The 288,358-nt window shown below is 39.3% G+C and overlaps 1 protein-coding gene across 5 annotated transcripts; it reads right to left on the bottom strand.

Moving 5' to 3' along the window:
* Window positions 1–115,201: 115,201 nt before the first annotated feature.
* On the bottom strand, window positions 115,202–274,140 carry QKI (QKI, KH domain containing RNA binding). 5 transcript variants are annotated; one of them, XM_065632649.1, is made up of 8 exons: window positions 273,373–274,140; window positions 235,414–235,556; window positions 212,405–212,521; window positions 170,883–171,026; window positions 131,481–131,568; window positions 128,876–129,172; window positions 126,131–126,205; window positions 115,202–121,499 (listed from the first exon to the last, which is right to left on the bottom strand). In XM_065632649.1, exons 1-8 carry the CDS (start codon window positions 273,512–273,514, stop codon window positions 121,483–121,485), a joined length of 1,023 nt encoding a protein of 340 aa, XP_065488721.1. In that variant the 5' UTR covers window positions 273,515–274,140; the 3' UTR covers window positions 115,202–121,482. The 5 variants fall into 5 exon arrangements, with proteins under 5 accessions (XP_065488721.1, XP_065488722.1, XP_065488724.1 ...); XM_065632650.1 differs by having other exon boundaries at window positions 128,876–129,148; XM_065632653.1 differs by lacking the exons at window positions 115,202–121,499; window positions 126,131–126,205 and adding exons at window positions 128,011–128,245; window positions 128,438–128,442.
* Window positions 274,141–288,358: the final 14,218 nt, after the last annotated feature.

The following is a 288,358-nucleotide window of genomic DNA, read 5'->3' as shown; positions in this document are numbered from 1 at the left end:
CTGCCTATATAAAGGGTAAACACGTAAGAATAAACCAGACATCTAAAGCTTGCTCTGTAACAAAGAAACAGCAAGTCACCTTTGGATGACAAATCATCCTGCTTATTTTAGAAGTCCTTCTAAAAAAGGCTGAGTTGACCTCAGGAGGTACCCCCCTTCCAGCTACCGAGGGTACCTAGACAGCTGGCTTAGGCCTGATGACTGCATTTTAGACAGCAAAAGTCATCATAGAGGAATCAAAGCATAAATATTGAGCCTATGTTCTGACTGCGCCTTCTCATTGAAATACAACTCATGTACTGGTGTTTCTTATGCAAGCATCCAACAGAATACAAAAAAAACCCACCCCACTATTATCTTACTACGAAACTAAATAGAGATCCACCTTTCTGCTTTTTAGAGCTCTTTTGCACTGGTAAAATGGGAGACTGAGCTCCTATGTTCTACACCGGTTTTAGTGCTCTGTGTGAAGCAAACCAGCTCTGCACATCAGACGTCTAACATATGTTGTTTACATAGCACTTTCAGCTGTGTTGCTACTCTCTCTGAACTCAATAGTTCCCAAAAATTTGAGATCTTTCAAATTGTTCTATCAGGAGGAAGCATTTGGCAGTGGAGCCTGGTATCTGTTACAGAAACCCTGCTCTCTGACAAGGAACACCAAGTCCTGTTTGCCGGGTGTCACGCAACAGGAGATCAGTTCTTCATTTGCATCTTCCTACCAGCACACAATCTAAAAACACTCTCTCCTGGCATTCTCAGGGTTACAGAAGGTAGATGTGCCCACGGGTTTCCTTTCTGCCCTTCTCCCCTGCCATTTCTGAAGCTCAGTGGTTCTTCCGTGCTGTGGACACCTGAAGGGTCCAGAACACTCCTCTGACCTGGGAACTAGCACACATATAGACCACCATCTGAAGAGTATCATGACGCCCCAAAGGGTTTGATTGCTTCTACTGTTTGAAGAGTAGGACCACAGATGTCTTTAAACTCAAAATAGATCTATCATTGGGCCATGCTATAATCTGAGGCTGTGATGACAGGAACTTTTTTTAGTGTGTGCATGTGTGGTCATAGATTGGGCCAAGGTAAATTCGGACCTCTGTGTCACTGCAATGATTAAAACCATAACTAAAAAAATAAGCAGGACCTTTCCAATTCCCTCTCTATTAATTCTAATGCATACTCCCAAGAGAGATGTCAGAGAGACATAGAATAGTTTGGGTCTTATTTAAATCACGTACTGTTGGACTCCTATTACCTTCTGTATCTAGAATATGTAATGAGAAAACCATGCACACTGCTATCTCCAGGTTCTTGTCACCATTACAACATATTCACAGGGTTACTCACGTCATTGTTATGAAGTTACTGAAACCTCATGGTACATAGAGGCAGCCTGCTTCTATTTCTGGTACCAGCTCGACATCATGGGGAAAGCGCCATCCTTTCCTAAGTGGAGTCAGCCTCCCACAGAAACTATGCTGTTATCTTGGATTTGCCCTCTCCAAGCAGCAAGTCCCCAGTGGCCACTTGTGGAGGCCTTAAGGGTGCATTTTCGCTTTTTGTTAGGGTCCGCCTCGGTGAAACAGGCCTTTGTTCTCAGGACTGGAGCTCTGAAAGCAAAACAAAGGCTGGTGTCCTGGATGGAGTAAGTCCAAAGAGGTGGGGAAATCTCTGCTGCCCCTGTATGAACTGCTCACATCCAGCACATGCTTCTCTGAAAAGTACATTTAGAAGAGATTTTCACCCTGGCCAAAGCAAATGGGGTTTTTTATCTGCAAAACTGGATTGAACTGCTAAAGCAAGACTGTAAATAAGAGGAGAAAGGAAAATAAAGTGTAAAGAAGCAAGATCCTCTCTACATATCAAAACAGAACAGGAATCTTATTAACATTTAAATGAATAGACTATGGTGGGTTGTGAAATCCTTATGAACTGTTGTACTCTGAGCAGAAATTAATCTTGACCCTCATTATCGAAAGCCACCCTGCTTTTGACAGAGTGTTTAAAGCTGGAGAAGCAGATGCTGTCCTGACCAACATCTCTTCTCTGGCTGCCTGCAGTCATAAGAGACTAGACTTGGTGACCCATGTGATTTTTGCTGCTTTGATTTTCCTTAATAAATAACATTAATATGAATATTAATATATTGGCAGCAACAACATAAAAAAATGAACCTGGAGCAGGCCACCAACACAGCAGTTAGCTGCGCAGGTCAGCACCCTGCAGTGAGCAGTAATCTGCATATTCTGCATCTGAGGAGATAAGAAATACTCATCCCAGCCTGAATAGCCACCAGGTGCCTGCAGAGCCCCTACTGCTGGGAGAAGGGTTGTCACATGCATGGGGCAGCCCTGCCAGCAGCAGCACAATTGAGGTATCTGCTTTATGCCCACATCCCAGCTCTGCTCCTCCTCGCTGCAGGACCCAGCCCTGCACCCCTGCCTCTCTGCAGCCCAGTGGCTGGCAGGGCTGGGGGCAGTTGATTGGGCAGGGTGGGGTGGAAGACATGGCTCCTCCTGACTTTACAGTATGAAACTGCACCAGGCAAGAGAGGCAGTGGGGGCCAGTACCTTCAGGGGAGAGCAGAGAGCAAGTCAGACTTGGAGAGGTGGGGTGTGGGAGAAGAGCCACAACCATAGCTTCTTAAAGCTCCTGAAACTGTGGAGACCTTTCTACTCGCAGAATCACAGAATGTTAGGAATTGGAAGGGACCTCAAAAGATCATCTAGTCCAATCCCCCTGCCAGGGCAGGAACACCCAGGTGAGGTTACACAGGAAGGCATCCAGGCGGGTTTTGAATGTCTCCAGAGAAGGAGACTCCACAACCTCCCTGGGCAGCCTGTTCCAGTGTTCTGTTACCCTCACTGAGAAGAAGTTTCTTCTCAAATTTAAGTGGAACCTCTTGTGTTCCAGCTTGAACCCATTACCCCTTGTCTTACTGCTGGTTGTCACCGAGAAGAGCCTGGCTCCATCCTCATGACACCCACCCTTTATATATTTATAAACATTGATGAGGTCACCCCTCAGTCTCCTCTTCTCCAAGCTAAAGAGACCCAGCTCCCTCAGCCTTTCCTCATAAGGGAGATGCTCCACTCCCTTCATCATCTTTGTGGCCCTGCGCTGGACTCTCTCCAGCAGTTCCCTGTCCTTCTTGAACTGAGGGGCCCAGAACTGGACACAATATTCCAGATGAGGTCTCACCAGGGCAGAGCAGAGGGGAAGGAGAACCTCTCTCGACCTACTAACCAAACCCCTCCTAATACCCCCCAGGATGCCATTGGCCTTCTTGGCCACAAGGGCCCAGTGCTGGCTCATGGTCATCCTGCTGTCCACCAGGACCCCCAGGTCCCTTTCCCCTACACTGCTCTCTAACAGGTCACTCCCCAACTTATACTGGAACCTGGGGTTGTTCCTGCCCAGATGTAAGACTCTATATTTTCCCTTGTTATATTTCATTAAATTTTTCCCCGCCCAACTCTCCAGCCTGTCCAGATCTCGCTGGATGGCAGCACAGCCCTCTGGCGTGTCAGCCACTCCTCCCAGCTTGGTGTCATCAGCAAACTTGCTGATAGTACACTCAATTCCCTCATCCAAGTCGTTGATGAATATATTGAATAGTACTGGTCCCAGAACTGACCCTTGAGGGACTCCACTAGACACAGGCCTCCCTGACATTTCACTGTCCCCCTCCCTCCAGAAGTCCCACTATCACTCTCCAACCCTTTCATCACTCTAAAAACCATCTGTTGAAATGGAAATTACTTCCAGCATGTTTCCATGGGCTGCAATATGCAGGAGATGAGCACATAGATCCCACAGTGGGCTTCAAATCCCTGGACACAGATCTCAGTCTTGAGCTATCTCTCCATAGCACGAGCTGTTGACCCACAGAAACAGCTTCAGAGCAACTTTTTATGAACATAATGATGTGCAATGTTCTTGCTGGTACCAACCTTACACTTTCTTCTAATCCCCCCACTAGGCTTGTTGAATGGATGCAGCCATAATTCTTCAGCATGGTCAGCTCTTAGAGTAGTATTGTTAATCTAGTGCTCTAATCACAGCCGCGGTTCAGGACTTGCACAAGCATCTTCCATTTGATTCTTACTTTTTCAATAAGTTTCTAGCTCTCAGGGAGCAGACACAGAGACATGAAACGAATACACATCAAACCAGGAAGTACAGACAAAAAAAAAAAAAAAAAGAGCTGAAAAAAGTCATGACTTCTCAGCTCAGCATGTATTCTGAGGGCACAGCTGAGGTTGGCAACCCAAGAGGCCTTTGTTACTGTGATGCGAGATACACGCTCAAAATTTAAGAAAAATTCGTGTATGCCAGTGACTGCAGGGGATCTGTAATTAGTCACAGGCAATGACAACAAAACTTCTCCTGAGACAGCAACATCAAAACTCACAAGTCTGTATAAAGTTTCTTTTTAAAAGAAAAAGAGCCACAATGAGAGTGTGGTTGCGCATCCAAACACAAGCCTGAGTCAAGCTGAACCTTGGTTTTGAAGATGAGTTTCAGGTGTCTCAGCTGATGTTCCTGCCCAGCATGAAGGCAGCCTCTGTTTGTGTCTTTCTAAGCAAGCTCTGCTGAGCAACTTGTCCATGAGGACTCAGCTGCTACTAAATAAAAATTAAAAAAAAAAAAAATCCCTCAGCTTGTGTGCTACACAGGACATCTCAAATAGTACAATTAGCAAGAGTCCCAGAAGTCTCAGTCTCATACATACACGAGTGAGCACAGCACTGACACAGATGCAGCCACCTGAGTGTAACTTCAGTGCATCCTCAATCTCTTGAGCTACATTGACTTATTGTGAAGATATATTACCTCAACTTTTCAATAAAGGTACACCTTCAGCATTTCTCTTCTGCTTCTTTTCCACAAGGTTTACTGATTTCACACAGTGTAAATTCAGAGAATGGGACATAAAGTAATTCATGGAGACATACGTATTGAATGCCAGTGGACAGAGCTGTTGTTCAAAACCCAACGTTTCAAAATTTCCAGCCATTTTGTGGATAATTAGTGATCAAAACCTCCAATTTCATGATAATTTATTCTAATTTTAAAAAGGTTTTCCTCCTTATACTTATCTACAAAGGCTTATTGTCAGTGTAGCAGCAATCTCAGATTTGAATTCCCAACATTATATGCTGTACCTTTGAAGCTGAATAATACTCTATATCTTAGATCACCACCTGAATGGTCTTTTAGACAAAAAAAAAAGGTACAAAATGTAAAGATACACAAAGTGACAGAGAATTCATTTTAAGGACTCACTGTCCAATAGAAGACAATCATCCACATTCAGTCTCCTATGAAGGGAAATAGCGAGAGGATTTTATTGAACTTGAACCTAAAGAAATCAGATCTGCCTGGTCCTCATGGGATGCTTTCATGCAAGTTCTGATATTGCAAAGTCATCCAGTAGGTGATTACAGCAACCAGGAAGTTGAAGGAGTATAAATGGTGTGACTTTCACAGCCTACCAAAAACCTGAACTTTCTGTTTTGAAGCAAAGGAACAGAACTGAGAGGCAGTAACTGCTGGGCATACCCAGCAAACTTGGGGAATATAAAGTAATACAGGCAACATATTGGAGTTTCAATAATGACAAAATGGAGCAATAAAGGACAAGAAACAAGCAACCCAGAATTGGATTACCAAGTACATTCTTACTAGATTCATGCTCTATATCCTACTTTATATTGCATTTCTCTAGAGGATAGAATTTAGTATGAGCTGCGGCAGGAGGGCTACATGTGTATATTGTGTTGCAGGGTGGGGGATGTTGATGAGGAAAGAACAAGTGAGAGTTAATTACAAACGTTTCTTGAATTACTATTCCTGATTTTAGTCTCAGAAATATCATTAACTGTAACAGTTTTCTCTACAAAAATTTTACAGAAATGTTTTTCCTTTCAGCTGTTTTGCAGGGAGCAGGAAATAGGTATAGATTATGATAACATACTGATTACTAAATTCAGAGGATTTCAATATTGCTTTGAAGCTGCTGAGACAGATTTGGGCATACCCACTAGGATCTCTTTCGGTGAGAAAGGTGGGACAAGAAGTCTCCTTATTCCAAAGTCTGCCCCCACCAAAATCTTTGTTTCTGAGTGAAGGAGAAACGATTCTTCTCTCATTTTACAGGTAGGGAGAGCCTTGGCTCATTGCTGTCCCTTACTGCCTTTTACCAGCAGCCAGCACAACTGTCCAGAACCATAAAGCAAGATCTTCTCACCATATTCTTTTGCAGCATGGTACTATCAGAACAAGGGACACAATGCCAAGGCTGAGAAGTATCATCTCAGTCTGCTGCTGGGAAAAGTTGTAAAGTCACAGCCCGGTTCAGTGATGCCAAGCAATGCATGTCATTTAAATGAACCGTTTGAAGGACTGGACTAAGGTCCTGCTATTTCAGGCAGATATACCCAAGGAGATTCTCACCCTCACATGTCACTTCTGCCCCAACCCTGAAAAACCTGACTGCAGCATGAAGGCCTGCTAGCCAATCAGCAGCTACTCTATTAGTGGGAAATTAAAATCATTAATTAAATTAATCCATTAGGCAGACTGAGCACACACTGTCTCCATTTGTACATGAAGTGAGAAAACAAGCAAACTGCCTACCAAGGGAGAGACTTTCTGACCTTGCACCATCTACTGCACTTCCAAGAACAGGCAGACAGCAAACTAAATCTAAACTCTGAAGTACTTACTTAAAAAAAAAAAACAAACCACAACACAAAACACCACACACAACCAAACAAACAAAACCACCAAACACACACACCCCACACCACCACAAAACCATTTGATTTCTACTGCTCACCTCCACAAATCTTATCAATTTTGGGCTACAGCCTTCTCCCCTCAAAGGCCCAGAGAAGCAATCATGTGTTATGTCCAGGTTGGTTCATATTATTTTAGGGATTTTTCTAAGAAATATGTTCATCGAGTTAAGCAACTAGTTTTCCCTTGTGTGCTTTGATAATGATTTTTACCTAGCAGCAGCTGGGAACCAATAGATCTGATGTCTTTCTGGAGAAGTGTCTGTTTCTAGGAAGGTCAATCATCACATAGGATTCATTTGTCACCTGAGACAAGAGAGATGTTGAGGTCTTACAGATTTGAATGGTGTTACACTTTTGCAAATAGCAGAAAACTAGCTTTCAGTAGTTACCTCTCCTTTCATAAGGAACTGCAAAAGACTTCTTTGAGTAGACTGTATTTATTACAATGGTAAAGAGAGTAGGAAACAACGAGGTGATTAGTAGAAGTTCCCTTTGTTACCTGAAATATAACAGCAATTTAGATAAGTGGCTTCCATTTCTGTGGTTTAGGACATCATAGTTATGAGAGGAAGACATATTTCAATGAAATATTTTGTTGTTCCTGAAAACCAGCAATTCCCTGTAAATCAAAACATCTGTAGGAATGCAGCAGTATCAGACACCTACCAAGAGAAGAATAGGAACTTGCCAGATTAGCGCCAGTGCAGGATCCCTGCAGACCATCTGGCTGAATGCTTCTGAAGCAAGGTGAGATGTCTTCCAAGCATCCTGAGGCAGAGCTCTGACATCCCAGACTAAACCAGTAGTCCTTAGTGGGGAAATGGGAATCCCAGGAGCTCTGGACTCCTGTCCTGCCCATCATAAAGCTGGCAGCCCAAAGACTTCACTGAACCAAACCCTAGCCTTGGATTTGTGTCCTGTGCTAAAATTCTGGTTTCAAGTTTGCAGACCTGTTTTTTCTCTCAACAATTATTTCAAAGAGTCTGCTTCAATCCAGAACAGATTTTTTTTTCCCTCTCCCAAGTATCCCAAAGGATGGGAAAGCGCAGGTTTCATTTCCTCTCTAAACATAATGCATCTTTTTCTTTAGTTATTTTGCACTATTTCATACATCATCCTTAAGCATCTTTCTCTAGAGAAGCATTGCCAGACTAGAATCCTGTGTCACATTAGTAGTACTCTTAGGATCTTCATAATAGCAGTGGACGATAGAAACTTAATGGTTATGGGATATAACATAAAGGCAATATCTTCTTGTTTATGAGTGACTTCTGGCTTGCCCGAGTACTGTTATCCTACTCTTCAGAGATGCAGCATAATGAAGGCAGCTGTTTGGTAGTTTTTTCCTGAGGGAATGGTATAAGAGGAGAAAGGCAGAGGTAGAACAAATTGAATCGCAACATTTAGGCCTTGAGCTGCAGAGCATGATTGGAGAGGGAAAGCAAACCTCATGTACTGCTTCCCATCAGGTACTGCTGCCAAAGAAGGAAGCAGGAAGAGGAACCATGCCAGGGCTTTTCTGGCTTGCTGACTGGAAGGGAAAGATCAAATAAAGTTACACAGAGGGCCCCAAAAGCCATTCATCTTCTTTACACTTTAGATTTGTCTGACAGAACAAAAATGAGAACAAAAGACATGACCACACTGAAACTGCCAAAGCAAAATCCTAAACCAAGAGGAACACAGCTAATTCAAGTTTTATTATTAAGTGGACCGCATTTGCAAAGCTTTCCAAGAACCCAGTCCAAATAGTATGTAATCTCAGATCAGAGTTTTTGATGAATCTGAAAGCTAAAATAGGATTTTTGCTCAGAACCATGTAGTATTGACTTGGTGCTTGGTGATAGTTTCCCATCCACAGCCAGACAAAGGTTAGTGTATTACCTAGGGTTTTCTTAAAGAAAAAAAAACCACAACAAACAAGCAAAGAAACACACACCAAAAAAACCCCACCAAACAAACAAAAAAACCACCACAAACAGACCAAAAACCATGAATACCTCTAAACAGTGAAGTGTGAATCAAGTGAGAGGAGGAAACAGGTTCTGTACCCATTCACCTTCTAGTTACCCCTGCTCCTTGGGGGACTCTCCTGGTACTTGCAAAACCCTATTTCAGGCCCATAGTCATGCAGTTCCCTGTCTCAGGCTTCAGCTCTGCTATACCACCTAGGATGACGCGAACAGACTAAAATCACTGCATGAATATCCACCTATATTGTGTCCCTGATTAAAAAATTTTTTAAAATTTTTGGTTTTTAAAAAAGTGTCTATTCATGTGCACTTTCCAGTTTTATATCAGGACCACAAACAAGTCAGCTGCCCAAGAGATTTCATCAAGGGTAAAAACAGGAGAGAATAAATAGAAAAATTCTAAATATAGTTATAGAATATGTATGTCCTGCCACAATGTAATTAAAGCTTAAGTAGTTCATAAGCCCTTATTAAGTTATTAGAAATTGCATTAGCATGACAATGGTGACTCACTTCTTCCCATGTCATCCAAACATGAAAAACTGTGGGTAGAGGTGAGGATTTATAAAAAAATATTTTACAAATAACTATTAGGACTATTATTACCCAGAATAACTGTAAAGAGCACAATGGATCTTTTTTTGTTCATTCAATTGAAGAGTCACAAGACGAAGGAATTAACAATGCTAAATTACTTCTTTCTCATTAACAGGAGAATCAAACTGTACAAGATGTAGGAAAGAGACAGTGGAATCTGCTGAAAGGAATTTTACTGAATTCAAAACTTGTAAGAATCTAAGCATCGCAAGCAGGAGAGCATTAGAATACTTCCAGAGATCAGCTGAAACACAGGCACACACACAGGAACTGTGTATTTAAAGAGACATTTTTCATCGAATGAACATTATTTCACACCTGCACTGACACAGCTAGTTAGCCCCAGCTCAGTAATGCCATGGTTCAGTGAGGAAGCAGCAATACCATTGCTCCTCAGTAGGCACCATGAAAACAGAGAAAACAAAGACCACCTAAGAGAGTCAAAGACCAACCATTAAAATTAGCACTTCTCTACGCGGCTAAAGCTTCCTTTTTTCACCAACATTATTTTGAAAGAGTCAAATGGGGACACTACGCAGATCTCTGGCAGCTACACCTACCAACAGACAAACCCTTGTTCTGCATTCCCCCATAGAATTGTTCCTTGCCGGAACTGATCTGTTTCCATAAAAGTTTACTATTTCAATGACAGTGAAAAAACTCCCAATGATATCTAACACAGCATAAACAACTTCTTGCTAAGTCTTCTCATTGATCCTTCAACTCAGAGATAAGATCCATACAGCTCCGCAAAGCTTGAGCAAAGGAAATCCCTGCTTTAGGTTTCATTATGAGTAAAGATAATGGAAGAAGATCAGATAGGTATTTGTCCATCCAGTCCTATATGTTATTAAATCTGATGCAATATTTTAGGACAATACATTCAAGGTATTGTGGATACAGACTCATATTTCAGTCCTATCACATTTATCCACACACAAAAGACCCGAAATTATTCCTCCTTCTAAAAATAACTATGTTAGATGATACAAAGGAAAACTGTGCAACAGACCACATGGTTTTGCCTCTCCTTCCCTGCCTGTATTGGACTTTATACAGAATGAACTCTTGTCTTTTCAGAAAGACAGTCAGTAGGCATTTACAGCAGAGGAAGCAAGGAGCATAATAGTTACAGACAATACTTACTTGGTGCCCAGCAGTGGGCATTTAAAAGGCATTTGATGGGCAGATTTACAGGCAAGGAAGCAGCAGTTCAGAAAGTTTCTTCAAATGCACTGTAAAACAGAGGGTTTTGGGTTTGTACCCAGCTCAGTGTCAGAGTTTTTGGAAACCGGCTTCATAAACTATTCACAATTATTTTAACAAGAAGTGAAAACAGCGTACAGTATGCAAATACGTGGCATGTAGCAAGTACACCTACAAGCTGATTAGTATCTCTGCCTCAGAATTCTGCAAAGCAAAAGTGAAAAATCCTACTTTTATAAAAATAAAAAAGCCAGGAGACAGACATAAAATGAAACAATTCATTCAGACATAAACCCCAGGATTTTTGTGGAAAATTTTTTTTTTTTTTTCAACTTTGCAAGCTCCACATATACACACAAAGCACACTAAATGCTTATTTCCAGCTAACCACACTTTCTGCCAGAAATTGTGCCCTCCCCACACCCCCACAGGAGTCTGTTGACAGGACCACGTGCCCTTGCTTAGCCAGACCTTCTCCCAAACTGGCATTTTTATGGTTTTGTTCCACACAGTTTGCACACGAGCAGCTGAGTAAATCTTCCCCCTTCACAGGCACAGGAAGAACAGAAAGGGACAGTGGTGTCCATAGACAACAAGAACCATCCTGCTGGTTCAGACTAAACGTCTGCTTCAAGTACTTCCCTAAACTGCTGTAGGAAGATCCACCATACATCTCTGAAAATCCTAATCTCTATGCCATGTTCTGTCCTTACACTCAGTCCCAAGCCATAGACAAGTTTATCAGCATTTTTCATCGCTACTTTTCACTGACATGTTTCTGCAGTCCTAGGCTCTTCTTCTGGGAAAGAAGAAAATCTACACAGACAGAGGAAATCTCAGAGGGTATCCAGCTTCACAGTACACATGGAGGAAAAAAAGGCAGGATTAAACCTGTTGGACTGCCCCCTCTCACCTCTGCCTCAGATATATTGGGGGATACTAAGGAAATCATATTCAATGCCTCACTTTCCACTCCTGTGATTCAAGGATATTACTACTGCCTTAACACCATTAGGGTATGTGACGTTTAGCTCAGTATACATATGATACTCCAGATTTTAAAATGGAAAGCTGTATACAAGCGCAACCTATTAGAGTATTACCAAAATTGAACTCAAACATCAAGGGAATGTTTTAGTGGGAAAGAAATGAAAATCATTTCTCTTTGTTCTCTAGATTCCAAGATATGAGCAACACTGTCAAATACCTCTAGAAAATAACATTCAGTGAAGAATCAAAGGCTCCCTTTTGTGAAGACTGTTTCATTATAAATTCATTTTATTCTGAGTCAGAAGAATCACAAGTCTTTCCTGAGTTTTGTTTGCATGCTCTTAGAATTGTTTCCCTTGCTGTCATATTCCCTCTTGCCAACACAGTAAGAATAGAAATCCTAATGCACTGCAGTATAAACTACCCAGCTTTATTAGGTTGCATAGACATTACCACAGATTTAATCTATGAAAGCCATTAGTATTTGCCAAGTATGGAGTAATTATCATTTTCTAGAACTAAAGAACAATCAGAAAACACTCTTAAGATGTATAAATAAGACAAAGTAGAAATCAGAATATTTTAGGTCTTTCCAGGGTAATTTTGTATTAATTCAAGTTTACTGTATCTGTCTTCTTTTCCATGTCTTTGCACTTTTCCTCTCTTTTTCCAAACTCACCTAGTCTTTCTTCCGCCACTTCTCCTGTCCCAGAGAGAAGATTCAATTACAGAAAATGTAAAAAGAATTTTTTATTGAAGCCAGACAACTAACAGGTCTCTCAGGACTGAGGGCACTGTCTTGTCTACTACAAAGGTATTGGGTGAGGAGAGGATGATTGGGGGTTTTTTTATTTAAACTGAGATAAACTTGGGATGGTTATCTTGATCTAAAATGCAAGGGGCCACAGGTGCTTGCAGGTTTTACTAACAGCTAGGTAAGGTCATCACATTTTAGAACCTGGTTATCCGACCTCAGCTAATTCATCTCCCAGTAAAAACAAAATGCTTTGGCACATCCATTGCCCTTTCATTGTATAGTAGCCATGGTACGAATTGTCCTGAGTAAAAACTGCTTTGTTGTCATTGAAGACAAAGTAAATCGTTCTGCCTAGTAATAGTTTTGAAGAGCTTCTACTTAATGAAGCCCTGTAAGCACAGGGTTTGCTTACAGCATGCAAATTGCCCTTGCAGAGGGTCTGGCATTCAAGCTTCCCCAAGGTGCACATCTAATCATAACAACTCTCTCGCTCCGGCTTTTCAGTCTTTTTCTGTATTTAAACAAAATAAAAAAGTCTCCACAAAAAGCAGGACAGATATGCTTCTTATTTAGTGACAGAAAAAACCTCAACAGGTTCAGATAAGTACTTGGACTACCCACCATCCATAAGGTGGGAGCTCCTCAGGTAATGGACTCTCAGGAATACTGGCCCTACTGAAAAAGATGTCAGAGCTCACATTGATTTCAGAGTGGCAATTTTACCTTCCCTAAATTGCCAAAAATTACAAAATTGCAGTGAATATCCACAAGAATAGACAGTCCAGAGATTTCAGGTACTTTTGTTTAGTCAAGTTATCAGCACCTCATAAAAAGGCTTGGCCACAGCTTGGAAATACTTTTGCTTTAGGTAAAAATGAGCACACAATAAGAGACACATAGTCATTCACTTTACTGTAAAACAAAAAAATGGTTTAATCAGAATTTAGAAATTGCTCAAGTGACTTACTCTTGCTAGTCATGGCCATTCTCGCCAGATTTTTAGGTGCTGCCTATGCTGACAAATACATTTTCTTTATTAGTTTTCTTCTTTTTCCCCCTCTTAGCAAACTTCTGTATAAATTCTAAGTGTAACTTGGCCTAGGCCACTTAAGAAAACCAGATTTAAACACTCACTGTGAAACAATTTTAAAGGGAATCTTTAAAATATTATGTTCTAGAGCTACCTCAACTTTTTCAAGACTCGCAGCATTAACTAGAAAAGGGGATTTTTTTGTGAAACCCTAGGAAGAAATTCTGTTGTTATATGCAGCACTTAAGAATGATAGCATCAAATGCATCTCCTTTAAAAGCAGAGCTGGGAGGCTGCACTGGAAGGCAGATTTGCTCCAGCTCAGAAGTCCTGCTCCCCTTTGGCATAGCCCTCAGGAGGGTAGAGATTACTCTTTCTACAAGCTGATTTGAGGTAGTCTGTAATTTTTTTTACTTCAGTTTAAGAAGGGGTGCAGAGGGAGAATATCCATGTCCTAGAATGTTTTTCTCTGACAGTTCCCCAAGTGAGGAAAACTTACCTACCAATGACCTTGCTAGCACATGTTGGCAGTTACAGCTGGATGAGAGCAATAAGAAATAATAATAATAATAATAATAATAATAATAATAATAATAATAATAATAATAAAGGCCTTTATCATAAGGGAAACTTTTCATTTTAAATGCAGTGCCTTTTGGAATTACAGGTGACTTGGACATGTTTCAGGATTAATGAACACTCACTTGTCAGGTTCAGTACGTCTATATATCACACAGTTTACTGAGACAGTGCAATCAAATCTTCCCTTCTTGAGTTTGGAATCGCCCTTTAAGGACTTAAGAAAAGTTTTAGAGAAAAAATTAAATTCATAGGTGTGCCTATAAAATTAAACTGCTGCTTTTTGATAAACCCATAGCTTTTCTGACACACTGAGTTTCTGAAGAAAGATTACAGACTGACCCAAACAAAGTAGTTGCTGTGAAAGTCGTGAAAGCTACCACAAAACAGAAAAGTGCTCCTATCAACAATTGCATAAGATTATAAGAAGCTTGTATCTATTTGTACACACAGCCGAAGATATTAATGGAACATTACACTCAGAAATACACGTGCCTGAGAAAACGCAAGCTTTCTCCTCCTGGGTATCTAAATACCAAAGCACCCAGTAGACTCTCGTCATCTGACTAGTAAGTTTTCATAGGTTAATATGATTTTCTGAAATATCATTTAAAGCAGGGGAGCAATACCCACTCAGCTGTTGGTGCCAAGCTGCTTGCTTACGGGACTATAGTGATGTACGGTGTGGCTGAGGGACCAGCCCTCAGGACAGCAAACCTCCTGTCCTCTAGTCCCAGTGCTCACCAAGAAACTTGCCAAGCTCCTGCAGCAACCATGTCCTCAGACAGCATGGGCAGATGGCTCAGATGCCTGGTTTAGCTAAAGCCAAGTAGGGAGTCTCCATCAAGCAAGTTGCAGGGATGGTTATTGTGGCTGATGAGCAGTTGGGAGCACTAATATCTTCTGCTGGCTCAGATGGGCTCTGAAGTGGTTGCTTTTTTACAGCATTCTCTCTCTTATGCTGTTAGCCCAGCTGCCAGCTCTGGGTGCTCAGGGGGGCTGTGGCCAGAGAGTGGGTCTGGTGCCAGTCTGGTCCCTCCCTCAGCGGATACTAATGCCACAGGAGTAATGACTGAACAGGACACACAGCCTTTACCAAACTGTTCCAGGTTTTAGTCTAAGTTATCAAGGTCAACTGAAGCTGATACCACTATACATTATCCTTGCCCTGGGCTGAAAACCATGGTGACACAGAAAGAACCATGCACTGAGTCTGCTCCTGAGTATCAGCCTACATATCAAAATATTAAAGGACTTTAGGTACCAGAAAATCCAAAGCAAGGTTAGATAGCAACATGGATGTATTCAGAAAAAACAGAAATAATGTACGGAACCTTCGTTAGTTTATGGTCGCATATTGCAGAAACAGCTACACAATGTTAAAACATTATTTGCATGCTCACCATCAGTTATCAACCCACTCCTGAAGGTCCAAACTAATACAACAGAGCCGGCAAAACAGACTGTAAGGGGAATTCTCATCCCATCTGGGTTAACTTCACTTACCACAGAAAAGCAACAAAAGTGCCCCAGAAGTCTAACACAGGCTCACCAAGGAGCTTTCCCAGGCTCCTCCATCATCTTAGTTGCAGACTTGACAGCCACCTGCTGAGGAACAGTAACAAATAGCCTAAGGATGGAAAGACCACAAGTGGGCTCAGCTGTTTCCATCATTAATAACAGAGTTACCTCAGGTGAGAGACCTATTGCCACCTGCTGCCACTGTTGCCTATACAGAAGGCAGGCAGCTCCTATGCTGCAGTTGAAGAGGCACAACACACCCAGATGGGGTTTCCCCTCCACGGTGGAGGGGGTCAGGCCGTAGGTCTGTACGGCATCTTTCTATTGGTATGAAGAAACCTGTAGAATGGGTTTTGTTGGGTTATGAAGGCTGCTGAAAAAATAATTCTTGGCCAAAACCACTAGACTGTGACAAACACTCTGTGTGTGTGACAGGCCTGTGACTGAAGTCAACGTGCAGACGTGGCTCCATCTTCCTCCTGTCACTACTGTGAGATTTCCTGTGCAGTAGTTTTTAGAGAGGAAAAGTTGGGTAAATGCCACAGACTGAGACAGACATTCATCCTTCAATAAAACACAAGTCCACAGAGAGCAAAACTACAAAACCCAAAGGCAGCTGATGTTGTGATGCAGCAGCCATTCAGATGGCTGCAAGGCTGTTTCGGGCTGGCTCGTGTCAGCTGTCATGCAGGCTGGTCAACAACTCCTCTCCTCTTGAAAGCAAAGCAACGTAGTCCTACCAGTGCCACCAGACCATGCCCTAGTCCTCCAGCACAGCCCCTGGCCCTGGTGCAGGTCATCTTTCCTCCAGGAGACCTCTGCTCATCCGGCAGCCATCTGTCACCCACAGCCCAAACCGCGCTGTGTTCCTGGCAGGGCTCTGCCCAGCTGCCTTCTTCCACCAGTGAAAGGAAGGAGCTTCCACAGACTCTCGTCATTCTGTGAGATTACTGGCCAGTGTGGGACGGATGCTGCGCTTTTTGACTGGCTGGGCTATCGACCCTTCGCTGTTGTGTTCACTCAGCTGCTTTTCCTCCCACCTTTGGAGATGACAGTGCTGCCTGGGCTGACCTGGACAAGGCTGGTGCCTGCTTAAAATAGCTTTGAGCTGTCTTACACATGTAGAGAGGTGTCCTTTTAGAAAGTAGATGTGTGTTAGTTGTACCAGCAAGAAGCCCACTGCACCGGTCATTAAGCTACTCTTCCTGCCGCCAGCGCTGCCACGGGATGCTGTGCTGGGGCTGCTGCTTTCTGCCGCCTCCAAGCCAGCATTAGCGCCGGTAGTTACCCTTCCATTCCAGCCAAGCAAAGCCTAGGCAAATTCTTTTTCCTCTCCATTTATTTCAATGCTTGTTCAGGCCTGTAGATGTATTTCCCTGAAGGCGCAGACTTGGGGCTGCCACTTCTTACTCATGGCGACGTCTCACAAGGTGATTTGGGAAGGGTCTCGCGAATCTTTAGGCCATAGCATCAGCACCATAGTGAGGTCTCTGGTGTGCTCACATCTCTCATCAGTACTATTGTACACCAAAGCAGGCACCACAGCATCAGCTGTGTGTGCTTTTTAAGCAGCAAGGAATGGTTAGATGTTTGTGTCTGCTGGCTTGTTTCTAATAAAAAACTGAAATTCTGGGAAAAAATGCATGAGGTAGGAGCTTGGATTTGGGACTGATTCCAGCGCTGGCTTTAGAGGACACAAGTCGTGAGGGATGTGTCATATTAGTAGCTTGCAGCTAATGGGCTGGCAGAGGCTGGAAGCTGCACTGGCTCATTGCCCAGGGCCCATGGAACTGCTCAGGTAACAGCCTCCAATGTCTCGGCCAGCAGACCTTGACAGTTTCTTCATCCAGAGATAATTAGCTAAGGTTTCCACAGTGCACCAGCTACGTTCATAGGTACGGCCATCCCCCTCCTACCTCAGCTGTTTAACGTTTTCCTTGGATATCAAGAATACCAGTGTCTGTGCCCTAGGTTAATACCTATTGCAAATTCCTAAAGCATAGCAACTGCCTCTCTGCATCAGGCACAAGCAGAGCAATAAGCATGGGAAGGAAACAGAACAGGCAAGAGAAGAGTGTCTGACTGTCCTTTGGGCAAAAGGATGCCAAAGAACCCATTCACAAGGAAAACATCATGAGAGTGACAAATGACAGCTTGTCCCACTAGCTTATGTCAAACCAAATCCAGCAGAAAGGCTGCAACGCAGTGTAAAACATGCATTCATTACAGCCTGGCATTAGCAATCAGGAAACACTGATTCCCTATCCAACCTCAGACAGCAGGAGACAGTGAAAAGTCTAAAGATTATAAAGAAGGGAAAATAGCAGAGCAATTGCAGGATATTCTGCTTGCTTTGCCCTGAATAAAAAGGGTAGCTCATGAAACTAAGAAAAGCAGTATTTAGCTTCATTATGAGAGCCTCCTACAGCAGAGAAGAAAACAGCACCATTTGAGGAAGCTGAGGTCAAAGATGTGTCCAAGCCAGGCTGTGATGCACACTGTCTGACAGACAAGGAGGTAGCAGGACAGACAAGGCAGTACTGTGGCCTCTGGCTTTTTGAAGCCCTAACTCAGGCCACTAGAGACCATTTATAGCTGAGCCAGCAGCTTTGTATCCACAGCCCCTAACACTGACATCAAACATGGATCCTCCAAGAAACCACAACCCCTGTCATCACAATCTTATGTTATTCCTCAAAAGACAGCACACTTTAGGTATGGAAAAGAGACAGCCGTAAGCATGAATCTCCTTATTCTGAAATATGTTCCTGATCATTAAGTAGTTCCTGATGCCTAAAAGAGACCCAGGTGCCTGGATGAGACTATTCCAATAGGGAAAATTTAAAAGCTGCAGAACAGAGGTGACTTGTAGGATAGAAATGCATAGCCTCTCTTTCTCTGCACAGTTTACCTGGTTTGGATGTAACACCATATATTTTCTTTGTCAGCTTACCTTTCACTGCCTCCAGTGCAAATATTTTGTACACCTAAGTTGGTTACAATTCTCTTGAAGTACAGTCCTAAGTGTTTGTTGCTAATTTCTTCATGGAAGTGCTTGGCATAATATGACAGACATTCTTGGTACACAGCAAAACATTAGGTTCCTAATTTTCCCATTTTTCTGTTCTCAAAACTGTTTCAGTTCACAGAGTTTGTCTGTATTTTCCATTCAAAGCTCAATGAAAACAAACTGTTGCCTCATACAGAAAATGTTTGTTGGCTGTTCCAGTAGGGAGAACCTGCAATTCACCTGTTAACAGGAGATTATTTGTTGCATTTATCTTCTTAGCTGCAAGAAGTATTTGACAATAATGTGGGAAGCTTTTAAGGTTTAACTAGGGTGAAAAAGGCAAGAAAAAGCAGCATGGGTCACAAGCTGCCACACAAATTATTATGCCCACGCTTTTAATGGCTTTACTCAAACAAATACAATATACCAGGAGCAAAACAAAATTGCTTTTTCTAAGGTGCTCAAAATTGATATAATCATCTCAAACTTCAGCAAGAACTTCCCCTGTATTCTCTTTGAGTCTTACTGGCTCTGCTTCTCACTTTCTGATTTTTCCACAGCTTCCAGCTTTCCCGCAAAGGGAAACTGCAACAGATCTGCATCAAAAATATGATCAGCTTCTGCTCTCTCTTCTTAAGCTGCAGGAGCTGGTTAGGCCCCTAAGAGGAAAAAAAAACCTCCCGAGAATCCACTGTTTTGATTTGGAGGGGAAAAATAGGGTCCACTCTCAAAGCCCACACCTGGGCATGGACATCTTAAAACATCCACAGGGTAATAAGATCTTCAAACTATGAATATTTCTCAAGGATCATTTCTAAGAGGCAGAAAACTGCACATTACAAATAACAGAAGTTTGCTGGATTTTTTATAAATCAGTTTGCTGTCACAGGTTTTCATATTTTTATTAGTATTTTAAAACTGCCAGGTGTGAAACTGGCAGATCCTAGTTTGCAATTATTTTTTTGGAGCTAAGTTTTTCGCTGTCAGCTGACAGCTGATTTACTGACATTGCCTTCATATATGTCACCGGGGTGAACAAACCAAAACAAATGATTCTTTATTACAGGAATTGAATTTCCTCCTAGCGCTAACAGCTTTCCTCTTTCTTGAGACTTTGGAGATGACTTCTTGTGATTGCAAACCTAATGCTGACTTTGTGGCCCATATGGATTACATCAAACGTCACGCAGTCAAATCAATCAGCAATGTTGTTATCTTTTAGTATTTCTTGCTTGTTTAAGCAGATAAATGATAACAGACACAATTAAGTCAATACATCAGTACTTTGGTTAAACAAACAATTAAAAGAATCTCAGGTATTTGGGATTCCCAAATAACATACTTAGAAAGAAATGTGAATCTATTGGTTCTAAACGTCTTGGGAGCTGCAGAGTACATTCCAGATCAATGGAATTTATGGATCACATTGTCTGGTGCCTGGGACAACAAATGAAGAAATGCAGGAATAGCTTCAAAAAAGGTGGAGCTAGTGCCTCAGACCCAAGATTATGGAAAATGTGAATCATGAAAATGAAGTCTGTTTATTTGTCTGTTTTTAAAGAACACACTAAATGAGGAAAAGAAAGCAAGGAAGGTGGTGTTGGAAGCTCTCAGCACACTGGGAGATGTTACTGTGGGTGGTGTGCTTTCAAGTGTGTTGAATGTTGTACATAAACTGATTGAGACCAGATGTAGTCTGTGCTTTTGATACGGTGTTACTGATTTGTTTTTGTATACTGAGTTTAAATTAAATTCAGTGTTGATTTCCTAGATCTAAAAGTATAAGGTAGCAGGCCTTCTATGTAAGCAGCTTCTAACGGTTACAAAGAATAGTGGTTTTGTGTTAGCACGAGAAAGACATTGGCATACTGTGTTATTCGTGTTGTATTTTTTAAGGGTGAGAGCTTTCCTGGAAAGTAATATCAAGGCAGCTCCAGCATTACTTCTATAAACTCTAATCTTATTTTTAAAAAATAGTTTCTTACATCGAAGACTTTTTTTCTTTTAATAAAATTATGATTCTCCCTTAAGTGTTGTTTGAGGTACAAGTCTCAGAACAACTCGGAGTTCAGCTTCCTGCTAATGAGTTGATATTGAGCTGACTTTATGAGCTGGCAATGTATCAACTGCTCATCATTAAATCATTCCCAAAATGAACATTAATGAACTTCACCTACTTCGGCAATGCAAGGTAGCTCATACTTCTCCCAGATTCCAATTCACTGCAAAGTAACTTGAATTCAGACTACACTGCTGACTTCATTGAATTGCTGCATAACGAGCTGCCATAAAAACAATGAGGTTCTGCATGCACATATTGGACATTCTCATACATATTAATTTGGTCACACAATGTCTCACAGCTACTTCAGTGAACTTCTGTGTGGAAATGAACAGTCCTAATATCCTGCTTTAAACTGCCATCTCCTTGTTGGAAGAAAGTACTTGTCTTTAAAAATAAAATAATGTGTTTTCAGTGCTAAAGTTTTGTATCCTGTTAACCTTTTCCACTACAGCAGTGAAAAACAAAGAAAAATAATTTAATTCAAATGACCCTAATTTTGCCATTTGCTTTTTCTCTCTCAGGGATTTTAAATGGAGGGTTAAAATAGCAAGGCTTAATTACCCACATTTTTCTGGAGGAGTCTAGCATCGGGTCACACTTCCAGGATTGGAAACTTTATTTGGAAAGAAGCCTCTGTGTGAAGGGCTCACTTTTTTTTTTTTTCCCCCTCTTCACTGAGAAGAGGTCTATGTAGATTAATACAGGTTGCAGAATGATTGTCCAGGAATGTTTATCCAAGCCTCATCTCCACATGCTGAAATACAGCTCAGAAAAGAGTTACAAAATTTATTTGAGGTCTCAAATGCACATTTTACAGTGAAAGATTCAGAGATCAGTCTATTCAAAGAGAAGGTTAGGAAGATATTTGATCATAACTGCATCTGTGTATATAGGAGGTACCTCAGTCTAGTACATTAAAATATTGATATGCACTCAGCAGCAGATCAAACTGCATGGCTGCAGCAAGAACTAGTTCAATCTTCATTTCTTGCAAGTTGCAAGTTTATCATTGTAAACTGTGTCATTTCAGGGGACATTTATCCATCCCTGCTCTGGTGGGCAGCAACCTCTAGGAAGTGGGTGGGTGAAGAGCTGGGGCAAGAGTTGCTCCAGTGATCTCATCTAAGCCTGATATTGAATGTAGGTTAACATCTTTGGATAATGAGATACAAAACACCAGGGAGCTGAAATTAGAAATGTTCAAACACAACATGAAATGAGTGATTTTGAGAGAGAAGAGATAACTATTTGAACAGCTTCATGTGGGATACAGTAGATTTTTTGTTATCTGACGTGTTTAAAACAAAACTGTATGTCTACTAAAGCCTATGCTCAAATAGAAGCTAGGGACTTTGTGCATTATTTGCTTTACTTAGGAGGTCACTGTAAGCCTTTCTGACCTCTAAATACAAGAACCTGGGAAGGCTTTGATAGAAGAGCCAGATGAAATTGATATTCAAACTATAAATTCCCTCCATTAGGACAAGGGAAAGGCTCAAGCCATTGCCTTGCTACAGCAGCATTTGGTCAGAAGAATCAGGCTAAAATATCTTCTATTTGCTGGTGACAAAGAAGTTGTCATAGTCCTTTCCAAAAAGGATTTCAGACTTCAGAAATTACTCCCTGATTCTCCTCTCATGTTTGGTTAATATTAACTTGAACTAGCTTTTCTCTTCTTCATGTTGCAAGCATCTTTCTTTCCTCAGGCATCCAACAGCAGAGGAAAAGAATAGGCCTGGGAACATGATACAGCTGAGATTTCCACCTGCAACTGAAGGATTGTTCTGCATATTCAAATTCAGATAAAATTCCTGGGTTTGCTTTTGTTGCTGTAGTTGTTTTGAAATTTTAAAGCATGTCAAATCAGCTACCTTCTTTCTTCCTCACACATTGATTATGGGTATAAAAATACCATAACTCTTCCAGGGTTTGTGGCCGAATCAGCCATATTCTTGCATCAACAAAGAGAGGGTTTTGGCTGTATGGCAGCAATTTCTCCCAAAACAGGATTTTTTAAATTTTTTTTTCATTATTAACCCAACTGATTTGTCTTGCCTCCAGAAAAGAAATACATGTGAAAACCCTCTCACGAAGAATGTTAGCAAAGTTCCTTGCAATTTTCAAAAACCTTGGGTATTTTCCCTAAGTTTCCACCAATGCCAACAGCCTTAAAAATTAGGCCCTGTTGGTAGCCAGCTTTACATATCTGAGGCTGCTTGATTTATACCTCATAATTAAATCAGCAGAAGTTACAGTTGTCCAGAGTTTGAGTTGGAAGCCTCAGACAATGCACTTTTTCCTTCAGACTTGGAGCAATCACAGCTTAGATGTGCACAGTCCCCTCCATGTGACAGGGTCAGGTCCTCACAAAGATGGTCTTCCCCTAACAGCAGACTGAGGCATTAGAAACAAGCTGTGATAGGCCACCAAAGATCACTAATCATGAAATAACCTAAAAATTGGAAAGTTTAGAGATAACTCATTCACAAAAGAGGCACCTTCTGAGAGAAAAATGTTACTTCTTTCTCACTTTCCTGGATCAATTTTTATATTTATAGACTCAAGTATTAAGTATATCTTTCTTGTCAACCTGCAGTGGGTCATTTAAAATAAATTTAACATTTATGGCACCCCAAATTTTGTCTTTACTGCAGTACTTCTTGTTCTGTCTATAGAAGATACCACAAATACCACAGTAAAGCTCAAATATCAGAGGGCACTAAAGTGCTGCTTTTTTAATGGCAGTCTCTAAACACAGAGCTCATAAAACTGCAGTTATCTTAGTACTAGTGGTACTTTGTAGTGAAAGACAGTAAGATATTCATTTTCCAGTGGTCAATCCACTAAAGTCATTGGGGTAAGAATTGGAATTAACTTGCCCTTTGGAGGGGGAAAAAAAAAAAAAAAAATCATGAGGGTCCTGGATGACAGTTCAGGACAGGGACTTCTGATTAAGCAAGAAAACTTGGAGAAGTGGAGGAGTAGCGGACTTTCCAAAGGGGTCCCTGAAGACGTAATTTGGGACGCTGCAAAAGCTGTTCTCAGTAAATGGCTCATTAGCATTGCCTGCAGAGCCAGAGGAAGGAGGAGGAGATCTGGGAAGTCATAGCTTGACCAGCACAAGTGAAATGGCAGAGGGGAAAAAACCTTGAGAAGGGGATCAGAATGTCCTTTTCGCTGTCATCAAAGAGCTAAAAGCAGGCAAGAAGTTTCTTCAAAAATTTGTAAGATTTCAAAGAAAAAAAGTTCCAGGGAGATAACTGTAACACAGCAGAGAGTTTGTCATTGTAAACCCTGGCTTATCAGGTTTCTCCTAGCTTTTACTAACATGTAAACCAAACAAAACTGTTCACAACTGATTAATCTCTGCACTGCTGCCCTGGAGAGACCAGAAAATTGAGAGGAATGGAGCTGAACCACCAGCGTCCTTCCCAGGCCCTGTCAAAACTAACTGAAAAACTACATTAAAATATGTAGAAATCACATTTCAACCAGGGCCACAGGGAGTTCAGCTCCCATTCTGCTGATTTATAAATATGTCTTCCTGAACATCAATCTTCATCAAAGAATGACAACCTCCTAGCTGCCCCTCCATATTTATAAATGATTTCCAGTTTGGGAAAGGGCCTCCATCTTCATCTGACTCTGCCCACAGGAATTTCTGGAATTAGACTGGACAAAGTAGCAACTAATAATCATAAGATCCTAGGATAATTCAGCTTGGAAGGGACCCCAGAAGGTCTCTGGTCCAACCTCCTGCTCAAAGCAGAGTCAGCTATGAAATCAGACCAGGGTGCTCAAGGCTTTCTCCAGCCAGGTCTTGAAAATCTTCAAGGATGCAGACTGCACAGCTTCTCTGGACAACCTGCTCCATTGCTTGGCTATACGCATCTCATTTCAACTAGTGCCTGTTTTCCCTTATCCACCCTGCATGCAATGCTGTGAGGAACTTAGCCACCTTGTTGATGACCTCCTGGTGTTTACTGGAAAATGAAAAGTAAATGTATGTTTACATATAAAAAGCATTTTATGACAAAGTTCAATGTTTGGATAGATCAAAACCAAAGAGTATGAAGTCTAAAAGATCATGAAATTTTAGAAATCATAATCTCGATATAAATTTCACAGAATCGCAGAATGTTAGGAATTGGAAGGGACCTCACAAGATCATCCAGTCCAATCCCCCTGCCAGAGCAGGAACACCTAGATGAGGTTACACAGGAAGGCGTCCAGGCAGGGTTTGAATGTCTCCAGAGAAGGAGAATCCACAACCTCCCTGGGCAGCCTGTTCCAGTGTTCTGTCACCCTCACTGAGAAGTTTCTTCTCATACTTAATTGGAACCTCCTATTTTCCAATTTGTACCCATTACCCCTTGTCTTACTGTTGGTTGTCACCGAGAAGAGCCTGGCTCCATCCTCGTGACACTCACTCTTAACATGTTTATAAACATTGATGAGGTCACCCCTCAGTCTCCTCTTCTCCAAGCTCAAGAGACCCAGCTCCCTCAGCCTTTCCTCATAAGGGAGATGCTCCACTCCCTTAATCATCTTTGTGGCCCTGCGCTGGACTCTCTCCAGCAACTGTCCTTCTTGAACTGAGGGGCCCAGAACTGGACATTCCAGATGTGGTCTCACCAGGGCAGAGTAGGGGGGAAGGAGAACCTCTCTTGACCTACTAACCAAACCCCTCCTAATACACCCCAGGATGCCATTGGCCTTCTTGGCCACAAGGGCACAGTGCTGGCTCATGGTCATCCTGCTGTCCACCAGGACACCCAGGTCCCTTTCCCCTACACTGCTCTCTAATAGGTCATTCCCCAACCTATACTGGAACCTGCAGTTATTCCTGCCCAGATGCATTTTCCCTTGTTATATTTCACTAAATTTTTCCCCGCCCAACTCTCCAGCCTGTTCAGGTATCCCTGGATGGCAGCACAGCCCTCTGGCGTGTCAGCCACTCCTCCCAGCTTGGTGTCATCAGCAAAGTTGCTGACAGTGCACTCAATTCCCTCATCCAAGTCATTGATGAATATATTGAATAGTACTGGTCCCAGTACCAACCCTTGAGGGACTCCACCAGACACAGGCCTCCAGCTAGACTCTGTCCCATTGACCACAACTCTCTGGCTTCTTTCCTTCAGCCAGTTCGCAGTTCACCTCACTACCCGGTCATCCAGACCACACTTCCTCTGTTTAGCTGCAAACGCCTTGTGCTGCAACATGTCATCAAGAACCAGATACAAAATGCACTCCCACCTGGTTTATTATGTGTAATTAAGAACCTGATATAAAACTATGGTTTCCACAAAACATGTCTTCAATTCCATGTGCAAGGCATCTTATTCGCATGGCAGTAATTCAGGAGTAGTCCTATTTAAAACTTGCTGAGTCACATGATTTCAGACTAAACTGGCACACCAGTTGATGGCAAACTCTCAAAATAGAGCAGTATAACACTACTACTGAAAAAATTTGCTGCTTCTTGAAGGTTTTGTTTATTTTTACCTGGAATCCTCTACCCCTCTTCCATTATCCATGTTCCTCTAATCGGTCTGTATGGTACTACTTTTCTGCTGGCAAAGCAGTGAGGCAGCAGTGGTGGCAATATGCCTGAAGCTTTCCTCAGGCGTATCTCTGCCAGTTTAAAACCTTTACTACCTTTCTGAGTTAGACTAGCTCAGCAGACAAGTAGGAACTCAAAAATCACAACTTACAGATTTGTGCCCTCAACAGAGAGAAGTGTTTCAAAAGCCTGAAATCTCCAAGTCTTGCCTTCAAGAAGAATATGTATGTGTATTATACATATTTTTATGTAGATATAAAAACTTAAATGAAATTTTCTAGATACTTTTGCCAGGAATTTGAAGTCTTCCACACAAAATGGTTTCCCCTCATTATTCTTTTCAAACTAGCTTCTCAATAAATGTTTCAAACAACTTGTCCTCTGAAATACACTTTTTCTCACTTAGGGAGTCATTCAGTGTCACCAAGAGGTTTGCCCAAGAAAGGCAAGCTAAATCAGACCATGGGGCAGTATTTAATAATCATACCATATTTAACACTTGCAGGATAGATCTGAGTCCAAGAACCATAAAAGGCTTTCAGACATAGAATTTGTGCTGCAGTAGCAGAGAAGCAGAAGAAAATCAGATGGGTTCTGGTGGAACACCAACATCTTGTCAAGTGTGTCTTAGGCATGGTTAAATGAATCCAATGGCATAGGTGCCTTGGTTGATGGGTTCTCCATCAATGAAAAGACAAGGCGCCATACTAAATCTCACCTTCATGACGGAGAGGAAGGGTCTGGCGGTCCTTATGTTTGTGGAAAAAGTGGGAACAAGGTGACTCCTGACTTGGGAGGCCCAGGAAAGAAGAGTTACAGCCTCCATGTTAAAAGAATGTCACGAATATCTCCTTTCTCCCCTCCAAGTAAGTGGTGTCCTATGTGGCGGTTAAGCAAGGGGACCACATCTGCCCTCCCTAGATCCAAGTTAGCAGCCCAGAAAATGCCACAGAGGATGCATTATACTGGATGAGTTTCCCTTGTATGTAGGGAAACCCCAAGCACATCCCCTGCACTGCAAAGTGGATGTCCCTCGAGCTCTGTGAGGGTAGCATTGCCCCGTGCTTGCCACAGTGCAAATCCACATGTGGGAACAGCAGGATGTGCAGTTCCAGCTAAAGGGCCTTGGACAGATTATACAGAAGTATGTTTTTTATGAGTGTAAGTAGTGATAGCCCAGGCTGGTGAGAATGATATCTCAGGTTGGAAAACCACCCCCATATGTATGATGTGTGAATGTCCTTGGGCCTGGTCTGTGAATGAGTGGGAACATAACTGAAACAAACATAACATGAGTGTGGTGTGTTTTTAATAACAATTATTGGAAAAACATCTTATGTAACATCTTAGTCCAGGCCTGTATCTGTAAATCCTATAAACTGTCAATGGCTAATAAAGAGGGCCTCAGCCTGGCTCTGCTCTCATTGCTAACAAGAACCCTAGGCCTGTGTGTGCATCTTTGTCTGCGTCCCGGTGTGCGTCATTCCTCATCGTCACATCCACCCCCTTTTTTTACTGTTTGTTCCAGCAGCTGCCTCTCCCTGGGTTTGGGCCTGAGGCTGGAGACAGCAGGAGGAAGACTTTCAATCCCCATCCCAGTGCCCTCTATTTTTCAAGTTTTCCAGCCTTGAGGTTACAAGGTATATTGCAGATGACCGCACATGTAGCCAAATGCAGTTGTCTCCAGTACTTGCTCAAAGAATAGACAAGGTAGGAGAACTAACTCAAAATTGCCAGAGAGTTCCTGATTTACAGGGTGCTGGGGAGGGAGTGCCAATGCTGAATGACTGCAAAAGAGTGTCTTGGAGCCAGGAGCAATTTACTGCACTTTTTATGCAAGACTTAATCACCCTGATGGACATTTTTGTAAAAGGAGCACATTTAAGCCAAATCAATATGGAAAACTCTAAAGGAATAAATAAGACATTTCACTAGCTCAAACCACTGGTAACACAGAGCATTTTAGGTGTTAGTAAGGCAAGATCTTCCTCTATAAGTTTATCATATACCCACTCCAACCACCTAATTTCCTGCTCTCCTAAAAGTTTTCATGCTGACACCAGAGGCAGGAGGATAAAATGCATGTCCATACCTAAGCTATTTCAAGGCACTCTTCTTGCTTTAAGTAACTTAAGCCAATGGTTTAAATGAAAACTTTATCTTGTCTCCAAGCGTCTTAAGGGTCTATGGAAGATGTTACAGGGTTTTCATTTCCACTGCAATGTGACAAATACTGCTATAATTACAGACACCATTCTCGGCAGCCTCAAACACACTGGCCTTTCCTGTGTGGACTGCCTTTGAACTTGCCCTTCTAAACTCTTTCCTCACAGAAAACATGATCTAGGGCAAGCAAGCTTGTACCAGCACGCACCTGCTCCGAGAGTCAGCATCAGTGCAGCCAGAGCACAAGTAGCTGCCACATTCTAGCCTGACTGGTTTGAGCAAAAGCTGAAGATTGTGCCCTGCAACTTCACTGCTGTTGACACCTGAGCCATTTGATGCAAGCCAGCTCAGCTAGACTGCTCGTACTGCGGCCACCGCTGCAAATCTGCCATCATGCAGACATACCAAAAGCCTGCTGAGGCCTTGCACAGGCATTAGAGTTCCTTAAAACTCATTTTGACAGGAAATTACCTGCTGTCCAGAGGGTTCCAGTTGAGAAATACATGTCTACCCTGCAGACTAATGACTCAAGCGTCTTCCAGAGACCTGCCCATACCTTTCCTCCTCCTCCACCCCATGAAAGAGCAGGGTCTCCTCAGTGCACAGTCAGGGGGTCCTTGCCCAGGTGGAAACAGAATTAAAAGAACTAGAGAAACTGTCCTACAAAAGTCAGCACAGCATCATATTGTATCCTTTGTGTGAGACTTTTCCACAGGTGGCTATGGCCTCCTCATTCTCCACAAGACAGTGAGCCCACCTGGTAAATATACAGAACCCAAATAAAATCATGTTTGGATCAGCAGCAGCCTGTCCCCACTCTATCAGCCTTTTTTGGTCCTTTTTGTATCGCTTCATGATCCTCAATATTTATCTGCTTTCTCTTTTCACTATTAATAAAATTGTTTTATTTGCACTTATCATTTACAAACAGTTTAAGAATCAGCAGTGTTCCCAGCATCCAGAATAAAAGAAAAGCCAGTAGCCTTGGCATATAAGAATAAACATATAGTGTCTGAAGGGAAGAAAACACAGATCCACATACAAGCATAGGAAATAAATTTCCTATCAGGGAAAATTTATTCCCACATTTAGTTGGGTTATACTAAATTATACCAGCTCAGAGTGCCCAGCAAGTGATAAAGTGATTAGTCCATCCTCTGCTACACTTCCCCATTTAGTCCCTGTGGAACATAATTAATGTGCAGTTTACACTTCTCTCGCAAAACATTAATAAACATCATAAACAAAATCTAACATCATGCTGCCCAGCGCCACCTCACTTGGGCACCTCCCAGGACTCAATACTTTGCTGCAAATCACCACCATTTATTTAGACTCTTTCCATGCATGAGACAATGCTTATACCCAAGTTTCTAAGAAATAATTGTTCACGGCTGGAGGTATTGTATCAAATCCTTTAATAATATTGAGAAATAGGTGTATTTCAGTCATGCCATCATTACCATTGGCTACAAATTCAGTAATTTTTTTTAAAAGATATATCAATTTGTTATGTCAGAGATTGTTTTATATATGTATAAAGGTGTTATTGCTCATCAGCTGTCATCCCTTAATATTTCCTTCATTACTTCATTAATGAAAAATGGACTTAGCAGCTGAAATTCCCTTTACAGTCACCCAGGCACCCCGATTTGTACTTTTCATACTTTTCAAAAATTGCAAAACATCACATCTTCTCTTCAGTCTCTGCCTCAGACTTATATGGTCGCGGTAGTTATTTTCAGCTATTTGAAAGGAGTTTACAAATTCATGGGCTAATTTCAGGAATATCGCAGAAAATCTATTATGGCAACTTACCATGCACTGCAGTTTCAAACACTACCGATTCCACATTGAAGTCTTATAGACAAAATCTTAAGAATCAAATATAGGAAGTTATATATATAACATACCATCTATTTAGCTTCAATGTGAAATCAAATTTGTATTAAAAGAACTATTAGCAACAAAAAATTGATAATGATGAAAAGAAATGATGTCTTAAAGTATAGGTCTGAAAGGGTAAACTTAAGTTTAATATTTCAAGTTCAGACTTCCATTTCATTACTGTTTCATTTTGATTTTGCAGACCTAGAATTGTATTAAAACTTAAAAGTTATATACACAGGCAGTCTGGGTTTATTTGGGGTTCATTTATTTTGAGAAGTATTGTGTTGTGACTGGGGTTTTTTTATTTTAATATAACACTTACGGAGTGCAGTGAGCTTTTCTTTCAGCACAGAAAAACGTGAATGCTGGGATTATTTGTGTAGCATTCTATCCACAAGAATTTAGTCTTCTTGACAAAATATACATCTTTAAATTGTGGTAACCTCTGGAAAAAAAAAAAAAAACACCACACAAACACACCCACACAACAGGGTTTGCTCATTTATTACTCTATCAACTTTGCTAGTGTGCCCTTTAGGACCTGTTTTGATCATATTTGTCAGCACTTAGTTCACCCATATCCCTATTAGTCTTTAATATATCATTATTTCCTCCTAGTAAAAATCAGTCCTATGAGATATGATTTTTAAAGATCCTTTTTCCCTCATCAAGTTTTCCCTCTTATTTGGCAGTACTTTAGTTGTACTTTCTGTCCTGAAAACCACTTAAAAAATAATACTGCGAGGTCCTACGTTTACCATTTTTCAGGCTCAAATGCACTAAGTCTACAAGAAAAAAACCTTCCAATTTCCTGTCCTTCAAGTTCTACCTGGACTTAGAAAATGAAACTTTGTCCTTTCGATTTCAAATATCGTGAGAAATAAAACTACAATCTGTCAGATAAATTAGGCCTTTGCCTATACCTGTCCACATGTCCTGTTTTCATTGGGCTTGTATAGATGCAATTGATTGAAAATTACTACCCCCTTGTTGCGAGGAGCAATCAATAGCCTGCTGAAGTCTCAGCTGTTGAGGCTTCAGTGCTCACCACTGAAGAATCTAGCTCGTTAGCTCTTAGCTATATTTGATGCTTAGCTCTGTAGCCTCTACAGGGCTAACAAGAGTAAAAACAGTCAAGACTTATTTCTGTCATAAAGTCAAAGATCTGACTGAATGCACACAAGTAGTAGTCATGCGGAGGAAGAAGACACCATCATTACCCAGCTGCTTTTCTGAGCAGAGCCACACTATAACATACATCTATCAACCTCAATGTTTAAGAGTTTAGTGAAATGGCTGAGCTCGGTTTTGCTTGTCTTTTATTAAGAAAGCAAACAGCAAATATTTAACATTTAATGTTTGTAAACAAAACGGAAAAAACCAAAACACACAAAAAAACCCCTAAAATCTAAGAGACTTATTCCAGTTTTCTGAAACACAAAACAGCAGAATTTCCCGTGAAACCCAGTCTAAATATCAAGCAGCTTGAAACAAATCAACTACAACTCATTTTTTTACCATTTTAAACTACTATGCTTGCAAGTGTTCATGGCACCTAAGAAGGCCATGTAGAGGAATCAGATCGAGAAGTGACAATGACTGTTTTTAACTGCAGTGGTATTTGATTTATTGCAATCATGAAAATTGTTTCACAACCTATTGCTAACAGTGAGGAGAACGCAATTGTTTCCCTTGAGGAGACTTACGGGCACAGAGCAGCTCCCTCTCGTTGCTGTGCCCTGGTGCCTCTTCCAGCCTTCCCTTCCACTGAGGGAAAGCCAGGGAAGGAAGACCACAGGAGACAGTTTTCAATATGAACTGGTTGAAAGTTCCAGAGCTTTAGCACAGTAAATATTTTTTTCTCCCACTTTCCTCAGTGCCAGAAATCAATACAGTTAACTAATTGCAAGTCTGTCCTTCTTACAAGTGTTCTAATGTAGGAATTTCAAGGAATTAAAACCTTTGAAATGCCTCTTCTTTGCATTTCTTGTGTTTTATTTATCTTTACAAGAAATGAACATAGTTCATGTCATCATTCTTGTTTTCGTAAGGGATTGGCAACCTCTCCTTTTCTGCCTGCAGGCCTTGGAAAAAATGTAATCTGCAGTTGTTGTAAGACCATTAGTAAATGTTTGTGTATTAGAAGAGCAACTCCCAAAAGAAATGCAGATGTGCACATACAAAAACAAGAGGCTTGAAAGGCCACAGATCCCACAAATCTGTTCAAAGTAACTCAAAGTGGGCAAGTCTCAAAACATACAGGTTTTGACTTTTGAATCCTCCTCCTCATAATAGTTGCATACTAAATACAAAGATATGTTTTTCTTATAAAAAGAGTGTTTTTTTCTGAATAGGCAGAAAGCGCAGCTTTAGCTGCTTGCTTTCTGAAATTCCTGTCAGTGTATAAAATGTAGGTGGTATACATTATCCTTTTTGCTAAAACAAAAAGAAAAAATTCCCTGATTAGTGGCCAAAGTTAATGGGAATTGATAAATTACTTTCTATTCCAGTGGATGTGAAATCTCCAAAGTTTTAGATTGCAATTGAATGAGAAATTACTTCTGCAACTCTGCAGGATCAACTATAACTGTGGGGTTTTTTAATCTTATCAGTTTGACAAAAATCAGAAAATTCATAGCTTTGCAACTGCAATATGTGAATGCACAGGTTGCAAGCACTCTGTTTAGGGAACTCTAATTTATGAATGCTGCCTTCACATTCACAATGCTCATTTAAAATTTTGGAATCCTCAAAATGCTGGGAGGCAGCTCCTTAAGTCCTTCCAGCAGCATGACGTGGAGGAAGGGATGATGCTGAAAGGGTTACTCCTTCAGCCAGACAAGGCCTGTTTTCAAACTTCTCCAGGCACACCTTGCTCTCAAAGGCACTCTGAACATCCAGACTCAAGTGTTAGTTGAAATACTGTGCTAAGCGTGAATCCACTGGCTAGAGCTGGGACTTTTCTCCTTTTTGCGTCTATTTGCCTACTTCAGCAATAAACACTTCCAGTCCTTTTGCTGATGTGTTTGCTCTGCCCCAGGAGGTGGGGTGGAGGACCGTGGGGTGGGTGTTTGCTTCTGCAGCTCTCACACAAGCCCCAGTTTCAGCAGACAGATACAAATGAGCTCTCATTAGAAAAAGCAGTTTCCAAGTGGCACCTGGAAGAGCTGAGAGAGAAACTGCCCTCTCCACTGGGACACTTGCCCTTCGGTTTGGGAGAGCGGGGTGGAGGCTGTGTGTGCTGTCACACTCTGTCTCCCCCAGATACAGCCTCAACAAGACATGCCCTCAGCCAGCCAAGAGATGCTCCCACCGCTGCCAGCTGTGGCCAGCGCTGCGATGCTCCTGGCTGTCCCCACCACCGGGCTTCACGCTGCAGCACTGCTGCGCGAGGTGACGCACAGCAAATCTCGACAAACACCATGAACCATGGAGCTCCGGCTAGTGCTCTGCTCCTCACCCTCTCCCCAAACCCTCTCCTCTGCTGTAAGGTCCTGGTGCTCCCCATGCACCCCACTTTGCCCCATGGACCAGGTCTTGGCCCCACAGGAGCCTCCCCCAGCACAGCCCAGTGGTGTGGCCTGGCAGGGCTTCTCCTGGAGCAAGGCTCATGCTGGGAGTGATCTAATTTAGGAATGTGGCACAGAGTTCAGATGCTTATCCAGAGTTTAAGGAACAGATGAACTTTTTATTCTGCAAAATTTGGCTAGATCTTGTGGTCCTAACTCAGGCGAAAATACAGCTGGCTTTAATGGAAGCTTTGGCTAAGGAAGGGAGGGTGGGGGGAAAAAAAAAAACACAACACACAACACGAAACAAACAAACAACAAAACACCTTAGCCCTAAGCTGCAAAATTTAACTTTTCCCTGAAATTCTCATGAGATTTCTGCTTGGTTTTGTTCAGACTACAAGAACAATTACAACACACATTTACCCTTCTGCTTCCAGTCACAACCTGGAGCCTAAAATGTCCAGCTGTCAATGAAAAATATCTGAGAAAAACAAAAGAGAGAAACAAAACAGAAAAAGATCTCAAGCACTGGACAAACATGACAAAACTTCATTTTATTCCTGAATTTGTAAGGAACAAAAAAAGCGTGCGCTCTCTCATCCTTCAGTAAACTATGTGTAATTTAAATATGTATATTATGTAAACATGAAAAGCATGTGCAATACCACCTGCACAAAATGATCTTTCTTTTGGGTGTGTAAAGGCACTGTTTGGTCTGAAATATGCACAACCAGGAAAGGCTGCCGGTGATGCACATCTACCTATGCACAACAGAGAGAGAGTGCCGCTGCAGCGCACACGTACTTCGTTATTTGTAGAAGATTTCTATGAGAAAGCCGGTCATTTCCTTTCCAACAATAACAAGCTCGATAGCCATCTAATCATGTATGGTAGGAGTGTAACTGCCTACTTCCCACTATAGCCACAAGATACCATTTTATTTCTGGCTCATCTAGCTGTTCAGTCTGTTGTGTCCCTGAGGATAATTAGTCCTGAACTCAGGGAAACTATTTATCTTACACCAGGGATATTTTATCAAATACCTCTTCACACAAAAACTCATTTAAAATGATAAAACACACCCCCTGAAGAATTGAATATATTTTCAGTCTTCTAGTCATTTCTAGCAGGTGACATATCTGAAATCACAGAGCCTCCCTTTGGTAAGTAGGTGGGAGCCAATTAGCATCATTTTGAACTGGGGAAGCTGCATCACAACAGCCTCTGAGGAGCAAGTCCTATTTGTTGTAAACAAATCTGATTTGCTCAGTTTTGCCTCCCCACAAATATTATACAACAGTCATAGAGAAAGTTGTTTTACAGGACAAGCCCCCCTCATCAGTCAAAACAGGCATTGTTTTTTTGTCCCCAGGAGAGGAAAAATAAACATTACCGTTCGTAGCTATCACAGGTAGTGGCTGGAAACTAAGTTCTCTCACCAGAAGTTCCCCCCAAGGCTCCCTTAAATATTCCATTATTAGCTACATCCAAATGTGTCTCCCAAAGGATCAAAGTACATTTTTCTTCCACTTGACAGAAGTCACCGAGTTGTTGCAATCAGTTTGCTCTTACAGTCCTTTTATATCATCTGCTCACAGAAAGAAATATTCTTTGAGGTTTTTCCTCATGCAGTGACTGTCCATGGCACCATGGCTTTATTTTGACCAGAGATGCCTATAGTGTTCTTCTGGGAGGACAAGCATCTTGTTCAGACCCCACTAAAAGAGGGAGCTCAGCTCTTAGAGCAGTTTGACAAGTCTCTGACCCAGCAACTAGAGGTTGGGTGGTCCAGTGAAAAGAAAGAAATCCCAATTAATAGGACTAGGGATATAAAGCAGATGAACCCATCTAGAAGTAACTCCTGGCTATGTACTACAGCTTAACTAGCAATGCAGGCATGCCCTGATTTCCATACTTGGAGAAATAAAGTACCTCTAACACATTTTACAAGTAAAGGAATTAAAGGATTAGCACAGGTATATCTGCCTGGGTCTTCTCCTGCATGCAGACACAGCCCTTGTGCACTAAATTCTGCTGGATGAGAAACCTGAGCAAAGCCCTTCACAGATCTTGGTAGAAGACTGTCTCTTCTGGAGTGTGCACAAGAGGCACTGATCCTTATAAGCAACATGAGGTAAATCTGAAAGCCTTGCATAGTGTCATAGTTCAGCCCTTAGTAAGGAAAAGTTCCCTAATTAAGGACTGAATAATGGTATGGAGCTGACATGTTCTTACCAATCCATCAGGCTAACTGGTCATGATACCCTGTCTGGATAATAAATGTCATTCAGTCCTCATTAACATGTCCTTTATTAAATGCTATATGAAGAGAGCAGAAATAAAAATTACAGAGTTTGCCCTTGCTTTCCTGGTGGAACTGGGATTTCCAACCTTAAGCAGCAAGTCAAGCACAGAACCCTATATCCCAGCCTGCTAAGCTGTTAAGCAAAGAGCTGTGACCAGCTATAGCACAAAGTGATTTTAGTATTCATGTTCATCTAACATGGACAGATCTGCATGCCCGTTGCCTAAGTTAAGAGCCCTCTAGTTTTTCTATACTAAACTCCCATTAATCTCCATGGAAAATATTCCAAAATATTAATTCTTTATCGGCAAAGCTAATTAATGAAGTTCTTGCCCTCTTTTTGATCTTAGGCACTAATTCCTACTTCTCCCTGTCCCTTGTTTGTGAAGTTATGGCTTAAGGAGGCCATTGAACAAGTGCAGATTTTAAAAAAAAAAAAAAAAAAAAAAAATTTGGAAAGGGCTGTTTGTATTCTTTTAGCCTAACAAAACATGTCTTCACCCTAGGCAGAGTGAAAGGTTGTTTCCCTCTGTGCATGTACAGCAAGGAGCACATGCTTCTTTTGAAAGGGACCACCCCCCTGTCACCATGAGCAAAATCTGAAGTCCTGGTTTGGTTTTGCTTCCATCTTTAATGAGCTGATACCCATCGGTATCAGCCCTCATTAAGGGCTAGATAAGTAGATGGGGCCAGGACATACCCTTAGCAACAGGTTGCTACTGATCTGCTTTCCAGAAGGCCCCACAACCAACAGAATTGGTGTGGCTGACGGGAAGGACAAACTGCAGGCAGAGCTGTGGGACAGGATGGAAAAAATTTAAAACGGCTTTGCCACTGGAGAGACCATAACACAAAACCCAGCTCTTAGGTACCTGAGCAACTTGGAAGATCTGAGCTTAGTGTCTCTGTCCCTCAATTACACCATTCGTCCTACATTGTAAAATGCTTTTCCCACCTAAAACCACATTGACAGGGTTTCATTAACAAAGGTCTGTGAAATGCTTTAATGAAGACAAATGTTGTGTTAAGTTGACAAGTATTAGACTTACATGCATGTTAAGCTATTAACAAAAACATAGAGCTAGGAACATCTGGTAGAAGTGTGCTGAACTTATCATGCTGTGGTAGACCAAAGTGAAGTAGACACACTCTACGAGGCATGTCTCCATAGCAGCAAGAATAGGATTGCATTAAATGTCATATTTATCTAGCCTTCACCAGGAACTTAATCTTAATGAGGGAGAAATAGATCCACAAGGAAACAGAAAAGCCTTGAACAATTACAATAAATTAAACTCCTTAACAATATTGAAAACTCTGATACTAAAGTTTCTCCACATTTTATTTAATTCTCTTTAACCTCCTGGGGATATAAGATCAGGAAAACAAAAGGATAAAGCATGTGCCTTCTGAAGACTTCTACAGCGTGCAAGGACAAATATTATCAAGATACACTTGACAGCTGTAAAAGCAACAGGTTCTCGTCAGTCAGTTCCTAGATAAGGAAAATAAGTCAGCTGTCCCTGGGTCACAGGCAAGGAAGAAGTGCTGCTTCCAGAAATTCTCCCAAGATGAATTTTGGCAAATACCTCATTCGTAATTGAGAGAGATTTTTCCATTTTCCAAAGGAAACTGAGGACATGACAAAGCAAATGAAGAAAACTTCTTAAAACAAAAGCTATGGGCACAGAAACTAGCAATCTGCTAGTGAACCAGGGCAGATGAGGAATGGGGCTAGAAGAGGTCTGGGACTCTGTTTTGCCAAAATGAGATGTGTGTTTGGAGGCTGTCAAATGCAGGAGGCACGGTCTCAGGCAGAGGTTTAGGAGTGAATAGAGACTGGTAAATTTTATATATTTTGTTTAAAAATACTCCAGAATGCTTATCTGAGGCCCCGCATCAGCTAAGGTAATCCCTTTCTGGGAGACAGGTTATACATAGTTATACAAAAAAATTACATGGCACATTAAATACCTGAGAACTTGCTTTAAACATGTATACTATAGTTATCCCACTGCTAAAATCTTTATACTGACCTATCCTGACCCATATACACACATTTTTTGATCTCTAGATCACAGGAATTTTAAAATTTCTTACCACAATTCCTCCAGGCTCAAATATCATTACCAGCAATGAAGACTTTGCAAAGATGAACAAGGTGAAAGCTCTGCTGATTGCACACAGGGATAAAGAATTTGTAATGCATTTAATAATAGTTTTAAAAAGCAAACAAATGCACTACTGTATCCTTGAGTGTGTGTGCCTAAAGCAAGGAAAAGTTGCTGAATAAGAAAATTATGCTTTTCAAATTTTTTTCTGACTTAATTAAAACATAATAAGGTTCAGTTTTCATGAGAATATATTTTTAATTACTGTATGTGACCTTTTAATAATTTAGCCCAAGTATGAAATATCTGGATCAATGAAAAGTAATTTAAAGCAATCTGAATAAATACATGCTTGTCTGAAGGAGCAAGAACATGAAACTCACACTCAAATTTCAGCACATCTTGATCCTACCATGACACGTGGATGCACTGTACCAGGGTTTGCCTTCAAACGGCCAAATGTAATTTTAGATCTGTATAAATGTAGGAGTAGTTACATATATATAGTTCTAAAATTACATTCAGCCCTTTGAAGGCAACTGCAAGGCTGATGTGGTCCCAGGTGAAAATGAGTTTGACACCCCTGGTATAGAGCATTCATGAGACCTCAAGGGAGCACCTACACTTACACAAGGAGGAAAGCTCTGCCCCCTAATTGGTAGTATAGAGGGTCACACACATACATTTTTCTGAAGGTTTTTCCCTTCTGTAGTCCCCCTTCCCTTTTCTTAAATTAAATTAATGCTTTTTATAGTTCTGGGAAGCCAAAGCCCAGTGCATGTGGGAATTCAAAGATTTGTGCACCACAGGACTTTCTCCACTGCAGGAATTTCCATCAGCTTTTGTAGGAGTTCTCCTTCTCTCTGTCCTAACCTGTACTCACTGGAACAGAAAACAATAAATAAATAAGCAAGCCTATCCCTTCCCTTCATAAGGAGTGGTGTAGACTCAGAGCTGCTGCTGAGATAAATAAGGTTAGATTTAACACAAGCAAGAGAATATACATTTGATAGCCTTCACATACCTTGTTTCAAGCAAACACACAAAGGTAGAGCATGTTATCAGAAGAGAACCTCACCCTGCAGCCAGAGCCCACCCCTTCCCCTCCTTTCATTCTGCACTAAAGTGTAACCACCTGGTTAGAATTACTTGACCTCAGGTGATGAAAGTTTAACACAAAAGTGAAAAGCATGTCAGATTAGTACTGTTAAAACGTATTCTTTTACTAGAGAATCGCCGCACATTTTTTTTTTTACAAATAATAATAAATTTAGAGTTGGGTCAACATTTCCGACCAGGAGTGGAAAATACAAGACTCCTGAATGACAACTGTGTAAACATTGTATACACATACAGGGTAATATGCAGTTAAAAAACTTCTGCATTAAAGAATGAGTCCTTTAAAAATTCATTTAGCATCGTTATCAAGAATAATGCAGTTTTCATGGCATGATGGAACAGAGGATGGGGAAGATCACACCAAGCCATGCAACTTTTATTTGTTTGTTAGGCCTCACAGAATTCTTCAGAATTGACTCATTAGACAAATTCACTCTTTGTAATCAATATTGCACTGTGAATTTATGCCTTCTTTGCAGATTTAAAATTTAGTTAGAATTTCATTTAAAAAATAAAAGAGCATTTCTGTCTGCTATGCTCAACTCGTTAGTCTTATCTAGGACTTTAATTGTGACTTTGTAATCTATAAATGATAAGGCCCAGTCATGCAAGCCATATGGAAGCATAAAGATTATTTAAAACATAAAGAAAAGAGAAAAAACACTATTTTCCATGTCTTGCTAGAGGAATCTCATTAAATAGAAGGAAAAAATAGGCAATCCTAGATCAGAAACCATTTAATTAGATATGAACGTCTGCAGTTTTCTGTTGAATTGTGAAGTATTGTTGAAGGCAGAAATACTGCTTTTTTAGGTGGCATATATATATACTTACACACATATATGTACACATTTATATGTGCATTCGTATCAGACAATATTAAGCTATTCTTTAATAAGTATTTAAATTTTAAAAATGCTGTCACGTGCTATGTTACCTTATATGGCTCAGGTGCCTCAGCAGTCTCTCAGGCTACACTTGCTTGCTGGTGACTAATTCCCCCCATGGTCTCCAGTGCCTGCAGGATTTAAACATTGAAATAAAACAGGAGGTAACTGCTCTGATGTTCATCAGGTGCCAGAATGGGGAATCTTTTAATTGTTCTTGTAAGTATGGTAATCCTTTCCCCCATGACCATCCCTCTCTGTCACCCCTCACATTTCCCTCTGGTCCTCCCTCTCCTGCAGCCCCTGACTCAGTGCTGCTTGCCCAGCTGGTTCTGTGAGGCCATATGCCAATCCAACAAAAATCATTTTCATTGTGTGCTAGAATAACAGCAGTACAGAAGCAAACTGATTTTTAGCCTGAGTAGCCCGTGGGTTTCACTGGCTGACACCCGCACAAAACTTGGGGAGGGAGACAACTAGCACAATACTCCCATTAAAATAAAAGCTTGTGAAACTATGCAGTTACACACACAAGAAAGGGTTTTCTGAGACTCCAGTAAGTAATGGCAGCATATACAGATCTGAGCAACTTTTGTATCATGGCAGCTAGACACGTGAGGTCACAGTGCTCCCTGATAACTTTTCACCATGATCAATAAAAAGGTTAACATTAAAGTCCCTAGGTTGCTATCAGAAATTCTCAAACCACTCATAGTACACAAATGCCTTGGCTATCTATAATAAGATCTACTTGGACTGACATGGATTTAGCATGTAAAACCCAACTCCCAGAGAAACTGAACCCAGTCAAAAATAACATTCCCTAAAATGTCCTTAATCTCCCAATTACCTACCCACAGGAAAAGCTTCTACTGCACTCTGCACCAAGGACAGAAAGGATTGTGACTCTGACTTTGAAGAATCTTTCTCTTGACTCTGCAGGAAAGGTCATTGTCTGGTAATGCACCTCTTCTGTTTGCCGCACCTACAAACATGTTCCAGTTCTGCTGAATTACAACTTTTTTGACAATTAATGCATGGTCCATGCACGTGGAAATATAGTAATTGAGGGCTACTGGGGGGGTGTAAACAGTGTGGAATATTTACAGTGATATGTCAATATTCCCAATTAGGCTGAATCTGAAAATGCAACATGATGGGTTTAAAGAGGCTGGGATTATTTTATTTTTAGTGAATAAATCTTGGTATTGGGATACAGGTGACTGATCCTAATCCTAGGTCTGTCATTTCTTCAGAATGGGAATTTGGGCAAGTCACTTTACTCATTTTATTTTGCATCAGAAATGACAAACACTCCTCCTTCCAGCAAAACACTTAATGATGTCCATGAGGAGACATACTAATATTTTTACTTACCTGTCTTATTTATGTGATGTAGACTGTGACACAATGAAAGACCAAAGGGATTTGCCAAAATTGCCTTTATGGATCAGAGGTAGCTTGGTGGGCAGAGGACAAATTATTTCAGAGGAAGTCTATTCTTGGTGGCCTCACAAGGGTATTAGTCACACTGATGATTCAGAAAAGGTAACACTGATTAAAACTATTGGCAACCAAACAAAATATGAGTAAGGCCAGTTTCTGAGCACTTTAGCACATAGCATTGCTAGTGGCTTTTGTTTTAAATTAAGAGCTACTACTCAACGGGAAGCGAATCACTGGAAGCAGCATCAGAAAGTTTTCTAATGACTGGCAAACCAACAGCAGCATTAAGTTACATACAAATCATTTGATGTAGTTTTAACCACCTTTTCTAATGGTTGAGATAGCTGTCCAGACATCAAGCTAATAAAAATGATGTGGTGTAATTCGACAAGCCTGAGCAATTGTCAGGTCTTCAGAATACAACTGTCCATGAGATGTTTTTAGTTCAAGGTACTACAGCTGCTGTCTCAACCAGCTCAGTCTCAATCTCTGCAGCAAATCATGAAAATCGTAATCTGTATGCTCCAGGAAGTCTTATCTAAACGCAGATATCTCATCCACCCTCTATTCCCCCTCTGTTTTGGCCTGTGTCCCCTATGCCAGATCTATGCTCTTCTTGGCAATGAACAAAACAAACAAATTCACAAAGAGCAGCACACCCAACATTGATGGATCTTATTATTGCTCCTTTAATGAAATGCAGGTTTATCTGCTTAACTGAACAAAGTTTATCAGATGCCTTGCAAAAAGCCATTTCAATCACCTTGTCAGATCTTCCTCATCTCTGTCCTGCCCTCTTTGGAGTGGGAGGGGGCTGAGGAGAGAGGACTGGAAGAAGTAACAAGAAGAAAATGGCAAGATAGCACTAGTACACAAATTTTCCAGGATTTTCTTTAATCCTTGACACTAGATTGCAGTCTCTGTGCTTGTGTAGGAATAAGATCATGTCAGTTTGATGATGTCCTGGGAACAACGGACAGTAATAACAGGTCCACACTTCATTCTTTCAAATTTGTCATAAGTGCCTATTATCATTCTATTAGGAGGCTCTGGTGAGATCTGGGAGCCGTGGCAGTGTGGAGAAGTACTGCCAAAGTGACTCATCGACTGCCCACAGAGATCTGGCTTGTACAGCAGCAAGGAGTACTGAGTACGGTGTATGCTCCACAGTGCAAGACCAGCATGGAGCAGTTCCTCATGAAACGCTGGTCAGACAGAGGTAAAAACCACTGACTGCCAGAACCAGCTTATCTCATTTAAAAGAATTGTGAATAAATCTTTTTAATGCCTTACTTTTATGAGCTGCAAAGTCTGTCAGACACGAATGGGCTGGGTAGATCTGACCAGTGCAGGAAAGAAGCAACCATAGGTTCATGATACAGCCAACACCATCATTAAGATAATTTAAATGCTGTTACAGTGCATTTTTAAAGCCACTGTGCATGAAATGAAAAATTGACAAGCATATTGAAATTATTGTGAGGAAGGAAATATATTGGTACCCATCAATGAACTCCAGCTGTTATGGTATATTGGACACATGTCCAGGATTTGCGAGAACCATGATTATAGTGCACTCCAGACAGGTTGGCCCAGAAAAAATGCTTGAGCACATTGGAGGATTATCTCTAAAAGGTGGTAGCACAGCAATCCAGACCCATCAGGTACAGTGCTCTTAACTATCAGCTGAGTCCCCATGAAGAGGTGTAACAAACTTGGCTGAAATGGGAGGTGTAACCTCACAGCTGAGTACATGGCCAAAGAGACACGGTAACACTTTTCTGAAAGGGTGCTGCAAAGAACAAGCAAATAAACATTTTTCATCTATACAGACAGTAGGATAAGAAATAATGAGCTTAGGCTGCAGCAAGAGAGACTTAGACATCAGGATAACTTTCTGGTGGTCAGGATAGTTCAGCACTGGAATAGGTTATCTAGCAAGGTTGCAGACTTTCTGTCACAAGAGGAAACCTAACGCCACGTTGGACAAACAAACAACACAGGAATCCTGTCTCAGAATGGGGGACAAACCAGATGTTATTAATAGGCCCTTTCCAGACCTACTTTTTGCTGATTTTCTGTCCTAAACATAAAATCCAGCTGTGACTCCCTGGAGCAGCCTATTTTAAGTACAGCATGGTTTAGATGTTTCCTGAATGAGTTTTCTGAAAACAAAACAACAAAAAACTTCTTGTGCTGCAAGCTTTTATGGCTTTGTCTTCAGTCTCACCATACTTGACCCATTTCTTAAAACTCTGGCTCCTGGAGTCAAGCAGATTCATGAAAGCCAAGCTTAAATAAACAAAAAGTTGTCTAAATTTATGGTGAAGGGAAAAAAAGAAAAGAAAACAGATTAAAGGCATGACAGAGAAGTACTTGCAGCAGTTATAAATCCCCAAGAGAAATCAAATACATTATTTATATTAAAAATCAAAAAGCAGTTGATTTTTAAAGATCCTATGATTGAGACTAATTCATTTTTTTGTTTTCGTTAATATTTAATGTTTTTAATGGTCATCCTCTAAGTGAAGTTTAGGCCTGAAGTCAGCAAAAAAGGAAATTTTGTTGCTGAAGGAAAGGTTCAGAAACCAAATGTCTCTCCCAAGGAGTGGCATGGAGAGAGGGACATGAGTACCCCCTTTCCAGCCCAAAACCAGGGAGCACCCAATTAAACAAGCAGATGACAAAAAAAAAAAAAAAAGACAAAAACTGTTTTGGTGTCACAAAAATGCAATTAAGAAAGTGGAACATCTTGACATCTTGCCACAGGATGCTGCAGATGGTCTGTGTGCGCGTGGAGATGCCGTGAGCGTGCCTATGTGTGTGACCCTCCGTCTTGGGTACTCTCCAAGCCACAAATTGTTGATGTCAGGGGGAATATCTGGGAGAAAGTATCACCCTGCATTCCCTCTTCTTTTATGGTACCCCCCAGGCAGCTCTTATGGGTCACTGTTGAAGATTCCAGGCCAGGCTTTTAATCTGACCACAAAAAGATGTTCTCATGTTCTTGTACTCTTGTATTGTGGTCCTGATGAGCTGAGGCATACTGGCGGGGCTGCATGAGGAAATTTTATCTCTGTTCTCTGAGCAGCAGACTTCTTTTTCCGAGGCTTTCAGTCACACACTGCCAATAAATTCCCTAAATAAAAACTTTTAAAATAAATAAAACCCACAAATAAAACTGATAGTGAAGAATTAGTTGAGTGCATGAATATAATGATACTTATCATAAAAATTGGTGCAGTGTGAGTTTTCATCTGACCTGTCATCACTCTGCAATCTTTTTCATTATCATAAATCAAAAAGCATTGTTTGGTTTAAATCACTTGCTGCTTAAAGATGAATCACCTTTGATTTCCAGAGTTTTGCTTACAGCAAAAAGAAAAAAATAAAAAAGCTTTCAAAACTGTACAACAGTAAAAATTTCTGGTCTCACTTTGCATTAAAAAAACCCCAGACCTCAGAAAACTCTAAAACTTAATCTAGCAAGCAACATAAAATGAAACAGAACTGTGATTTATGAAAAAAATATATATATTTCTCCATCTGCAGAGCTATTAATACACAGATTGGTCCAGAGTGCATATACAGCAGTCTGTGAAGAGAGACCCCAAGCTCTAATGGCTTGAAGAAGATAGGTCCTCTAATCTAACTACAGGTGGACGTCTAAGCTTCTCTGTAACATCTGTCCCTGTCGATAAGAAACCACAGAGCATCTTGCACTGGATTGTGCAGACATCGGCTTAAAGCCTATCCTGTATGCTGATGCCTGATGTGTAAATCACCCAAGCCACCCCAATAGGTTTGCCCAGCAAGCTCTTTCCCTTCTGAGAAACAGAGTCCTCCCCTCCCTTCATCCCACCGTCTTGACATTACACCCCATGCCCAGAAGTGCAATTAGATTCTTGCCACTTTTTCCAAAATCAGGAAAAATAGGGTCATCTAAAAAGTCAGTTGAATAAACTGATGAGCCCAATGGGCTGCAACAGCAAAACAGATCACAACTTGGTGTAAGTCATCTCCAGGGGAGAGACGCAGAAGAAATATGCTGCATGCAGTCGTATCTAAGTTTGTTCTGTGAAGAAAACTCTCATAAGAAAAGAAACAAGCAAAAATAAAACAGGCCTCATTCTTTATGTCTCCCATTAGCTACAAGCCTCATGGCAATTCCCATCAATTTAACTTTTGGATGTCTGGATACTAGCCAGGGAGCACTCAGCTTCCATATGCTCAGCAAGGAACGCAACAGCAACGATGCACTGCATTTGTCAGGCGAGGCAGGTAAATCACTGCATATTTCTTCATAAGCCCAGTTTTGTGAAACTTGCCACCCAACTTTAGGAAACTGAAATTAGCAGAGTTTGGTAATGAGCCCTGGATGTCCCACAAGCAACCCTAAATCTCAGGACCCGCCTCATGCTGCTGGCTGTGTTTGTCCACTTAGCCATATTTTTTTACCCACTTCTATGCCCTTGAGGAAACAAGGAAATAGTTTCCTTCACAGAGACAGGTTATTTGTTGTCTTCGGGAGGCCGTATAATCTGAAATTTAGGGCAGGGGGGAGGTGGCGTGCATGGAGAAGTGGGGGGGGCTGGCATCTGATGCATGTGTGTTTTAATCTCAGTTCTGTTGCTGTGTTTGGGGAAGTCAGTTCATCTCAGCCTCACTTTCCTCTCTCCCTGTAAAACAGACACCTTATACACAACTGTGGGAAAAGTGTGCAATTTGTTAAACATACGAAGCAGTGAAAGAGCAATTCATCTTGCTAATTTTAGCTGTCTGTAAGTTAGTATCTGGTGTAACTAGGTTTCCTCTACAGCCCAGGGACAGAGAGAGGTTGGATAAATCACCTCTTTTTCCTCCACTGAACGTGGAAAGAGGCCAGACACTTGGCTTTTAAATGGCCACGTTTAGGCAAAATTAATCCCACCTTCAATGTCCAAAGTCATACTAAAGGCCAGGAATCTTCTGTTGTTGGCACGTTCCAGCCTCCTCTATTAGAAAGCTGAAGGATGGTGAGCGGGCTTCTGCATTTTTATTTCCCGAAACTGTGTAAATTCAGAAGGTCTCTTTTCCTTTACTTAGCCCTTGATTATTTATGTGAGACATTAGGAAAACATCACTCTCTGTTTTTGATCTATCACTGCTGCTAAGTTGCCGTCTTGCTACCTTCTGGCAGCACGTCAGCCCCTGTGAAGTACACAGGTAGGATTTTCATATGTGAGCGTCCCTTTTCTCAGACTCAAGATTATGTGTGGTAACATGCCCGCATGCTTTAATGAACATTCTTGTCACTGTAGAGACAACAAAAACAGACCCCACTCCTCACAAGCTTTATCCAAAAGTTAGGTGTGTCTTTTGGAAGAGGAAAGAAGGAGAGGAAGAGAGTGCAACGGGTTGTGTAAGCTCAAGGTCTCTCCTTAGGAAAGAAGACCTACAAATCCTACATGTTTACAGAGATATTGCAGAACACCTTCAACTTTAATATAAGACAAACAGACATCAAAGAAGATGAGCTTGTGGTCACTACTGCCTGACATTGAATTCACATGCAAGTCACAAGGAACTTGTACTGAGTTTTGAAGTCTGACCTGTGTAGTCACAGGATTGTGTTCTTTGCTTCACTCTTGAATAGCATAATCACTTTCCCTTAAAGCTGAAAGTTCTCTTCATCATATGGAATAAAAGCTGGTACTTCAAAAAAATAGCTCCTGGTGAATCTGTGGTGCCTTTTGCCCTCCAAGTCCCTTGGCTGAGCTAAAATTTTCTAATGCATTATATTACTTCCATTAACGGTAATAAACAAGCATTTCCATAGCAATTTCCATAATCAAAGTTCTCCACTCAAGAGCTCCTCTGGAACTATCAGCTGACTTTGCAGGAAGGAAACCAAGGAAAAAGAATTATGCAAAGTGCTCAAAGCCACAAAGTGAGTCAGACTTCAAGGGAAAAAAAAAGGGGAGGGGGAAAAAAAACCTTTAGTTCTATCTGTGCTTGCACCCCAAGGCAATCCTTGTCTTTCACAGCTTGGGACCAATTCAGATGCCATTTACACAAAGGTAATTCCACTGACACTTTCAGAGTTAGCCCTGATTTACTGCACCATCTGTAAGATCAGCATGCAGCACGAGCCACTCTTATGACTGAAAAATACTTTACTGACAATGAAAATATATATAAGTACTCCTTCCTGCTCTCTGTTGCTAATCTTTAATGGCCACCTTCCATCAAATGCTTTCAGACAAATTTTGACCAAACCAAGGATTTTTCAAATTTAAATAGCCTTGTTAATTGGGTTGGGTGTGATGCGTCATACTGGACACAGCTCCTTTGGCATCTAGTTTGACCTTGTTGAGGCACTTGTCCTACCACTTCTCTTTTCCACTTGATTGTGTTTTCTGCTTCTTGGTAATACAGCCATCATCTAGATTTTTTTGTCATTTGCATTATACTTCTCAGCAGTAATAACAACCTGCCTGTGGAAAAAAAATCATGAAAACAAAACCCTGTATCCTCTGTCTATTCATTTGATTACAGGAAAGTCCCCAGTTATACCTGGAGAATTTTAACGAAGCACTGATGCCTTGTCAAATCATCAAGCACTGGCCCTCTCTAGAAGGTATGTATGAACAGCACCACCTGGCACCTGTGTTCATGCAGATATAATGCATTGAGACTGAAATAAAATATTTACTAACACACAAATAAAAAGTAGTCAATAACTACTGTATTTCAAGTGTTTCTCCACCTTCATCATATCTTTCTTAAGGTATGCTTGCAAAGTCGTTGAAAGAAAGATGAACTTATTAATCTTATTAACAAGTGTGAAATGAAACCACTGAGACAAAATCACTTCAGTGACTCTGTGAAAGATTCGCTTATGCAGGGGAGCCTGCTCATCAAGTTTCAGCCTAGATTAATTCCCCATATCACTGATTGCCAAAACTTCTGCGCCACTGCTACTTCTTCCCCACTTTGACACAAGTACCTGACTGGGAGGTCCCCATCTCTGACCCTTCCCATGTCCAAATTCTAATGTAAAGAGAGAAAAGGTATGAAGAGTAAAAAGGAAAAAAAAAACCCACACAACAACAACAAAAATTTGCATCGTCATAAGCAACAAGCTGTGTCCTCCTTCCCTCTGCTTTTCAGAGAACAAAAGGAGTAAAACATTAGCAACTTCACTCATACTTTCCCTCGAGCTTCTGAGGTAACTTTGCAACAGACAAAAACCTCTGCAACCCACTCAGGCTGCTGCCCAGGCCTCCGCCGCGGGAGGACCAGGATCGTTTGCTCCTCTGAGGGCTGTGCAGCCAGAGCAGTTGTGTTGGGGCTGCTAGTGCTGCCAACAGAGTCAGCACAGGTGTTGTCACAGCAACCAAAACATCTGGGTCTGAGACCCAAAGCATCTGTGTTGTCTTTCTGGTTACTGCCATCAGTATCTGAGTCAAATTAAAAATACATGGCCACGGGTATTTGTAGGTACAACACGTGTAATTTGTTCTCATGAGCATGCATCATGTGAAACACTTGAAAAATATTAATTCTCATTTCAGATCTTACCACTACAAGGCCAGCACTCAAACATATTTAATTTGGATAATAATTTTAGGGCAGTTGCTCAGATTTCCATGCTATTGAATCGGTAGTGAAAATTGTGGTTTCTAAAAAGTGCAATACATCATACTATGCTAAGGTGCTCATCTTCCAGAGAAAATTCAGTTATGTTTCTCACTGCATCTCCTTCTATCTTGAATGTGGCTTCTGTGGGACAAGGTTGGAAGAGAAAATTCTTCTCTCGGTCTGTTTGGGCAGTTTATTAGATCTTGATGGTACCTGGATTTTTTACCAAGTATGGAATTATCATCAGCAATATAGCTGGCGTATAAGAAAAGATTAAACAGTGTAGGGCTCCTTAGCTTGAAAAATGAGTTATATGATTGAAGAAAATCAAGCAGGATGTCAAGAATGATTATCAGAAGTGTTTTTAAAAACTCAGCAGGGAATATTACTCAGTATTCTTTGCAATGCAAAAGTGGGGGTTTTCACAGAAATCTTCAGGCTGCAGGGTAAAAAGGAGCGAAAGAAGTACATTTTCACACAGCAACAAGTTAAACTGTGGAATTCATTGCCACCAGATAGTGCAAACACCAAAAGCACAAGCAGATCCGAGTGTTCAGTACAAAAATGTATAAGAGCGAGCCACAAATTGAGGATAAATACAAACAGGTGGACCTAACCTAAAGTTCGGGAAATCCATAAGCTTGCAGGTTATCCCACAATATCCTGGAGTGGATCAGAAACAAACCATAAACCGGCACTGAGCAGACATCCATCTACATCTGCTAACAACGTATACATCCTTCTTGCTGGATGTGTCTGGTGTGAACTGGTCAGGGCCAGAGATGGATGGTAAAAAAAAAGAGGAGCAGAGCCCTGACTGGGTCAATTTCAGCTCTGGGTGTATTAATATTTGTTCAGGTAAGGAACTAGCAACCTGAGCAAACAATTAACTGTTATAAACGCCACCCAAATCTAAACCCAATTCTGCTTTAGCAGTCCTAGCTAATCTCACCACCAGGAAAAGAGAAACTATAAAAAGCTTCTTCTCGGATGTGTTTTGAGAGCTAACCACATCAAGCCCCTGAAGTGTTTCTAATTTAGGCAAGGGTATCAGCAAGCCACTTAACACGTTCATGCCACCTTTGGCCTGTGGCTTCAGAACAGCAGCTATTAATAGTAACTTCATAGATGCCACTCTTGGCCAGGATCCCAAAACACCCTTCCTCTTTATCAGCTCACAGATATAGGAGGTGGCAAGGGAGTTATTTCCATGAGTGATGTCCCATTTGTCTATGAATGGAGAAAGTCAAATTTTGTCTTAGAATTTGGAGGGAGAGAGAAAAGAAAGGAAAAAAAAAAGAGAAAAAGAAAAAGAAAAAGAAAAAGAAAAAGGAAAAGGAAAAGAAAAAGAAAAAGGAAAAGAAAAAGAAAAAGACATCTGAAGAAAAAAACATCTGAAGAAAAAGACAACTGAAGAAAAAGACAAGAAATTCTCACCACACATATGACAGGTTACTGTAGGTAGAAAATAATGTAAGCTCCCTGGGGTTAATTATAAAGGAAATCTGAAACTCTTACTGAAGTATTATCCCTAATTACTGCCATTAGCTGAATCAAGCTGTGTCTTTATGGGGGGAGAACGCTAGAAGACACAGTGCTCATCTCCTGCCTCTGTCTCCTCTCTCTGCTGCCCACCACCATGCTGCAGTCACACACACTGTGAAAAGCAGTTGAAATCCTCCTCCAGCACATGAAGCTCCAACAACTCTCCTGCATCTCTGTCTGCAGGCATACCAGCTCTGGCAAATTCTACACTCGTCTATGTATTCCTCTGAATACACGTTGTCCTTAGGTTGGTGTCACAGCTGCTTCAGAGCTCTGCAGCTGACCACCTGTTCGCCTTTTAGGGAGAGGCCAGCAGCACCAGGGCACAACCATTTTTCTCAGGAGTACCTGTCCCTACATGCTGCGCTGGCTGCGTGGTCCCCTGCGCCCTGGGCCTGGCATGAGCATCCTGGTCTTGGTGCTCACCATCACAGGAACACAGGATGGGGACGTAGCTCCAGGCCAATCCCTTGCATCTTGGGCAATCATGTAACAGATGCTCAGTGCCTACAAACACCAACCCCCCAGCACTGCAACCCCTGCCATGGGAGAGGAAAGAGGCAGCCAGTGGTCTAAGAGCTTCTAATTCTCTTGTGCATCCAGGCATCATGCTGGTGCAGATATAGGGAAGAGGCAGGGGCACCACTGCCTCCATTCATCACCAGCCCAACTGCAGTATGTCCTTTCCCCTGCTGTTTAGCTGCTGTTTCACATTTTGAGATGAGACCAATTCTTACTACTGGCCCACATACAATGCAGTGCAGGACATGAATATAGGTCCTAAAGGTTCCTCCATATAAGCGGCTGCAAAAAAACCCCACAAAATGTAGCTCTCCGAGGCATTATGGTTAGCAAAATTTAGATGGAGACAACTTTATGGACAGTGTTGTCTTTATGTTAGATCTTGCCAAAAGGAGGTGAATCCCTTCTGGACAAGGATAGTCACATCAGTTAAGCAGGATTTTTTTTGTCTAAGTTTGCCACATCTCCATCAAACTTACTGCTGTCCAGGACAATATTGTTTCTCCACTTATGAATGAGTTTCTCTTTTTGCAGGTGTGTAATTAAAAGGCCAGATTGACCTTAAACACAGTAGATAAATCAAGAAGTATGTTATGATGTTCTGCCTGTCTCAAAATACTGTGGCGTGCCACACGAGAGTTGACATTTACTTTAAACTTTAAAGTAGCTGGGACTGTATAGTACTCCCAAATATTTTCTAGTAGGATCCAGTGCCCTGCAATCTGCCCACCTAGAGACCTGGTCTCTTTGGAAGTGAGATCTGAGCACTCACATGGTTTTCATTCAGCACAAGACAAAGGTGGAGTACTCAGGACAGTCTCATTGCCCAAAGCTGGAAAAGAGGCAAGTCACCACATACATCTCCTTGCTGTATTTTCCAATTTGCATTCTTCCCTGCTGTTCAGCCATCCCACCAGGTTTACAGGCAGAGCTGGCATGCAAGCTGTGCTCCCCACTGGCCCAGCCTGTGTTATTATGTCCTTCGATGTACAAAGTCGGGTGCCTTTTCCACTCATCAGAAAAGAGGTGCAAGGGCTGGAAAAACCGGCAGCAGAACGCGCATGCTCCCCTTACCCCGATGATTCCCCAGGTGACATTTGCTGTCTCACATGGACTCAGGATGTTAAATAAACTGACAAGGACTAGACAGCAGAGAGAGGAAGGAAGAAAAACATCTGCCTTTCCAATCCAGTGGCTGCATATAAAGTGTCTCTACTTTTACGAGTCTCTCAAGCGCAGCTTACAGAGGGTTTTGAGAATCTAGGGGCTCCTGATTAAAGTGCTGTTACATTATTTTCAGTGCCACAGCCAGACAGGGATTGCTCATTGGTCTTCTGAGAACAGGGAGCTGGTTTCCATGTCTACTTGTGCTGTTCCTTAAGGCTCTTTGAGCAACTTCACTGTACGGAATCACTGAGCATTAAAAAGAAGGCAAAGGAGGACTGCTTCTGCCTAAAAAACAGTTTTGATTATCTCCTGCACAATTCATCCATGCCATGCACAAAGTCCTAAAAAGCACACATCCTATCTTTTCCACAACAAATAAAGATATGTTATTTAAACTGTAAAACTCAGCTTCTTGTTTCATACTGCGAAAAGAGGCATAAAGCAGAAGCCTGCTGTTAGCATGACATACAGTAATGAATCAGTTAGCAAGGAGATTTAGGTGGAAGTGTTGATTCATGACATAAAAACAGGAACTGGGTTTTTTACAGTACCTGCCTGACATACCAGCACACCTGTCCCTTCCCAGCTCCTTTGGAAGATGCTCTCACAGCACCACTATTCCACCTCGGGTTTCAGCAGTTGGTTGAACACAGCATCACTTTGCAGATTTCAGGGGAGTGGTACCATACAAGTGACTTGGGGTATTGGGAGCCCCTTGAAATCAAAGGGCTTGTGCTCAGGAAGAGTTTGTTCCATATTTCTTCCTTTTCGCTGGAAGTTGGATGTGCAAATCCATCATGTCTCCACTTGACTCCGCACTGTGGAGACACACACTGTGACACAGAGGGATTTTGGCAGTAGAAAAGAAAAAGCTTCAAAAACACTTCACAGAGCCCTGAAACGTGCCAAAATATATCAGGCGCTAAGGATGGAAACCTGCCAGGGAGAAGCATTTCTCAGTTAGAGGGAGGCTGATTTCCCCAAGAGGGAGAGCTGCTCTCCAAGCTCTCTTCCCTCTCAACAAAGCATGCCACGAACACACAGCACACGTCAGTCATGGTAGAGCACCAGGATATGCTGTCCCTCATCTCTTCCGCACCACCCACCACTTCTCCAGGTGCCCGGTTCCTGCATGGTGGCAGAGGACCTGAGAGGACCTGAGGTGGGGTGGCCTGTCACGGCTGACAGCACTGCAGAGCGCTGCTAGAGCTCCAGCTCTGAGAGGAGCTGAAAGGCATCCAGCAGTGTCTGTGGCAGAAGGCAGTGGTTCTTTTTCATTTCTGTGATAACGCACAATTGCAGCAGGCTTCCTATCACACTGACTAATCTCCATAACTAGTTTTCATTATTCCTCCATGTGGTGCCTCATGCCTCTCCTCTTTTATTCACCTAGAGGCACAGGAAGCATTAAAGATTTTCACTGTACACCTTACTTTCCCTACATGATTGCTCAGACATGCCCCCCCAAGACTTTGTCTCAGTTTACTTCATTATCCCTTGCCAGTTCCCCATGCCCTGGCCAAGGCTTGCATTTTCCCTGACTGTATATTAACACTCTTTCATTTTGCATTGTGTCCTGACTTCCCCAAAATTCTAATCCAGGACTAAGACCTTCTTCAGCTATTTCAAATGTGACCTCCTCCTTCAAAAAAAGTGATGGACGCCAGATGAGACGACAAAGCTGGGCCCCGCTTCAAGGCTCAGGGATGGGCACCAGGCACACTGGAGCTGGAATCAGCTGGCATCTGGCTGGGACAAAGCCACCAGGGAGGACTTTGGAGGAGGTGGCAGGCAGGATGACAGCAACCACAGCTGATCTGTCAGGAATGGCAGAGCAGAAGGGAGAAGGGAGGTCCTGCCCCAGCTTCAAGGGTCCGTGAGTAGCACCTCCATGCACAAAGCCGCCCCGAGCTCACAGCCACCACGTAGCCTCAGGTGCCGCAGCACTTAAAGCAACTGTTTTACTGACAAAACTTCCAGCACTGCACCTTAAACAGTCCTTGGGCTAGAAGTGTAATTTAGATTAAGCAGGAAAATGTTTATAGGTTAATTAAATACCAATCGCTAAACCATAGCCTACCAGTCATTATCTGTGTTTTGATATGGACTTACTACATAACGGTTAAACTTGGAGCTTAGCAGATAACTTCCTTATTAGAAAGATTAAACATCTACTTGAGAGACTTCATTTTTTAAATGTCACCATTTTGGTTTACTAGACTTCTTGCTGTGCTTAACACAAACAGTGGGTATTTAAAGTAATAACAAACGAGCCGTCAGCTGGGAGCACGCAGCAGCAGGCAGGACCTGCCCCAGGACAGATTTTGCCAGTGCTGCAGGGGGGAGCCAGCATGGGCCATGGTCCCACTTCTCAGGCACCCTCACTCCTGCCCTGCTCCAAATCTGCAGGCTGACGGGAAGAAATATCAGCAGCTCTTTTGAACAGCAATTTCCCAGCCCCAGTGGGATCAGCCTAATTATCCCAAACTGTTCCTGACTGCACCCTCTCCCTGGCCGCGTTTTGCTGAGGACACAGTGGAGCAAGATCCACCAACCAGTATCAGCATGGGCTATGTCCTCACCACACTAGCACCAGCCTCCATGGGATGAAATATGCTCATGATGCTCTGTGCACAAAAATAACCCCGATTCCTGGCTGCTATTCCATGGGATGTCTGCAGAAATTACCCAGGCGGAGGGGGGATTGCCACTGCCTGATTTCTGCTTTCATAATTCTGGGGTTAGCAGGTCAGGAACAGTGAAAAAGCATCCTGTCCAAAGAGTAGCTTGGATGGGGGAGGAGGCCATGGGCAGAAGTCCACCCTGGAGTCAGAGAAGAGGATCTCGGTGGACACATGGAGTCAGATGCTTACGAACACAGAGGGCAGGGAGCACCAGTGGCAAAACTGACACTTCTGTAACAAAGACAGTGAAATAACGGCACGTTGGAGGGCTGCTGCAGGGCTGAAATGGGAGCTGGGTTTGAGCCACAAAGCCCTGATCCAGGTTTCCTCCAGGTCTTGGCTCTGAAGCCAGTTTCTTTGGAGATTAACATTTTAAGAGCTAGACTGAGTCACCTTCTGAGCTGGATGCTGGTACCTAAGTGTGGCGCAGCTCTGGTACTGAGGTGTTATGGCCATGCAGCCTCACAGCCAAAGTCCTACTCCATTTGATTTTTGGTAAAAGTGCTTTTGTCACTTTCAGAAACAGGATCTCCAGTTTCCACAGCAAGCCCCAAGGAGGCGGTAGGCCCTGCACTGGCCGTCACCTTCACTTATACCTTCAGCAAGAACTGGCAGTGAAGAAGTTAAGAATTAGTGAGCCTAAAAGGCTGCTTTCGGAGGGGTGGGTTTGGGGCAACCTGACTTGAGGAAGTGGCCTTAACAATATAAGAAAAGGAAGTGCTGGTCATTGGTTTGTTTGTTTATTGTTTCAGCGGTTTGTACTGTGTGTGTCTCATGTGCTATCTTCATTTCTCAGTCTCCCAGCCGGTTAATTATCCGGGGGAAGCAGTGCTTCCTGCCAGCGACCTCCTGGGTCCCCTCCCATTGTTTCAGGGAGCTGACACACAGCGCTGGAGATGGCAGAAAGGGCTGCTCGTCTCTCAGCCGCTGAGAAACACTCCAGGGACTGTGGTTAGTTAATAAAACAGATGGGTTTATTGGCATCGGCAAATTTCAGTGCTAGTGATGCGTTTAATAGGGTTCATCTGAAGAAAATCCCAATAAAAATAAAACAAGGAGTTTGGGGGCAGTGGGATAAATACAGGAGAGACAAGAAGATGATCTGTGCCTCCAGCATCTCCAGTAGCTCTGCTATGTCTTTGCAGTCTTCAAGGCTTTGCAATGGGGTTGTTCAACACATCTTTCTCCGGTAGGATTCATTAGTCAGCATGAGAAGAGGAGATCCCTGCCTCTAAAAAACAGGTTCAGCTGGCCTAAATGTCATCTAGATTCCCATGTCAAGTGAGGTCTTTAAGTTCTCTTACATAGGACAGCTAAATGCTGCTCAAAAACCTAGTGCTCTCCCTTCACTTGGTACAGGGACTTCTGTGGAAATGAGGAGGACTCCAAGCCACTAATATTGTAAAAACCTCTCCTTTTTTTTTTGAACCCCAGTGCCCTACATGCCCCAGAAGTTTCTTTTCTGTGCTTCTGTAACAATCAGGCGACAGCACCTTACAGAGGGAACGTGCTTCTTTCAAATGCCATACAGACGTTTCTTTTTTTTTTTTTTTTTAAAGAACACTTTGTCCAATCCCTAAGTGGGGCCCGAAGCAATGCAAACAATAACAGACAGCAACAGGCTCGCACTGTAGAGCTGGGATCCAGATGTGCATCTCAACTTGAGGAAAGTCTGAGGGCGTTTAAGCCAGGAGTGGGTTAATCTCCCTGGATAATCAAAAATGAAGAGGGAGGAAAGGGAAAAACATAAGCAGAGCATAGTTAAGAAAACATAGAACTGCAAGTCTGTGTCTCTGTGTGTTTGATAACTCCAGTCTTTTGAAAGAGGTGACTCCACCCCCTGAAGAGTCCGAAACTGTGATTAGCCAAGAATAAAGGGAGTTTTTGCCCATTGACATTGGTAAAGGTAAAGCAATCTGTTTTGAAGAACTGCTTTAAAGCAAGCATTGCCACTTTCATTATACAGATCTTAGGGGAAAGTGGGCTTTGTCTGAGTTTTGTTCATTTTCTCCATGTATTTTTACTTTTACACAAGCACTGTCCTATGTAACTCCAGAGCCCAAACGCATCTTAGAAATTGTGCCAGTCTGATGGCATTTGGGGGTTAAAATTCACTCGTCTAAAGTTTCAGAGGAAAAACAAAACACAGGTCCTGGGTTTTCTCTTCAGAAGGAGATGCTGTTTTCAGGGACGAGCTGATTCCTCCGCTTTGGGACAGGACATGGCCAGAGGAGTACTGTCAGCGCTGGAAGCTTTTCTTTCATGAGGAAGTATTATTTACACATGCCACATCCAAATGACAACAGCGATAAAGAGGATTGGCAATCGATCCAGCTTTAAATAGCTAGTTTTCTAATGCAGGGAGGAGCGTTTCACAGCCATTTCCGTAACGAGATGTTTCACTCACTTCTGGCCCAGCATCTTGATTTTCCCTTTCCTTCCCTTCCTTTCCCTTCCCTTCCCGCCTTCTGTCAACAAACATGTAAGAAAAGAATTTCACCATGCCAGGAATTTTAGGCTTTTGAAACAGAGCTCACACACCTGACACTACCCAGCCCCAGGACAGAACTGTTGCCCAGATGGGAGATCAGTAGTGATTTTTTACAGATGTTTTGGATCAAATAATAGTGCTTAAAAAAAAAAAAAAAAAAAAAAAAAAAAAAGGCACTCCAGAAGTTTCAGACCCATGATAAATAATTTAGAGAGTAGTTAGACAAATCATGTGAAAGAGCTCTAAGACTAGATCCTTTGGCTCCCTGATGGGGATACAGTTAAACAGCCAGTAAATAATGAGCCAAAGACCGTCATGCCACTGGATAATAAAAGCAGTTAAAGAGCTGGATTCAAAAGATGAGTGGATATTGAGTGCCTGCTGTAATTTCCCTCTTCTATCTGTTGGTGATGAGAGAGAGAAAAAAAAAAAAGGGGAAAATAGTAAAGAATGAGCAGGATCCTGGCATTGTTTGTCTCCTCTTTCCTGGTGCAGAAGCCATCAGAGATGAAGAAACAGAAGGAAAGAAGAAATTATTCATTTCCCCTTGCCCTCAGGAGAAAAAGTGAGTAAAACAGTCACAAAGACAGGATAAAAGTCTTTACCTTGGGGAATGCAAAGCTGGTCTGTCAGAATAAAACCTGCAAGAGCAGAGGGACAGCAGAGGAATGCCTTACCCCCATAAATTATGTATTTTGCCTTGTTTCTCTTAGTTTGCATTATTTAATATTTTAAATAATTACAAAAAGCCCTGACACCAACTCTTTCAAATGTATTGTGGCAACTAAACATCTTAAAGAGCTGTTTCTCCTGCAGAGTTCCTCTGGGGCAGAAATGAATGCTCTGCCACTCCTCAAATACTCCCAAGTCCAGACTGGAGGGACAAGTGGCTACTCATTTTCCAAAGGACTACGGAAAAGGGTGCACAAATTTATGTAGAGCAAATTAAAAGCTGAAAGCAACCTGGATTTAATGGATGGGAAGGCTAATCGACAAACACTCGACTCAATATTACCTAGCTTGGCAAAAACTATAATACTGCTATTTAAATCTAAGGCCTGTTTACCATAGCCTGTGTGCTTTTGGTGATGTACTGGCAGACAGCCGGCAGGGCAGTGGATTCGCCACTCTATTTCAGAGAGAACAGAAGACAGTCCGCTTCTTGAGGGACACATTTCTACTACGCACCATGAAGCAAGCCTCCTGCTGAAATCAGCAGAAACCGTGCATGATTGACACTGGATTAGGCTCCATCTATGAGAAGCTCCCTGCCGCCACTGCAAAGGCAAAGAGTAGGTGATGCTCAATAACCAGGAAAAACTCTACGACTGTGTAAAAGCTACCAAGTGATGGCTGAACACAGTGGCTCATGCTTGGGACACCAGCTGCTTCCTGATGACTGCAGCTAATTTTGGCAGTAGGGCAGGAGTGTGGTGCCTGCACAATTTGAGGCAGGATATAGATTGTAAACATTGTTTCCCTGAGATCTTGCTGTGCATTGCTCAAATTTGTTTTGAAAGGCAGCTCAAATTAACCCGCCACCCACTCTCCCCTGAGGTTAGATCCAGCAATGTTTAACATAAAGACAACAAACAGCCTTTGGACTGGAGACCGGGGTCGGGGCTGCTTCTCTCCCACCCTCCAGGACTGTTTCCTTAAGAACACAACTATGCCGGGGCCTTTCCCAAGCCAAAGTGCAATAACTACATTTTGATAATGCCCACTGGCAGTATACAAGTGCCATCCAGGACAGAGCCTAGATAATTAAGAAGTTCTCTCAGACTGCCCGTTGCCAGGTAAGCAGCCAGCAAAGAAAGAAAAGCAATGTCCATTCAACCCCTGCCAGCTCACATGCTCCCAACTTTGATTGCTTTTGATTGCTTTGGGGCAAGGAAGGGAACATACCAGATCTCCGCCAATGGCAGGTCTAAGTTATTTGCAGACAGCGAGCTGCATCTTTCTTCTTTGATAACAAATAGTAACACAAGCAACTGCAAAATCAACCAAGCCTTGCTTCCCATGAGTGGTGTCCCCAGCTGAGCTTCTGTGTGGGTTCTCTAGCAAAGGATGAACTTGCAGCCCAGCCTCCTCTGTGGTGGAAACAGGAGAAAGAGCTTGCACCATTTCCTCAAGAGTTTCTAGGATTTACTATCTGTGAGCGCTGTACCTCTCTGCCTTGCCGAGCTGAAATTAGCTCATGGGAACAACCTGGAAGGCGTTCTGACACATCTGTCCACACACACACCCAGAGCAATCACATAAGCCTCGTTTCATAGGAAACCGAGTCTGCATTCAGACAACCTTCTTGCTGAGATTGATTTCAAGACTAGAGGATTCAAGCCACAGATTTGGGCAAGAACTTGAAAGGCCAAAAAACCTCAGCACCTTTTAGTGTTTCATTAGCAGCTGTCCTCCCAGTGACACGTCAGGAAATTACACTCAGTTTATCGGCAGCAAAACGGAGGAACAGCTTTTCCAAGAGGCTTCTCAGACATCAGTCACAACCCAAAATAAAACCACCGCAAGCACGATTCCTGCTCCAGGGCATGAGGCACGGCTCACCAGCAGGGTGAAGATCTCCCTTCCCAGCCATCGGACCATGCCGTGGGGTGGTGATGGCATGGGTCACTGGTGTGCGGGGGCCATCGGTAGGAAGCCTTCTGCCTGGGAGACCTCCCTCCTCTGCCCCAATGATCTGTGTGGCCTGTGCAAGTGCTGAAACAATTGCTTTTGCAGTGCCATAGTTAGTTATGTCTGAAGGGGTACCTGTGAGCACGGTGAAGAGTGTCATTAGGCTGCTGGCTGGGCACTGGAAGATGGATGTGGTGTTCACTTTCATGCAGGCAGCTAACAGCACAGCTATTTGGTTACATGAATTTACAAGCTTAGCTGCCGAATAAAGGAGACTGCAGGTTAACAGCAAGGGGTGAAGGTGCTTGTAGAGGTGCAAGCTGAGCCCTGAACCAAGGCGATTATAGCTCACTGGGAGCTCCTGAGGCCCATTAGTGCCAGAGCAAGGAGCTGTCAAAATCCACAGATGAGCAGTTAAGTTTGCGAGCCCGGAGTTGACCACATGCAGGGAAGGGAATTTGCTTTGTTCTTATATAGTCTCTCCCTCTCCTCTCTCTCTCACCAAACAGCCACCTGCTAAACAGCCCTGAACTTCACCTGGCAGGGACAAGGGACTCAGCCCATCCTCCCCTCAGATACCACCCTCCTGCCTCCACCTCTGCACCTCTCCAGCTCCGCGGACATCGTCCTCATTCCCACCAGAAGGTCCTGCTGATCTCTGACCTGGACCAAGCCCTCAGGTGTACAGAACTGCTGCACACTTCAGAAAGCAACAGAAAATAGTTTTCCCTAATAGGCATCTTATTCTCTCACACTGTCCTCTCCCCCAAAATAAATAAAGGTACTTCAAGGTGTCAGACAAGCGATCGGTCTTTAATTTCTCCCTTTGGCAAGCCCAGCCACTAATTCAGTCTTGTTATGGTTTTCCCACTAGGGACAAAATATATACTGAGCTTTGAAAACCCATTGTGCAGCAGCAATTGTTGCTGTAAGCCAGTAGCTGTTTTGCTTTGTTCAGCACTGTGTGCTTGTGTCTCCTGTGAGATAATTGTTTTGTTAAGGCCTGCTATTGATTAACAGGGAGAGGAATTGAATTCCAAATGGGAGTAGCTGAAACATTCCAAAATGCTGCATAAAATATGTGAACATTAAAAATCATCTTAAACACAGGTAGCTCTCCTAAACCAGACCCATTTTTCCTTCAAGCTGTATGCACCACAGCACCTCACCTCAGGGCAGTCTTGCAGTTCAGGCTCAGGATAAGGGCCACATCCTCATCCACATCTTTGGGGCTGATGGACGTTGCTGAGCAATCTGGGGCCTGCACCAGGGTGACATCGAGCTCTGGGGCACTCTACAGGGAGCAGCTCTGAGCGTTTGTCCTGTCTCCTAATGCTGCCTCAGAGGCACCACAGCCCCCGCTGTGGATACAGTAACAAGTAAACGGGCATAAAGGTATCCTAGGCTCCTACAGCTTCGTCTTCCACCCCGTACAAAGAGATCGATCGTTCCCTAGTTGAGCATCAAATAGATTATCTTCATCTGCAACAGAGGATTTTTATCACTGTAACTACAGAGCCACACCAGAGTTAACACAACAGGGACTGCTCCAGAAGAGCAGCCAGTGCTGAGCGCTGCTGTCCCAGGACAGGGGCTGAGCCCATCTGGCTGCCACCCCACCACGAGCCCTGGGGAGGGAGGGAGGGAAGGAAGGATGGAGGGCAGGGGTCCTGTGGGATGCCAGTCAGACATCGCCAACACCACACTCCCATCACCCGTGCCCAAGCCACAAGCAATTGCCCCAACACGTTTTCACCCCTCTCAGTGACACCAGCTGGACTCTGAGCTGCAGCACTCATGGCAGTTTCATAGTCTCCCGCTCCAGATACTTGCCTGTGTATTGTTTTAGCCCTGTTGTGCAGAAACCTGCAGGAATTAGGAAATGCTGTGACATTGTTTTTCATTTGTCTGGGCAAAATTCATTTAACTGACCTTTGAAGTAATTTGTGAGAGGAAACTGAGGAGAGAAGGGGTAGATTTCTAAATCCTCTTCAACCAGTTTCAGCATTTGTGCTAGACTAATAAATGAAGAGTTGCAACATCCTTTGTACAACCTGCTAGAGGTAGTTGTTCTACCATTTGGAAAAATCTAGTGTCATTTAATAAGAGGGCAATGCACGACTGTACTTTAGGAGTTTTCCAGAGATATTTTGATAGGGAATGGTAAAATTCCTCTAGGATCTTCTCGCCATCCTGTAGAAATAATATAGAAAAGTGGAACCCATATCAGGTTCGCTGTAGGATTTAATAGAAGGCAGAGGTTTTCATAAGAGCTGACCTGCAGCCTGCTGCTGACAGTCTTCAATCACAAAAAGTCTACTTGTGCCACTGTGCTGGAGGCAACTTATCAGAAGCCACAACAGCAGGCACAGACAGGAGGAACCAGGCCCCTCTTCCCACTTGCTGCTGGAGGAATGGCCACAGACAAACGCAGCTGAAAAGCACAAGGGACCACAGCTCACACTTCCGCCACTGACTCCCATCCACTTTATCTTACAGCCAATTAGCTTTTGTCTTCAAGAGTTTCAGCTCATTTTGCACGTTACCATGTCAACATTTAAGCATGAAGGATAATAGTAGCACATCTGTAAGAACTCATCTTGGACTCAAGAGTTCTCAATAACCACTAAGCCCAGCACTAAAATCCCTATTAGAGGAATATGGAGCTAAAATGCTGCCCCAGAGGAGGTGGTCTGGAGGATGTGCTTCCTCAGGCAAGATCCTGGCAGTGCTCTTGCTATGACCCTTCCCAAGCTAGCTGTGCTCAGCTGTGCAGCTTTCCCAGCGCAGCTACGTCTGAAAGACATGAACTCTGTGCGCTGAATAGCACGATTGTACTCACAGTCTTAGATTTCAGCATCAACTGAAAATGCACCTGGCAAAAATAGAGTAAAGGTTACAAAATACAGGCACACTTATTCGAAATGCTGTTATCAGAGACATTTCTGGAAGACAGAGCTGTGTTTGGCAGGGACAGTCCCACGTTTCAGCTGGAGGAGCACCGGCAGTGATGCTCCCCACGGTGATGTGTGGCAGTGTTTGTGGAAATAAGAATACAGGGTGGATCAAGAGCATACGCAGCTTACAGCAGCCTCCACCCCTGTATACATCCCTGGCCCTGGCCCAGGCTGCCACATAACCCTGCGCTGGGCAGTGATCAAAGGGTTCAGCATTAACCGAGAAAGTGACACAGGGAGGAGCAGGAGCAGCGATCCCCAGCCTCCAGCCCGCTCTTTTGTTTAGTTCGCTCACGAGTTTCCCAGTTGTGTTTGAACTCCCATCTCGCTCGCACCAGCACTCAGCCACTGCCAGTAGTTTCAGGGAGATGAGCAATCAACCTTGACTTCACATTAACTTCATCTGAATTACATTCGAGTCCTTTCCAGAAGAGCATTTTAAAGCTTTTTGTTCAAGAGAGGGTGTAGACAGGAGAGGCGGGGCAGGGGGGGGAAAGTAAAAAAAAAAAAAAAAAAGAGACTGCAAACATGGGGGAGGGAATTAGATTTAAAAGAGTCCTTTGGAGCTATTCAGTTAATCTGAGTATCAGAGACTGCTGGAGAAAGGCTCCTCTTAGAGCTACTGAAGTAGAACAGAGCATTTCAGGGCCTCACTTTCACACAAAAATAGCAGGAGCACAGCAAAAGTGCTTTTGCTCCCGATTCATTTCTCTTCACGAGTGCACAGGGCTGCACTCAGCGCCACGTAGCTCTCAGCAGCAGCTTACCTCTGACAAGTTTTACAAAAGCGCGTGCCTGTGCCCTGGCAGAGGGGACACGTGCAGGAACAGCACCATTTTGAGCCCTCAGACACGGTGGTTCGAGAAGCAGAAAATAACCTTTAATCCTGGTGTTAGTGAAAAGCAGAAGCCTGCTGGTCATTCCTCACCTTGCTGGTTGTTGGTGCAAGCTGGGTAGTCAACACTTTGAAGTGTGGAGTATGAAACAGCACTTGAATTAGAGGATCCATTTGTACCAGGCAGACCTTTCATAAGGTGATTTCTGGATGAAGGAAGCCTGCTTTTCCTGCCACAAAAGCAGTTGTGTTTCTTTCAATATTTACAAATATTAAAAACACCCAAACAAACAAAACCAACAAAAAACTAGAAGGCTACAACAGGAAAATCTTTGCCTAAAGGTCTCATGTTGGGTCAGTGGCAAGACCAAGAGAACGCAACATAGGCTACCTCTCAACTATAAATTCCCAGGCTTCCATCGGTCTTTATAACACAAAGAAGATCCCTCGGAACCATCAGGCGAAGACTCAGAGAAATTCACTGACTGGTTTGCTTGCGTAGACTCTTACCATTTCTGTCCAAGGCACTTCAACCATTTCAGCAAGAGAAGCTGAGTGACTGTGTATGTTGGCCTAAGTATGTGCAGCAATATTTATTCACAAGAGCAATATGAAGCAAAGCAGTAAGAGGAGCAAGGCTGGCTGGGTTGCAGAACATATTGCAGAGGAGGTTGTAAAGGTAGTGTGCCTAGGCCTGGCTGTTTTTGCTGTAAGCTAACAGGCCAGGCTTCTCAAGCAGAAGACCCTAATTGACAAGAGTATGTCCCGAAGGTCGGAAAGGGATTGATGGCTGACACTGAATAAAAGCCTGTTTCCTTTTGGCTCTTGGGGGCTTGGCACTGTTGCTCATACCACAAATGTCTGAGCCCAGTGTCTGTGCATATGTAGCAGAGTGAATACTTGTTGGAAACAGAGCCTAAATTATTCATGAAGGCTTTACAATTTTGAATCCTTTAATTCCTTCATGTCTCCAGTACAAAAGAAAACACCAATGTTCCCTACTTACAGATTTTGTAAAGCAAAACTGGCCAGCAAAGCTTGACAGGTGAAACAAAAAAAATTAATTGTTAAGCATCAGTTACTGTACTTCTCCTGCTGAAATTAATAGAGCCACCGCTTGAAACAAAAGCTGACACAGAGCTCTCAAGGAAGCAGTGGATAAGTTTGTTTGCAGGTCGTTTGTAATCATCCATTCCAGCAATATTTGCATCTTCCTCCAAATACTCAGTACGACTACAGACAGGATTCAAAGCCAGATGGGCTGCAGGTTGGGTCCTGTTACTTGGCAATTCCTGTCAATGCACATTTGTTTTCCAGCTGTTCCTTCCAGAAGAAGGAATCTGAGATAAATGCTTATTATCACTAGAAAAAGAAAAGATCTGAATTCTATAAAGTGCTGTTTGGACTCCAAGTTCAACAGCGAAGTACTTTATAATTACTAGTCAAGTGCAGGTCCTTCAGCCCATGACTTTTCAGTAGGGGCTCTGCAGATATCTTTAAATGTTAGAATGAACTTTCCCATAGGTAGGAAAATTCACCACTGGACAATATCTACACATCACAGAGAAATCTTAGATTGAACATAAATGCCTTCCACCTCTGTCTTATCTTTCTTCAGAAGTCCATGGGCTACAGGAGGAAAATAACTCCTTTTTCAAGGGCAATGTCCAGGTCTTTCAACCAGGGCTGCACTGATTTTCACACATTACTTCTTCTGTATGGAAGATTTTCTCTCTGTTCCCATAGGGGAACTGGCTGCTTGGTACGGGATGGTCACCAAAATGCACTGTATGTAAAGTTGCCCACTATACAGAGCAAAGAAAGGGAAGACGCAAAAATTTCTGCACCGCAAGTGGTCCTACATGTTACTTGTTACAACGGGGAGTAAATAATATTCAGTCAGAAAGACCATTTTTCAAGCTGACACAAGTGCTTCCAAACCTAGTGCCCAGCAGAGCCCTGGTCCAAGCGCGCAGCGAGCGCTCACGAGTCGCTTTTCACTTACAGTAGAATAGATGGGGCCAGACAGTCTGGCAGCCTCACAAAGGCACAATGAGCAGGAGCCCTCTCTCCCCGTACACATATAAACACACACTCTACAATCTTTCACAGCAACGTGCCAAAGCAAACACCAAATCGACTGTAGTATTTCAGAGAGATGGCCAAAGCTCACAGATATTTTTCATGCAATTCCCTGGAACAATCCAGCGCTTTCATTAGCACAAAGGTGGAAATATGCATAGTGGAGAAAAGAGAAATTAGTTTTAGAAAGGAGCATAAACAGAAGCGGGTCTCAGTTTGGCCAGGCTTCACTCTGATCCCAGCAGAAGCAATGCCAAGGTTAAGCACTAGAGTGCAGGATCAGGCCCACCTTATGTGAGGCATCACGTATTCTTTCCAGATGAGGTTAGCTAGCAGTTGCAGCTCCTCCAAACCCTGTCCTGTCCTCCTTAGCACAAATAAAATTTTCTTGAAAGTGGCTGATGCATTCACATTGTGCTCATCACAATCTCTGGTTATAAAACAGCAACAAGGTTGAGGAAATTGGATAGAGGGCAGCCACCGGGCTTGCCAGTTTTAGTGCAGTCAATGTAAAACAGCAGCAGGCCCTGAAAAGCAAGGTCCCATCCTGAATGGCTCAGGAGACACTGATCATCTCGTAGGCCTACAATGAATCTCTGTGCCCAGCAGCAATGTCTGATGGGGCCAATTAAAAAAAGATTAGACTACAACCCAAAAAATGGCAAAACAGCACAAGTGAAGTACCATACACCAATTTTTTAGTTCTGTCATTCTTTACAGTCTATTTTTGCCACAAACTTTGCTTGGAATCTGGTTTCACAAATGGTCATCTTCAACAGCAATCTGTGAAGACATGGAGTTGGGAGCTATTTTGAGGGGGCTCTCAAAAACTGACTGTAAAGCCACAGTCTGAAAAGTGCCTCTTTGAAACCCAACACCAGCTGAAGCACTCTCTGCTGTTCCTTCTCTTGCACTATGCCTCTGTTGTACCAAGAGGAATTTTCATGGAACGAGGGGAGGAATCAACTTTAAAACACGTAAAATAAACAAACAAAAAAGGATTACTTCTATCCTGAACTGGTTCCCCTAGTCATTTGCTATGTATCCGTACCGGACCTTTGCTGGGACTACTAAGTTAACAACACAGGAATGCAAGGCTATCGTTGAGAGAGAAATGTTCCTCAAATTGCATCTTAAGGAAAGCAAGGCTCTCATCAGTAGTCCGCTGTGGTTCACTTTCCAGTGGGAAACACCTGTCAACCATGTCTGTAGTTTCAACTGTCAGACTCATCCAGCACACTGAAACTAGTGATGTTCAAGCTAAGTCAAAGACCTGAGCATTTGGCTGCTGTGAGGTTTCCCTGCGGTCATGTCTTCTCCAGGCTGAACAAGCCCAAGTCCTTCAGTTTCCCCTCACAGACCAAGTGTTCCAGCTCTTACCATCTATGGAGAACCTCAAGATCTCCCAATTGAAACTTTATGTGCTGGTCTAAACACTAACTTAAAAACCTACATTCACAAGACTCACAAGACCATTATAAGGACCATGAGACACACTCATACCATTATAAAGTGAAACTCAGGGTAATTTTCCCAGCAGACTTATGACTCTCATGTGAAACCACTATAAAAAAGATTTATTGGTTGTTGCAACAGGAATCTTATATAACACAGATAACTGCACTAGGCTCAGACTCCAGCACACTAGGGCCATGCACAGGGTTTCACATGAAGGTCATGAGAAGCTTCAAATGTTTTGAAGTTTCAAAAAAGGTATTATAATAGAGAAACAAAATCATATACACCTTGCATTTGCCAGTTAACCCAAAGGCATCTGACTTGCATGTATGGGATTCATTCAGCAAAAGCAAAGCTTGCAACAGCATATTTTCAGAGGTCCCTCCACACAGCATGGACCGTGCTGAAGGCAGGAGTGAAAGAAAGACAGAGTGAGAAACAGAAATGGCCTGCACTTCCACCCTTGCTTTTCCAAAGTTAGTTCAAGGAGTTAACTCAAAGCAGTTCATCTCCACCAACAGCTGGCAATTTGGCCTGACTAGCAAACCACAACTGACCAGAGGGATTCAGTGCAAGACACCTTCTCCCAAAAGGAAATAAAATACAGAAGGGCAGTGTCAATTTTAAATTAATCTATGTATAAAATCACATCCTATCACTTCTTAATGCCATTCTACTTTATCTATGCCTAATGCTCCAACTAATTTATCACTATGTAAGCTCCATTTACTTTTGGTGTTTCTCCCCAGGTGAATAATAAAGACCAGATGAGTCATTTAAGTTTTTTTTTTCTTTCTGATTTTGAGAAACAATTCAACTATGGGTCACAGAAGTTCTTATTTCTCTATATTCCGTGAGGAAAGACTGAATAAACCACTGAGAGGACTGAAACAAGACATCCACAGCAAAGTTAGCTTTTGCAAATGCCATCCTCTCCAGGATTAAGTGCCGTAATGCCTTTGTTGCCAATACAGCAAGGGCAAAGTTTAAGAAACTTATCTATGAGGTTGTCTATTGATTTATTAATAGATAAGTTTACTAAGCATAGATTAATTTGTTTTCATATTACATTTTCTAGGGGGGAAAGTCCTACTGTGTTCATAGACTTTCCATTTCTGTATTTTAAATGCAACATAAGATAAATTTTAAATCTAAGATTATTTCATGCAGTTTGCAGAAATCCTCCTCATATCCACATCTTCAGAATTACGTGGCACACTTTTCTTATAAGTGGTGTAATAAGTACAGATCAGTGAACACCTGAAAAAGGAAGAAATAATATAGTCAGAAAAGCCCACATCTTAAAGTACTATATGAAATTCCAGTTACACCTTCTCGAAAAGCATGCAGTAAAATGAGGAAGGGGACAGACACAGAGATGATAAGGATGCTCAGAGGAATGAGTCACCTTCAGAAAAAGGGAGACTAAGTGAGCCTTGGAAAAGAGACAACAGAGAGGATGAGGCAGACATCTCGCTGTTTATGAAATAGAAAAGGCAAACAGCTAACAACTATCCATGGCTTTTCTTAACACAAGAGTAAGAAGGTAATAAAAGAGATCATCAGGCAGAAAACTGAAACAAGAACAAAAAAAATGCTATTTTACCAAGTCATATGACAGCACTGTGCAACACATCACCACAGAATGTTGTGAAGCTCAAGGCTGTCCAAAGGTTTGAGAAGTGATTAAACAAAGTAATGGAAGAAAGGTCCTTTCGGGGCTGTTAGACAGGCACGAACATACCCCACAGCTCAGAACATCTCAAGCTGTGCAGGACGCAAGGATCAGAGAGGGCTATGATGTGGCCAGCATTATTGCACACTTGCCCTGTTTCTTCTCCTCCTTCCCCAAGCGCTCGCTGTCAGGCACAGCTTGGGCACAGGGGAGAGAAGACTCTGGGCAGCTGAAAGGCCCAGCTCTTGCATCTTCCCTTCAGGATTAGTCTGCTTGAACCAGCACATGCTGTCATTTAATCAAGCTTCAGAGGTGACAGCATCAGGCAGGCTGAGAAGAAGCACCACAACACCTCTAAATGCTTCCAAGAAAAACTATCCCTCTTTCTTTATTATGCTATAGCTTGTCATATAATAGCAATAATCGCAATTGCTTTGTAATATACTTGGAGCAGCTTTCGAGATTGATTAAATGCTTCAGCTTCCCTTCAGCTTTAATCAAACCCGGCAGCTGTTTATCGCTCAGAATACTTTAGATCAATAAAGCTTATGCCTTACTTATACCTTTAAAGTAGTACGCTCTATGTACCAGCTCCCTGGAAGCTACAAGCAGTGATTACAATAAGTCATCATACTCTGTAGAGTTAAAAGCAGCTGTTATAAGACTGATAAAATCACCACAGCCACTACCACAAGACACCTTTGAAAAGCAGCCTTTCCTAGTTGCAAATTTGTCCCAAGTTCTTTATCAAAGGAGGGACTGGAAAGGCTGTGAGCAACATTCTGCTCAGACCTGGCGATCAGCTTGAACGTAAGGACCATGAGATAGAGAATCACAGAATCACAGAATGTTAGGGATTGGAAGGGACCTCAAAAGATCATCTAGTCCAGTCCCCCTGCTGGAGCAGGAACACCTAGATGAGGTTACAGCAGGACACCTGCCCCATCAATGGCAGACCTGTCCCCCAAGAGCCCAGCAGCAGAGAAAAAGCCAAGGGCAAGGTTGCCGGGAAGTCCTAAACACAAACGAAAATACCTCAGCTTAAATGGTAGTGCAACTAAAAACATCCGTTTTAGTGGTTCTATGAGATACACTTCTGTCTTGTGATTGTGCTCAGCCAGAGGTTTCAGAGGCATTACATCAAAAAAGATTTAAGCATATTTTGATTACATAAAAATAAGCAAAATCCTATTGAAGACAGTGTGATAACTTCTACTGACTTCCACGAGTCCAGGACTTCACTCTCTGTATTAATCACAGCAAGTGAATGAAAGTAGAACTCCAGGCATAAAATCATCAAATCCAGATGAAACATACTGGAGAAGTCCGTTTCATCATGCCGCCACACAAGACAAGACAAACTCTTGGCTGGTGCCTTGAAAAGACAAATATTTGGATAGGAAAAGAAAGTCATTGCTTCTAAAATGATATGTTATGGAAAATCATTGCATTACTTTTACTAACAGTTCACAGCTACTCATTAATTTTGCAAAATTCAGCAGCTGCTACTCTCTGAGGTCTTCTGGAGCATCAGAGTGTCTTGCCTGCTAATAAGACGACAAAAAGCCGTGCTCAAGAGTACTGCCAAAAATAGTGTCTGAATGAAAAATAGTGTTTACATGGAAGGTGGCAAGATTTCGTTCATTCTATACACAAGCAGGACCTGTGTTTGAAAGAGACAACATTAGGACTGGTTTTTCCACCCACACATCCACAGCAACAAAGGTCATTTTCCCCAGCAGAAAAGACACTATAAAGTGGTATTAATGTCACATTGCGTCAACAAATACACACCAGGATTTAGGAGCCCTTTAGGTGGGGTAGCCCTCAAAACCTCACTTGATCCCAGCACAGAAAATGGAGAAGAGCAAGAAAATTGTCAAATCACTTACAGAAGCACTGCAAAATATGCCACTTACTACATTTGCTTTGTTAGAGATTGAGGCATATTAAGTTAACGATCATTAAAATCCAATTAAGAATGGGGGAAAAACACTCTGGGTGCTTAGAAGGCGGCAGCCTTCCAGTCAATCAGGCAAGGAAGAAGAAAGAGGATAAAATAAGATAAAGGCAGCCTGCCATTATCATTGCCATTTGGAAGAGGAGGAATGCTGGATAATCCAGAGCTTTTCCAATTTTTTGGTTTTTTTCTGTTTTTCTCAGACTTGTATGGGATTTCAGCTATTAAAAAAAGGAGGGAGATGGGGGAAGATGGGCTCTTCAAGTTATTTTATGAACGCAGCTAACGCTTTCAATTTCTGCCACTCTGTGTTCCTTTTCACACTGCTAACCACTTGAAAGCATCTTGCAGGGGAAAAGCTACCAGAGAAAATAGTTTTGGATGCTCCTTGCTTATTATATGCAGATCAAGCAGTTCTTATTAACTCCGTTTCCATTCTTCCTTCATAGGTAGCAGTGCTGTGATATTATTTGCAAGCAGTCAAGGTAATTACCATCCAGCAGGGTCCAATTGTTTTCAATTAAAAGCTTGACTGAAGTCTTTAGTTTTTAATACCATTGTGACCATCTGCTTTCACTGAAGTTCATCAGCAAAGGCACAGGCCTCATTCTAAAGCTGCTTAATTATATGGAAGAACTTTTTTTTTTTTTTCTGGTCAGAGATTCATTTTTCCCTGCTAAAGAAATGGGCAACAAAAGAGCTGCCTTGCTTCACTAATAACCTGCAGCAAGACAGAGTGTCCAGGAAGATCATTACCTTCCTGGGAGATCCAGCTGCTATTGCGCTGCCATGAAGGTCCAGGGGACCAACAGGAGAAAGCAGTTAACCCCAGCCGCCCTCCTCTCTGTTCAGTCACTTGCCTCCTTTTTCTTCTAGCAAATCTGAAAGGGCCACAAGGATGAGGAGTTCATCTAAAAACAGGCAGTACGATCCTTCCCTGCTGATTACACATTTGGACTCTGTTCCAGGCCAGCAATGCAGACAGGCTCTCCTGCCTAGGAACCTGCTCCCTCCTCCTTGCATGTGCAGTGAATCTTTTGCAGTCCTGTATCATCTCAGATCCAAAGATCTCCAGATCCCTTAAAGGCATTCATTAAGCCCCACACAATACTCAGGAGAAGTAAGTAAACATAATTTTCAAGATGAGGAAATTAGGGTGGCAAGAGGTTAAGTGAATAGCCTGAGGCCAAACAAGAAATAAGTGGCAGAATCAGCACGAGGATCTGCAAAGTCCTAGGTTTAATGCAAGTGCCTTAAGTGCTTGGCTCTAGAAAACAAAAACACAACACCCTAGCCCCCAAATCCTCAGGACACTTAACTCGCTTACTGCAGCTCTGCTTTATCTGCATCAGTGCTAACAAGCGTGACTCTTAATATTTCCAACTGTACTGTGTAGAGAAAGGCATTTTGTAGATTTAATGTGGGAACGCTGTCACAAGGCAGGGAAGCACGCTTGATATTGTTCCATACCATCAACCCAGGCAGGCACACGGCCTCCTTAGAGGTGCCTGCTGCCGCTTCTGTTATGCACTGCTGAGGCAGGTACTTTGTGAAGTACCAGTTAAAGAGGAAGAATATGTGGTATGACACTGTCCAAGCTGGGGAGATGAACTGCTCTAGTAGCAGCTTGAACCCCTAAAACAAGAAGCCGGAGACCTCTTCATCTTCTTGCCTGGCCATATAGATGCATCCCTCTCTCAGGTAAATACCACAACTGTTCCTCCCAAACTTCACAGAATCACAGAATCACAGAATGTTAGGGATTGGAAGGGACCTCAAAAGATCATCTAGTCCAATCCCCCTGCCAGAGCAGGAACACCTAGGTGAGGTTACACAGGAAGGCGTCCAGGTGGGTTTTGAATGTCTCCAGAGAAGAAGACTCCACAACCTCCCTGGGCAGCCTGTTCCAGTGTTCCGTCACCCTCACTGAGAAGAAGTTTCTTCTCAAATTTAAGTGGAACCTCTTGTGTTCCAGCTTGAACCCATTACCCCTTGTCTTACTGCTGGTTGTCACCGAGAAGAGCCTGGCTCCATCCTCATGACACCCACCCTTTATATATTTATAAACATTGATGAGGTCACCCCTCAGTCTCCTCTTCTCCAAGCTAAAGAGACCCAGCTCCCTCAGCCTTTCCTCATAAGGGAGATGCTCCACTCCCTTCATCATCTTCGTGGCCCTGCGCTGGACTCTCTCCAGCAGTTCCCTGTCCTTCTTGAACTGAGGGGCCCAGAACTGGACACAATATTCCAGATGAGGTCTCACCAGGGCAGAGTAGAGGGGAAGGAGAACCTCTCTCGACCTACTAACCACCCCCCTTCTAATACACCCCAGGATGCCATTGGCCTTCCTGGCCACAAGGGCACAGTGCTGGCTCATGGTCATCCTGCTGTCCACCAGGACCCCCAGGTCCCTTTCCCCTACACTGCTCTCTAACAGGTCATTCCCCAACCTATACTGGAACCTGGGGTTGAATCCCTGCTCTTCACTATCTTTGGAGAAACAGAAAGTTGGATTTCACCCTTGCACCTGGGGGTGCCTCTCTCCTCAGCACATGTCCTCACTCTCAGTGCAGTGTATTAGACCCTCCCAAAGACCAGCAACCCTGTCCTGCCCTGGTACATCACACAGGAGCACTAAGTCTACATCAAGGCTGCAATACAGCCGAGCTCCAGTCTTTTGTACTATATTGAGACACTACAGCTCCTGTGCAGCAAAGGCATTGAAACTGGAATCTGAGGTCTGGGAGATAATTGCTCTAGAAAATGGGGTAAATTACTTCAGTATTTTGAAAGGCTTGAGGTGTTTCTGTTCAACTTCCTTCAGCTATTGCAAATGCAATACAATTTGTTTCCATACAGATTTCTTTTAAAGCTGCATGTAGTATGTGTTCTAAATACATAACTGCACACCAGAGTATAATGGCTCATTCGGGTTTATTTTGTAACCAATATGCATTTTAAAAGCAAATTCTGAAGGAATATGCAGCAACAAACATACACCACACATTCTCCTAAGAAGCTCCCAAAGGCCTATTCCTGCCAGAGAAACAGTCAAGAAAAAGTGAGAAGAAATAAACTCTTTAAGAACTACCTTGAAGGAAACATCATGACTCTGTTAAGAAAATAGTCCAGTAAACACATTTTTTGCATGAGTGTCCTGTTAATTGGATGGCCTAGGAAATTGGTAACAAGATCCTGCATCTTTTCTTTCTGCATTTGAAACTAATCTGCACTAATAGCAACTCAGCATAGGTATTCTGGAGTTTTTCAGTGACCTATGCAAAATCATTTGACAGTGTCTATTGGCAGCTCTTACGGAGCTATGTGTGCACTACAAGAATTATAGAGAAATTTCTATCCTTTTCCAAAATACTGCCTATAATCCCCCAAAAAGCTAGTTTCTGGTGAAAAAGTCCTACAGTGATAGGAGCCGCAATTCATCAATGCCTGCAAGTGAAAGATTTAAAGAGCACTTGGACTGACGGAAGTCACCTGGTGTTCATATCTAAGAATATTTCAGGCAACCCCTCTCACTTAGTAGTTCAAGGTGCTGCTTTATTCACTGGTTCTAGCAAAAAACATTTGGACTCTTCCTTCTTTTGTGACTCCATGAGTTGCCATAAGACAAGGAGCTGCCTTTTGACAGGAGTGAATGACCAGCAGCACCTTTCCTGCCCATGTAGCAACCTCGTGCACCAGCAAGCAGACAAGGCCTGCACATAAACATCCATGAAGTATAGCAATAGGTTTCTCAGTTTATTTCTGGACGTGCAAATAAGTCTGAGGGAGGCTGACATGGAAATAGACAACAGTTTTTGGATGGAAAATAATAATCTTCCTTATCGAGATGATCCCGTTTCCCCTACTATTTCTAATCTAATATGACTAAATTTGAAAGCCCAAGTGTCATTTTTTTCCTCTTTGCCATTTTGATTAATTCATTAAAAATATTTTAGAATGGCCGTGATGGCCGTGGAATTTGTCCGGAAGATCTGCAGCACCTCCCTGCTGGAACCCCGGAGGGACGAAAGCCTCATTCATTTGCCTTCTTCCAAGCTTCACATTCACTGGATCCAGATGGGATCTGAATTTTCAATGTATGTATTTGAGGTGAAAGAGCTGCAATATTAACATTCAGATTTTACCATAACTGTTTCAGACCTGAGGAAAAACAAGATTTGCAAGTGCATCTGCACCATAACAAGTCTATTGTATCTCATAGTCCGTTCTCTTTAGATGTAATAACGTTGCAGTTCAAGTCAGAGGCAGCTGAGCCTAATGAGATGGGTCAGCGCAAAAGGACCCTTCGGCCTCAAGACGCAGGGGTTGTGCCACACCAGTCAGTTCTAAGAGGGAGGCTGATTGCTCTTTTTGGTCTTTCCGGGTGATCTCTCTGTTTTGGTTTCCTGACTTTTTTTTACCTCTTCCTCCTAAGTCAGTTCCCACCCTCCCCCTGCTTTTTTAGAAATGTATGGTGCAGCTCAATGCTTCAGACTCAGCTGAGGGTGAGAGAAAAGAAAACAAGTATCTCACACTTTGTACATTTTCTTCTGCGGAAAAGGAAAAGCTCCCTCATTTTTTCCACCGTCCTTATCCCTTCTTAAAGCACCCAGACAGCTTAAAGACATGGATGTAGAGTATGAGTATCAAGAATCTATGTGAAAAACAATATTATTAGAGGATCACTCTGAAAACCTGTATTTCAGTGAGCTTTGTGGCATTTCCTGAATAACACCCTCAGATCTCATGTACTGTCTTGTAATTACAAAAAAATATAACTTGGTATATCATGCACTATGTCAGCTTTGATTATGCCAGCAGAGAAAGACATGGGATACAGAGAGAGAATAAAGGAAGAATGATAGCTGTCTACTGGCTTATCAATTTACATCTCGCTACAGTAAATCTAAATCCTTTGTGCTGTCAGTCATGCACTCCTACAGCAGCAATTGCTGGAATATGAAAATCGCGGCTTTGAGATCCATTTGTACATTCACGTATTTGCACAGCCTTTCTGGGTTCATTATTCAGTTGCTGTAGTGTCCCCCATCAGCATGGGACCACATGGTTTGAAGCTTGATGTTTCCCACTTCTATGCAGCTTATGTGCAACACTACATACCGACACTCGCCAGTTCAAATGACGAAGGAAAAAGGAAAAAAACCCTCAGGAAACTGTAAAGGTAACAAACAATCATGTGTTAGATGACATATTTCAGGCCTATACATCCTAATAATATGTTGTGATTGTGGCTAAAAATAGCATACCTCCTCATCGAATATTTACTGTGACATAAACAGCTGCCCAGCCAACATCATGCTTTTGAACACATTAACAGCCACTGCATATTTTCAGTTGACATGACACACTGGAAATTAATGAAGACAAAAAGACATGAACAAAAACTGTGTCACTGCTGCAGTTGCTTCTGTAGCAACTGTCAGCAGCAAAGAGCAGCTTCCTGGAAATTTCAGAGACGTGGTGTTCAGAAAACAAAAATCACACTTGTTACCAGCACAACACGTGGTTATGCACATATGCACACTACGACTAAATTTCCTGTGAGCTGAGCAGTAATTTAGGGCCTCACCCATCCCAAGCTCTCTCCAGTCAGTCCCACAATCACAAGCGGGTCAGCAAGGATTCTTGCTGTTGTAAAATAGAAATGGTGGCAAAAAAAGCATTTTTTCAAACTTTTTATGAGCCCAGTGAGGGCAAACACTCCACCAAATAAAGTATCCTGCAGGACCACAGGTAACCAGCAAAGAAGAAAAGAAGAATCAAAAACCATCCTTCACCCTAAGAACTGCCCTCAACAATTCCCCTAACAGGGAGTAAGCATTAAAATATGCAGCAGAGTACAACCCTTATCTAAATACTTGAATATAATTTGCTTCTAATGAGTTAAGAATTGTGATGCAAGGAAAACAAAAGCTATTGGAAAATATGACAGGATAATAAATTATTGCCAATTTCCTGAACTTACATAATTTGATCAGAATCTCTTAAAAAACTCCTCAAACAATGATTCTGTCTTAAAATTCTCTGCATTAAAAAAACAAAACAAAACAAAAAAACCACCACAGAAAGCTGTCATATTCATGTGCTCAGCTTTCAAGCTGCATTCATTCCGTAAGGCAAGTACAATTCTTCCAGATCAGCAAATCTGTACAATATGGCAGTGTTTGGTTCCCACACTGAATAAAACATGGTCTGTCCTATCCAATCCATTTATTAGACTTGGCATTATTTTCTCACTATAAACATTCCTAATAGCTTTGGACCATTTTCATCATGAAGTAACAAGAAGAGGACAAAAATCACTACTGTCTTTAAAAAAAAACACATACATTATGTTTTGGGTTTTTTCATTCTGTGTTGAGGCTGAAGTCACCTAATGCTTGGCACTCCATTGGGCTTCTACCACAGAAGGTTATTTCCTCCTTGCTATCTCAAGAAAAAAAAAACAAAAATCACAAAATCCCTGTGTCTGGGAGGAAGGGGTTTACAAGCAGAAGGCCAACATTTTCATAATTTTCCCTTAACTCTAAGTGGTAAAGATATTTGAGTCCTGGTATTTGATCTGAACAAGTAAGGATCCTTATTTGAGCGGTAGAAAGCTACCAGCAACAAACATCATTTTGCAGCATTTGTTATTGGTAATACAGAATCCAAAATCGTATTTGCTATTTTTGCAGTCCCTTAGACATCCATGTTACTTCCACTTGAAGCCAGTCTCCCCTATGGCAAGATCATCACCTTCTGCACCATCTGGAGAAGCAGTGCTGGGATTAAACTAAGGTCCCCTGATGTCGGTAGCCTGTTACTGACAGTGGCCAACTGAGGATGTCCAGGAAGCAGTAAAAGAAAAAAAGAAAGCCCACAGTGAGCCACAGTTATGGCTTTACATTTCTCTTCCACATTCATGTGCCAATTGAACCAGCCTGAATTTTCATTTTAAGCTGCTGACTGCTAAAGTTGCCTTAGCAAGTCAAAGGCAGAGCCCAGAACATACCACGGTGGCTGCCCAGTCCTGAGATTCAACTACCTTGTCTTGCCACAAGCCTAGAGATGTATCTGTGCCCATAACACCAGAAAATCCATTAAAATGCGATTCAGTCTTTCACCTACTCAGTGTTCTTTCACCTTTGAGACACGTTTTTGTATGAGAAGTACTTGAATGACAGCCCTAGCAGCAGCCTATCACACCAGAATAATAAAGGATTAATTACCTCCATCATCAGCACTCTATTATTATTTGTAGCATCAAGCGCCTGCTCTTTTCTCGTGAGCTACAAATGCCTGGGAACACAGAAAAGAAGACACTGTGCATTAATTCAACAAGTCTCCTAGCCTGCACCTGCGTTTAATTAGTTACTCTCAAATCAGACCTGCAGAGCCAGGAGCTGCAAGTGAGAGAACCCCTGACTGCCGGCCTGGCTGGGCTGCCAGTGTAATTAATTGCATTCTTACGGTGGCTCCATCCTCTGTGCAAACAGGAGTTAATCATTTACTGGGAAAGTCTGAGCTGATGATTCTCCGCCATTCAAGCCGGGGCATAGGATGTTTCAATAATGGCACCCCGCTTTGTATTTACTGCTTGTCTCCCAAAATGACGTGCTGACCACCTCAGTGCTGCTGGACACCTACACAGAGGCAGGGGGTGGGAAGGTATAAAGGAAGAAAAAAATAATAAGTTAAAATCTGAACAAGAGAAGTGCTGACCACAGAAAACCACCACTCCGCAGCTGTCCTGAAAATAAAGGCTTGCTCAGGCAGAGGTTTGGCAAAATGACAGCTAATAACCTGGCTGCTTTGGCATTCCTCTGGCCCTCAGCGTTGCAGTGTTCACGTAAGCTTCAAGCTGTTCATACATATTAATGGCTGTATCCTCAAAGCACTCTTTTGGAAATAGGAAAGCGACATTATTGCCATTTAATACACGACAAAGACAGTGGCTAAGGATCTTCTCGAAAGCTTCCACAGAAACCAGCAGAAAAGCAAGGTACGCCACACCTTGGCACGGCTGCTGCTCTCCACATGAGAACGCCCCTCTTTGCTGAAAGCTCAGGTGACCATGGGCTACACCTCACCAGGGGTCTGGCAAGAAGGCAGAGCAGAAGCGCAGGTTTAGGTCTGGAGCTGATATCTCCAAACCGAGCAGTACCTGTGGAGCATATGTGAGCAGAGAGGACGAGGTACAGGTCTGAGCCTTTCACTTTCATTGCTGCAGAGGAGAGGGTGGGTTATTGCTCACAGCTCCTCTTCTCCTCCTTTCTCCAAGGACAGCAGGCACCATTGCCAGATGGTATTTGTGGGGCTGGAGCAAGGACAGGAGGGAGACGGATGACAGAGCTCAGCAAGCCTGGGAACAAGGAGATGTTTCCTTTCCCTGCTTGCTGGGATAACCCTCTGGGGTGATGTGAACTTTCTTCTATATGAATAAACTGCGAGTGGACTGTTTGTTTGTGAAGCGGGGAGAGGGACTCAACCAATAAAAACGTTCGAAGCTTTTGAAATACACAGCTTAGAAATTATGGGCTTTCTTTTTAAATCTTTTATTTTCAGTTTTTGAGAACAGTCTGGTACATCTCTTTTTAAAATTAATGGCATCTACTTGATCAAAAATGCTAAAATGCTGGTTCCAGCAAATTACACAGATAATTAAGCCTAATTTCAATAATGCTGTGGAACACTACTAATAAATCTTTGTGCTCTTGCATTCCTTGAATATACATAAGATACTTTATAAACACCAAATTCACCCTCACAGCTCCTTTTCTGTCGAGCTTTGGCGACTCCAAGCTAAATTCTGCTGTCAGTTATATCCCTGTAAGTCTGGAGCAATTGCTTGTTGTCAGTGGCATAACTCAAGATTACGGCTGTGTAAATGAGCACAGAATGTAGCTTGAAACGTTGTAAATCTGACCTTCAGCTTGCGTCCGTGAAAGGGGAAAACCCAGGAACTTGTTTGCACATCCAGTAAGCTCCTTGAAAAACTACCCTGCATAAATATTATGATTTCAGCCATAGATATAGCAGTATTAAAACGGAGTTAAAACTGCCCAGTATCTAGGTCTACCAGGAAGGTGCAAGACGCCAAGAGTTGTATTTATGAGCTACTACAAGCAACACTTGTTTTTAATCACTGACGGCGCTTTGGCCCCCTACTATGGCACATCAAGAGCTTCAGCTTATTCTTGGTTAATAGCTCGCTGTCTGACCCCAAGATACTTCAGCACTCGAATGGTGATCACCCAACCTCTGTAGATGGGCTGGGTCTATTGTTCTGGTGGGGCTCACGGAGTACACATGCCTCCCAGACCAACAGAGAGTGTGATACCCCTGTGGGCCTGGGTATCACCACTGCTCCTGCTGAGCTGTTAGCTCACTGCCCCCCCAAAAGAAAAGCTGACCCAAGGCATTTGAGGCTACGTCTTCATGTGTGGATGGACGGATTCAAACCTAGTGCCTCCCTGTGCAATAGGGTGTTGTGCTGGCTCAGAGGCATTTCTGCCTGTACTTCCAAAATACGCACGAGCAGAGGGGGTCTGGGGAACTGAAATCTCCCTTGTTGCCCCAGCTCCTCACGATAAGCAGATCCAGCAAATAAGAAAAAACACTCTCGCAAACCTGATTACTTTCCCAGATTCCTTTCAGCCACCATTTCCTTGAAGGATATTGTAACATACTTAACAAACTGAGTTAGAGGGAAGAATATCACAAAAAATGGGCTTCTAAACAAAACACCGAAAAGAAAAGAGAAAATAATAATTTCGATGTCTTTTGTTGTAGCAGCACAAGTTAAATAATTCATTATTTTTCTAAACGACTATTTTGGGAAGAAACATCATCTGCCAAAAGTGCAGTACAATTCTTACAGGGTTGCCATTTGCAGTTATGAAGGTATATCTTAGTTATTGCTCATATACACATCTGAAGTGTTAGCTAGATTCAGGCTAGAAAAAACATCAAAATGCTGCACAATAAGTGCTCCAATACATGTAGATTTTGGTCATCAGACTATCGAAACTTCTTCTGCTCTGTCCTGTGAAGTTCAACTAACATTCAGAAATCTCTATCAGGCCACTAAGTATAACAAATTACTGGCCTATACATTCAGGACTTTTATCTGCTCAAAAAATAAAATGATGGCTCTGTACTACAGCACACAGCTGGACAAAGATGCACATATCTGCTACAGCAAGGGTATTTATCAACAGAAGAAAAGCTTGCAAAGGATATGCCAGTATTGTATTCACTTCTAGACTGCGTTATCAGTCTCTAGTGTTACCCAAAATTAAAAGTCACTGTGCTTATGCAAGATACTTTTAAACCAGCAGCATCTCTTGTCTTCATGTCTAACTTTCTTAAAGCGTAATTTGATGCATTATCATAAATAAATGAAAGAGCCAAGAAATCTCATCAAAATATGAAGGGAGGCTTGATCCAAGCACAACGGCCTGTAATTCACCTGCCATTTGGGGAGCTGCTTTTAAAAAATGGACCAAACTCACTTCATGCTGATTGCTATTTTAACCACTTTAAATACTTTAAAATAACATTTCCATGTTCTTTTCCATATTAAGGAGTGAATGCACTTTCCATTTTAATTCTCAAACTGAAAAAGCGATAGAACAGTTTTTGAAGAAGCCATTTCACATACATGTCAACACCGACATATACCTGGAGATAGCAGAGGGGGCAATATTCTCGACTATCACCATCAACAGATCAACAGACTACTAAGAAACACCAGCAGGTCAGCTAAAGACCTGTATCAAGAATGAGAAGTAAAAGGAAACTTCTCTTTACTTAACAATGAAAACAGTTTCTGTGATAAAATCTTCCTAGCACCTGTTTTGTTTCAGAAACTCAGTGAGATCTGCAATTCCTTCTGCAAAAGGGGGCTATTTCTGTGGAATTGGAATAAAAGCACCCACAGGTATTTAAACTAAAAAAAATTAATAACATTTCCTAGATTTATTTTTTTTTTCCTCCCCTGGTTTTCACTAGCTTATCACTTCTTCAGAGTTTGTCTTGAGCTAAATGTCACTGCAAACTGATGTGCTGGGTGCAGAATAATAAATTTCATCCAAGACCTTTTGAGTTACAGGTCATTTAATATAGTAACTGTGGGCAGGCCAGGCCCCTATTGTGCTCCCACTAATGTCAATGAGTATTTCTTGCTCATGAGTTCAGAAATGGATACCATCCCTGGCTGTGACAGATTGCTCCTAATCTAAATTTGTCACACACTGCCACTGTCTGTACCTCATTTTCTGGGTGCCCATCTTCACGCATCCAAAGATTAATTTGCAAAGGGAAGACGATCTCCGCTTTGTGCATGGAAATTCTTGGCGCTGGGGTGCAGTTGCCATCCTTCATGCACAGCCCTTGCAAAGGACTCTTCCCCACTTCCATCCTAAATGCAGGCACAAAGGGGAGAGCTTATCTGGTTATGGTTTTGTGTCTGCAGCAGAATGGCAATAGTTCAGGGAAGCACTGAACATAAAAAAAGGAAACAAGAATTGGGAATTTATGCCCAGGACAGACAAAAATAAAAGGCATTTTGTGTTAGTGCTGGCAGAAAGCTGGGTGCAAAGACACCATCAGTTGCTCTTTGGTTCTGGTTATGGTCAGCATTTGTATGTTTTTGTAGAGAAGCCCATCCTGCATTTGGAAAAAAAAACCAAGCAAACAAAAAAAACCCCAAACAAACCACAACAACAACAAAAACAAACCCTCACAAAACATTTTCTCCTTTCATGACCTCTTGTATCTGGCTAACTTAGCAGGTGGAAAAGATTAACATTATGAAGCTCCAAGCAGTTTCAACAGAAGCAAGGTCCTCGAGTTCCCTACAGGGACCTGCCCAGTTAGCTGACCCTCTTTTTTTGATTTTCCTCTGTACAATTAAGTTTCTCAGGAAATAAAAACAACAAGAGCACTTCAGTGCACCCAGCCAGCTGTGAATATGCACAGGATGAAGATGCTCTGCCGAGGATGTCACAGGGAGAAAATGACTGATCCTCCACAGAGTCCAGGAAACCCAAAAACCCCTACTGAATAGCTGGAGTGAAAAATAAAGAGATAAAATAAACCCAAGCCAACCACAAAGGATATCTATTCAGTCAGAAAACGCCATCCATCCATCCATAGCCCAATGTTTCACTTCACAATTCTGATATATTTCAATGCATTTTTTTCTGGGGCATATAATATACCATTCATTAAATGCCTGTATATATATATTTTAGTCCCAAAAGACTGAACAGTTTCCCTTGCCAGGTTTTCTGGATCAGATTTTCCCATGTTTTTTGTGTCTTTCTCTGTTGCTACAAGAGAGACCTATACCAACAAAAATCAATCCCTGCCTGACCACACAGGGAAACACTGCCGCTGAGTAACCAACACATGCAAATGGTGCAGACAGCCTTAATTTCACTCCTTTAGCTTGTTCAACTCTTGGAAGATGAAAAGCAGGTCAGTATTTTTGCAAGATGACACTGATTTTTTTCCCCAACAGACTTGTTCTCCTGAGGTCTTTACATCATTATTAGGGGATCGGAGCTGCTGGCTGAACATGAGGAGAGCGCCTGGCACAGAGCAGGTCAGTAAAATGTGGACTCTGCAAACCCTTGATGCGTTAAGCATATGAGTAGCAGTTGAAACTCTGGCCCAAATTATGTCCATGGCAATTTTGCTGTCAACATCAATGGGGGCAAGATTTTGTCCAGTGACATTAATTTGAGTTCTTTACTCATCAGAAATGAATAATACTGAGTCTGAAGTAACACCAGATAACCAAATTACACATGCAAATAAACATATTATGAAGGACTGCAGCAGTGTAAGTGAAAAATATTATTCACCTTCCAGAAGAAAATAAATAGTTTTTAAATGAACCTTTAATTTAATCTGTCCCTTTAGAATATTAGCTTAAGAGAAAAACTTATTACCCTTTAGGAAATATGCCATAATGGAGGCTTCCCAGGTAGCTCTCATGAAAACACTCAAAATAGATGTGAACACACACTCTAGTTTTCCATAAATGTCAACATTTATTTCTGGTAAATATTGTCCCTTGCTTTATCTCTGCCAGTGGTATCTCCTCAGACGAATAAATCCATGCAGGACTCCATACCTACTTATTACTCTCATTGAATTAACAAGGACTACAAGCAACTGCTGCATAGATGTGCTGGATGGAGTTTGAACTCTTGCCCTATGGGATGTTGGCCTCACACTGTTGCATGACCCCCAGGAGATGTTTTCCTGCTCTCAAGCAGTACTGGTGTTCCCGGTGAACCAGGAAAGTACAAGGCATGCCTCTGCTCTCAGGTCAAAGTGACCACTGAGCATTTGTTAATGATGGATTGTTCCATAGCTAGAAGGACCACCTTAACATCCTACATGGCCTTGCTACATACGTCTATTTGGTTAATATGCAGTAATCACATCTACTAATCATACAGACCAGAGGTTAGGATAATTTAACATATTTTCTTCAGAATGCACCTAGGAGGCATGGAAGAATTGTGATGCCCATTTCACAAATGAGAAACAATTTGTATGTACCAGTACAGGCCTACAAGCAGGCCTGTCGCTATCAGTGCGGCAAACGGCAACCACAGCCAAAACAGTGGTGCTGCATGGAGAAAAGTCTCTGCTAAAAAGGAAAGGACTAAATTCAGCCTGGGACTGCACTACGCATACAGGGTCCTGCGAAGCAGGCAGTCAGAGCTCAGGGAAGCAGAGGGTAATACAAAACAATTCACTGGTTTCCCGAAGACAACAATACTGGCTGCAGAGGGCTCACAGCCAAGGCGAATAGAGATGTGCCAGTGGTACATCTGCCCACAGGTTAATTTTGTTGTGGGAGAAGTTAGCCTCAGAAACCCTGAGCTTCCATTGCAGGAAGCTCTTGGTGATGATAGGAAAGCACAAAGTGCCCATTCTTTCCCTGGCAGTGAATTGTCCCTCGGTTGCACCAGGTGTGAAATCTGCTGAAGCAGGTGCCTTTGAACAAAGACTGAGGACCTGAGGGGACCAGGAGAGAAAGGTGAAAGCAGGAGCAATTGCGTGAGAATGTGGAGAAGGGCCTTTAGCCTTTTACTAAAGGAAAAAAAAAAATAACAAAACCCACCAGACATGAACTCCAGTGCCTGAGTGAAAGCCCACCCCTACCTCAGAAGGCTGAGAAATTGAACTATGAAAAAGTAGCTATGACAACCCATAGCAGTCAGACTCACTGTGAACTTCTCTTTTATTGACCACAAGCAAGGAACACTCAAGGGAATCCAAGGAAAATACATCTTGTGCTACGGGTGAAAAATAAATACTTGTTCTATGGCAAAGGAGTAACCTGGAAACCACTGTAGTAACTGAGCCTGAAGAGCAATTGCAGTGAAATGTCTGGGAACCCTGCCTCTGTACAACTAATGATATGTTCAGTGCTTCTGAAGCAGTTCTCAAAACATGCTCTAACAATGATGCATTTGTACAGTTTCAAATTTGTGCTGAAGACAGTTAATTCATATAGATGGAGAAGGCCAGATGGATGGCTTGACTTTGGAACTTGGCCTGGAAGGTATTCTTAGTCTCAGCAAGAAAAGTGCTGCTCATTTTGCATAGCAAAGCTTGAGAAGAGGGCATGAGAAACCCAGGGATGTGCTAGTGACTAGGGGTTTTTTGTTCACTTTCAGCAACCTCAAGTTTTGAATTGAGTAATTTCTCCATTTGCTATGAGCATTCCCCAAGGCCCATAAAGGCATGAAATCTGACCCAGTACTTTTTCCAACACGTTGCTGAACAGACCAAGAAGCCAGCAATGATGGAACAAGCTCCAGGTCAAATCTTCTTCCCAGGTCTGGGGGAGGCTAAGGCCTGGCCTTACAACACATGTAGCCTTCCACTGGGAACTGGCCCTCCTGTCCTAAAACCCTTTCGCCTTCAGTGAAGGTCAAATGCAGCTGGAGAACCTGCCCTGAGAGCCAGATAAACCTACTCACTCCTTTCCACAGGGGGGATGTAACATTTCCTGAGATGCAGCTCGTGTGTCCACAATAACAGTGGCTGGTTTGTCTTCTGAAAGATGGGAGGTAGCTGTCACTTGTTAGCTATTACTGGAGCTATCCTGACCTTTGATGTTGACGTTGCTATGGATGATACCAATAGACGATGATCCCTCTCGCCTTTCAAACTCTGTGCTGGCTTATTCTGTTGAGTGACAGGCTTCAGTCTATGAATTGGAGCCTGAACCGAGTCACTAAGTAGCTTCACTGCAGTTAGGTACATGTAGATGCTGCCTTGAAATCCTTCTCAAGCCCATGAAAGCCCTCAGACTTGAACTTTGTGGGTTTTAGGTTTATAAGCAGTGCTTGAAATGCTGGACTCAGTCCCCTGGGTTGGCAGCCCACCTGCTTTCCAGCAAGAATTAAGGGTAAATCCCCAATGCTGTCTGCACCTGGATGCCAGAAGGACAGCCAGGTTTTCCAAAGTGACATGGGCAAGAACCACGAGGCACCTCAGTGTACTGCAACACAACAGCAGTCACGAGAAGCCCAAGCAGACTCTCAGGGACAGGCGTGCAATCCAGCAGCAGTGGCTGTGACAGATCCACATGGGCTAGCCCAGTCCAACTGTGTTCCCCATTGCCCTCCTGCCAGGGGCTACCCTGTCCAAGAGTGACACCATCGTTTCCATCTGCTGGAGACCCACCTCCTCCCCAGGCTGCTTCTGCCATCTGCTCTCCCCAGGGCATCAGCAGAAGACCCTCCACCAGGGATGACTCCCAAGGACAGACATCTGTGCCACAGTGGTTGGCTCAAGAGGAAAACCCCTAGACTGGGAGATCAGCCAAACTCACACCCATCCCAAGCAAGAGCTCTGTGACCTGCTGACAAGTGACACACCAGAAAATGCAGAAACTAACTCTCCTGCCTTCCCTGCTCCCAGTCCAGCATGAATTGTAACAAAAGGCAAATGAGTTAGAAGCACGTTAACTTTTCCCCTTTGCTCACTCAACTGTACCTCCACCCATGTCTCTTCACCCGGATGGAAAATGCAGGGCGGTCCTTCAGGTTGTCCAGCCTGGTTGGAAGCAGAAGGTCCTGACACAGATGTCATGAAACGCGGTCCTGGAAGAGCTCATATTGGAAGTGCAGAGAGCTCAAGACATGGTTTGAATTTGGTAGCTCCCCTCCAAGCTGCCCACTGTTTCCTTGGTGCAACAGTGAGCTGGAATGTGTCCCAGCTGTGGTCTGGAATCCACTCTCCTCCACATGAGGCCTCCTCCTGAAGTCACTGAGGGTTTAAACAGGAGGGAAAAAAAAAAATCAGTTCATTGAAAATACAAGTCGAAATGGGCTTCTTAGCATTTCAGTATCCAGTACAATGCAATATACCTTCTGTAAATCCATTTTAACCATATCTCTGTTGATCCTGCCTTCTGCCCCACTCTGGCTTGTATTTAACTTTCCACAGCAGACCAAACTCATCTTTTGGCAAATAAAACAAACTGTTTTCTTCCTTTTTATTTGTGCATGTCATTAACATTAAAGACATGATGTTGCAATGACAGTGGAATTGATGACTTAATGGGATGAATTTTAATTTAAGTAATATTTCCATTAATCTAAAAGCTCTCCCTTTAAAGACTGTATAATTTATTTATTGGTAAAATTCCAGCATAATTCTACTGAAACTTCTCCCCTGAATGATAATATGTCAGACTTTTAAGGCTCTCTTCTGGCAGGTTTTCTTTTCACCTTTGAATGTTACTGACATAAGAATACATTTCTCACAATCTTCTGAGTAACCAAAAAAAAAAGGAAAAACGAAGCGTGACTGCTGCAGAAATCACAGTAGGTGCAAAACACCACAGCCCCAGATCTGTCCCCTTGGCTGGAGAAGTGCATCCCAGATTTGTTACTGGTTTATTTTAGGCTATGGAAAATGCAGAGGATTAAAAAGGCAGAGAGAAGCAGATGCCATGCAGGCAGAGGCAGCTAAAAGCCAATCTCCATTTGAGAGTGCAGAGGCACAGCACCCAGCACAAGAATGTGTTTTGAGGCAAAGCTAAGCTGTGGCATCTGGGATGGAGAGGTGCAGCTGTGCTAGGGGAGGTGAACAAGCAGGCGGCATTCGTGCTCAGAAAACAGCAAAATCCACCATGCAAACCAAATAAATGCTGGCCCACGCTGGGCATCTTCGCCCTCTCCCCCTCCGCATGTTTGTGCTCACTGGCTGCAGAGCACAAGGGAACTGGATGGGCCTGCAGAGTGGGGCTGCTTCAGGTTTGCCCCTTTCCAGCTCCATGCAAAGGGCACAGCTCCAATTGTGCCTCCTCTAAGCACGTACCACCAAGGGTGCACACACAAACACACGTCTGCAAGTGTTTTTCTGTGGGATGATAAACCCAGGTACTCTTGTGTCCAGACTTCTTTCAGGAAGAAGAGAGAAGATCAGAGACATGTGACATTTGTCATCACATCACTTCATGCTCTGCTGGACGGCACACACAATCCCCGGCAACTCCAATTAGGCAATGGGAAGTGCCTAAATAGGACAGCACGGACACCGCCCCTGGGAGCACAGCCCTGAGCTCGGGTTGCCACAGCTCTGTCCAGGCACATTTGTCCAGCCTTCACCTCCGCCAGCCTGGGGATGGGCTGGTTGTGCCAACACTGGGGAGGTACAGGTGCGTGAGGGTGACTACCTCTCCCCTAAATGGTGGCAAAAGTCAGCACAGGTGAGAGAGGCCAGCCCCAGGGCACAGCCGAGGCTGCGTGCACATGAAAATGAGGTGCAGCAGCCCAGCACCACCCCAGGGCCAGGCCAGCACAGCCAGGTCCCCCACCCTACTACAGCTGCTTCGAAGAGTTTAGATCCAACCTAAGAACACTGAGAAGCCACCTTGTCTGCCCTAGCCAGCATGGGTGGGTGTCCCCACACCACAGCAAGTTCTCTCCTGGGCTGCATGGGGCTTGGTGCAGGACATGGCTCTGCTGAGACCCTGAAGACATCCAGAGCAGCAGTGATGGGCAGCGCTGCTCCCCCCTCTACAGATCCAGGTTAAGCAGCAGGAGTGAGGTCTGGGTCAGGACACAGCATCTCCCTCCCTTCCTCTCCTCCATCCACTGCCAAAACATCCTTGGCTGCACCAAACAACCCTGCACTGTGGCCAGCAGCCCATTCATTTTAATTTAGAGTAATTGCCAGTAAGAGCTCAGAAATGAATCATACAAAGCAGCAACAGCTCGGCACAGCAGAATTTGCTTCGGTTTTGGAAGCGCTTTCAGCCCACAGGAGCCTGCCTCCACCTGTGGGTTGTGCCTCCAAGACCGGCTGGTTTCTTGAGCAGGGGAGGTGGAGCTGCTCCAGCAGCAGGTATCCAGCAGTTGGAAGACTTTCCACCCAACTATCTGTCTCAGTGGTGGGAACACAGCACTCCCAGCAACTCTGTGCTCAACCAAAAAAACCCACTTCTCTTCCTCACCAACAAATCTTTGCTGGCACCAACCTCACAGTTTCATGGTACTTGCACACAGGCATGAGCAGAAGAGTTCAGGCCCAGCCCTGTCGAGGTCTGTCTTTATTGACAGTTAAGGAGGGTCAGGAAGGGCAGCCAGCCCTCCATGTGTGGCCTGAGCCTGGTCAGCATCTTTCACTCTTCATCACTCAGCCACACCTCCTGTCTTCACTGGCTCTAGACCTCTGTCTCTCCCCTCCTCCTCCTGTTCCTCTTTGCACAGACCAATTTTGTGATACATCCAAAGGGAGACAGTGAATAATCCATTAATATTAACTCTTGCCTGGACAATAGAAAGTGCTCCCACTTTTTGCCACCCAAAGAGCTAAGTAAATCCACCTGCTTTCTACTATGTGCAGCACACTGATGCTGTCTCCCTACAGCCATGCCAGGTACCTGATGCAGAATGCATTGAAGGAAGTCACTCTTATTAGCAGCCATTTGTTAGTTCATAAGGCCTCTAGAGATAAATGTGGACATTACCTTCATATACCTTATTCTTCTCATTCATGCATCATCCTCTTCCTTTTACTTCTTGTCTCCCCCTCCACTCCTAGCATCCCCACACTCCAGGTTTCAGCCATAGTCTAACAGATTGGGCAGAGGACTGACCCGCAGCTCTTTTACCTAGGGAGCCAATTCGCACCTCTGCAGCTGGCTCAGCCATTATCACTGAAGCCCTCAGTGGCTCTTTTTCCCCACCTAGGAAGCAGTTATGCTCATCTACTTTGGAAAATACATTACTTCCACTTAATATACCTAAGGATAGCATGGGGTGTTGTTAAACTGGAAATCTAAGGTGAGAAAGCATGTCTATGGACTACTTTGGACGGCCACACACAGCTCCAGAAGAGCTATCTAGGATCTGCATCCCCTGGGGTTGAACTAAAAAAAGCAGCATAGAGATGGCATCTGGAGGAGCTCATCCATCTCCCTCCCAGCAGGGCGTTAAGCAGCTACACTAACAGCAGCTGACAGTGGGAAAGTTAATGGGTGCGTGCATTAACCTACATAAGCATGTTTAAGCTAGGAGGGCTATGCAGAAATCAAATGGGTTACGTTTCTGGGCCTTCTGTTCCAGAGATCATGAAACCAGCTCTGAGGGCTCAAACACTGTCTTGGGATGGCAGTAAAGCAACCTTGCATCATGACGTCTTTTTACCTCAGGCTCATCAGTGCAACCCTGAATGTGTGTCCACACACGTATGTCTGTGTATGCTGCTCAAACTGATTTTTTTTAATTTCTCCCTCCTGTGTCCAGAAACACGGATCTATTAAATGCATTATAAAGGAGAGGTTTGTTTCTTTAGACTCGGAGATTTTCGAGTTTAAATGTATCCCTGCTATGATCATTGGTGCTGGCAAGAGTCAGCAGGCTGCTCGCTATGGCTTGGCACGAGCCCAGCACCAGCCACCTAGCAGATCTGTGCCAAAGCACCAAAAGGTTATGGTGAAATTTTATTTCCTCAGCATAAGCAATAGATACTACTGTTGGGTTTAACAGCAAATGCAGAGCCTTGAGTAAATATTTCATGATAAACAAGAAACCTGTGTAAACACTGAGTATAGATATATATAACTGATGATGGATGCACTTGGGACTGGAGCAAGATCTAGAGCACTTGGCTTTAGACACAGTATTCAAAGGAGTTACTTCTCCCTCCAGGTCTGACCTCCGACATGTCCTCCAGGGCAAGCTTGTTCAGCTCATCCGTATCCAGGAGCTCAATCTGCCCCAGAAAGCTTGAGCCACATGAGGTGAGGAGAGGGAATGGGAGCAAAGCCAGACTTGGTGAGCGGAAAATCTCTCCCGTAGAAGCTTGCAAGACTTTTAAGGATCATCAGAATGGCTTTTTGTTGTTGTAGTTGCAGGGATCATTTTTCAAAACAAAGAGATAACATTTGGTTCATTTCTTTCATTTTGGAAAAGGGCAGCTCCTAAGCCCTTATCATTAAGAAATAAGAGCAGTGTTACACATTCAAGCAATTTATGTGAGGATCCTGCCGTTTGTTATGGGAACAGCAAGTACAACTGCAAGTCCATTATCATCCCTCCCTGCCTCTGCATGCACAGCGTGAGGAAGTGAGGAAGATTAGGGGTAAGAGCAATGGAGCCTGCAAAGTCAGTGACAAATATTCAGTGCTTAAAACCCTCTCTGAGCATTCACACACCTAAGAAAAGCTTTGATCTGGTCAGTGGCCAGACAAGGACTCACTGATTTTCCTCCAGTTCGCTCCAAGTCTCAAAAAATAGCAACCTCTATTTGTGATCTGACGGCTGAGAAACAAGTGACCCAGCACCACGGTGGCACTCTCCCAACGCCCCGATGAGCAGTGGTGATGGGAGGTGGGTGGCAGAACTGATACAGATAAGTTACTAGCACTGGAAGGCATTTCTGGACACTTGCCAATGTTAAAACCTGACAGTTTTATCTATCTTTTTACTTAAAAGAAAATCACAGAGCAATGGCACTACAATCTGGTCTTGTTTTCAAACCCACGCTTCCTCTGACCTCCACTCCCCATATCTTCACCCTCCCACTCACAGCCATTCTCTCCCCGCCACCCCTCACCTCTCTGTTGCTTCTGCAGACAACACGTTTATGTTGCTGTGAGTCTGCAGCAGCCAACAGACCATTTCTCATAATAAACCACTCCTGGCTGCACAGCCAGGCTGGGCCCCACCATGTGAGCAGTCGCGAGCTTAGGGGTTTTGAAAATCGGGAGCTTTGCATACAAGAAAAAAAGAGCACATCTATAAAAAAAGCTGGTGCCAGGGCAAGCACGGTGGGGAGGAGGAGGGGAGAGGGGACCAGGAGGTTCTGGTGCAGCTCTTCATGGTGTCCCACACAGTAAGCTCTCAGCAGCAAGCCCATCGCAGGCAGGGAAAGGAAAAGTCGGTTACCTACAGGCAGCAAGGAATGGCGAGGCACCTGCCGGATTTACTGAGCAAAACCTCAGCTGCCTTTAAACAAAGAGAAAGCTTCTGAGGAGTGATAGGGATCAAAATAGCAATTTAAGAAGCCTTCTGAGAGCGTGGTCTAGCTGTTCAGACACATCTCTCTGTGCAGCACTTCTGCCTGCAGATGTAATTAGGCACAGGTGCAAGCGGAGGGCCCTGGGAAGAAGAGGCACCTGCCATGCCACGGTGCCTGTTTGAGCACAGAGCTGTGATGTTGCCATCACAGTGACCTGTCAGGGCCGCGGCCGACACGGGGCCAGGTTTCAGGGTCAGTTTCCGAGGGAAGGAGTCCATAGCTGAGAGGCTGTTAGCTCCTACGCAGAAGCCGGCAGCAGCGGGAGAGCCGCCCAACCCCGTGCCCGCTGCCTCCCCACCCCGCAGACGTGGCGATGCTCCCAGCACGGGGCCGGGGTCCAGCGTACCCGAGTCGCTGGAGGAGATGGCAGCTCGCTCCAGCGTGAGGGGCTGTGACTGAGGGGAGAGGGGGGCTGGCCGGCAGCAATGTCCCCTTCAACCACTGGAGCAGGTGGCACCTTGGCAATGATGCTGTAGCATGGGCAAAACCAGAAAATGGGAGGAAAAAACCTTACCTGGAGAGAGGACCAACTAAAGCAACAAGACCCTGAGCCACCCCCCATTGCAGACTAACTGATTTTGGAAAGAGTGGGAGCATCGAAGGAAACCCTCTTTGTTAAGGCTGCTTGGGCAGTGGAGGAGCACCTTGACAGGGGAGGAGAGGAGGAATTGGGGGAGGATGCCGTAATTGTTCAGCCCGCTTGCCATTGTGCCCTCCTCAGCCTCTCCAGTGGCATTCCTGTGCCTACGGTGTCTTCCTCCCTCTTCAGAGAGAAACAGATTTATGTGCTCAGCTGACATTATTCATTTCACCAGAAATTTGAGAGGGAGCCACCTGTAAAAGTCTGTGTAAAACAACAAAAGAAAAATGGCAGAGGGACAGGGCTGGTAGATATTGACAGTTACATATGTCTTTATCTGCCTGAAACAGAACTGCATGGAGTACTCCAGCCACCTGCACCAGCAACAGGAAAAGGAGGGGAAAAAAAAGAAAAAGGCATAGTTAAAGGACAGAGAGGCCCCTAGGCTTGGAGAAACTGCGTGTCTCTACATCTGAGCCGAACTGCTTGCTGCAGGTCCCTGCAAGCTTCCCTGTGCCAGAACAGGCCTGTTGCAAGGGGCCAACATAGCTACAAAGCCAAGCCTGAAGTACAGCATGGTACCTTCTAAAGAAATTGATGTGCTAGAAAGGACCAAGCCGTGGGAACAGCAACTTTGCTCCCGTCTGGCTCTTCTGTTGGAGCCTCAGATGCTTTGGACAGTGATCAATGAGGGGAAAACAACAGCATTTTCCATCTGTACTTGCTAAATAGACACACTGGTATGAGCAGCTGCTGCAACCACGGCATCCCAATGGCGTCTTCTGCCCATGAATCTGTGGCTGGAGCAAGATGACTCCTGCTACAGAGGCTTGGAAAATACACCACTTCAGAGAATAAGTTGGTACCAGTGACAGAAAAATCAAAGCAATGCTCTCAGGAAACACTGCTTTTAGTATCAAAACTCTGGTGTCAAGGCACTAAGTGAACGCTGCCAGAGGGCACAGCCGAATGTGCTAAAGCAGTGACACACTGAGGAGTTGATGGCTGCAGCCTCCAGAACAGCTCTGGCACCCCAACGCACAGCAGGATTCAAGGCCAGACACCCGAATGGTCCAAAACCCTGGGTCTGGGGCTGAAAGAGGCACATCAAACAGAAGCTACCAAAGATTTCTGGAACAAAAGAGCCAGTGCGGAGGAGGGAAATAATCACCTTAGGGGAGCAAGCAGCAAATGAAGACTTTGAACCAGAGGTCAAAATGCAAATACAAGCCCCTGGGAGCAGGGGTGCCATGAGACATGGGAGCTCAGAAGCGGGCACATGACTGAACCTCCTTGCCGGAAAGGGTCCAGCAGAGCCACAACTCAGCAGTGTGGATGGTACTGGCTATCCTGCAGCTTAAGGAATGGCCTAATTTCAAGCGGTGCTGAGTACCTAGTAGGTTCCCACTGAAAATTCAGTCTGCATTCCAGGCCTAATAAGTATCTTAAACAGCTCTCTGAAACCACCTCCTTAGGAGTCACAGCTCAAGGTCCAAGGGCACACACATGCCTGGAGTGCATCCTCATGTTCAGCCTCTCCTGTGCTGGGGAAGCACAACCCCTGCACACAGCTCTCCCTGCTACATCCCTCTCAACCTTTCCTCCTCTGACACCGTGGGAAGTACTGGGACATCACTGCAGGCAGTGGGGTGGCTGCGCTCAGAGCCTGGCTCCCTGGCACGGGTACAGCCACTGGGACCAGCTGTTTTACCTCACGTTCCTGCTGCCACCACTGCCTCACTTGCACTGGAGCTACCAAGGGCGCATTGGAAGGGATGGGTCCCTCAGGAGGAGATGTCAGAGGAGAAGGAAGACGAGAACTGACCTTTCAGTAACAGAGGCTGGATGAAAGTCTGACTATAAAAAAACCAACCAAGCAACCAACCAAACAGAAATGTTGGTGTGAAATCATTCCTTTCACATACACCAAACCTAATTACCCAAGTGCTGTAACTGCTGCAGAAGACTTTAATCTGGTTTGGTAGTGCTCATGCCTAAAGCCATGGTGAAGGTGGTGCTTGTAACACAGAGCAACGTGCCTAAGCCCTTGCCTCATCTCCAGCACCACAGTGGACCTGATGGTGCCATTGCTGTGCGCCAAAATCAGGCCTTTTCACCCTCCAGAGTGAGGGAGGTGTGGGTGCTTGCCATGCATTACCAAAAGGAGCCTGTAAATACTCCCTCAGCCTCTCCATAAGGGTGTTTTCAGTTTATACTCTTTGCTCCCAGGTGCTGCTAACAGCAAGGATGGGGAGTCCCTCCATGGGTCACTACCCTGGCTCTCCACCAACCCAGCCCTCCTCTTCCTCTCTGCTCCACAGTCCCCATGGATGAGGGATCTCTGACCACAGGGACTTAAAACTATCAACTGGTTCAGTGTCCTGGCAGCAGTGAGCAGGAAACTTAGAAGCTTAGGACCATCCCTGTGGACGCAAATCCAGCTCTCCTGTATTTCCCAACGCTTTTTGCCTGGCAACACCTCATGCAGAATTTAATTCATACAATTTGGTGCATGTAGGCAGAGATCTGTGTTCAGAAGCACCACTTCTGTGCATCTATTAGAGTTCACTGTAATTCCTCAATTTCTGTAACTGAGTCCTGTAATTGAATAGGTGGGAATGTCAGCAGAATTTTCTATTGCTTATAGAGAACAAAAGATTTTAAATTTAACCTGAGTGACCTCTGAGGCCTCAAAACCATAGACTCAATAAAATGTATGGCAGAGAAGAACGTCAACACATTTGGCATTTTCATGAACTTTTTTTCAGCTAGTCTTATAATTTGTGAGTCAGGGAGATCTGACTCATGATTTTGGAATGTGGGGGGTTAGCAGCAAAAGGTGCCCCGTGTGTGTTGGTACGTCACTGTCTCTGAAAAGGTCAACACCTCCCATTAAGTGGTGTGTCAATGCTCTTGCAGAGAAAGTATCCACACAGTTGGACAAGAGATATACAATGAAGTTGTGATGTGTATGATGCTCTATAGAATGGGATGCTATTTCACTGAGGGACTGACCTGAATAGGCAGCTTGGTCTCCTTCTGTCTTTGTATCTTCCTGAGATCCTATGATGCCAGACAAGGTTTATGCAAATAAAACATTACAATATCCAGCATATTCACATATCCACCACACGGCAGAGGTTTAAATGTGAGATTTGTTTCTGCGGAATTCATCTTCAACTCTCTGTTCTAGTCAGTAGCATCCTTTTACACACTTAGGTGAACTTCAGTGCTGAGCTAGGGAGTTCGTCGAATGAACGGATTATGTTACAGTTTGCTTTTGGGATTAAAATCCCTACTTACTGCTCATCTATTTCCAGTCATGGAACCTGTAGATGAGCAAACCTGCAAAAGAGAATTACGAGAAAAAAACTCATACACATGCATTAAAACAACGAAACTGTCTACAAAATGAAAGCTTCCTTCTTTTTCTTCTTAGGAAAAAAAAGGGAAAAAAAACCCCCAGAAACAAACAAACAACCCCACAAACCGAATGTATTTGAAATCATGAACGTATAAAGAAGGATTTGTTTCTGTTATTGTAGGAAGCAGGATGCAATGCATACTACTGAAAGGTTCACAACTATGAAGCTTTAAAGGGGTTTATGTAAGAAACGCTGCAAAACCAAACATGGAAATATACCGATGCGGGATGGTTCGCTATGGCTCAGTCTTATGACCCAAGCCAGTGAAGCTGCCGTGTCCCAGCCGCACGGCCGTGCCAGGTGGGTCTCCAGCTGTGCTGTTTTGAATCCCTAGAGCTGACTCAGCCTCCAGAGGGGCTGCCCGAGGCTGCGGGGCCAGTGCCCTTCCTCGCCTGGGGAGGTGGGATTGGGGCAAAAAACAGGGGGTGTGGGACAAAGAAGGACTTGTTTACAGCTGTGATGGCTGGAGAGGTGGGAGAGGAAGAGTGAGGAAGGTTTGGTGTGAGTAGCACTGGGAAGGGCAACTCCTCCCTCTTGTCTCTTCCCAGCAGGAGCCACTACCTGCATCCCCCACCACTGCCCTCCCTCAGCAGCTCTACCCAGCTTGGCTTTTTGGGGCTGTAGGATGGGCAAAGCAAGTGATGAGGACAGCAGCTGTTTTTCTGCCAGAGGCTTGCATCACCTGTGCCTGAAACCAGCCCCGGTGCTGCACTTCATGCTTGGTTATAGCTTTGTGATTTTGTTTTAAGCAGATATCCCAGTTTACAACTTAGTGGTGGTTGAAGTTCTCTGCATGGACTAACAATGTGTTAGTTTGGAAATAACAACCCTTATTGTCCAGCAATTAATAAAAGCTGTACCTATGAACATGCATTTGATGTTTGCATTGAATCATACCTCCAAAGCATGTTTGTTTAAGACAGAGCCAGCTCGGTCATCATTGTGCTGGTTTTACCAGGTACAGTTTTTGGAAATCCTTCCTCTCCTTTTTTTTTTTGATCTGCATCACGTATTTTCCTGCCTCCTCCCTGGCTCCTGGGCTCGATGGTAGAGCAGGAGAGGGAAGATGAGGTGGCAGTCAGAGCTCAGGATCCTGCTGGGGCAGACAAGGGCTGAAGACTCATGTTGCAAGACCTGCCTTGCTATTTCTTTCAGTCTTTGTGCACATACTGCACCAATCTGCAGTTGCAAGATCAACAAAATCAAGGCAGCGTAAGGCTAGTGTCATGCTGCAGTGAACCAGACCATTGACATCCAGGTGAAAGCTTCAGAGCATCAAATACATGTTTCTTCTCCTATAAGAGTTGCAGCTAAGAAAGGCTCTTCTGCTTGAGATTGGGAGAGGCTCTCTCTTCTAATTCCCTGAAGAAAACCCAAAAGCAGAAAGCGAGACCAGCATTGCATTGGTATATTGGCTGATGGGTACAAAACCTTCTGACAAGCCGTTTGCTCAGCCCTGATTGGAAAATATCTTTAATTAAAACACCACATCAGAATCCTGAACCAATTTCAGCCCAGCCCTGCTAAGTGCTTTGTACAAAACATTAACTCTAAAATCTCATTACACATTAGCAATCCCTGTGACAAACATAAATGATAATTTAGCTCTAATGCATTCTGGAGCAAGCCATTTTTAAGAGAGGCACATGATATCAGCTTGCTAGGAGAAGGGGAAGAGTTGAATTTATCTGTCTGTTTATTTTTTAAACAAATGGCTCTGGCTGGTTCAGCAATGGGCTGTGCAAATCATTGTGGTGTGTAGATCAGACAGTACACAGCAGCTGTTTAGCCCAAACCTGGCACTTGAGCCTGGGTTGGGTTTTGAAATCCCACCAGCAGTGCTGGGTTCCCAGGTCTTTAAGCATTCAGAGAAGGGAAATGGGGATGGGGAAGGTGGGCATATTTGTTGATTTTACAGGACAGAGGGGAGGGAGGTATATCCAGAGACTGCAGGTAATCTGCGCTTGTTCAAAACCAGAGGCAGAATCGGGGAGGGGGAACGAGAAGGTGGGACTGTCGGCCTGCAGGCACTGCAACTGGCTTGGGAGGCAAGAAGTCTGAGTGCAGGAAAGGCAAGACTCGCAGCGGTGCTGTGATCCCTTGCACCGGTGGCAATTTTGCACCACTAAACTGAACAGCCCAGCCGGGACAACAGGGGATGCTGCAGTGGATAATGTTTATATTAAGTACAAGAACTGTCTTAACAGCACTTCCAGACCAGAGGGATGGCAATGGGACCAATGTCTTTTGCATTGTTTATTGTCAGAAAGATGTTAAATATCCCTTCTTCAACAGCAACACTCTCAATATCCTCCCAGTCTTGAAAATGACCTTTCTAAACTCCTCAGGCTGCACCTGGATCAATTTTTCTGTGTACGAGTGGGCATGTGGGCATTTAACTTTGTGAAATGGGAAAATTATGGCTATTTACTATGGGATTATGAAGCATGTACATGATTAATATTATGCAGGGATTTTAAAAACAGGCAAAAGCTAACCAGTCTATCTTGCCCCACGTTTCTACCTGCCAGATTTGGTCATTGCCTTGAAATCTAGAGCTTGAATCAGCTTTTGTACCGGCTGACATGAAGTCACTGAAGTTTTCAGCAAAGGGAGGGCTTTTCACTCATCCGCAACTTTCTGGCTGCACTAGAAATGAGCCAGATTATTTCTGATCACATTTTGTTTGGGGAGGTGGGACAGGAGAGAGAACCTACATCAATTCTCTTGTCAGAGCTGAAACATCCCTGTGGCTTTATGGATGTGGCAACTTTTCCAGTGGAAACAGAATGTTGCATCTAGAGAGAAAAAAGTGTAAACAAACAAACAAAAAAAGAAACAAAACAAACTTTGACAATGCACATCTCTGTCCCATAAAAATACTTGGAAACATGTATGTTTGCTCCAACAAGGAATAAAACCCTTTAAAACTTGTTGCAAGATGGGTGCAATCTTCAACCAGCTCTTCTGTCAGCAGCAGCTGCGCTTTTGCTTTGCTCCACAGGAGTCAAAAGATGTTTATCACAAGCTTCGACAGGTGCTATGGCACATTAGTTCAACATGCTTTTGAAACCCCTTTCTTGTATGGCAGAAGGAGAATGACCACACTAGACTGAAAAAAAAGGGCTCAGTTTTTACCTGCAGCTGCAATGTCTTTCTGTGGCTTTTCCGTATCTCCAATCCTGGAGGCACTGCCTGGTAATGAGAAAGCAGCACAGCTCTGTACAGGGGCAGGGGCTGCTCCTGCCCCCTCCCAGATTTCCACAGTGGGTTAAAGTCCAGCAGTCACCATATAGAGATCCTCTAAGTGCACGATGTTTTACTTACACCTCCATTCCTAAACATCTAAAAACTATCACACAGATCAGACAATGAATCTCTGCTTGAGATTCAGGAAAAATGAGAAGCCCCATAGGAGGTTTTCGTGAAAAGGCAATGAACTTGTATGCAGGGAGGCTGATGGTGGGGGGTTGTCTGGTTACCATAAGCCAAACAGTTCCTTGATTTTTACTGCTTAAGAATAGTAGCTTGAGGTTGTATTTCTCTGTCCTAGTCTGCAGTGAAGACCACTGTTCCAAAATCACTACACTTCTTTAGAAGACCTTTCCTTGAAGGGTTCTGCTTTTCCACCCTGGCCATTCAACGGACCCACCAGTTCTCAGGGAAGCCTCTCTGGTACATACTTTCTCATCAGCTGGTTTTACATCTTTCATTGCTAGCTCTTGCAAAATTCAATAGGGGAAGGCAACTAATTTTAATTTCTGTATCTAATTTCCCTTTCTCTTAGCTTTGCTCAGATTGGATTTCTCCTTTCTGAAAAAGACAGAAGTCAGACTTAAATCAGGTATTGGACTTTGCCACTTTATTATGCTGGGTTTTCCTCCTTGCCTTGCTGCTTATTGCTTCGTAAGCACCCTCTGCCTTACATTCAGATCAGATCACTTGGAGCCTTTCTGGTGAGCTCTCAGATCTTCCTTTCCTCACTTACAATAAAGCTTTCATGAATTACTTTCTTTCTTCTAGAGGATTTGTCTTCCAAACCACCCTGTCATACGGCCAGATTTCAGCATGATTTCCCTTCCTCTCCCCTTGCCACACTTGCCTCAGATACTGAACACTTTTATCATACACTTTAAAAATCTTATTTAGTAAAACTTGCAGTTAACAAGTAGCATGATGTGCAGGTAACTCTACTGCTGTAGCTGCACCTCTGTTAGGTAGCTGTACTGTTTCTCTCCTCTGGGTTGAGACCACTGCACCACATTTCAAACACAGTTCCATCAAAAACCATTGCATGTTGCCCATAGAAGAGGTGGGGAGTAATTTGGGCTGATACTCTTCTTTCCTCCTCTGCATGTCCTTTGGCTATTCGCTAAGTCATGTCTGCTGGCCTTGCAGAAGTGAGTCCATTTTGGAGAGGACCAGCTTGATAAACACTGCAGGGTGGGAATGGGAGCTGTGCTTAAATTTGTGTTTGGCAGTGATGATCAGCATTACTGAGTCATGCTTCATTAGTCATGTAAAGAACTGGACAATGCTGTTGCTTTATTTTACAGCCTTCTGCCTCAGTTACAAATTCATATCCTGACCTTGGTCCATGTAACTCCAGTCATAACATTGTCCTTCTGTGGTACATCTAACAAAAAGTCATTAAGGTCTTTGCTCACTCGCGATGTGTTTTACAGCTCTGCCTATATCCCTGTATAGCTGTGTACCACACCCGCCCGGGACCTCACCGCGCTTTTCAAAGGCAGCAACTAAGCCAAGGTAGCTTAAAAAAACAAACAAAAAAACAAAAAAAAGGCTCAACTTGCCCCATTCCTTAGTTCAGCTCAGCTTATCCTTGCAGAAAGTCATTGTCTGTATACTTTGTGCCAGTCACATGTTCAAAAACTATATTTGTTCACATCACAAGGAATTTACTTCTTGACAGCGCTCCAGCAGAAAGTATAAGCTTCACTTTCTGTGAAACACGTTGCATGGCTCCAAAAATAGTCTGATACTTCTTCAGCTTGTTTAAGAGCAACTGAGCTACCTGTTGGAGAGAAAAGCTACAGCTACAGGCAGGAACAGGCTGGAGCAAAGCAGAAGACAAACCAGCTCCTGAGAGGCAGCACGGTGTGAAGCAGCAGCAGGAGGGGGCAGGGGAAGTAAATTGGGATGGGAAGCCTGGGGAGTGCAAGGAAACAGACACAGTGAAGGGCAAGACAGAAGCGTGGACAGCCCGCACGTGTTGCTCTCAAACAGCATAGAACAGATAGGCCTGGATGTGACTCAGTTAGATGGGCGGGTCAAATACAAATAAGCTTGCTTTTGTGAGAGATGAGATAAATCTGAACTGGCAATGACACCGCGACGATTAGACAACAACTAATTCAGACCTGCACCTCTTCATACTGCAAACTGTGGTTCACCTGCACTCTGCTTGCGGTGGTGGGAAGGCTCCTCAGGGTGCTCGCTGCCTTCTCCCAGCAAGGGCTGTGATGATGTTCGCTCAGCTTTCATAGATGTTTCCCCGGGCCTGCCCACACCGGGTCCTGCCCAGTTAGGCTGCAGCTTCTCTGCTCAGCCGGCGCCTGGGTAAGGGAGGCGTGAAGCAGCGGCACAGCACAGCTGCTGCAGCAGGGGCTGCCCTCCCACTGGGACCAGCCCAGCCGTGCCACCACCCAGCCACCCTTGTCCTGCCCATTGAATGAAGAAGGTGTGAACACATCAGTCTTCACGGGATAACCATTGCCCAGGTAGAAAACACGCCCCTTGGGACTCCTGCTCTCAGTTCTTCTCTCTCCCTCTTTGCTTGAGCAGATGCTGTTCTCTGCCGGCGACATTTGTGGAAGAAGTTCATGGTAGGACACCCGCAAGTGCTGCTGGAAGTGGTTGGGAAGCAAGACGTGGGAAGTGGGAGGACTGAATCTGCTCTCACACAGATCAGTGCCCCCATTCAGAAGGGGCCTGTGGGGATCATCTTCAACCTCTGCAGCTCTTGCAATTTCTGTGGCATTCCCTGCATAGTCTCCTGTTGCTGGTTCCCCATAGCACATGGGGAAGAAATTCCCTGCTCCATCACGTTGGCTGTACACAGGCTGTACCTGTCCCAAGGAGAGGCTGCCCCAGCTAGTGGTGGTCAAGCTGTCCTTTCTAATAACCTGCATTCACAGTGAGTTTTGGCTGCCTATAAATCTTCCACCTGTGCCTGGTGGCTCTCCCAGGAAAGCCCCTTGCCATGGCCTCTCCGCCTGACACTGACCTGTGAGGGAGGCTGGGATAGCAGCAAGCTGTGCCGTGCACTTTGTTGCAGGCAAGGCACCCCGGGGCACAGAGAGCAGCCATCCCTGGGGAGCAGCCAGCCTGGCCCACAGGAGAGCAGCTGCGGTGGCCGACTGGCCATGCAGGCAAGTCCTGTAATGGGTTTTGCTCCAGCATCATCCAACACAGCACAGTAAGGGCACAGCCGCGACCACCCAAACACATGCAGATCGACTTCATGGGATGAGGGGATGACAAACATAAGAAGGAGGAATGGGGTGTGCAGCAGCTGCTGGTGGGCTCAGAAGCAGCGCTGCTTTCACAAAGCTTTTGCTTAGCATAAAGGCTCCTCTGATGTTTCATGACTATCAAAGGCTTTGAAATTCACAGGAATTTCAAGGAAGGCAGAAGTTCATCTGAAATGAGAGAAAGATTATATTTTCCCTCCCACCATATTTCCAGCTTCCCAAGAATTTTCCTTTGAAGACTCCACTGCTCCCAGAAAAGTCTTTATGATGTTTTTGAAGTCATTTCCCACACAGGATCATCACTGCACAGCACAAGCAATCGGTAGAAGTTCAGAAAGCAAAGTAGAGGGATGAGAAGTGAAGCTGTGGGTGAGCTTTGCCGTCTCAACAAAATCAAATCAGCCCACCACAAACCAGCATGGTTAGGAGGCAAGTATACCAGATGTCTGATGCTGGAGAAAGAGAGGGGGCTTTTCATGAGGCAAATTTGATGAAGCAGTGCCTTACTGCCTCATTGCTGACTAGAGCAAGAATACAGATTTGGGATAAAGGAGAAATGCCACTTTTTCAAACTTTTTTCTCAAGTTTGAGTATGAGCAACTCTCATCTGGGAAAGAAAGTGCCAGTGAAGCTCCTGCTGTGAGGGGGGAGAGGCGTCTCATGGTGAGGTATTTTGCTTCCCAGCCCCTGGAAGGAGGTTCCTCTAACTGGTCTGCTCCGATATGTGGCCACCAGGGAACAGATACACAGGGAGCAGACTGCAGAAACTATGAGATGAAACTGCTCCTTTCCCTCTGATAAGGGGGAGCTGGTGTTGAACCTGTTTCTCAGTTTATAGTGGATATGAATTCATTTCCCCTTGAGCAGCAGTTACAGAGACAGAGCAGCTGGATTAAGTTTCACTTTCCTATGTAAAATGACTTAACTGGGTAGATAAAATTTAATATATTTGTAAAGCCTCATGTGTTTCCCTGAGACTTGATCTCAACAATGTCTTATGAATGCCTTGCTCATTGTTTAATCAATTATTTTTCTCCCTCTCAGACTGTTAATAATAAATTATAAGTAGAAGGAATGTACAGCCTGCTTGAAATAATTCCTCTGAGTTCAGCTGCAGCACTCAATCTGTTTTGCCTCCCAATACCTCTGAGCAAGTGCTTTTTGATGAGGATTTTGGGGCAGAGGATTTCTCCCTGTTCTTGTGAGGTAGGAAACCCCTAGGGACCTGAAGGGCAATGAGTGAGCCGCATCCGGGAAGGTCAGCTTTACAAATACACGAAGCTTCAGTGGTAACCAGCTAGCTCTGTGTACACGCCATTGTAGACCTCCCAGATAGACTTCCAGTCTGCAAAACAAAGGCAGGAGGGACAGAAGAGGAGGGATAGTCCCGTTTCAAGGCTGTGGTAAAGGACAAGGCTCCATTGTCTACCTTGCCTGCCATGGGCTTCAGGAGAGTTTCAGCGCAAGGAACATTCACCTCACATAGGTTTTGCTGTCTGAAGGGCAGGTAACAGAGCAGAATGATTCTCCCTGTTTGTATCAGACTTGTCTCGGACTCGAGGATGAGCTGCCCATGTCCTGCAGCTCAGGAGCGAGGGAGCCTGGCTGAGAAGATCAGACCAGGACCAGAGTCAGGTGTCCCACTGCTGGTGCCAACAACACCCACCGACATAGCAGTGTTGTGCGGACGGGTCTCTGTTAAAAGCTCGTAACTGTAAGAGGGATGTTTTTAATAAATGTGAGCTGTAAGAACTCAAAGTTCTTAACACCTGAAATTTCATAATCCACAGATTATGAAAGTGTGTACCTTAGCATAGTTCACCACGGAGGTTTCATGGATCATTTCACTTGCAGGGTTAAAATAATAGCCCACACTACACCCATAGGCACGTAAACGGAACAAACGCAGCTACCCCAGTTACTCTCAGCAGCACTGTGCTCACAGGGGAAAAACAACAGGGCATTAAAAGGCAAGAGTGCCAGGAGAGTAAATGAAGGACCGCATGAAAGTCACACAGTGCTAGAACGTCAGCTGCATTTATAATCTTCCATTATTAGCCTTTACTTTCATCCTCGCCTTTTCCAAATCAAAGTGCTTTCACTTTAAATAGCACCACGCATGCAGGGAAAGCTGCTGAAAACATTCAGTGGTGCCCTTTTCTGCAAGCAGCCAAGCCAGCCATGCCTTGCATCCAAGCCAGAGGCAAAACGCTTTCACAATTCTGGACATGCTGGTACCACAGGTGGAGCTTAAATCAAGTGAGGACATGGAGGACATCGCACTCAGGGGAATGGAAGGTGTCAGAATGGCCTTTGAAGTGGTAGGATGGGCACTGTGCTGCCTTGCAGTGTGGCCTCAGTGAGGAGCCGGGAGGACAGAGGGGGCTGGCGGTACTTCGTGCTGTCCCCAGGAACGCAGGGCCATGGACTTCCCCAGAGACAATCCCACGCGCTCCTCTGCCTGGGTGCTGCTCAGCAGCCCAGCCCGCACCAGCTGGCCAGGTTTGTGTGCGCAGGACGAGAGAGTGATCTGCAACTGAAATCCTAAGGGTGAGGGGTAAGAAAGAGTTATTCAGATAAAAAGCAATTCTGCAGCTTTAGAGGTAAATGCCGAATACAGAAAAACAAAACAAAAATCGCAAACAAACAAAACCAAAACACCTTCCTAATTACTTATACTGAGTGTTTGGGCAGAATTACATACTAGAAAAGCATTTCTTAAATTAGTAAGGTTTGCATTAAAATCACTGGTCCTGGTTCTCCTCTGCCCAAAATGTTGCACTAAGGCATAGCGAGTCTGCAGGTTAACCTGGAGTCTCAACTGAAGCACCGTGAGATGGGCAGGTCAGCGCTTTTCATATTGCTCATTAGAGTGACTCATGGCTTAGTTACAAAGCCACACAGATGAGGGTTACTCACGGCTCCTTTCAGCTGAGCAAAGCTCATCTCTTTCCAAAACCAGAGTTAGCAGTTCTCACCTTTGCAAGCTAATAGAGGGCTCCACCTGCAGCTGCACTCATTAGCATCGTTTAGATACATATAAGTCAACCCGTGGCGAGACACAGCAGTGCTTCAGAAGGGATGCTCTGGCTTCTCTGCTCTGGCTGCTTTCTCTATGGATCTCTGAGCACCAACAGACTGGTGGCACATCAGCTTTCCCCTGCCATGGGGAGAGGGGCTCCCGCTCCCCGCACAGGGCACAGTCAAGTCAGGGGTGGTCCCCGGGTCGGAAGCTGCCAGGTTTTAAGCCACTGAATAACGTTGCTTCACGACTGTCATTTGTGTGAGCCAAGCTGTGGGTCTGCCTTTCTCACAGGACCCAGAAGTCACCAAGGTTATTTCGAAATCAAAAAACCTCCAAGAAAAATGTGAAAGAAAAACAATGAAGAACAAGTTTGGGCAGCTAGAAAGCAGAAGCAAGTGCTGGAAAAAAACCAAAAAAATGCCAGAAGTCAGAAAAGTGGTGGCTGGCAGACACCTATGCCCTTAGAGACATGTCGGCACTTAATTGCTGACTGAATTCAAGGGTCAGGTAGATACTTTTGCACCTTTAAAACTCAGGGTGTGGGTTCCTCTCAGGCTGGTACCTGATCCTCAAAAATGTCATGGACAAAATAAGGACTGAACTGCAGAGCCCCAGAAAGGTTCTTCTGTTTCATCCCAGCCATTACAAAGTGGGCTATTGCAAACACCTGAGGGATCCAACTTCCTTTTTCTCTCCTCTGATAATGAATGTTTTGATGTTAGATAGTCTCCCACACCTCCTTATCTATATGAAATCACCATTTTAAAAGCACTGGTTTTGGTGCTGCATTGCTGACTCCTGCACTTGGGCAAAATTGCTCCAGAAATCAGAAACCCCTTGCAGGTCAACATTTAATAACCTTGTATTAAAGTGTGTGGTCATTATTGTCCTTGTGTTACGCTATGCTCCTGGCAGTCACTACAAGCTCACTTGTAAAAATGCCTACTCCTGCCTATACTTTCATCACGCTGCCTTACTAAAATAGCTCCCGCATGGCAAACACTCTTTCACGATTACTTCTTTCTTTCTCCAGCCATATTGCTTGTACAGCTGCTTCTCCTTTGCTTGTCAGACCCACATGACATCAAATCACCAACCTCTCCTACATTTTGCAGGGAGCTAGGAAGCATTTCTGTATTTCCCCGGAATGGTAACATAATTATTTTTTAGTATCTGGGATGTTCGAGAATAGGTAGAGAAAGGAAAGGAAATTTCTACCAAAAAATACATGCCCTGGTTCTTAAAAAGCTTAACGTTTCAGGCTTTCATAGAGCCTCTAATTATTAGGGAAGGGGCTAAGATAACACAAGAACTAATAAGTGCTACGGCTGCTAGTTGAAAGATCTTCAGGCCTTCCTGCAACAAATCACAATAAAACGTCTGGTGGTTGGAACTGTAGCTTACTTATGAGGATGTCTTAAGCACAATCAGTAGGAGAGGGAGAGGAGGGGAGAAAACATCTGACCAGAAATTGTATTTAATCTATGCAGGAGCAGGTGATGACTTAGGAGATCCAAGAATGCTGTTTTTACAGTCATGAAAATAACACCAAACACTGTCGGTCTGCATTCAGGCCACCAAAAGAGAAGTGTTGCGAAGCAAGCAGGTGGGGCTGATTTTAATGCAAGGAGGAAGCATCTCTCAAATTATCCATTTTCTTTTCAAAAAGATTCTTGCAGCAGGCAGGGATCAAGTAATTACTTTGCCCCTGTTCACAAGATGTCTCAGAATAGTAACAGACCACACACCCAGGAGATGATTAAAGGAAGTCAGGGGTCAGGAACACAGAAAAGCTTGTGATACAGAAGAGGAGATTTGCATGTCCATTAATATTTCATGACTTACCAGCCACATGGCTCAGAACAAGTAGCTACACAATAAAGTAGAATTGTTTGCCATCAGGTTGCATATTTCAAGACATAGCTTGAGTCATAAAGGTATTATTTACATGCCTTTACCCATGAACAGAATGCAAACCCCTCTGGATCCCTGTAACCATTGGAGGAGAACCTGGAAGGTCTGTCTGAGGGCTTAGCAGGATTGAAGTGGGGCCTCTGCCCAGGGCTAGACCTCCGCACAGGATGAGTTTCAGCCTAAAAGTAAAGCATAAGTGGTATTTTTTCTTACCGCAGGCCTATTAGATCCAGTACAAAGGAAACGAGTTACAGCACTGTTGGTATTTCTCTTCAGCCATTATTCCAACCTATGAAACAGAAGTGCTATTTATATGCAAGTCTATATGCTACCTATACGGTAGCAGGGCAGACAGAAGACCTTGTATTCTCTGCCATTATTCCCATTACAGGCACATCAAACCTGATAATTAAATTTTGGGGAAAAAGACAAACCAAACCAAACCATAACTGACTAGTTTTCTCTCACTGAAAAGAGCAAGATGTGTCAGGGAATAAGCAGAAGCATTTCATCCCAGGATTTTGGCAATTCTGCTTTGTGAGATTTTATTCTGAGTAAGCAGAGTTTGCTGTGGCAGCACAAGCAAGTCCTTTCCCCACACGCAATCAAAGCTGGGAATTTTCCCTGCCTGCACATGCCCGTATGTGGCTGGAAGGAGCAAGCGGAGCAAGTGGTTCAGCCGACTCACCGACACAACCCGACTCTCCTGTAGCCGCCAGCCGCCAACGTCACTTTTTCTTCCTGCCTTTGCAACTGGTCTCTCCCTTTCCCAACTTGCTATCAGTGGTGAGGCTCTTGACTCAAAGGAAGGTCTAGAGCCAGAGTGACACTGCTAAATCGCCCAAAGGAGTCCCTCCGAGGAACAAGGCACATTCACGTTGCTTGTCAGAGCTGCCGCTACTCTCATTCTTGTAGTGCTCCCTGTGTCTGTGTGTGAAGAAAAAGGTGAGAGGAAATGCGAAGGAGTTGTACAAAGGCAAAAAAAAAAAAAAAGCAGCACAGCACCAGAGATGCACCCAGTGTTTTACTAACAAGAAATGTTAAGTCCCTGCCCAGAGAATTCATAGCTGGAATGAGACTGACAGCACAGGGCCCAATGGCCCCCTCTGCCTACATTGCAAATTACTCACATGAGCAGCCCCACTGACTCTGTCTGAAGGATTCTTCAACATGCAGAGTCTGGCTCACAGTGATTAGTGACAGCAAACTGCAAGAGGAAAAGGAATGACGAGGGAGAAATTGCTTCAAGGCAACATTATTTACTGCTTCCATCCCTCCTAAAAAGAGTCAGAAGTTGGGATTATTTCATTCATTGGTTTCACCTTTGTTTTAAACCAGGCGCTTCCCAGACTGGAAATCACTTATTTCAAGGTCCCCTCACACAGGGAAGTCAGAAGACAAATCCAGAGCAGATGAAAGTCCTACTTCAGTAATATAATTTAGTATTATCACTGTGATGTACACGACAACTAATAAAAATGCAGTTGTTTACTTCACTAAGATAAAATCTTAGAAGTGTCTTGACTGAAGAGCTAAATCCCTGCTTCTCCACCTTCCACCTACTGGGGCTGGCCAAGTGTTTGTTTGCCAGATGGCTTGTGGTTGAGTGTGACCAAGGATACATCAACTAATATTGGGCTTTCCTGGGATGAGTGGTGTGGCCAATGAGCTGATTTTGTTTTATACCTACCTGCTAACACTGCCTCTTTCTTGAGAAACCCAAAGCTCTGTCCCTCACAAACAGCATTTATCATCTTTCCTTCAGAAGCCAGTACAAGGCTCACTGCAAAACTGGCATCCCCAATGTAACCATTCACAGCTACAAGCCTGAGGCTGCCCACACTGTTGTTCTTGCATCAAAGTTAATTATTTTAAGGCATTTCAGTTTCACAAATCATGTGCTAACCTGAAAACCGAACAATCAGGACCTCAAGTGATTGCAGGAGACCTGGTGTTTTTATGCTAAGTTCTATTCCCAAATGTGGTCAAACAGCAATACCAATGAAATAAAAGGCAGCATCCAGCACCTAGATATGGATTTTTTAAAAAATCTATCCAATTTTATAGTTCAAATCTCAAATGGAGATGGTGTATGTCACAATTAGCCTTTGCTACATCCAATAACACTCACACTCCTTTAATAGCAATGCAGCCCCTTGAATATACCATGTATTATAATAAATCTAGATTTGTAAAGGTCATCGTGCATTAAGCCATCACTGTATTCTAACAGTTATTGGGATTGCTATAGTCAAGAGCTCAAAGCTGTACAACCTCAGCACATACAAAGACCAGTGAGACTATCTGTGTGCTGGGTTCTTCAGCGGGCTCCATGAACACCAAAGAGTTCTTGGAGCAGATAGTCATTTTCACAAAAGGCAGCAGAAAATTTAAGCAATCTTGGTATTTTGCTGTCTGATACTAACAATCTGACAAGTAAAAAGCAGTGTGCTAGATACTCTAGTGCTATCCTCATGCCTGTCTCCAGTGTTGTATCAGGAAATTCTGACTTCCACCAAGCCGATTTGCAATATAATCCCATTTTGTCTCTCCTGCCGGGTCTCAAGTGCAATTGGCACTCCCTGCTTCTACCTTCCACTGGTGAAGAGACAAAGCAGTGCTGTTCCCTGCAGCTGCACCTCTGTCCTTTCACCTCTCCTTGGACTTCCCGACAGTGAAAAACTGGAATGTAGCTCAGTCCATCCACAGTGAGCCTGCAGGACGGAGAAAGTTACGAACACAAATCCAGCCCAAGCAAGAGACAGCCACCCTTGGCACTGCTGGTACCCGGTGAGGCAATCTGGTCTGAGATAGGACTCCGCTGGTCTAGGAGATTGTGTAACCTTTTTACACCATGGGTTTGACTAAGTAAGAAGTCAAAGGTATTTTGTTTTGCTTGCATACTTTAAGTACATTCAAGATCATAAGACACTTGGACACCTTAACGCTGCTGGAGAGCACTCAGCGTTGTGCTGTTTGAGCACTCCCCAGTCTCGGAGGCAGTCGTCCACAGCTGATGCTCTGCTGGGGTGCTCCTGTTCACCTCATTTCACCAACAGGCAACTGAGGTACTGAAATTCAGAACACGAGCAACAAAGGTACTTGACTGAAACAGTACTGAGCTTCTTTATGGATAACTGTGGAATGCAGAAGGCTAAGTTGTGACCATTCACACTTGTGCACGTGAAAACAGGGAGACATACACAAACAGCTGAGCTGCCAAGCTAGCTAGTTACTGTGGATGTGGTTGAAACATGGGGATTTATGGACCAATATTTTCCCCTCTGCACTGAGTAGGTATGCTGTCTCTGAGTACCAGAGATTTTCTTTTTTGTTGATGTTGTTGCTAAAAAGGGACAAAAGAAGATAAGCTGATGGTGTTTTATTTATGGAATAACATAAAAGGACTTTTCTGTTGAAAACCTAGGTAATCACACTCCATATTTTGATACCTGAAAAAAGGCCTAATTCCCACTTCTGGTGAGTGTGTTTGTGCGGATTTGCCTGCAAGGGTCTTGCCCAAAATTGCACAGATCATCAGCAATGAAAGCAGCATCTCAAACCCAGTTAGATTTGTGCCACAGACATCAAGACATTCCTCTTCCATCTGTTTGGACTGATTAATGAATATTTAAATCAGGCTTTCTAAATAATCTCGCACTTGCACATCTTTAGACCTGAACTCTTTCTTGTAGTCTTTCTATACCAAGAATGACCTGTGTCACCTGGCCATCCCAGTGAAAGGAGAATTTGTCTATGAAATATAAGACAGCACAGAAGTGGGCAGGGCAGAACCTTAGAAGAAAACAACATGAAATTCAAATTAGGCTGAAGAAGGGAAAGATTTCCAATAGAGATCAACAAGTTTGCTTAAGATAACAGGAAGATATGGCAACCAGCTCTTCAAGGACAGATAATTTCCATTTTCTTCACTTAAAATTCCAGCCTACAGTCTCTGATGAACTTCTTGTCAACATAGCATGGGTTTCTTTAAAACAGTGCTCTTGTTTAGGTTTGTTGCCGCCTCCTGCCTCATATGAGGCAAAAAAATTGTATTAATCTGTTCAGGACAGGACTGAAAGCTCTGACATTATTGTTATTATCTTCTTTCAGTCCACAAGAGTATATATTTCCTATTTTCTCTCAGAAATGAAGCTGAAGATCTGCTTAATTCCTTGCATTTTGGGGAAAGAATCAAAATTGTCTCATCACTAAGGTTATTTGGGAAATGGCACACAATGGCATGCAAGTAATGGCCTTGTGGTCCCCTCTGCAGTACTGGATTTACCATTAAACAATCTCAAGTTTTACTAGAATAGTGTGCATCTGAAGGTCTCCAGATTACACCCATCTTAAAAATAAGACATGGATTTTGACATGGCAATTAACATGCAGTAACATCTTAGAACTGCTAACAGATTATTTAGACTTTTGGAGATTAACAGGTAGGCTAACAAATAAACGATGCTCTCTGCTTCACAATTTTATCACGTATTACCTAACATCTGAGGCCAAGACCTTAAAACCTTCCTTTGAAAAAGGCCGTGTTCCGTTAAAAAGCATATACATAGGAGTGATTTGCAGTATCTTGCCATTTCACTACCTCTTAGCTGTACAAGGCACATTCTTAATCCCATGAAAAACACCTTGTCCACTGTTATAAATTATCAAACAACAGAATCTGGAAATCATAGTTAGAAAGGTGTAAACGACTAACAAGTAAATATTGCAGTATTATTACATTGTGCATTTCTAATGCATATAATAGAGACTCCAAAATAGCAATCCCAGCATCTTTATTGTAAAGATGCCCATAATACTCTTGCTCACACAACCTGCCTTTTTATTGTAGTAACTTCAATTTAAAAAAATACCCCTTTGAAACACTGCCGTACAAGGTAGAGACTGATACATCTTTCTTGCTATTACACAAAAAGGTTTCATTTTCATTATTTAAGAGACCATGAGAGGAAATCAGAAGTAACACTGAGACAACTTGCTGAATGACTGACCTACGGCAAGAGGGCCTGGGATCTTCCTAGCTTCGGGCAGTGGAAGTGCCACCTGTTTCAGAACAGCCATCTCCAGTGAACTGAAAAATCAATAGAATTCGTTCTGAAAAGGCCCCACTAACAAAAGTAACTTCTCCGCTTAGCTTCTTGTCTGCATAAGGGGGTTACAAATATTTAACATTTAGAGAAAGCACCTTTGTTTACCGATGAGCTGTTGAAATGATGCAATGTTGAGAGGTGTGCCATTACTTGGTGTTTTTTCCTTGAACCTCACCTCGGAGTTTATCCAGCTTACTATTCAAAGTAGTGAACCTTGTTTGTTGCTGAAGACGAAAACGCTTTGAAAATGCAGTGACAGAAATTAAAAGAGGAAAATATATGCTATGCTATTTTGCAACAAAAACTCCAAAATGTATAGCTTGGGGAGCTCCTAGTTACTTGTGGTTGATAATTTTTAGAAGAGTTCAGCTCAAGAGGAACTGACTGTCAGTTGTCTGGTTTTAACCATTTGAGAATTTTATACGAATACTGAGAAAATAATTGGATAATACCTCCTCTTACTTCTGCTGGTAGACCTGAATGTCAAAGACAATCTCAGACACTGCATTTTGCACTCTTTGGTGTGAGTGCCTCGCATTATTTTGACATAGACAATGGTTACATTTTTCTTTTCTCAAGGGAATGACAACTGTAGTAAAAACATTCAGGAGACATCTAGTAACATGAGGCCATCTTCCACAAACGCAACAAACCACTTATATAGAACGTGCCAGCAGAGCAGTTGTAAAGTTTGTTGATAGAAATTTCCCAGTCATTAAATTCCACATCTAACTTTAATTTGCAGACGAATAAATGCAATTCCTAGCCGAACATGATCACAGACAGATATTACTGACTTGGTGCAGGAAACAAGGAAGACCATCACAGTTGTTTTCTAGGGGTCTGTGTGGATGAAGGGGGGAGTTCGCAGATGCAGCCCGGGACAGCACAGGGGGGAGAGGCCGTGCCCACCCTGCAGGCCAGCACGTCAAGGGCTGCGTTACCTCCTTGAGTGGCAGGTGTCAAATAGCATCTCTACATTCTGTGAGCTACCGAGATTAAAGCTAGCTCAGATATGAATGAACACCCACTTTGTTGAGACTCATCACGCAAAGTAGCTTTGAAGGCTAATTATGACAAATTTTTCTTCCTTCCTGGAAAAGTCCAGGAGAGAAAGTGTTACCTAAATGTTGGTATTTAGCCTCCGCTCCCCTATTCCACCAGACTCCTAGAGATGCCACATTTGACCTTATCTATTGTACACTTCCTTCGGAAGCAAACCATTTTTTATTTAAAAAGTGTAAAGTAGGGGGACTTTTCTGCAAAGAATACCTCGGTAAAGAAATTGTCTTAAAATATAACCACATATCATCACATAAATACTAAAAAAAATGATAAAACACCATAATCTATTTCTTCTCTGAAGTGTTCCTCACTAGATTCATACTAGGTAGGGTGGCAGATTTATTATCTTCATTTTCTACAGTAACCAGACCCCCACCCCAAACCAGTATGTTAGCTTTACTACAGAGTAGTACTCCTCTTCCTTATTTGCTCTCAACAGTTGTGACAGTGATGCTTACACAAGTACAGTAACATCCAAATCACTTGGTCATCTTTATAAAACTTATAGAATTGGTGCATCCACAAATCTACATTCAAAATGTGTATTACATGTTTAGGTATGTAATGCATACTTGCCTCATTTACAGTTACAGACGACAGCAGCATATGCAATAAGAAACAGCTAAGCAAAAAATACCCTGCTAATCAGATGACCATGAAAATTTAAACTTCAACAATGAACATCTTTCATAACACTGCTAAAAGCATTCATGAAAATTGAAGTGTGAAAAATGTACATTCTTTATTCTGCTGTTTAGATACAGAACGAAATTTAACTTTTCAGAAAATAAAACTATAGCTACAGCTTTGAGAGCTGTCAGTTTGCTTTTGAGGATAAAGTACATGCACTTTTTCCAGTTACTTTATTGCACATAATGTACAGCCATAAATGGTGTTTTATTTACATGTGTTTTGGCAATGTCCATGTTTGTTTCTCCCCTCAAAATACATTATTTTGCACAAACAACACCTTAAATGTTTCACACAAACTGCCATAATACAAGTCAAAGCATATCCGTATAGATGTTGGTTTGTTATTGGCGTTTTTTTCAATTAATTCTTCTAAGAGTTTTGGATCTCAGTTAATCTCTGCCTCGGGAGCCGGATTCCTCCCGGTGAGTGTGTTGTCAGAGCCGGACGCGGGGCCGCCAACACTGCGACCCGCTGCGCCCAGCCCGCCCTCCCAGGCACAACCCGCCACCTGCAATTAGTGCGCAGGCACAGAGAAGGAAGAGCGCTGTACTCGCGTTAACCAGTTTGATTCAACATTGATTACCACGTGTTAATGTTATGGTTCAGGGGTTATTTGGACAGTATTCCATTAATAGCATTTTAGAAAAATATATCAAATGTATTAAAAACAAAATAGAAATATTCCAATAACAATTATGTACTTTCAACCCTAGGAATGTGTTACTCAGATTCTATTCTGCACAATGCGCTATTTATGATAATTGCTATCTTGACCTGGACACAAAGATTTAAGTTTTGTAGACTCATGTTTCCTCCAAGATAAAGTAATTTTTTTATGGATGGCAACACACTTCAATGTTTCCCTGCATTTTCAGGGCAGAAAACCTTTTAGTGGTCCCCATCAAAGAGTACAATCTGGGAATAAACCATTCGTTACACGCAGAATTTGTATATAGTTTTAAAAGATATGTTCAGATAAAATATCATCAGTATACACTGAACATGCGCTCATTAAAAACATTTGAAAGATGTCCCTGAAGACTCTTTATGAAATATATTGTGGATTGATAACACCAAAAAAAAAAATACTCTCAGAGAAACCAGATTTGTTGTCCTATGGTACCACAGTTCACTTTTAAGACGTGAATAGCATTTCTCAGATTTTAATTTGAAAGGCTCTATGTTTTAAGTTTATATTCTGACCTACTTTAACAAAAAAAAATACCCTAGGATAAAGCCCTTTTTTGGATGGAACATCAACTCTCTAATTGACTTCAATGTACGATCTTTCAAATGTTAGGACAGTTTAACCCCAGAATAATAATAAAGAAAAAGAACCAACTAGCTTCAGTGATGTAGCAATATTGAAGCCATCCTCAAATCCAGTTCTAAACATCTTTCCTATAAGCAGACAATGTATAAAACAGTTAAATGTTCAGACAGGCACTTGGGTAAACTCAGAAATGCATCTGGTGGACAACAATAATTAATATAAAATTTTGATTTTAGAGTTTTCATTTTTGGCTGTCCTTCTAGCTTTAAAGTACTTCAAAACTTACAGCAACTTTTGCTACTGCATATGAAGAAGAATGAGATGAAAATGCACTGTGGACAAAGTATGACAGTAATTCGTATCTAATAAAATACAAAATAATAAAAATATCACAGAAAAGCAGCAGTTCTGGGAATATAAGTATTCTTCAATATAAAATACTAATCTTTTGTCCCGTCTGAATAGTTTCACCTAAGCTGGAGAGAGTACTTCACCAAGTTTAAATATATGCCTCTGATAAAATTCTTTAGGAATATAAATTATTGGCTCTGAAACAACACTTGTGCCATTATCCAATCAAAAGGTTCTGATGTTAACCTGCTGTATACATCTGATTTTTTTATCATCTGCCAGTAGATGACTTTTAGGATAGTAACCTACTCATGATCTGTCAAATTAAAAAAATTTCTGTACAAGTGAAACTATTCTAAATGCATTAATATTTCAGCTGTACCTGTATGTTTTTCTGTAACAAAGAGCTACATGCCATTAAAAAAACTAATGATCATCTTCATTGGAGCTATTTTTCTCCATAAAATAAAGATGCATTACTACCAATACTGTGAGAAGTTTTTAAAATTAATTTTTATATTGCATGGATTTCAAGATACATAGCTTGAAACATCATAAATTAAAGAAGGCATCTGAATAGATGCAAAGACTCCTCATCTGAATTTTTATTATTTACAGAAAAAAAAGGGCTTTCACAAAAACTGTTGACATCTGAAGAGTTACCTACATCGAGGATGTCCCTCGACATTAGCTGTGATTACTGTCGGTTTAAGATTACAAATCTAGGAAGATGACCCAGACTATATAAAAGAGCCTCAGACAGCAGAAGCTTTGAGAAACATTCATCTGTAAAAATATTTGCATAGATGTACATTCAAAACAGCATTTTCACCATTCCAATTCCCTGCATTCACAATGCTACAGTCATCTGCAGGGATAAAGATCACATAAAGGCAGCCCTGGAAGTTGAAATGGTTGTTGCTTGGTAATTTAGAGAAAAGGTGTATTTTTGTACTTTCTGCAATCATTAGGAAATGATCCAGTTTGACCTTTGGCTTACAGAAATTGTACTCCCCTGAGCTAGGCGATACTGACAGACCACAGCAGAAGCACCAAAAAAAAAGTCGCTTAAAATTAGTGTGGCATGAAGAAAATAAGTCACTTCTGGCAAGGAAAAGCCCCAGACTTCATATTTTGATGTACTTAATTCTATCTAGAAGTATTTTGTGCTTAGAAATGTCACATGATGCAACAGTGAATCAGGTGCCAAAACCAACAAATCACAAATTCCTGGGAGATTAACTGCAACCTCTGAATGGTTCAACAGAGAATCAAACTGGTTTCTGTACACCGTCCCAATTTACCAATACACTGGCATCTTTGCTCTTTCGCTGTGAGCCGACAGTAATTATTTTAGAGAAGGAAAAAGAAAGTGTGGAATTAGTAATGCAGATGCTGAAAGGCGAGTGGCAAGACTCTACAAGAAGAATGCCTCAAAAAATGCTACTTTGTTCCCATTTCTACTGGCACCTACTCCCCCAGGTAAAAGGCCAGAATGACCAAAGCCAACGTAATAGTAGTGTGCAGAATGTCAGCTGACAAACAACATAAAAACAAGTCACGTTGTGTTATCTGTGGTCACGTTCCTCAGGGTTAGTCCAGTAACTCAAGACTTTACATTCTTCCATCTTTATTTGTTTATTTTAATTAAACATGTAATGGTTAATAAACAGACATAGTCCAGAGTTAGTAGGTTGGTATTATAACATTTATTAAAATAATGCTATGGGTTAATAGAAACAGCAAAGAACCAAAGAATTAAAATGCAAGCTATGTAAAAACCCAACTAAAACCCAAATATGTCTAATGTATTCATCCAGTAGCTAACTAAAAGCCCAAGAAAGACAACACTCCCAATATAATAAAGTACTGCAAAACAATTGGCAATTTTTCAGTTATCAAAATTGTGGGTTTTGCATTTTGTATCCTTTTTTCTCAATCAGGAAAAAAATTCTTTTGAATGTTATATAACATACATATAAAACAAGATAGAAAAATACATTATAAACTTGTAACAATGGCTGTAAATACATTATCTTACATGTTTCTCATAGGCAATAGGTTGGTTATGGTACATACATAGCATGAAACTACTAAGATAATAAAGAATAGACAAATACATGTCATCTGTACGGTTACATACAAGCGACACTCCCATCTACCCACTCTAAAAAAATTACATAATACTGTCAGAAAGAAGTCTTAAAACTACTTAGTTTAATAAAGAAAAAGTCATTAAAGAATGATAATACTGAGAACCAAGGCATTCAGAAATTTCAAAAGTCATGCTTTTTTTTTTAAGTTGATCCAAAATTTTGTCAACTAAGTTTTCAGAAATTTGTTCAGAGCAAACATTACTTTCACATGTCACACATCTATTTCATACACTCCCCCTCCCCCCCCGTAAAAGACCTTTGATAAACATCTAAAATGTCCAGGTTTTATCATACTTGAGATGAAACCGGATCAAATACTGGTATTGTTTTAGCAAATCTCTCTTCAAATGTTTGAGTGTCGCAAGTTTATTCAACCAACCAACCAAAATAAAATCAAAATGGCACAGCATATACTGTAAGTAAAAACAACACAACTGTATGTGTAACAGGAAGACAAAGCCAGTGGCACAATAAACAAAAAGCTAGCTGAATACGAAAGGATGAATGTCTATTGCATAGTAAATAAACTGATAATTCTTTCCAGGTGAGACAAGATGTTAGATGAGGTCACCATGCAGGTGCTTAAAAATGTAAGCCCTCTTAGCTTACTATTGACCTTTCATTTGGAAGCTGTGAAGATTCGCAGGAGGAGAATAAGTTGACAAGAGGGGAATAAAGTTATCACCTGATATTTGCCAAGTTTAGTACTGAGCCCCACGCAAGGTAATACTTAATGTTTTCAGAACTAAATACTACGTTTCCAACAGCTTCAGCTCTTGCAGTTGCCCAGCTATATGAATCACATGTGGAAATAAAGGTTAAAAATAAAGCATCGCTGGACTTCAAACAATTAGCTGATGTCCCTCTCCTGCTTATCTCATGAAGAAAAGCCAGCGGGCAGATCTAACAAGAGCTGAAAAACACATAACTTGCACGTTGTTTGCCACTGCAGGAGCTGCCTGTGAAAACCGGGGACAGGCTCAGACTATAACTGAAAACTAGCTAAGCACTTTCATTTCCATAGAATATCAGTCTTCTGGGTGATGCTGAAGCCTACTATATATTTGATGTATCTTTATTCCAACCATAACGAAGAAAACTCCTCTCCCTGAACAAAAGGACATACTTCCAGCTCTACAAACATTTGTCAGCTAAGACTCTCATGTAGCATGAGACAGCCCGTGTCACAGAACCCTTTGGTTTACTTTGCACAAGTATGGCATTTGCTATGACTTGAAAGTCAAGTGGCTGAAATAATGATGGGCTGCTTTGACAAAAACTTAGCAAATATTTTACGTAACGAGATTTTGGCAAAGTCACATCACACTAGTGTGGCAAAAATCAGGTAACTAATATGGTCAACTCATCATTTGTCTTTCCTCACAGCTTCTTTCACATACTGGGCGACTGAGTGGCATGCAGTAACTTGTCTGAGGGAGAAGCTGATTATACAAGACATTTGACTAAATGACCATGAAGAAAATAAGGCACTTCCTTTTCTTTAGACTTATTCCAATACTTAAAAAATAAAAAAGAAAGACTAAAAGGCTCTTTTGGTCTTTTGTTTCTTGACAACCACCAGAAAAAATCATTTAATGAAATAAAGGGTTTCTTTGTTCTTTTTTTCTTTTTTTATAACACTTGAAAGTATAAAATGCTACATTTCCAAAAATATATTTTTTTCTGCACCAGCACCCTTGTATAGTAAAAGTATCTACTTTTTTGTTCATTTTGTTTCAATGCACTACACTTTATCTACAATTTCATTACATGTATACAGCAAATAGGCAAGCATGGCTTTTACATCCTTAATGAATTTTTTTCTATACAGGGAGGTTTAAAAAAAATATTTGAACAGTTTGCCCAGTAATGTGACACATAATGCATGTACCTTGTTCTCATGTACTCTTCCAAGGAGATTAAAATATGGTTAAAATAATTTAAACTCAGATTTTGCTTTAATAGTGTTGCTGTTTTGTTCTCTGCGTTAATGTAGTTCTGAAAAGTCATCGTAATCTGCATTTCATGGCACACTTTCCTTTAAAACGTCCAATTTGGCAGGCAATAGAAAAAAGGCTGCAACATCTGCCCTGTGAGGGCACTGGTAGTGACTAAACAGCATATCAAATTTTGAATACTTTTTGGAATCCCTTCCCCAATGACATCCCTGACCAAAGGTTCATGCATGATGCATCATCACACAGTACATTCAGAGAGAGCTTTGACTTCTTTTTTTTTTTTTTTTTCTTTTTTTGAGAAGAAAAATATTCCTAGAAGTCTCTCACAGTAACTGCCTCTGTCATCGGGTAGTTAAGGGACATCTGTCTCCATGGGGTGCGAGGCCTCCTTACCGTTCGCTTGGGGCGGGACACTAGAGGATGATCAGTGCGGAGGGATGAGTTGGACCTTATTGCTTTACTACTATTCAGTGCAGGTTCTAGAACCACTTTCACCCAAACAGGAGAACAACAAAAAGCGGAGTTGGAGGACAACAATTTCTTTGTCTGTTTTGTTAGATGGTAAGACGAACGGACAAGTGCCCCAGCTCGCTGCACTGAAGACAGGCAAGCAAAGGCGTTTACCAGTTAACTGATCAGCAGGCAGGCATGGTCAGGTCATCATTGGGTGAAGAGTTCAGAGGTCAGAAGGTCATAGGTTAGTTGCCGGTGGCGGCTGGGTGGTTAGAAACAAAAAAAAAAAAATAAAAAAAATAAAAAAAAATAAAAAACAAAACAAAACAAAAAAAAGAAAGAAAAGATAGAGAAGAGATTAGTTCCAGCTAGTGACGGCTTAATGACAACATGAAAACTAATCACAACTAATAAAAAAAACAAGCATGTTTAATTCTGACATACTGATCGACACCATCTACAGAATGCAATAAAATCATGACAGCCCTCCATCATGATTTGGACACGTGAAGGAGAAGCCCGCTCCCACAAAACCGGTTAACAGGAGAAATAGAGATAAAATACGACTAACGACTAATGGTTAGTAGCAGTCGATGAAGGAAACTGGAAAACAAAAAACAATGAACAGTTTTGGAACTGGGTAGAAGAATACTGGAACAGTCAGTGCACAGCATCAGTATCTGACTGCTATTAAGCATTAGTACCTCCCCAGGTGCAAGCATTAAAGCAACTATTAATGATGGATGTGATTATTAATAACTGGTTGTTAAAAGAATGGAGTCATCTAAGGAATTCTGGACTTAGAGAAACAATTTGGTTCAACAAACTATGGGCCAAACAAAGGGGTTTTGTTCAATAAATTTTTTATTGCCTTTCATTTATTCTATTTACAAACGACATGGAATTTCTTGGCCTCATGATACAAAGCAATACTAAACTGTAGTCTAGCAAAGTAGGCATCATCGTGGGAACCAGGAAAACGCTCTGCCTGCTACTTTAGCCAGCACTTTCCTGTTCAAAATACTATTTTACACATATAGGACACTTATAAAATGCACTTGCATGTAAACACTGTAGAAGTCCTGCCATTTTAAAGTCTATACTTAAAAAGCTCTAAGTACATCAAAAAATAGAGAAAATATCTAATTGATACTAATAAGGCATTTTAAAACTACAAACAGCTCTCTTTATTCATTTTCAAAGCTAATACTCTGCAAATACAATAAAATCTGACATTTCATATACATTCCTGCTTTATATTTTTATATTTTAAAAGAAGCCACCTGTAAATACTATTTTCTTTTGCAATAAACAAAAAAAAACCCCAAACAAAACAAAAATTAAAACCCAAAATCACAAAAAAATTACAGTAAAACATAAAAAAGTTCTCAAGTGGAAAGTTATCATTCCCAATGTTCTTGAGCTGTTCCTTCTTTAATCATTCTCTCACATTCTCCTTCACCAAACTTGGTCCACTTAACAGTAGTATGATTTTTTTTTTAAGACTCATCAACAGCTTAATTATAGCTAATAAATTCTGAGGTTGATAAAGTTTTTGTACTGTTGCCATTTTGACTACGGCAGAGGAGATGAAAGTGAGAAAGGTATTCAGTGCAAAGTCAGATTTGTGCCATTACATAAAATGAAGACCAGTAGGTGTAATATTCACAGATAGCATCGATTTTGCAATCTTTCTCATGGGCTGATTTACTTTCACATAATTAAAATGGCCTATCATTTAGCGAACAGTTCGTAACACTATGAAAAATTACTACTGTAACGTAAATGAGACCACATGCTCCCTGAATTTTTGCAGAATCACTCTAAGTGGGATTTGTTTAAATTAAAATGGCTGTTTCAAAAATAAAAATAAATATTTTATGTGGCACAATCTCACCACTTTACAGGTATACTAGAAACAGACTCTTAAAGCATCTTGATACTGATTACGATTTTGATTAAATGATATTAAAATTTATTTATAAATTATGTGACAGTTTGTTTCGATAAAACATTCAAGAAAATTCTTAGCATTAATATTTCTTGTGGAGTTTATAATCAAAGCAAGCTACCTTTTAAAAATACCAGTACACCTGTGATACATCCTCTGCCAAGTCTCTGGCCTTCTACAGTACACACAGGTTTGTCAACTGTGCAACACCATTTACAGTTTATTACAATTAAATCAGTCAGTCTGTCTGTTATATGCATCAAATTCCATTGTGTATTATATATATAATGGGGTTTTATTTTGAGTTAAAATGAGCTATATTTTTCAACCCTTCACCAATTCTAAATGCTTAGTTGTGAAACATCCACACATTTGGGGATTCTTGCTTTAAATGCAGTGCTTAACTCTAAAAACAAAACCCAAAAAAACAAAACCAAAAACCAACTATGCAAAGAATAAAAACCTACTTAAAAAGTGAATGCAGTAGTACTACAAAGTCATCTGAAAGTTGATTTATAATTAAAGAAAACTTTAGACCCAATGAATGTGAATATAGATTTAGTGACGTTTAACTATATATAAAAAAAGTTTACGCATTAAAAAAAGTATTTCGGTTTGCTGACATTGTCTTTCATGGTTATAGCTATATAAATATATTGGTGACAGACCAACCAATCGGTGAATATGGCAAATACTGAGATTATTTTGATTATACAATGTAATTTTAGCACATTAAAAGAAACTGCTTTATTGCAGATCAAATTTCTCTTCAAAATCTTTTGTGACACTGTTAAATCTGTGCAGTGATAATCTAGGATTTCAAATTCAAAATACAACGAAGTACAGTTGTAATATTAACTTTGCGTAAGTTTCTTAATACACACTGGGATTTTTTAGATAAGACTTTAAAATAATGTTCTCCTGAAATATCAGCATGGTTTTCATGCTATAAGAGAGAAGTATGCCTGAGTTATTCCGCAGGAGATAAGCCATGTGTATGTATCTACATAAGACAGTGGGCTTCCAATATTCCTAGAGATGAAAACTGTATTATCAGAAAATGGCTGTATTTTGAAAGAAAGTGAAATGATATAATTAATTTCAATTACTTATAAGTGACCCAGACGAAACATCTAGGCCCTTTGCAAAATATTTGAAATCTATGTTGAGTGAACACTAAAATGATGAACTTAAACTACGGACTGGTATTCTCCCCACCCCCTGTGCTTTATCAATGTATTTACTAGTTGTCTCAGGCAAATATCTAATTAAACAAAAAAGGTAGTCTCACCTGTCACCTGAATCTACCATTGCAGATCATGAAAGACCATTAGCAAAAACTTATTTTTACAGCATCAGGTCAAACTTTCAAAGACAACCAAATCCTTACCAGCCATTATCTTGACAGAGTTAATTTTAATCTTTTTTCTATTTTTCTTTTTTTCTATAAACATGGGCTATGACCTTATTCTGGCTGTTTCCCATTGAAAAATTCTCAAAAAATGAGAACAAGCCAATGGGCTGTAAATAGTGTGTGGTGATATAAAAGAAGCAGCAATCTTCTAGAAAGCTTAAGTGTCTTGTCAGCTTTACACTTTCTGTAAAGCATAAGATCATATGAAAGATAAAAGTGTTACATAAATATAGCAAATATCCAGGAGGGCCCCTTTTTACAGTATTGACTGAAATCTGTATTGTTTCTTGTAGTTAATTTATGGAAGGTTGTGAGAAGTGAAGTGTAGCTGATGTTAAGAGATGTCACATCTGTCACTTGAATTTGGCTTTTGAATATTACAGTATCATGGAAGTCTGCACGACACTGATTTTGATGAGAGCAGAATAATAATACTTGACACATAACGCTTTGCATCCTCAAAGCCCTGTACAAAACAAGAACCCCCACAACACCCCTGTGAGGTAGGGAAGTATTATTATCCTTATTTTACAGATGGGAAAACATATACAGAGAGATTAAATGACTTGCCGAAACCCACAATGAGTCAGCAGCAGGGATGGGATAAGAATTCAGCCCACACACTACTCCCTAGCCAATGTCAATAAACCGAAAAATAGGACTTTTCTCAATAAGCTTAAATACTTCATTCAGGGGTCCAAAGGCGTTACACTTGAGGAAAAGGAGAAAAATGAAGATTTACTTTCCATTCAAGGGTTAAAGAGAGATGCCCAAATATTGGATGTCATCTCACCAACAGGACTTCAAAAGTTGCTTCTCCTTCAGGTTATACATTTTAGCAGCAAAAGGCAAATAACAAGCAACAGATTTTGGCAAAAAAGCCAAAACACCCTTCCTTCCCCTACCCTTAGGAATTCAAACTCAAACAACTTTTGAAGTATTATCTTCACAGCCCTTACCTTTCTGAATTCAGTCAGGTATCTGAGAACATGCATCCTCCTCATAATATACAGTACAGTGGCTCAAAAGTTTATTGAAAAAAAAGGAATCTAAATCTTCAGATTTCTCCAGACAGACAGGAGGCATTTATTCCTTTACTTCTTTCTCATTAAGCAACCATCCATTCATTTTATTTTGCAACACCAATCTGATATTTCCAAACCAATTAAAAGAACAAATTGGGGGGGGGGGGGTGAGGGGGCGCACAACCAAATTAATTATTGCAGCACTGAATTCATAGTGTTTCCTGATGCAGATGGATCTTTAATATTCTTAAAAGGGAACCAGCTATGGCATTTGTATTAAATATACCACTAAGTTTATACATTTGAGCTGGGAAAGCAAAGTTTAAAAAATGCTTTTAAATCCACAAGCATTCCCCGAGCTTTTAAATATTAACTCTTCAGTTCTTTGAGAAAAGTAATGAATGGGTCAAAAATAGGGTATTTGGTTAACCAGCTGTGGTGTTGCAAATCTCATGTACACTCAAAGCACTTCTTACAAACAAGAACTGCAGAACTAAACTAACCTCGGTCTGCGGTCACAATCCTTTGGTAAGGATGGACACGCATATCGTGCCTTCGAACTTTAGTAGCCACCGCACCTAGTTAAATTGCAATTACCAAGACAAAGTTAGAAAACATTCAAAGAAAACATTAACAGCAGGTTTATCAAAATGGATTTAAATGATCATTAACTACAAAAGTTCATTTTAAGAAAAGCAACAAGTTAAGGCACAGTAGTTTCAAATCTTAATCTTAAAAAGAAGTTATCTGTGCAGATTAATATTGCATTTCTTTTAAACATCCTGGCCTTAACCTGTTTAATCCATTCATTTACAATCCCAAAATTACAGTATTTCATGAAATCTATTAGACCCAAGCACATTTAAGCTTTACTAGTCACATATTCACTGAAGTGCCTTTCTTGCAGCAGGACTATTTTAAATAATGCCATCTTTTAATACTGACAATTATTTGCTAACCTTAAGATCACTTCCAGTTCTACCACAAAAAAAAAGTTTTAAAGCAATTCTTCAAGCCTACAGATTGTGATTTTAAACTTTAAGTCAATAAGTATGAACTGCAATGAATTAGGTGATTAGTAAAGCAAACACTATATAGAACACTTAGCAGTCAGTATACTACTATACACTCATAAATTACAGCTACTCTGTAATAATAGGAGCTAATCCAAATTAATAGCACTATTTTATTTTAAATCTATGTGCAAAAAAGTGCAAGTAAGTCACTGACTGCTAGGCCAAGCTTTTTTCAAGGCTGCTGAAACTAAGCATTTGTTAAAATTCAGATCTGATGAAGGATCAGTTAAGACCGTTCTTGAATTCTTAGCCTTTCGTTGGGAAAGCCATACCTGAAGATAAAAGGAAGGGAATTGTAAGTTAGTCACCAACTAAAGTTTGATCTCAACACCAATATCCCCCAAAATACTTATAGGGATGCATTACTCTGCCATTTTTAACAGAATTATTCCAAGACATCTTAGAGGTCCACCACAAAAATTGGCCAAGTTTAGCACATTATTAATGAGACTGAGTGTATCACTACATGAAACTCAACAAAAAACTAATTTAATTCAATTAACTCCATACAACTGCCCAGATGATAGAGCCACGTATTAAGAGTTATTGATTCTATGCTACCAAACTGGGAGTATGGTCTTCTTTTTTTCCCCCTCCCTTTTCCTTTTTTAAATAAGATTATTTGGTGAGATCTGTTTTGGGCAATACATCTGTGCTATCACAGCTGAGCCCATAAGTATGCAATGGTATCAGATGCCATTTTAGGAGTAATTTTCCCTTCCTCTCTCTACAGAAGGTTCTGCGAGAAATCGAAGTTCTCTGCATTGGATTATTAGTATGGAATGATGTATTTATTTACTTGCTATTAACTGGATTCGGGAGAGGGGTTTGCCACTAACCAGCAATTGACAGCTACTGTGATGATGCCTGTAACTGTGACTTTACCACAGGACATATCACAAGTGGACTCAGAGACTGGGAATGAATGAGCTGGGAAGAATATTTACATGTTTGTGAGAAATTAATGAATGATGACATGATCATATATTCACTGAATTTTAGCTGTGGGGTAACAGGCAACAACCATAGGCTGCTCAAAGACAGACCCACTGCATACCTTTGTCCTACTAAAATTTTTGTTATCGATTCACTAATCCTGAAAGGCAGAAGTCTGAAATATGTTTTCTTTTTTACTGTACAAAATATAATGTGGAAACAGGCACACATGCAGATAACTCAACAAGTATTTGTCATGTAAGTGAAGCAGTGACTTTTTGCAATACTTTCAACAAAATATTGACTTTGAACCTTATTGTCCAGTGTTCATTAGAGATGTTTAGAATTTGTGTAAATCAATAACTGGCACTGAACAAACGAAGATCAAAGTCCTATAAAATCAACATTATGCAGCACCAAGGTCATATGCAGTTCAAAACAAACTGAAGAGAAAATATTTAGATTCTGTAGATAGTAGGGAAGGAAGAAAATATTGGAACTGCTTGTTTCATATTGACTAACTGAATTGTCATGGCTTCTTTATCATTCTCACCTTCAAAGAGCAAGTCAATGATCTGAAATATTAGGAATGATGGGCATTTCAATTCAATGTATATAAAAGAAGCCATTATAAAGTTGCTAACTGTATCATGCTTTGATCAGAACTCAGTTTGCTTGATATTCATTCGCTGAAATTATTTTCTGCTTACAAGATAATTCACAGCTTTCTGACACCAGGGAGAGATGAGTTGTGTAGTAAATAAAGAAGCAAAAATCCCAAAAAACTTAAAGACCTTTCCATTCTCTCCAGTTTTGCCACTAAAAAGGTATAGCAAAATAGGAAGTTCCATCTTCCAAAGATTACTGGAAATTAATCTATGATAAAGAGATTACAAACAAATCTGGCATTTATGAGAGCCCAAATGACATATCACAGATGCCGACTTCTATCTAGGTTTTTTTTTCTTGCCTATGTATCCACCACCTAGTGTCATACAAACATTAATATTTTCTGTAATATTAATATACTAAATACACACATTTAATACGGCAAAATATGCTTAAAATGTTTAAGAGTTATACCATTTGAGCAGTTTTCCTAGGCAGTTTTGAGATACCTGAGAGATAAGATTGTCGCTTTAAATTTTTTTCTTCGAGTCCCATGACCTCTACCTTGCAAATATAATAAAAACATACGCAATATATTCTCCAGTCAGGCGCAGACAAAGATCTTACCTAATACACCACTAGGTTCAATGGGATACTCAAGGATTGATGTAGCTGGTGCCAGCGTGTAGGGGTATTCATACGGTGTGTAAATTAAACCAGCTTCGGGTCCAGGTGGAACTATTGCAGCGGTGGGATGAGGAGTTCCGTTTGGCATGACAGCGGTTTGTATTTGTCTGATCAAAGGCATTATGGTAGGGCCAGCGGGCGTAGGAGTACGCAGGGCAGCTGGCGGGAGAACAGGCGCAGGCCCAGTAATAATCCTTGGAGCCTGGGCTGTTGCTGCAAGAGAAAAGGCAAGGGCTGCTACAGTAAGCAAAGAAATTCAGAGGAAAGTATGGAGACAGCAGTACAAAACGTGGAGAGAATGGGAAAAAAGGGGAAAAGTAGGAAAGAAGAAAAATAAAAGGAAATCATTAGTACATGCGCTGATCACAGTGCCAAAGCACACCATTCAAATGCAAACAGCTTTCCATTTTCCAGTGTGATTAAGTATGAACATGCAAAATAAAAAAGCCATTGTAAAACAGTGAGGTAGATTTCTCAAACAGGTTACACAGCACAAAAGCTCAAAAAAGACCACATTTCTTCATTTATGCTATCAAGACTGCATGAGACTGAGATGCATGCAGAAGGTACAAGGAAAATACTGTGATGATCAAATACAGCATACAAAATTTAGTGCAACTATAGAGTCCACAGATACTCAGTTATGCAGTTGCCGTATGATTCTACAGCTTTTATACATCTTAAAATTGCATTTAAACATATACACAATTCCAGTTTCCAGGATGAGCGAAGTGAATGATGACCTAGAAGCACAACGCATCTCCTCTCCTACTCTAGCATGAATAAAATCGACTCAGAAGAGATTTCCACATCAAATTCCCCAAAATAAAATACTGTCTTCGTACTAGAAGTTCACTATGGACTTGCTTATGTTAAAGAAAATAGGTGCCAAAACCAAAACAAAAACCAAAACAGTACTATCACATTTCATTACATGTTATGTGAAGCATGTTGGCACATAAGATGAACAACTCCTTACATACTAACACATCAGCTGGTAACAGTCAATATTAAAAGATTATAATTTATAGATTTCTATGCACTACTGTTGATTTACATTGATTTATTTAACTTACAGGTGGTCTGAAATGAGAAACATGGCAGTAGTTTTTCAGATTTCAGATTGTTGTGGCTTAATTTTTTTTTTCTTTTTTAAACAAAAGTGCTCAGGCTGAATGCATTATTTAAAAAACCTCCCAAACGTTTTAATTAAACGGAAATAAACCAGTATGGCTTCTACATCTTCAAGCTTTCAGTAAAATCAAAACACAAGCAGTGAAACTGTCTTATCAAAAAGTGAATATTGGTGTGGAAATCTCAAGCAAAAAAAAAAAAAAAAAAAAAAAAAAAAGAAAAAGAAAATCCATCTTCCCGCTTATACTGATACAATAGAACAATGGGAATAGATCAGACAAAGAAATTGCTCAAATGAATATAAAGATTTCTATGCAACAGTTTGCATCAATTTACACTAATCTGAAAGCTATTCTGCTCATAAATTTGCAATAATTTAGAGACTAAAATATATTTTTAATTGATCTGGCTTTAAATATTACAGTGTTCATTAGGGTTGAAAGATTTTCCACCACCATTGTAGTGGTAAAAGCCCTTGCTTATGTCTCTTTTCAAATCAGAATAATTACACTGGTGTAAGCACTCTCAAATTGACCTAACTGCATTCCAACCTTTAAACATATTCAACACTGAAATGGTGACTGTGCGGAGAAACAAATTTGCAAATATCAGTAGGCCCTTAGTGAAAAGACTGATTTAACTATGCTTATATTTGACATCTGTATCACAGCTACAGCAAAAATTTCCTTTGGAACAGTATCAGCAACTACATTTTCTGGAGGAGAAATGAGATTTTCAACTAGAGAAAATTATTTGTATCGCACATAATATGTATATGTTCTCATTAGTAAGTGTATGTAATTAATTTTCAAGTATAAACCTGTGCATACATGCATTTGCAAAAGCATTGTCACACAAACGTAATGGAAGAAATCGTAAAAATGGCTCATTACATCACTGATCCCTGTGAACTCAGCTGTGAAATCAGTTGATGAATTGTTGGAAAAACAAAACATTGGGGGAACACATGCAAGCAAGATGAAAGGAAGAAATGTAATACAGAAAAATGTATTCACAGTATCCTGAATATCTGTAACATTTTCAAATTAAATCACTAAAAATAAAATTGAAAAGGGGTCTGTTGTCCTTCATATGTATTAAGGAAAAATGATTGTAAGACAGAAAAATCAGGGTTAAGGGGTGAACTTTTTAAAATTATGTATTTGTAAATATTTCAACCCAGACATACTGTTTATAAAAGAGGGGAGGAGGAGTGTGGAATACCTAAAACTGACATAACTTATCTCCAGAAGATCTCTTGCAAGAGCTCCCTACTGTTTTGTTGGTTTTTTTTTTACTGACTTCCATTCTCCAACACACTTGCTACAGTACATGTGCCAAAATCAGCTTTGAGAATCAGAACCTGCAAACATTACTATGGCTTTGACCCTCGAGCTTGTAACGTGCTTACGTGATTTGATGTTGGCATCTCTGTAGGTGCCATTCAGAATTGCAAGCTCCATCAGCTGCATCTTTTTAAGGCTGTCTTCTCCTTCTGCCTGCATGTGAAAAGACAGAAAGAAAGTAAGGCTTATTATTAATTCACTAGTTCACAAGATTCAAGGCAGGAGTAGGAGTAGGAAATGTAGGAGTAGTTACATTTCTACAGTCCGAAAATTACATTCGGCCCTTTGAAGGCAACAGCGAGGCTGATGTGGCCCCTGGTGAAAATGAGTGTGACACCCCTGATTTAAGGGACCTAGAATAAAATGCCTTCAGGTTTTATCCAAGCAAAATGCCTGCTTACCATTAGTCACAAAACCAGTAAGTTTTGTCAACTTTTCCTTAAAATTTAGTGCAAGTTGCTTATTGTCTATCATTAAGAGGTGTTGATAAGTATCTTAAAAGAGTTTTGAAGAAGGCTTATACCATAAATTATAAAAATAGGGTTAAGCGTAAGTTGTGCTTGATAAAAATTGTTTAAGGTATTTTTAAAGTTTTAATAAACATTTTAATGTACTCTTAAAGGGATCTTTAAAAATACTGTAACATTGGGCTAGAGAAAGAACAGACACTACAAATTTTAAGCAACTTCAGTTTGTTGTAACTTGCTCCACTGTAGTTGATACGGACTACTTTGGGGTGTGGGGAGGTGGGGGCATGATGGGGCAGCACGGAGGGAAGCAAACAAAAAATAAACAACAAACTTTCAATAGCTTTCCAAACAGAACATCAACAACTTTGTAAGGCAGAATTCACAATTCTGGCATATACAGATGTATTCCAATTAGGATACAACTACGATTCACACAGTATTCTTGGTTTTGTCTCAATATAAATTACTTCCCTGAAGTTATCTACTCCATTGGTATCCTGCAGCATGCATAAATATTACACAGTAGTCAGTAAAAAAAGCTCACGTCTTCAGTTACTAACAAAAGTATTTCTAATCAGTACAATTCTAGTCTTAAGATCTGTCTTTCCAGAAATACTACCATTTGTTTAGTCTACATCCTATCAACCAGAAATCAAGATTATGATATAGGAAACCCCAGAGAGATGGTCAGCATCTACTGTAATGTTGAGTTACCACCTTGCTTCTCGCACTGAACACCACTGCTGAAATTCTCAGTCAGATGGAAAAATGGGCAGCAACAGCTGCATTGCATTCTTCCTTCGCTGTACAGGATTTCTTCTATTTTTACTTATCTTGTCTATTCACACAATGTTTTCCAGATATTTGGAACAGCATTTTCCATACTATGCAATCCGCTCTGAAAATCTTAGAAGTCTGATTTCAGAAAGTCACCTGTCTTAAACTACAGTTCTTCCAGATGGTTTGAACTAGGACTTCCAAGAGCAAGAGTGATTACAAAAAAAAAAACCCAAACAACAAACCAATCCACCACCATACCATAAACCAACAGTATTAAAAGCCACAAAGAACTGCAATCACTACCAATAACCACAAAATATATTAAATACCTCTGCGTCCATTACAGCACTGCACCGGTAAAACATTGTCTCAAACTAGTTAATAGGATTATCTACACACAGTGTTCCAAACATATAGGGAAATATTTTTTCAGGCTATTTTGCAGCAAAACACTGTTATACATACTTTACTACCAAACTACAGAAAAGTAATTTACTAAATTAAATTCTAAGACAAAAATGTTTTTAAATTGTATGTAAGCAAATATAGTACTTAGTGTGAGGTATGCTCAAGGACCACCACCCCTTGCAATGGAAACTTACATCTGATTTTTATCAACAACTTAGAATCAACACCGTAAGATGGGTCAACACTAAATCACTTTCAGATGTCAGCAATGAAAGTCTTAACTGTAATACTGAGGACTTGCATAAACACAAAGGCTGCACACAGTAACAATTTATGCTGTTAAACATTCAGAATATACCTAAAGTTGGACATTATATATTAAATACTGTGTGACAGACCAAGCTAACACTAATATTGAAAAAGTAAACACACATTCAATTGCCATGTTAACTACAAATCAATCGTACAGTTAAGTACTGTACTATCCAGAAACCTCAGACTCCAGTCATTAAGATAAGACCCTCTGGAATATAAAATGTACTGATTAAAGCATGCTTAATAGGACACACTCAGAATAGACTTACAATTTACATGCAAACGAAACCTATTTTTCTTTAGAAGCTATTATTACATTGCATCTTTGCTGGTAAATCACCTAGACAATCATAATACGATAAAACCAATCCCAAATCTATCTGCCTATCCGGAGCTCACTAATTCTTGTCATTCTGGATATACCTTATCTAATTTATTTTAGCAATAAAGATTAACACACTGATTCCTCTTTTCCCCTGCTCCCACAATGGTTATACTTTGTTATTGGCTTTTTGCTTAAGTTCCTTTATTTGTGTATTTATTTGAAAGTGTAACAAAAAAACCCTCCTCACACAGTCAGCTGCATCTCCCATATCGTTCCATTAATGTTACTAAAATGGTTCACTTCCTCCAAATAAGAGTTCAGGTGATTGATCTGACACCATTAATGAGTCCCAGTAAATGCTGAATCTTACATTCCACTTGCTAGGATAATTTTAGCAACTCTAATCCCAGATTTTGCACCACAGTGAATATTTCCCAAATGTAACTATTTATAGGGTAGTAATTTTAAGGCAGAAAACATTTTTTCCCTTCTGATATACCCACAAGGAGTTATAACAACTTAAAAGCAATAAAACAAAAAAACGTTAGATGCTCTAACATTTTCCTATAGGTCACTATGCTTCCTTAACAGAAAGATGTTGCAGTGATCCAGGTTTTACAAAGTATGTTTACAAAGACAACGATGGACTTCAGCACACAAAGCAGACCAAGTCCTTAAGCTTTATTTTTGAGATTTACTTCTCCAGAGTACTATTCAGCAGTTGATAAACTTCTGTTCTTTTAAACTTTTCCTTGAAGACTGTCTCGGTCATAATTCACAGATGTAAGATGTGGACTTGCATTACTAGACATTAACACTGCCTTTCAAACTTCAGGCATTTTGCTTTTCAAAGCCCTCATTAGACAGAGAGAAAACAACCGAACTCGAACAAACCCCCCTCACCACTTCAAAACATCTTTCACGCTGACCACAAGGGCATCGTTCCGACTCCTCCCAGAAGATGGCACTGTTTATTATACAATACTATCTCCTCAAGACATGGGTGCTTACCACTATTTGCACCACTCTACTAGCACTGCTCAAAATCCTGGTACCCTTTTGCATCCTGAACTTGCAACAAGTGCTTGCCACCTCTCGTCAAGGCATAAGTCACAGAGGTGGCCAGGACCCTTTCAGAGCTGCTGTTGTGTCCTTCATTCCCTGGTATCAAGCTCTCTGCTTGAACATCATTCACCACTAGCCAAAGCCTCCATTTTCCAAGAGCTGGGGTAGAGCAATGGGTGCCTGTTTTTGCCTGCCCTATCCTCTCTTCCTTGCTGACAGATGATCAAATGCGGCACACTGATGCAATCTATCTTAGCTCCAGGCACTGCTGCAGGCACTCTCTGTTAAAGCAAAGAGAGGTTGCATCAAGGATACAAAGGCAATCTCTAAAGGGACAGTACATTACCTGTACAATAGCTACAACAAAGCTCAGTCATTTGTACCAAAAGGAAGCTACTTTGAGCAAACATCAATAAGGTCACTTAAAGCCAGATTTGCATTACTAAGTTGAAGCTCAAGTGATTGACTCAAACCTCTCATCCTCTTAAATCTCCAGCGCTTTCCTTGTACTTCTCATGTACAATATAACATGCAGATTAAGAAAAAACCTTAAATGGTATCTTGAAACATAATTCTTTAAATGTAAGCACTTGCAGCTGCTCACTGAATACAAATACAGAAGAGATGCAAGCAGTAAATCCTAACAAAGCCAGCTGTGCACAGACAGCAGCAGTTACCATTCTGTGAATACACGGCCAGTGCTCCTCCCAGTAGCTCAGCTCTCTCTACTTGAGCTAGCAATAAAAAACACAAAAAGGAGACCAAATGCCAGTGACCACTATCATTTTAAGTAACTTATTTTCTAGTCTTCATCAGAGTAGGATTAATAGTCACAAGGTTCAAAACGCTAGTAACAACCACAAGTGCCACCTACATGAAATCTCTGGGGAAATGTTTCACAAAATAAACCAATTTCAAATGAAGTACACAACACTGACCATGCTGATGCCTAGTTAAAACCACAATTCTGTCTCCTACATTGGGCAATACTGTTTTTTTTTTAAAAAAAAAAAAAAGAGGAAAGCAGTTACATTATAAACGGCTATTAGTACGAGCTTGTTTCATGTCATGAAGTAGGGAGCTCTGATAAAGCACTCCGTTTAATTTTTTTAATGAATTATTTTCATTATCAGTGTCCAAGCTTTACTCCAACCTCAGATACCTCAAGATCCTCAGAGAATTATTTTGTTTAATGCTTCTGAAATAATTATTAGGCACTTAAATGCCTCAGATTCTCATATGCATACAGTGCACCCTTAAGAGCATCATACAGTTTAACCTCTTATTTATTCACAAAACATACACACACTAGACAGATAGGGTATCAAGGTGGAAGGCATACAGACTCCCAACGGAAGTGCATTCACTGTCCTATGTCAATGAAGGACCTCAGAAGATGACATCAGTCATCAGAGGTGACAGACTGTTAGATTCTGTGTACAGTCAACTCTGAGAGGCCTATAACAAATTAGAGAAGGAAAGATATTATCTGAAAAGAAAAGAAGGATGAAGTAGCAATGTTTACTCCAGAGCAGAGATCCAGGAGCTAGCATCCAGTGCCAGGCAGTGCCCACGCTGCCCTGCCACACTGCTGCAGACCCAAACTGACCCACGCGGAAGGTGATTGCAGCTGAGTTAATTCACAAACTAAGCAATCAACTCAACTTGTATGACAGCAAGGACACTTTATCCTGACAGAGCTCCTTGAGCATCACACTCTTACCTGGCTAAGTTTCAGAACGTACTCTGATTCTCATTATTACCAGGGCTGGCAGGGAAGGCTTTCAGCATTTCTGTACAAACATTTATACTCTTCCTGTATAACGCTCATTTTCCTTTTAAAGTAGCTGCATTGAAAAATATAACAAATGTACCTTTTTCCTACATTCATAATAATAAAGATACACTTATTTAGGTGATGTTAGTGCTCTTCATTGACAGTCTAGCTTCCAAATGTCATGCATTTCAGATGACATTTTTGCAATCCTGTCACACACATCCCTGCACTTCAGCTCAGTTCTCAGGAACTGAACCGAACCCAACCCTAGGACAGACTGCAGACAGTTTTATCTTGCACCGAATGCGACCAAGTCTGGCTTTGGTTAAGGCAGCAGTCCTTTACAAGCTGTTCTGGGGCTATCCTTTCAGGACCAGAGCAGAAGCAGCATGTGAGAAGAGGAAATGATGGTGAAGCAAAATGATGGATAAATCAACTGCAAATACAGAGGCCAGAAATCATTCTTGATGTTCCCCAGCCAACTGCAGCAGGCTTGTCCCACCCGGCTCATGGAAAGAATGACCAGGCAGCTTCAGCAACACAAGAGCGCTAAACAGTAACACTTGCCTTCCAAGAACCCCAGCAACTTCTCATGCGACCCATCTGCCTGCCTTTCCCACACTGCCACTGGTTAGACAGCAATACTCAACAGCGGCTTGCCACATTTCCTGGCACCCTTAGAGGGACCTCTTCCAGCTACCACATTTTGTCCAAGTCCATATGCATTTTTAGACATTTACTTCAGAGAGTATTATTCCAATAGTACATTGTATTTTTTAGTACACAGGTAAGGAATGAAAGAATGTTACACACAATTTAAACAGAATGGCAGAGACCTTAGCAGTTAAAGAACACTATACTAATGAATAAGAATAGATAATTTAAATTCTTTCTCAAATAGAAAAGTAATTTACAATTGCCACATACAATAAACATGGCTTTTCTACCACTGTATCTCTGGAAATACACACATTACATACAAAGACTCTCATTCTTTAAAACTGCATGTCTGTATATAAGCCACCTGCAATTTATTAAACGTATTACAAATTTTGGTAAAACACAATAGCACCACTGAAGTATTTTACTGCTACTGATTTCATCCTCCTTGGCCAGGGGTGCTGCAGCCCCCCAGGGGTCTGTCACCCTGCCTGCCTGCAGTGCCCACCTGCTACACAGCCACACGGCTGCAGCGCCCAGGCTTGCACTGCCACACTCACTGGACTCTCGGGCCTCTAGAATGCTTTTATCTCCCTAACAAAAAAAAATGTTCCACTGCAATTCACTTGTAGATCAGTATGTATTCCTAACACACCATGCGCCGGTCAAACAGCCTTTACACATGAATGTCTCCATTCAGGGACAAAAACCTTCCATTCATAATTTATAAACAAAAAACCTTGCAAACAATATACTACAAATTCCGAGACATAAACGCATTAAACCAAAAACCAGACATCAATATATTGTAAAATAAATTATAAAAGATCATAGGCTAAAACACATTGGAATTCTTGAAGCTAAGGTATGCACACTTAAAAATCCATGTTTGGAAGAGTTTTGGTTTTTTTATATCTAAGTTGTTAAAATACTGAAGTATCTATGGCAACAACATCCTTGGCAAGATGACAGGTAACCAGCTGTAAAACACAAAGAGCTTTTTAGAAGAATCTGAATCTGAGTACCTAAACTATTAATCAATTAGCTACTGCAAGACATCAGATTTCACTTTTGTAAAGGCTTTTACTTCTGGTAAGGTACTCTATTACTCAGTATTAAGGAAAACAACCTACAATCTCTTCCCCGCAAAAAAATTGCCAAAGACTTTCAAGCTTCCCATACCCAAAATATAAATATTGATAGTTAGAAGTTTTTGGTAAACTTGCATTACTTAGACTTTCTCATCCCTGATTACACACTTCTGATGGCGATGGAGCAGAAAGCCTACAAAAGAGCTTTGTTCGTGCTGAGGAGAACTTGTGTAAGAGGTCTTTTCTGGCATAATTTGGCAGCTATTCTTGTATCAGAGGAACCTTCCCCAAATGTTTCTGAGACAAAGTAAAATAAATCACTACTTTAAGACCAGTCATATTTCTTAGAGCCCTGTATGCCATCAACAATACTATGGCATTGAACAGGTAGCAAGCTATAGCTCCGTTATTTCTCTATTTCCTTTTCAACAGTGACACATACTGCTATGTCTATGAGGACAGGCAAAGATAAATTAGCATCATTACGTCTTCTGAGCAACACGGTCTGCTTATCTTCTTCAAAGCAAGCTCTCAGTTCAAATGATATGCAAAGACGACTGTGCTGTTTCACTTGACAAATTCATTGGTCATAATGTTAAAGATACACTGAGGGAAAAGGCAGCATATCTTTTTACACTTCCCATCACCTTATCTGACATACCCCTGTTTAATCATGATACTTGGATTACAAGTTATATTTTCAAGAGTCCTTATGCCCTCCCTCCCCCACTTTCCATTTCTGCAAGAAGAAAATACAGATAAGGTACAGAAAATCAGCATTAAGTGCATTCTAAAAGCCAGACTGAAATACAGCACCAGTGGAACTTACAGGTTTGCTTCCCCACATACTGTCTGGGTACTAGTTGTTACTATATTGCAGGGAATAAAAAAAAAAATCACCAGCAGCATTCTGCTTGACCTTAATGAATTTTTATGTCTGTCCCAACATTTCTTTAGGACAGATTTGATGGGTTCATATTTAAATCACAGGGTTTAGGGCTTTCATGGAAATAATGTCCCTTGCGTCAGTTATACTAGACACTCAACGATACCTAATTCCAGAATTTGCTTTTTGTTTGGCTTTTTTTTTTGAATTATCATTCATCTTTCCTTTGCACTTCATCCTTTTAATGGTGTTAATAAAATCAGTGACAAGAAACCCTATACACCACAGAGAACAGCTTCAGCAATTCATATAGCTCCAGAACAGGAATACATCTTCCATGACATGTATATACACCAAACTCACAAAAATCGTAAAAGAAAAAAAATATTTATGCAGTACCTTCTCAAATGTTTTCAAAAAGACAGAATAATACTAAAATACATGAAGACGTATTTGTTAGCATAGATATTTGCTAACATTTGTATTAAGATTCAAGTTAAACAGCTATCAGCAATGCAATCTAAAGCATTAGATCTATTTTTAGCAATGTGCAAGCCCAGTTAAAAAACATTCAGAGCTGAACACTTTATTTTTGGTATTTCTAATTTTGGAATGCTAGACATGCACAATTCCTCCTCACTGGTTCATCTACTTGTGAAAGCAGGAGCTAAACCATAAGCACACTGAGTGAGATAATACCAGGCAAGCCTCTGGTACAAGTTTCCCGCATACGGCCCTACCAGCAACATCCTGAGTACCATAAACATTCTCAGAATCTGAACAGAGCAGAAATCAAACACGAGCTATATTATTGCAGGTCCTTATTCCAGCTGTAGCCTTTTGAACAGTGCCAAAACACTTTGAGACTGCATTGACACACTCCACTTTATCAGGACAAATGCTTTAACCCACCCTGAGTTTTAAGTAAATTATAAAAATCACGGAACAGTTTGGGTTGGAAGGGACCTAAAAGATCATCTAGTTCTAAGCCTCCTGCCATGGGCAGGGACACCTTCCATTAGACCAGGTTGCTCAAAGCCATATCCTGCCTGGCCCTGAATACTTCGAGGGATGGGGCATCCACAGCTTCTCTGGGCAGCCTGTTCCAGTGCCCCACCACCCTCATGGTGAACAATTTCTTCCTCATATCTCATCTAAATCATTGACTGCAACTCTCTGAGTGCGACCAACCAGTTGATTCCTTATCCACTTAGTGCTCCATCTGTCGAATCCATGTCTCTCCAGTTTAGACACAAGGATGTAATGCAGAAATGCTCTGCATAAGTCCAGCTGGATGACGTCAGTTGCTCTTCCCTCATCCACCAACGCTGCAACCCCACTATAGAAGGCCACTACATTTGTTAGGCACGATTTGCCCTCAGTGAACCCAGGCTGGCTGTCACCAATCACCTCCTTGTTTTCCATGTGACTTAGCGTAACTTCCAGGAGGGTCTGCTCCATGATTGTGCTGGGCACAAGGGTGAGAGTGACTGGCCTGTAGTTCCCTGAGTCTTCCTTTTTTTCCTTTTCAAAAATGAGGGGGTTGAATTTTCCATTGACCGGAAAATGGGAAACACCAGACCGCCACGACTTCTCAAATATGACGGATAGCGGCTTAGCAACTTCATCTGCTAGTTCCCTCAGTACCTGCAGGTGCATCTCATCAGGTCCCATGGACTTGTGCACCTTCAGGTTCCTTAGATAGTCTCAAACCTGATCTTCTCCTACAGTGGAGGGTTCTTCATTCTCCCAGTCCCTGCCTTTGCCTTTCTTGACCTGGGTGGTGGGGCTAGAGCACTTGCCAGTGACAACCGAGATAAAAAAAGCCATTGAGCACCTCACCCTTCCCCACATCCCAGGTAACCAGGTGTCCCATTTCCTTCTAGACAGAGCCCACATTTTCCCTATTCTTCCTTTTATGACCGACGTACCTACAGAAGCTTTTCTTGTTGCCTCTGACGTCCCCGGCCAGATTTAACTCTATCAGGGTTATAGCTTTGCTAATCTGATCCCTGGCTGCCCAATTTCTCTGTATTCCTCCCAGGTTACCTGTCCTGGGACCAACTTACGCTACACAAACAGCTTATGCTAACAGCTTATGCTACACATTTACCTACGATCAAGGTGGTTGTTCTAACAGGTACAAATTAGAGGCAGTTTTTAGAAGTATAACAACGGAAGGATTAATTACAATACTTGTAGGTAAGTCTGGCCTGACCTGTAACATTTATTTTTCCTCTGTCATCCCATGAGATTTCTATTCAAAGTTTAGATTTTATACACTCTGAATGGCTGTAAATTTCCCTTAGCTGCAAAGACACCGAACTCAGATATAGTACCAAGGCGGGGTGAGGGTGGAACAATCTCCATTGGGGGGTTTCAGAACCAGGTTTTTTTGCAAACTCTAGAGATTCCTGTGCCTGCTCATTTTGTTTCCAGCTATGCTACTGTTTTAGTACATAAACAAAGCCTTTCATTCTCAAAACAGTTCTAAAATACGATCCCATGTTTTCATATGGAAAACATGTCCATTATGTTCCCATCCAGAAATAATTTTAAAAAGCTAAGAAAAATGACATTTCATATCAATTTGGTAAGCTAGAAAGAATGTGAGAGGTCTCTCTCTTTAGAGCAATAATAAAAAACTAACTGCTGGTGACAAGGAGTACAAAAGCTGTTGCTGTGAATCAGTACACGTCTTTCAAGTGTACCTTCTCTTCCATGTTTCATTATACACAGGATTCAGGGTGGCAGACTACCACATGGGAATTCAAGCTGCAGCAGTAACATTTAAGACATTTTATCTTCAGCTTGAAATGTCCTGAAAAGGAAATACTGACTAATTACAATAAATCCAATACAGAGTAAAACTATGAATGTTCAGGCTTATGCATATATAAAATGTTAGTATACAGGGAACAGTGATCTTCCAATGGCTTCTTAGACTGTCAGTCACACTTACTGCTGTAGTCACATTCTCAAGAATGACGACAGCTAAATGTGATTTAAAAGGATTGTTCCTGCATTTTATCTAGTTACTTTTTGTAAAACATTTGCATATAATTTTTTTTCCCCAAATAACAGAAAGTGCAAGGGCACAGTTTTGTTGATACTGTCTTTTCCTACACACACAACCGCTAAGGTGGAGCCATCTAATGACCTGTATAAAGCTACCGCCTAGAGAAATAATATTTTTTTTATGTAAGATGCCTCAAAATTCAACTGACTGAAGTTTTAAATTTCTAGTCCAACTGAGGAAACACAATATTGAAAGTTTAAAAGGACTTATGCACTCAGCATATACTTTCAGTAATTCTCAAGAGCTGCTAAAAAGTGAATGAGTACTAAAAGCTCACAATTACTTCCAGCTGCTTACCAGTATACAAGCAGCTCATAGCTCTGTTGAATATAATATCACATATATGCCCCAAGTGCATTTTACTGGTACTCTTAATACTAATGTTACTGTTTAAAAATAAAAATTAACTCTTCCATAAATGCCATAGATGCCTTTCTTGTTCTTGAACTCTCAGAGCTGATGAAGTCTAGAAGAAGGGGGTAATAGTATTCCCACTGGCTGGTCTTGTCTCTTGTACGGCTGGCTAAAGCCCGCTTTCACACAGCTTAAAAATACAGAGAAGTGAAAAAACGAATTGTGTGCACTCTCTTTAGGGGACAAACACGTCAGTCATATGACCTTCCGTTTGAAGGCGCAAGCTGCCCAAGGCAGTGTGTTGCTAGGGAGAAGGCTTTCTTTGCTGTTTATTGAGCTTTCTTTTCAGCTTTCAGAGACCAGCCAATGCTTATTTTCCAGAGACGGGAGTGAGAACCCGGGGCTGCCTGGCGGAGGCTGGCACAAAGGGCCTTTGAGGAACTCCTCTTCCTCGGGGAGCTGCACCCCTGCACCCACCTGACCAACTCACCACATTCCCTTCTCCACAAACAGACCTGTGACGTGGGGCTGCCTCGCTGCCAGGTAAACCCATCCTGCCTGGAGAAGGCAAGGTGAGCTATTCCCACACTTTGAGGCTGCTACTGGCAGCCTGTGCTGCTGTATGTGTGTGCTGCGCGTTGTCTATCAGGTAGGAGCATCAGCTGTTAAAGCACTCACTTGATGATAAACTGACAAGAGGTGGCTTAGACTCCAGCTAGCCCTGAACATTTATTCATGCTGTCACGTAAGTGCTGAGGGAAGGCATGAAAGTTTCTTCTAGCAGTTTGTATCATTATTTTATTCCTATGCAACATATATTTAGCATTAAAAATAATTTTTAAAGCCTTATAAGGTGAAGTCTCATGCATTTAGCCAAAAGACTTCTGACATTTTTAAGTATTACAGAAAAATCTAGATGCAACAGATATTCATTTTGTAATCAATTCCTTTAATCTTAGTGACTTTCATTACAAAAGATTAGTGGACTCTCAGTAAACCATGAAAAATCATGCAACATGCTTCAGTTTCTTGTAACTACTCCAGAATAGCAGAAGTGAGAATAATTTATTTTTTTTTTTTAAATGCAGTCACATAGTTTTCTAGTGTAATCATCCAGATTAATTCAAACATGTGCAAGTCTTATTTTAATTATTCATTATAGTTCTTGGGAAAAAAAAAATGAAACATGAAGCTGGAGTAAGACCCGTTGGTTCTGTGAAAGAAAATTAAACCAGCTTCTTGTTCAAGATATTCACCTCTTTGGCATCGGGAATTTATTACATACTTAAAGGTCAGTATTTAACATTCAGATTTTGACAAATAAGGACCACTTATTTTTCATAATGTAGTAACACGAAAGTAGTTCCCTTATGATATTCAACTTGGTCTATGAGATTTTATTCTGCTGCATGTTTTAAGGGTAGATTATAAATCCTTAATATTCAAATTAGGAGGCATTACCAGTAACAGTAACTTAATTTTGAAAGTATTGCTAATGCTCAAAAAAACCCCAACCACACACGTTCTGAAAAAAAGGTTACTCCATTGCAATAAAAGTATCTTTTTGCTACTTACCAATTTGCACAAAAAATACTTATTTCAGTATTTTACATATATATATAGTATAGTTAGAGAAACTTTCCTAAAACTGCTGATGTTTAATTAAAAAAACCAAAACAAAGAGCCCACAAAACACACACCAAATCAAACCAAACAAACAAAAAAGAAACAAACACAAACAAAACACAAAACCAGCACACACAAAAAAACAGTTTCCATAAAAAGTTTTTTCTGGACTCTGGGGTAAAACCTACATATTTTTGATTTTTTTTTCTTCCCACCCAAGACTACTCAGATGCCTTGCATAAATAACAGAATCTACCATATTTTTATTTATATAAGCCATGTTTCAGAACCATGTCTCCCACAAGCAATTATGGGTAAGAACAGTTCACACAGGAAAAAGGGACTGTAGTATAACAATGTAGTTTTCTACCCAGGAGGAAATGCGATCATGAGGACTGTTTAACATATTGGAAAGTCCCCAAGGAAATTTTTGAGCAGAATTTTTTCACCTCTTCTTTCCTAAAATGCTATGTTACCAAAATCAACTAATTAGGATTTGTTTTCCATGTAATAAATTAAATGAACCTACATGATAAAACAATTAAGTTCTTTATTTCTAATTTTCTGTCCTAGAATGATGGAAGTAGGTATCAGGCCTATCTTACATAATCAATTTTTCCATCTTTCCCTGCTGCTCTACACACTAATTGAAAAATCTGCCGCCTCAGCAGAAACACAGACACTACACTTAAGTAACCATTTAGCAGGACTCACAGCATAAACATGATCAAATTTCCCTGCAAGTTAAAAGCTGTACTAGGACAGAAATAATCAAAACTTCTGTGCTTCTATCTGTTGCTGATCTTACATATTTTATAGTGCTGTATCTGAACAGCTTGCTACAGACTCTGGATCAGATATTATACCAAAATTTTATTTAACAGTTCTCCCTCTTCATTTTCTAAACAGCTGAGTACCTGACCTGTGGCCGAAACAAACTGCAATCACTGAGCCACCCTGGATCAATCCTGTCATGTCATGCTCAGGAAACCATTCTTGATAGGATAATCCTATAATATTTCTACATAGGATCTCCCCTGTAGCCTTCCAACTAACCTTAAATGCCAAATGCATATCGTATCAGCTTTGTGGAGAACAAGAAATGATAATACTAAAAAAAGAAATCCACACTAACAGCACCAAACTGTTCAAGTGGTGAATTACTTTCTTCCTGCACATTCACTATCAGTTCCTTGACCATCGCTCTCACTCCATTTAGCATTGTCAGCTGCATGTCGATATGAAATTTCTACCTGTTTTCAGAATGATCCTTAAGTCCTTGTTGAACAAGTAAAACTCTCCAATTTTCCCATTTTGAGATTTCACCCGCATTTTTTTTTTCACATATTTCTGTATAAATCTGTCTAAATACTGTTCAGAGACTCTGGTTCTCTAAACACATTGTTCTAACCCAATCATCAGGAGAAACCAACTCATTCCAGTTAGATATTTGAAATATGTACAATTAAACTGCCTTTCAGAGACTGTGGAATTATTATTTCATATTCCAGTGGACAAGGTAGGTGCACACCCATAAGCAAAAGCAGCTTAAAATGCATTTTCTACAACAGGATAAATCACCTTAGTCCCTCTTAATCTTCTGAACTCCAGAATCTCATGAATATTTCAAAATAATACCTAAATTCACATATTCTCTAACTTTATGGATTATACTTATACATAGCATTTTGCATTAAAAACATCCTTTCATGTGTGCAAAAAATATACAAATACCTCCCACCAAACAAAAAGACCCAAACCAAACCACTCCCCCCCTACACCCCTCAATAAAAACAAAATAAAACAATTAAAGCTTTCAGTTAGAAGATGTGGCTGAAAAATTAAGAAACAAACCTAAAAAGTACTGCAATTTTTTGGACACTATCTGAGAGTAACTGTGAAGAATACTGATTTACTCATCATCAGTGGGAAGAGACAAATGAAGTCCTTTCCCTTCAGTCAAGGGAAATACAGACAACAAATGTCCAAAAGGCCTGAAAAGCTAGGACAATCCTGAAGCAATTCAAACAAATGGAAAAATGAATGGAATTTTGTTTCTGGAATGTGTAAAAATAAGCTGCACGTGATTGAGTTCAGAAAGCTGAGACCTTAAAAAACTGAGAATGGAATGAGAATCAATCAGATGGAAAACTTACAGAAAATAATTTCAGAGAAAACATGTTCAGACAAGTTTACCTAGAAAAGAGACGAGCTGATGCTAGAACGTAAAAAATTAAAATGCTATCTTAAGACTTTTTCCCAGGCTACAAATTAGTTCTGAATGATTAGGCTGACGTTTTACACTGCTGTTAAAGGAGTCAAAACCTATTTTTGAAGATGTAAAAAGCCTCTCAGCTGGCACTCTCATGGCACTTTACGCCAGTTTAACTGGCCGTGGTCACAATCCTACTCTTCCCCACTGTTGCTCTCCTGTATCCATCACTGCATCCATGACTGAGCCATGTCAATTTGCTAATCTGGCAAATTTTTTAAAAATCTGAATAGTTTTCTGCCAAATTACACAACTGAAAGAGCTCACTGCAGGTTTAGATGTGTGCCAGCGCAAGGGAGGAGAGACTGTGGGGAGATGAGACCTCCCCTGGGCAGAGCCGTCAACTGACTCAGCTGCATTAACACTCTTGGTCTAGTTTTGCTCATTCTGAAGCCTAGCAGCCCCATTTCCAATCTAGAAGCATGGATTTTTTTCTCTTTTTTAACTGGAATCCACCACCTGACAACCAACTGAATTGTTTTCGTATTAAAGTATTTAATTTCATTTCTCACACTCCTGTTTCTCTGACAATATTTTTTTATTTTACTGAGTTTCTCCCCATTTCTCTTTACTTACAATCACTCTCCTTTCTGATTTTCTTCTGTCTTGATGCTGACCTTCAGTGGAGGAATACCATTACAGCTTCCTTGACCAACTGTACAAAACATGCTCCTCTAGTGGTTACCTTAAACTATGTCAAGTACGCTTTCTCCATTTGTAGATTTGCTCACTAGAAGCAAAGGCTACAATCTCAAACATTTAGAACTGTAGATATCTATATGCATTCACATTTTGCAAAGACCTTTGAGCTTCTTTAGTATTTGCACCCCGTGTTCTAAAAACACTGAAAAAACCTAATTCTAAATCTCTTCTAAAACCTCATCATCCACCAACTTTAAGTCCATACCAGTTAGATATCAAATATTGACAAACTTCCATGTTAACAAACTGAAAATAATGCATTGATAGATTTTTTTTTGTAGGGTCCTCATACTATTTCCTTATTTTTTTTCCTTTTTCTGTATTGTATTCTTCTGTAGAACTATCCTAAGAGAAAATTGTTGATTTTCTTTAGCCAAGAATTGTGTGGCTTAGGATGATACATTTTATTTCCATGCTGTTACGTACAATGTTAATTTTAGCATAACAGTACATGAACACTGTTCTGATCTGGAGTTCAGATACCAGCAATACACAGGCATAGCTTCTGCTCCCAAAAGCTTACAAGCCAGTGACTAAATGAAAAGAACTGCAGAAAGAAACAAACTGTTGGAATATGAAGATCAGAGGCCAATGTAACCATGTCCCAGCAGAAGCAAAATTAAATGGAGAAAGAGTAAAAATACTTCAGGAAAATTTACCAGAAAAGGGGGAATGCCTTCAGGACAAACAGCTGCTACCCCTACTGGTCTAGCAGAATGCATATTTCTTCGATTTTCTGGATTCCTGGACCAGCAGGAGCCAAGAACACTAGAAATATAACAAATTAAACACAGAGTACAGATAGTTTGCATAGCTTCCCACTTCTTGCCCACTATGGTACTCCCACGTTTTCTGTGCCCGTATCCCTGACACTTCCTATGTGCTCTGGTGCTTATGAGACATACAGCAAAGTGATTTACCTCTCAAAGATCACCAGAAAATGTTGTGGGCTACTCTTCTACCATTTAGCAAATAAAATCAGCTCATGGAAAGGCCTGACAACTGCTATTTTATTATATCCATCCACAAAATAAGCAGTCTGCAGTTGGATTCACCAGTGAAGCAGAAAGGGGACTTCTGTTCCTTACTGTTACACAGGCTCATCACATCTCATGAAAACAAACTGTAGTTGGAATCAGACTCAGATCTTGGCAGGTCCAACTCAGTTTTACGTAAGACAATGTAAAAGATAACTTGACTCCTATCCAGATTTTTTTTAATACGTCAAAATAAAACCATAAGATTTCTCTCTGCACTGCTCATGAGGTAAAAGAATATCCTTCAAAGAAATCATCCATCTTCTATCAGGTAGCTGGTCAAATGCATGTCTTCATTCACTCCAGAGAAGGAAGTTTCTTATATGACTGATTAGTAATTTTCAGGTTATGAAAACCCATAATAGAAAAAAAAAAAAAAAAAGTAAAATATTAGCCAGCGATTCCACTTTTCCACCCACTTTCCTCTTAGGTATCGCAAAACTAAGATCATATTGTGTAGCGCATATTCAGTTATCAGTAATTATCGAATATCCCTGCCCCAACACCCCACCTGGCAGAAAACGCAGATTGAGCTGTTCTACCTCAGCTGTGCACGTCAAACAGAGGGGAGGAGGAGAAGAGAACACAAGACTTGAACTAAGATGGGTCCCAATCAAGCCCCGCAATGTATGGCACTCTGAAATGCAGGAAAAAAATACTAGAGTACGAAATTTGAAAGCTGTAATACCAATAAGCCCCCCTGCCTTTTTTTTACTGCCTAGTTTCTGTAAATAGCATCGATTTCCAGAGCTGCTGTAAGCTATTGGTACTACGGATCTAAGCGATGCACTCAGTTCAATCCAGTATCCTGAACCGTTCTCTGCAACACTGCTTTTTCAAACTTTTTTTTTTTTTAAATGCTGTTAACGCCCTCTAATCATTTAGCACCCCTCTTTTAATACGGAAGGTAGAATTATTCATAGCTTCAGTTTCACAAGCCACTTCACAAACACTTAGATAATACCTTTAAATTTTGCTGTCCCCTTTTACTAACTCATTTAAGAAAGTATGGGGGTGAGGATCAAGTCTGATGAAATCAATTTGCCAGCAATATTAAGCACACAAACTCTGTAGCAGAAATAATGAATATGAGGAACCAATACTTCTCAAAGCAACTTTAAATGAACAGCTAAAGTTCCGAGTATTAGTAATAGTAAATGCTGCTCTTGCCTTCACCTAATTTCTCTGGAGATAGTTCTAAAGTTTCACAGAAACAGCACCCTGAGGCTACAGCAGAGTTTCAGCTGCATCATTAGTAACAGTTCAGGAATTTGTTAGAACTTAGCAGCTGTTCAACTACTGAATCACCAGCACAAATTTACTATTTTCCTTTGCTAATTTACAGGATTCCTGCTAGTGATGTAAGATTGTATCAAAGAGTTCTAAGCATATTTTTACTGTTTTAAACAAAAGACTAAATTACTGCCATTACAGCAGTACTGCTCTCTTTTTAATTAGTTCCTCCAACATATCCTAATAGTTATGATGAGTAAAGATTTGAGATACATACTAAAAAGGATCACAAGGAAACACTTAAGCCTTAAGTTAAATGCCAAATATAAATTATTTTGGGGAGAAATATCGTATACTATTCCAAGTACAACTTGTCCTCAAATCTATATATTTTTTACATCTACTGTCGAAGTATTCAAGCACATACTAGCTTCCATATCTCTTTCTGCAAGTTATCAAATCTGAGCGGCCAGGAGAACATCAATACATGCTTCCAAACAAGCAGAGCAATACACTGGTCATCAGTTCTTACTACTACAGCTGACTTCTTGAGTACAACTGAAGGTTAAACAAGCATAAATGATGTTCATCACTTGAGGCATTTGTGAAAGCAGCAAGTCCATCTTCTCACATTTCAATAGCATTGGTGCTGACAAAGAAGTCAGGAGGTCAAATCCCAACTCCCTTCAGACAGAAGGCAGGCCTGAACTGGAAAAATATTTACATATGACCCGAAAAAAACACAGTTTGAAGGGCCACAGCACCTTATTTGTTTTCAAAAGAAACCTTCAGTGCCCTCCTCCCCTTTCAGAAGCAGATTTGACAAGTGTTGTAATAAATATTACATGCACAGAGGAAAGTTGAAATCAATAGCAGGTTAATGTTTATTGAAACAATACAGAGAACCATTTTTAATAGCATTACTTGAAAACAGATCTAATCTAGCAAAGGAAATTCAATTTATGTTTAGAGCAATCAGATTTTGTTTTTTACTCCAGGGATTTGTTGCAAACTCTGTCTCTCAAAATGTGCTTACTGTACTGTATTTAGTAGAAACAGTTTAGCCTTAATAAGCTGATAGTCTGCACGGGAGCATGGATCAACTTATTCTCATTAAGAATGTAAGCAGCTTTCTAACAGCCTTCTTTGCTGTTCAGCCTCTGCCAGAGAAAGCAGGGATCTCTCCTCTAAAATCCGTAATTTATGAGTTTATTCAAACCCGCCAAATTGCTTTAAGTAAACGCCTCTTATATTTGAAAATTCCCATGGCAACTCATTTAGTTTGGCAGGAAGGCAGACCCAAATTCAATCCTTTTATTCTCCAGCTAAACCATTACAATGGTAATTCTGCTCTGACACTCTGAAGAGACTGCTAATTACTGTACTCGGGTCCCTAGACAGATTTCTCATTCAGATTAAAATGGCTGTGCAGGCAGAGAACAGCAGCAACACCTTTGTGTACAGGAAGGGATGTTCTCTCACATTACGGCTTTTTACAAGAGAGGCTCCACCATTGCACAAAGAATCTTCTATCTGCCAAGTTGCACAGAACAAACATTAAGGAAGGAAAAAAACAAGGAGCAAGACACCAAAGTAGACAACAGAACCTTTAATTTAAGTGTTTTGACTACTGAAGTTATTTAGTCCTCTCTCAAATTAAATTAATTCATCTTATGTTATTAATAGTCTAAACTACAGGTCAAGGAGACACATAAACCACTACGGAATATTGTCTGTTGTGTCATTATACTGAATTTGTAAGTGCCCTCTGTCTCACTGTCACCAGGACATCTCAATTTTTAAAAAGCCACTCAGGTCCTTTTAAAGCATTACTTATTTTGAGAAGAGTGTGCAGATTTTTTTGTGACAATGCTTTTCTCCCCTGTCATTTTTAATCAAGAAAATGTAAAGGAAACTAATGACTGCTCCTTTGCTCCTCTTCCCCAGCTGTTCCCTCTTCCACTGAAATGTAAACAGCAGCTTAATGTTGAACAGAATAAACATTTGCTGTCTCTGGGCCAGCATTTATTGTATTGGAAAAGCCTAAATCCTGGCTTAATTTTATCTTCTAGAAAGAATGAAGATCATGGTCTCGCTGTCCTCTCATAAAATTTATTTTCTTTGTGCTTCGAAGAAGAAGGTAACTTTTGCTTTTGAAAAAGTGGGGAAAGGGAAGACCTGGGTATTACAAATGTGTACAGGAGCTGGAAAATCAGACAAAATAACATCCTCCCTGAGATGAGTTAAGTAAGACCAACATCATCCTTAGACCATCATTTTCCAACTCATTTGAAGAAATGCTCTTGGAAAAATCCCAAAATACATCAGCATCTTTTACAAGTGATTGTAAAAACAAGCACTAAATCTTCAGATGAAAGTTGAGTACGGTCTCCTATATGTACTACCTTCTTCCCTCCTCTATGTGGCAGAAATACCTGCCCTACCCTAATGGTTTAGCACGGAAAACAGGAGTTACCCAAAAGGAGGTTATGAGAAGAGAGAAAATGCACTAAATCATAGTGATTACCAACTTATGAACCCTCAACTATTTTTTCCAGTGGAGGTAATGACCTCTTTACCAAGAGTTCTGGGCACATTAAAATAGGTTTGCATGGTTTTATTTATTTTAAAATCTTCCACAGTTCCTTTATAAATAACCTACAACTCCTCAGTGTTACAGGATTCTCTCTTGAAAAATTGTTTTAACAATTTAGCCTAGTTAGCTACTGATGGACTGCATTAATAAATCTGGATTAGTTTTGACCAGCCTCCATTTCAGGTTCCTCCCTCCAGAAGAAGAGTCAGCATGAGGAAAGATATTTGTCTGAGTACAGCTAGACCATTTTGGCACCAAATTTGAGGGCTTCTATGGCATTTAACTTGGAGAACAACACCCATGCCAGTGAGCTGCACTTCAGAATGTGTGTGGCTGGTTTGCACAAGGCTGTTCATTGGTGGAAAAAAGTCACAGGTGTGTGGTTAACCAAACATGCATTTTAAAGAATCATAAACTAATCGGTATGGCCACGGCTGCAAAATTGTCTCATAACCCTTTTCAGGAAGGTATCAGCCTCAAAATAGGTTTTCGCTAAACAATAACTTGTTAATGTTTTCAGGAAAGCCTCTCCCCTTTCTCTAAGAATCAGGCTGAGACACTTCATAAGGTTAGCAGTACTGTCTGTTGACAGTACCTCTAATAGGTACTTACTACTTCCAAGTAACTGCTAAAACTGGGAATGCTTTGGATGGAAACCTGACCTCCCTCTTTCTCAATACTAGGTTTAATAACTGACCTATCTTAAATGACTTTTCTTCACTTGCTTTCACCTGTATAACCTTAAGATTAGATAAATTCTACTGTTTCTCTAAGTTTATAGATTCTACTTCCTCTCTTGTTTATAACTCACAGAAGAAACCCATCTATTGATATGCCCTAGTTAACCTTTGTAAACTTATATATGAAACTGACTTCTTCAACTTTTACAAAAAGAAGTTTAGGGTATTGTCGTAAACACTTTGCTAAAACTTGTCTACAAGGTTCAGAGATACATGCATACCAAAACTCCTTCCACATTATCCAAAAATGCTCACGTCTACAGATTAAGTATTTTGTTTGTTTTAACCCCATCTCTTTATCAGTTTGGAGAAACAAAACAAGGATGCCACAGATACCAAGGATGCTTATAAATCACCCCATCACTTTATTTAAAAGTTTTATAAAGAAATATTCATAATGGGGCATACTGCTGTGCCTTTCATATGATACAGCATGCCCAGCACAATCTGTTATCAGAATATTACATCAGTTGATCGATTCAGAAACTGAACTGGTGCACAGTTAGAAGACTTTTCAGTTGGAGGTTTTAATCTCTTTTCCTGAATGCTGAAGATCCACTAGATTCACGTAATTTATTTCAATGCTGTGATCTTGCCATTTTTTACCCATTTACACTTGACTTTCTCATTTGCTTCACTCGCATGTTTATTAAGCTAAATATTTAATTGATATTTCTAATAAGCAAGTCAGTGAAGAAAAAGAACAAACTGTTGAATACAACCTTTGGTCACTTTATGTTTTCCGCCATTGACCTTGACCTGAATAGGTTTGGTTTCTAGTCATAGTTAATATTCAAATCACTTAAGTAATTTAAAAATAATCTATTCACATTAATTCTGACCACTTAAAATATTTTTGAAATACTACTTTAACTACATATGGCTGCTACTGGCTTCTCACTGAGGTAGCCAATCTGTCACACAAGCTATCAGATTTTGCTCTGAAGCTTGACTGTCTCTTGCAACACTCTTCATTAGAAATAGGGTTTCAGACTTACAATATAAAACCCTAGTTAAGCTTTGTTTATACAACGCTGGCTATTCTTGTATTTACAATCACATTTCATTCAGACATTTCAGCTGAAAAAAAAGTCTTGTCAGCTTCGACTCAGAGGCCTCCATTTACTGCCATAAGCAAAGAACATACTTTCACAATTCAAAGTGTTTTGACATTTTCACATCAGAAAACGATGTTGCAATGAAAAGAAATATTTTCATACTACTACTACTCTATTAGCTTTTTAATCCTCTGGATGCATGTATACATTTATTGTCTTTTTAAAAACAAAAGCACTGCAATTTTGAAACAATTAGCTGAGGTGTCATAGAAGAAATATTCAATTTAGCCGTAAATGCCTAAGTTCACTAGGTATTCATCAGAAGAAAGATAACTGTAATACACCCAGCATATCAAGGGCTGTACAGCAATCAAGACAAACAACAGGAATGTCTCAGAAAAACTTAAGAAAATGTAGAAGCACCAAATGAAAGCTATGTGTAAAGAATGGTGTAGCATCACTAAATATTTTACTGATGAGACAAAATCAATTAGACTCAATGTTTTCTGAGTCATCTCAGGGAACACAGAATATAAGTCTAAAAGCTGTTTCAGATACATGCCCAGGACAAGATGACAGCAAGGAAGGAAACAACAGGTGTGAGCGTAACAGAGTAACACTGACACAATAACTTGTTGTAGGAAAAAACGCAATGAACTGTTGAGGGAAAAGTTATCACTGTTGGTGAAGACAATGTTTTGAAAGGGAAAAATCTGAAATGTAGCTGGAAAAAGACAGACCTTTTATGTAAAATGCAAGAATAAGAACAACTATCCTCTTACTCATAAAACCAAAGTACGAGGATGAACTTTCGGCCTTTTCTACAAACTACTAGTCATTTCACCATTTGTTTTAGAGCAAGAAGACTTATGGTAAACATCACAACAATTTTTTTTTCCTTTCTTCAGATGAAAACTTATCAGAACCAGTACTGAACTAGAAGTGCAAAAATAAGACATATTTTTAGAAAGTTACACAAAATGGAAACAAACCAGACTTCTAAAATGTTGAAGAGACATCAAGCCATACATTTAATTTCGGAACATATTATCTGTTTTCCATTTTCATCTAAAATGGCATAATAGCTAACATCTCATATTTCCTTAAATTATGATTTTAAATTCCATATTAGCTTGATTTGTAACATGAGAAAGCTAAACTTTCAGAAACTTTCATTTTAAAAATTACTGAGATATTCTAAACTTACTGCATTTTTATTTTAAGGCCAGTTTTAGTTCTAAGAACCTATATGCAATGGCAAACAAGAAACCATGAAACATTTCTAACGAAATACAGCCGTATTGTCAAAAACATCTTTGAAGTGTAGGTTGAGTCATCTAAGAAAGCAATCAGACCCATCTGGCTCAATTAGTGAAGCTGAGCCTACAACTTGTATCAACAGGGAAGAAAAAAAAAAGTAACTCCAATGTATTAATCCATCTGAACTCCACATGCAATTCATTCATTGGTTTGTAAGGATGCTACTGAAGTCAGGACTAGTACCAAAGACTAGGTAAAAACAATTTCAAGTGATGTACTTTAATCTGAGATGTAAGGTGTGTTTGAGATAAAACCATACTGAAGCATTAATTATGCTTTCTCAAATTATATTACTTTTTTCTTAAGTGCCTGTTAGTGTTCTAGAAGTCTGTTACATATCTTCATATGCCTGTAAAACATTCAATGCATACCTACACTGCACGTATTCCTTTATATACAGTGTAAGTACTACAACCAGAACAGAAGATCAACTCTCCTCTAAACAGAAGCAATAGTCAGAAGCCCATACAAGAAAGCAGCTCTGTTAAGTATTTTGTATGAGATTTCTCTTCAGCATGTTTGATGGATATTGAAGTTTACAAGCATATTGCATGGGAGATACCAACAATGCATATTGAATTAGTATGTTCCCATGTACTGCATACTTTCTTAAATTCTACTACATATGAATGAGTACCACCTTCCACCCCTCCTAAGAACTGCTGAACATTAAACTTCAACTACAGGAATATCAGTTGTCATTTAAACCAAATAAGAATTAGTGTCTGGTGTTATTGCTTAATATTTCAATAAGGACACATTTTCTAGTTTGAAGACTACACTACACGCTTATATTTGACAGCTTATGGACATAAAGCTCCATTTGCCTTATTATGACATCAAAATATAGATTATCACCCACACTTCCTCACATTGCTTCATCATTTTTAAGTATTTGTAAACAGTTAATCGGCCCATTTGGACAACATCTGAAATCACTATATGGTTTCATACTTTGTATTGCAGTAACTTTGTTTTCTTTGGTTACCCCATTAGCCACTGAACAGCAACAAAAAAATCTGGTTTTGATTTAGTTTTGATGAGGAAGGTAGATTATTCAGTTACTATTAAAAGGTTGACCTTTATTATTATCTGTTCCTCCAGTTTTAGCCCTTCTGGAAGCTCTTATTTCAACAGTCTAAGACTTACATGAATAAACTTCCGAAAAGTGTAACTGCAAAATGAAATTAGTGTCAAAATATATTTAAGCTTTCTAAATAGGGAAGATCTTCAAAGGTGGTATTCAACAGTTTTCTTTGCTCTTTTTAATTGAAACCTATTTATACTCACATACCTGGAAGGTTTCTTGCTGCTTCTTACCTACTTGCAAAGACTGATTCTTGGAAGGTACAAACATTTGCTCTAAGGAAAGTCTTGAAACAATTTCCTGATTCACAGTAAAGTGCATTGGCCTAAATCTCCATTGCATTACAAAATACATATTAAATTGAGTGCAAACGTACCATACCATACGACAGCAGCAAACTCTATTCCCTACCATAAACTTATTTTTGTATGTTTTACAGGGCAGCATAACTGATCTCAAACTCTTGCCATACAGAGAAATTTGTATGGATAGGAATTTTTAATCAAGAGCTTTGTTAGATAGATATAATTAGCAGTACTTACATTGTAAGATAAATTAGCTATACCTCCACAGTTTAAAGACTCAGAATACAAAATCTGAAAACATTTAATGGTAAGGTAATAGTTAAACAGACATTTTTGGGAAAAGTTCTCCGTGGAATCATCACAGTAAAACCAACATTTTTTAAAGGTATTTGCTTAAAAATCTGAATCTATTAACACTAATGTACACTATTTTGGAAATTCAATTTTGCAACAGAGAAGCTTTCTCCAGAAGTTCTCTTTAGAAAATATGTAAAGGAAAACTCTCCCATGTAATCTCCAGAAACAAAAATCAAACAGCATAAAGATGAAGTATGCTAATGTTTCTAATGAATTATCTCCTCCAATGAGCAATACTTTCTTGTAACTTTTTAACTATGTGATACAGAAGAGGCATATGGTCTTGGGAACTACAAACTCCAGAACACATTTAGAGCCATCTCTATATTTTAAAACAGTCAGGAAAATCTTCACAAGTCTTAAAAAGACATAATTCTTTTAGGATTAAAAAGTCAAAACAATAAATCAAATGAATAACATACTTCAATTATGGTACATTTTTCTTTCTGTGAAAAAGGTCACCTCCTCTCTGTGGCTAGTATGACACTTCAGAAACCAAAATCAGCTGAACTACGCTGCAGCAAGAAACACCACCTTTACTTTAAATGCCCAAGTCATTCTTGAGAGCAAGAGATTCAGTATCAAAAAAACTGAATCAGCTGTGAACCTGATTGGCAATGGAGAAAGTATGAATAGCCACTGAGTGGCTCTTCTTTTTAGCTTCCGAAGGACTGCTGAGAAATTAACAGGATAGTCAGGGAAACTGGTGCCAACTGATCATTTACATATTTTGAAGGATCTTCACTATCTAATTATTTCTGACATGAAACCATCGTTGCTGCACTTGCCATTACTGCCAGCATATATTTCCCAGTGAAAGCAGCTGGAAGACACCCATGACAGTCCCCAGCTCCAGGATCTGGTTGTACAGCTTGTACTAATTTGCAATCTACAGACCTATATCACTTCGAGTGACATTCACCTATCAGAGGCAAAAATATCCCTTGCACAAAAACGAAAGCCAAAACAGCACCCCTTTACCAAAACTGTCCAGGGTTTGCAACAGATGTGAAAATTTGGAATGTTGACTGTTCCTTCCTAAATCACACAAATCTGGCATCTGAGGTCATCTAAGCACAAGGGTGCCAAGAGACCCACATCTCAGAGTCAAAACAGCTGCTGGTATTACTGAAAGATTCCATTTATGTTCAGTGGATGAAATCTGCTCCAAGAATGAAGTGGCATAACTTCTCAGAAGTCCACCATTGCTCTATGAATTCTGCCTGGTAAGTAGGAAATGGATGTTATTTTTGTAAATTTCATCCTGAAATTTAGTGGAGATATAATGTTTAAACCAGGATCAACCATGTCCTTTGCAAGAAGAGTCATCTTCTACAAGGTCATCATTCAGATAAGGAAAAAATGTGATGCCTTGTCTTTGCTCTTAAGAGACAGTGCTATTCTTGGACAGGTATCTCTGGCCAGTCTTTGGATCCACAGATGCTAGAATCCAGATAAGAATACTTTCACAGATGAAAAATGTAGTTGCTAAAGCTGCGACTCTTTTCAAGATCCATAGATATTTTAGTCATTATTTGCCCGCACATGAAGCAGCAGAGATCCTGTTCGCACTGAAAAAAAAGACACTCTTGAAACCAGAACGAGTCTTGAAATTACAGCCAGAACAAAGATTTCTCTGTTCTACATTTGAGAGCGGCAGAATGGTACAACAGACTGTCAGTCCTACTAGAGAGAGTAAGGGGCATCTCAAGAGTAATAAAAATCAACTGGTTTACCTAAAGAAGGAAGATGAGATAATGAGCATATAACATAGCAGAAGCTTTTGTGCAAGTCAGTATATAAAATTGTTGAGTATGCGTAGAATATAGAAGCAATGGAAGGCACTCTTTGCACATCCTCTCATTGTTGTGGGTGTGAGGTCTGCATGTTAACTGCAGAGGCCTAAGCAACTGACTGGTTCATATACCATTTTATGAATTCTTTTGCCAGAACATCTTCTGGAGGAGGGTGCAGGACTCAGGAAGGATTCAAAAATACTAGTGGCTACCATTTTCCAAAAGCAACTTTTTGAGAAGAGGCACCAGAACATAATGTATAGCAAAGATTCTGGAAGGTGGTGGAGAGTCTACAGAAGACCTAGGAGACTGCTTTCAAAGTCAAGTGTGGACAGATTTATGTACCAAAGCACCGTACTTGAGCAAGGTGCTCATTACTGAGGTGAGAGGAAATTTCATTCACATCAGATCCTTCAGGATTATGAGTGCTCTCCAAGCAGGGTGAGACCCTGGTTTTAACACATTTTTCTCCTCCCTTATGCAAACGTGTAGAACCAAACTCTACGAAAAAGGACAGGAAAGCCATGCTCTAGTTAGCATCCCCAAAATGCCATAATTTGGTTAGCAAGAAAAAAATGAGGGCCCTGCAATATAGCACCAAGTACTTCTCTTAGGAAAGAGAACTGAGACTTAGATCATGATCAGATCTTTTTATTCTTCTGGATCAACAAACACTGATAGAAGTGTAGGAATAGTTGCTTGCATCAATCTATCTTTAAAAAAAAAAAAACTCAATGGGAAAATCCTTTAAGTTCAACCACACTTTCTAGGTGGTGCCTTTGTCTGTCCCTCTTAATTGTGGTTATGTGCCACACAGGACAGATGTCACTCTCTGCCAGAAACACAATACATCAATGTTCTTTTGAGGAAAAGAAACTTTTATCACCAGAAACAGAAAAATGTTCCTGACAAGGAAGTGTAGCCATATGCCTGAGGTCAAAGGCAGGGAAAGAACTGGTCTAATCAGACATCTAAAGGATGCCCCAATAGTATAGTATGAAGGTACGTACAGAGGAGCACTGAAAGGATAGTTTGGAAAAAAAAATATTCTCCTCCCAAAAAACCCACAGTAAATCATTATTTCTATGCTTTAAAGTTTATTATTTAACTTGTTTGGATTGGTAATACATGCTAATAATATTAATGTTTTAGAGGAATTTCTATAATTGCAACTCTCAAAGACTTTTTTCCCCGATTTTTTTTTTAATTCAAAAGTAATAGGCTGATGTTCTAAAGACCTTTAAAAAGACAAAACTTCATTTTCCTACATTTTACATAAGCTTCCCTTGAAATACAAGCTGTTCAGAGAAGTCACAAAGGAGTGATATTTACTGTTCTTATGCCAGTTAAGACTCCCTGCTAATAAACTGTTTTAATTAAACAGGATTTTACTTTGACACTTCTGTGAAATAAAGTAAAATGCAAAGCTTATAAAAAATAAACTGATATCAGAACAGCAAAAGGAGTAACTGTTTTTTTTTTTCCCCCTGAGCTACTAGAGCCATCTCCATGAAAAAGAGTTTAGTGAATCTATAAGAGAAGCCATGCCTTAAACCACAGGTGTTTTTCATTAAATGATGTTTAATAATACATCTATTTTCCTTGGTTCCCCTCAACCTTAAAATTGGGCTGAAAGGGTATGTGTGATTCACATTTGAAGGAAACTGATTGAACAGATTAAAATGCAGCAAAAATAAAACCAGCACCTATTATGTCTCAACTACATTATCATAAAAGTTCTCGTTGCAAAGATTTCTAAAGTTTCCAAATCAATCTGAGGCTTTTAGTAAAAATCAATTCCTAGTTTTCAAACTTGAAATGATAATAATAGTAATGATCAATGGTTTAACAGTCATGCATCTTACTTTCGAGTTCCTAAAAGTAACTTAGACTAGGATTTTTAGAAGGTCCAGTATGCTTCAGGATGTACAAACTACCACCAATTTTAACGGAATTTGGTTACTGGGCTCACTACGGCTCTTAAGAAAATCCCAACTATGCTAAGTTGTGAAGAAAGTATTATTTAATTATGATTAACATTCATATTTAATGTTGTGACTGCTACAAAGAGATTACTGCTAACAGCTGCAAAATATATAGAATGTAAAGCATGGCATAATAAGAATAAATTGCACTATTCATCAGCTTTAGTGTCTTACATGCTTCACTTTATTTTCAAGCACTGCAATATGATTTACACAGGAACAAAAGATGACATTTTCTCACATGGTACTGTTCTAGTCCTAGACTCCGCAAAACTGCTAATCTTCCCCTTTACTTTCTACGGAAAACAATATATATAATTTGATACCTGGTTTACTAAAGCCTTAAAGCAACAGCTACAAAGCTGGGTATATATATTTATAATGTTCCTCCACAAAAATATTTCAATAATATGTAGAATTTACATGAAGCCTTATGCAACAAAACAATTTTCAAGTTAATTTTAAGTTAATTCTAAGCTGAAATCAACAAAACTATTTCTTATTAGCACAACTTTCTGTATGAACATCAAGAACCCTTCAGTGTTTCCCCCACAATCTCCAGTTTTATAGGATAACAAACTTTGCTCATGCTTCTGTTTTCAGGACCACATGCAAAACTACAGATTGCTACAAAAGAATTAGCATTCCAGTAATGACCTTTCATGTAATTTTTAAGTAAACATTTACCCCCTCCAAGTATTTTACAAATCAGTAAGGAGCTATCACCACACTTTATAGATGAGGAAGTTGACATTTATTTTAAAGAGTATCTTTGCTAGCATAGAGGAAACAAGTGTTTCTATGACGAGAGGAATTTTAAAAGCTCATTTTTTATGTGTTTCTTTCCTGAATCTGATTGACCTTTAGATCTTCAAAAGGAAGATATTTCCCTGAAGCTTTTCTCACTGCTGAGTAATAAAGCATCTCTTGGTGGAGTTCGGCACCATCCACTAAGACAGGAGTTCATACCACAAGGATCCCTAAAGGAGCCCTTCTCTACAGCCCAACTACCTTCTTCAGAAATCAATCTGTAATTTCAGCAATGACTACTGAAAGGCAAATACAGGCTTTGCTTTCGCAGGCTTAAGAAAAAAACAGTATTCTCAACACTACAGTAATTGTCTATCTGTTCCAAATGACAAGAAATAGCATTAATGATAAGAAGGGGTAATCTGATTTTTCAGTACAAAAACTACAATGGGTCAAAAATGTGGGAGAAATTCAGACATTCCTATCAGCTCTCTTTGTGTTTGACAATTTATCTTCCAAGGCAGAACAAGCAGTCATACTCTCTCAAACACCTTTCCTGTACAATATGACATGAAGAGTTTATTATTCAACACATCTCTATTGATAGCACTGATATTGATTGTAAATTCCAACAAACTAAGTGAGCACGCTCTCATTTTGAAACTCTGAAACTTTCCTTTAACATCCCAGCAGCTATATGTCTACTTGTTAAAAACTAAAAGCTCAGATCAGCAGATACAGAAAAAATAAGGACACTGGCTGCTTAACATAGGCAAAAGGTTTAGCAAAGAACTAGAACTGCCCAATTGCACTAACTTCCATCACTACAGAATTCAAGTGCCCACGAGTACATCTGACAAATCTCTACTCCTTCTAGTTTCACCTTTCCAGATGTATCATTTGGTTACGTTACTACAAGTATATCAGTGTAGTTACTATGGTTCCCAAGAAAGCGAGGGTAGTCAAAGTTTAAATTTTGTTTTCAAACTAGGACACAAGCTAGAGAGTGAAAAAGCAACTTGTAAGATGAGAGCATAGTGGTGCATGCAATTACACCACTGCAAATTAGTTTTCATCAAAATTACTACAAATTATCTTAAGACAGGCAACTCCAAATGGTGGGTTTGGGGGGTTGATTTTTTTAGTCTCATGAAAAAGGATTTGCAACATACAACTTTGGAGACTGTAGAAAATTATCTATCAAAGGCTGGATTTATATATTTATAAACAAATCAACTGAAATGTTGAGTACCTACAGCTGCGTGTGGTCAAAAAGAAATCCATTTATAAAAGACTGCAATATCAAAGGACTGGGTAAGTGTTAGAGATCTCTAACTTTTTCCTAAGATTTGCTGGTGTTCAGGTTTCCTTCTATCCAACAATTCCAAGTGATTTAGAATTCAAAACATACTTCACTTTCCAAAATAAGTTGAATCTGATCATCATGACTTACTATGTACACAGATGTTGTGGAAATATTAAAAATCCGCTAATAATGGTAATAGTGAAGATGTAGAACGCAGTTCTGTTTTCATTAAGTTATGCCTACTGATTAAATACATTTGAAAGTAAGGCAGAGCTTTTAATATAAATAAGATGTAAGGAAAAAAATATAAAAACACATACCATTTGCAACAACACACACAAAAATATACTATTTGATGGAGTCTTAAATGCTTCTCATTAATAACCGAGTTCCAAGTAATGCAAGTTTCCAGCAATATCTCATTTAATCTTCCACTTTCCAGGACAGTTTATCAGTCTCTTGTTTAATTTAAAGTATGTTACAAATGGTCCAGTCCAAAATCATGTAAGCTATTTAAAATAGTTGGCTCCAATCTCTTTTATCATGCTTATCTATGTTTTTCCTGATCACAGGATCCAGAATATTCAACAACTTCAAAAGAAAAAGAAATCTTATTAGTCCTCCACTGGAAGCTTAAGCATTTCATACCTTTTAAAAAAGAAATGCTTAAGTTTTCTACTGAATAGTAGGTGGAAAACTTTTGGGTACTTTTCCAAAGGTTAGAATTTTCTGTGATGTCAAAATAGCATAATGTGGAGCAACTTGATGACTACAACTTGTTAGTCAGCATTAAACCACATATGTCTGTATGACAAGGTTTATTTCTCTTTAATTAGAAATCCAGATTTCAAAACTAACACTGGCAATAAAGAATCCTCTGAATAGCTGGAAAAACAAAATGTTTACTCGTTACTTTACTATCACTTCACACAAAAATTTTTGCATTTGCTAAGATCCCTCCAGAAACCACTGCCAAGGCAACTTGTATATAAAGTGATCTGACCTCCTTAATATAGTCTGGTTAATATTTAGTATAAAAATGTGTTAAAAGTGCAGGACAAAAAATTTCTACTCTTTATGATGTCTCCCCAGGAATCACAATTTTACAATTAGCATTTCTTCCACTGAGATGTAAGGCAGTGATTTCAAAAAAATGAAAACCAACCACACAAACAAAACCCAACTGTAACTAGAAATCAAGGATAAGGAAAATAACGCATGGGTAATTTGTTGCAGTTTTCTCATCATCTTTATCAAGATGGACAGACAAGGAGAATCACAGCTTTGTCATCTAATTCTTGCATAATGGAAGAAATACTTTAACAAGACTTCATATAAAGATGCCAGCTTACACGTTCTGCTCCAGGGCTATCAATAGAAAAAGAACAAAGATATGGAAAAAAAACAAGTATTACAGGAAGCACTGGAAAAATAGCAAAGAAGAAAGGAAGCTAGTTTAAAAAAATGGGATGAAGAATGAAAACCAAAACAGAACAGTTATAGATACCACAAAATGAATTACTAAAAGAAGTCATCATTTTTTCTTTCTCAACTATGTCTACCAAAAAAACCAAATAGGTTAAGCACATTCTGTAAGACAGACAAAACCCACGTAGAACCTAATCAGAGCGCTTAATCAATGCATAATCCTGCTCTGTAAGGGCATGTGCCTACCGACTTTCAGGCAACAGAGCTGCTTTGTTTCTCTTTAAGACTATTTTGTAGGTTTCTCAAGGTCTTTTTCAGGAACTACAATCTACCATTTCTCAAGTTATATATTTGTAACACTTTAAATAAATAAATACAAAAGAAGGTGGTATGTATCTCCAATAAATATTTTGGAGAAGAAGGAAAAGGGGAAAAAAATAGTAGGGTATTCAACAGTAACTTTAGGTAGAGGCACAATTAACTGATTTCCCTGGGTTTTTAGAAATAACTGCTGGAGAAGCTTCTTTCTGCCATTAGTATAAGGAAAGCCCAGGGGAGAACGAGAATCAGTATCAACTGCTACCTGAGTTATAAGCTAATAAACTAGACATATCTACATAATTATATCCGATTTTGACCACAAAACAATCAACTGAAATATGTGATGGTAGAAATCATAAATTGCTATTTACCCTTTAGTTATTTGCCAATTTTTTGAAAAGGTAAACTTGAAAACCAATTTATCATCATGATATAAAAAAAGCACATTTTATATCCCCTTTCAAAATTTTTCCCATGAACAATTTTCTGATGAATAATATTCGTTTTCTCCTTAGTGTTGCGAAGATAATTTCAGGAGAGTTGAGGAATTTAACAGAGTTTAAACAATGTTTAATTCAAGTAAGTTGCAAACCACCTAGATACGTTGTAGTAAATATGATCTCAAAAAATCATTTCCATCAACACGTTATTTTGTTGGTAATGAACATATACAGAGTTTCCACCACAGTACACAATGATGGAGAGAGCTGCTTCACACTTGCAGCTTACCTGAAATAATTTCGTTAACAGTCAATAGTAGTGTAAGCTCAAAAATTTAACACAGCAGTAACATATCAAGTACAATATGTAAAAGTCTCCCATATGAACCGGTATAAGAGATTCTTGTGCTTTAAAACTCAGACTTGCATCATAGTAAAAACTTTCAGCAGAGCAAGACAATTAAAATACATACCAGAATTTACTTAAGGACTGCTCAAAATAACTAGTTCTTTATTCAACTTGTGAGTAAGCTACTGAAATCACCAGTACTAGACATAACGGATAGTGGAAAACAGAAGAGGAGAACCTACATACTAGTGCAATCATACATACCAGTATGCTTTTCTCTTTCGTTTTGCACTGTCATTCTGCTACACTGAGTTTCTGATTATTTTGTTCTCATCCAATCTGCAGGTGAACATACTCATTTGCAGTTCTACACAAGCTTACGTTTATTTAAGTGTGGTCTGCTGCAATCCCATTTTCCCCTGGCTGTGTGTTCTCATTCCCTCACTTCTGTCAGTGCTAAAGCAAAACTGGCTCCATAGAAGTCAGCTAATCCAAGGTTAAGCTTTCCACCAAATGGGTTCGCTATACGGTCAGCTGAAGGCCAGGACTTTCTGATGCAAAAGAGGAAGCAGGAACAGCAAATCATGAAGGAATGGCAGGACTGCAGCAGCCCTTGGTTCATACTGTCATGGAAACATTAACTCTGCTTCACACCACTAAAAATACCACACTATCACCTCTCCTTCACATCAGAAAGTTTACCACGTGCTGTCACTCCCAAGAAGTTTGGCTGCTTCATTACCCTACCGACAGAGCTTCCCTTTTAATCATTTACATGACATGCACCATGAGGGACTTGCATCTGAACTGACAAAACAGATCTAATGCAGGAATTTCCAATGAAGCATTTAAGGACAGCAGTGTCCTTTTTCTGCTACAATATCACTTATTCATTTCATAACTTTAATTGAACAAGCAGCAAACAATGGATTGCACAGCATGAGCAATATTTTGACAGGGAGACTACAGAAGGCAGGACTATATTCTCACTCGTGAAAGCAAAAATGTAAAACCAGTACACCATGCAGGAATGAATTAGAAACAGCTATTCAGGGAAGTCAAACTTGCACGTAGAATTTATTGTGGTTTTTTAAATGGTTAAAACAAATGAAATCTTCTCTTAACATTTTCAAATTTCAAGCTTTGCTAGTTTCATCTACTGGGGAACAAATTATGTACAGCATTATACAATACGCACTTTTTTTTAACTAAAGCTAAAGCATAATAAAAAATTCCTAAAATTATTTCTACTGTTTCATGTTTAACAGCACACAGAAGTTCTAAAGGTAAAAATGAATAGAATCATAGAATCATTTTGATTGGAAAAGGCCTTTAAGATTACTGACTCCAACTGTTCACCAACACCCTTCATCTTATTTTAAGAAGTTGAAAATAAACCACAATGGCAATCTAGAACTAATAAGGAAGGTATTAGACATTTACTTTAATTAATAAAGAAGCCCCAATTCATCGTACTTGATGAAGGTAGTCTTTGGGAAAGAAAAGCTTTTAACTTAACCAATTGCAAAACAAAACACTCTACCAATACTATTGCCCCTTCATTATATTATCTCCTGCTACATAAAGAAAATGTGCTGTATATAGGAGTGACTAAAAATAGAAGTACCATCAAAGTAACATCTCCAGTAACAAGAAGTAAACAGGAGGACAGTCACCGAGTACTTACATACCAAGCATCACTACAAAGAACATTTCAATTTGTAAAAATCATGCATTATACAGCACATTAAACCAGGTGAAACACTAGAATTTCATTTTCTGATGTTGTTTTGATAAGGAGTACAGCAAGCATTTGGAAGAAGAAAATGTGGGTAAAATCTTTGCACATTAGCTGGATTACCACGGAAAAGACTATTTTAGCCAAGCAAGCCATTCGCTGTAACCACAAAATGCTTGTACTTGGTTCTTCTAATACCTCTTCACAATTTAAAGCAACAGATACTGAAGGAGAGGATGTACACCATCTTTGTTTAACCATTGAGTCATATACATTTGTTCTAGATGTCTGCATTACCTCTTCATACAAAGCTTTGCTGCTATTTTTGTTGGTATACTACAGTTCACGACGCTGAACATAAAGAAAAGTATCATGCTCCATGGCGCTTACAGTGAATAGTTTGTTAGTTGATTCTTTTATTCAATCATTTTCTTCTTCATATCAAAAAGGTGGTGAACATTATCTTCAAGGTGAAAATCAAATCCTGCTTACCCATACTTCCTTCCACTATTTACTTTACCCTTAATTCCTCTGCCTTCTACTATACAGAACATAATAATCTTCTCTTTCATAAACAGTGTATGTCATCTGTTATCATCTTTTGAACACCACCAACAAAAAAATTCTTAAGATTTTTCCCAGTCCTATCTTTTGTCTGAAGGTAGACACCATCAGCACAGGTTCTCCCCATTTTCTCCATGATCTAGAATTCATTTGCAACTTGGTGAGGCTGTTTTTATTGCACTACAATTAAAGCGAAATACAAGATCTTACAGTGTTAAGTTGCATATTTTCCTCTGAAATCAGCCAGTATTTCTTATCATACTGCCCTAGTTAACACATCATCTAAGCATTTTGTTCCCTGCTCCTGCTCTTACTTTTCTAATAGTGCCTTGCACTTAACCTTACCAGCCCCTCAGGTCAAAGTAAATTCACCCCGTAGTAAAACCTTAACTCCAGAAGATTCAATCAATCACTTTCAGCAACTGCTTCAGCCCCTTGGGCAATTTGCAGGTATTTCCGCGGTTGTTCTCATTCTGATTTTTACTACTCTATTATTTGTTAAGCATAGCTATTGTCTCTCTGTTGTTTATGAAAATGTTTAGAGGTGAGAACGTATGCTTTACTCCTTTATTTCAGAGTTTCACAAATTCGGACTTATTCAGCCTTCCAAACAGCTCGCTGGAAACAGGCTACAGCAGCTATGATACTGTTAAAGGACAGTAACATCAGTTAATCCAATACACTTCAGGCCAGTTTGATATTTCGGCTTTAACATTTGAGGCTTTGTAGCTCTGCAAAGTTTGTTTTGTTTTACCTTGACCTGAAGACTGGCAAACTTAATTTCCAACTTCAGCTCCACCATACAGCAAGAATTATCCAAACTCTCCTCTACTACTAAATGACTTATTGCATTTTGGTAATTTGGACTCTCTATGAACTATTATAAAATTGGTTGCTTCTTGACTCCTACCTACTTTGTCATAATTCATGTTATTCCATGCTTGCTTTTCTGAAATGTATCTCAGAAAACCACCAAAGCATTGCCACTATTTGGCAAGAATGGGACTGAATCTTCTATATAAGATATTAAGAGATTAAAACAGAAATACATTAATATCTTCTTAACAATTTTAATTCTCTGACATGTATTTGGAAAATAGTAACAGCTGCAGGTACTCTACCATGTGAAAGGGATTTCCAGTTTTCCACTTATCTTTGGAATCTTTCAATACCCACGATTTGCCCCATCTTACTATAACTAGCTAGTATTTCTGTCTTTTCTCATGCTTACTCTGATTAATCAAAGTTTTATGTCTTCTTTCAAAGAAGTTTTCAATTCCCGTCTTTTAATCCTAAACCGGAATTTTTCGACTCTTAAAATGCCTGAAAACGTAATTTGATTAAACAGCTATTTTTTATACTAATCTAATAGATGCAATATGCAGTGCAAAAACCAGGTTCACCGATGTACTAATTCATTAGTGTGTACTACACATGCCTGTTTCAACAAGGCATAATTTTCAGAAATGAGCACCAATGACCTCTAACTCTTGAGCATGTAATAAGCACCACGTAAATCTCTTATGCCTATCCGAAATATATAGATATGTTTATGAAATGAACTGACAAAGTGGTTTTCAACTGATGCTACATTTGGACAACAGTTGGTTTTTTTCTGAAGAGGAAAAAAATAGTTCTGAAATCAGGATTATAGAGCTCCCCCAACTGATTAAGTTACTAAATGAGGCTGAATATTTTCACGACAAAGAGCTGGCTGACACTATCACAATTAAAAACTAAAAACGTATTCTTTTTTTTTTTTTTTTTTTTTTTGAGGCTAAAAACACATCCATCCACCAGCTCCAGAAGCCAAGTGTAACACAAACATACACAGAGCACAACGTTAGTACTTCAGACATACTGGAGGTTTTTAACCTATCAGGTCATCTCAGACACAAGCCTTCAGTCACATTATTCAGCAATAAGGAGGAGGTAGAAGAATAAACAGATGTTTGACAGAATTAATTCTGTATCACACAGAAGTCTGAGCTGTGTGTTTTTAAAACTATTTGCTGCATAGAACTTTGAGAATGAACATAAGGGTTTCAAGTCTTGCCCATATAAAAAGCCTTTTTCTTATTACCATTTCTAAACCTGACTATAAACTCAATGCTAATGTGCTCAAGATCTCTTTAGTAAATTAATAAATTCTGAAGATCTACTTTGTGTAGTTGTCTTCTGCTTTCAGAGATTGAAAATGTGAAATGTGAAGAGGTCTAAATGACATTTTTTCCATACTTTCTGCTTAATATTCTACCATATTTTGTTAATTAAAAAATTAAGTCTCTCTTCTGATCTTTGGTAACTTTAAAAATGTGTTCTGAATAAATGTGCTTATACAGCATGTGTCACCACCAGTTTCCTCACAGCTATTATCTATTAGTATTCGCTAAGCACCCAAAATCCCTAGGTCATTTTAATACCACCTACTACTTTCTTTCACAAGATAATCTAAATTTTTCCTTGTAATATGGAAAATTTTTCCTCCACTGAAAAAGAAATAATTGATTTTATGATTTTATAATGGCACAAAAGTGGCGGTAAAAATCAGCACAAATTGCAAGTTAATGGCATGGGATCCACTAAACAGCCACGCTGAGTCACTTTGCTTTGAGTGACAATGCAGAGCAGATCTAAGAGAAGGGCTCTCCCAGGGTAATTCTGGTCCCTGCAAAAGGCTCTAAGTCATCTGGCTGGGCAGAAGCTGTTTATGTGATCAGGCAGCGAGAAAGACACCCCATTTTCCAGTTTCACTATGTTTAGTTTTCCCCAGTATACTGATAGTAAAGGTTTTTGATACTGTGTTTCTGAAGGGTTTTGTTCTTTTTGGAAGGTGTTTATCATGATGATCTAAAAAAGAAAATGTCTTCTTTTTTTAAAGTATTAGAATAATTTCAAAGGGAAACATAGAAGCATGTCATATTTTCCCAATCTTAAAGTGAAGCATTCCTATACTGAAAGAAGGTGAAAAAGTCAGTGTTTGTAACAGTTCAGGGTTGCCTTATAAGAGACAAGAATTTCCTGCATCTATACTAAAACAGGAAAAAAAAAAAAATCTTACTCTGTTTTGAGCAACAATTTGATCCAAGATGAAACATCTTAAAGATCACTAGAGTATTACAAAATAATATTTAAATTTCATTTTAGGATGCCACTCTGCAGACTTACTCTTACTGCTGCAGTATTAATTGTATTTCGGAAATAACTTGTGGAAATGGAAATCAAACATTTGCATACAAATACTTACTGCAGGGATCAGTAACTTTTTTACTTCTTCAACAGCCCTCTTCAGTTTTATTTCTGCTCTGTTCTGAGCATCCTCCACAGTGATAAGTACATGTAAATCTTCATTCAGGTGTTCCCAGTTGGGCTTGCCTCGGTTCTGTTCTTCCTAAAAAAATTAAAACATGGAAGCTATGAAGCACTGTAGCAGTCTGTATAAAACAATCACATAAACGGTAGGCAAACTCAATTCTGTGAATAGTAGGAACTGCATTTTCAGCAAGATGGAAGAAGACTTCTTCATATTATTAAGACAGTTTTATGGGATTACCTAAGAAGAACTTGGGCTTCAAAATAAGTTTTTGAGGATTTTGTTTGTATTTTGGAATCTCATTATTTATTTTTTTTTAAAGACTACAAAACACATGATTTCTTAGAGTACCTTTCACAGCTGAACAAAGGAACAACAGCAAGAAGTGCAGTATAGCTTTGAACATTCTTTGAAGCCTTTCAATAGTTAAACAGATAAAACATACTAGTGGTTAAGCTAATATTTTCAAGAAAAGTAAAACAGACACCATACATAGAAACTCCATCTGAATCACTCCAAAGGACACGACAGCAAATCTTTAATGTAAACATTTTTAAACAGAGATGAGTAAATCTATGCAACATATTCAAGTTTCCAGTCTTTCACAAAACAAGATAATGAACCTAACACAGAAGATACTTTCCAACTCTGTTTTTATTAAACAGTGAATAAAGCTAGCTAAGTTTCCCAGAAATGTAAATTAAATTTGACAATATTTAAAAAGCAATGAATGAGTAAAAAAAGGGGAGTGGGATCAAAACTTCAGTAAATGAAGAAGGTTATAACTTTTGAATCTAAATAAAGGCCCACATATACAAAAAACAGCTAAAATTTAAAATCCTGGGCAAACATTTGTGACTCACCACAGTTCACATTTTTAAAAATTAAGGCAAGGAGAGTTAATTGCAAATGTGTCTTTTCCTCCACATTTCATTTAAATTCTTCCAGAAAATTAGACATACAGAGGAAGTGTTCGAAGATGTAATACTAACAAATACTTGCAGTATTTTGTATTTGTATATACCTGATGGAGCACTGTTCCTTAGAATGTTTTGTCTTTAATTTTGAAATGTTTTGTGGACTAGACAAGGATAAAAATGGGGAAAAAATAGAATAATGAGAGATCTATGGAAAATTTATGGAAAAGAATCAGTACTTTGAAGGAAATTTCTTTTCAGTATTCTTCATGTAATGTGCACATATGCACCACCCCATACTATCAGCTACATAGATCCTTTTTAAAAAAATTGGGTTTTAGCTAACTTTCTAAACAATGCTGGCTGTGAAAATATCTCAGTGACTTTCAGAAGCTGAAAAAAAGAGAGAAAAATAACCCTCATTTATGAAACAGAACCTGATGCAAAGTGCAGCTGAGTTATAACATGTTCTCTGCTGTAATTTAATCTTTGAAAGAACTATCTACCACAAGGTATTTGCAGCTTATTTCACTCTGTCATGATCAAAACTCCACCATTACTATTTAAACAATTCAATTTATTATTATTTTTCTTTAATCCAAAGCAGGAGTGAGTTGTTTTCATTTAAGATCGTGACAAGCTATATTAATATGAGGTAGTAATGTTACAGGTATGATGAATGAGAGAAGGTTCCTAAGCCAATAGAGGGCACAGCAAGAATGATGTCACCACCTGTTTTTTTACTCACTGGTGCTGAGCCCACAGAACACTGGAATGGAAAAGGTACCAGTTACCAACACGAGATGTGTGATAACCTGCACAACTGTAGTACCACAGGGTAAAGAAAAAAAGCAAGAAGGACAAATGACATGGAAAGGTGTCCCCAAGTAAAAAAGCAAGTTGTGTTCCTAAAAGAGAAGGAATGCCTAAATGCTGGTTTAGCTTGCCTGTGATTAAATGGAATGCCTATACGTAGCGTGGCCAAACAAAGGGTCCTTACTGAACTGCATAGATTTATTTCACAAGGAAAATAATATGGTGCAATGTCTCAAAAACTGAGAAGATTTGGAAGAGTTACCGCTTGTCAATAACGAAAAATAAAATGCGAATTGTTAGAGTGGATGTATGCCTGATTTCTAACTTTTAGACCACAGAAAAGTACATTCTTGATTGTATAAAACAAAGTAGCCTTCCTCTCTGTTATTTGGCATTTAAATATTTCAGATAAACGTAATGTCAAATATTGGTGTTGTACTTCAAATTATTCTGTTGTAGCATGAGGACTTTTTTTTTTTGAAGCTGCACATAGGACAATAATCGGATGATACCATAGTGTTTTGGGTTTTTTTTTTTTACACTGCCTAATTTACTTTTAGATGGAACACCTGTGTAAGGTCAATAATCACACATTTTAAGGTCAGACCTCACAGCACAATCATACCAATACTTATCAGTAAGATAACTAAACTAGTATATGACTAGTTCTATATATGCTCTTCTACGGTCATGAAGTACATAAACAAAAGTTCTGCTATTGTGGAGAGTACTGTTTCTGAAGTCAAATGGTAAGACTGAAAAGTTAAGAGGAATAATGTCCACACAATATGTCTTGAAAAAGAAAACAGAATAAGAGTTTGGAATGGGCTTCAAGTTTCTTCTGTTCTACCTCAACACACTGGGGCTATGAATTCCTCCACCACTTCCATTTTCTCCTGTGAGGTTGCTTTCTTACTGTGTTAAACAGTTTTCCAAGAAAAGTTGTCTGGTTTATTGAAAATGCTAGTTGAATGTTATACCAATATGTATGTTTGATTGTTTGTTTTTACCAAAAGCAGGAAATTCAGATCTACACTAGTTCATTCAAACAGAAGGTCAGATACAAAATGTATGACAAGGTTAGGCTCGTGGGGGGAGAGAGAACCTGCAACTTCTCACAGTTAAGAGCTGTAATTTTTTTATGCTACCTCATTTTCCTTTTAAACCCCGAAAGGATAGTTTGGAAAACCAGATTTTTTTCCCCCAAGTTAAATCTTTACTTAAATTAATCTAGTCCTCTGTGCAACAACTCTTGAAAACATACTTTCCCAACCCTGTTTTATTATAGAAAAGTCTGAATGGGTAAATCTATTATATCTGGAATTCAAGTTAGAAAGTGTCTTTCTTAAGACTCATGAAATATGGTTCAAAACTTGAAGGGTTGTTTAAGGTTTTCTTTTGAAATTGTTTTGGGAGAAAATGGTGAAAAGATGAGCAGGAGAGAATGACTACAACTTGCCCTGCTGCATACCTCTGCAGAAAGAAACTACAAACTGTAGCTACCTTCAAGTGAACTGCAGCTAAAGACAAATCAGGTTACTCCACAGAACCAAAGAATGGCTGAGGTGGAAAGAGACCCTGGACATCACCCAGTCCAACCTCCCCCTGCTCAGGGCAGGGTCTACTCAAGCATGTTGCTGAGGGCCAGGTTTTAAGTATCTCCAAGGATGGAGACTCCATCACCTCTCCAGGCAACCTATTCAGTATTCAACTCGTGTTCAGTCACAATTAAAATAAGTTTTTTCTTATGTTTAAATGTGATTCATTTCAGTGTGCCTATTGCCTCCTGTCCTTCAGTAGCAACTGTTGAGCAATTCAGACTAGTGGCCAGGTCCACCTATAGAAAATGCAGCAAAGAGGAACAGAAACTGCCATGAAAGTTATTTTGGGCAAAAAACATTTGTTACCACAGCAGAAAGGGTATGCACATAAAATAAAGAATCAGCCTGAATAAAAGACTTGGGAAAAAGAAATTCAATTGCATATACTCAAAATTATATTACATACACAAGAAGTAATTTACAGCATGAAGTTTTCCTGCATTCCAGATATTGTTTATGGGAGAATTATACGGGAAAAATGGAGGCAGTGAAGATGCAGGGAACTACAGAGTAAAATAATTTATGTCACAACCTTGGGGAACAACAATATTAGAAAAGCTTAATTACAACCAAACTATCTTGTCTGCTAAATTAAAGAACATTAAGAGCAACATAGCTGGCAGATGAAATTTCACCGTGCTCCTTGTTTGGTAGAAATTTCAGTATCCTTAAATATAGTCTAATTCTGTAAACAGATTTTGCTTTCATTCTGTTGCCTGTGTGTATACGCTCATCCTCAGGGTACCTATACACAATAATGGACTTCAAGAAACCACTCAATATTTATCTTGCTAATAAAGTCAATGGCTCAGGCAGATAAAAAAAAAATCTTGGTAAAACTTCTTGAAACTTAGTTGCACAAAAAAAAAAGTAACATAATTGCAGATTTTTTTGCCCTCCTAATTATTTTCTACTTTCTTTGGGAGAGGTTTAGGGGGGAGCCAAAAAGCTGAGGATACAATTGACTTGAATCTATACAGCCAAGCTTTAGTATCAGAAAAGCTCTTCCATGAGGAGAAATACTGAAGTCCAGCTCCCTATTGATTTGTGTCCTTTGTTCTCCATACAACTCATCCTACCACAGTAATTCCAAGTTGTGGTCTTTTATCTCCTGCAACCCAGTCCTTCAAGGTCATTTACATTTACAGCTTCATATCCCATCCCAAAGCCTCCTCCTTAATGCCTCGACTATTGACTTCAGAGACAGCAGCTTACTAGGTGTCTGTAAGATATGCAAAGCAGATGACTGAAAACTCAGCACATCCCTTCTGTTGAGGAAGACATTAAATTAGGTGTCTCTTCCATCTAGCCAATAATTTTCAAAAAACTTAAAACCCAAAGGAAAGAAGTGCCTGGTCAGCTTGACCAAAATTGTTCAAAAGATTCAAATGGCTAAAGGGAAAAATATTTTCACAAAGCAAGCCATCACAAAATATTTTATCAAGAACTTTTAAAAAAACCTCAAACTTTATTTCTCACCACAAAGGCCTAAAGAGCTTCACAGTATGGTCAATTGACTAAAAATAAGTTGATGAATTAAAAACTGGTGAAGTAGAATCCAGTTATTTCCAGCTGTCAAAATGCCACTAAAGGAAAATGAAATAAACACTGAAAAGAAACACTTCCCTAGTATCTGTCTATATGCAGGCAGGGATATATTAGTTAGACAATACAGAAAGAATGAATTCAACGTGGTAAGAGTGGAAGGAAGTTTTCACATAGCTTTTTTTTTTCCAGAAAGCTATGGCCCATGTTAAAAAACCGCACAACTTCCATCCTATGCACTTTTTCCACACTAACTCCTAGAATTCCAGTAATCCTGCCCACTGGAAAACACAAACATGGCTCGGTACAAACAGCACGGGCCTTTTAAAGAAATAAAGCCACTGGCTCAAGGAAACGTAGAGAAACAACCTTCGTATCCTCACTCATCTTGAAGTGACAGGTTATTAAATTCTGTTTTCACCAACCTATTAGAAGCTGTTGCTCTCCCTACTGAATGACAAAAAAAACACAGAAAGGTAAGAGTAAAAGGAAATAATGTTTCCATATAATGTCAAATTGAATGCTATAATTAAAAGGTAACAGAACAGCTTTAGTCCTTTAAACTGTACAAAGGTTTAATTCAAGTACATTCTAAGAACTTTAATTAAAATCCTAAGATGTAAGAAACAGTACAATCACTCCTCAAAGCCACTTCTCACAGTCAAGTGGAGGAGCTAAGATGTGGAAAGAAGTTCAGCTATTTAGTAAAATTACCACAGTACATGTTGTCTAATAAATTGTGTTATAGGTACATTACAGTTGACAGTAGTTCTAGGTGAATGTTTATTTTCCATAATGAAAACATTCAGACATACATATCAAAGTTTTAAAAATAGCTGGAAGGGCAGTTTATAATAAGTTGTGTGAATCAAGAAGTTAACACGTTGATTTAAAGCAACTGAAACAAAAGTTAAACTTAACTAAAAAGTAATAAATTAGAAAGGTCATTATAAGCAAATTCTAGTCCTGCTCTAGTTTGAGTATTTTTAAATAAGAGTTGATATATATTGTAGCCATGCAACGTTGTCAGGTCTGAATTAATGACCCTGAGAGAAATATTACTCAAACATCCAATACGGATTATATCTTACTTAACAATCTTTTGTCGACACAGTTGAACGGGTAAAACCAAGCCAGAGGAACCTAAAAAGAATGTTCTTTTCCCTAAACTAAGTCATTACTCCCCACCTTTCACGGGCCACAAGAGTTGTCCATCTTGTAGTGTTCAACGTAACTTTTGTTCTCATAACTGTTTTTCCTGCCGACCTGAACCACAGAATTTTATTTTTAAGTTTTTGGTGCCTCTGCTGCAGAGATAGTTGAAAATAAACATTTGGAATACAGAGGATTTCTGTAACATATTGTGCAAGGAAGAAACCACTTAGCAGTCTCAGATATAAAAATAACTCCACACCAACTGATAAATATTCATGAGAGCTCTTGTCCTAATGAAACAAAAATCATTTGAATCATCTCTTATTGTTTACTATATCCTTTTGTGGCCAATCTAGCAACTTCGGAAGGTTCCCTCCCCTTACCAGGCAGTCCTTATTCCTCCACTGGGACTGGCCCCAGCACCTCACCAGCCTTTCCGAGAGCCAGGCCAACATGCTGCTACAGCACAACCACATCCTCTTCCCTCTTACCGTCTGCTGGACAAGATTATAAGGGGCTACTGAGGGCCAACACAAGGTCAGCGCTGTAACTGGGAAAGGGAGAAAGTGAGAGACCACACGTAAGTGCCACTTAAAGACTGCCTCACCATGTTTCATGAGACTATCCTAAATTAAATCTAATTATGCACGTGTCAAGGACAGAACACAGAGTTATCTTTATTATCTGACATGAAGCAACTTGTTCATCTGTGTAAGAACTAGGCATTAAATGCTAATATGTAGTAATAATTGTAAGTAAAAACATGGAGATTTCTCCTTCCATTTTTGCCAGTGAATCTAAGTCTTGACAGGACTCACTGGTGAAACACAAACAAAAAACCCCTGAAAAACAACCCACGGCTTGCAAAACCTGTACTCATACGTGTACTCACATGATATACTCCTGACATTAACATTTCCATAGAAGTTGTTACTTTAGAAGAGGCCTGCAAACAAAATAAGTGCTTAGCTAAGTAGCAAAAGTAGAGGTTTTTATAAGATGAAACTCCAAGCCCGCCCTGCAGAAAAACAGTTTAAAATGATGCACTAATTACAGTATCTGTTTGAACAACAGAAGTAATTTTATAACATGAAGCATCAGAACACACTGATTGTCCTAACCCCTGCTGATAAACTGCTTTAATTGTGCGGTTACAGTCAGGCAAATTAACATAGACTTTTGCTCCTACTGAGCTTCTAATGGCAGCAGTTTCACAAGCAGAAAGCTGGTGAAAAAATAATGTAACAAAAGAAATGCTGAAGGAGTAGCACCTAGTCAGGGATAACACTGTAGCTTATTTCACATTTAGAATTTCTGATTGAAGTTTTTCTCATACAGAAGGAACAGATCAATTGCTTAACTTAACAGTCATGTACTTACTGTTTTGAATGTCAGACAAGTTAGTATTAGGTAGTATGTCTTTAATTATCCACTATTGTTGTATACTAAGTTCCCTTCAACACAATTCTGGATTAAGAAGTGGGTGACTTCCAACTCATATTAAACTAGCCGGTAGCTATGAAACACTGTCAAAGGGCATTACCTAAACAAAACTTTAAAGAACTATTCTGAAAAAAATTTGATGGCATGAAACAGCCTAATGGGTCAACGCACAGAAAAGGCAAGATTCTGTTCTCTGTCTTGGAGCCTCAACACAGCCTTTGTGCTCAGGAAACTCCAAACCAAGCACTGTCCCAAACTGAGATCCTACAGGGATGAAGCACCAGACAGGATCTGTCTAAAGCTGCGGCTTCCCGGCGCAAGGGTGCTGATGCCCTGCCCAGGGCTGCTGAGGGCAGAGGAGGCCACTGCCGCCGCCCAGGCCAGCAGGGCCTCCCACCCCTCAGCTCCCCACGGGCACAGCTGGACCACCCGACGGCTCCGGAGCGCCCAGCCAGCAGAAACTGCCTTGTTTCTCTGAAACAGGCAACGGGATTGCATCGCTCCAGAATTTGCTTCTTGCGTAACTGTCTCAAAATCGTGTCAGTGTGAAAAATAAAAGCAATGATTTGCAGGACGAGCCGTATTGTCGAGTGCTATCAAAAGCCAAGAGGAGCCTGTTAAGACTGACTATTCAACTGTTTGGGGATGAAAGTAAGAAAGTTTTGTAATCACCAGTATCCTCAGGGAATGAGAATTTATCACATCAAATGCACATAAACACAACACCTGGTTATATCTGTTAGAGATGAATGCAATTGTTGATACGTAAAATTACCATGAAGTGTCAAACTTTACCTAGTCAGAGCAGTGAGGCTGTTCATTTCTCTGGCTTTGGACTACAGGTGTTTTAACTTTTTAACTTTACCAGTATTCCTGAAGTAGTAACAGTTCATACGGAGAGAAAGTTACATTGATATCCAAGTATAATTTTATTCTCCTATAGGAAAGGGAATAAGCAGTACAGGTATTTCACAATACTGTGATTATTTTCACAAATTGACCACTGTTAACATAATATCATCCATAAAAAAATCAAATTCCCTTAAAAGAAAATGAAATACCAATAAAACCTGAATGCAATAGTCTTCTTGATTCAGGGTTGAATTCAGACAGGTTTTTGAAGGGAAGTACCTTCATATTCTGAATCTCAAGGTACAAAAGACATTTTAAAATGAAAGCTTAGATCAACAAAACCTAATCTGTGACACCAGACACATTCCTCAGAGCATTCTCTAATCAGGAAATACAGATACGAAGTTTTTTGCAACTCATGACTCAAGTCCATTCATTAGCAGTCACTAATGAAATTAACTTCAAAATAACCTGCAACTGCTCTAACATCACTTCTGCATAAACCTATCTGCCTTGTAAGTTTGTAAGCATTATTAACCAGTATAAAGCTGATTCTGCTATTCAGCTTTAGATGGAGAAAGGCTGACAAAAATAAGTATTGTTTCATCTACCTTAGTATCAAGCAGCACTTATACATTATGCACTTTAATACACACAGATATTACTCAGTTAACACTCTTAACATACTTTAGAAGTTTCAGTTTACTGATGATTAACAGGATGTTAAAATCAAAACAGAAAATATATCCAGAATAGACCATTTTTTATGAAGCAGTTATTCCTCCCCATGACCTAAAAAGGTATGTCTTGAAGTAGGATCAATACATCGGTAACATCATTTTTACTATATACTACTAGTAAACTTCTTCTGTACATCTAAGTTTTTACTTAAGCAGTATTCTAGTTGTATTATATTTTAATTTACCATTATATTTTTACCTAGGAGGATGACTAGTACACAAAGGTACTAGACTGGCTAACACATGCCTCTGTATTCCACCCAAAAACTTACCAAGGTGTCTAAAACTCTGCTACAGTACCTGTTGAAAGGCAAAATAATATTAATTAAACTCAAAGTCTGATGCCTGTGTTTTCATCTGGGATTCTCAAACTAGGAGAGCTAAAAGTGTTGACATCCAGAAGGACCTAAGCTAATATACTCTCCAAAACTAACAAGGCATGGCAACACCAATGAAGTTGCTTTAAGAACAAACTTGCAATTCCAAGAAAATGCAATGTAACAGTTCACTTCACCCTTTAAGAAGGCAGATCACTGCCCAGGAGGTGAGGAAAAAAAAAAAGTACACATGAAGTGCTGGAGGTGTCTCTACCCCACTGATAAAGGATGTCACCAAGAGGTGGGTTCTTGTTCTTTTACTTAGGACTGGAGGCTTTTCACAGTTGTGAATGATTGGATAAAACTCACAAAAAGCATGCTGAAGAGAACCTTTATTTCCAGCTTCATGGAGCGCCCCTTAGTTTTTCCTTTTTCCATTCATATGAAACTTTTACTGTCATCTGTGCAATGAACACAAAAGATAGAAAGCATCATCAGAGCCAGCGGTTGGGATTTGGGAACTTATGGGAAATACCTGAGCTGTGGTTTCACATTGCTGAGTAATTACTCTACTGTTTAAAGAAGTGCTACCACTACTCAGCTGTATCTAAGGGAAAAGTGTCTGTTCATAGGTTTCTTGGTCTTCTAGTCTACACAGTATAGTTCTCCTGAATATTTCTTTAGAGACTTTTTTACTAGTTTAAAACAAAAACCAAAACAAAAAAAAACACAAAAAGAACACACCCCCAAAACACTGCTACTGACTGCAATTTGGACTACCGTTTACAGCATACTGAATTTTGAACACTGTAATCAATGTTGCATTAGTCACCAGCACTTGTAAAAGTAAAAACCGTAAAACAAATTATATTTTTGTATTCAATGGAGAACATGACCAGCTTTTTGGCTGGTAGTATAATTTTAGACTTTTTGAAACATTTTCTTCCCTCTTTTGAAGTACTATCATGTAACTTTCATCAACAGTAACTGCCCCAGATAATTGTGGCATCTGCCTTTACTGAAATGCAACCATTTTTCTTTTTCTAATCTGCATTTTATTCCCTCTCTGCCTTGCTTAGATTTGATTGCTGCTTTACATAGCAAAGCTGGTGAACACTACCCTCCTCAATAATTTGAGCTCAGTGTTGAACTGATTCATTTCTCAGTTAAGCTCATCCTCAAATACCTGTGCTCTGGCTCTTCTGTGACAGCTCCACTTCTAAGTGATGTTGAAGAAACCATGAGAGTCAAGAAATAACAAATTAAAACCACACTTTTCTTCAGGTGATATTCCTGCTTAATCTAAGCATGAATTCCAGCAATTTTCACTCCTTTATTTAGAAGTGTAAGAAACAGACAAAGCTACATTAATTCATACATAATTTGATATATTTCATTTTCTTTTACTAATTAGGAATGAATGACTTTTTTTTTTTTTTTTTAATTTCAGGCTGAATTTACAGCAAGATGAGGAAAAAAATACAAAGAAAAAAAAGTAATAGCTAAGTGACCTAACAGAATAAACAGAGCTGCTTACACCTTGCATTTTAATGCCAACATATCCACACTTCTATTTTCCTAATGTCCATTTACTATCACTTGCAAAGTCCAGTGACTCAGCCTCTGCTTGAAAATCCAACCATTTTGCTTTTAGTGTTTCCTCAAGTATGAGAAGCATATATGCTTCATATATATGAAAAGTAAGATATATCAATAGGGATTGCTCTGCATAAATGTTGGTAAAGTTCTTGAAGGAGCATATTGTAAAGACAACTTTGTAAAATGAAAATAGGCCAACTGTTCACTTTTTTAGTTATAAAGTAATTGTAATCTTTTAAAAGAGAGAACTATTCCTCCCCATTTTCTCATGCTGTTAACATTTACAACAATGTGATTACTAACTTCCTTAAGATCTTTTCAGAAGCTGCTTAAAACTTACTAAGAAAAGTGAAATTTCACGCCAAATCTTTGCACAAAAGTATATGAAGATGTAACTACAGAACATTTTTAACAGAAACTCAGATTGAACATGTTATCATAACCTCCGTGTACCAAGAAAATTGAGAAGTACAACCTCTTAACCTGCAATGTAACAGACAAGTTTCAGATACAGTTATAAAACTCAGTACAGAACTGCCCGCTAAATTTAAGAAAATGCAAAGGAAAACTTTTCCCTATTCCTTATCCTCAAAAACCAGCTGAAATAAAAAAGAACAGGTTCATAGTTTTTACTATTCACATGCACAAAAAAAATAAGTAATCTGTTTAAGAATACTGAACAGTTGCCACTGTTTCTTTAAAATGCAATGACTTTAAAAATAAAATTATTTTTATAGTGATATGTTGTTAGCTTTATTTTAGGACATTGTGATCTTTAGACTTTTACAATTTGTCAAAGCAACAAAACTAAGAGACTCGTGACTCAACCAAGCATATCTAGGTAGTAGTTAAGCTTCAAATAACTTCCCGAGCCTTAAAGAAACTGTTCTTGCTCAGTGAGGTTTAAAAAAATTAAAAACAAACAAACATTTGTCACCTGGTTTTTTGGGTTTTTTTAGAGTGGTTTAGGGGGCAAGTTGGGGATGGGAAGGGTACAGGAAGGGGACTAACTTTAATACTTTAACCAGTGACACTTTGCCAATAGTACTTTACTGCTGGGGTACACGAATGCAGCAAAATGCAGGAAAGAGGCCGTGCACAGAAAAGCAAAGCTGTTTTTACTGCCAGGGCCAGGCTGACATGGTTGCAATCCCAGAGCTTTAGTTCAAAATCTGTAACTTCCACTGCTTGGAAATGGCTCTTTCTGCTCTGGATAAATGTGTAAATTAATGGTAACTGTGAGTTTTGACAAGAACATGCACAGTGAGACTTCAAAAAAGAAAGGTGGGGGGAGCAATCAGTGTTACAACAGAACTCATGCATAAGCTGAAGTGCTTTGCAGAATCCTGACCTTAATGAGAAATGGGGTATCAGCACTGATGTGATTACACCTAGTATTTTTCGTATTTCCCCTCTCTGTTTCAATCCTTGGGATGAATCTGCCCTGAACATTTCCTCAAAGATGCATAATGAAGAGGTGTCTGAATCACTTCTCCTTCCTGTAAATCCACAGGGATGGCAAGAAGACTTAAGTACCTAGGCAGCTAAATGCTATCCTGAATAATTAGATTCAAATCACCTCCTATGCCAACAAGAAAACACAGTGCTAAACATAAACCAAACTTTCTTATAAGTGGTTGCTTAAGTGAATATTGCCAGCTTTAGACACAATGTCTGTGGTGGTAATTAGAGCACTGATCTTGCATAGTCAGCTCAGAAACACTCCCGAATCACAGGTCAAAAGTATTCTGAGTTTCTTTGTATAGAAGAGTTTCCTGCATAACTTCCAACAACAGAGCTGAAATGGTAAATGCTGCCTCCCACCACCACAAGCAGCTCCATTCCTTTCTCCTTCCTTGCGTGTGCATGCAGAGCCCTTCCCTCTTCTTTGCACCAGTGCTCACTGACTGGGGCCCTTGCAGAGCCGGTTTAACACAGCAGCAAGCAACTGCTGTCAGATTGGGTTTTGTCTGTTTAGCCAGCTGAACTGGCTCAGTGACACATCCCACAAGCAGCAGACAAAGCACAAAGAAGGGCACAGGCAGATCCCTTCGCAGGAAGCTGCCAGCTGTCAGTCACACCTTCAGACAACTGGGCCAAAACACTAGCAACAGGGTTGAGGATGAGGGAGCCCCAGGCTCCGACTGCCTGACCTGAAACTCTGTAGACATGGTGGGCACTCACCAGTGCTGCTTATGTCAAATGTAATTTTACTATAATACATAAACTGCTGTGTAAAAATATTCTGAAAACTCAGTTTCCACTCACCTCACCTTAGACATGCAAAGCAATCAACATTTTCTACTTCAAATGTTGCATCTCAGTTGCTTACCTGAGAAATGAACAATCTATGTCCCATTTATTTAAATAGGGGTGTGGCAAAGAAAAAAAAATCTAGTCACAGCATAGTGATTAACTCCATGGAAAAGTTCATTTATACAAAAAGGTCATAACTAGCAACCTTAATTCTGGTATCTTCTAATTTGAATTTGCAATCTCAATACTTCTTGAAATGTGCAATTTCACTTGAGACATCAGCTGGGTTTCAGTGGCCCTGGTTCTCCTTTAATCATACAGCAGCACTAATACAGCCCTATTACATAAGGTTGAGGTGTTTGGTTTTTTTTTTAAAAGAGAGCCTTTTGTAGTCACTTAGGAGTGCTTCCCACTAACAAATTATATAATTAATATGTCACTCAGTTATTCACTCTCTCTCATTTCTTTACAGTTATTTCTCCCACAGTACTAAGTTCTGGAATTTTCAGATTTACAGAAGCGTGAGAAGGATGCCTTGCATTTTGGATTAGAAAGGAGTGAGACCAGAAACGACACTCAAATTAATTCTGCAGTCAACAGGCCTCGTGAAACTCCATCTATTACAGAAGGGCTTTATCCTAGTGAGCAGGTACTGCTAGGAGGATGACTGACTGCCCACGGTTCTTATCCCACTGCTTAGCTGGAATCTTGCTCTGCTCTGAACAGTGTTCCCCTCTACAGTCCAGGGGTCTTTTGGAGATGATGAACAGTCAAATACATTGACTAATATAACAAACTCATTTTCCACAGAATATTGTTGTTAAACAGACATTATGCTACGAGTGGCATAAATCACAGCATGTTACCAAACCTACTGCGTTGTCCAGACAGGCTAAGAGGTTTTTTTACCCGTTGGAAACAACTGAAAGCCTAAATGTCAGGGTCACTCTAATCCATATAGTAACTCATTTGCTCCGTAGCTAGGAAAGCTCATCAGTTAATTGCAATGATTTTGTTCAGGTTGAGCCTCCATTCATACAGGTTTCCTGAGCTTTTGGTTTTTTGTTTCCCCACCACCACCCTTTTGTTTGTTTTGAGGAACAGACTATGTGAGCTTTGTGTTGTCTGCTTTGGATTCATACTATGGTAATACTCCTAAGCAGTGCATAAATATTAGTGTAGTTGGTTGTTCATGATTTATTCAACTTTTTCTGCAATGGTGACCCACAATCAGTAGTACAGTACTGAGTGGAACAAAGAAAACAGCACTTCAATAGCATTTTATACAGCATTACTGCTAAGACTGTTAGATTTTAACACATTTAATAATAACAGTCTAGCCTTATATTTTATCTCCTTTTTTTTGCTAAGCTATTAAAACAGCTAGTTAACTCTAAAACTATAATAATTTAATCTTATGGTAATTACATAAGCATACATTTATATATGGTTTTTAATCATTATACTACCTTCTCCTGAAATAGTTCTATTTTTTCCATATTTACTCAGTTGCAGCAATTACAAAACAAATTTATTTGTAAACAACCCATACAACAGTTCATGACAAACAGAAAGTAACAGGCAAGATACTAATGTAAATTAAACAAAACAAACTTCTACTTCAAAAATAAAACAAAATTTTGTTATAGAGAATACAGAAAACTCCCCAAATTTGTCACTAAGTAGAGAACTCAGAATAAATATTAGCTAATGAACTAAAGTCCTTTAAATAATTCAGAACTACTGCCTCAAATGATCTCAGCACACAAACTTTCCATGTATTTATGACTGAAACCTTGCACATAGGCTGTAATTATATTGTTTTATTGCAGCAGTTGCCTCAAATACTTGCTACAATTACATGGGATTTGACACACCCAAGTTACCACCTATATAACTTTGAAGTGTGACCACTGCTCCAAACCTTTTTTATGGCCAATTTCATGCAACAACTCTATTGATTATAAGGACTACAGAACGAGAGATATCCAGCATGTCGCACCTGTTCTCAAGGCTACATTAAAATGTAGTAATAGTCATACCAGTTAAAGACTGCACAGCTAAGTGCCAGCTGGGCACTGATACTCAATGGCTCTTAAGAATACAGCTGATAATATATTGAGGAAGCCCTTCCTACAGTACAGAGAGGATGGATCTTCAGGATCGGTATTCCCCCTTTAAGTCTCGGGTGACATCAATCCAGTGATTAGAAAAAAATAGGAAATAAAAAAATCAGTAAGCCAGTGGGTGGTTCCCTTCAGCAGTACCACTTTCATGATACATAGGATTTAGAACACTGCACCCATGGGTCCTCTCTGGTCCTTCACTGAATCTGTCCCTCAGGTCAGGGTTTGGAATTCTTCGTTCGCTTTCTACACTTAACGAGCTGAAAACCACTTTTTTTTCAGTTCATTTAAAACACTATACACTCTATCAGTTCTTTATTCAGTATGTCTGCAACACACAAAATAAAAACCTTGTGAAAATATTTAATAGGAAAAAGTAATTTAAAGTGAAATTATTGAAATACTGTTTCTGTAAAGGAGTAATTATGAAAAAATATTTATGACTTTTAAAATGTGAAAATAAAGTCTAATAAAACCCCTGCTTGTTACATAAACAGGAAAGAAAGTAAAAGCCATACATAATTTTAATTCTAAGTCAAATATCACAATATTTACATTGCATACACGCATACCAGTCTTAGAAGAGAATGTCTAGATATTCATCCTTCTAGACCACAATTAGCAGTCCTACAACTGCTGTTCAGGAGACACCACCATCCTTCCAAAAAGACAGCCAGTTTCACATTAACTTTTTTAATCTACAAATTTTCGTAAAATATACAAAAACATCCAAAGGAATGTAATTTTAAAAAAATCTCATTAGTGAATCTGCTGACATTTTCATTTACAAGATTGAGTAAAACTGAGTATGCAAAATGAATAAACTACAATTAACCTAATTATCACAGCTCCACTGCAAGTCACTGTCATGTGAAAAATTAAGACTTAATTAAATATGCAAAATTTCAAGTTCTGCTTTTTCAACACAGTGCCCAAAGAAGCATGAGTAGATCTAGTTATTTCCTTCAGCTCAAAGATATCAATGAAGACAGAAATATCATTAATAAATATTAGACAGATTAAAAGAACCAAACAGAATGTTATTACAGTATGAAGCCACAGAAGCCAAGTAAATCCTTGATTGGTTAACCAAGTCTGAAGACATATGAAGTGTGTAATTTTTAATAGATTCCAGTACAATATCAGAAAGATACAAGAAGTTATTAAAAAAATTAACTGCTTCTACTCTTCAAAAGACAAGTTCCAAACTTGTTTTGCTAAAATGTCCATTGTATGTGGTTTTAGACTGCATGCTTATCTGCCCACACAAAAATCATACCAAAGCTTTACAGTTTAAATTAATACACTTCTGAATAACAAAAGTTGAAGTAAGATGATAAGGCTGGGGAAAAAAGGCCATTATGTCCATGCCTTTCGTACGTTCTACAATGGTTTCACCCATCTTAGAAAATAAGACAGCATTGAGGACAAAAATCATTACACACTCTGCTCACGTGCTAGAGAGATAGCTGGAAGAATGGTGGTTTCCTTCATTCTAGATGTTTCCTACTCTTCAGGAAAGCACAAGCGTAATCCCTTTGTTCAAAATGCATTTCCAACAGACGACAAAGATTTCCTGCCAACTGAGAGGTGCTGACCCCCCCACTTCCTGACCTGGCCACTTGCTCTTTCCTCTCTCTTCTCAAACTGGCACAAATATTCATTTAGGTCAATACAGCTGAATAACTAGCAAAAATTTTTAGCCCACTGAACTATACCCTCACATTAGCTGACCAAAATTTAGCTTCTTTCCTGTCCCCATCGCAACCCTCTAACATGGAATAGCACAATTCGTCCCACCTCCCAAAAGAGAAGTTGAGCAACTGTCCTAAATACATGTAATCTGTATTGTTATAAAATGATGCAAATTGTCTCTTTTTATTGACGATAAGGAAGAAAATGCCAAAAAAAAAAAAACCACCTAGCTTCCTGACTCATTAGGTTTGAAGAAGGTTCTTTACAAAGCATTCAAAGTTATGTAAGAATTAACAGCATCAGCATACTACTTGTCATTAATATTCTCATAATTGTAGATTGCCAACAAAATTAAAATATCTCTAAGTATTTGCTATTACATTTTAATCTTTGCACTGTGTTATGACTTAAGAATTCATCCAGATGTGTCACAAATGAACTTCACTACTTTCAAACAGGAAAAAGATGCCAAAACCAATGAGAAAGTCCAGCAAAAACTTCATTAGTGGTGGAGAGAACAGGTATTTCAAATCTGTATGTTCCATATTTTGTGTCTAAAAACAAGCTGGTGACCCTGCATTTACCATCTGAAGATGTAAAAACCATCATCTCCACATCCTACCAAGCAGCCATGGTCATCCAGCACAACTAATTCCAGAACCGCGCTATGCCTAAAGCCTGTAGTCCCACAACAGTTTAACCTATTCTAAGTCAGCGCTGCTAGTCCCACCTTGATGTACTACACAGCTTGCGATGGAGTTCACAGTTCCCAAAAGCAATGGGAAGTATCCAGCTTTAGTTTTCAGCTGGCTTAGCACCGAAGCCAGTCGCCATAGCCATTTAAATCAGTGACAGTAAGTGTCGCAAGGAAGTGGAAAAGCATGCCCGGCCAGGGCTGTGCAACTACTACTGAACAGCAAGTCCTGTCTCCAGTTCTTCTAAGAGCAACCCTGGAACTGCCACCTGAGATACCTGAAGGAGTCAAATGTCCTGATGAGCAGGAGCATTCTGAGGCTGACTGATTTTTAAAACTTCAGCAATACAGATGGATAGGTTCCTTGCTGTACCTCCAATACAGGCCTCAGAAAACAACAAAAATACCAATTTAAGAACACAAGTGATACCTTCAGGAGAAACTCAACATGAGCTCTCAGAAACATCCCCAGCATAGAAATAATTACAGGTTTAGACCCAGTACGTAAGAGATTCTTGAATTGCCCTTAGTGAGAACACTGAAGAGCTGATCTGAACACCAGCAGTTGGAGGTAGCAAATATGAACAACTTTTTTTTTTTTTTAATCACTATGATGAACGACCCAACACAATTTACATTTTGAATATGGGTTCAAAAGAAAAAGCTTCAACAACTAATACCAGAAAAGCCTTACTTCTATCAAACTTGTATACTTTTTACACCAATTAGGGATTGCAACGGCATGTAATTGATGAGAAGCCTGTCAATAATCAATAAAAGCTTAAATATTTTTTTCCTCACATCAAGCATACAAAGCAAATTCACCATTTGGGGAAGGGGGAGGTTGAGATTCTTTGTCAACTAGCCTCTCCTCAAATTATAGGTGATTTGCAAAAGCTGATTGGAATGTTTACAAGAAGTAAAACATTTACTTGCCTCTACCTCCAAAACTGTTGGATCATGGTTGTTTCTGCTCTTAAAGGAGACCTGAAAAGCAAAAAAAAATTGGGCTTGTGCCCTATTTTGCTTCTTTAAGATGTTTAAGAGAGGCATGAATAGTTGAAATTAGGGCTTTTATTTTACCCCGTCTTGGACACAATGTATTCCTTCTTTTTTACACTTGAGATTGAAATCTCAAGAACCCATAATATAAGACAACCTAGTTAAGGGAAAACAATGCAAGAATCAACAGAAGCTAAGTCACAGAACAAAGAACAAACTTCAGTTTTCTTCCCCTCAGCCCCCAAATCTCTTCAAGTTGTCCTTCATTGGAGTGACAAACACCACAAAATCCCTTTCTGGAGTTAAGTATTCCTACACGATCACTACTGGTGATTTACACACAGTTTTATGAATTAACATTTCATATATATATATGTTAAAAAAACCAAAACAAAACACACCAAACCACCACTGCGGTTAGAAGTCTGAGAGTATATTTTAAGATACACAGCAATTAAAAAAAAAAAAAAAGCTCAAGTCCTTTTCAGGGTCTCTTTATGTTTCAGAATAGCAAAATAAGCAGAAAACAATTTTTTAAAGTTCTTTGCAAATGGGAAAGAGTGAAAAATCATGAGCTGGCTAGCTATAAAAAGGAGATAAACATGACTTTCTTTCACTGCTAACATGCCTGTGAGACAGTCTGTATGTATGCTATAGTGATGCAAGTATCAGAACATAAAAGCTGCTGCAATGGTTTTCCTAAAACAAAATAGTGCCTTTTGTCTGATAGCATGAAACTAATCTAAAAAAAAAAAAAAAAAAGTCAAATTCATATCAGATGCAAATGAGCAAAGAGGATAGCTTATGAGCAAAAGGATAGTTTATTTTAACTAATACTCATTACTCTTGGGGCAACCATTATAGATCATTAATTTTAAGCAAGATGGGATGGTACCATGGAATGAGAATCCTTTTCATCAAAAACTTCTCCCTTTACTGAATGAAAGTAATGGCAAAATAGCAAACTAAGAGTTAAATTAAAAAACATTTTAATGCACTCATGTATTTCATACAATGGAATGTGAAGGTGGAGTTTAACTCTGCAAGTTGAGTTTATTTAACAACCAGCTATCACTGAAAATAGTGGTCCTGACTCTGCTACTTGCCCTGAGCTGCCCCTGCTGCTTAAAAAATTGTGCAGGGACCAATGTAAGAAACTCCCAAACTCCATTAACTCCTGAAGATACACATGAAACAGCAGGAACAGATGTCCTCTGGCCTTTAATAGGAATTGAACACTAGATCAATCCAAACACAGTGCTACACCACTCACAGAAAACCTTAAATAATTTGCGATAGCAGGAAGATTTTGTCCTTTGAGGACTACTAATATGATTAACTTACAGAGTTGAGGCCTTACTCTGCTCAAGAGTGTGCAAGTCTCTTCAATCCTGCATAATGTCACAAAAATGTAAGTAAATCAAAGAATCACAGAATGGTCGGGGTTGGAAGGGACCTCTGGAGATCATCTAGTCCAACCCTTTGAATTAAATTCTGATTTAAGGACATCTCTGGTTATTTCAATACCCATTACACCACCCGCTTAAAGAAAAGTGTATTTATATTGTGTCAAATTCACTTTAAGAATACCAAAAATACCAATGACACAAAAATACCTTATTTTTTTAGTAATGTTTTTAATACTCTTTTTACTATGCAACATATCCTACCCATGCAACTATTTATCTTCATACACTCTCCTACATATGCAGCTATTTTATACAAAGCATTAAATCCCATTTAAATGTTAGAGAACAGAAGAAGTTACTAAAAGACTTTTCAAAACAGTTGAGAATTAAAGTACCCCAACTACCAGTTTAATTGCTATTCTCCACAATAATGCACAGTAATCTGAAAGAAGTTTATCTTCTGCTGTAACTTACAAACAATGCACAGACCATATACTCAAAGTTCTTGCTGCAAAAACATATGGTCTCACACAAAAATGCGTGCTTTTTTTGTGGTGTGTAGACAACCATACACAGTCTTGCTAGCCAAGCCATCCCGTGATACCGAAATCCATGCATTCTGCAAGTTCTGTACATCCTAACATTCATCCCCACCTTCAAGTAACTACGTAGCTCTTAACACTATAACCACTACAACTGCTGGTACGAAGACAGAGTAAACAGACCGGAATTCAAAGAAGTGGCAAAATATCTACCTTTGACACATATGAAAATTACTCTTCACAGCTGCAGAAAGCAAGAAACTGTTTAGAATAACAGAAAACGTATTTGTAAAAATCACCAATAAATCAGCATTTATGAATACGTTTGGGGGAAAAAAAAAGCCTTCTGTTATAGTTGTCACTATTTTGTGGAGACTTAACACCTTATTCTTAGTTTTCTTCTGATCTCTCAGGCCTGATCTTGTTCATCTCAAACCTGCTACAGAATTTCATTTCCTAGTGCTGTTAGTGCAATCATGCCTCGCTTCCTCTGTTCTCTTTAAAAATCCTTGAAGACAGCCTCAAATTTGTTGCACAAGTCAACATACTTCTTTTTCTTAAAACAAACAAAAAAATCTCCAAAAATCATCCTAAGCCTGTGTAAGAAGTTTTTCTTAGCTAGAGGAATGTCAGTAACAAGACACACAACAAAAGCCCAGTACCCAAAACCATTAAAACTTGTTGCTGAAGACTCTTCTTGAATTCAGGATTAACGAGGCATTGGCTACTATAGAAGTGCCCCATTCACAGTATGAGCAAAGCAATACAATTTAATATTAAAAAAAAACCCACCCTCAAAATTTCGTTATGTAAGATTACATGTAGGTAAACCATACTGGAACCCCAAAATTTTAGCTTGATTCTTATCAATAAACTATTTTCGTCTTAGCATACAGGAATATATGTATGAAATCCATAATGTACAAAGGGAAAAACTCCATAAATTCAACCTTAGTGTAATATTGTTACACGCTTTGGTAGTATACACACATTTTTTAATATATATATACATATAAAAAAGTGTGTATACATGAAGAATGAAAGTTTTTGGATTTATATAAAAATTTGATAAATTAAATATTTCATTATACTATATTGAAATTTTATTCAGTACATATTACTGTTATCCCTCTTTTAATACTCAAGCTTAACTCCAAGTAATATTTTTCCAATCTTGGAGACTTTGACCAGAAGGAATCATCAGGATGATCTAATCTGGCCTCCAATATATCATAGGCCATTACTTTTCAACAGAAAAAGAACTGCTCTGACAGTAATCATTATAAATTGGTTTAGAGCGTATCCAAGGTCATCATAACTTGACTCTGCTAATATATGGAATTCAAGTTTGTTTCTAGATGGATTCTTGACATTTTCTTGAAGAGAATTCTGAATCACTCAAAATCTTATTCAAAAAAATTCTTAGCTTTGAGGCACAGACATTCCAAGGGCTAAATGGTAAATTATCCTTACTTTCTTTCACAGTAAATCTTGATTTTTTTTTAATCCCTTAGAGAATCACATTCTCAACCGTCTGGCTAAGAAAAGTGAGAGAGGGGATAAGGAACATAAATATCACCACTATCTACTTTAAAATCGTATGTAGTTGTGCTCAGAATTACCTCAGTAGAGTACACTTCAAATACCAGATGCATGCAAGTACATTGTTATGAAGCTAAAAGGTAGAAGTACAAATGTGAAACATGCTCTATAGGTCCCAACCATAAATAATATATTGTTTACATCTTCAGTGGTTTAGTTGCTGATCCTACATAGACAGCATCTAAGTCTGCTGCAAACTATGAGTCATTGTGTACATCTGAAATAAAAACAAGTTTTAAGACACTTGCAGCAGTACTGTTTTCATCAGAAAGAAAAAAGCATATTTAGCAGGTGCATACACTTTTCAAATGACGAGTACCATCAGCTCAGATTACAGGGGGAAATAAGGGGCCTGAATTTTTCTCACATGCTATGTAAACCCTGTCACCAGATGCTTAACAAACAGTACTTGTCTGGAGGACTATCTGGAGAGCTGGAAATCAACTCACAGCTTCTAGACTTTTCAAGTTGTAAGGCTTCTTGGTAGAAGAAATTTGAGGATTTTTTTCCAAAGGTTACTGAGATAGTGAGGTTTTGCTATTTGAACAACTGTATGACTTAAAACAACATTTTTGTCCAACTTAAAAATGAAATTCAAAAAAAATATTGATCAAGTGAGTAGAAAAAATTACCCAATTTGTTCATTCCAGCTGGCATTTTTCAAATGGAAAAATAAAGTTAGACTGGAAAAGAGAATTTTCATTCAGTCTTGGACTTAGGAACCTCACTCTTGGCCACAATCAAATATACTGAAATTCCCCCCAAAAGTGACTGCAACTCCTAGAAGAATTATAAAGAACATAAAAGCAAAACATACTCAGGCAAAAAGGGTCTAGGAAAGTCAATCGCTAAAAGGAGAAAAAGTTCCTTTACTTTTCCACATTTTAACACTAAAAATAATTTCAACACAGAAATTTTCCTCTCTGCAAAAAGATCTGCCTGTAGAAATTACGTGACAATATAGCAGATTAATACCTATTTAAAACTGACTACCACAATTATTTTTTGTATATGGAAATAGGAGATTTTTCTAAAAGAAAACCTGTGAAATAGTTCCTCAAAAATCTAACTGAAATGCATAATAAGGAAAATGCTCAAAAAAAGTTAGTAAATTATTTTCAAGGGACCAAAGTCAATGAAATGTAATCAGACCGATTTAATTTAACCAGAAAAACCTAGTAGGCTCGTTATCTTTGCTTTACAGAGAACAAAAAATACATGTCCATTTAAGACTATTCATTCTGGAAGAACATTGTCCTCAACTTTACCTGAAGTTGGGACTTTATACTGAATATATGAAAGTTTTAAAGGAAGCCTCAACAAACTAGCTTTGATATTAGAAAAACTATCCACGACTGGACTGTGTGAGCTGCAACACTCACAAAGTGAAACGAAATTCAAATTCCCCTCCACCCTTTTTTTTACAGTACAGAAGAAAGAAAATTGAAAAAAACAGTTAAAGAAATGGACAGAGATCATTCCACTCCAAAATGCTAGTTCATAAAATAGCCTATCAAATTTTTATATAATGCTTATCTTGTTTACTTTGCATGAAAAGGGAATTGTGTGGTGAGTAGTAACAAATTTACATTTATTGACTTTGTGAATAATCTAAAGAAAACATAATCATTCATGTGAAAATTTCTTGCTAATTATATGCAAATAAATAATTTCATGAAATTTATCACTTAATATGTCCAGAAAAACATTTACTTCAACAGAAAACCAGACTACTTCAAAAAATGTCATTTATGAGATCTCATCTAAGCAAGGTTTTCTACAGTTTTCTGTAAACCATGATAAACTCACACAATTAAAACTTCTTTTTTTAAAACCTGACTTTTCACTGCAGTTTGCTTGCAGCCTATGATATTACGAAGTTCCACTACCAAATAAAAGCTAGCTTTCTGCTCTTTAACAATGACACTCTGTTTAGGTTTTCAACAACACAGGAAAACCTCTCAAGTTTTCCATGCCTTACAAACCCTTGTAAGGTACTGTTTTATCTGCAATTATTTTTTGTTGTTGTTTAATTCTAAGGTTGTATCTAAGACTAGTCATTACTGCTAACCATTCAGTATGTGCAATATGCCTTCTGTACAAACCTTAGTAATTATGCCTAATTATTGCAGGCAACCAATCATACTTTCCGAATGTGACCTCTACTCAATTCACACAGCAGCTGAAGCTCTGAAGTTCTAGTTGAATTTCCATGCATTGCCATATCCACAGAGATCTTCAAAAGCATTTCGTGTACATGCTTTAAAGCTGTTACAGTAATTACTCCCTTTCACTCACTGTTCCACATTTTTGACCAAATTAGTCTAGCATCAAACATTCAGCTTTCACTCCAGAATAGAGCTGTTTAAGCTTGTTGAACAGATGTTCCAAACTTGCTAAGTCAAGCAACCAAGCCATTCCTTAATTTCTTTGGATGAATGAAATAAAAGCATTTCAGTGTTATTGTAACAATACTATACCCTTTCTTATTGTCCACTGATGTTATTTGTACATTTTCAATTTCAGAATATTCTTCAGCATTGTTACATGAAGGAAACAAAGATCCACACAGATTACCGCGTCTTTCTTCTACATTAACTTTCTTGCCTTACTCCTCGTTATTTCTGTTTAGATACGCAAAAAATAGCTGCTACTTAAAGAAGCTGAAGGGTTCCCACCCAAAATACTGCATTCGGTTTTGTCACATACTTTAAAAACTAAGAGCAAAAGCGAATTATAAAATCTTGCAAAATCAGGTCTGAGGATGTTTCTTTATAAAATAACCTATATTAACAGAAGCAGAGAAAAACAACTATGTTAGAAACCATGCTTCAACTACTTGGAATAGAAAAGCTCGAGCAATAAATTTTATTTAAAAAAAAACAAACCACCAAACAAACAAACCAGAAACACTCCTTCTGACATGTAAGCAATGCTTTATAAAGTGCCAAAAAACGGTGAAATAAGGACTCATGACAGACGCTTCACACAGAGGAATGACATGAGACAGGATAGTGCAGCATCTTCCAAACATACAACTTCCACATTACAGTTAAGGATTTTTTTTTTTTCCAAACTTCTTCTATGGGCACTATTAGTAAAATGAAATATTTCAAAAGAATAAAAAATTAAAACCACTGAAACTCACCGAACAGTATCACAACAAAAAGACAAAACTCAATTTTCTTTACTGTCACTGGGTTCATGGGAGGGAAAAAAAAAAGCCACCTCCAAACAGCTGAAAAACTCCTGTTAATTTTCTTCACCTCACGTCTTCTCCACCAGATAAACGAGAGCATTATCACTGTTTAATACAAGTTTTAATTGAGTACTGTCACTGGTGGGAAGAAAAGTGCGGAACCACTACTTTCCATATCAAACAAAGCAGGTAATTAACAGCTATTTTGGCACAATCCCTTATCACCAAAATACACAACACTGTTAAGTTCTCTCAATGCCAATGCTTTGCTTCAACAAAGGAAAGCTGATGTTTCAGGGTCACATTCACTCCTTTAATACACAGGCATAAATTTACTGCTCAGCCAGACACCTATAATTAAACACAAGAAGAATATAATTCTAATATTCAGACAGGCTTGCATATGAGTGGGATATTTCCCCCTGTAAAGATGATTGCCTTTCATTTTTTGGTTTCAAGTAGCTACAGTTCACGTGGTTTTGATTACATAGCAATTAGATATGCAAATACAAGAGATCAAAAAAAAAATTGCTTTTTTGAATGTCAGATTGTAAGCAATCAAGCTTATTCTTTTCTCCTGTACACACAAGCTATTCATTAAATAGCTATTGTCTTAAAAACATTCCAACAGATTGCATTCATCAGGGTTTTAGAAGCAAATATTGGAGTGCACATTACCCAGAACATGGCTCATCAGGGAATGAAAACGACCTTACCATTAATTTAATATATACCAGGCAGTGGTTAACGAAGATGGAACTAAATACCATATTCTTTTGGCAGTTCTCCCACTACTGTTATGATCAATACCTAAGCTCACGGCATCTTCAAATTAACAAAGACTCACTAGTTTGTGTATTTAATGATATTGTGTTGGTAATACATTTTACAGCTAAAAATGCAGAATTATGGAATATCCATAATTTTTTCACTGTGTATTGAAAATACATTCATACGAAGAAGGTCACTCAAATAATGTTATTAGTATAATTTTGGCAAGAATAAATGTTTTGATCCCCCCCCTTTTTTTGAGGTCCCACAGATATGCTCTGTTAGAAGTGCAGACTTACAATTTAATGCACCTAGATCACATATCTGAGCTTGATTCTTTATGACACATTTCATGAGGCCTCTAGAAGCAGCCCACAGTTTCAGAGATCCACTGATCACAGGTTAAAATGGTGGGAAGGGATGTTTGGCAGCAGTTCTGAAGAGCCCAGAAAAGCAGACCTACTGGAATATTAGATGGACTAGCCTATAAAATATTGTTACCTACAACCATGGTGTGCCATCAACAGTTTGAAAGCTTGCTCTCACAAGACTCTGGCAAAGCAAGAATAAAATGGTATGAGGGCAGGGGTTGGTCAGTTGTTTCTCTAAATGATCACAAAATCACCTCCAAGCTAACAGGAGGGGGAAAAAAAACATCCCTAGAAGCAAGCCTGTGTTTTCAGTGTCTCAGCTGTGAGGAAATGTATACTAACAAAGTAAGCTGAAACAGCTCTTTCCTAAGGCTTAGCTTTGAAGTCAGGTAACTGAAGTAAATAAAAAGCTTCCCTAGTTTGCCTAGATTGCCAGCCACCCTTCAAGATGTCTCTCACAGGAGCACAGATCCTTTTTCAAGGTCAAGAGGGGAGCAAAAAATTACAAGAAACCCCTGACTAAGAGGTTTGTTTAAAAACCTGAAAAAAAAAAATCAGCTAAACACTGCAGCCCAGCTGTAGGCCCTGAAATGTTCTGGAAACTCAGATGCAAGGAAAACCTGGAAAGGCTTTTTACAAGAACTGACATTTGTGAGTTAACACAAGAATATGTGTGACAAATTATTTGACATTTTGAGGGTCTTCAAATTTGCTTAATTCCTTTCCTTTAAATGTTAAACTTGTTTTTCTCTTTCCTTCCTCTTGCAATAAAGGAGCATTATTGAACCAGTCAGTAAGGCAAAACTCATCGCCTGTCAGCTTGCTGTTGTTGCTCATGCAACGTTTATATCCCTTCTGTTGCTTCTTCCCCAAGGGTCACAACAAACAACCGCTTGAGCGGTTTGAACCCCTGCCCACTACAGCCCAACATAAGGAATGATGCTGCTGACACAGGAACCCAACTATTCCTTGCCAGTGGTGCCCCTGCAAACACTCCCTCATCTATCTTGGGATTCTCCAAGGAAGACACTGGAAAAATCCTGTATCCACTACTGTGAAAGGCCAGGATCTGAAAAAACGTACTCAAAATGCCAGATTCTTGCCAGTTTCTGCATCTGGCAAGATTAGTGGTACATCATTATCTAGTCAAATTTACTATACTTAATACGCCAACTTGCAAAAACAGCCAATTGAAAGTGGGTTTAATAGAAACACAAGTAACAGACCAAATATGATTCATTTTAAACCATTACGCTTTATTCTACCTGGTAGATTCTTCTGTAAGTCATGAAACACTCATTCAATTACACTGCAAATAATAGGTCTGAAGCCTGCAGTAACCAAATAAAATCAGACTTCCTTAAGAGAGCTGAAACACATAATCAATAGGAAATGTGTTTTTTCTCTTCAAAAGATTTGTTTTTTCAGCTGTATATAGAAGACATGGCAAACTCAAACTATCTGATTTTTCTTAGAAACAAAGTAGTAGTGTTTTGTTTTTTAAAGGGCAGTTTAATTTTATTACCAAATTACCTATTCCAAAAAGGTGCACTTCAAGCCAAGGTGAACTTATTGCTTAAAAGGCTGGATACTGAAAAATTCCACTGGTCAGGCTGCAAAACCCAATTTTGGCATTTGCAACAGCCTTGTTTCCTAACCACATATTGACTAATTTCCAGATTAGCTTCTGTATTTCAAACCACATTAATGACTATAAAATTTATCACTTATTTTGGCTTGCAACACAGTCTACCTTAAGACCTTTTTTGATTAATGCTGTTATGACTCAGTGTGAGTTAACAGATTTAAGTTCTAGGTCATTTTGTCAGTCAAAATTTAGGTGAACATTCAATTCCAGTGTTGTCAACTTGAAACATAAAAGATTGTTTCACAGCCACCTCATAGACTGCTTGGTCATTTGAAGCTCACTTACTCACTAGATGGAGAGGAAATACAACATATATTATAGGCACAAAACAACTGACACTTTTCTCTATAAAATATCATTCTATATCTTAGATTACTTTGAAAACTACTAGCTTTTAGTTTTTCAAATTATGCATTACAGTATGTTTTGTCAGTTCTGCAAGCTAGTTAAAACAAATGCCCCACAAGACCCCCAGCAACCTATAATTTAAATTTTCTTGAATACGTATGCTTGTAAATATGTGGGCATTTGAAATCAGTAGTACTGCATCTTAAGTGGCACCCAATATCACCACGTGGATCAATGTAATCAGTCAGCTACTTCAGGTGGATTCAGACAGTCAGCTAAATGTGGTTTGGCATTCCAATCCTTTAGCAACATCTGTTTGCCAGGGAAGCATTGTTTCTGTACACATGCAAGACTAAACTATCCAGGTACTCATTTAAGAAAACACTCCGAACTGTACAGAAGCAGTGCCAGAGTTGGCATTAATGTGCTAGGGGTCCCATCTTTCAAAAAAACTGCTTCTTCCTTATTCAAGACAAACACGCGATTTTCCCACAGAACGGACCGGGTGCTGTCAGCACTTCTTTCCTTACACTTCCAAGCACCATCACAGAAGGAACATTCGGCACCAATAAATTAAGCTACATGATCACGCTAAGGAAAAAAGTAAAAAAAAAAAAAAAGTTTACCTATGCCCAAATCTCAGGATCTGTTGTCCAGAGTTTTAAGATCCTACAGATAGAAAAGGAACAGGCATTTTGACATGGAAAAATGCAGAAGCCGAAGAGAAAAAAATACTGAGAACTAGAAGACCATGCTCATGCTTTGGACAGGATTTTGGAAACTGTTCCCAGAGCTCCAGACTGTGGAAATTACACATGTACAACACAGACCATATCGAGAGAGGACAGCAGAATAGAAACACCTCTTTTCAGCTTTTCATTCATAACACACTGGAGTCTGATTTTCCTGGCTATCAAGCTGGAAGAAGTTTTCTTAAGATAAATTGATATCACTAGTGTTAAAAAAAAAAAAAAAATCCAACACCACAATACCAACACTAGAAGAACATAATTTCAAAAAAAACTCCAAATAATTTAATGACCCAACACCAAAACATCCACTGCCTTTTTGCCTCCATGAAACGTTATCCTCACTGGAAACAGTCATACCAACCTTGCACCCCAGCACACGGTCAGAAAAGTAGGGAAATACTGGGAAAAAAAAAGTAACACCTGCACCAGACTTACTAACCACAGAAAAATTTTTTTACAGTTTACGTAAGTATTTTATCAAAATGCTTATATGCACTCACTGGCCACATGCCAGATCATGTCACATGACTCATTCCTCATGCCACATCCACCAATTACCTACAGAAACCTCCAGCAGGGTCCCTGTGCAACATTGGTAACTGCTCTCCACATACCTGCACACTCTCTGCATCTCTGCAAAAGCTACTACATTCAGAGTTCACATTCCTGTAACTTCGAGGAAAGTTACCAGCGCAAATTCACCAACCACCCTGACCCTTAGGAAATATTTATGTTATTTTTGCTGTTGGATTTTTTCTTCCCTTTCAGACAGTCTTCCGCATGTTAAATGATTTTAATTGTTAACTAGTTAGTAGTAAGAGAAATCTGTCATTGATTTGTCTTATGCCTCATGTTATCTTCCTTGATTGAATTACTCATGTCCCCCAGTTGCAGAACTATTTTAACTCCCCTGTTTATATCATTCACTACCTTCATGCAAATATGTAAAGTGTTGCTAGAAACCAAAACTGAGTTTACTGCACTTCCACAGCATCTCATTGTCTTTTCAGGGGATAAATGAAGCACCATGGACATTAACCCTCACTTTTTTAGAATTATTTATAAAGTACGTGACAATTCAGAAGGAGATCAGTGAGGACCAAGATGGAAAAAGTCAGAGGAGATCTCCTTAAGGAACAAAGAGGAACCACATGTCAATGCAACGAAAATAAATATAACTTAAGAAACAAGGCAGAAGTTCATGAGAGGACCAAAAAAGAAACTGACCAAGTTCAAAACGAAAGGAACAGAAACATTGAGAGAGATATGCATGATCTTATAAAGACTCAAAAAGAAAAAAATTCCCATAGCTCTTGCTATGAAAAGATAACTACTCTATAAATTATTTTGGATTGCTCACTATACTCCCGTGCATAAGTCAATTCTACAGAAATATTAGTTCTTCCCACATTAAAACATCCTGGTGCTTCTCAGCAATTCTGTGGCAAATCCATGACATTTTTTTACCAACTAGACACCTCTTCCCTGTACTTATTTTATCCATTCTCATCAAGTTTTCTACATAATTCCATAACATCCTCTAATGAAAGCCACCAAGAATTAGATATTCCCATTGTTTTCTTACAGCCATCGTCTTCCCGTTACTTAACTGCCCGTTATTCTATTCTGTCAGGCACACGTGAGCTATTCCCTGAATAAAACCCGTATTTTGCAGATTTTACTTTCCACACCCAAAAACACCTAATGTTTTCTTCATTTCAGGCTGTTGATGTTAGAGGACAAGATTTTGGTTGTCTTATAAGAATATGGTACTGAATTGATTAATGATCCAAATTACATTCAAGATTTACTCACATTAACAGATTTGTCAAGCAAGCATGAATACTGTGTTGTGTGTGTTCCATATCAACTTTGCAGCACTTAATCAAATCAGATAATTTACAAAGAATGTCGGATTCCGTTAAGTTAAACAGTCTCCAATTGAGTTCAGTACCAGCCATTGCTAAGTGTTCTACTAATGTAAGAGTAGAAAGTTTTCTTTAACAGAAAAACAGATTCGTGTACCTGGTCTTAACAAACATTTGAGAAGGTTTTCATCCCTTCATACAGGTCCTCAACACATACTTCAAATTGAGTTGTTATGACTTTTAAACATGTTTTAAGATATATTCACAGTGTACATGCACCTCAGTGAGTCCTACATTCATCAAAACATTCCCCGTTTACTGCCCAAGCAGATGTGAAAAATGGGAATAATTAGCAGACAGAAGCTGGTAATTATTCTCAGAAAAGGCTAATAAAAATGTGTAACTGTCAATAAATCCCTCTGTATATCTGGAAAGCATAAATACCAACAATAAAATCTTGCTACTATAGCTGGATAATGAAGTAAGGATACTGTGCCACTGTATACCCCTTAACATCTACACAGCGACTTGAATTTCATTCATAAGCATAATATACTGTACTGCAGGCCATTCCCAGCAAAAGAGTAACCTGTGATTAATAAGATCCATTTTAATCCAAGTCAAGGCAAGACAGGCTAACACAGAGCCAGCAGATCTGAGAAAAGTGGAAAACTGTCATCACCTAAAAAACAAGTTTAAATGGCAAACGACTCAGACATTTGAGGAATTACAATCTCTGATTATCATAGAGCTGACTTTTCCAAGTTGAAAAGGAATCCAGTATCTTGCAATGAAACACTACAGATCACTTGTCTCTATCTGGAAAACAATAAAGTAGCAGAAAGTCAAATAACTCTATCTTCTAAATGTTCAATTAGTAATTTTAAGTATTTAGTTTCAGCAATAGTGGTATCTTGTTTTGTGCTTACTCTTTTGCTCCTATCAGTCTCAATAAAATTGCTAAATCTGACCCCAAGGAGCCATATCCAAGACGGTAAACAACAACGTGTATTCTACCTGCCAGCAGCGCCCCCCAAAATATGGAGAACCAGGAGCTGCCAAGAACCGATACCTACTAGGGAAACACAGAGGCATGCTGCTTTCCTCCCTGGATCAACAGGTGCCAACTCCATTCCCGCATTCAGTAGGTGCAATCTTCGGGCAGGATTGGGAAATTCCTGTGAGCCTCCAACTAAGTACAGTCTCTCCCACACAGAAATCCAAGCACAGTTTCACGATACTCAGCAAACACACTCAAAATGCAACCCCAAACACAAATTATTTCTGGTAGATAACCTTATAATAGCACAACATTAATTCTTAAGAAAGTTCCAAAGAAGCCAAACAAAATCATCCACTGAAGGGCATCCGAACAGATTAAGGTTACAGCCTTGAAAAATCTAGAATCCAGTTTAGTGGTGCTGATAAATGAGAACAGTGGTAAAGTCTGCAAAACCACTAGCTGTCCTTCAAAGCATATCATGAAGATAGGGAAATATCACTGAATCTATCATTTGTGGAATCTCACAAGAATTAGTTCCCTCATTTTAATATTATTAGATGGTGCTTCAACACTACTATCCCAGCAAGAGAAGATTACAATTATAAGAAATCATATAACTGTTTTAGCATGGTGTGGGTGTTCTTATGTACAAAGTCTCATCTGGTTCAGTAACTTGTCTCTCATCTTCTTCTGCTGAATAAGTGTGGAAAAACTTTCAGGTTACAGTAGATTTTCCCTATTTAAACTATTCACTTCTTTCACTACTTTGCTAAACAAAGTAAAATGTAGATAGACGTTTGCAGACAATTTTGTCAATACCTCAAAACAATACAGTAAGAACTGCCCCCAAGTCTTTCAAAATTTCTATTCGAATGCCAGATTCAAACAGCTGTGAACTGTATGTAGCCTTCTCAACTTTTTATAACATGATTAACACCCCCTGTGCTTCCCGCCTAACAAAAGCTTAGGAGTAATTTTGCAGAAAGACAGTTTCTACCATGGTACAGATTAAGATGTGTCATTTACTGTTCAATAGACATAGCATTCCGATTTATAAAATAGAGACTTGTTCATACGCAGATGTTCATGCAATGCTTCAAGATTCCCTTGATACATACTTTTTCCACTACACTTCATGCTACTTTTCTCCAATTTCAAGATAATCTAGATACTCTTGCCTCTTGATCATAAGGTATTTTACTCACAGGAAAGCAACAGAAAAACAAATAGAAAGTAAAGTATAATATGAGTTGGCTTCTATCAGCATGGCTTTGATCATACTCCTGCAGTCTACAGTTTCCAGTGTCTTTAACAAAATACTTCCTTAATGCCATTAAATTAGTTATTTCTATAACCAGTTAACTATTTACCAATTTAAGCGCTCTCAGAGAAAAGTAACATATAATCATGTTTTGATATTAAAGCTAATCAAAGTCAAAGGGTTCAGCTACTTTTCACGTTACACAGGAAAAGGTGTCTTAATAGTGTAAAAATCTGCTCAAAGCTGCAATTTTGTGTTGAGCACATGCAGGAATATACCCAATCTACACTGGACACATGCAGTATGTAGCCAATAAAAAGCAAAAGTACATATTAAATAAACCTATCTAAAAGATGCATTGCATCAGACACATCTCGGTAATATTTTCTGAGAGACTAATATTGCTTTGCAGTAATTCTTAAGGCCCTAAGGCACCTAAACTTTTCTGTTCTTCAAAATAAAATCATTCTGCTCTTGGAAGAGCATTCCTCAGACTGTTAAGTGAAAAGACTTTTGCAATAAATTACTTTAAATAAGAAGTATTTGTCAAATCTTATATAAATGTTAAGGAAAACATTCCCTTGTAAAATTCACAGACCCATAGATAACTGAGCTAATGTGCCTACGCTGTATTCTTCACTACTGTCAATGTGAACTGACCATTTTTTACTTAAAGAAAAGATGTATGCAGGTAAGATTGCCACGATGATACTCTAGAGACTCTGGACTACAAAACCCCCATAAACAGGCTTAAAAGCTTTCAGTCAGAGGTAGTTCAAGAAATAACATCTGGTACCTTCCACACTGCTGCCTTTTGGATTTCCTGAAGCACAGCTTCTAATAGTCAGCCTTTAGCATTTAGTTATGTAATATAACCAGTAACTTACCAAGAGGAATTTTTCTTTTCCTTTTTACACTATTAGCTAATAGTGTAGATTCTTAATCTCTTCAGAGGGTCACTGCTCCCAGAATACCAGGGATATAACTCAAGAGACTTCTGTTTTGGGGGTAAAAGGCCATGCTTCAGCAATTTTTAATAAAAATTAAAATAAATTCAGCTTTATAATCTCCTGCATTCAAAATAAGTGGTTACAAATGAAATAAAGGTTTTAAAATCAGAATAGAAAAACCTATCTTTTGAAGTACTCACTACTGAAAAAATACTACCTTACAAGCAGCCAAAATTATTTGCATTGCATCTTATGTTTTACAATGAACCCGCTAGGAAGGAAAAGTGGTATCAACCACCAAGTATATTCTTAAACAGGCTTGGATTCTAATCTAGAGGATTTTTCTTCACCACACAGCTACCTCTGAATCCTCATACAGCTTAATAAAGTACATTCTTCACTGTGTATTAAGATGGCAGTTATGATATGCTGAATATGTAAGTTCAGCAGTACCTTTATATGAATACGACTTTTTTGTTTGAAGTTATTTTAAGAATAAAAGGCCAATTACTACAGTGGTTAAAAAATAAGTATGAAGAAAGCCTCCCAAGTTTGATGGATCAGTTTGAGAAATCAAACTTAATGCAGGCATGCATACTTATGAGAAAGTGTGTTTAGTGGAAATGTAACTGTAGAAGATGCTAGACAATGAACTTAATTGTTCCCAGGGTAATACCTTAAATACTGCATTCTGAATGCCTTAAGTAATTCTCTATTAAAAGTTTATAACCTGAACGCAGTAGATTCAGGAACATGCTGTACAGGTAATATCTCAATCTCAGCTGAGCAGCCTGCTCATACAATGACTTTTAATGAGTAGTCACAGAAGTTGAAAGCAACTACCAGTGAACATAACCATCCATTTGGCAGCCTCTCAAACAGACAGGTTGCAGCTTTCATGTGCAACAGAAGTTAACAGAGCATCATCCATGAGATCCAACATGCTGAATTGTAACTCCATACTACCTCAGCCAGCGAGTTTCTGGTAAGTAAAAGTCAAATCATTTTAACAAATAGTAGCCTTAATGATGGATATTGAACAAAGGATTCTGATAATTATAGTTCTACACGTAAAAGTAAGCATCGCATCTCCAGAAACTCCAGGGGCATTGTCAGAAATGGACTTTTTTGTGTGCGTGTGTGTTAAGAGGACAGTCAGTCTAGTGATGTATTATTTCTGTGTAGTTGCTTTTCACTTTCACATGCCAATGTCCCCAATGACTTAAAAGATTTTTTTTCCTGTTATTCCTAATGGTACTAACAAATATTCAAAACCTGCCTTTTCAACTGGTTACAGAATTAATTTTAAATTGCTATTCCAAACTGTGGCCATGATTTCTCAAAACAGATCTATCGAACTGTCAAACAGCAGCAGCATGCTTGTGTGTAGAGGGAGACTGAAGAGGCAACAGGCCTGAGCCATGCAATTTTTTCCCACTAGACAAGAATAATGATGGCTGGTCAACCCCTTCATTCCAAAACACAGAACAACTTTACCATTTGCTACCATATGCTAAATATATTCCATTTCAACATATGTGTCAGCACCATAGCTTTGTTATTTGTTCACACATAGTACTTTTCACCAAATGTGAAAGTTGAGCATCCTATAATTAGGGTAGCAATAATAGGGCTTGTTTAACAAGATGCACTACCGAATGCATATTATTTAATGTCAGTAACTCTACTTTATAAGCTAAACTGAGTATTTGTTAAGAGTTTCCACTCAAAATCAAAGTGTATCTGATAGCATTTCAGAGACTAAAAAGTATTAAAATATTACGAATATATAATATTTCAATTCTATACAGCATGTATATGTAGTAAAATGTCCTGATCACAAGACAGTTAAATCTCTCCACCCTAACCCTTTCCTCAGGCTTTGCATAGGTACCAAGGATAATTTTTTAATTCCTTTTTAGCCTTACTATAAAAAAAACCCAAACAAACAAACAACAAAAAAACCAAACAAACAAAAAAACAAACCACACCACACTGGAGAGTCCAAATAAATGGAATGATCTATACCGTGATAACTCTGCACCAGCCAAAGGTCAAGACAGCTACTAATGGAGAGCCTGACTTTCATGAAACCTTAAGTAATTTCTGCTTGTGAGGTGAACAGTCATGTAGGAATGAGTAAGCTGTAGGTCAGGAACCACAAACCAATTCAAACAATCTAACATGGAGCAAAGTCCAACAGATTTGAAGGCACTGAGTTGTTCAAATTTAGAACTGTGAAGCTGTGTGCCTTTCTCTTTCAAATAACCAATTACAACAAAAAAATTCTGTGTATCATAATGAGATGCTTCCTCGTGAAGTAAAAAACAAATGATGCCCCCTCCTCACACATTGTTCTAGAGAAGATTCTTGACTAAAATAAATAGGAAAAACCAATGTAGGTCAGCAAGACTGCCAGAAGCCAGCAGCCTGATGCCATGAAGCTGCATATCCTTCTAAGTGAGACAGTGGCAGTGAATGTGTTCAAGATCACAGACGTGACTCCCTATCGGTGTGTTAATGTTTTACAGAATTCATGTAAGACACGGGAAATGACAAAAAACAATGTTTTGCTCATCTATCATTGGACAGCCTTCCCTTTTTTAAAGCAGTGTTCTTTGATTGGTGTGAAAATTGCTAGTTTTCCTCACTACCAAATGAGAGGTACATTCACATTCAGACTAAGCAAAAAATGTCTTTGTCCTAATAAAGTCACACATTCATTAGCTTTTGATGAATGCCTGCAACCCCTCTCCCCTCCTCAATAATAGTCTTCAGGTACCTCCAGGCTCTAATCACAATATTCTCAGTAATTAAGGTTTTGATTTTAAATTTGTCTAAAGCTGCCTAGAGAGACATTCAGATTACCAGCTGAGCCTCAGATACAAATGATTTGAGGATCCCCTTGCTTTCTGGGGGAAATCTGTCAGCAAGTTTCACGATTTGATGCTAGTTCAAGTGATTTGGCCATGTGACAAAGTCTTCTAATCCATTACTTCTGTTCATAGGCTTACACAGGAGTAAAATTTTCTACAGAGCAAATCCAGATGGTTTGTTTTCCAGCATGTCAGTCTCTGTATTTTCTCTTGGATTCTGGAACCACTAGCAAGGTAGGATGAAAAAAAGTAGATTGACAGTTTACTTCAGGTGATGGTATTTAGTACCATGCAGCTGTCACTTTACAGTTTGACACTGGTTTAGTAATTAATTCCTTCTCACATCCAATAAGGGTTTTTTTGTAACTAGCGCTGGGCAATCAGGTTTGCAGATGAAATATACTTACAAAATCGACATACAATTAACCTGCATTTCTTATCTCCTCCAAATTTCAGAGCAATTCAGTCAAAAACTGGAAAAACTCGAATACTCACTTTTCTAAATAACGTTGACCCTAGATGAAAGGTAAGAGTAACCTAACCTTCCATGCGAGAATGCTATTTATTACTTCTGTATTTTACACTTTGACGTACATTAGCATTTTGAAGGAGAACACGCAAAGAGAGAAGTCCCTGGAGAAAATAAAATGTGGTTATCATTAAAAGGCACAGAGTGCCAAGGAAGTTGGTCATCTTGCACTGCAAGACTATGGAATTCATCTGTAAATATAATTTATCTGAAAAAGAGGCAAGAGCCAATAGCAAGAAGTGTACTTAGTCCCCAAACTGCTAAGTGCCAGTTGTTCTTTCTTTAGTCTGTGATCATCATGAATACAGCTTCCAAATTTTTATTTTTAGAAGAAACGTCTTCTTGGGAAGCATCACAAACTGCACCATAATAAATGACTATGAAATTCTTCTTACTACAGCAACAATGGTATAGCAACAAAAAGTCCTGTCTGAAAAAGGTAAACTACTAATACCAGTCACCTCGGGAAAGCAAAAGAGCTATAGAAAGATTAGGAATAGGTTTTATCAAGAAAATTATTTGGTACTCAACACTGGTTTACAACCAATATGATATTATTTGGTATTCAACTATATTATACTATTATATGACTCAAATATATTGAATGAATATTCAACACGATATTCAACACTAACTGCAGTATTATCTCATGAAATCATCAACGGTCAAGAACTCTGTTTTCCAAATATATCGAACAGGCAGCTTAGAGGATGTGATGGGCATTAAAGTGCTGACTGGATCAGTTTGTGGCTTTTAATGTGTACGAAGTTAACAGCTGATTTCCCAACAGAACTTGTCCTTGTTGAAGACAACTTTCCTTTCCTTACTAAACTTCAAAAAAACAGGTGATTTGTACCCAGAAAGTCTCAGCTCCTCTACATTTTTTTCTCAAAGACGAAACTCCAGTAACTCACACTGCCTATTCTTCTTTGAATGACCGAAAAAAAAAGTGAGGAGATGGGGAAATGAGTCCAAAAATACCACTTCCCAAGACAGTAAACCTGCCCAAGCTATCTGGAGGTAGGGTAGACAGTTCCCCACAGGAGAGGACAGGTTCTGAAGCACAGTGAGGGGAGGTTGTGGGCACTAAACCTAACAGCCATCTGGACAACCTGTTCTAGGTGACCCTGCTTGAGGAGAGATGTTAGGACAGGGAAGAGATGGACAAGGGGGATTATGACATGTGGGCCAGGGAACACACAGCAATTTCCTGAAATCTGAAATAATCATTACTCTAAGTGCTTTTTATGAAAGGGTCTGCAAATGAAACATTTACAGGAGAATGCGTGTCTTCAGGAAAAAGAAAAAAAAAAAGGCCTCAGATACAGTTTTTTTCCTTCTTTCTTTTTATACTACAGTAGCTATTTGCAGACATAGCTAACACAACGAAGTGTGCTTTTCCACACAGCAAAGCCAATCTGCAAAACTTTTGAGGAGGTATGAGAGCGCCATTGTTAATGACTATCTTAAATATACATACACTCACTACTAACAGCGAGACATTATTTCTGGACCATTAAGCTTGGGGCCTCAATTTATACCTACAAGCCTTCTAAAGAATAGATGCCTAAATGTTTTAGCTCACGATATCTATGAACATAAATGAACCAGAACTAACATTTTTATTCAGAAAAGTTACATAAACTAACTCCTGATGAGCTGTCCTGACCTAGAATTACCATTCCTAAAACAAAGAGGCAGCAGCAATGAATTTAAAGTCTGCTCACAAATCAAGGTAAGAATGGTATTATTGATAAAAATATGATGTCTTTTAAAAACTACGTTTAAACAGGAAAAAAGCTGAATAAACTTTTCAGTACTCCTTCTAAGATATCGGTACTTCTCTTCAGAAATGATAGTTTGAGAATTCATTCATTGCAAACTAAATTTTAGTATATTCCACAAAACGAAGATTTACTTTGTTACATATGTAATCAGAAGCCTTAGCATCTAATTAATCTACCAGCCAAAACCTGTTAGCTTTCAAAAATAGATTGAATAGTCGTCTTTTATAAAAAACTAGGTGAAGTTTGCAAACTCTTCAAGGGAAGAGATATTTTCAGTTAATCTCCTGCTCCAGAATATAATCTTTCTTTTTTTAACAATGACAGAATATGTAAAAAATTGACTACTATTAATAGTTACAAGCAAAGCTATGTAATTAAAATTGTTTGCATATTGGCAAGCACATACTTTGCTTCAAAATATCACATCTACACCCACACAATTTGGTACGTTGGGTGAAGCATGCTGAAGTTTTAATACTCAAGAAATTTTAATGTCTCCTACCCGCCCCCCCTGCCCAGTTACAGATCAGTATTTCAAAATCCTGTACAAAAATATCAACTCTACAAGTTCTGTTTACCCATTTACAGTTTAAAACCCCGTAACAGTAGGACTCATTTATATGCCAAATGTCTGCCCAGCCAAGAGCTAGAAGGAATTCAGGACAAACTATAATGTGTTTAAAAAAATAAACCTTCATAAATCAATCTCTTGAAACAATTTCACCCTCTCACTTCTACAAAACTTAGACAACTAAAAACTCCCTAGGTTAGAATAGATCTTTGCTCAATAGCTAGCAATGTAAGCATCCAGAATAGCTACAGGTAGAATAAGAGAAAGGGTGGTGACAGTATTACAGCAGATTTCAAAAACAAGAAGAATCAAACGAAGTCTGAAAGCAGCAGTCATAATCCCTGGGAAGTCTGAAATTTTTAACTGGGTAGACATTAGCTTTTTATTTTAATTCTTATGTGTTGAATATGTATTGACAGAATGTATTGTGTGGCTGATCAGATAAAGAGGCGGTTTTCTACAGAAAGAACCAAAATACTTATGGGAATAAAGAGGGAAAGAATACTGTTAAGTGCACATTTCAAAATTGCAGTGGAGATACTGGTGCAACTTCAGCAGTACTAAGCACAGGTGGAGAGAAATAGCTAGAAAATAAACCTGCAAAAATAAATTACTTCCAGGAGTTACCAGAGCAACTTGACATTCAGGATGGCTCTGTCCTGAGAAGTGTAGTTTCCCTGTTTATATGGGCAGAGCATGTATATTACAGGACAGGGCAATGAATGACCGTAATTACATTGCAACTCCACCTGAACAGAAAACGAATCCAGAAGCACAGTGCTTCTTGGTTCACTCAGACAGAATTCACTGCCAGAAATACATTAAACATTTTTTTCCAACCCACACTACTTGCCCAAATCACTACTTTGGTATTTCAATACAAGAAAGTTATTAACAACACCTTTAAGGTTAACAGCTCTTCCTCAGAAAAATACATTTAACTTCAATTTTCACCTTTACCTTGTGAAACATGACACAATTAGAAGTTTGCTATTACTGAAGAATACTTTATAATTGCTAGACAGACTCCCATTATGGAGCATGCACATTTAACTGCTTCAGGGTGGTTTGTGTTATTTAGTAAGTCTGTAAAAAAACATTAGATGATGAAAAAGCATATATAAGAACACAACAAATAAGAGATATGAGCTTACCCTCTGTTAGGAAATAAAACTATGCATCTGAAACTACACTACTTTTCAAGACCTTACCTTCTTTTTGTCCCTCATTGAGCCCTTCCCTCGGACCATTATCTTGCATCCTGTTTCTGCCTCAAGCTGTTTAGCTGTTAGTCCTCTTGGCCCAAGGATTCTTCCAACAAAGTTAAACTGGAAAGAAAAAAAAATTGTCTGTAAGAGCATTTAACAAAATTGATTTAAAATTTAACAAGATGTATTTCTGTCTCTAAGATACAATCAAGTGTTTATTGGTTTAGAACATTACACTAAATACCTAAGGTTAAAGATTAAGTTAAGTGCTATTTTCATACATAGGGTACCTATGTGACCTCTACTTTGGGGGATACAAGTTTCAGGTGAAAATAGGTTTTGAAGTTCAACATCTGGTAGTCTAGGGCAGTGGGAGTCCTAATTTCCTCCTCTTCAAGCCATATGAGCTCTTACAGAAACTACACACCACCCTCCCTCTCCACTAATACAACCAGACATGCTCATTTGATGCCAATAATGTGCATCACATCATGGAAACACACAAGTTCTGGATGCACCACCAGACACACACACAACGTCCACGTGGTGGGACTGATACCATAATGGCACGGGGCCTTCAGGAGAGGCCTCCAGGCCCACTGCTCATGTGCTGCCTGCCTACAGCTAAGGAGTCTGCAGAAAACACTCTTTTGCACCCTTCTGTGCTGTTCCAGTGGGCTTATCTTCTTTATCAACCCCTGCCATAGCATTTCCTTCAGAAAAAAAAAAATTGGTGCTTGTTACATATTTGCTTTAGCTTTCATGGGAAACATTTTGGGAAAATACTGTGTTTGCCATATACATGTATAGATACATACACATTATGTATATATATGTATATACAGACACATGACAAAAGCATGTGTCATTTTTAGGTAAGTTGTATCCTTTAGTCAGTTGTGCATGCAAATCACAGAATCACGGAATAAAACAAATAGAGCAAGTATTCCATGTTTAGTTGGATAACTTCAATATCAGCAGACAACCCCCTGCCTGCGCTTAACACAGTAATGCTGCCATTTAGCCATCCATAACATTATTTCCCAGTTATCCTCCAAGATTTTTTCCCTTTCATTATTTTCAATCACACATTCTGGAAATTATGACATAAATAAAAAAAGCACTAACTGAAAGTAGCATTAAGAACATAAAAATTCTGTGACTACAGTGCAAAGATGAAACATCAGGCTCAAAGGATACATAAACCTAGAAATTCCAGACTGAAGATTAAATTAAAAAAATATATTAAGAGAACAGAAACTCTACATAAGGAAGAGAAGTCTGAATATTTTAGATCCTGGTAAACAAAGCTATTCAATGGAATTATGAAGAAGTTGTCGGTTCTCATTTGCTCAGCTAATTAAAAGTGGTTTTCAGTACTACAACTCAACATATTTTAAATCCTTATAAAACTGAAAAGACCAGAAATTATTTAGAAGTGAGTAGATATTACGAACACAAGCAAATTAAAGCTCTTCAACAAAAATAATTGCGTTTCACAATAGTTTAACTGTTCACAGGGAAGATACACTCCCAAAATTATTTAGTACTCTAAGCTCAAAAAACAAAGACATGTTATGAAGCCTGAATCAATTGTCAAGGGGGAAAAAAAAAAAAGATTGAAGGCACTTGTGAATGCATACACAAACTGGGAACTATAGGAAATGAAGGAAGATTCACTAAGACTGGATAAAGCAATGAACCAGCTACAAGTGATAAAGTTCAGCCTTGAAATATTATCAAAATCCTGAATTTGCTACCCATTTAATGCTTAATACCGAAATCATACCCCTATCTTACATTAATGGCATCTTACTTGCCTTTCTCCACAACCGCACTTCCTGCACAAATCCTTAGATATCTATCCCATTCCACTGTTAAAGCTAAAATAATATTGTGAACGTGGCTCTAGACCACTCTTGTAACCAACACACAAAGTGACTATCATTACATTTTCTATCTCCTAAGAAAAATAGCAGCCTCTTAAAATCTATTAATTTGGATCATGAGTAAAAGAATAATAAAATTCTAAGAAAAGATGATTTGGATTTAAGAATGTAAATATAACAACTTAAGATACTAAGGAAAAAATCAGGAATTTGCATTACTTTCAAGCTTGCAACTTTATTCATGTTGTCTGAATACTATCTAGATTTGTGGCTTCTAGTTGAGAAATTGCTGACTTAAACTGCAACAAGTTCTGTTAAATGTTAAACCAGAATACTCTTCTTATAAAGAGCCTTCATAAATTGTTCCAAGGTAGCTCAACCCCCTGTCTTTTCTTTCCAAAATGTATATTTAGTACCTTGAAATTTTTTTAATAGGTGTTCTTTTTGAAACTCTGACCCTTTTATTACCTCTCTTGGGCCCTTCGATTTGTTCATTTCTTAAAGCAGGATGCCTGGACAAGGCAATACTTCAACTTAAAAACTGCATTGCTGTTAACACATCCCAGCTGCTTCTTTCTCTCACCTAAAAATTCACTCTTATATTTGATTCAACATTTGTTGACCCCAGATACTCTTCTCCATTAACTCTGATTTGCCATTTTTCCCCAGTTTTGTATTCATGCGCAACTTCTACACCTCTCTACAACAACATATTGTTCTACGCTTGTGTAATGAATTCCACACTGTTGACTTCAGGCACACTAGTTTCAGGACAGTTTTGAATTTTAATTCTATCTTTAAAAGCACTTGGCATGGCTTAATTCTTTTCTAAGCGTACTTTCTATCCCACTAAACAAGTAATTCTTGAGTGTCTTAGAGATTCAAGCTGAAGGAGAACTCTACAGGATCCCACCAGAAGCGCAGTCTTAACTGAGACATCGGTAATTAATTATCATAGTTTAACCCAATTATTGCTTTAACAAATGATTCACAAGTTTTAGTACCAATGGATCACCGTCAGTATTCAGTTCTTCAGACTACCACCTCAAAGTCTTAGCTGAGAACTCCATAGGAAAAAACAATTCTGAGTCTTTCATGAAGGAACTGGGTAGAGAGACTAGTGACTAGTAGACCACAACTCAGGAACACAGTGTAGACTAAACCTTCTAGTTGGACAGTCTCAAAAGTTTTATCAGAGTCCAGTTATATCAACAGCTACCACTTCTCTTACCTGCCAGGCCAGCTAGGTTATCAGACAGAACTATTGCAACCAGACACATTTGAGAAATTCAAAAGACCATTTTTATCACATTTAGCTCAAGATTTCTCAGGCTCTTTGTCCCACAGCCTCACCCAGTCACACTCTTCATCCCCTTGTGTTTCACTACAAATAACACACTTGTGTTCAGGAATACTGCTTGTTCTAACAGGGCCCAAGCTAGGAATATTTCCCCTTATTTCTTACAGCTTTTCTCACTCTGCACTTGCGTAATCCTCTAGGATTCACCTTAGCCTTAGTGAATTGCTAGAAAATAAATAGCAGTGGTTCACAAATCAGTTTGACCAATTTAAGACTGCATCACTTGGAATGTATCCAGCCTCGCACATGCTGGAATTAGATAGAGAAAATGTTAAAGAGTATGCTAAAAATTAAGCTCAAGTGACCCATGCTAAGATGAACTGCTTCTACATCAACAATACAGAAAAAGTAATCAAATACTTCATTTTCCTTCATCAAGTTAATCTCTACTTTCCCACCAATTAATGTATCCCTATACTCAATATATTTTTATATATCTAACATTTTCGCTTGTGGTATTTCACAATTATTTTCCTGATTTTAAGAAGAGTTGAACTAAGTTTTATTTTTGTGTTCTCAAATCTTCCTATACAAACTCAAAATTAGAACTCAAGAAACAACCTCCAGAAGAACATGCTTGTGACATGCATAAACACAAAAGCATCTTATGCACCACCTATAATCCTTTACATTTTAGGAACAATGGAGGGTACCAGGAAGTATACAACACTAACAATATTCATAAAAAGCCAAGAATTAGAGTATCTAGTGGAGCTCAGGTGCTGAAGGTTTTTTTGCCAAAGTTCCAACCATTTCCACCCTGTTGCTCTCTCTCTCTCTCTGCCTGCTTCTCTGCATTGTCACTCCCATTCCTTATCTGTTAACCAACCAAGCTTGAAGTTTCCAGCATGTACAAAATACACATGAGCAAGATCCCGTAGTAAGACATTTTGTTGCCTTTCTTTGAGAAGATGCTCAAAATACACACTCTTAAGAAAAGAGACAGCATACGTTGGGAGACTCTGTACATGAGGATCTTTGCTAAAGGTGTTTAGGCAGAAACAAATTATTAGGAAAAAATTTGTTCTAAATCCTAATGTTTGTACCTACTCAGGGATATTAACGATCAGTCTGCAGCGACTAACACTCCCAAGAGCTGACAAAATTTCTGCCTGGTGTCCTACCTAACAAGTCCACTGCATCAGAAATTCCCTGATAAAAGCTTGCATTTCCTATGCATTGAACAACTGTTTCCCAAGCAGACCAGGTGCTTTTACAGTCTTCTAAGCCTCCCTATACCCAGAATACAAGTAATAAAGGAAAATAAGAATGAACTATACTGAACACTCAAAGGTACTGATAAGAGACTGCAAAGTGTGTCTGATTTTTACAGTGTTATGGGAAATACAGTGCTTAAGAAACTTCCCGTGCAACTTAAAATCTGAGGAACTTCAGGGGGGCCAGTAGTACTACATTTCACACTATTATTGATTGTGCCTTTTACATTTTGTGTATTCCTTCGAAAACTGAGATTAAGATATAGCAAGATCTAACTTATCTGAATTCTTTCATTATTGGAGAAGAATTTGAAAAAAAGAAGAAGATTTTATTAAAATATCCAGATCTAGCAAGAAAGAACATAAGCACATGCACTTGGTAAAACAATTAGTTTTCTCAATTAAAAACTAATTTATTCTACCATCTTATTCGCAAATGTTCCAATGATTTACTATACCTTCAATTTGCAAGGCTAGTTACTTATCACTGGAAAAAAGCCAAAACAAGTTATTCTTAAAGTCTATTTTAACTTAAGGAAACCAAGAAAAGTCTTAGCTTATATGTTCCTCAGATACAATAAGTAGTTCAGTACAAACATTTTACACACAGTAACTTGAAACAAGCATAAAACCACTTGAGGTACTGGAGACAAAATATAACATATGAAGCCTTAATAAGTTAAAATCGTATGCTTTTAGTTAGGTACTTTAATATTCAAATATAGAAAACAAAACTTGTAGAATAATATTACAGATAGGTAGCTTTGAGATTACTTTCTCAGATATTCAATCTGAGTCATTTTTTAGGAGAATAGAAATAACTTAAATGGGCAATTTACCCTACATTACACTGAATATGTTTACTAGCAGTAACATTTTCCAATATTTATTCAATTAATGTATCTTGACCGAATTCCCATTTTAACAATGACAACTTCATCACAAAGGTAGCTTCAGTGTTTTGTTTGGTCTCAATTTTGGTGGGTTTTTTTGGTCATTGTTGTGGTTTGTTTGTTTAAACAAGAACAGTTGTAGTGATGTGTATTTATATGGATATATATAAACAAATACAGACAGACATACTTTTAAGACAACTAACATGCACACCTAAATTATTTTTTTTCTTTACTCAAAATGACCATGAATAAATTTGCCACCAACAGTAAGACAACAACAGGAATTGATTAAATACATGGTCTTTCAGTTCACATTGATAGCACCGCCCCCCCCAAATTTTTTCAGTCAAAATATTGTCCTGAAATGCTTCAAACTATTGACACTACCTCATCCAGTATAGAAGCTGACACCACTAGACTTTTGATAGGTGGTGATTAGGGAAATCAAAAGTCTCTTTTTCCATGAATAGAAAACCTCAGATATATTTCATGCCTTATTAAGTATTTCCAGTGATTCAACACCATGTTCATCACAAAAGAAAACAGCTACACAGCTTTTGTTGAAGAAAAGCAGTAGTACGAACCACTACCAAATAAAAACAAGTGCACCATATACACAGCCTACTCAGCGACCACACCACAGGTTAAGTGAAAATAAAGAATTAAAAGTTGACATACACAGCCACTTGTACACATTTAAGGAATCAAGTGAGAAAAGTATAATGTTTCAAGAATAAAATAATTCTGAAATTGTTCATTAACTGCATCAGCCTGTATTTTGAGGATTACATATGTTCTAGTAGAATTTGGCAATTGTTTTGCATAGTTAAGAACAACAGGCTACGTGATGAGATTTTAGAGGGGGAGGCGGCTGACAAAGCAGATGGTATTATCATTGTCAATACAGTAAACATAGACAATAGTAACCACATACAGAAGTCAATTTTTACTTACAAACTAACTTCAGGTAACTGTTAAGACTGCAAGAGACAACAGTGAAGTTGTTTCCTGAAGTCTCTTCCAAAAACACCTACTGGTAATAAAAGAGAGGCTGCAGACAACAATGCATGAGAAACATTCCCTCCATCCCTTAATACAGCATGCTAAGTGAAATAACCAAATAAATGCCAAAGTACACACGTAGTGAATACCAGCATGACACATATAATCTGCTTATGTCAAATATATCCACTTAGATTTGCTGGGTGTATCTGACATATGCCATTCTAATACTATAATCAAAGCTGAGAACTATCGAACCATTTAAACCATGAAGTGAAGTAGTACATTAGAAATGCTGTGCTGTAAGAACTTACCCATTTAAGTTATCATGAGAGAATATCTTCATCACTTAAACACAAAAATAAAACCACTAAAGTATTAAAGAACAAAACACAGAATATCAACCCTCAGAAAGTCAGGAACCATCACAATTGCAGTTAGGTACTTTTGTCCCAGATAAACAAAACAAAAACCTCTAGCACATCATTTGAAATACCTTTGAGATTACTCCAAGTGTAAGAAACTTAGTCCCTGATAAAATGGTACAGCTAAAAATATTTAAAGTAGCTCAAGTTCTCCAAAATTTGAGTTGTCACAAAGGAAACAGCAAAATCTTTATCACTGGTGAAGAAAGGAGATGATAAGATTTTTCTTCTTTTCAGTTTATTAAATGGCCAAGCATCATTTTCAGTGCATATGTAATTCACTGTGACTCGCTCCATCTTTACTTAGTTCATTTTATACTTTTCTATCATAGATTATGGGGATTTTTTTTGGTTCCTAATTCAGTTACCATAAGCAGTTTTCAAGATCAAAGCCAGATAGTAACTCATCTTGTTACAGACAAGAACTGATAATTATTGTGGGAGTAAGACAAGCTTAGTCTAGTTCAAAAATTTCTGTAAGTAAAATATTTATTAATGCAAAAATAAAGGATATGAACATAATTGTAATATATTACTAAAACATTATTTTTGCAGCAGGAGAACAAAGTTAACATTCGAGGGTTTGAAGTCTGTGATATACAAAAATATCAGCATGTAGAGGAATATGAAAATAACACATTAGTGCAGAGGTTTTGCATATTACACGCCTCAGACGCTACAATGAAAAAGTCAGCTGCTAACAAATAGTAAATGAGTTCTCTCCATAGAAATACCTGCGGCTACCACTCTTTCCCAGATCTACATTTAGCCTAGGTATTACACAGTGCAGTTTCTGTAGCAGTAACATTTTAAGTTCCTCTAAATTAGATTAAAAAAAAAAAATTAAGCACAACTCCTTAAGTCAATTGCAACATTATAGATTCTATGGGATCTCTGGAAAGGAGAAACATCTCCAGGAAGTTTTTCAAGCTCACTAGTGAGCACTATTTGGGGCAGGGAAGAACACCTTAAACCTTGGTTATGTGTACTGGGATATTTATGTTGCATGGCATGCATGAGTCAGTCTTCCTCCATGCTGTTTAACCTCTATGTCACCTCATCTAGAGAGCTAGTAAAATGGCACCAGTACAATTCAGACACTGAATAGTTAACATGATGTTCAGAATTGAAATCTCTTGGATGAAAACGCACATGTGTAAGCCAGTTGGCTGACCAAAACTGAGCATAATATTTAGCATTTGTTGGTCAGTTAGTAAACACACCATGCCAATAAACAGACTGCACACAGTCTTTTAATAAGGAACGTGGATACAGATCTATGTTGTCCAGTAAGGCTTTAATAATAAGACAGTAAAGAATCACTGATGAACAGTAACATCCTGTTCTCTCTGAGAGATTAAGAACTGCAGCCTTCCCTCTTGGACATCAGCAATACATGATTTCAAGGATGGATTACCATAATAAACAGTTTGGTCTACCTTAAGAACTGCTCATTTATTATCACTGTTTCTTACTAGTGAAGTTCTCTGAGTAACATTAAAACAGGTGGTATAATAAATAAGAACTTTTAGGATTTGTTAGTACTAAAAATTAGGATTTTTCTCTATTTAGATTTTTCATTTTCAATTTTAAAAAGTAATTCTATTAGTTACAAGAATCAGAAGTATTACATTTTCCAAAGGGTAACCCTGAGCCCTACTCCACTAAAAAGTTCTCTTTGCTAGTATCTATATTCCAGCAACATAACATTATTTAACAAATATAAAGCTGTTTCAAATTGTGTTCTTGAGTACGACAAAACAAACAGCATACCATGTTAATTTCAGATAAAAAAACCTGAAGTTGTTCTATTTGGGCAAGAGATTTTAATAAATATATTCCTTACTACAAAAAACCCTAAACTGTTTTTATGAAGCAGTACTGTACAGTTAAAGCCCCAAGACAGCACAGGAACAATAAAAATATCAACTTACTCCATTTAAAGACACAACCGTTCTGCAAAGTTACTTTTATTGCTAGAGTTGGCTTGCCAATTACCAGATTATTTATATTAGTTTCTGAGCAGAATATCAGCCACTGCTGATCATTCAAAAAAGTTCAGAATCTTTTTCTCATTGCTGCAGCTGTAAATTAGACAAGCCAGATTATGTGACTTAGTCAGCAGACTGCATCCTAATGCTTAAAATGTTCCTTTAAAAAAAAAAAAGCAAAAAATAAAATGCATTTAAAAGTATAGCAGGGATTTAGAATGAATTACTAAATCCTTTAAATCCACATTATTCACCTCTAATAACCTCTGCTGAAGGCTTTGAGAGCTTGTTTAACTGACAAACAGTTTTACAAACCCCATCTAAATACAATGGATCAGACCTATTTTAAAAAAAAAAAAAAAAAAAAAAAAAAAAATATCAAGCTAGCTTTCCAGGTCATTTCAATAATGGTAATAGAGCTCTTCTTTATTAAAGAAAAAAAAAAATCCCAGAGCACAGATTTTTTTTTTTTTTTCCTTAAGGTAACACACTGAAGTATACTACCTTTTCCTCCAAATTCTTAACTTGCATTTTATAAGAGCACCTGAATAAATGATCAAGCATTCAGATTAAATACTTGGTATTTCGTTTTAGATTTCAATTTTTTTAATAAAACGTTATCATGATAGCTAGAAATCTATCTAAATAACAACTAAATTTTAGCACAAAAATTCTAATGCACATGACAGAACAGCCGCAGTAGTACCTCAGACTAGTTAACTGAATGCGTTACAACTGGTCAGAGAAGTCAATGTACAGTTTCCTTTGTTATCTGTTTGAACTGTCTCTCTATCAGAACTTGTTATCAAAATGCAGCCATAAGAATTCAGAATATAATAATTCATGTGCATCCAAAAAAAATCAAAATCTTCAAAATATATTTCTATTCTTGTCTAGTAGTGTACCAACATAACTTTCATCGATACATTCAACCACAAAACATAACACAGTCTTCCCAGAAAACCTATTTTCAGCTCCTCCAGGCAGAAGATTCCACCTTATTTTTAAAACACAATGCATACATGTATTATCAAAAGTGCAAAACAAAAAAAAATTATGTTAACACAAAGAAAGTAACTTGAATTTCAAGGGCACTATTTTGCCAGATTAGCTGCTAAAGAGCTAACATAATCTATTCACAAATTTTTTTACTAATTTGAAGGTCATTCTATCTAACAGCATACCAAAACATCAAATATACTAACCTACTGCATTTGAAGAATTACCACATCTAACCAATATTCAATTGTTTCCTAAAAATTAACCTAAAACTTAAACAATTTAATTTAAAATTATGCAATAACTAAAGAGTTTTACTGTCCCAGGATTGCATAAGCATTTTTTTCCTTTCTCTGTAGCAAAATTACACCTCCATCATTTAACTTCGTCATTTGATAACATAATGTTCAGAGGGAAGCTAGAAATCAATCCAAACAAAAAGGAAGACCTGCTCTTTTTGTGTGTGAAAATGATATACTGCCACCATTTTTATTGTCAAAGAGTCAAGAAATGTTAAAAGACTGCAGAAGCTGCACTGCTTAAGTTGCTTTAAACAGAAGCAGCGGAAGCCAGATAAATGGACTACAAAGTTTGAGAGAAGTCATTTAAGAATAATGCTTAAATTACTGATCTCTAACACAAAACTAGAAAAGCTGTGTGCTTCTGTATTTACTGTACAGAATTAAATAAGCACTTGGAAAACAAAGCTAATAGTATAAATAATCAGCACTTGCATTAGATAGCTAAAAGTAATAAAGGCAAGTTTATTAAATTAGCTACAATTTTGGTGATATTCTGATATTTTTGTATAACGTATCACATAGGTAATATTTGCGTTGACCCAAAAAGCTTACAGAATTGAAAATCGAGATCCATAAAGGACTGCTCTGCTAACATGAAAGGTAACCAGCACTTCATAAATGGTATCATGTACTAAACACAACAGAAGATTTTCAGATTACTATATAGCTCCACAGCCATAAATCTCTCTATACAGAGGTATATAAAAAAAGTAAATCTGACTTAACACAATACATCAAATTCCCTGAGCAAAGCAGCTCAAAATCTCTGTAATCTTGTTTACTCAAGGCCTGAAAACCACATCTGGTACATCAGCATGCTACATATAGTCCACCTGAACTTTCACATACCTATTTTAGTATTCTCTGTAGAAGAAATAAACACATACAAAGACAATAAATTAATGCAACACCATCTCAAACTGACATTATCAAAAACTATTCTGATAGTACCACTGTAACAAGGAGAAGCTGTTCCTATCATGGGAAGAAAAAAAAAAAAAATTACAATGCTTTTAACCAGGGGTGTCAAACCCATTTTCACTGGAGGCCACATCAGCCTTGCGGTTGCCTTCAAAGGGCCGAATGTAATTTTAGGACTCTATAAATATAGGAGTAGTTACATTTATACAGTCCTAAAATTACATTCGGCCCTTTGAAGGCAACTGCAAGGCTGACGTGGCGCCCAGTGAAAATAAGTTTGACACCCCGGCTCTTAACATTAAGACAAATGAGATTTATGTATCATTGTTGCAGTCTTCTAAAAGCTGTCACTAAGCTCCTGGGTTGCACCACCCTTCTACCAACACTCCAACAAACTTTAAGGAACAGAACACATCAGCTCCTCCTAAGAGGAGGAGATCTGGAATTTCCTGATCTCTTCTCACCATGTCAGATTATGCTGCTGCACAAGGAGCCCATTCACATTTAAGAACAAAAAATGGCAAAGTTCTCTCCACTAATGGGTTTTAGGCTGGAGTAGTTAACAACTCTTTAGCCCACAGCTTCTCTCAGGGAAAGGCTAGGCCCATTCCTTCTCACCCATTAAACCCAGGGCAGCACCACCTCTGGGATGCCCCCCCACCACAGACAATGATACAGACATGAAAGAGAGGACAGAAAGGCTTGTGCATCACTAGTTTGCCTGTTGAGGAGCCAAAAATGAAGTTCTTGAGAAGAAACAATAGAAATGTCAATCAACAAGCAGCAGCAAACAATATCAAGCAGGATTAATCCTCCAACTAAGGCACTGGACTCATTTCAAGCTTATATTCCAACAGCCTTTACTGCATGTAACTATTGATGTAGTTATAAGTTACATATATAATATGAGGCTTTTAAGCGATTTAACACTGTTTTCAAGCATTAACTTCCATTTTGAAAATGCATCAAATACAAAACCACAGTTAAATCACATGGTAATTTTCTACAACTCTAATAAGGGGGTGGATTAACATGTATACAGTTGATAACATTCGAGCACATTCATGCCTTCATCTATTATAAAAATATTCTTCTTCTAAATACAGTATTAAATTGCAAGCTACTTATACAAGTATCAAAATGATTCTGAAGAGTCCCATTAAAGAGCAAGAAAACATCGAGAGAATGTTCATGTAAAATTACCTAACGAACTGCTTGAATCAAAAGTAAAAAAGTTAATTTTTAAAGTATCTTTCTTCAGACAGCAAATGAGGCATTAATTTCTTTTTGCACTGAACAAGTCATAGCAAATTGCAAAGTTTTAGACTAGTTTTATAAAACTATTTATATAAAATTAAGAATTTTGTTACTAATAAAAGCACTCTCTCAAAGTTTGTCCTTCCAAACTCTTTAACCTTCTCTGTCATTAGTGCTGACTGATAAGCCACCAGCTGTTTTTTTCTTCCTCGTGCTACAATGCATTCTCTTCCTTTTTAAGGCTAGTACACCCAAGCAACAAACAGCAGGACTTAAGCCAGCTGCTAGAATGACACAGACCTATATATTTAGCTTCCATCTCATTTACTGCCATCTCTCAGTGTCAACCATTTAATGTCGCGTTTGCTCCACTCTGCTGATGTTCCTCGCAGAGCTGCCAATGCTGGGGGCTGGCGCAGCAGCCAGGAGGTACAAGAACACACAACAAAGCAGAGACCTTATCAGTGAGCAGAGACAAAAGCCATGCCTTGTCAAACATATTCAAGTGAAATGCATTTGGGGTTTAGGGTTCCCCCCAATTTCTGATCTCATTTTCACTGTTTATAGATTGTGTAGTAGTTTAAATAAATATTAACATTGGATCTTTAGAGAAACAGCAATTTGTTTAATCAGCGTTACTGTATCTTCACCTAATAGGACAGAAATCCTCCCATTTGTACTATATTAATTTGCACTATTGGCTTCACTTCTGCTTTTTCAACGCTTTTCTTACACACTAACATAAACTGTGCACAAAAGCCACATTTGCTTTCCATTTAAGATTGTTTTAAACATTAACCCTTTTCCTCATGCCACACGTTTAAATAAAATCTTAATACGGTAGTTTCAATTCTATTTCAAGTAACTATAAAGTTATCAAGTAACTATAAAATAATACCCCTCAAAATGAATTTTATGCTACATGTTCTGTTCATGTAAAAACACTAATCTAATTACTGTCATATTTTGAAAATAATTGGATTTTAAATTACTTAGAATTATCAGTTTAAGCGAGAGAGCTGTAAAGATAGACAAATTAACAATTTCACGGGTTTAAAATAGGAATCTCTGTTATCATTAGAGGACCATTTGCAATGATTTAAAGGCCCACAGTACAGTTTGGTAGTTCCCTCCTTCAAGTGGTCATAAAAACCTTTAAACAGTAATTGAAAGATTGTTAACAGAAACTCTTTCAAGAAATCAGATCCCGTGAACAATCTAATAGCACGCATGCTTAAGTGAGATAGTGAATAATCTGTTTCATCCTATTCACTAAGATGAGGTTCTCAGAACAGTAACATCAGTTTCAATAACACCAGGAGACAAGTAAAAATTGTTCAATTCCATGCTCTACTTGGGAATCGTGACACATTTATCTAGAGAATTAACAAGTTGTGCTGTGTGTAAATCGGTCTCCAAAACCTAATTGCAGGTTCCAGCAGTGCCCTCTAAGCCTCACAGTTTACATCATTAAACTCATATTCCAATCACAAAAGATCCTCAGGATATACAGTCCAACAGCTAATTTCCATAATAATACCTTTTAATTAGATGTGACTACATGTGACATTACTCAAGGCACTTAAAGTTGGCAATTTTGCTGTAGACTACTTCCAATTCTCAGTAATTAGAAGTGAGAAACACATGTTTAAATTAGAGCACCATTGCAGAAGGTGATCCTGTTATTACAAACACTTTGCAGAAATACAAATTCTTATACTTCAGGGACACCGTTCCCTTTTTTAAAATTATCAAACAAATGCAGTCACTTTTCTTCCGCAAAAAAGGAAGAGCTGACCAAGCAGAAACAGGTTTTGAGGTGATATTTATGTTTATACAAAGGGCACGTGCATAGTAACCACTTCATCTTATTAGTTACTGGAACTTTAGACAAAATTCTGCATCCCTTTCAGGCAATAAGTTTTATGCTGTATTATTCAGTGCTTTATGATTCTAAGTTCCAAAACAAAAAATTTATTAGTCACCTTGAAAGGTGGGAGGAAACACAGAGATTGCACACTCTGAAACCAGAAGACCTTCAAGCTGTATTATATAAATACTAATTACTATTTTTTCCTCCACAACAGCACTCGCTTTGACAAGCTAAAAAAAAAAAAAAATAGTAGTACAGCCCTACTCCAAACAACAGACCAACTAAACCCGTGATAAAAATGCATGGCATTGTTTTGTGGATAAAAGGTAGGTATTTCCAATGACAGCTGTAATGAAAGTTTACATATTCGACCAAGATATTTGGGGAAAAAATGCATTTTATGAAAATTTTGAAGTGAGTGATAAATTAGGGTATTTAACCTTCCTAAACATAAACATGCTTTCCACCCATGTGTCTGATTTTAATTACCTAATTTAGCTGACTAAATTGTAATTCATAATCGTACATAACATTAGTTAATTTTTGCTTTGCTCCTTTACTTTTACACACATTCAAGTATTGCAATCTGATTCACAGAATTAAAACTCTATAGTAGAAACAAAATCTGATTTACATTATGAGTTCATGGGGGAGTGTGTAATTATGTCCAATTATTGCTTCTAAAAAACAAAACAAACTAAAAAAAACAAACACAAAAAACCCCACCACACACCAAAAAAACTCTAAACAAACACAACACCACACCGCATAAATAGGTTTCTCATTGTTGACCATATTTGAAGTGAAAAATTGAACAATTCCATTCACCTTCTGAAAAAGCTGTTGCAAAAGTGTTCAATATACATATACACCTGCTGGAATCAGAAACTTTGCAAAATTCGAGCACAGAACTGCAGGAGAACAGCAGAAGATCTCAAATTACAGCCCTTTGAACATCTCCTTTAGTGCTTTACGGTCTAATCCACCTTGTTTGCTTTAAATTACTTCTGCTAAAAGCTGTTACATTACCAAACCTCAAGTCTGGCCTCTATCTGTAACAAGGTAATACACAAAAAGACAAATGAGGCAAAACTGAAAAGCATCCAAAACACCTTAAAAAACCCAACTGGTCAGGAGCATTTAAGGGTACAAGTCTCACAACATATGCACTATAGAGTTAGGTGCTTCAGCCAGTATCGAGCAGTACAGAGAAGCAGTATTATAGTCCAGTATTACAATAATAACACCACCTTTGCATATCAAATCATATTGACTCTATTATCTTACACATTTAATATTACAACACTACTAAAGTAGCAGCATATCAACAAGTACTATATTCAGGCTTCACATCTAAGTAGCTTTAGTCTTTTACCCAGGGACTTGGAACGTGAGGAGAGAGACATTCTGTGCTGGCTGCCACCACAGTCACTGCAACAGAACTACCTCATATTTACCACGGGAAAAAAAGGCATAAGTTATCATAAAGCTTGGAGATGCACTTCAGGTTCACATGACAATCTACCTGTCCATGGTAACATATATCTCTATATCCTAAGTTATCTTCCAGCCCTATTTATGCTACAAAGGCAGAGCTCCAGGTCTTCTGTTCAGCTTGCCCATCCACTGACTCCCCAAAGAAACTGAAATCCTTCAGAAAGGCTCACAAGCCATTGTTTACATCTTTCCAGGTCTCAGGGATAATGTTTGCACTTGTAGAAGGAAAAAAAATTCAAAATATTATTTTGGCCAGATTAAGTTGAAAAAAAAAAAATCTAGAGACCACATCCCAAGAAATACTATTTTAGTATTTGTGTTGAGTGACAGCAACTTTGCTTTACTTTTAATGCAAGCGACATTCACTTTAAAACAATAGTAATCAAACACAGTCAAATGGCTTCAAACTATACAATTCAAACCATTAGGTTAAACAGTATGACCCAGAAGCTGAATATATTATTTTGAATAGCGCATTAATTATCATCAATACTTAAGATACACTAACAAGATAAACTGGTCATTTCCACTAATCACGATAGTAAATTTGGAACAGCAATAGAGACACATCCATTTCAGGCAGCATTCACATTTTAGACCACCTGTACTTGGCAGGGAAAAAAAAAAAAATCTGAGAAACTGCTGCATATTTAAGGCAACTTTAAATCATAATTCAGTTGATGATCTTCCAGAGAAAGCAGTCCCTGTATCATTGACAACAGGGCAAAGCCCCCAGTGTCCTTTGACACTACAGATCATAATGTTTGTAACTAGAATGGACTTGATTTTTTAGGACAGTATGTTCTGATTGTTTATAAACCATATAGCTGAAAGATATTGATCAAGCTTATGTCAATACTCTAAAGAAACAGAAGCTTCTAAAAAAACATTAATCAACCTAAGCAACTTAAAATTAAGTGTTGAGTGGATGATTGTACACCATTAGGACAGGTGCACGAGCCTTCCAGGAAGACAGGAGGATACTATGCTCTATAATAAGAGACAACTAAAGTAAGTGCAAGTAAGGTGTAAAAAGGAAGAGGCTGCTCAACCACCAGAATTATTTTTCTTAAAATATTGAGTGTATATGAAAGAAAAACAATGCATACAATTTAAAGAGGTGTAGCAAATTTCCAAAGGAATCAATCAGTGCCTTCACAGAATTCAACTATTCTATTTTACACTGGTCTTAATAAGAAAGAGAAAATAACCATATAAAAGCTTAGAATTGTGAATTAATATCATGCCAAAGTAACTGAAATGAAACAACTGTGTACAACCACTGTTCTTACTGGCTTTAAAAAATAGCAGAAACTAATGAAATAAATTGAGTAAATCCATACAACAATAGATGAATACCTATTAGCTACACAATCTCAGAATCAGCTACACAGAGGTATCTATAAAGGTTGCATTTGTGTTTTATTCTAAATCCAATGTTCAATGCTAAGGCAGGCAAACAACAGTTCCTAAGCTATGAATCAAAGCACAGAAGAAGGAAAGATCTAAACAGAATTTTTACTCCCCAAGCTGGTATTTGTGTACAATCTTCCTTTCAACAAGAATCACGGAAAAAGACCAAGTGACCAACATCTGCAAAGAAAATGCATAGAGCAATACTGTTCTTTTAAATTATGGATCAAATTCACATCAGAAATGAATGCTATAAATGCAACTTTACACTGAAGACTTTTCCTTGACAAGTGCTATGAACTTGAAACAGTATTAATGAGTTAAGAACTTCAGAAACAGCAGAACCTAAAAACAGCACACGTCTTCAAAACACTAGTCCATATTCTTGCTTAAAAGGCAACTTTTTTTTTTTAAATTAATATGCACTCCCAAGGCTTATGGTTAGACTTATTTTAGTGATAAACAATAGATCTCTTAGTATTGAGGACACGTAGGCTGATTTTTACCTGAGTGTATGACTTAGGAGAGATTCAAGGAAAATATCAGGCTGACATTTTTACTGGTACTCAAAATTACTTTTAACAGCAATGCAGGATGAGGCTCCGTGCCTTCTTATCCCAGAAAAACACAGCGCAAGCTAATTAGTGAAGCCCTGCATTTCACTGATCTACCTATATGAAGTTACAGAACTCATGCTGTCCTCTGATAAGAAAGTATTGAATTACTTTTGCAAGGGCAACTCCATAAAAATCTGAGGGTACAAACAGTAACACCTAATCTACAGAGCTACTAAAAAGGAAGAAATATCTAATATTCTTGTTGAAAGGTTTCTGACCACAAGGTATGGAGAGGAAAAAGAGGGAAAAGGAAGATATCATAGTATTGTAATTGCCAGGTTAAGTTTTGGGGGAAAGTATGGCACCTCAGTGTTTTAGGTCTCCTTTGTCAATTATAATAACCAAAGGAAAAAAATTTAAAAACTTTTATAATTCTCTTCTGTATTTCTGACCTCCTTATAACATTGTACTTCTCAGCTATAAACCCCATCCTTGAGGAGTCAACTTAAGCTCTCTGTTCTTGACTTCAAATAACCGAGTGCATCTACTAGGGATTCTGACACCTAAAGAGTAATTTGTAAATCCGTGTATGTATTTGAAACACAGCTCTATCTTGCTGTGTTAGGTAGGGTTTTAGCCCTTACTGATGTATTTCCATGTTCACTGCAATCCCCAATCCTAGTTAAAGTACACAGGATGTTAATTCACAAAAACTAGCAGCAATTTCAGCAGGTGTACCCAAGTGCACCTGACCCATTCACAATAGCAAGCAAAAAGTCATGTCGAAGCACCTCCTCCTCTCCATATAAAACCCCCTTTACTACAGTAAACACTTGAAAGAACAGATTGAACAATAAAACAATGAAAACCAGAATCAATATTCCACAAATCTCTCTGCCTCACAATTGACCTTTCATCATTTGTATTTGCACACAACTATTCAGTACTTAATCTTGCAAGGGCCACTACACAAAAAGTAGAAGTTCTGAGGGAAACAGTTCAGCAAAAGGAAGCATAAACAAACTGATACAACACAGTAGTACATGATCAACTATATACCCAAATACTTTTGTAGTCCATGAACTTAAGAAATTTATGTGCATAACATGCAGAATTTTAAAACAGAAGAGGGTATTAAGAAAACAGCTCTGATCTAATAGACTGCCCACTGGAAGCCTAACTCTGCAGAGACAATTACAATCGAGAAGCAAGCCATCATGAAAGGCTCCGTGTGAGCAAAACCAAGCATGATACATGTTAACTATTAACTTGTTCTTCAAAAAGTTCAGTTGGACATACCCTTAGCAATCTCAAATTCTGTAATTCCCAAAGTTAACCATTTTTAGTAAAATTAATTTATTCCAACTGAAATTTAGGTATTTCATTCCCAGAAAAACAACAGGCACATACAAACTAACTGTTTAGACTGATTTTCTAGCCTACAATTCTCCTTCAGCATTTGGCTTCCCCACACACACACACTTCTCTTCATCCACAGTATACAGAAGTCGCCCAAATGTTTAGCACTAGGCGTTAATGTCATATTAGAGGGCTCCTACCCTCATGAGTTGGACCTGTATAGTGACTAAACAAGAAAAATAACTCACTACTTTCTACTAGAAGTGTCATATATGTCAATTTGAAGAAGTTACTAATACAAGCATCACCATAACAAAATGGTATCGTAACAAATATGTTCAATTTGCGTATCAGTACCAGATGCAACCCATTTCTCTTCCTAGATTTCCAGATTTACTTTGAATAATATCAAGGAAAATAGCCTTAGCCCTAGCCAAAGCAAGTGCTATTTACTTGGTATTTATTTGTCTTACCTCTAGCCTGCCTTTTTTTTTTAATCCACATAAACAAAACAGAACATCTACAAATAGTTAAAGAGCATAATTTGAAAGTAAAAATGAAACAGGAGTAAGAATATGAACAGATAAATGACTAGGTAATCACCTGTCTAACTTAATTGCACTCAATGCTTGAAGGGTTAAATGGGGAAGAAATAACTCTCGCAAGGATGAGATATGGACCAAGTTCATTGCTACTGCTGAACTGACCTTGAGCCTGCAAGATGACTATCAGAGACTGAAGGATTGAAGATAGAATTTTTATCTCCAATGTCTTCCATCCTTTTGCCTCCCAGGACAAACATGTTCTGGAGATTTGACAGGCATATTTCTGAATAAAATTATGACAAAGTATGCCATCTTTCAGCAAGGTACCATCAAAAATTGTAAGCTACTGTTTACCAGGGCTCAAAAGAAACTTAGCTTGCAAAAGGTGAATCAGATGGTTAGTAATGGAAGGCTATACAATAAAGCATTGGACAGAAAAGGTAAAAAAAGCTTCATACAAATATTAATGTATGTCTCTGTTTTATTAGCATCTAAACAAAGGGGACCCTTCTCAATGAATCCATTGCCTTACCATTTGCAAACAGAGTGCATAAAGCGTCTCACAAATAAAGAAAGTTCAAACTCAAAAGTAACTTTTTTTCCTCCCACTACTTCTGCTAGAATGTTTTTCCAAATATCTCATTCGGACTGGAAATCAGTAATCAAACTACTTCAGTTCTTTCGTATACTTTTGTACTTGTATTACTAGTTGATCTTTTGCCAAACCTCCCTGCAGCCCAAGTTTGTTTACAGAGACCAGTTACATTCTCTCTTTCCTTCCTATTGCAAGGGTAAACAAGGGAAGCTCTTTTAGCCTCCTTCCCTGTTTACCACTAGGGAATGATGAGCTTAAGTAAAAGAAACAGAACAATAAATAAAGAGGATGTTATCATTTTCATAATCCATATTAGGGATGCTATTAAATTCTGATATTACCAAATTGAAAAAGGATTTAAACGTTTTGTCAGTAAGTTCCCCATAGTAAAATGAATCCCTGTGTTCATCATTCTGTTGTAGTAATTAAACAGTTTTAACTAAAATGGTCAGAAAGTATGCACAAGCTGTTTATCACTGCTGGCCTTTGAGCTTCAGTATACTCAAAGGACATGCTACTTGAGACGTGATAATTACTGAGTTCTTACATTTTTACTGAAGAGGCACAGAAGAGTTCCAACAGAGAATTGCACATTAATCAGAGTTAACAGGGTACTTATTAATAATAAAGCCTTGATTATAATAGAAAACATTTATTCAGTCCAACATTTGTAGGTACTAATTCCAAAAACTGTTTAAATTGATATCAGACACAAAGTTTAGTCTCAGCTCTTTAGGGAAATTCAAGAAAATTAATCATTTATCTGAAGCATAAGAAATGCTAAAGACTTTTAACTATTCACCCACAAACAATAGCATATCCTCCATTCTTCTGCTTCCTAAGAGATCAATAAATTTCCTGACATCTTTTCTTTTTCTTTTTTAAACTCTGACAGAAAATATTTCTCATGAATTGGAAACACCTTCAAACTGTAACACCAAACACTTAAATGAGTGTATAAAGATTTAACTGTAGAGAGAATATACTTTTAACTGAAGGGCAAATTATGGACAACTCATGTAATTTAATCTTCTGGGTGCCTTCTGCATAATTTCTCAAATTTCAGGAGTACATATATGTTTCAGAAAAGCTAAGTAGCTCAAATATCAGTTTTAAGACTGAAATTTCTATAAAGATCTAACACCTTCCAAGGGTGCTAGAAGAAAAAATATATAAATATACACAACTGCATTATTGTATCTTGCAATGGGAAAAAAAATGAGCCAGAAAAGCAGACCATCACAACAGTTACGTAATTTATTGGGCTATGATTACATCATGGCAAGGTATTCCTTACTACTATGACATACAAAAGAGAATTAGTTATTCTTTAGCAAGATTTTTATGCATCTTCCACTTACTAGTACAGAAGTAAAAATGCAGACTTTACACAGGCTGTTTCAGACAATTGTTTTTTTGGAAAGTTGAACCTTGCATCAACTATGGATTGAGTTCTGTAAAAACTACAACCAGTAACTACGACAACTCTTCACAAAGGATACATTGTTGAGTTATAAAACCAAGATTTCAACAACCAAGCTATGTTTTAAAAAGCCAATAAGCAATATAACTTTAGGATATGTACAGATATCTAAGTAAGAGCTACTTATATTGCTTTATGGAACAACTGCATGGCACAGTTCCTCTTAAAAATCTGTAATTCCAAGTAGCATCAAAAGAATCATGGTTTTTGGTGTACGAACATGTATGCATGTATATATGTGCACTTATACGTATATAGATATGCATATACATATATTCAATTTGGAAGAAAAATGGAAGGGAAGGAGAAAGAGGTGTCCTTACTATCAATGCAAATTCTCTGAACACTTTTCCCAGTACAGGTATTTTAATTCAAGAGCAATAAAACAACTTCATGAAAACTGAAAGGGGAGAAGAGATATTTGTCTAAATATTCTGTTCTGAATAACAACTTGCACTTAATTTTCTTAATGAAGTATGGCACAATGAGGGTTTACTTAGAGGTCTGTATGTTCTAAGCAGCATTAAAATAATAAAACTCAATTTGGAGAGCTTAATCTAATTAATGATACAAAGAAAAGCCACAGAACTACACAAGTGTTACTTCAATTTTTTGCTGTTCAGTACTTTCTTCCACTTTATAGCACTTCAATTTGCAAATGCCTTACTTGGACCTTGCACTCCTCCACTGCGACAGAATCTCTAAATTCTATTAGGGAGGAATAAAACAATTTCTTATTTTGTCAGTGATCAATGAAAACGTTTGGCATAGACTTTGATAGAACTATCTTTCCTGAGTTGTTTTAAGAAACCATTCAGACCACAGAAGTTCTAAATATTTCTTCTAACTAAAGGAAACGATTCTTCCTCAAAAAGGTAAGTGTACAATAGACCAGAACACCCAATGGAGAATGTAACATTGGCATGCAAGCAAGGAGTTCTGCTTAAGGAGGGGAGGGGGGCTGGGTGGGAGGAGGAGGAGGGGGACAACCCCAAAATAAATACAGCTATATGCAACAGAACTGGTTACACAGGTATGGGACAGAAAGTAGTTGAGATTAGATATGGCCTCTAAGGATTCTCCAACTGACTTTTAGATACATACTGAGAGGAAAACACACCATCCCAAGAACTACTTCCCCCATAAAACTCACTACACGGTGTCTCAAGACTTACAGTACTGAATGAACAAGAAAATTCAGATCTTAGATCTACAGCTCTATAACTCATACTAGTTTGGTATTTAGCACAACCTTCTTCCACTCACACTCGCTGCAAATCAAGCCACCAAGTGGAACATACACTGCTTCCCTAAGAAGTATCTTGTCAAAAGCGATTCAGTGTGATCCAAGGGTAGCATCACATGAAATTTACATTTAAAGACGACCACAAGGATCAAAAAATAATTTAGGGACTAAAAAGATATACTTACATCTGGATATTCTTTTACAGGCACATATAGTTTCTCTTGTAACTGTACAATAGGTCCCACAGCATCTGGTAATTCTGCACTTCTCTTCTCCGTACTACCATTTAATGTGTCGTTATACATGTCTTTCCGTACTCTGCTAATTTCTGTGGGGGGAAAAACGTATATTAGGTATTAAATACAGTAACAGATTATAATCTAGCATGACAGTCTTCGCTTTCTAATCTTTCCCAAATCTTAGTGTCATTTGCTTTCTCTCTTCATAAGCATCATGGTAAATTGAAAGAAAAATCTATTCTCGTTTTGTTGAGGTATTTTTGTGGGATTTTTGTTTGGTTTTGTATGCTTGGGTTTTTGTTTAGGGGTTTTTCATGGTGTTTTGTTTTGGTTTTTGTTTAAGTTGCAGCACCCATCTTAAATGTTTTCTTCATGTCTGTAAATTTGCAACCTACTCATCTCATTCGGCTATTGAATTAAAAATTATGTGTAGCTCCTTAGAACACATTGTTGACACAAATGGTGCACATCATTTAAAAGGTGTATAAAACCAGTTTTTACGTTTTTTTTTTTTTAAATAAACCATCTAGAAAGCAAATAAATTAGAAATCTGTACCTAACATCTAACATAAAAGATAAAAAAAAAAAATGCATCGATACAGTACTATTTCCTAGTTATGAGATTAACTATAGCATTTGGAAATCAAATGGTGCATCTTTGAGCAATAAGAAATCTGACAACTCAAGAGTGCAGTTACTGAGCACACAGTGTGACAAATAAACTAGTAAATATCATTCTACTGACTACATCCAGTGAGACAATAAAAAAATGAAGACAAGCTTGGTATCAGAGACCTCAGCAACCTCCACATACACCCAGAAGTCCTACTACTTCATTGTAAATAAAAACTCAAAAGCACCAGGGAATGTCATAAGCCGACTTATAAGTACCGTTTCTAGCAATTACACCTGTATTACTCACACTTTGAGATATTTACTTCCAAGATGTAGTTGAGCAGTTATAAACAATGCAGTTAAAAATGTCTCATTTGATTCAAATCCAGGTTACTTTCACTAAACTGTAACATCTGAGAATGGACACAAAGGTTTCTTATTTAACCCAAAAAACAAATTTAACAAGCACTTATATTTCATTTCTAGAACTGTTAAACTGATATTTAAACTGCTGCTATACAAATAAAAACCCCCACGTTTCGTAACTTACGGAATCCCAACTAGTATAAAATTTTCTCAATGAGTCTATTCCAATATCACTAAATAATTAGTTAAAATGAACACATTAACTAAGTTCCAAACTGAAAACTAACACAAACAGGCATTGTTTCCAAAGCATTAGGGCTTATGATAGTTCTTTTACTTAGAATTCTTACAACTGCTTTCAAAATCTTCAGAATGAAAATGAAACCGAAACCAGAAATTTCATGTTTTCATCTGACCACAGGAAGCCACAGAAACAAGAAGTCACTTGAAACTCTAGCAGCAGACAAGAGATTAATGTAACCTCTGTTTCATAATCAATTTCTTCTCTGGCAAATGATTTATAGTTCAGATTTCAACACTTAAAAAAAAACTAAGGGGGAGAGCGAGAATGTCACAAATGACGAATCTCAAACAAAACAGACCTAATTTTCAACCGAGTTAGTCTGAATTAATTCTAACAAACTGACTCTGCATATTCAATAACAAGTTGTTTCTCCAGTAGCAACTGACATACTCAATTGTATATACTATATAATGATTTGGTGCTTAACGCCTGTTTAGAACTGAGAAATTTTGTCATCATATAATCATAGCTAAAGGAAAAAATCCACAGCTGCTTCTACACTGACAATTTTGGCAACAGGCACAAAATCCTCATAACTACAAGCAGTATTTGTACTGGCTTCAGTATATAAAGAAATTCTTTAGCACATCTCTTTGAACAAATATTATCTTTTGGCAGACTTCGTTTCCTTCTCATTCTCTTCAGATTTTCCATTAACTTACATCCCACTGAAACAAGTTAGGCAGTCTGCTGAAGTACTGAAGCATAAGTAGCAACATGGTCATCTTTATTTATATTTGGCAGCTACAGAGTAGTTGTACTGAAAATTTCATTTTAAATTTTATCTTTCATGTAGAATATAATCACTAACATCAGATATCCTAGTTTTCACAGCAAAGAAAGAGCACTTACTTTAATCTTTCCCTTGCAAGTACTCATATGTCACATTCGTGACACTGTAGAGCCAAACATTCAGAACACACATACAGAGTATGATAAGCTGACTTGGGGAGTATCACAGAATTCTGGCTTGTGTGCAACCTAAGCCATCTATCACACCTCAAATGTTATATAGAATGAAGACACCTACCAACTCAGGATTTTCTACTCCACTACAGGACCAGACACTTGACATTTAGTTTTCTTTGCATATGTAGGTTTTTATTTCCTCTCTCTACATTGAAGCCACTGGTAACACTGACAAACATCAGGACAGGGATAGCCAGCTACATGAACTCATTATCATCAGCATTATCATCAGCTACTCAAGTGCTACTCTTTCTTCCTGCTTCCTGGCCTTTTATCTTCTCTCTTGCCTTAGATTCTTTCCCTAAGACCTCAGAAGAAACATTCAGAAGCAGTAGGTGAAATAACAAGCCTGTATTCCCAGTTTTTCTTTAACTGCTGATCAGGTCTCCAAATTCCCTTTTTGTATCTATCACTATCTAGGAGCCTCTCTTCACTTGCCTTGCATTTGGCAGAACTGAAGGACTACTGCTTAAATTATGAAATAATTTGACCAAATCTCCAGTGGAACCCACTCTCTTTCACTTCTAGCTATGGACAGAACACAACCTATCTTCTTCCCCAACTTTTCATCCCAGCCAACCACAAGCATTATCTCAAATACACAACTCTTAAAGTTATTTATCTTCTTAATATATATCCTGGGTTTTTCCAGACAATGCTGAATGTTTTTACACATCTTTAAGATTTTTTCTAATGACTAACAGCAGTATTCTCAGATACATGACTCTCATTTAATCACACGTCTTATGTCTCAACAAGAGTCCATACAAAAGTATTGAATTTTGATCACATAACCTTTCCTTTTAGTCTCCATTAAACCAAATTCAAGCCTCTAGTTTCGAGTATCTTTCAGCTTCACCACTCTAAGCAGTTCCGTATATCTATAGAACTATCTGCTACTGCACTTCCAGCACGTTCCTCAAGAGTTGATCAGAAGTGCAAAAAGATTCCAGAAATCCTCACCAGCAGCACATTACAAAAGCTAAAAGCTCTACTCTCACCTCTAGCGAGTATCCATTTTACCCTGTTCTGATATACTTAAAAATACTTAACAGCAGGAAGGTCACATCATCAAAGCACACCACATCCCACTGGAAAATGAAAGGAACCCAAGTAAACAGTCTTTTATTTAGATTCATCTCCCATCATTTCTTACACAGTACCAAGAAGATGCCTCATCTTCCCTTCCCAAAAGCTTCTTTGGCATGTCTCTCATAAAATCACACTTCCCAAGTTCATTTGCAAGGCTTTAGCTTGTCCACATTTACAATTCTTTACAAATTCTTCCACCATGATATCTCACAGGAAGCCGACTGATTAAAAAATAAGGAAAGCTTTACTTTCAAAGTGAACATCTAAGTACAGTTCTAACTACTTTACCCCTATCTTAACAGTGCAGTGGTAATTATGTTGTATAACACTCCAGGGATTTAAGAGAGTTAAGTAAGGAGAGATACTTAATTATAATAGTAGATATGACTTTAAAAGACATACAGCAGCTTCACCATACCTCTAAAACCTGTGAGTTCTGCAAATGCAGTAACAGGCCTCCCCTGAAAAGATCTAAGTACTCTACTGTAGGCAGAAGCAGAAACTCATATGGAATTTCAAAATCCACATTATTCACCTTTAACAGTACTTTGGTCTGTCTGTTGTAAGTAATAAGTTTAGGAGTAAATGACAAATTTGTCTTGCTCACAGCAAGGCAGTGGAGAAACAGACTCAAAGAGACCGTTTTCAATATAGTTCTCTTGTTCCACCTTAATATGGCATGACATAGTCACCTATGGTGGCAATGACATGCATTCTCATCCAGGAGAACATTTTTCTTCCTCTGTCCCTGAAAACTATGCAAATAATGTAATCTTTTGTTTCCTTCATCCCCAGATAGTATTTTTCAATCTAACACCTAAGACATGATCTGAAGCCAGACACTCTTTATACTGACTACATTTACCTACAGACATTGCTGCTTTGATTTCTTCACAACTCTTAGCAATATTCTTCCCTCTTGAGCACATGAAGGATGGTGTTCAGACGAATGTTTGTCACCACATTAAAAACCACCAGGAAGTTACCACTTCTCAGCTGTCAATTACCATTCCCTTAAAGGAAATAAGAGTCTGCACATGTGTTTAAGGCTGTTGGATTGCAATGTAAAATGGGTTTACATAAACCACTAAGCAAGCATATTCAAAGCAGGAAATCACTGAAAAGGTTCAAATTCTTCCTCTCTCACTTTGAGTTGCAAACCACCCTCATTCCCAGTGCCCACAGCTTTAGAATTTCTCATCATGAAGGCTTCTTCTAAATTATAAAGCTTTATCTTTTGGAAAAAAAGCAGACTTGGACACAGTTTTTAAACCAACGCATTCCTCACTGCAGTTTAAAGTAGAGCTAAAAATTTGAAGAACTGAAACAAATCTTCTGACATTAACAATTTGCTCCAAATTAGTTACAGGCATTTAAACCAAGCTAAACTGATACAACTCTCAGCCTATGTTCCCTTCCCAAGTCTAACACAACATTAAGCCATCTATGCACATAGAATTTAACTCTTTAAACTCAAGAAAATACGAAGTGTTTATCTGTCACAGAAGAGCCACTTGCCTATCATTCTTAATTTTTACAATACACAGCGAATAAGTGGAACGAAGCAATAGCCACAATCAGTAAAGTAAGCGACTCGGAATGAATCAAAACACTAACCATCTTGTAAGACCAGTCGGCACGCTTCCTTAAGGAAGCAAAGCACCACACTCTTAAGCTAGTTTCCATATGAAAAAAGTTACGAGCAGATTCTTTAAAATTAAAAATTTAAGGGGTATGGTGAGAAAAAGCTACATTCAAATTGCTAAAAACCTACATGGTACTTGGATCTCAGTGATTCATAGAACATTCAGTTTCAGTTTTCTATGCTCTTACAGAAATCAAGTTATGCCCAAAATATCAGTGACACCTTTTTTTTTTTTTTTTTTTTTTTTTTTTTTACATACAGCATAATTTTAAGTATTTGACAGGAAAAGTTAATTCTTAAAATAAATTAATTTCTTACAGACTATGGCACTAAAACTAAGCATAAGTAACATCTTCAATATTTCCACAATAGTTTTTTTGTGAAAAGTGAAAATTTCTGATACCTATCTATCAGAGATGTCTTGAGTAAGCCCACTCAAATTCAGAAGATCCACATGCATGGAGCTGAGCGGGCAGGCCAGGAAAACAACTGATTCAAGTCCCTTCTCATTCTTTACCCCTAAGAAGATTAATGTTTTGTTTGGTTGGGTTTTGCCTGTTTTTGTTTTTTCCTTTGGTGCTGTTTTGGTTTCTGTTTGGTTGGGTTTTGCCTGTTTTTGTTTTTTCCTTTGGTGTTGTTTTGGTTTTTGTTTGTTTGGTTTGGTTTTGGTGGGGTTTTTTTCTGTTTTGTCTTTTGTTTTGGGGGTTTTTTTTTAAATGTGAAATGCAGCAAGATGTGTGCAAAAAGTTAATATTTTAATGAAATATTTTTACTGTACACAACTGCTGCTGCATCATCAGTTTAGGAATGTAAGAGTACTTTTAAGCAAGAAAATAGACTTTTTCCAATTCTTTTGCAAACTAGTAAATGAATGCTACGAACATTCTAGCATACAGACACACAATTACCACTTTGGAGGATCTAAACCCACTGAATATGGATCCAGGATTTGTCCAGGCAGACAATCCATTCCATGTTCCATTAAAGCTTTACCCATCGATTAGACAACTGCAATTAGATACCAGTTAGTTTAATGTAATACACAGTATTTTCTTCAAACAGCATCCAACAATATTGTAAACAAAGCACCTGAAAAAATGTAACTAAGAATGGAGATTAAAAAAGCAGAAAAAGTATATAACTATTATATCCTGCTCTTAATGAAATATCTCTGAAGACAGGTGGATTATAACCTCTTGAAAGCATTCTGAAGGCTAATACAGAGCATGCGCTCAAACTACAAGATGAGTGATGTGCTGATGTTCATCGCCTGCCTCAAAAGAACCTTGTTGACCTGGCACATAACAAATTTAAATACAACCTTTATTATAAATAATTAAAACAAGAACCAGAAGAACATTATGTTGCCCCATTTATACACTGTATTAATCACCACTTTCAGAAAAAAATGAAAATCTGATTTCTGGACACCACAACTGAGAACATGGCATGCAAGTCACGCAGCAGTGTGTGTCCTCCCCCAAAAAAGTGTTTGCGTTTCAAATTTTAATTCATCTTTTAATGCCTCGGAAACTCTAGTTTCTTCTCCTTTGTTCCTTTGAGCCCAATCTAGCGGTACACTTTCAATGATTAAACTGTCAGTCCAATGATAAGTGGGCAGCACTTTCAGCAATTTGTCAGCACTCTCGGTATCAAAATTCAGTCATTTCTTTTTGCAAGAAGAGCCTGCGAAACTCCTTCTGTTGTGGGCAGTTGTTAAGGTTTGCATCAAACTGACTTCAAAACCAAATACAGCATACTCATCTGTTCTCTTTGTATAAATGTCAACAGAAAGCTTTTAAGTGCTTTATTATTGGTGGAACGCTGCAACTCATGTGTTTTCTAATCTAGCAGCTTTAGCATGCTTACTTGGCAAAGAAATAGTTGTTTTTATTCATCACAATTTCAACAGTCTTCACTGTTAACACCAGTGCTGTTTACTACTACTGCTGATGCAGCAGAAATAGCAACGCTAGCAAAAAACCAAGTCATTTTTAATACTGTGCCACATGGAGCTGTACCCTGCATGCATCATCAGTGTACAGACTAAAATGTTGGCAAGCACTTACTCTACCCACCCTCAGCTATTAATGAGTGAAATGCCTGACCATGAGGCAAACAAGAGTCCCATCAGCTTTCCTTCAGAAACCACCACAGAATAAAAAAAAAAAGAATTTAGACAAACATGACCAAGCACCAAAGCTGATAAACTTGTCCACTTCTGAAAAATTTTCATACGTGAGCAGTTTTGGTTTACAGCATGACACTGAACTCTGCCATAATTAGCTAGCAAATTTTAAAGTCCTGCATTTGTTTCCATATACTAAAACTCACAGTTACATTATTTAATATGAAGATATTTAACAACAACTAGAAGAGGTCTGATCAAAAGTCCATCAACCCTGCATTACATTTGACAGTGGCAATCTGCATTCACTTATGAAAATCATATAAAGATTAAATACAGTCCCTTCATTTTCTTGATAAACTCAAAAAGCTGTACATTTAAGATGAAGTCTTGTGTGTCCTCATATCCCAGTACTATGCTTCAAAAAAAATCTAAAAAACTTTAACATAAAAATCAGCTTCAAAGTTCCTAAGAGCATAGCTGAACAAGCCTTTCGGCAGTCTACTTGGTGTCTCCAAATAACATCGTCTATAATAGTGACTGACATACACTATCCATCCACATCCAAATGAGTATCTTTGTAAAACTGAAAGCTTCTTGAGATGAGTAATTACCTGATAGACAGAAAACAGTACAACTCAACTAAACTTCTAAGAATCAAGGAAAACTAAGTGTTTTAAAGGTCAACATTAAAAATAATGAAAATTAATCCAAAACCTTAATCGCGTTGTTAAGTCTCAGCATTAGATCAAGCTTATACAATAACTCAGTTAAAGTAAATGAACATACACTGTTCTGCTTGTTACAAAATCTCCCTAAAACACCGATTAACTGCATAAAACTCTTCAAAACATTTTCCACTTGTAAAGTCCATCAGCACAGCACAACTGCCGAACCAGATTTGGTGGCTCACATTCATAGCAGGCTTAATTATTACACTTTCAAAAATCCTCTACTCTAGCTCCCTTTAGCAGCAAGCTGCCCACAAATGCTTGGGTACAAGTAGCACAGTTACTCATCGGTCCAGCTGCTAAATCTATTCCAGGTGTGGTTTTGGTATTTTTCCATACCCACTAGCATGACTCAATTGTTTGGCAGCTAACCGTAATAATAAAGGACTTGGATATGTTTGATGCAGCAGAATCAGCAGTAATGCAATTCTGTACAAACTATTAATCATGATCAGAAAGTTGAAAGAAAAGAGCCATCCATTCTATGACATTTAAACATCAACATCACTTGTTGCTATTTAAAAACATCAGCTTAACAATATCAGAACTTCTACAGAACTTCTATGCGTTTAGTTCCTCAGGTGTGAATTTTTTTAAACAAAGACATTTTACCTCAGTTTAGTATCTGGTTTTGGAATTGCTCTTTGTGAACAGTGCACATTGACTGGTCTAAAATGGACTTTCTCTAGTCAGGTGCTATTCCATGCTCCCTATGTTTAAATTCATCCATTCGCAACAGAGTCAATTGCTGTCCAGTTTCTACAGGTATCTTCAGTATATGAAATAAATTGTATTTATGTTGAACAACTATGCAGTCATGTAACTGTGGAAGCTCTCTAGTTCAAGCCAAGACATTCTCTCAAAAAATTCTACTGAGCACTTGAGAAAACAATGGCTTAATTCACATCAGAATCCCTTCAGTATCAGAAAAGAAATCCCACACCCTATGCTATCCTGCCAGTATGGGCAGGGAGTGCCTAAAGTAAAAAGATGCTATTTTTTCAACCTGTAAAACAAAACAAGCTAAATAAATTCCTGGTAGAGACCCTGCAAAATGATCAGTTTTGAAGTTTAGTAGAGAATTAAAACTCTGATGGAGTTATCTAAATTTCAGTTTTGTTTATTCTTAAAACTGAGAGGAGATCGAGTAGTGAAAGTGAATTAAAAAAAAAAATCCTACTTGAAAGAACTAAACAGATTCTTTCCTGCTTTCCAATGGTGCATCTTAACACTCGCCATTTGCAAAGAATAACATAATGCACATGCAGGTTATTTTCTCAATCTTTTGGAAGCCATCCACAACCATCCTCCACAGAGTTAGCAATTACAAGAAAACATTCCATTGGTTAATGCACTCTTTATTGTATGAAAGGAGTGAGGGCTTTTTTTTTACTTCCATAATCACCCAAGAATAATTAACTATTCACTAACACAGTAGTGTCATGGGAGTCTTCTTACTAATTAAGGACAAATGAAATTTCCTACATCTTCCACACACAGGTAATCTGAGGGAACACAAAACTTTGCAGCAAATATGAAGTATTTCAGGAATTGCTGGAAAGTGAAGATGCGTATCCTGTGTCCTCTGTCATTTTTTCGCATAGCTTTGTATCAGCCTTTTTCCTTGTCATAAAACTGAATCTTCTACAGTATATGCACACAGCGATGACCTGATACATTAAAAAAAGCTAGATATCCAGATCATACACACATGAGGTTCAACAAGGCCAAGTGCCACGTCCTGCACTTGGGTCACAACAACCCCAGGCAGCACTACAGGCTTGGGGAAGAGTGGCTGGAAAGCTGCCCAGCAGAAAAGGATCTGGGGATGTTGATTGACAGCCAGATAAATACTAGCCAGCAGTGTGCCCAGGTGATCAAAAAGGCCAACAGCATCCTGGCTTGTATCAGGAATAGTGTCACCAGCACGACTAGAGAAGCGATTGTGCCACTGTACTCAGCGCTGCTGAGGCCGCACCTCGAATTCTTTATTAAGTTTTGGGCCCCTCATCATAAGAAAGACACTGAGGTACTAGAGAGAGTGCAGAGGAGGCGACAAAGCTGGTGAGGGGCCTGGAGCACAAGTCTGATTAGGAGCGGTTGAGGGAACTGGGGTTATTTAGCCCGGAGAAAAGGAGGCTGAGGGGAGACCTTGTCGCTGTCTACAACTACCTGAAAGGAGGTTGTAGCATGGAGGGTGTTGGTCTCTTCTCCCAAGTAACAAGTGATAGGACAAGAAGAAATGGTCTCAAGTTGTGCCAGAGGAGGTTTAGATTGGATATTAGGAAAAAATTCTTCATGGAAAGAGTTGTCAGGCATTGGAACAAGCTGCCCAGGGAAGTGGTGGAGTCGCCATCCCTGGAGATGTTTAAAAGGCATTTAGACGAGGTTCTTAAGGACATGGTTTAGTGCTAGAGTTAGGTTATGGTTGGACTCGATGACTTTGAGAGTGTCTTCCAACCGAAATGATTCTGTGATTCTGTGATTAATAAAAAAATTAGTCAGCTGATTAGTCATGAAGAATTAATGTTATGCATTCTTCATAAAAAACAATATACTGACTTTGACATGCTGATGAAGACACTTGCTTATTATAAGAACCTGGATTTTGGCACTAAGTTTTTGTACCTGTGACATCTAAAAAAAAGTGATCATTGGTTATCAGCTAAGGAATTTACCTAATACTGTAAGATATGAAGCATCAAAAACTGAGAAAGTAAATGTATCTAATCATAAACAGATGACTTGGTTACAAAGTGAACATCTCTAATTCTAACCTGCTAGCATATCAAAACAAAGCTGATCCAGTATTTGTGAAAGCAATGTCTCTACATATACAAAGTATTATTTCCTAACAGGCTGACCTAACAACTTTCATTACTTCAACTGGAATCTAATGCATCTGAATAGGGCTGACTAGTTTCTCTCATTCCCAATTTACTCTTTTTTTTTTTTAAAACTGATCATGTACGACAGTAATACAATCCCACTTTTAAACACACTGCTCCCTATCACACAGTATTGTTATACACACTGCCCTACCCTGGCCCTGTCAGCATTTTACTCACAAGACTATAATAAAGTAAAAAGTTTTGGCTGACAAGTACCAAGACTGACACTGACAAATTAATCATCTCCCACATTAAATACATTAACTATTGCACTCCTCTGACATTAAGTGCATTATCAACATGCACCATACAACTTTGAACTAAATTTTAAGTATTGGAAGACTTTCCAGAGTTAGGCAGTACATAAACAAAATCTCCACTTAATCACAATCTCTACGGAACCAAACATTTAAGCAACACTTAACACAGCTGACCAAACTACAGCCCTAAATTAAGTATTACCCATCTGTGTTAAAAGATTATACATGTCCAACACACTTTTTATCTTATATTTATTAAGTTACAAAGCTTAATTAGCACAGACATCAAGACTTAATATAGCGGTAGTCAAATATTCCTACATGTGATAAATTTATAGATTTATCTGTGACATCATTGATGAACCAACACAGAAAGTTGGTTTTGATTTAGCTTTAGTAAGCAGAAGACTTCAAAGGAGACAGGTCAGCAAATCAAACCGAAAAACAACAATTTTTATTTATGCTTACATTTCAAAACAGGTGACTTTGATGAAGTAACAGAATCTGTTATAATAGCAAAATCATCTGAACAGAAGAGGTGTCGGAAAGAGAAAAAACTGGAACCTCTGAGTAGGAAGTACAACAACGAAACGTAGTCGTTCACGCAGGAAAAGCCTCCAAAATTTAGTTCAAAAATAAATATTCCAGACAGGCAGATTAGTCTGTTTGTTTGACTATGCCAAATTTCAGAATGTTGAAGAACTTAAAATACCCATGTGAAAATCTGTAAAGCATACAAGTTTATCAAAGTTAGATTGTGCCAGGCTAACATAATAACTCCAAGAGTGGTTAAGGAAACAGAGCAGTGTAAGTTTAGTTTCCCATGCACCACTCTGCATGGAATTTAACTAAAAAACGCCAATTTCTAGAAAAGCTCTTCAAGGTATAAGCTAAAACCAAGTGACAATCAAAAGGAGGTTGACCAAAGGCAATGGAAAACCTCAAGAAGGGTGAACTGAATGATCTCTAAAAATGGATTAGTGAAAGTCTGCAAAACTAGGAGGTTCCGCCTCCCTCAAATGAAGAATGTTCTGTTTGCCAGAGACAGGATGCAAAACCTCTTATCAATCACACACTGACCAGGAGGGACCAAGCAGTGACAGCAGCGGAAGAGCACGTATCTTAATTGGTGTAGCTCTGTATAGTATTTTCAATAACGAATGCAAAATTTGCATAAACAACTGTGTTAAAACACTGCATACAATTTTGGCCATCCTCATTCACACAAAATACTGAAGACAGAAAATATCTGGATCATTTAAAAAGAAAAGCCAAACTACACACACACAAGAAAGAGAAGTTTGCTCATTATCAATTCACTGACAACTGCCACCAGAATAAGAGTTAAAAGGGTGACACATACTGTAAAATTAAACAGATTTTAACTGGCTACAAGTGTAACAGTAAAAAAAACCCTCTGAATTTGGGACACATGATTTTGAAAGAACCCACCACAGCAAATTATGATTTCAGTGGGGAAAATATTGTTAAAATCAAAACATTATCTGTTTTCAGCTAACATTTATGATACATAGCTTGGAATAAGAATTCCTTACCAAAAGAGTCTTCAAATTACAACAAATTAGACAGGTCACAAGCCAAGAAGAAAATAATTCTGTATGCAGACAGTTTACCAAACTGCTATATGACCCATACGTATCATATTTACAGTAAGATTAAGTTTATTTCAAGCACCAGTGTTAAAAAGACTCCATTAAGAACACTACATATGCTAATAAGCTCTGTTTTACCTTACTGCAAATTGTAATTTCTTATACAAGCACAGTGTCACAAACTTGTATTTGAGAAATACAAGTAAAAAATTGTAGCAACATCATTAAATACTTTAACCAAGGTGTTGGAAGGATAGAAAAAAAAATGCTTCTCTTTATGCTAGAGAGTATATACAGAAAATACGACTACTTAAAAACTGTCACTGAGTTCCTCTATGAACATTGTTAAACAACTTCAACTTCACATTGAAGTGATTAAGATAACCAGTCAGCTTTGAAAAGCTGCTCTTTTTTCATCAACCTAGAGAAAAAAAATCCGTGTGCTTGAATTCACTGCAAATACATGCACTTCAATACTTTTCTAAAAGACAAATATACCTATGTAAAGATGTTTTTCCAGGGAACTGAAACCTGACAATCATCAAATTAAATTTTACATGATTGAGGCCTAACTTCAAGGCTAAAAGATAGGCTGTTAGTAATTGTAATTTTTATTAAATCCGAGTATTTTTCCAGACTTGAACAAAAGTTAAACTGAAGAGATATTTTAGCATACTAATCTTACTGTTATCCATTCTTTTGTACCATGCATTAGTTCAGCGATCTGACTCAACACATTACCAGCAGGCAGGAAATCAGCAAGGCCACTAACTTTCTAAACATGCACAGCCAGCAAAACTTTGCTGAAGAGAACCAACTACCACTAAAGCATCAACCTCTGAGCAAGTGAGAAACAAGAACATTGCTACTTCGGTTTCTTTTACTGCAATAAAGGGTTTTAGCTGTTATTTGCCCTATTTTATTGATTGTTATTCCAAGTAGCGAATGGAACATTCAATCTAATTTGCAGTTGGGTATGTTAAAACACAGACCATCTTTCAAAGTTTCATTTCCTTCAAAAACAACTACAAAAACCTCCATGAAGAGTATTTTTATTATATGGCAAAATCAGACTTTCAGAGGTATACGTAGATTCACAATCTTTTTTAACGTTTACATGACAGATAGATACTCACTTTCCAAAAACTACAGTGGTATCGGTATCTGCTCTGTCTTCTCATTTCTATAAACACAGAACTATGTTCACTCCCTTCAACCATAACGGAGCTTTCATTAAGCATTATGAGACTGTAGATGGCCTGCCTACTCCATAAACAGTAGTAAGTATTTGGTTAGTGATACTACTCTTACTTCTGTCAGTAATTAGAGTAAAATAGATTAGGGTGGGCCTTCTCATCATCCTTATTTTCTGTTTTTCACACAATACTTGATTTGCATGCAACATCAGGCCCCCATTAGGCAGATCTGCCTTGACAGGTGAGGAAGCCATAATCAAAACTGCCCTCGGAGTATTTTACTCGGTACAAGTCAAAACTACCTTGAAGATACCTTCTTAAAGGTACATCACTTCACAGGTACATGAAAGGTAACTTACACACTTTGCCATGAGATTCCAAGTGGCATGCTTATGTAGGCTGTCACAACGGCAATCAGCTGAAACCTAAAAAAACCAAAACCACAGCCTTTCCTTGGACATCAATTGCACCCTCTTCAGAAGGTTGGTACGTTGTCACAAATTACGACTAACTTTTTTAGAGTTGCACGATGTAACTATCCTAGGAAATATTACTATATTCTCATATGCTCTTGATTCCAAAACACATAGCAAAAATGCCATTATTAACTGAAATTATTCTTCAGATTTCTAATCCACAATTATTATTACTAATCAGTAACAGGAATTGTTACTATTACCAGATATTTAGGCCCTGCCTTGAGACAACACATCAATAAGGTATCACTTTCAAGAATAAGCACAATGCTTCTTTCCATGTAAATAAATATACATGGTCTTTGTCTATACCTTATTATGTCTTGAAGTTAATATTCTCTTGTTCGACACCAAGAGTTATTTTCTAAAAAACCTGAAGGAATAGGGACTTTTCTGGGAAGGAGAGCTTTATGAACAATTTCACGAAACATCATAAAGAAATAAAAGTGAGTGCTTGCAAATGTGATTATTTTTCCCTAAGATACTCAAGACAATTGATTCTAGAATCCATATCCCAAGCATGAGTATTTGTTAAAACGCTCAGCACATATGTTTAGCTTTTAAGCTGAAAACCGGATATACTATAAGTATGCTTCAGTGTAGTTTATCAAAAAAGGGAACATGACTTTACAATGCACTTGAGGGCATGAAAGTCTGTTTAATAGGTATTCAAACTTTTAATGAAATAAAACTTCTGTATAACATGGTTTGGGTTTTGTTTGGGTTCGTTTGGTGGTTTGGTGGATTTTTCTTTGTTTTTACACAAAGTTCACTTTGAGACAGCAAAATCCAGCACAATATGTATACACAGCATAATAAAACCACAGATGTGTTAAGCCATGTATTTAAGATAACTGACAAGTTTTCAGAAAATTGTGACTATTATTCATGAAGTATTGTTATTTTTCCCTCTTCCTTACTTATCCCTTATTTTCTTAATAAGCTCACCATTATTCTACAAGTCACCTGTGACAGTCACTCAAATCCAGTAGCAAGATGGTAGGATACTGCACCTTTAACAGAGATAGGTCTGGTCCTTATTCCTTCACCAAACAAAACAAAAAAAAAACACCCAAACTTCAGAGAACTGCTGCCTGAGACCTGCTGGTATCAGAAACATCGCTCTTCCTGTGAGAAAAAAAGTACGCCTGAAAGTCCTCATCTGTGTGCATCTTATGGATCAGTTTTACTGCCACATAACAATTGTACTCATATCTGTCAAATTGCTAAATTCAACCAGTCAGCTAAGCTGGCATTTTTACATTCAAAGACCTCTGCCACATGAAATAAGGTATTAACTGACAGCACAAGGAGATACTGTCCAGCAGCAGAGGAGGAATGAGACAATTTGCCTCTGGGTTTCACAGATATTTCCTGACAGCAAAGACATGGCAAGACTCCAAAACTTCAGGTTTACTCCAGGCTCTAGAAAGCAGTTTCCTCTAGCAGACAAATCCTTTTGGCTGTTTTCCTCACCCCAAACACTCTCCTGCTCCCAAACAGTCTTTTCTCCCTACTCGAGTCCCACTTTTTACCTATGGAAGATATGATTCTACATTCCTTCAGTTCTTCGGTCAGTTCTAGTTCCCACCCAACATTCTCTTATGCTTCTGAACAGTCTGCAAAACATGAAGGATGGCTACACCATCAGAGTTGTTTGTCCAAACACAGCATCTTCCTGATTGTTTAAAAAAATTCTTCTTAAAAGCTGAAGTTTCAGAAGAGAGCAAGCCAATTGCTCAAAACACAGGGAAGTGAGTCAATTCTCTCAAGTCCATTCCCCAGATACACCAAGACTGACAGCTTCCATTACATGGCCTGCTCAGGTTGAGACACAGCATACTTGTCCACAGCAAGACAGCGCCATAAGAGAAACTAGCTGGAGGTGCAGCACATACTCAGCAGGACAGTTTTTTGGACACTGAAGTGCTCAAATGCAATTTGCAAATTGCATTTGCAAAATTCAATCTGTTTCGTTTGAATCTAGAAAGACTGCTAGACAAAATGATAAAAGCACTCACTTCAGCAACCTCTCAGAGCAAATTTAAATGTATTTTTTGTTTTAAAATATTAAGACTTCCCCCATGTTCATTCTTGAAAACTTTTTCACTGTTTTAATTGAAGCTTTTGGTATAGCTCAGCCTAACCCACACACTTGGCATGAAAAGTTGTAAGTAATTCTGCAAAGTTACATGCAACACAAGAGATCATTTAGTGGAATATATAATACAACCTTATGCTTAAGTCGTATCAGAGCTACTTAAAAGACATATGACAGCACAGCACATTCCAGGTCACATCTGCAGCTTTACATCACATAACTCATACACTTCTTCAGAAACACACCCATGTTCTGAATGACTGAAATAGGATTTCAATTTATACATTTATACATTCAATTTATACACTAAAAATACTAGGATTACTGGTATCATATTAACAGAATATTTCTTTTCAGTGTGATAGTGTTCCACTAGATATTACAGTGGAAGATAACATCAAATTTGCTGCCCATAAAGTCACTATCCGAATTTTATTTCACGGTTTATCTCAATACATCTTAAAGAGAACCACCTTCTCCAAACACCACCACACACAAAAAAAAAAAAAAAAAAAAAAAATCAGACAAACACAAATCCCTACACACAAACAACCCTCCCTGCTTCCCCACTACCACCACCCCCACTATGCTAAAATGTATTTCAACTTTAAACACAAGGCATTGAAACAGAACCAAGATGAGGCCTCAACTACGCACCAGCTTACACTACTGCTTTCCAGCATTACTTGCTCAGAACCATATTCTGCCCAAGCTGAAGAACCATTGCTCATTAAATCAGAGCCATGCAGAACTACTAATGGCATATAGCTGAGGCTACATTACTAGAAGGGAAATAAAATTTTAACACTTACTATGTCGAACGGGAGTAGAAAAGTTTCACTTTCTCCGTTTAACATTCAAGACTTGTTTTTATAAGCGTTGAACACAAAAGCAGCCAAAACCTGAAACAGTCTTTCAGGCTTATATTTTTTGCTAGTCTCTGTCTCCTTCCCTCTAACTCTTTTACCCACCTGTTCCCACATACTGGCTGCAAGCGGAAACAATTCTCTTTTGAAATCATCTTTGAAGGAAAAGAAAAAAGCATAGGCAAATAGTCAATCCCCTCCTGCCACCAGACCTGCGGAGCATTTGATAAGAGCTTGACCGCTTTCAATTACATTGTGCTGTGTTAAAAAAGAAACCCAACCACCAAACAAACAAAAACCCCACAGAAGAGCATAGAAGAGCTTTTTCGGGTTCTCTGTCCATCAGAGACACTTTAAAAACTCATTTCAACATGATTTTCTTACAGAAAATGGAACTAGACTATCACACAGTAAAGTGTTCTTTAAAGTACCAACAAGCACTCTACCCTTTATAAAGCTCTATACAGTGTAGCAAGGAACTAGAAATACAGGCAGTAACACTAGTTATAATTACTATTCTAAACAGTCTGGGTGCATGCTGAATACATTTCAATTTGCCGGAAAAGCTTACGTGAGCAAATTCTATTTGTTTCTCTCATTAATGTGATGAGTATTGAATGAAAAGATCTTGGTTGGTATATTTTTTCAGCTTCAAAAGGCAGCAACATTACTGGTATCAACTGTCATGCTTCCTCTCAAAATTAAAAACAAAACAAAAAAAATCAAAAAGTTTAACAGTGAACTGCAATTGTAGCTGCGCACTTCAAATGGGGACATAAATATTGGGGGCTTTGCACTCCAGCTAGGTAAGTGGCTGCCATCAACCCTCAACTCCTCAAGGTACAAATTAACAACAACTAAAAAAACTCATAATATTTTCGGGAATAATCTCTGTCACCTGCAATACTTCCCCTTTAGGTCAGTAATGAAATTAAAGTGAAGCATGGAGGTACTGCTGATTGCATGATGAAGGAGAAAAGCAAATTATTTAGATATCTGGACACCTCTTCAGAACTTCCAATACTGCAAGGAGATCCTAAATTAAAGTTTTAAATTGGTATCAAGAGACCAGTGTATTTAAGCAACCTACTTCTCATATTTACTGAGACTTTGCCAAATTATTTCAAGATCATCAATCACACAGCTTGTATTGGAGAAACTTACTAAAATTAACTCTGTTTCTGCATTTCAGTAAACTGAATTTTGCCCACTTAGAGAAGGAGCAGCAGTCAGTAAAACTGCAAAGTAAACTCAGTTTCCTGTCTCCTTTCCATCATTTTCCATTCTTGCAAGAAAAGTAACCAAAAGGCCCATCTAGTTTTACAGGTTCACAACCCCATGTCAATGTTTTAGTTCTTTCCATACTTAAGCAAACAGTACTAAACAATCTTCTCTTTCTGAAATAATCTGCTCCTAATATAACTTTCTCATCTGGTTAAGAATATGAAAGATAAAAAGTTTAAAGGGGGGCTGGGGGGACAGCATTTTTGTTCTTAAAAACATCTCAGTGAAATACTAAGAACAACGAAAAAAACTGGACTTCCGAGTTTTTCATAACGATTTCTCAAAAGACATCAGTTCTCAGTTTAACAGATTCTGGCCAACAATCAGATGCACAGATCAATTCCTAAACTTTGGAATGACTAGATGCCCTATTTAAAAGTCTTCTTTAATGACAAATGCCAAGATACGTATTTACTAGAGATAAACTGAAAACAGAGCTTTCAATCAACAAAGCAAACCAGAAGCTAAACAACAATACTTATGAAAGCTATGAAATGTTAGACACTACAAGACAGCTCACTACTCTAAAGGAAGGAGACTGCATATCCCAAATTATACACAGAAGTCCAGAAGAAATCCAAAATCTGGACCATCGGAAGAGCATTACTCCAAAAAGTCAGTTTTGCTGTACCACTTCTCCTTCCTTTGAAGGCTGAGAAATGTCATCACTGTCTGTCTTCTCACTCCCAGCTGCAGAGTTCCTGAATGTTTCTCACACCAGCTCTGCCTAGTAAGCCAATTCAACTCACTTATCGAGCAAAAGACTATTCAAACCTTTTCTCTGTTTTGCTTGATCAGCTTTCTTCCAGGTTACTGAGCTGAAACAGATCACTGAAGAATCCACCAAACACCAGAATTAGCAGAAAGGAAGTAACAGGGACACCTTCCCAAACAAGAATCTCCTTTTTGAATCATCGAGCTACTAAATAAGTTCAAAACCATCTTCTGTAATTTCTCTCCGATGTTTCCTAGTAATAAAAAATTTTTAAAAACTAACTAAAAAAATAAATAAAAAGGTCCTACAGTTATTTTGCAGCAGGCAGGTTGGACATAATCTCTTTTTCTGCTAACTCAGCATACACACTCCAATTCCAACTCTACTCCAAACCTGCACTTGGTCTTTCCTAATTGAACGGGCACCTCTGCATGTTCACACTCAAAGTAATAAAAAGCACAGGAACAGGAGTGAAAGGGATACCAGCTAACTCTGGATGTTCGTATACAGCTGAATTTGTCTACCTGCAATAAAACAAGAATTCTGAGGAAAAGCTGATCCCTCTTACAAGAAGCCTGGAAGTCCAGTTAATGCGTTCATTTGAATCTACTGCAGTCTCAGAATATTAACATAACATAAAACAAGACTATAAATGCTACTCTACAAGCAAGTTAGGCCATGCTTTTCCTGTGACCAAAAAATAATATAGAAATGTATATAGAAAATATATTCCATAGAAATTCTAGTCTGTATTTTCTATAGTCCAAAACAGTGAAAATACATTCAAGAACTAGTCAACCATTCATCTTCTTTTACTACAAACCTATACTTTAAGCAAAGGAATACAGACAAGCTACTCGTTAGCTACAGAAATGCTGTGTAGTAGACTTCCAACAACTGCCAGAATGAGGCTCAACTGTTTTCACCACACAACTACTTAATAATCCTTATGTCTTCTTGTAATAAAAGGTACCACCTCTCAGGAATCTTTACTTTAGTAGGATAAAGTTTTTTTTTAAAAAAAAGAAAATCAGGACTGGTAACAAGTTTGATTTTCTAAAGGGCAGAACAAAGTTAAATTGAGCAAGAAATAAGCAGTTCTTGTTTTATACACTTGGTAAAAAGATTCCTCATGTTGGCCCAGAGATCAGGCCATATTTTACCTTTGGGAATTTTACCTTAGGGATCATATAACCAAGAGAATCATTCTAGTACAGACTATACTTCTGATTTCATTTAAAAGCAGAAACTGAACCAATGAAATATTTGAAATAATATCCTTACCAGATTGTTCCAAATGCCACACTTAATATTTTGTCATTAAGTGTTCCTATTCTCTTCACCTTAAAGACAGTGACAAAATCTAATGCTATTCATTCTTAATTCTGCCTGAATGATGACCGCCGCCCAAAGCACCCAAAAGAGCAATCTAAAAGCGTTGCAGTGAGTTAAGTGTCTAATCAAATCAGATATTTCTAAAGGAATTTATTTGCAATTATTTGTATGAACAGACGATAAACAGACAATCTTTTATTAAGCTCCCTAAAGAATATTTTGTCTTCTTTTTTTTAATATAGTGCTTACCAGATATGGGAATCATATTTGTAAATTCAGTTCCTAGTTATCAAGTAGGAACAACATCAGCTTTTGGCACCATCAAAAATTAGAGATTAAGAGGAAGACTTGCTGAAATGTATCACTACCAACAATTTTGAAAAATGCTGCATCTGTATCAGAAATTATGTTACATACTATTAGAAAAAGTATTCTACTTCCAGTGGGACTTCAAGACTAGTTAAATCATTTATGGCATTGCTTTTCACATCAGTGTAATGCAGCAAATAGCCTTCAAATACATGGATATGCTTTTTTTAAAACTCAAATCACATTAGGGTTAAATCTGACATAAGAGCAAATCCATGAAGCAGTTGGTAAGTTTCAATTAATAATGAATGTTAGGTCCTACTTTATAACAGGAGCAAATTACAAGCTAATAAAGGAACATATTTTTCCAAAACCCTTACCATGTAAACTTTAAGCAGCAAGGTCAATTTTTTTTATTTAGGAAAAAAAAAGGCAACACAATGCTGTATCTAGTTCTTAAATAAAGGAAGACTGAAGCATCATCTGTCTGGACTAAACAGGCCAAGCAAAATACCCTGCAATTCCTATGTTCTCCTCAATGTTGAAATGGGTGGATAAATTTAAAGCCTGCTCTCTCAGGAGTTGCTTTATAGGCAATTTTCTCCCAGTATCAAGGTCTGCAATTTCCATTTGGCTGCCAGTTTGCGATTAAATTCATCACCTTTATTATAAAAATGTGCTGCACTCCACGGCCTGCTGCACAAGAATCGTAAGGAAGACATTTTTCACTGCTAACAGCAGCATCATTCCGAGACAGCCATCACATCCATTCAGACATTAGCGTCTCCAATGTAATGCAAAGGCCTATAACTCACATGAAAAAGCCCTAACAGCAGGTATGCCTCAGAGGGAGTTCTTCACAGGTGGTACCTTTAGTTCAACTTTTTCAGTAAAAGCCACCATCACCGCCTACATTAAGCGTTTCTAGACACTAAACTTGTCTACTTGTGCTAATCAAAACATTTCTGAGAATAAAATCAGCCCTCGTATTGACTACACCTTCACATACACTTTGCACTCCTTACTAAAATATAGGAAATTGTCTTGAAACATTCGTATTTTTTAGTAAACTCTCTACAGGAGTTTAGGTTGTTGTTTCTTTTTTTTTAAAACATACATTTTCTCTTCTTATTGTCTCCTTTCCCACAACTTTGTTTTCAAATTTCACTGTTTTATCCCACCTCAGCATGACCTACTTTTCCTTAAAATTTTTGGGCAAGACTGAAAAGTACTCAGGGAAAAAAAAACAAACAACAAACCAAACAACAAAATAAAAACCAAACAAACCAAAAAAAACCCCACCAACAACAAAACAAACCAACTACAAATATTTGCTCTCTCTTGATATGGAAGTCATAGGGGAGAACACAATTCAAGCAAACTACATGTTTTAATGTTTTCCTCTGCTAAGAATCAAAAGAAAGGCCCTATCTTCACTTTGCTTCTTTTTATAAATGCTACTTGAGCTAAGTACAATGTAATAAAATTTTTATTTAAAACCAAAAGTATACTACTGGAAACAATAAGGAGCAAAGTGATAGCTACCAACAGGAATAAGAGCTAACTAAAAGCCACATGTCGTATCTTTATCAAGCACAGGAGTTAAATTCATTTTGGTTTGTGCTTCATTGGCTAAAGCCTTTAAATTATAGTGAAACAATTAAAGATAACATAAAATCGGCAATTAAAAATATGAAGCCCTTAGTATTCTAGTAAAAAAGTACAAGAGTGTCACTTTAGCATGTAAAATAGCTGTATTGGTCACACTGATACATAATCAAATTGTATTAGAAATAACCAATCTACATGCACAGTATGACTTAATTTCACATTAGATTATTTAAGTATTACTCAGTTGTATCTACTAATGCTGCATTTCAAAAGGTGTGTTTCTCTTGCACCATTTTTCAAAAATACTTTGTTATCAGATAAGCAAACTGTAACTTTAGAGTTGAATTATCCTGCAATATTTTCTTATTTGACTTTATGTGGCCACATAAGTGAAAATAGTAACACTGGAAATAGTAAAGTTGTTCTGATCAATTCTTACATGCATCGTGAAAATATAACAAAAACCTGTTAAACCATAGATCTCCAATATTTAACTGGCAAAAGTTAAAAAAAAAATAGGTAAATCATGGGCACATGTCAGAAATTATTAAATCTTGCACAGCTGAGATTTTTGTGCCATATCGGATGGGTCACATGAAATAAAATGGAAGTATCATCTAGACCTCAATGACTAATATAAAAGACATATTGCAGAGCATTAGCAGCAGTGTAAATTAAGAGAAATCATCTGAGAAGCCATTTAAAAAACATGAACTCTAAAAATGAAAGTTAAACAACTAAAGGTTCTTTATCCTATTCGTCTATAAAATTAACTCAAATTTCAAACAAAACTACCAAACATTTGTTCATATTGCAGAATAATACTAGAAACTTTATTTTGGCAATAAAAAATGGCATCTTGTCACATTGTAATTAATTGGTTTCCAGTGCAATGCAGCACAGAGAGCTGATTTCAACTCAACTTTATTGAAAACAATAGCTTGGTATTTGCAAGCTGAAGTTCCGATTATTTCACAGCCGAGTGCATTTAACAATTGGCACATCAAGTTCCGGGACTATTAGATGAAATTATCAACTAGATAAGATAATGCCACATCAGTGTTTACCTCTTGCCATTACAGCAAAAGCTGAGATCAGAGCTTTTCTAACTGAAACCGCAATGCGAGAAGGATTACTGTTTTGTAAAAATCTGTAGAATTAACTGAAGTGTGGTTTATTATAAAGGAAAGTGCTCTGCATGCCATCAATAGATTTTAGAAGACAAGCAACAATCACTATGAAAAAAATTCTGAATGATAGTTTGCATTATGATATCCACCATGTTCCATAAGTAAATTTGAATATTGTATTTTGAGAATAGATTTTAAAGCAAAATAAGAATTTTATTTTCACTATCAAAAAATCAAAATATATTTTCATTTATTAAAAAGAGAAAGTTTTATTTTTAACAAAAATACTTAAAAGTAAAAATTAGTAAATTTCTAAACTACACAAAATATTCTTCATTCAAAAAGATAATTTTTCAGTTAATTAAAGCACATTAAAAACTGTCAGATACATGATGTCTAAAACAGTAGACCCTCCCACCTCCCCTTTGGCTTTACAACTAGAGCAATCTTACGTATAATTTTTAATTACATCAGAAAAAACACAATTTCTAATCATATTAAATCTTGTCCATAACTGGGTAATCCTTTTCCATTTACTATAAGAAACAGGTATTAAGCAGTACCACTGCTACAAAAGAAAGAAAGGGAGAGGGAAAGCCGGGGAGAAAAAGAGTGCACCTGTGTCTATACACATGCAAGGTAGAAACAGACAGAGAACATTGAACAAAACTAATATTTATTTTACCAGTCTGGTAGCCAAGATCTCTGCTACCTACAGAATTAAAATGTTGAAGCTAATGTAAGTTTTGACAGAGTAGCTATAGAATCATCAATTTTCTCTTCAGCTGACAAATTCCAGGGAGTTTAAGAACAGTCTCTTTTAGGAACAAACAAGTCGAAAAAGTGCCACTCAGCATACAAATTAAACGTCCAATATTTCAACTGAATGCTAACTATAAATCATGTGTAATTTTTTAAACACAATTTTATAAGCTTCTAATACAATATAATTTGAATCACACTAGTTTCATGCTTCTGTTAAATTCACCATAAAGGACATTACGAATTATGACGTTATATTCAGGACTGATTTAAAGAATGGCATAGGAATGGCACAGGCAGGATCTGCACCTGGATTACTACATATTAAATACTGTTATAAGTTACATTCTTGTTTTATTTCCTCCCAAGTTCATTTATCACTAACACCAAACAACTGGTGCTATCAGCTCATAGGGCTGTCCATGGCAGGGGGGGAGGAGGAAGCGGTGTGTGGAGTGGGGTGGTGTGGAAACACTGAAACAAAACATCTCCTGAAATATTTACAGCTAACTATTTGGAACTTGCTTTCATATCCTTGTTCATGAATGACAACAGTGTGGCTATTTTAATAGAATTAAAATTGAAAGATACAGATGCCCTTAAAGACACTTCACTACTGAAATTATTCTATAATAATAGCATACCAAACAGAATTTAGTAGGTTATGTCTCTTGTAACTACTCTTGGCAATTAACATGTTAATATTTTGGACTTCCAGTGCTGCAAACTGGACTCTACTGATAAACATAATTAGATTCTCTACATCTCATCTGGAGAAAACATCAGCATACTCCCTAGTTTAGTAAATATGTAACAGCAGGAAGTCCTAAGAAAAGAATAAATGCAGATAGGTGAAACAAGTTTCCATTTACAAAATGGTAAACACAATTTGTTTTTGTGATCTCCTTGAAGTTTCATCTTTCAAAATTTTACTTTGGTCCATGGACAATGACAATTGCTATAATGAAAATGCCTTTAAACCAGCCGTCTCCAACCTCTTCCATTTAGAGACTAACAAAAAGTTCCTAAAAGAGGTGAAGGCTCAGTGTAGCCTAATCCTCTTTCTTTGCTATCTTCAGTGACTCTTCATAGACAGTGGGTCTGGAAATCATAGATTGAAAAACACCATTCTGGTTAACTTGTATTGCTTTTCACTTAGCTCCATTAACATTGCAAGCAAAAAAAAGACGCTGTCTACTTCAGAGAACATGGTCTCAGACGCCCCATTTCAAACACTATTTTGTTTCCATGCAGTAACAAAATATAAACTCTTAAGAATTAGGTTTAGGGAAAAAAAATCCCTTTCATGTTACTTTTTGTGCAAGTGACTGCAAAGTTTCACTGATGGTGCTGCAAAATGAAATACGCCTGCTTTGTAATCCTTTGCTATGTCAAAAAAGGTTAGGATAAGGAGTGGCTAGAGCAGTTCAGTGTGACAAGCACAAGGCAAAACAGCATAGGTTAAGCTGGAAAAAGACAGTACATGCAGAGGAAGTGTTTGTACAGTCTAATAAAAATTAACTTAAAGTATCTCCATCTCACTTATCCTAAGAAAAAGTTTTGCCAAACCCATGATCCAAACCAGATGACAAGCTACTTTAGATCCCACACAACAGTCACTGACACCTCTATTACTCAGTGTTATTCTCCTTTCCTAAATCAAGTGTAGTGTATAATCTCATAATGTTTGAAGGCTAACTTAAATTGTTACATTATTTTTGTAAATTGGAAACATTTTCTGGGCGGTAGGACATTTCAGTTTAAAATGCAAGTACTTCAAGAAAATGTATTCAAATTTTTCTGCTCCTTTCATAGAATTATTTTATTAATAGTTTTGAGATCAATATGTAATACAATTTTTATAGTTACTTCTATAGCAATATGGTCTTAAAAGATACTGTAACCTTTGTGTCAATTTTTTCATGGTATAAACATTGATAGGTGCATAGTATCTGCATATTTGTGGCATTAAGTTTCATTCATTAGTTTAACAGCCTAGAAATTATCCAGGCTTCATTGCTCGCAATATTCATTCCTTCATCTTGGGAAAAAAAAAAAAAAAAGAAAAAGAAAAAGAAAAATGTTTGTAGCAGCATAAGCTGTGGTTCACCTACATATATTACATACTACAAGAAACTACTGATCTTTAACTAGGCTAGGAAAAAGCTCCTTCAGTGTTAGTGCTTTATTAGTATACTGCCTTTGTATCTGAAAATTTAACACTAAGAGCACACAATAAGTTTGAAAAAAGAGAGAACACGACATCCTTCTGTTTGTTGAGGAACACATTTTAGTTATTAACAATCGCTCAAACCTTTCAGCAGCCAAGTTGCTTAATCCAGAGGAGAAAAACATACTAAAAATGTAGTTTGATCTGTGTGGCGATTTATACTGTAACATACCATTATATTAATACTATACTAGTTATTACTACTATATGACATACTAAAATGCTTGTCTTCAATACTGATTTCAGTATTGAATTCTACTCAGAGCTGAGAAAGGCTGTACACCTACTTTTTAGCCTGCACATACAGATTTAGTTACCTACAGTAACTAAACAGAAAAAAATCCATACAAACAGCCCCCACAAAGTGAAGATCTTGAACATTATTACTTTAAACTGTTCTCCACATATCAAGTGTTCAACAATTTGATATAACAATGAGTGGTCAAAAACAATTCTAGCACAAACCATATTAAATGGGATTAGAAAGACCTATGCACATGACAAAAACCACTTGGTTAAAGACAAAGACAGTTTTATTTCTGGTTTAACCCCCTTGAATTCACAACTATTTTCTTTATCCTAAAAAAAAATTTAAAAAAAATTAAAACTGAAAGTGACCAGTAACTGAAAGCTGTAAGATCTAAGACAAGTTAGTGCAAAACTTGAAGCAAAATTAATTTCAGAATAAACTGCTTCAAAGTTAATGTATCCAAATTTATATTGCCAAAAAGGTTGCTGAGATCGCAAATACCAAGGGAAGTTCAGGAATCTGTCTTCAAAACTTCACTCACATTTATCAGTCCTAAAGATTGATAAAAATCTTTTTCAATAAAGCACAAACCAGTGGCTCATCTGTCATTTTAAGCTGTTGAATTTAGTAACCATCTTAAATTGTAGATGGGACATGTTTCTTTTCTACTCAGCCAAGCAAAGGAGCCCAGTCCCTCCTCACTTAATAACCCAGCGTACACCTAAATACCAGCGGCCATCCCTCAACACTCCCGCGCTAGCTGGAGGGGCGATCTACCACAGCATCCATTTCTCCCCAATTCATCATCGTCAGCTTTCTTGCTGACACTCTTCAGAGCTGCCCAGGTGATGAATTGCTCTGTTATTCATCTTATGTTAATCTGAGGCTGACGCAAGAATACCTTTCTGAAGACACTTAACAGTATTAAAACCCAGCACTACCAAGTGCCCTCAGTGTGCATTAAACCTCCCATTTGGAACCAAAAAGCTTCCTCATGAATAGTTATGACTAAAATACAGTTACTAAATCAATAGGCACTAGGCTTAGGTACCTCATTACCTATAGACAGAGCTTCCACACAATTCCTTGCTTCCCTGGAAGCTACACCAGAATTATTAGAAATTGGAAGTAATTTGGTCAATATGGAATTCAACCTCAATTAACCCCATATTAAGCTGATATAGGGAAGTTTTTCTCCTCTTTTTCCTCAAAATATCAGTATATATCTTAAATGTTGCAGGTCTCTAAAAAAAGTTCTTTGAAGTCCATAAGCTTTTCTCAAGAAAGTCAGCTATACTTTTTGCAGTTTCTTCCAGGCGGATTTGATCTTTAGATAATGTTTGTTCCAGATTTTTTCCCAAAGGATTATGTTAGTCTTGTCACAAAATTTACCCACAGAGAACAAGCACAAATACACTGCAAGAAATTTCATAATATGAGACTCAAATCTCTGTAAACATGTTATTACAACAGCTAAATATATTTCCCTTCTAAAAGCAATTGCAGTTACTAATTTTATACCTGAGAAGTACTGAAGTATCAGTCTTCCTCTCAAGACATTTTAATACATATATAACCAGTCTTCCTCATAGAATCTTGGTTAAAATTTATTTCTGATGCCTACAATATCATCTGTTCCCAGATTTTGTTCAAGTCTATTTACTAGTTGATCATAAAGTTGACAGAACTGTGTGAAAAGTGGGAACAAAAGAATCTGTATAAGCAGTCTTGCTTCAGGTTGATTCACAGGCAGTATCAGATTTCCATAAAAGCCTCAAGTGATTTAAAGTAGTAGTAATTCTCTCGTAAACTGACTATATATAAGCCTCTCCAACTACGCTTATCTTTATAGATGATACGATACTTAAGCAATTAAAGAGCTACCAACAACTTGTCTCTACAATCATCTAACATGCACCATTTTCTCACTGCACAATCTTCACGGGAAAAACATCATACTTTAAACAAGACAGCTGAGCCTATTACAGCATTTTAACCTTCAACTTTAACACACAAACTAACTATTAGAGAACACACTTGTCAACAGATCGTACATGTAGTAGTTAGGCAAAGTTAGTCTGGAAGGTTTGGAGGAAGGAGGGGGGAGATGACTACAGTTTGACAACTTTTTTAAAAAACATCCCGTGTTAAACTTCTGACATACAGGTGCAGTTCATGCTCCTTCAAAATGAGACAAACTGAAAGTACCAAAAAGCCCTACACACAGATGAACAACACTGCTCAAAAGAAAACAGCACCAGCTCATATTATATTCTATATAATAGAATTTTTCCTTGTGTTCTCCTCCCCATTCCTGCAAAGAAACTGACGACATTCCACAGCAAACAGAAGCAGATTTGGCTTGCTCTGCATCTAAAAACTTACGCATTGCCTTTTGATATAATTATTTGGGGGTTACTAGATTAAGCTGTATTAAGAAGAATATTAACTGGTTTGCTATAGCTTCGAAGCCTGATAAATAAATGGAAGCACTATGCAACATCGGCTGAATGTTTTAGTTGAGTTGCCATTGAAAGATATGAACCAGAACATTAAGTTTTTATTAATACTTGTGCTAGATGGATCTGCTGCTTACTTTTTATGATTTCAGGCGTATTGCATCTCCTAGACAGTAATGAAGAAAATATACTGCAGTTAGGATAGGATGTTTCAACCAAGTAATAGTTACAGAGATTTCTATAACAGTCCTTTAATCTGAACTAGACAAAATAATAAGGTTCATTATTTCAACAGCTGAAGGACTTAAAGAGTTCATCAAAGTCTGACTTCCATCTAGTGTCAGCTAGTCTGAAAATAGTCACGTCCTTAAAATTTTGAATGGAGCAGATGCACTATCAGTTGACATCAATTAGGAGTTTCAGACTTTAAAGTAAATGTTTAAGCAAATGTGCTCTCCCCAAGGCTCTGCTCTATATCTTCAGTATTGAGCCACCTCAGCCTTTGTGCCAACACAAGTACTCTGAGATCACATATGGTGAGTTTGATCACAGCTCTAATCTGTCTAAAAAGAAAGCCAGCACCACACAAAAACAAACTCAAAAAAACCCCTGACAAGTCCAGAATACCAGCTGACCTTTTAAACCAGAAACTGGTCCACCAGAAAATGGTATAAAATACTGTATTATCGTCTCCTGCCTGTGCTCTGACATCAGCAGCCACCCTGATGCATTACCCCCCAGAACTACACCAACATAACTTCCCAGCAAAGTAACAAGATGTTAATTGTTTGTCATGCTGGGTTTTTTTTTCCCTTTCAAATCAAGTCCTAAAGAAGCGTTAATATTTATAAGGTTATATACCATTGAAAGTGTTAACTTCCCCACTGTTAATAGCTCAGATGTCAGCCAGTTATCACACAAATTGCTTCCTGGTTCATCCCCTTTAGAAAGGGGGTATCCTGAGAGCCTTCCTGCCCACACACTTCCAGGAGTACTGCGATGAAGTTAAAATGTATCAAAACATTGCTCTGGTACACTCTGTCCTGGACACACAGAAAAATCTTCTCCACTACACCATGAAGTAAAGTGCAAGTATTCAGGTGCAGCTGCAGAAGTCAAAAATATTTTTTAAACTGATTTTAAAAAATAAATTACTTCCAGCGTGCTATTCAATCAACTATACACCACCAAAAACACTAAAAGAAAATCCATTAATAGCTACCTATTGCCATTTCCCTTCAAGAGAATGATGTTCTACAATGAACTGAGAAGCAAAATTTACTATTTTGACACCAAGTACGAAAATCAATTCTCAAATAAAAAGTAATTGAAAGTATGTTTTCAATTTTTACTCAGTATTTTATACCACAGTAATAAAATTAAATTAAAAAAAAACCTCTTAGTGTTTCGGCACTCATTCTGAGCACTAACACCTGCTAAAACAGCTGGGGAGTATCTAAAAAGCTGCAACTTCTAGTACTGGACCCAGACAACACAGGTTTAGTAACACAAGTGCCCAAGTAGAAGCAGTTTAACTTGTACCACCTTGTTGTTCTCAGACACCCAACTGGCCTGCAACAGGCACCTTTCCCATGGAAACAACAGTTACAATATGGAGGGGTAGCTCTGCTAATGAAGATGCATACTATTTCTTTAAAGCTGTCATGGTTGCTTTGCTCGTTCAAGCATAAATTGTCTCAAAAAATCTAAGCTGTGCAATTAAAAAGCTAGCTTCATTTCTATTAAGTGTTTCCAAGAAAAACAACCAAAAGAAACCCAAAGACTGCTTTACCTGCACTGTACAAAGTAACATGAGATATATTCTCAAGTCAAAAGTAGAAATGTAAATGTTGCTTAACTTCCAGCAACCCAACTCCTTGTCTCACCACAGCAAAGGGATCTAACTCGGGTTATAAACATTCACCTATCATGTGTCTCAGCATTTAAATAACAGCTGTAGTGTCCTTCACAGACCTAGATCCTCCTGTTACAAAGCCACAAACATCTTACATGGTACTTCTACTGACCTAACCAATTGTATTAAGCATAATGAGATTAAAAACACTGGCAATTTTACTGTTCCTACTAATTTTCTTAGGACTGGGTTATTAAATGTAAATAAAACATCAACAGAAGATTTTCATAATATGCATTTTGATAAAAATACCGAAAAATTCACGGAGCCCAAATAAGAAGCTGCGAGTTCTGTTTCAATAAAGACAAGGGTCAGTGAGTGAGGGCATTTCATTACTTCACAGCTTTCCCAGCTTTCCTCCTCTCCCCCGTCTCCCGCCCTCCAACATTCCATATAAGCAGTCGAATACAAACCATCGGTCTCCATGGCAGACTCCTGCTGTACTTCAATCAGCCTGAGCTGACAGGATGGTCCGGTAATTAACACAAATATAGGCCTGTTCTGTCAGTCAGCCACAGATTATACACTAGATCAGCCTCTAATAATACATCTAATTAACAGGTTATCTGTATCAGTATGCATTCTCCAAAAAGAAGAACATTTTAAGGTTACAGACAGTAATTAAAGGCAATTCAAATGTACTTGCTTTTCTACCAAAGTTACACAATTCAAATCACTGTAGTATCCCGTTCCTGATTTGGCATTGTTTAGTGTACTCACCAAAAGAAAGTTTTAATTTAAGGACTGAAACCTGGTCAAAAAAAGCTACTGATCTACCACAATAACTATTCATGTCCAGGCTTCTCTTCACATGAACACTGCTCACCAAACATCAGCAACTTTTCTCTGATGTGACCTTTTCTCTTTTGATGCATGTAAACTTCATTTTCATAAATAAGACATTCTAAGTGCTGTCTTAAAATCTATTGTTTCTCAGTTGTTGCTGGTTTGGGTTTTTTTTTTCCCCTCACTTTACTACTAACCAACACACCTTCAGTTTTTCCTTTGTGCGCTATGAAAACATCACGTGCCACTCCCTAATCTAATCAGCACTTGGTCAGTTGTTTCTAACTGTAGCAAGACATTTTTATAGGACACTAGTTACTTTGGAAACTATTGCGTACAACTTCAGACTATGAAAATGCAACTTAATTCCAACCTTAAGGAATAAGTAACACAAAACAAAAATGATGAAAAATTCAAACAGGTCTCTCACAATTTAAAGACAAATACATCGGCAGTTCTCGTACAGAACTACATCTACTATGGTTCCTCTTAAAAAACCCTCTGATGACAGACATTTTAATAATCAATTATTGGTACACAACAGTGAACAAAACTGCTTTCAAAACATAAGATTAAAATAACTGCTTTACTAACTTAAAACTTTTATCGGTCAAAACACCACCTGGATTTTTAAGATACACACCAGGTGACTGCAATCCTATGAATGCTGCAGTTCCAAAAATAACTTATTTTAAAAGATCTGAACTGTTGGGATTGGGGGGGGGGGGGGGGGGAGGAAGTTTTAAATACTCTTCCCCAAAATTAAAAAAAATAAACTTTTTCCTAAGTGCAATGGAGCTTTTGTTTTGATGTTATAAGAGGCTGCCAAAGAATTACAACAACAACAAAAAAAAACACACCTCAGAACAACTCCTGTGAAGTTTTTGAACACACAAGTTCTAGAAGCTTTACGGCTTCATAATTATGGGACTATCATAAATCAGAAAACTGCCTCAGACCATTACCTTAAGATTTACATTTGATTAAAGAACCAGAATCAAAAGAGCACTATTGATAAACAGCACACAAACAATGTTGGATGATCTTGTTGCATGCTGTTTTGCACAATTTTAATGTTAAAACTCCAAATCCAAAAATTAGCCTGGGACTCTCTGGGCAAAAACCTATATAAGGCCTTTAAACCCGAAGAAAATTCTTCTCTTCACTTCGCATTAAGAGGCACGGTTTGTAAGGAAATAATCAGGTTTTACTGCAAGACCTGATACAACTGAAAAATAGTCATGGTAATGTGGCCAATGCCCCTTCATCAAATCTGACAAGTCAGCAAAACCCTCACTAAGCACAGGCTACATTTACGTAATCACAAACAATAAGGTCATGTGCAAAAGTAACCAGAAAATATCTCGGAAAGAACTTATTTACAACACCAGAACACAGTTCTTCAGTCCTAACTCATGCAGATGTTTTGGTTAAGACAATGAGACTGATACAAAAACTTCAGTTTTGGGCGCCGAGCTCTGCAAATTCACATGCACTTTTCTCAGTGAACAGAGTGAACAGAAAAAGCAACATCCAAGAAAAAAAAAATACGCTCCTTAATCCCTACCCAGATGTTTTTACAGTTAGTGTTGTTATAACTGCTAGTCAGAAAGGTGCAGCCCATTTGACATGAAATTACATTTATCTCCAAAAGCTAGATGCATGGTTCAATTTACATTTAAAGGTAGACACACTTTTAAGCCACATTCAAGACAAGTTTGACAGAAAGGCAGAAGTTTTTGGTGTATAGTTTACAGAGGAAAAATTATTTCCCAGTAAAGCCTGCATCAATACCTTTTTAAAAAAGGTCAGACCATAGGTTTGATCTGTGCTCATTCCGATCAAGTACAACATTCTGACTGCTTACAGGTTCAAGAAAAAAAAAAGTAAATATAAAAATTACACTACTTAGATCTCAGTTAATGGTTACCTCAGTAATTTCAATAGATCAGAATGCAATTGCAGAGTTTAAAAAGTCTAATTTATTTAAAATAAGTAGTGCAAGAAAAGAGGTACAACTTCATTCTTCCACAATAGGCACCATTAAAATACACAAATAGTCAGAAAAAAACCAGTCTAGGTTAGAATCATGGAAGTTAGTATCTGAGAAGCTGAAATGCAAAAAAAAAAAAAAAAAAAATCGGGTCACATTTGATGGTACAAACAATGACAGGAAATACAGCCTACTCCACATTCAGGAAGAGCCCTCTCTTCCCACAGGTTTGCACTAGTCTGATAAAAACAATCCAGCTTCCTAGTTATTATGATGTGCACTTTAAACATCCTTGTTAATCCACAGTAGCCTTATTTACACATAAGAAGTTGGAAGCACATATATGCAAAAATATCTGTAACTTAAACAAAACTGTGACTTTCATATTTTATTATAAATTAGTTGTTTTTTAAAAAAAAGTTTCCTCCATATACCTCTCACATTTAAGCTGATCTTCAAAACCAAATGCCGTAAGGCAGAGACCATCTACTAAGTTAAGCACTACAATTTTCAAAGATCAAACACTGGGACACAGTTGAGAATGGAAAACGTGTTTTGGATAACATACACAGCACAGAAAAGGGCCAAAGAAAGTAAATGTACATTCTGAAACCCAACCAGATTAGACGTACTGTTCTTCATCTAAACCAACGGGTCCATTTCTATGTCTGTTGCATACAATTAGAAGTAATCACAACACAGGCCTATTTGAGTTTTGGGTTGAAATATTGTCATGTAAAAATAAATAAATAAATGAATCCCTAGCATTCCAGGAGAGAAAGCAATCCCATGTTTCACTTGTTTGAATTCTTAGGGTTGTGACTATTTCTTCAATTTAACTAGTACGAACTAAAAAACAAAGGCTGATTGTAATATTGTTATTCTCAAGCATAAACAAAACCTTCAGGAAAACAGCTGTATAGTAACTAAAACAAAACAAAAAAAACCCCACACAAACACCACCTATCTAAAGCACAAAACAAACCAGAAGAAGTAAACCAAATTGCAGGAGGGGTGCGGGCAGAGGGTATGTGAACACTGTAACTTTATTTTTAGAGAGAGATAAATACATATGTACACACATCTGCCCCTAATATTTGGTATTTGACTCAAAGGTGCCGTGAAACAACTGACGAAGCTATCAAATATTACACTTTTAAGTAGGCATTCTAAATCTAGCAGACCTTTCTAGCAAACTACAGAACCCTTCTGGAGGATGTCAGTGTAGCATATACCTCCAAGACATTTAACACAGTGCCCCTTTGGTAACCAGGAAAGGTGTTTTACAGAACAACAGTTGTTCCAACTTCTCAACTGTTCATGGCTATTGACTATTCCACCTACATATTAATAATACTGCATGTAAGCAGACAATATCTGTAAGTCCACGCAAACATAGATACCTGCACAAATCCACAAGTACTTTGTCATTCTTTGGTATCTTCTAATAGATGTGTTTATTTTCACGGCTCAAGGCAGCGATGGTGTTCAGAGGCCAGTCTCACGCCTCAGAAAAAAAATAACTGGCGCCCCTTAGTGTTCAAATTTTGAAGTCTTCAAGCAATTTACTAGATTTGCATGAAACATTTTTTCAACATTCCAAAAAGTTTTCTGCCTCCACAATACTTCCACCCAATTGCCAACGTAAACAGGAAAAGCAGAAAGGCTTAAAGGGATAGCAGACTTCTTCCTGAGACTATATAGAAACACAGATTCTATTTTATTTATTTTTCTTTTAAAGAAGAGTGTGAAGATTAGCTCCAACACAATCCTTAAACTTTTTCAGCAAGTCTCCACAGCCCTCATTTTGGAATGCCAATACTTCACAAAACAGATTTCCAGAGCTTTCAGTATTCGAAAATATATCAAAAGGTGCAAGGATTTCAGACATTCCATTTTCATTTGCCTTTTCGTATGGTAAAATGGTTTTCTTTCTTTTGTCCTCGGACCAAAAAAAAAAAAAGTTTCAGGAATCCTCTGGCCAAATACTTAAAGTTGAAGAGATTCACCAATTTAAAAATCCAATATCAAACCTCTGGAAGGCTCATTTGTGCTAAAAAGAAGTCTTCTCAGTCAAGTTTCTTCTTGACGTGCGTTGTAAATCTACCTATTCTGAAGGGGTTGTTTGCTGTGATGACCCAGAACATAAGTTTTAACTAGTTTTAATTTTCACATCTGTATTAGCTCCAATATGAACTCAAACTTCACCAAGAGTCTTGAAAATAAAAACAGTATATCCCATTATATCACTTCCCACGATGCATCTTTCGGTATTCTTCACTGGGTTGTTTTTCATGTTGTTTTTATTCCCTTTTTTTTAACTCCTCTATTACTTATTTCAGAAGGTATTTTCTTGGTATGCTATTTTTCGTTGTACTACAGTCACTATCTCATTTTTACAGTCTCGGGAGAGGGCGGGGAGTTGTTCTACCAAATATAACCAGCTCTTTCATCTTCCGAGGTCAACAACTTCCCAAACTTCTTTTAGTGAGGAGGAATACATCCGCAAACAAGAATCCTAACTCGAAATCTCAAAATTCAGTATTTCGTGCTAAGAATCCCAACAAGTTGAAACTGCCTAAATAATTTATGCTTTTATCATATTCTACAAAGCTACCAAACACGATTAAGCAAACAGGTCTCTCTAACTCTCCAGAAAGCCTAGGTTCAAGGTGGTAAGAAAGGAAATGCTTTTAACAAGAAAAGCAAACCTGTGAACCCAAGCATAAACAGAATTTAAGATACTAAGAACAAGTGTATCACCTTATTTTTAACACAATGGGCCTGTTACTGTAGTGGGAAGACATATGGGACACATGAAGTTCCCAGCATATACTTTTTTTTTCATTTCCAAAATGTGATTATTTATTTGTAAAAACGCTAAATTTTAAAGGGAGCTACTTAAGGAAAAAAAATGAGAAGGGGGGTCAACCCACAGGAGCAGCCCCTTGCCCCTCTAGGCAGGAGCAGGGTACGGGGCTGGGGCGGCAGGGGCTGGAGTAGACGAGGCAATTTCGTAATTTTTTTTCCCCTTCACTAAAGTCACACGTAGAACTCTTGCAAGTTAGTTTAAAAAGGTAAGGAGAGCTGAAAGAAGAATCTGTTCGCTTCCCTTGCAATATAGGAAAATTATAATTAGTTTGTGGCCAGTTCGGGGTGGGGTAGTGTTGGAGCTGAAGAAAGAGCTCAGCCCCCGCCGCCTTAGTCATTCAAGTTCAAGCAGCTTCCAGAACAGCCAAATCTCGAAACCAAACACCCTCCCACCCCGCCCCCCCACCCCGCCCGGGGCCCTCCGGCCGGGCCGAGCAGCGCTCCCCGCAGGGCGCCGCACCGGACCCCGTTCCCCGCCGCCGCGGGAGGGGAGCGCCGCGCTCCGCCGTGCCGTGCCGCCAGCCTGCCTTCCCCTCCTCCCTGCCTTCCCCCAGAGCACATTCCTGAGCTCCTCTCCTCGCTCCCTCCCCTCCGTGCCGTGCTTACCCTTCCCCCGGTTTTCGGAGACGGTGCGGGGAAGGGAAAAAGAAAAAAAAAAAAATAAGGGGAAAAAAAACCCCAGGGGAGAGCGGGGACCTGTGCGGCCGGGGCTGCCTTTTCCCCCCTCCCACTCGCTCACCAGTTCCCCGGCACCACACGGCAGCAGCCAGGGCGGGGAGAGCCCGCACTTCCCCTTTGTTTTCGGCTCTCCAGCCGGGGCCCGAGAGCGTGTGGAGAAGAGCGGGCAGAGCGAAACAGGCCCCGGGCTCCCCCCGCCGCCCGGCCGGGGCTGGGGCGGGGGACCGAGCGGGATCCCGGGAGCGGCGCGGAGGCCCGGGGAAGGGGGGGAGGCAGGGCAGGGCGGCGGAGCGGGGGAGGGGGCGGCCAGGCGAGCGCCTTTACCTTCGTCCAGCAGCCTCTCGAGGTGGTTGAAGATCCCGCAGAAGTTGGGGAGGCTGCTCATCAGCTTCTTGTCGTTCATCAGCTGCATCAGGTAATCGGGGCTCGGCTTCGGCTTCTCCTTGGTTTCCATTTCCCCAACCATATTCCAAGCCCGCGCAGAGACGGCGAGCGCCCGCAGCAGCTCCGCCGAGCAACGCGACCGCGGCACGGGGCGCCCGGCTGGATCCGGGCGGGCAGGGAGGCGGTGGGGGAGGGGAGGGGGCGGGGAGGGGAGCTTCCCCGAGGAAGGAGGAGGAGGATTCAAATCCGGAGACAAACGCAGACCCGCCGCCGAGTCCGAAGGGCCGAAAAAAAGAGGAAACTCGGTAGAAACCCCCGTGCGGGCTGCGCCCTCCTCCCCGGGCACAAGGACCCGCCGCCGCCTCTCGGTGCCGCCGCCGCTTCCCTGCTCCGTGCGCCCTCGGCCGGCGCAGTCTTCGGTGTGTCCCCCCTCCTCCTCCTCCTCCTCCTCCCGCGCACACACACGCTGAGCCCGGCTTCTCCTCTCGGCGCTGCCCCCTGTCTCCGCGGCGGGGGAGGGAGGGGACGAGCGGGGCGGGCGGGCGCTGCTGGCGCGGCTGCCGCTTCCGAGGAGCCGCCGCCGGTGTCTCTCCGCTGTTGCCGCCGACGACGCTGTTGTTGCCGCCGCGCTGCGCCTGGCGTGTCCTCCTCTCCGCCTCCCGCCCGCCCGCCCTCCCGCCGCCGCTGCCTGTGGCTGGTAAGTCTCAGCCCCACCGCCGCCTCCTCACTTCTCCTCAGTTCGCTCCGGAGTTCGCTTCAGTTCAGGCTGCGCTGGCAGCAGCGGCGGCGGCAGGAGGAGGGGAGGGGGCAGGGCCCGCGGGGGTGGGGCCATGCCGGGGGGCGGGGCCAAGGGCGGGGCGGCCGTTAGTCGGTGGCCGGCGGCAGCGCCGCTTGGCGGAGCCAGCTGGCGCTCCCTTTCCGCTTCGGGGGCCCGGGGCGGCGGCGCGGCGGCGGGGGGAGACGAGGGGAAGGGAAGGGAGGGGGCGCCGCGAGGCCGAAGGGGCTTTTCTGCCCCCGACCACGCCCCCTCCGAGCGTCTGCGCGTGGACAGGCGGCGCAGGCGCGCAGCGCCGCGTGCAACTCCCGCGCGCTTCCCCCCCCCCGCCCCGCCCCGCGGAGCCACGCGCGCGCACAGAACTCTTCTAAACAAAGTCGTGTTGCTTCACCCACTGCGCGCGAGGGGGGGGGCGGTGCAGGGCCGGGCTGGGTCACGTGCGGCCTCGGGGGCGGGGAGAGCCCCACGGAGACGCACGCGCGCGCCCGCCTTTTACAACGCCGGCGCTGCTTCGCGCGGTCACGGTCGCGCGCAGCCGAGGGGTTAGAACCGGGGGGGGGAAGAAGAAGAGGAGAGGGGCGGGAGTTGTATGCGCCGCGCATGCGCCTGCGGGAGGTGGGCGGTGCGGGTGCCGGAGCGGCGCGAGGAGCGATTTCTAATCGGTAAAGTGGCCGCGAGGGCAGGTGGAGGGCGCGGCGCGGGGCCGAGGTACCGGTACCGCGGGAGCTCCCGGGCCGCGAGCCGCAGCCGGCCCCGCGGGAGAGCGAGGAGAAGCGGAGGTGGCGGGAGCCGCTGTCCCTTCCTCGCCTGTTGGCCGGGCGGCGCGACCCCGCGTGCTGCCGGAGCGGTTTAACGGCCGCCTTCGGCCTCGGGGCGGGCCAGGGGCTCGCTGCCTCTGCGGGAGGAGCAATGCGGGCGGTGGCGGGCTAGCCTCACTCTCGAGCCCGGAACAACGATTGCAGCCCCCGCCTGCGGCGGGTGCTGCGCCGTGCCGTGCCTCGCCTCAGCCGGGCGGCCCGCCCGCCTCGGTGCCCCGCGGCCGGCCGGGTCCCGGGGCCGCCTCCCTGCCCCAGCCTCGCCGGCAGGCAGTCACACGCCCTTTCTCGCTTACAGGGCAGCGCCGTGTTTTGGCATCAGCCGTGACTCGTTTGACGGGTTTGGATGGGAGACGTGATGGGAGCAGCAGTATCCGGCAGCCGGAACCAAAATTTACGTGCTCCATCCACTGCAGCCGCAGAGGCAAAGCAGCGCGACGCGGTTGCTTGTACGTATTCTCCCTGTTCGATGCCTTCCCCATGCAGCTCCTCGGTGTTCTTACTTGATTTTTATTATTTAGGAGGTCGTCAGAAAGCGTTGATGTAATTCTCAGTAGCTTGGTGAGCTCATGTTACAAAGCTAGATAAAAATTGTTTCATGCTTTGTTTAGTTCTCCGAAAACAGTCATTTTTAATAGGACTAGGTATAAAGTCTATATTGCTTGAAGTTCTGTAAAAATTCAAATTTATTTTCTGATATACCGCGCACTTTTTGAAGAAACTTTAAATATTAGGTTAATAATAATGAACAGTGCTTCTAAACTAAAAAGAAGTACAGATGTGATGTCATTTTGACAGGTGTACAATTTTACTTGGTGTTGTCAAGCAGCATTACTGAAATCTTCCTGAAAGATGTGCAATGATGAAAATGTAGGTAAAGTGTAGTTCTCATAATAGTAAAACTGCCGTGCATTATTGCGTTCCTTCTAGCGTTTATTGTATTTTTCCCCTTTAAATGTGTAGAACTCATTATTTGGACATAAGGATTTTAATTTCATTTCAGGGTTTTAAGTAAAAATTATGGCTTATGTAAGATAAGTCAGATTTATTGCTTTCATAATTTTAAAAAAAGTATATTCAGCAAGAAAATGTTATCTTTGTTATTAAAAAAAGAAGAAACAGTAGCAATATTACAAACCATTTTTTAAAAATACAGATTCTTAGTCCATCAATAGAATGCCCAAAGCACACTGCAGTATGGCTATGGATGATGAAACAACTCAGTTTCTATTTAACAACAACATTGTGTTTGCTCTTTTCCAACCTTGTTTTAAAATTGTGACAAGCTAAAACACCACCTTATATGCTTAACAAAATGGCCATGCTTTTATTGTAGTTGAGTCTGAAATATGATGCATTTTTGTAGCCCTTCATTTGCGAATTTTTAACCAGTGAGTGAAGGCTCTTTTTAACCCTGAAAAAACTTGGTATCAAATCCTTCAATTTGATTAAGGGCATCCATCAGACAGCAGGCTTTGATCTTAAAATTAGATGAACTTAGATAATGTTAGAGTAATTGTTCTGGACTGCTGATTCTCACATTAAAAATAGCATATGGAGACTTTTTCAGCAGATTCGGTGCAGCTGTTCTGATACCACTTCATTATTGCTTCTTGCACATAAAGTGCTTCCAGTGCTTGAATGTGAGCAGACAGAACATGCACACAGTATAAGGTAAGAAATACAGTCACAAGTTGTTGTGCAGTAACTATCAGTTTTCTGTCCTACTAATAGGAACAATATAGCTTATCCTAAGGTATTTTGTGCTTACGTACTGGAGAATAAGATGGTGCGTGCTAGCAGTTACTGAGGAATCGCTCCTGTGGTGCAATGCAAAATTCAAGCTCTGGGTTGCTCTATGTTAATCTGAATTATTTTCTCAGCCTGAATAGCACAAAAATTGAGGCAAAGCTATGTGCTGAAGCTGATCGTGTAATCAGGCATAAATGGCTTAACAAAAATTCTCATCCTTGATTTTTTTTTCCCTAAACACTTCAAGGCTCTGAATTTAAATCATTGGAAAAATGCCCTTGGAAAAGCTGAGTGCTTCAACAAAATGTAGATAACTCACCATTAGTTTTAACTAGGCAAATCAGCATAACATCTTTCTTTATCAAGTAAATGGTACAAACAAAAAGCTGCTTAAAAGCCTCTCTTGGCATACCTTATGTCAGAGTAGTTACATTTATACAGTCCTAAAATTATATTCGGCCCTTTGAAGACAACCGTGAGGCTGATGTGGCCCCTGATGAAAATGAGTTTGACACCTCTGCCTTATGTTCTCTCTGCCTTTACGTTCGCACGTTTCCACGTCCCAGAAAAGGGTGTTCTAAGAGTGCCTGGGACATGAAAGTTGAATTAGTTCTGCTTAAGAGCTGGGAGAACGTATAGCTTACTTTCAGACTGGTGTGTCTATAGCCTGATCTGCAGAGGCACTAGAAATACTCTTGCACTGTATTGAACTTTACAGCTTTCCCATGGGGGAAGAAATAGGAGGGGTGGGAAAGGGGACACACAGGGTTGGATAAACAGGTTATGCAGGTAAGAGGGAGAGGTGGTCTGGTGGTGATGTGGGGGGTGGAGGGGTGGGTGGTTTTTTTTGGTTGGTTTGTTTCAAGGTAACCAGGCCCTGTGGTCAGGTAAGGTTCTTTAGGTAACTACCCAGCCTCTTCTGTTGGGACACAAGCAGAAGTCTGTATCTTTAGTTCTTGTGTTTTTAGCTAGGTAGCCCTTCTTGTATCATGTAACCTGTTCTCCAACAGCTTCTCTTTTAAGGTGAAGTTTTATTGCATTAATCTAATCTTGAAGTAAGAAAAATTATGATAATGCCAGCAGCAGCCTCTGTATATTACAGTAAAGGCCTGCAATGATCATAAAAAGCAAATTCAATTACTGCCATAATTTCATAGCTGATAGCACCTTGGGAAATAGGAGAGCTGAAGGCTGATGACTGCTGGGAAACATCCTCTTTTAGTTGGCTGTTACTTCTAGTGTCTCTGTTGACCAAATCATAGGCATATACAGTCAGATGTCATTGGCCTTCTGCATCACTGTCTATAACAGTGCTATACCAATGTGCTATACTATACTCTTCTTGAGGGAACGATGCAATTCTTCACTTGTCCATTACAGTTACTCAAGAAAAAAGTACTACATTTGCGATTAGGTATTGAATCATTCATGCTGTACAAGATTGTAACTGCTGTAACCGTAATGCAGCAGACAGACGTGGCCACTACCAGACGGACATCTGAAATTCATTCATCTCTGAAAGGTGATTAACACATGAACAGAATAAGGTCTAGACCCAGACTAAAGAACCAATTAAATTGAAATTCTGTGATGTTTTTGTTGCCAGACACATATTTCCTTTGACATTAAGCCAAACTCACAGGTAGCTTTTCAAACAGAGGCCATAGGAGTGCATCATTCAAAGTAATAAGCAGAAGGCTTCATAGTCTAAAAAGGAAACAGTTTTTTAAAAATATGCCCATGTTCCAGTGGCCACCTCAGGTTCTTTAAGTATTTATGCTAACACTTACCTGTCTACTCTGGATGCCAGGTTTATGTTATCTGTAGAATTGGATGCTTTATTCCAGCTTGAATTCCTGACACAGCAGTGAGCTGGAAATAAGTTGACTTCCAGTTAAATCACAGGATGGGCTTAATCCATTAAATGTAGATAATACATATAGACTGTAACACATTTCTGAGTGCTGTATGCAATCTTGGAAGAGATAATACCTAAATTTGTCCACTATTTGTGGTAAGTGATTGCTGAAGAAGTGGAAGATACAGGTTTTAAGCACACCTTAGTCTGTAAGGATTCAGATTTGTCTCTTCTATACTTAAGGTACTTCAAGCTCTATAACAACTGTGAAGAAGAGTGTAGTAACCCACAGTATCACTCCAGTTAGAACTGGCCATTCTGCAGGTTGGAATAAAGGATCCAGAAGAAGAGCTATCTTAGTGATTGATCCACTTACACAAGAGTAGGAAGAGCTGCATTCTCACTGTTCCTGTGGTTGTGTATTAATTATGCAGTTATTAAGTTGGGGAGAAAACAAAATGCTAAGTCAAACAAAAAAGTATCCTCTACCTTTGATCTAAGTCTTGTACCTGGCAGTTTTCTTGGTACGGTACATATTCCATATACCTTAAGTTACTGTGATAAGATACTGTTACACAGATACAATGGAGAGGCCTAAATTCTGCTTCATGAAACATTAAGCATTTTGTTTAAGTAGTTAGAATCATAGAATAGTTTGGGTTGGAAGGGACCTTCAAAGGTCATCTAGTCCATTCCCCCTGCAGTTAACAGGGACATCTTCAACTAGATCAAGTTGCTCAGAGCCCCATCCCACCTGGCCTTGAACACTTCCAGTAGTGGGACACGGACAACTTCCCTGGGCAACCTGTTCCAGTGTATTACATCGCTGTTCAAGATTGCCATAGATTAATCACCCATTAGATTATATTTTTAAGTAGATAATTTCCATGGGTATGGAATGTACATGCTGTTTCTTTATGTACTACTATGTAGACTCTTCTTCAGAAAAGATAGCATTCTAGGAATGAGTAAATGTGTCTGTCTGGAGTGTGGTAGTTCTGCTCAGCTCCCAAGAAATCTCTGTGCATTAGAAACAAAGTTTAGATTGGTTTCAATTCACACTCTTCAGTAGGACATCAAAATGAATCTTATGTATGCCAGTTTTATTATAATCTTGATGAGAAAGGCAGAAAACTGTGAGAAGGAGGGAAAGAAAAGCAATCTAAGAAAGCATAGAAGAGAAAAAAATACCAGCAATTAACAAGAGAAAACTAAACTGAGGTACTACATTGTAAACATGAAACTTACCTGCTTTATCATCTTGTTCATAATAGCACTTAAATTCAAAAGCTGGAGGAAAAAAGCTATTTATTCACAGAACATATCTGAATTGTGCATTTTGAACATATGTTTTACCCCTAAGCTAATAAATTTCCCTACATCTTGTAATTTGTAAACACTTGCATTGTTTTTGTGAATTTTACTGTTGGATCATGGATATTCTTCCTAGCTCACTAAAAGAAGCCAAATAATTTCTTGAAATACACCATGCATGTTTCCATTGTTTCTAATCTTGTGCAGAGTCCTATAGCTTCAGTTAGTGTGCTAACTACCCTTCCTGTCTGTACAGTCACCAAATTACTACCTTAGCTGTACAGCTCCAGGCTTGCACAGGGGAGAACTTGAAATGGCTTCTGGCCTGTCCCTTGTGGAGAAGTTGCGTACAGAAACACTGCGTGAACCAGCCTGTGCCATGCATTGCAAAAATGGGAGTAGCAGTGAGTGTGTATTACTGTAAGTGCTGCCTAACTCTGGGGAGGCACTGAATTGACCATTGCTAAGTAGAATATATCTCACTGGAGTCCAGCTAACACACAGTTTAAAATATTACAGTATTAGGATATCTGGAAACTAAGAATATTAAGAGATCTTAGCCATTATTTCAGACATACCTGTTTTGTTTTTTACCTTCTATCCAGCTTGCACGAGATACAAAACCTTAAAATTATCCAGGATTATATTCTGAATTTTAATTGAAGCAGTCATCTCAACTACAGTAGTGCCCTCAGCAGTTTTTATGTGCTACGTGTAATGAAAAATACAATGTTGAAAGACGTATTTCTGTGTAAGATAGGTAGTCAAAAGTATTTTTACTTTTTACCATAGTGAGAATTGTTTTCACATGTACCATAGGATTAAAAAAGGGGGAAAAAAAAAAAAAAAGACAAAGTTCGTGTCAGGGAAATTTGCAGATATATTTTGACAACCACAGTGGCAATGAGCTGACAGCTAAAGGAACATAGGTTCTGTTTTTCATCTTTTGGTAAAATAACATAGTATATTAGTTACTGTTGAATATAAATTAAATGCTTTCAGCCTTAATTTTGTAAATACATTTAAAATTGACCATTCTTCTCAACTACTACTGAAACCAAGTAGAGCTTAAAATGTAATTGGTGCATTAAACTTTCCATTTTAAAATATCTGAAATATGAATGTATATGTATATTGACTTACACTGAGTGATTGTTAGTGTTGTGTTGCTTGTGCTTCTTAATGTTCAGTACACAAGGAGCAGCAGTTCTTACACAAAGAGCTTACATTGAACTGGGCATAAAACATCTAAACAAACTATAAGTAAACTTAACGTTTTTTACAACTTCCTGGTAATGAGCAAGAAACTTCTGTTTTGCTGGGCCTTTTAATAAAATGCAATTAATCAGTCTGAAAAAAAATATTTTTTACTAGAGATCTGTTTTTTCCACTCAAAATACTTCATATATTCCAAGTCTTTATTAAATACAATTTTTTAAATGTATTTAATGGCGAAGAGAAGTATCTGGTGTTAAAAAGCTGCAAGGAAAGAAAGGGACCAAGCAATACAAATTTTAAAAGCTGCTAGGGATGAGACAGAATTGCTCAACAGTGTTTATCCAAAGCAACAGACAGAGAGCAGTGCTATAGTGGTGGTTGCTTTCCCACACAAAGACCATTGTACTTCTGTGCTACAGTATGCTCAGAAACTTGTTCTCTGCTTTAGCGTTTCATGGGTATTTATGCATTTTCTCTAAAAGGAAACAGTAGTGTTCAATCTCTCAATATTTCTATGGTCTGTTTTCACCTTAAGAAGCCTAACTTTTTTTTGTTTGTGGATAATTTAGTGTCTCCCCTTTGTTCCTCCAACCCACCGTCTGTTTGTAGGAGGTCTTCCCTGGAATACTGTAGCCACATACATTGTAGTTATGATATGCCCCAGAGCCCATTTCACAGCTTTCTACTCTTCAGAAGCTACGAAACACAAAATGTACTTCAAGTTTCTTGGATGGAAGCCGTTACAAAAGTAGAGAAAATTATTGCTTAAGCACTTGGAAGATCCAGGATTTCCTCATAGAAATGGGAAGTATCCCAAATCTTGTGCCATCTTGGTTGGCATTTGTAGCCTGGTACATCATAAGTCCCTATTTGACTGTCACTGGAGCTCAGAGGACATGTCATAACAATAAGTAAAATGTGACTCTTGGGCTCAAAGCCAAAAGGTGCATGTTTCTGGGTTGTTAGCTCATCTGGGAGATCTGACTCATTTTGAGCTACAGTCACTTCATACAAAATCATATGATCTTACTTAGCTAATATCTGATGATTATTTAAAGTTCATTTCTTGACTACAGTAACTCATTATTGCAAGTTTATAAGCACAATAAAGGGTGGGATTCACTTGCCTTCTGGTATTCCACTTGAATCTCAAGAGGGTCTCTCTTCTCTCAGTTCTTCTATCACATCTGCCAGCTCTGTGCAGATGTCTCTTAAACCTTTTGGACATCTGGAGTGGCCCCTGCAAGCTGTTGAACGGTCAACTGAATCTCACTGTAAGCACACACAAACATTTTTCTGCTAACCACTTTTGCTCCAAGAATAGTCTGAACAGCAGCTTAGGTTCAGGATGTTGACAACAACTCAATTACTCTTTTGAAGGTAATGCGGTCATTCCCTAGCTGTGGTTTTCAGAAGTCAGTATTTCACATTCATAATGTCATTGTCTTGCATAGACCACAGAGTAAAGGGGCAAAGAAGTAGACTGAAAATTTCACTATGATATAGAGGCAAAATGTATGAAAAATTGAATAAAAATTTAGATATAGTGGTCTGATAAAAAACAATCACTGCAGCTGAATTTGAAGGGTATATACAATTACACTTTACCCTGCTGGCCGTCTCTCAAATTGTTTTACATTTTTTTAATTATTCTTCATTTGAAATGTGTCAAGTTACATTTGTACAGTTCCAGTTCACGTAAGTCTAGATATACCTGTTTATTTAGAACATGAGAAGTTTCCATGTACCTGTTACAACTTTTCTTATAACGTTGAGAAAGTGGCCTTAAAAACTTCTATAATAGGCAGATTTATATTATGTAATTTATTCTGTCATTCATAAATGAAGCTGATCATTGAAATGTTAACATCTCTTGTGGTATTGTATTTGTTTTAAAAATACATATTTGAAAGTTTCATGGGCAGTTTTGTTCACCTTTCAGGCGTTTACTTAACTTGTCAAACTAAGAAAGGTTATTACACTTCTGTTGATCACAGGTTTGTCTTGGTTTGGGTTTTTAGGGATTTGGGGAGGGCTTGGGGGATTTTGTGTGTGTTTGGTTTTTGTTGTTGTTTTGTTTGGGGCTTTTTTTTTCTTAGCATAACAGGTGTGAGAGTTGTCTCTGTTTTTAGCACACACACCCCCATGCCCCCCCCAATCCTGATAGGACTGAAGAACTGCTTAAGGAGCAGAGAAATGCAAAATAAGTTTCCCAGAGAGTATACTCTGCTATCCAGTTTGCATAACTATACTGTTTTGTTATGTATTAACAAATGAACAGTCTAGCCTGACAATATGCTCAAAAACAACAGGTTGTGGCAGGAACTATAAAGAAAACACTACTTGAGGCAAGGCAGGAAAAAAGTTATCTTGAATTTTTGTAATTCTGTTTTGATTAAAGACAACATGAAAACAGGTATTAAGTAATCCAAATTAGGCATCCTTCTTTCTTTCCACCCTAGAGTCTGGAAAGTCCCTGTTACTTGGGAAGCTGGCAAACCACTTCTCTGTTAGAGGTGAAGAGAAGGCACCGCAGGATTTGCTTTTAAAAAGTCATGACATAGCCAATCAGATGGCAAATTTTCATGCCAGAAGGTGGTCTTCCCTTAGCAAGTCAATGAAAGTATAGACCCCTACCTTGGTTTTCTTTCCAGGTAATCTATTTATAACTATCCATCTGATTTTCATTACTAGAGGCATAATTGATCTTTTTTTCCCATTTTGAAGTTTGTATGCACCTGTCTTACAGGTTAGTAGTGAAATCAATTATCCCTCTGGCTACAGATACATCTTGGTACTTCATTAGAAGTTTGTCAGAGTAGGTGGAGTCCTTTGTGTTAGATTGACAGCAGGTGATTAGTGAGGGAGTCATAGCAGTATATGCACAGCTTGCAGGCTCAGGCTTGTACCTGATGTTACATTGATATGTTCACTCTTGCTCCAGTAAGAAGGTTTTGGAGAGGTCTGGGTAACAAAAACCAACCAACGAACCAGCAGAGTTCATTTCAGGAGACTAAAGTACAAGTTAATTTGAAAACATATACTTGGACTTTTCTGTTATCACAAGTACAAAAGAGTAGATTAGCGATGTAGTAAGGTAAGTGAATATTACAAATACGTGACTAAAACCACCATTTTGCTTTTAGTACTGATGTAATTCCTGTCATATCTTCATATGATAGCTGTGGAGCTTGATGAGTTACATTATTTCATTCTAACTTTGTCCTCACAACAAGCAAATGCTGTCTTTTGGCTGCTTATGATGAAGAAGTCTGTTATGCGTGAAATCATTATTTCTGTCTAATTACAGACTTTACTATTTAATGGCTATTGTGCCCTTTCAGCTGAAAAGGATACCTAAGCACAGCAGCTGGAGATCACAAGTCATTGTATGTAGGTAGTGTGATGTAATCCTTCAAAATTCATTTGATCTCAGATCATGAAATAAAATTTAAATAATTATTGAATGTATTACAATGGTCCCTCATTTTTAGAAGTAAAAACACAAAATAATTTGCAGAATTCCATGTGCGGAGTTGGATCATTATCTATGATCTTAAGAGGTCCCTTCCAACCTAAATGATTTTATGACTGTTTGTTTATGAAAATACATTAAATACCAAATTTCATTGGTGTTCTGGGTTTTTTTTATCTGTAACTTTGGACTTTTTGACAGTTGTTTGTTAGAAATAGTGGAGTTTTATATATAAATATATACAGCACTAGGTCCAAATTGTATGGTTTTGTAGCTGTACAGCAGGTAATAATACGCATTAAGCTACATTTTCATCTTACTACCTCTCATTAATTGTCAAATTACATAAAATTGCTTTTCATATAATCTACTTGTCCTTTTATGTAAACATTTTAAATTTGTATGTCAGTGTGTGGACCACAAACAAGCAGAGAAGCATTCAGGGAAATTTTTCCAGCTTCCAAAACGTGAAGTGTTTTGCTTCTCCTCTCAAAAAATTACCACGATAGAACAAAACTAGCAAGCAAGCAGGCAGATCCTTTGCAACACTGTCTTTGCACAGCTCGTCGGTTGGGTCATGCGCAGAAAACAGCCAAGCAGCAAGACTGAGATTGTATTGACAAGAACAAGATGAATGGCCCCCTGGAGACTATGGGGTTTGTATGCTCGTTCTCCTTTCCACCAGCTTTTCATCCTTTTGTATGCCCTTTCAGTTCATATGCAGATTAACTCAAACCAAGTCCTCACTAAACACTTTTTTTCACTTTAGTTTTGGAAGGTAGATGGAGGATCTAAATATTTATGAGGGTTTTTTCCTCTGGTTTATGATGCACTCTTGTTGAATGTTGAGGAATTACGTTAATGAATGCATGCCTGCACACACAGACACAGAAACCAGGCAAAAGGAAAAAAAAAAAACACACAAAGCGTTGTCAGCTCTAATGTCTGCACTTACAAAACAGTTCCCATGGAAAAAGGCAAAGAGATTTAAAATCTGTTGCCAGGAGAAAAATAAATTGTATGGCTGAGCACAAAAGAAAGAACAAAGTTTCATCTTGGCTTTCCTCAGCTGCAAATGTAACTCTTGTTTTAGCTCTGAATAAATTTGAAATAAAACACATTAATTGAAAAATGAAAGCTTGCCTAAAAAGTCTTAACTGGATTTGTGTTTTCAGTAATGAAAAGGCAAAACTTCGGCTCTGTACAAGTGATTCTGTGAGACAGTTTTCTGGAAACTAAACTGACATTTTAAAATTAAATACATAGAATATACTGAGATTATAGCTAGATATACTAGAATATTAATTTATTTTCAGTATGCGTAGTTCAAAACTGCAAGGTACATGCTTTTTATAAATGGAAGACTATATTGCATTAAAATAGTATGACTGAAATACAGATATATGAATACTTTTCATACTACATTGTCACGAAGAGTCATTTTTTAAACCTTTAATTATCTCTACCTTCCTTCTACTCCTTTTTCTTATCTGATGCACACATAGCCATGACAGACAGGGCCCTAACTCATACAAGCAGGACAGTAAATTCTTTCGTATTGATGAACCAGAACATGAGATCTTAAAATGTGCTTTTGTGCTATCATATCTGAATTTTATAAAACATTGCCCTAATAAATACGTTCATGTTTTTATTGTGCTTTGTTTGCAAGGTATTCAATTTCACATGTAATTAAATTCAATAAAGCCATCTACATTTCATTTATGCTAAAGTTGTTATTTATGATCTTGAAATACGTCGCTATTATCAGTTACTTTGCCTGTGATACCCAAGGGTTAAGTGAAACATTTTGCCTAGCAAATCCTAAGACAGTAAAGTTATATACAACCTAATAAAAAATTAGTATATGACAAGTGAAATTGCATCACTTTTGTTTAGTCCTTTAACCTGCATCTTCTCCCCCTTTGCTCTTTTATTTCTATAAATCTGCACTGCCACTTGTGACCAGAGATACAATTTTGTATAACAACTCGGTTTTGTTTTTCAACTGGGGAGATTTCAAACTTACCAGGACTTGTCCAGCCTGGGCAAATTGAAGCACTTATGTGGGATGTTATTGAAGCATATTTGCACATCTGTGTAACAACTTGCCTCTTTTTTCTGTGGGTTGATTTGCAGGGAGGGGAAGGAGGACTTCCTTCTGTATATACCTGTGCAGGACACAGTGGATTACTAGGCAAATGAGGAAGATGCATCCAGCTGGTAAATGTTGGACAAGAAGAAGAGAAGGGAGATTAGATACTTGAATAAGCTTTGAAGAAGGAAGAATTGGACGCAAGGGGCAGAAAAGCTGGGGAAAAACACTGAAGAGTGATGCAGTGGTAGTCAGACATGGCTGAAAGCTTTTATGTAGGCAACAGTAAGGAAAACACAAAGCTGATCTAGACCTTGGCTTGAGTGGTGGCTTTTTTTGGCTCCCTTTAAGCTATTAACACTCCCAAAGAGAGGAGAAAAAAAGTGGCACACAAGCCAAGTCATTGAAAGTGGTTTTTTGGGGGTAAGAAATGTGGATGGAGTAAGAAAGATGGAATTATAGGTCTAAGTCAGGGAGCAGGTTATGTCAGAGTCCTGTAGAAGGCCTTGATTTATAACACCAGAAAAGTACCCCCTGAAGAAAGACCAACCCAAAAATCTCAAAAGCCAAAGAGGTTCTAGCCCGCAGGAGTGTCATATTAATGATGAGGAAAGCAATTATCTGTACTTTGCCCAGAAGAAAATGGCACAGGAAAATACAAGAATTTATAAAGATAACAAACGAGCCTGAGCTATAGATCATACCAGCTGCCCACCAGCTGCATCTCAGTCCAGCACACTGACACTAAGGACACTAAGCCATCTACAGTCTCAGAAGTTTATCTGGAAACGAGGGACCCACGTGAGGAGCCAGAACATCCTGTCTAGACCAGTGGGACTTCTGGGCTGTGCATTAAGTGGCTTACATTCTTTAAATAGAATATAGGACATAAACTAGTTACCTAAGCTTAACACTTGTTTTCTTGCACTGAAACGTATTCACATCCACAGATTTCTAACCCAGTAGAATAAACTCTGCTTCCAGAAGATGAAAATGCACAAATGCAATTGCACAAAAGTCATGCTTTCAGTAGTTTCTTAATGGCAAGACCACAAACCTGCCTTGTGAAGTTTTGCTTCAAAAATCACCAAGGGCATGAGCACATTCTCCACTCTCCTGAATCAGAGTCCTACAATGGATTCAGACTTTAGGTCTCAGAGCAAACTCATAATTTCTAGAGAGAGAAAACAAACCACACACCACTGGAAATTGCAAGTAAGTTCTCTCACCCCTCCTCTTATGGTGAACACTAAAAATGAGCAATCTTCCTTTTTCCTAAGGCTGATTGTGAAGCATTGTCACATTTTGTCTGAAGGCAGTGGGATGCAGCCATGTGTTTTCAAGAAAGTACTTTCTTGAGTTCAAATGGATTCTTGCATAAATTTATCTCTTTTTTTTCCCTTTCTCAAATAAATTTCCTACAGCTGAATCACAGCACTCTAAAAGGAATCTGCTACTCTGTCTCAGCTGTGAGAAGTCTAGCTGTTTCTGTACTACAGTAACAGTCATCTCAGGTGGAAGTCGTATCTCCACAGATGGCACTGAACTGAAAGGGAACCTGAAAGGCAACTCTCTCTTTTTTTTTTTTTTTTTTGGTGAGTTTGATGTACATGCTGTTCCTCTT

This window comes from Caloenas nicobarica, chromosome 3 (genome assembly GCF_036013445.1).
Source record: "Caloenas nicobarica isolate bCalNic1 chromosome 3, bCalNic1.hap1, whole genome shotgun sequence".
Classification (NCBI taxonomy): Eukaryota; Metazoa; Chordata; class Aves; order Columbiformes; family Columbidae; genus Caloenas; species Caloenas nicobarica.
Note: the sequence above shows the minus strand (reverse complement) of the source record. Positions and strands in the feature narration are given on the sequence as shown.

Bases quoted from the DNA above. Each gene is read 5' to 3' on its own strand.
- QKI (XM_065632652.1), bottom strand. From the start codon at position 273,514: ATGGTTGGGGAAATGGAAACCAAGGAGAAGCCGAAGCCGAGCCCCGAT. The intron at 131,569-170,882 runs GTAAGTATTTGT...TTTCACATGCAG, and splicing joins AAAAGTTACTGATCCCTGCA to GCAGAAGGAGAAGACAGCCT. The intron at 129,173-131,480 runs GTAAGCACGTTA...TGCTTACTGTAG, and splicing joins AGATGCCAACATCAAATCAC to CAGCCCTTGCCTTTTCTCTT.